This window comes from Phalacrocorax aristotelis, chromosome 24, assembly GCF_949628215.1.
Source record: "Phalacrocorax aristotelis chromosome 24, bGulAri2.1, whole genome shotgun sequence".
NCBI lineage: Eukaryota > Metazoa > Chordata > Aves > Suliformes > Phalacrocoracidae > Phalacrocorax > Phalacrocorax aristotelis.
This window is the reverse complement of record NC_134299.1, coordinates 1,639,557-1,876,316: the sequence shown is the minus strand read 5'-3', so window position 1 is coordinate 1,876,316 and position 236,760 is coordinate 1,639,557. Positions and strand designations below refer to the sequence as shown.

At 56.5% G+C, this 236,760-nt stretch overlaps 10 protein-coding genes across 22 annotated transcripts; 8 read left to right on the top strand and 2 right to left on the bottom strand.

The window, feature by feature from the left end:
- Positions 1 to 42,849: 42,849 nt before the first annotated feature.
- Positions 42,850 to 76,983, top strand: TACC1 (transforming acidic coiled-coil containing protein 1). Of its 4 annotated transcripts, XM_075074656.1 has the most exons (14): positions 50,104 to 50,331; positions 51,002 to 51,117; positions 58,908 to 60,000; positions 61,596 to 61,631; positions 64,955 to 65,015; positions 65,582 to 65,780; positions 67,414 to 67,469; positions 69,778 to 69,912; positions 70,135 to 70,211; positions 70,639 to 70,682; positions 70,784 to 70,944; positions 71,492 to 71,598; positions 72,193 to 72,313; positions 72,784 to 76,983. In XM_075074656.1, exons 1-14 carry the CDS (start codon positions 50,165 to 50,167, stop codon positions 72,850 to 72,852), a joined length of 2,442 nt encoding a protein of 813 aa, XP_074930757.1. In that variant the 5' UTR covers positions 50,104 to 50,164; the 3' UTR covers positions 72,853 to 76,983. The 4 variants fall into 4 exon arrangements, with proteins under 4 accessions (XP_074930756.1, XP_074930755.1, XP_074930757.1 ...); XM_075074655.1 differs by lacking the exons at positions 50,104 to 50,331; positions 61,596 to 61,631 and adding an exon at positions 42,850 to 42,956; XM_075074654.1 differs by lacking the exons at positions 50,104 to 50,331; positions 61,596 to 61,631 and adding an exon at positions 49,388 to 49,590.
- Positions 76,984 to 83,067: 6,084 nt separating this feature from the next.
- Positions 83,068 to 87,485, bottom strand: LOC142048098 (uncharacterized). 2 transcript variants are annotated; one of them, XM_075074668.1, is made up of 2 exons: positions 85,546 to 87,485; positions 83,068 to 84,726 (listed from the first exon to the last, which is right to left on the bottom strand). In XM_075074668.1, the coding sequence occupies exon 1, from the start codon at positions 87,428 to 87,430 to the stop codon at positions 86,408 to 86,410; it is 1,023 nt and encodes a 340-aa protein (XP_074930769.1). In that variant the 5' UTR covers positions 87,431 to 87,485; the 3' UTR covers positions 83,068 to 84,726; positions 85,546 to 86,407. The 2 variants fall into 2 exon arrangements, with proteins under 2 accessions (XP_074930769.1, XP_074930770.1); XM_075074669.1 differs by lacking the exon at positions 83,068 to 84,726 and having other exon boundaries at positions 85,358 to 85,774; positions 86,102 to 87,485.
- PLEKHA2 (pleckstrin homology domain containing A2) lies at positions 84,893 to 110,677 on the top strand. 5 transcript variants are annotated; one of them, XM_075074664.1, is made up of 12 exons: positions 84,893 to 85,006; positions 91,431 to 91,594; positions 92,642 to 92,698; positions 94,695 to 94,743; positions 96,030 to 96,127; positions 100,272 to 100,418; positions 103,434 to 103,580; positions 103,739 to 103,807; positions 103,962 to 104,032; positions 104,995 to 105,058; positions 105,933 to 106,010; positions 106,430 to 110,677. In XM_075074664.1, exons 2-12 carry the CDS (start codon positions 91,454 to 91,456, stop codon positions 106,772 to 106,774), a joined length of 1,266 nt encoding a protein of 421 aa, XP_074930765.1. In that variant the 5' UTR covers positions 84,893 to 85,006; positions 91,431 to 91,453; the 3' UTR covers positions 106,775 to 110,677. The 5 variants fall into 5 exon arrangements, with proteins under 5 accessions (XP_074930765.1, XP_074930762.1, XP_074930764.1 ...); XM_075074661.1 differs by lacking the exon at positions 84,893 to 85,006 and adding an exon at positions 85,064 to 85,394; XM_075074663.1 differs by lacking the exon at positions 84,893 to 85,006 and adding an exon at positions 85,970 to 86,051.
- A 1,581-nt stretch (positions 110,678 to 112,258) lies between these two features.
- TM2D2 (TM2 domain containing 2) lies at positions 112,259 to 113,715 on the bottom strand. 3 transcript variants are annotated; one of them, XM_075074672.1, is made up of 4 exons: positions 113,466 to 113,714; positions 113,304 to 113,391; positions 113,085 to 113,222; positions 112,259 to 112,795 (listed from the first exon to the last, which is right to left on the bottom strand). In XM_075074672.1, exons 1-4 carry the CDS (start codon positions 113,654 to 113,656, stop codon positions 112,406 to 112,408), a joined length of 807 nt encoding a protein of 268 aa, XP_074930773.1. In that variant the 5' UTR covers positions 113,657 to 113,714; the 3' UTR covers positions 112,259 to 112,405. The 3 variants fall into 3 exon arrangements, with proteins under 3 accessions (XP_074930773.1, XP_074930775.1, XP_074930774.1); XM_075074674.1 differs by having other exon boundaries at positions 113,085 to 113,200; positions 113,466 to 113,713; XM_075074673.1 differs by lacking the exon at positions 113,085 to 113,222 and having other exon boundaries at positions 113,466 to 113,715.
- Positions 113,716 to 119,091: 5,376 nt separating this feature from the next.
- LOC142048091 (disintegrin and metalloproteinase domain-containing protein 9-like) lies at positions 119,092 to 150,663 on the top strand. Its single transcript, XM_075074648.1, has 22 exons — positions 119,092 to 119,311; positions 128,838 to 128,935; positions 130,342 to 130,406; positions 131,520 to 131,598; positions 133,508 to 133,584; positions 134,349 to 134,538; positions 135,331 to 135,396; positions 135,842 to 135,913; positions 136,658 to 136,827; positions 138,091 to 138,172; positions 138,950 to 139,083; positions 139,298 to 139,469; positions 139,591 to 139,683; positions 139,912 to 140,107; positions 140,623 to 140,728; positions 141,483 to 141,666; positions 142,313 to 142,393; positions 143,367 to 143,472; positions 145,163 to 145,295; positions 145,777 to 145,879; positions 147,573 to 147,700; positions 148,432 to 150,663. The coding sequence occupies exons 1-22, from the start codon at positions 119,188 to 119,190 to the stop codon at positions 148,544 to 148,546; spliced, it is 2,574 nt and encodes an 857-aa protein (XP_074930749.1). The 5' UTR covers positions 119,092 to 119,187; the 3' UTR covers positions 148,547 to 150,663.
- LOC142068210 (disintegrin and metalloproteinase domain-containing protein 2-like) lies at positions 150,649 to 160,155 on the top strand. The gene is made up of 19 exons (XM_075117485.1): positions 150,649 to 150,781; positions 150,899 to 150,989; positions 151,535 to 151,613; positions 151,765 to 151,841; positions 151,993 to 152,157; positions 152,534 to 152,624; positions 152,889 to 152,960; positions 153,981 to 154,147; positions 154,614 to 154,695; positions 154,875 to 155,011; positions 155,586 to 155,772; positions 156,070 to 156,159; positions 156,432 to 156,630; positions 157,434 to 157,542; positions 157,872 to 158,055; positions 158,362 to 158,442; positions 159,112 to 159,229; positions 159,338 to 159,500; positions 159,860 to 160,155. The coding sequence occupies exons 1-19, from the start codon at positions 150,649 to 150,651 to the stop codon at positions 160,017 to 160,019; spliced, it is 2,385 nt and encodes a 794-aa protein (XP_074973586.1). The 3' UTR covers positions 160,020 to 160,155.
- Position 160,156: 1 nt separating this feature from the next.
- On the top strand, positions 160,157 to 170,378 carry LOC142048095 (disintegrin and metalloproteinase domain-containing protein 32-like). The gene is made up of 19 exons (XM_075074658.1): positions 160,157 to 161,301; positions 161,560 to 161,621; positions 162,037 to 162,115; positions 162,599 to 162,675; positions 162,827 to 163,019; positions 163,558 to 163,614; positions 163,841 to 163,912; positions 164,727 to 164,893; positions 165,135 to 165,216; positions 165,396 to 165,532; positions 165,831 to 166,011; positions 166,255 to 166,344; positions 166,866 to 167,064; positions 167,600 to 167,708; positions 168,138 to 168,321; positions 168,569 to 168,649; positions 169,228 to 169,336; positions 169,485 to 169,641; positions 170,169 to 170,378. Exons 1-19 carry the CDS (start codon positions 161,245 to 161,247, stop codon positions 170,260 to 170,262), a joined length of 2,187 nt encoding a protein of 728 aa, XP_074930759.1. The 5' UTR covers positions 160,157 to 161,244; the 3' UTR covers positions 170,263 to 170,378.
- On the top strand, positions 170,352 to 182,997 carry LOC142068209 (disintegrin and metalloproteinase domain-containing protein 32-like). The gene is given in 20 exon segments (XM_075117483.1): positions 170,352 to 170,495; positions 170,554 to 170,636; positions 170,787 to 170,865; positions 171,578 to 171,654; positions 171,759 to 171,936; positions 172,671 to 172,736; positions 172,974 to 173,045; positions 173,177 to 173,343; positions 173,431 to 173,512; positions 173,807 to 173,872; positions 173,874 to 173,944; positions 174,233 to 174,413; positions 175,333 to 175,422; positions 175,771 to 175,969; positions 176,468 to 176,573; positions 177,326 to 177,509; positions 177,791 to 177,871; positions 178,340 to 178,448; positions 178,628 to 178,781; positions 179,042 to 182,997. Coding segments are annotated over 20 exon segments (2,241 nt in total). The 3' UTR covers positions 179,094 to 182,997.
- An 89-nt stretch (positions 182,998 to 183,086) lies between these two features.
- LOC142048097 (indoleamine 2,3-dioxygenase 2-like) lies at positions 183,087 to 191,811 on the top strand. 3 transcript variants are annotated; one of them, XM_075074665.1, is made up of 10 exons: positions 183,087 to 183,395; positions 184,838 to 184,933; positions 185,551 to 185,670; positions 185,861 to 185,979; positions 186,492 to 186,506; positions 186,979 to 187,078; positions 187,270 to 187,387; positions 187,851 to 187,902; positions 190,190 to 190,338; positions 191,045 to 191,811. In XM_075074665.1, exons 1-10 carry the CDS (start codon positions 183,297 to 183,299, stop codon positions 191,413 to 191,415), a joined length of 1,239 nt encoding a protein of 412 aa, XP_074930766.1. In that variant the 5' UTR covers positions 183,087 to 183,296; the 3' UTR covers positions 191,416 to 191,811. The 3 variants fall into 3 exon arrangements, with proteins under 3 accessions (XP_074930766.1, XP_074930767.1, XP_074930768.1); XM_075074666.1 differs by having other exon boundaries at positions 183,370 to 183,459; positions 190,130 to 190,338; XM_075074667.1 differs by lacking the exon at positions 183,087 to 183,395 and adding an exon at positions 183,409 to 183,459 and having other exon boundaries at positions 184,842 to 184,933; positions 190,130 to 190,338.
- A 19,194-nt stretch (positions 191,812 to 211,005) lies between these two features.
- On the top strand, positions 211,006 to 212,262 carry TCIM (transcriptional and immune response regulator). The gene has a single exon (XM_075074675.1). The coding sequence runs from the start codon at positions 211,086 to 211,088 to the stop codon at positions 211,404 to 211,406; it is 321 nt and encodes a 106-aa protein (XP_074930776.1). The 5' UTR covers positions 211,006 to 211,085; the 3' UTR covers positions 211,407 to 212,262.
- The last annotated feature ends 24,498 nt before the right edge of the window (positions 212,263 to 236,760 follow it).

Below are 236,760 nucleotides of genomic sequence, written 5' to 3'. Positions count from 1 at the left end.
GGCTGTATAAAGAAGCAGAGGATGGGGGGTGCCCCCCAGACCTGTGGAGAGCGGGGACCAGCGGTGCTGGTGGCTGGAGAAACAATCCGAGCGCCCAGCGTGGGACCGGCCCCTCTTCCCCCTGCCCACCCCTCGTGTCAGGCCACGCAGGCACCGCGCGAACGTCTGAGCTTGCAGGGCTCGCTCACGGCTCCTGCTGCAATGCAGTTACCAGGGGCGTTCAGGAGAAGTAACACTATTATCGAGCTGCAGCGTGCGTGCTTCGGGGGCCGGGGAGTAGGAATTAGACCAGGAATAGCACTGCCACCGTGGGGGCGACGAGGACCCCGAATGCACCCCGCCGTGCTGCAGGCAGCATCCCCTGCCATGCCCAGCGCTGTGTGGGCGATGGAGGGGCTCAGGCTCGGCAGAGGTGTCCTGCCCGGCGCAGGCACCCAGCTCCTCCCGGCCCGGCTGGCGCGCGCCTTGCACCGAAGCCAGCGGTGGCTCTGGCAGCACTGCCGAAACCAGCGGTGGCGGGAAGAGGGGAGCGGTTTTGCTCTCAATTGCAAGACCACAGAAATATTAGGTGGGCAGGAGGGGACTGCCCAGGGATGTGTCCTGTTCTTTCCAGCCACAGCAGACCACGGTCGCATCCGGAGCAAGGGGCGAGTCTGGGTGCCGTGACGTGGGAAGCGGTGGGGAGGAGCGGTCTGGGGCTGGGGCTGCTGGGATGAAGATGCTGGTAGGCATCTGGGGCTGGGCTATGGAGCACATTTCTGAAATATTTGAGGTTATTCTGGTTAAAAAACAACAAACCAGAATGTGAAATTTTATCTGCAAGAGACAATGTGAAGTTTCAGTAAAAAAAATCCACAGATTTTCTGTTCTTTGTTTTGACAAAAAAGCCAGCTCTGTGAAAACCTCTCAGTGCTCGATTGCTGCTGCCGTACCTGCAGCAGACTCCACGTCCCACTGTGCCAGGAGCCACCGGTGTGCTCAGCATGGCCAACCCTCCGGATTGGCCCCGGATGACCCCGCCATGCCAGACCCTCTGCCCGGCCTGACCCATGCCCCCGCTTCGCCCCCCACCCTGCCATGCCGAGCCGCTGCGCCCGCGTCGCTGCTTCCCCCGGCACGGCACGGCAATCCTCTTCTGCTTACTGCAGCTTTGCACGAACTCTTGCACGGGGAGGTACGGCGGCTCTGAAGTGGCCACCAATGGTTCTGGTGGCCCACGCAGCCCCTGGCCCTGTGCAGCAGTCAGGGGGGGCTGCAGCCCCCCAAAGCAAGTAGCGTGGGGGCACGGGTCCATCTGGGAGGGCACCGGCTGCTGCTCCTCATGTGCCGCAGCCTGGAAATGGCTTTCACAGCCCATCCGTTAGCAAGATCTACCGGCGGCTGCGCACGCACCACTGCTGCTGCCGGGAGGGTCTCGGCAGAGCCGGGGTGCGGCGTGGAGGCTGCTGCCTGCAGCCGCAAGGTGAGGCCCCGCACGGAGGCTGCTGGCTGAGGAAGAGCTGATCGATGGGCAGGATGCTTACACTTCATTTCTCTGGGTTAGCAGCTGCTCAGCCTCCCTTACCCAGGTGTTTCTCTGTAGGAAAAACCTTCAGCCATGCCCCGCTCAACCAGGACACAGGTAACAGCCCCTCTTTGCCTGTAGAAGTTTTCTTTTAAATCTGGCTGCTTTGTCTTTTCCCTCTTTAGGACAAAGGCTCCAGCGGTGCCAACCCCGTCCGGGCAGATGCTGCTGCTGGCACCTGGGAAGCAGCCACTTGGCTCCGTACCCCGACAGTTGCAGGAGTGGGAAGCAGCCGGCCAAACCCATTTCTGGCACGGCTGCCCAGGCAGCGATGCTGCAGCCGGGGCAGGCTGCGGGGGCTGGATGTGCCGTGCAGCTGCTGCCGTGCTGCAGGGCATGGAGGAGGGCAATCCCCGCTCTGCCACCCTCCGCACGGCACACCGCAGTGCCTCCTCCAGGGAGTCCCGGCATGGCCAGACCCACCACGAGGAGCTGAGGGTTTAGGGATAAAACCTAATTTGGCCACTGCTGTGTCCCAGTCTTGCAGAGCTGGAAACCAGGCTGCACTGGACAGAAATCTGGCACAAGGTTCAGGGCAGCATCGCGCGTCCTGCGCTGCCACCTCCGCCTCGGGGCGAGCTCCCGCAGGTGCCCAAGGCTGGAGCCCTCCTCCACACGGTTCTGTGGGTAGGATGGGGCCCCCCTGCCTTGATTTACGCCCAGGAGGAAGAAGCGTGTGCAGGGCGTTCATTGCAGGGATGTGCTTTCAGAGCAAAGCTCCTAATTACAAGGGCCGCTCTGCACTGTAATTTAAGATGAACTCAACAGACACGTCTAATTTGTAGCTGGGGACAGATTTAACCTGCAGGACGGGTGCCAGGAACCTGCCAGCCATGCCCCTCTGCAATTTCTGGACACAACTTCACTTGGCTGCGGAGAGGAGCCACTGCCTGGGCAGGCACAAGCAGCCGAGGCGTTGGCACCGGCGAGCAGCAGCCACCCCAGGGTGCAGCCGCCGCTCTGGGGGTGCCTGGCTCCCCCAAATGCTGACCAAGGTGGGTGCCGAGGGATGGCCCAGCTGGCTCTGCCGGAGCCAGCAGCCGGGCTGCGGGCAGGGCTGGCTCAGCCTCTCCCCAGGATGCTCTGGGGTTACATGGAGGCAACGCGAGCGTGAGCTGTGCTGGGGGAGGTCCTGCTGCTCTCCTTCCTCACCCTGGTCCGAAATAGAAATGCGAAAGAGGGATATAAGGCAAAAATGATGTCACAAAAGTTGCTGGAGGGATGGAGGGAAAATCAACAGGCGTGTTATTGGAAGCGGAGCCACCCAGAGTTTTCCAAGCATCTCTTGCCAACAGAGAGCTCGCTGCAAAGTAGATACCACGCTGCAGCCCCGGCCCTCTGGGGTCTGCTTGCATGTTTACTCTGTTGGGCTGCTCTTACTGCTTGCTTTTGTTTGGCCTTTTCTGATGAATTATTTAGCAATTACGCTCTCTGTCGCTCTGACACCTCCAGTACACGCAGAGCCTCTGGCAGATGGGCGCTGATGAGCTGACGTGTCCTGATCTCTGGGCTAGAAGGTCGCGGTTTCCAAAAGCAGAACCTGTTTTCCCTTCTCTGCTTTCTCTCTTACCAGCAGACAGCTGAAAATAGTCTGTTTTCCCTGGAGCACGACCCACGGTTCTGAGAACTGCGTTTCCCCAGGTGAAGCTTTCCTTGTTTTGCGCAGTTTCGCACCCGTGGGCAGGGCTGCTTGGGTGCTTTGCAGAGCAGGGGCTGTGCACGCCCATCCCGGGGAAGGGCGAACACCGGGACCCTCAGCAGGCGAGGGGCTGCCCACGCTGCCCCGGCACAGCTCTCATCCCCTGCGGAGACGGCAGGGCTGCCTGGGGTGGGCTGTCCCGCAGGACCCCGCAGCGCTGCGGCGCTGGCGGCGGCGGCACCGTCCCGGGCTGACAGCCCCGGACAGCATGGGGTGCACCGAGCCAGGCTCGCTGCACTGCCCCTAATGGGATCATCTCTCGCTAATGCACTGGGAGCTCTGAGACAGGCATCATCCCTGATACTTACCAACTCATTAAATAGGGAAGAGGAAATTAAGAGTGAAAAGCACAGTCTGCGGAAGGAAGGAGCCCAAGGGAGGGGGGAGATGCTGCGCTTCTGTCTGCGGGAACTGCCGCAGAGGGAGCAGCAGCCAGTTCAGCAGCCCCAGCGATAACACAAACCAGTGTGTGCTGTGTTTTCAGGCTCTTGTAAGTGCAAACTAATGCATTATTTACAAGATGCAAGTAAAGCGGCCTAACACACCTCTCCTCCCTTCCCACCGCTGTGCTGGGGGGTCCCGTGTTTCAGGCTGTGGGATCAGGGCAGGCTGCAGCGCTGGGCTGGAAGAGGCAGCTGTGGAGCAGCAAGAGCCTATTTCTTGGAAAGTGCAAAGGAAATAGCATAGAAAATTGGGAAAAAAAATCCGCTCCAGTGCACGCTTAAGCTGCAGAGCAGCCAGCATCACCCCAATGGGAGCCACCTTGCACTGTGCAAGCGCAGGTGTCCCGTGGGGTCACCATAGTGCACAGGCCAAAAAGAGCTTCACAGCAAAGTGGGAGTAGTGGGAAGAGGGTCTGTGCCAAGCACTGCCAGAGGCAGGCACAGCACCTCCTGCCCCAGCCTTGCTCCCTGGGGCGATGCTCGTGGGGTCCCTGAGGTCCTTGCTGGCACCGGCTCCCCTCTGATGGTGCTCGTCTGCATGTGAACGTGCGCGTTGGCAGTTTCAGCTTGGCTGAGTGCTCTGGCTCATTAGCGCGGTGTCTGCACCCCTGCGGCAGCACAGGGGTGGGGGTCCCGCGCTCCTCGCTGCAGCGCTGGGCAGCTGCACACCGTGGTACGTGCTCTGGGCACGCAGGAGTCTGTGTCGGCAACGTCTGCCTATAAACTGTCCTGATGGTATTTAATTGCTTCCTTTTAATGGGTGCTAACAGTGCAAAGGTTAATATGAACTGTTAAACTGGTAGTTTTGTGCAGGCTTTTTTATGCTGCCCAACAGATGCTCTCAGCCCAAGGAGCTCTCCTCGCTGGCACGGGGCACGAGGCTGGGCATGCTCCCGCAGCCCGTCTGGTGCCATTCTGCATCCAGGGACCATCCTGGGAAGCCATCCAGGAGATGCAGGAGATGGAGAAAGCTCTCCTCTGTATCAGGCATCTCATGCACTGGTGCCAAGAGCCCTGCAGGCAGGGTAGGATCCCTGAGAGCTCTGCAGGCAGGAGCCGGGGACTCATCCTTGGGAGAAGATGCATCCATGAGCATATTCCCCTCCTAGGAGCAGGCGTGCGGCCATGCAGTCCCCAGCCTGGGTCCATCCTGCAGGCGCTCAGCGCTCTGGCCCCTGTCCAGGGAAGCACTTAAGAGCATCTCTCTCCAAATACAGGAAACTCTTTGAAAATACTTAAAGTCCATGGATTCACAGATTTGAAGATCAGAAGCATCCCCAAGGTCAGCGTGCCCGAGCCTGGCTGTCAGGTCTTTTGCAGCCCCAGGGTGTGCTCAGCACCCCCCGTGTGCCCCAACACACAGGGATGGAGAAGGGACGGCTTCCCATCCCTCCTCCCCTCATCATCCTCGCTCTCATGAGCATGCGCTGGTCTCCATGCAAACCCTGAGTGCTCCTGACTGCTGGTTCTCGCTGTGCCATCTTCTGCACGCTTTGATTGAAGAGCTCTCCAGTGCCTGGCATTTTCTGACCATGAAGGTACTTAGTCACTGCAATCAAGTCGGCGCTTCATCTCCTTTTGATTAGCTGAACAGATTGCGCCCTGCAAGTCTGCGGAGCCAGGTGGTGCCTGGGCTGATCAGGCTGCGGACAGCACCCTGCAGCGACACCCTGCAGAGACACCCTGCACAGACACCCTGCACAGACACCCTGCAGCGACACCCTGCACAGACACCCTGCACAGACACCCTGCAGCGACACTCTGCAGAGACACTCTGCAGAGACACCCTGCAGAGACACCCTGCAGCGACACCCTGCACAGACACCCTGCACAGACACCCTGCAGCGACACCCTGCACAGACACCCTGCACAGACACCCTGCAGCGACACTCTGCAGAGACACTCTGCAGAGACACCCTGCAGAGACACCCTGCAGCGACACCCTGCAGAGACACCCTGCAGCGACACCCTGCAGTGACACCCTGCAGAGACACCCTGCACAGACACCCTGCACAGACACCCTGCAGCGACACCCTGCAGAGACACCCTGCAGAGACACCCTGCACAGACACCCTGCACAGACACCCTGCAGCGACACTCTGCAGAGACACTCTGCAGAGACACCCTGCAGAGACACCCTGCAGCGACACCCTGCAGAGACACCCTGCAGAGACACCCTGCAGCGACACCCTGCACAGACACCCTGCACAGACACCCTGCAGCGACACCCTGCAGCGACACCCTGCACAGACACCCTGCACAGACACCCTGCAGCGACGCCCTGCAGAGACACCCTGCAGAAACATCCTGCAGCGACACCCTGCAGCGACACCCTGCAGAGACACCCTGCAGAGACACCCTGCAGCGACACCCTGCACAGACACCCTGCACAGACACCCTGCAGCGACACCCTGCAGAGACACCCTGCAGAGACACCCTGCAGCGACACCCTGCACAGACACCCTGCACAGACACCCTGCAGCGACGCCCTGCAGAGACACCCTGCAGAAACATCCTGCAGCGACACCCTGCAGCGACACCCTGCAGAAACGCCCTGCAGAAACGCCCTGCAGAGACACCCTGCAGCAACACCCTGCAGCGACACCCTGCAGAAACACCCTGCAGAAACGCCCTGCAGAAACACCCTGCAGCGACGCCCTGCAGCGACGCCCTGCAGCGACACCCTGCAGAAACACCCTGCAGAGACACCCTGCAGAGACACCCTGCAGAAACGCCCTGCAGAGACACCCTGCAGAGACACCCTGCAGAGACACCCTGCAGAAACGCCCTGCAGAGACACCCTGCAGAGACACCCTGCAGAGACACCCTGCAGAAACGCCCTGCAGAGACACCCTGCAGAGACACCCTGCAGAGACACCCTGCAGAAACGCCCTGCAGCGACGCCCTGCAGCGACACCCTGCAGAGACACCCTGCAGAGACACCCTGCAGAGACACCCTGCAGAAACGCCCTGCAGAGACACCCTGCAGAGACACCCTGCAGAGACACCCTGCAGAAACACCCTGCAGAAACGCCCTGCAGAGACACCCTGCAGAAACACCCTGCAGAAACACCCTGCAGAGACACCCTGCAGAAACACCCTGCAGAAACGCCCTGCAGAGACACCCTGCAGCGACACCCTGCAGAAACACCCTGCAGAGACACCCTGCAGAGACACCCTGCAGAAACGCCCTGCAGAAACGCCCTGCAGAAACGCCCTGCAGCGACGCCCTGCAGCGACACCCTGCAGAGACACCCTGCAGAGACACCCTGCAGAAACGCCCTGCAGAAACGCCCTGCAGAGACACCCTGCAGAGACACCCTGCAGAAACACCCTGCAGCGACACCCTGCAGAAACACCCTGCAGAAACGCCCTGCAGCGACGCCCTGCAGCGACACCCTGCAGAAACACCCTGCAGAGACACCCTGCAGAGACACCCTGCAGAAACGCCCTGCAGAGACACCCTGCAGAGACACCCTGCAGAAACACCCTGCAGAAACGCCCTGCAGAAACGCCCTGCAGAAACGCCCTGCAGCGACGCCCTGCAGCGACGCCCTGCAGCAACGCAACACCCCGCGGAGATGCCCCAGCGCTGGCGATGCTGCTCCCATTCCCTCTGCCTGGAGGGGGGATGTTATTTGGGTGCTGGAGGGGCCCTTGCCTGCACTGCACCGGAGGCTCCCTGGGATGGGCATGCGGGGATTCCTCAGCTTCCTGGCTTGACTGAGAGGCAGCTCCGAGCCTGCCCTCAGCCCCGGGATGCTGCAGAGTAGCCAGAGCTGCTTGTGCAAGCAAATACCCCTGCAGATAACAGGGAGCAGTTGCTAAGCCAAGGATGGGCTCATTCAGGGTGCAATTACAGCACAAATATTGCTTGTACTTTAGAGCTGCTGCCTCAGCCGTGGGGCTGGAGATAACCCTGATGCCAGAAACCCAGTGGCCCCCAGAAGCCCCTTCCTGGGAGCCGGCAGCCCTCTGCCTCCCCCAGCCCCACTGGAGGGCAATCTGCCATGACAAACCTCGGGAGCAGCGGGGAAGGGGCTGGGGGCAGCTGGCAGCCATGGGTTTCTCCAAACCAGAATTACTGAAAAGCAGGAAAGGTTTAAATCCTCCTCTCGGAACAAATGCAGGAGGCCTCCAGGTGCCGCTGAGACACGTTGCCTATAAATCAGGGTGATTAGTGGGTTTATAAAGCCGGCGAGCATCGATCCAGGCTGGAGTGCTCAGCCGCCACGCCGGGCAGCCGACCCATCGCGCAGGCGAGGAGCCACGTGCTGGCCTAATGGACAGAGATGTATTTGCAGAAATGTCTTATTAGATTGTTGCCGTAGGGGTTTTTTGCTTTTCCAGAATTGTTAAATCAATCGCCCTGGCCTGGCGTCCCCATCCCTGGGGTCCCACACTGCCTGGTCCTGGCCACACAGGGCTCTCCCCAGCCAGTGCTGTGGCAGCTGATTTTGGGAATGTGATACAGAAATCTGCTGCTTCTCCCAAGAAATGGGAAATTTCGGACTTCTATACTTTTCTTCTAACTTTTTTGGACCAACATTTTCTGCTGGAGAAAGGCCAAGATCCCTTCGCTCTCCTGCAGGACGCAGATACCCAGACGCGCATGTTTACATGTGCACGTTCTCACACACGTTTCAATGCACACACCTTTAAATGTGTTTTTTATTTAAAAAATCCAAGCCTTTATTTGGATGTTAACTAGGCTGCTGGCTGTGAATTGCAGCAACGGGATAGGCAATGGCAGCAGGCCGGGCTTTACATCCTCTGCGGGGTTTGGGTTATACTGGTATGAAGTCGCATCCCTTTTCCATAAGGCGCTACAGGGCTTCTTTCCACAGTGATGGGGCAATTTTTAAAGACAAAACAAGAGGACAGATGGCTCTTTTTGGGGGAAGCTATTCAGCGCTGAAACGTGCTGTTCTCTCTATGAAGTGCCCAGGCAGGGAGGCAGCGTGTCCGTGATGCCTCGGCCCCTCGGCTTCCTTCGTGCCAGGCGATGCCCCGTTGCCTCGTGCTGCCTGCGTGTTTTTCATGTGCCAGCCATCACCCTGGTGTCTATTCCACCCATGTGCCAGGCTACACCGACACGGTTCTTTCCCGCATCCCCGCTGGAAGCCCTCAATGGGGCTATTGTGGGTCGGGAGCACCGAGCAGGGACCTTGTGCACGGCTGAACCCTGTCAAAGCTCAGAGCGATGCTGGGACCCTTCGGTGAGCAGGGAGCGCATTACCTCAGTAGCACTATTTCCTTTCCTGAGGCCTAATTAGGGTCTGAAATCAAAAGCATAACGACCCTATTTCCTCTTGCTCAATGGAGCTGTAAGAAGTAGGAAAGGAGCTTTCTGGTTAAACTGCCTGGGTGAATAATGTCAACAGAAATGCGGCTGCACAGCCCGCGGTGGCAGAGCCTTTGGAGGCTTGTCCCGCTAGCCTTTTTAAACAAGGTTTTCATCTCAACTGTGCTCAGACACCTAAATAAGGAGCAGGTTTCCCACCAAAATCTGGGCTGCTGCTGTTTGGAGTTGGAAGGAAACGGGGAAATTCTCCGCAGCTCTCAATGGGAACGGCTGTGTGCTAACGGGGCGCTGGAAACCTGAGCCCATCTGACCAGGAATTTGCTGGCAATAGCATAAAACAAAGGCTCTGTCCCAGGAAGTCAAAATGCCGGCAGAATTGTTTAGATGAATACTTGAATACTTCAGATTGTCTTCAAGAGAGACACTTCGGCCCAGGAGCTTATGCAAAAAGCCATGCAAATCAGGCTGATAAATATGTAGTAGGATGGAAAGGCGACAAAAGGTGTCTGTGCTCTGCTGGGAGGTTGCAAATGCCGCCCTGGCATATGGCCTGTCCCGGCGGGCGCTTGTCCCTGGTGTGCAGCTGCCGCCGGCCGGGCTCTGTGGCCCCGGGGTGCTCGTCCGCAGCGCCCCGACACGCAGCCTCTGCTCCGCGGGAGCTTCTCTGCTCCCCAGCGGGGAAAGAGCATCTTTCACATGCCTGGGCGCTGGTCCAGGCTGGTCCAGGCTCAGGTGCCCCGTGTCACTGTCATCCCTGCCCTGCAAACAGCCCCACTGCCAGAACATTTCGGATTTTGCTGCAGGAGAATTGCCCTGCCTAGAAACCCCCACCTCGGCTTCTCCTGCGCAACAAAATGTCTGACAAAAACCAGCTGGGGGTGGAGGAAAAAATCAGGCAAACACCGAATGGATGCTGTGAGAGGATGCAGAAGCTGGCTAAGAATAGAAATGCCTCCCCGGCCACCAGCCCAGACAGCGCGTATGGAGAGGCCAACTGCTGCCATCAGCAAGGGACTTCTTCGCTTAACAGGTCCGCGGGGAGCAATCACGCAGGCAGCGACAGAGCTATTAGGAGGAAATGCACTGCTGGCTGAGCCAAGCAATGCCAGGTTTCCTGCTTTATTCTTTCCAGTAATCTGTTAAAATAACTGGAAAAAATCAATAGCTGCATGCTTGATCTCCTCCTCCTGCTTTGCTCTCTGTAGAGGCTCCCGCAGCCCCGACGGCCGAGGGGCAGCTCTGCAGGCACGGTGCTCCTGCCCGAGTGTGCTGGAGGCTCTGGCGGGCTGCGTGGGGACGGGGGCTGCACCCAGCAAGCCCCCCCAGGGGTGCTCTGGGCCTGCTGCTGCTGCTGCTGCCTGCTCGGTGCTGGCTGGAGCACGGCGAGGGGCTCTGCACTGCATCGACCAAACCAGGCCTTTTCCATGCGAGCTGCCTCCTTCCCTCATAAGGCTCTTCGCCAAAAATAAAAAGCTGGTGGCAGGGGTGGCTTCCAGGGGCATGGAAAGCAAAGCAAGCTACGAGCCTGGGGTGGGTCAGCAAATTAGCCCCAAGACAGGGCAAGAACCCAAATGCCCTAATTCCCACCTTCCCTTTTACCCTCCAGGGAACGTATCCTCCCATGGCACCGGCTCTGGTGCTCGGCTGTGCGGCACGGCGAGCGCAGGGGAGCCGGTCTGCTCTAGCTGAACACTTTTCATGCTTGGAGCTGAAATTAATGCACATCCACAATAATTCCCAATTTTTTTTCCCATCTTGGAAATGCCTTGTAAATCCTGATGCAACTCAGCAGAAAAAAGATGGTTTTTTATTGTGCTACACCCCAAGCGTCTTCCTGGGAGTGGGACCATTTAGGACGGCCAGAGCGTCTGCTTAGCTTGCGACGGCAGTCACAAATCTGCTGGTGTCAGCAGCCCCTTTCCTTTCATGCCTGTCCGTGTTTTTCTTGCATTACGGGAGGAATGGGAAGTTTCAAGGCACTGGGGGTGGGACACACGTGGTTTTGTTTTGAGCTCTGAGCAGCAAACAACTTCCCAGCCCCGCGGAACTTGATGTCCTGGGCTGGAGTACCCTGGCGTGCTCCGAGGGCTCCGGGAGGACCTTGCAGTCAGTAACTTCTGAACTCCTTGTAGACGGGATAAACAATGATTTAAAGATGTGCCAGCTGAACTCCTGGCTCCTCTCGGTGGCTCTTCAACTGACGGACATGGTCTCAGACTCCCGTGTCTCCCATGCTGGGGTGTGAGGCCCACCAGGAGCCGTGCTGGAGGATGTGGCCTCCATGCCAGCGGCCCTGTTTGCGGACAGGGTGCTGCCCCCAGCCTGGCTTTGCTGCCCCCAGCATCACCCCCCTGAACGCTGCTGCTGCTGTTTGCTGTCCAGGTCTGGGCAAGACCGTGCTCTGCCCCAGCTTGCACCCAGCTCGCAGGCACGGCGACAGCCCACGTGTGCAGCAAAGCTCCCCGCAATCCCTGGCCCAAGGAGCAGGTTTGGGCTATCGGCATCATCGACGCCGGCTGCACCATTCGGCATGCCGGCCAGGGTCACGCAGGAAAAAGCGGGTGAGCAGCCTGGTCCAGGGCACCCCCAGATTTACAGCAGGCTGCTGCTAGATCTGGCTGCGGGGCGAGCTCTGGGTTTGCTCTTGCCTTGGCTCCAAGGAGGGGGTTAGCAGCCGAAGCTGGGTGTGATTTCCTCCTCTTGCCTGCTCTTTCCAGGCTCCAGCAGCAGCTTTTTCCCCACTGCTCTCCACCCTGAAACCATCACTCACCCCGGGCCACGTCTCCCCCACAAAGCAATGTGCTCAGGCTGGAAAGAGCTCGGCGCTTGCAGCGGCTGCCCCTCCGCCACCTACATCCATCACGCTCCACACTGTGGGCACGGCTCTCAGCACCCAGTCAGCTCACAAATCAATGATGCACCTTGCTGAGACCCATTTTTCTTTTATATAAGCCCCCTTTCAGGCCCTGTGGCTCTGGGGAGAGTTTTACAGGTGTCTGGGCTGCGCTCCCCCTCCCCAGGACCAGCAAGCACCCTCCGAGGTACCCCATGGGTGCTGGCAGCACGCTGCTTCCCGGCCCTCCCGCGAGAGGGTGCCCAGTGTCGCGGGAGATGGAGAAGGACGCCGAACAAAGCCTCCAGCCTCCAACCCGCTGCCACGAGGCCATGGGGAAGGGACGTGGGAGCCGCTGGGAGAGCGCTGCTGGGTGCCCCCGCTCCTGGCAAGCCCCGTCCCTCGGAGGGTTTGCGCGCTTGCTGCAACCTGTGTAGTGCTGCCTGTCTCCCAATCTCTGTTATCATCTAAGTCAGGAAGGAGCTTTTGTTCCATTTGCCCTGCCTGATTTCACCATCTTTGTTTTTCTTGCAAAGCCAGAGTTCTTGATTTATGCTAAATTCCGCTGGCCGGGTAATAGCGTGTGTGTTTGCATAAGTTATCACCTCCCAGACTCTCACACCCAGAGGGCTGGGAGCTCAGGAAGGCTTCCAGCTCAAAGCAGCCCCTGCTCCTACAGCACGCCAGAGAAAACACATCTCCCTCTCCAGAGAGTGACAGTGTTAGCAGGTTTTGCTGCTCATAAATCAGAATCTCCCCAGCAATCACCCATCTGGTATGTGGCCCCTATTCCCACGGGCCGGCAGTGGGGTGGGAAGCTCCTGAGTCCCCTGGCCACAGTGACAGCCAGGGCACAGGTGGCACCACAGCCCCATCCCATCATTTTGGGCTCTCTGCTGATGCTGGTGCTTCCCACTGAGGAGCCATGGGCACCCCACGAATCCCCTGGCAGACACAGATTTGCTCATCATCTGGGGCACGAGGCTCCAGCAACTGCACTCATCGCTCCCGGCAGCTCAGCCCGGCCTCTCCCACTGCCCTGGACACCCAAAATTTCCTCCTTGCCCCCCCACCAACTTGCTCAGACATTTGCCTGAAAACATGTGGCGTGAGAGCATCTCCAAAACCAGCCCCACTACCTCCACCGCACCAGTGTCATTTTCTCCACGGCGCTTCCTCCCTATAATTTACGGCTGGATTGCAGGTTTTGACACTCCGATCACTCGAGATAAGAATTCTCCAGCATTATTATGCAGATGAGCTTATGAAAGCCCCTAAGTGCTTCTTGCCTGTGCAGCGAGGGGGCCTAAAACAAAGCAGGGTTTATTCCTCAGACGCTGGGGGAATGCTAAGTGGCAGCTCCGGGCTGAGCATCATCTACCCGTGACCAGAGCCAGGGGCTGCGACCCTGCTGCCCCCCAGCACCCCCAGCCCCATGGAGCCTGCAGGTGGCTGGAAGGGGCCGAGAATGCCTTTTCCCTTACTCGCAGCTGCTTGCCCAGGAAAGTGGCGGTTCAGCATAGCCTTGGAGTTTGGTAGCTCGTCGCAGATTAGTTTTAAGGCGGCTGGGAGGGGTTTGGGTTACAGCAAATGCTGTGCCTCGCTGCAGTCCCACGCAAGGTCTCTGCAGACAGGGAGGTGGGAGGCGAAATGAATTTAAAGTCTGGAGAGGTCTGGGGGGGAGATAGACGGGGCACAAGATGATGTTTTCTCCTCGCCAGTACATCCCTGTCTTTGAATTTACATGGAACACCTCGAGTGCTGATAAATAAAAGAGAAATATGCTTCCTGCTGGGTGCGGGTGATTGCGGCATACATCAGCATCGCGCCGCTGCTGGCAGGCAGAGCGGGGAGCGGCGCTGACAGATCCTGCCTGAAGACGGATGGGACGGCTGGGCACTTTATTCAGGAAAGATGGAAGAAGTGAAAGATGTGTTAAATGGCAATAACCCCTCGATGAAGTATTTCACCGTGTCAGGCACCAGTAAATGATGGCAGTTGTATCCAGCCTTGATTATTTCACATCTGCTTGCAACCCTCCATTAAAAAATATACATGCTCTCTAATTTAGCTCCCGTACCCATATATTACCTGTGTGGTCGATGTTCTACACAAATGCCTCAGATAATGAAATTATAAGCTGGAGGAAATCACATTTTAATAGAAATCCTATTGGGCAACATGCCATGCCAGAATCACATTAGCAGGGCAAATTTTGTGGGGGAGTTCATTTCTCATATTAGGCTGGAAAAAAACCAGCCACGGGTTGAGGGGACCTGCCTTTTCTCAAGTCCGCAGCAGCAGCAGCAGCGACGTGCTCGGGGCAGGCTGCGGAAGCGGCTCCGGCCGCGGGTGGCACAGCATCGCTGCCGGGAAGGTCCTGCTGGTGCTGGGCTGGGTGGACGAAATTCCACTTTCGAGGGTTTTTGCTCTGTTGCAGTCTCCCGGTCATTTTCATGGAAAGTTCTGCTGCAGCGCACACGTTGTCCTGGAGCCAACCTGGGTCTATTTTCCAATTTTCCATCGAAAAATTGGGCTGTTTTTCAAATAGAGCAAGGCCCATTTCCAAGTGAATATGGGCTAAGCTTTGGCCTGTTTTCCAAGAAAAGGGGGATTTTTGCCTCAAAAACATGCCAAAAGATTGTTTTCTCAAGGCTTTTTTTTCTGCGTAGAAATTGCAGTTTCACTGAAATTGGAGGAAGAAGGGAGTAAAAATCCTCACCAGAGGCTCTTTGAAAGAGGAGCTGGGGCGTGGGGGGCTCACCCTCCCCAGCAGCACGGCCACCCTCCACGCCGGCTCCGGAGCAGGGGCACGGGGCGCCGTGTGCCGCACTCGCCTCGCCGCGGAAGGCGGGAACGGAGGAGGCACAGCCCTGAGCATGCCGAGCATTCTGTGCCCGCTCTGGATTGTGGTCAGGGAGGCAGAGCTCCGACACTTCATCTCCGAGCGTACTCCCTCCCTGGCAGGGATGCAGCGGAGGGTTTTGGGTCTGCCCACCTCTGCTGCCACGAGCCAGCACCAGGAGCTTCGTGGGGACGTTTCCTACCGTGATTTGCCTCCTGTGAAAATGAGAACAGAGCACCAATGTCAGCTCCTTGGTTGAAAGCTGGAGCCTGGTCAGATTTTCACCCCGGCAGCTCTGCCCTCCCTCGCCTCGCATGATGCTGCCCAGGCACAGGACAGGGCATGGGAGGGCCGGGAGCTCTGAATCACCGCTCCGGCTCCTCCCAGAGAGCATCAGCGCCAGGCAGGAAGAGGGGACGAGGAGAGGTTTGGTGTCTGGTTGTCTCTTGCACCCAGTTCAAGCAGCCTCAGCTCTGGCCTTGACCTCGCACTCCGAGCAGAGCTCTTGGGCGTTGCTGAGCTCACTCCTGCCCAGCGCACCCCCACCTCACCGGCACCTTGCTCCTCTGATGAGCCTGTGCCGCTGTTAGCGTCAATAATTAGATCCATTTCTGCTCCAACAGGAACTTTCTCATGCGCAGCCCACGTAATCAAATCACCCTCGAGGTGCGGGAGACGTCATGGCCGTTGCCATGGCCCTGGGCAGGGATGGAGGCTGGGAAGGAGAGGGGCAGGGAGGGAGCGGGAGTGCAGGCAGGGTGCTGCATCCCAGCAGTGCGGCGATGGAGCTGTCTCCGCAGCGGGGATTTTAGTGATCTTGTGGGAACACATGGGACAGAGCAGGAGGAAAGAGATAGAACAGGATGACCCACTGTATTTGCACAAAAAGCTTTTATTTTATAAGAGTTTTTATTGACTCTGAGCACAGTGGTGTCAGAGCTAAAGCCAGCGTTCCCACGTTGTGTAATGCATCCATCTGTGCAGATCACAGCATCTCCTCCTTGCAGATCACTCTGGCCAGCCCGTCCTTCCCCGGCCAGCATCCCCTTCCTGACGGGACTTCTCAAGGAGCTGCCCAAGCAACTGCAGAAAAATAACTAGGGAGGAGCATCCTGCTGCACAGCGCACACCAGCCTCTGGCTAGTGCGGATCGGGGTGAATTATTATGGCAGATTATTCTGTAATCCCAGGACCACTTGACTTTTCTCCCAGCGTCCGGCTGGGCCGCATGAACCCCATCTTGCCCCTTATGGCCACTCCTAGAGCCTGTTACCAACCTCAGAGCTTTGCCTGTGCTGAGGCTGCTGGCAGGGCAGCCCCGGGGGTTTTGCACCGCTGGGCACAGGGAATCCCACCGGCAGCTGCCCCGGCTTGTCCCACACATGGCAGTGGCTCAGCCCTGGGGCTCTGGGAGCACTGACCATCTACAGGAGACACCCGGAGTTTTGTCAGGCTGTGAGGAGCAGTTGACAGCAGAAGAACTTGTCTGACAGCAAAAGCAAAGTTCAGCTGTGTTTCAACGTGCCATTAATAAGGGGCTGCTGCAGAAAGTGCTTGGCAAGTGGCAGCCGTTCTGAATTATGATGAAAACTACTGATAATAACAACCACCTGACCACAATTGACTCCAGTCACTGAGCTTTCTTAGGGACCTCTGGCATGCTCATGGTAGGGGGCTTTGCTTTGGGTCCCTGGCTGTGGGGGTAGCACCTGGAGCTGGGGCAGCACTGGTAGCTTGCATCTCTGGGGTGAGTGTGTTGCAGGGCTGCCGTGGGGGCTGCGCTCACCTGCAGTGGGGCTCAGCCCTCTGTGCTTGGGTGTGTGTGGCTGGTTTGTCTCTGTGACATGTGGGGTGCCACCAAGGTGGGGCAGGGGACCCTCAGCCCCTGGCCACCAGCTCTCCCTTGCTTGTGTGCCCCAGTGCAAAGACACCCCAGGGAAGGGCTGGGTTTGCCCCCCAGGCTGGCTGTGCATGGCCACCTCCCTCCCTGCTGGGGTCCCTCCCTGCTCCCTCCCTGCCTGCTCTGGTGGGCTGCGAGGGGGAAAGTGGCAGCCTGTGGGTATTTGTGTCTCTTGCAGCTCTGGAACAGATTTATAGTCAGAGGAAAGAATTTGGCAACTGAAGGCTATGTAATAAGAACTAAAACTTTGCTGTTTCTTAAAAAACTGGAAGTGGTGTGAGGCTGGCAGGAGGGGCTGCCGCTGCAGCCCTGGAGCCCGGTGGTGCTGCGGCATGGTGCACAAGGTGCTGTAGGTAGGTGCTGTGCAGGGGTTTGTGTGTTGTGGCCAGCTGTCTGAAGGGTTTTGGGGTGGCAGTGAGTTGGGGCTATGCTTCCCTCTGCCCTCTCTTATTTCAGTATTGATCCAGCCCCTCAGCAGGGCCGGTGATTTCCCACCACCGGTCTTGCTGTGGTATCTGGCTGTACCCCTGCAATGCCCTGTCTGCTCTCCCACCCTGGGGAGCTGCCCCAGCCCAGCTCCTCTCCCCTTTGCTGCTGCTCCCCCAGCAAGGTAAAGCCACTTCATGACCTGCTGTCCCCGAGCCCTGTCCTTTGCAGCAGCCTTGGATCAGCAGGGCAAGCAAAGAAAAGGTGCCTGGTCTGATCCTGGTGCTCCCCTCCAGCAGCCTGCGAGTCTCTGTTGATTTAATAACAAAGATATTTCTCTGTACCCTTTGTTTTCTCTAAGGAGCCCAAAACAAGCCAGAGCAGCTCCCCTGAGGCCTGAAGCTCCCCTACAATGCAGGAGCTTAAAGGGATTGAGGATGTAGCTGAATTTAGTGGCTCCATTTTCCCAGTGAAGCATTTAAAGTGGGAAGGGCTTGCAGCAAAGCGAGGGGCTGTCGCACTAATGGGAAACATCAACAGAGCTCCCTCCCCGTGACATCGGCGCTGTGAAACAGTTATAGCAGAAGTGAAATTCCTGACTTGCATCTGCCAGTCCCGGCAAGGGCACACGGGATGTCCGACTGACAGTCCATGGCTGTCCTCAGCCTCCCCTGCTTTGCAGAGGGATCCAGCCCCATGGGGAGGCGAGGATGGGGATCGGGGCAGCGCCAACCAGCCCCCTGGGCAGCCCTTGCGAGCCGTGACCCACTGCAGGCTCCTGAGCTCTGCCCGGCGGCGCTGGGTTTCCTGTCCTGCCCTTGTGCTTGGCTTTGGGGAGCTGGCGCTGGTTACTTAGTGTTTGCTGCCAGGTCCAAGTTCATCATCTGTGAAGGGGCTTTATTGCAAATTTCACAGGTTTTAACGCTGTTTGATATAAATCTTGCCCACCAGAAAGCCACAAAGGTGAGATGGGTACAATGAGCCCTGTGCTGCTCAGAGAGCCCTTTGGACGACCCCCCTTCTGAACCCTCCGGTAGGTGGGGACCAAAGGATGCCGGGGGGGACGTGTGCAGGGATGCTCCCTGGCACCGCTGCCTCCGCACAAGGGATGCGGGGAGGGGAGACACCAAGGAGGAAGCGCTGGAGCTGAGCCCGGTGATGAAGCTTCCTCCAGCAGGGGAGACCTGCCCCGGTGCCGCCTGTGTGGCCTTTACGGCCCGTGACCAATGGCCCCTCTTAGCGTTCGCCGGCACTGGCAGCCACGGGCTTTCATCCCGGGCAGGAATGCCAATTAAACTTTGACTTTCTTGGTGTCGCTTACCCAAGAGCTCAACTCTAACCCTTTGCGTATCGAAAATTGAGCCCTGCCACGCCTGTTAACATCTGCACAGATGTTTGGGGAGGGAGAGGAGCGGGGGAATCCGGCCCCGAAGCGACCTCGCTGGTGCCGCTCCACCCCTCACGGTCCCGGTGATGCTCGCTTGGCCGCGGCGCTGCAGGCAGGGTGCCGGGGAGCGCCGGACCCACCGAGAGCCGGGCAGGAGGCGCAGCAGAGGTGCAGGCGTGCTGCCGGCGGCCGCGCACCGTCCCATCAGCTTAGGGTGAAAGGGGGCTCTGCCCTGCACTTGGGGTGTTTTAACATGACCGTGATGCATGGGTGGGAGCGGAGCCCCCCTTAGCAGCGTGCAGGCTTTGCTGGGCGAGGTGGTGGTTATCGGGGTGCATCGCTGGGTCTCCATCGGGGAGGAGGAATTTCCAGGGATGTCCGTGTCCCTGCGGAGGTTCAGGCTGTGCCTTGTGCATCCCTGGGCTGACGGATGTCAGGCGGCAGCAGGTCCCTGCGGCAAAGGGTCTGCTGTGGCAACTCTCCTGGAATTCCTACATTCTTGCACCTCTCCTGCCTTTATCTCTTGAAATCTTAATGGAGCAGATGTTGCGTGCTCGACCATAAGGCAGGAACTCTCTGGCTGGATTTGCAGCCTGAGTTTAATTAGCCACCTGAGCCCCATTCTTCCTTTTGGCAGCAGACTTGCACTTTAATTAATCATCTCATTTTATTTACAGTGAGAACACGCACTCTGCCTTTGCCCTGCGTGCATCACAAGCCCTGTCTGCTTTTATGGCCAGTGTGATGTGAGCGCATGGCGCTGCTCCAGCTCCCAGCAGGAGGGGAGCCCGTGGGGCTGCTGGGGCTCGGGGTGACTGGTGGTTCGGCAGCTTGGCTCGACCCAGGCGTTGCTGATGTGGGACCCCCAACCAGTTGTTCTCCTGCCCAGTTTGCTGTGTCGGGGCAGGAGATCAGGGCTCTCCCTCTTTTCTCCTCGATTTTACTGCCCTGTGCAGAAAAAGGATGGTGTATTGTGGCTGGAGAAGTCACAAGCAGGATTAAAGGCTGCTGGCACATGGACTGCTGTTACCTCCATTTGGCAAAGACAGACGTCTCCGTGACACCTTTTTAGCTCCCTTCCAAGCGTTAGGCACTCTCTGAAGTAGGAAATACTTGCCCAGAGCCTGATAAAGTTCACTTGCCCCTGCCCTTCTCATCTCCAGGATCGGCACGCTCCCTGGACCCTGCTGATGCCTCTCTGGACTGCCCGATGTGCTGACGCATCTCCCGCGCATCGGGCTCCTGCACACGTCCCTGCTGCCGCTCTGCAGGGAGACATCAATGTAGTGCTGAGGGCCGGTACGCGCTCGCTCTGCCTGGGCAAAGAAGTATAGAACTGAGCTGGAGCCTTGCAGGGAAGGAGATAGAGGGCTGCATTTGCCAGTAAAATATCCTGAAGATGCATCCAAACAGATCCAGGCTCCCTGAAGTCCAGGGCTGGCTCCTGCAGGTAGCACCAGCGGTTTCTGTAGAATAAAAAATATAGTAAAATCCTGTAGTAAATTGTTCTCTCATCGCAGAGATTTAATAGTGGGGCCGTGGGTGGGTTCAGCTGTGTCAGAGCAGTGATTGTGTGGGAAAAGTCTTGTCTCCTTTCTTTTTCCTTAGGAAAGAGGAACACAAGTTCAGCTGGCTGAGCCCAGAGCCCAGGCTTCTCATCCACTGCCGTGACTTTCTGTTCTGGCCCGCTGGCTTTGAGCCGGTGCTTCTGGCACAGGCGGGTGTGCTGGGGGGATGTGAGCCTTTTCTACACCGCGACGTGTGCTGCAGTCAGGTCCCAGCTCCCCGCGGCCACGCTGCCCACGCACGAGGTGCTCGGGGTGGGGGCTCTCCCTGCCCGGCAAAACCCTGTGTAAGGAGGCAAAGAGCAAGTGCGGGGAGGGAAACGCCTATGCCCAGGGCACGCGTGGTGTGTCTGGGCTGATGGCGGGGAGCAGGAGGCTTTGGCCACGGTCCTCTGACGGGGGCCTGGACCTCGGGGTGCATCCCTGCACCAGGAGCTGCAGCAGAGGGGAGGAGCACCAGAAATTGGGGACCTGCCTGTAGGAGCAGAACTGCTCCCGCCCTCCTGCCCCTTCCTCCTGCTTCGGTTTCCTGCTGGAAATAGACTTTGTGGAAGTGATTTGCAGCAGTCAGTGAGAGAAGGGAGGGGCCTTGCAAGAGGTGGAAGGATCAGATACGGGCCTCCCTTCTAGAAAGGGATGGGCAATAATAGCATTTGAAAGGTTTTGCACAGGCTCCTGTAGACATAGGCTTGAAAGACCTTTGTGGGGGAGAGTGGAGGAATTATATGGGATAATATTGGGATGGAATAAAAAAAGGAAAGGATTGCATAAAGATGATTATAAAAACATAACGTGTTCCATATGTGACCAGCTGAAAATGTGCACGGTGACTGGGGCAGGGGTGGGTCTGGCACAGGCAGCCGTGCTGTCGCGAGGTGCTAAGCGAAGGCGGGCTGCTGCCTGCGAGCGCGGGGGCACGCTGCTCCCCGACAAGCTGAGCTGCTGGCACTGGGCAGCCAAGTGAAGGCGGCGCGAAGGGACCTGGCTGCCCCCGTGCCTGGCCCCTGCGTCTTCCAGCTGCAGAACTTTCCATGACAAAGAAGGGTTTTCAGGATAAAAGTAGGGAGGAGAGGAGGAGAAGCTGGAGGAAGGTTGGCTGCTGCACGGGCAAGGGACTGGTGACTGTGGTTTGATCAGATCACCCACACTTGTGCCATTGACTCCCAGTACCCCTCTCTCTGGGCCAGCAAAATTTTGGAGGGAGTGAAAGAGCAGCAAGCGATGCCCAGCCCAAGGGGGGCTGCAGGAGCCCCAGCCGCAGCATCGCCTGCTGCCCCTGCTAATGAGCCCTTGGCATGCAAATGGAAATTATTTCAGCCATAAAAGTCTAAAACCAGTTCTTTATTGAACTGGCCTGTAACTGGATCAGCATGCAAACAGTAAAGGGCCTGTTCCTGCAGGAACATACCCCTTGAGCCTTTCCAAGCTGCCCTTGCTCCCCCCAGGAGCCCTTTGGGGTCCTCCAGCAAGGCAAATCCCCTGGCTGCTGCCTGGGGCAGGGGCAGCACGGAGCGGTGTTTCCTGGCCCCTCCAAGCACCTGGCCTGCAGTGGGGCAGGGATGCCCCAGTCCTTGGAGAAGGGCTGGCCAGGTCTAAGCACAGGGAAGCGAATCTGGCTGGGTTTGCAGGTGGCTTTCTGGGTCAGATCCTGTGCCAAGCCTTCCAAAAATAGATCCTCTATTTTAATCGGTTTATTTCTTCATGGTTTCCACAAAGCACTTGTACGTATTAATGTACTATGTCCATTTATCTTCCCCTTCCAAACCCTCCCACTGCCAGACCGACAGCCCAATGCAGCAGGATGTTCCATCTCAGCCGCAGATGCTGCTGCGGGAGCTCCTGAGAGCTGGGCTGGGACCACACGTTGGGCCCTGCACTGGTCCAGAGCCTGTTCAGAGTGCCTGGGCAATGCAGCCAGATGCTGTTCTGCGGCCAGAGGCTATTCTGCCCCATATGGGCATTTTGGTGAGGCTTCTGCCTACTTTTTCTCCTCCTACATTAGCAGCCAAGTCTGGAGCATCATTTGTAGGCTCCAGAGTGCACGTCCTCTTGGCTGACCAGGGGCTTGCAGCTCTCGGGGTCAAAGTAACGCCTCAAGGCTAATCGTCTGGCAGAAGAGCAGCTGACTCCTGGACAAATGCAGCGAGGCCTGATGTCAGCCCACTCTCTCCAAATACTTTTCCCTGTGCCCTAAAGCAAAGGCATGCATGTGTTTGCGGAGGCACACGAAGCCCCTCTGACCCCAGGCACAGACCGGTGCTGGCTGGTGACGTGCCCCAGCGCTGAGAGCACCTTATCAGCTGCCCAGCAATGGCAGTTTTTATTTCCTGTCAGATCTGGTGGGGTTTTCTTCCCCATTTCAGATTTTCCCCCCCGCCCCCCACTCCAATAAGCCTGAACAGCTGAAAGCACAGGGCAGAGAACAAGTGCCTCTTGTCTCCCCTTCTCTGCAGTCTCCCGGCTCCCTGCGAGGTGAGGAGCCAGCCCCTGCCTGACCACGGGCTGCCCAGGGTGGTACCCAGAGATGCTCTGGGAGATGGAAGAGGTGAGAGTGGGATGAGGAGAAAGAGCTTGCTGCTGCCAGGAGAGCGGGCTGGGATGCTTATCCCCTTTGCAGAGAGGCATGAGGCTGCCCGCTGCGGCTGCCTGCTGCTCCGGAGGAGGCAGGAGCAGAGGTGCCTGCTAGTTATCCCCCTCCCCACAGCAACCTGCTGCCAGCACGGGTTTACAGCTCTTCTCGAGGTTTTATTAGTGCCTGGTACAGACCCAGGCCTGTTGCCTTTGCCAAATTGTCAGGTTGCTCATAAACCAGAATGATTTAGAAATAACTAATGCTGAAACTATTCCATATCATAAAGAAACAAGTGCTCCTTCCCTGCCAGAAACGCTCCGTGGTGACGGGACCCCCGAGACCTGGTGAGCTACAGAAAGCACGTGACAGTTAATTAAACGGAAAGGCATCCCGTTCCTGGAGGGAACGGTGCGGTGGAGCCCACGGCAGCACGGCACGCTGGGCTGGCAGAGTGTTTTAAAACAAACACCGTGAGGTGTGTGGCTGTGCTGAGCTCCGGAGACGCCCGGCCGCAGCGGGGAGACGGCCGGGTCCCCCTGGGGACGCCCCATCCAGCGTCGCTCCTGCTCCGGCCTGAGCTAACTCCCCACCACGGGGCTCAGCGCCATCCCTCTTCCCGACGAGGTGCCAGTGTCGTGCGCTGCCCTTCCTGGGAGGGGCTCAGCACCCGGCAGGATCCGGCGTGCGGCGGGGGATGCTGGTGCTCTCCTCATCTGTTGGAGCTGGAGGGCGGGAGGAGGCTGCTGGGGCGAGGTATCGGGTTCTCCTCTCTGCGGTGCAGTATCTCCTTGAAGCGTGACAGCTGCAATCGCTTCCAGATGTGCGCCTCCTCGCCTCCAGCCGGCTGGGGTGGATGTGGTAAACTTCGCGATGGAAACCAAAACCCGGACCAGATGTACCGTGTCAGCCTCAGTAACGTGCACATCTGGCCCCAATGCGCGGGCACCGCCGGAGCTAACGGCTGGTATTGCTTCTGCGCTGACGGCGTCGGTGTCCGGTGCGGCCACGCCGGGCTCTTGGCACTCCCACGGGATCCTCCATCCTGTGGGTACCAGCTTGCTCAGCCCCCAGGGCTGACTGGGAGCATTCTGGGGGGCTGAGCAGCCTGTGAGCTGGTGCCCTGGGTTTGCCAACCACTCCTTAACAGCACGGAGAGCAGGACCTCGAGCTGCTCGGCAGGACAGGGTATGGCCCGTATCGCAGTGTCCTCCCCTGCCCAGCCCTGCTGCTGCACCAGGGACGGGGGGAAGGACTCATGACATCACTGGTGATGTCAGGAAGCACTGGGATTGGTGACATCATGGGATAAATCAGGAAGGGGGAGGGACCTCTGCGTACACACAAGGCTCTTGGCAGGCAGCAGCAATTAGGGAAGAGCAGCGGGGAGCCCAAGGACAAGCTCAGCACTCGTCCAAGGGAAGATGTTCGGAGCAGGGGGTGCCAGGCACCCCGGGGCTGAGGCTCTGCCTTGGCACCACGCTGCCCGCCTGGGCTTTGCCTCCCCGTGAGGAACTGCAGGAATATCCATTAGAGATGGAGTCCAGCCACAGGGAGCCTCCCCTGCAGCTCCCTCATCCTCCTGCGCCTGCAGCCGCACAAGCCCACCCTCTCCCACCAGCGCTGTGACAGCTCTGGTCCCCGCTTTTACCTTGGACCCTGCTTCTTACCTCGCACCCAGCACTAATAACAATTATCCCCATGTATCTCCTTCACAGAGGACTAGAGAAAAGCAATTAATCTCAGTAACAAGCTTTGAAGAGAAGAAGTGCTGCCTAAGCACTGTGCTCTTATCCTTTTGATGGGGTTAGCTGTGTTGGAATACGAGCGAAGACATTTGGAGTAAATTAATAAAGAGTTTAATGACATCCAAAAGTTAGGGAGATGAAGCTTTTGAAAGAAGTTTATAGCTTTATGGGGAGGGAATAGCAATGCAAAGGGCATGTTTTCTTCATCAAGTCTTCTCTTCGGGCTCCAGCACGACTGAGTCTTTGTACCTTTTACCAGGGTGCATCTGTTCACGCCGGGTCAGCCCATGCTTCCATGTCCTCCACGGCAGGAGCCCTGTGACTGGTGCTTGCCGCCAGCGCTGCCCGTGCAGCCTGCAGCCAGGCACGACAGAGCAGAAGCGCCCGGGAGGCCAAGATTTCACCCTTTGCACAACCCCGGTGCTTTGTCGGTGACGATGGCCCCCAATTAAAAGACTTTCTGTCCCCACCTGCTTGGGAAGCTCTGTGCAAACAGCCCAGCCCACAGAAGGGAAAATATTTGGGGGGCACGACTGCAACATCCAACAGCTCCTGCCCTGGCAGCTGTGGCCGTGCTGGGGGAAGCAGCGCTTTCCTTCGTGCAGGGATGCAGGACACCACGCAGAGCGAGGTACACCACCCCTTGCCACCGTGCTCGTCTTCTCACGCTCCAAAATGGGAGGGTTTGTGCAAACTCATGGGGCGCGCCCGGCTGGAGCCGGCACCGCCGATGCCGGCTTTCCCAGAGCTGCGGTGGGAGGGTCAGGGTGGCTGCAGGGCAGTTATTTAAATCTCAGCATCCCTGTAGCTGATGGAGAAGAATCATTAAAATGCAGCAGGTGCCTTAGACTGTTTTGCCCTGAAATCTAAATGGTCTTAAAGCACTCCAGAGATAATGCATTTTCCTGGCGGTGTATTTATGAGAGAGTCAAGGTACGAGCACTTGGCCTAGCTCCCAGAGCGAGTGTCCGATGCCGCGCACCCCATAGATGGTGTTTTTCATGTTGTTTTTATATTTTCAGCCTGATTAATACCCTTGGGGTGGCTGGAGCATAGAGACTGCTGAGTTTTGCCAGCAGGCTTTAAAGCCAACGTAATTTACACAGTGGCTGGCGGGGCGGGGAAGCACCAACACGCAGCAAAGCATTTTTCACCCACTTCCTCAGCACCTTTCCGATGGGTTAGCCCTGCCCATTGGCCGGGATCGGCTGGCTAGGGCATTTTCTGGGACATGATGCTATCCCTGTACCAAATTGCATGGCACAGGCGATTTCACAGCCCTTCCAAGGAATGCCTTTCACTCAAAACCCCCGAGGTGCTCAGGCAGGGTCTGGGGCTGACTATGCAGATGGTCCTTCCCTGTGGATCTGCTCAGAGAAGCGATGGAGGGAGGGGGGAGCAGAGGTGGTGGGGGGTGCCCAGGGGTGCCCTCCCTCCCCTCAATACCTACAGCTCTGCACAAGCACCCAGTGAAAATCTAACATGTGGGGAAGGAGTGGAGGGAAGAGCCGCCGGGACACGTGCTCCAGCTCCAGGCAGCCAGGGCTGCTGCAGCAACATCTGAGTATGTGAACATTGGAAGTTCTTCTCTAGACCCTGGCACAGGGTAAAATCAACCTCAGAGTTAGGAACACATGTTTAGGGAGTGACCAGAATAGCTTTTGCAATGGTGCTAATTACTCTGAGTTAATTAGCAATCAGTTACCTAGGCTATAAAAGCCCTCAGTGAATGTGAAAACCCAGATAGAAGGTTCTGGGAGTTGAGGGTGGTGTTTTATGCATTTTCCCCCCCCCCCTTCTACTCTGCTTTGTCTACCTTTCTGCTTGGGTGGGGGAGTGGGAAGGTGAGGAGGGGCTATAAGGACTTTGTGCAATTCTAGCTGCAATTAGACGAGTAGCAAAGAGAAATGCGGCCACAGTGTATTTAGGGATGCTGGCTGCAGGCAAGAGAGAATATTGCTCCTGGAGAGCCAGCTCCCAGTGGTGGAGTTAGCAAGAAGCAGCCCCAGGAGGAGAAATAGAGACATGAGTGATCTGTGGTGGCTCCAGTAGCTGTGGAGGAAAGGTTGTCTGCTCCCAGCTCGGCCTTCTGTGTAAGACGCCTGGGAGCAGAGGAGCCCTGTGACCTGGAGCGAGATGTGACTGCGGTGAAACGGAGGGACTGGGGCACTGCGAGCCAGTGCTGCTGGTGCTCTGAAACACGCCGGTGTCTGAGGCATCGTTGCACCTATGGGTGTAATGGGGGTGTTGGTACGGGCATCTGTAAGGCACGCAAATGTGTGTGTATGCACGTGCATCTTCCAAGGCATTGACAGAAGCAGCACGTGTCTTTCTACGTGCCTTGTGCCAGCAAAGGACAATCTGTGGGTTGATTAAGATGATTTCTTAGCAGGTAGTCAAGAAAAATGCATGTGCTTGTGCTGGGTGGCAGGAACCCCTCTGGCTGGTAGGGGTAGGGTGCTCCCCTCGCAAGTCAGGGAGCTACAGCAAGATGTTTCCTTTGGTTTTGTGTAATTGTTGGCACCCTGACACAGTGATTAATGCTGCTGGACCACGGCTGCCGGTGGCACATATGTGTGGGGAGCACATCACTTTTTCCAGTGGCCTTTGCCTAAATATCTTCAGCCAAAGGAACTGGGATGCTTTCCAAAGCAACCAGGCTTTCTACAGGCAGAGCACCACACCATGCCCGGAGGCCCTGTGACTCCTGCTGCGTGCTCTGCAGCCCTGCCCAGCTGCAGGGGAGTGTGGTGGGACCAGCCCCAGGACACGGCCGGAGGAGACCAGAACGAAATACCCGGTAGCCATGAACGCACCCCGAAAGGAGCAGCCCCCAGTGTCCCATGCGCTGCCTCTGATGTTGGCTCTGCCCAGGTAAGAGAGGAGCAGGCATGGGCCGTGGGGCATCTCTAATGCTGTGTGGGCACCAGCAAGCCCCTGTGGCTGCTGGCAGCGTGGGCCAGCTGCTCCCTTTGGTCTTGCACTTGTTTTCCTTCTTGTGATGACTTGGCCAGACGTGGGTGACAGAGGGAGCAAGTAGGAGTGGAAAATGAACCCAGGAGGAGACAGGGGAGCTGGGGTGGCAGCATGGAAAGTCTCTCCCATGGTGGGAAACCACTCAACACGTGGACTGCACTTTCTTCCCAGGGACGGGTGGGTTCCTGGAAGTGGGGTCCACCGTGGGGAGCAGCCGGCGGAGCGGTGACCCTCTGCCCAGGTGTGCACAGGGCCCCTTTCGGTGGCTGGGGGCCAGCCAACGTGTGAGGAGCAAGCCTGAGCTGCTCGGTGCAGCAGCAGGGAACGTTGGCTTGGAGAGGCAAGAAATGCTTTGCATCCCACCCCCCATGCCCCGGGTCCGGTGCCGTGGGTCTCCCCACGGCAGGTTCACGGGTGGCGTTGCGGCCGCTGCTTGCCTGGGCTGCCCGCAGGCAGCTGCCAGCGCTGCTGTCACAGAGCCGTCAGTGCAGCGCAGATGGGGACGCGGCCGCTTTCGGGGGAGCCCTGAGCTGCACGCGGGAGAGATGCTCCGCCACGACCTTGCAGGTTTCAGCTAAAGCGTGTTGGCATAGCGAAAGCGTGTTAGCTAGATCTTTAAAAAACAAGTAGGAATGCACAAAAGGCACATGTGCGTTTATATAAAGATACAGATATGTCCTTGAATATATATACACACACGTACATATCTGTTAAAGAGAATCCTATCATCTTTTTCACAGGGAAGACATCTGTCTTCGCTTGGGCTGGATCACTACCATGTTCCACATCGCTCCTGCCCTGATTTTCACAGCACGTCCTCTCCCACCTCCCAGCCCAGCCCTGGCTCTTGCGCTGCTCTGAGCAGCTTCCCTGAGCTTTGTGAGTGCTCGGGCCTGGCAATCGGCCTCTGTGCCCGCAGCGTGACATGCCGGGGACATGCTGCGTCCCTGCCCGGGCAGTTCCTCCTTCATATTCATGTAGTGGCGTGGGCAAAAGCTTGGCTCCTGGTTTTCTAACTTCATGGCTCTGGTAGTGAGCCTAACGGGGACGTTCGTGGGTCATCCTGTCCCCCATGAATTGACTGTGCCAGCTTGTGTTGAAATTGGCATTCCCCTGGCCCCACCGCACTGCTGGCAGGGACTGACCTCTTGGTGCCTCTTCCCTGGCGCGCTGGGTTTTGTTGGCTTCATCTGAAGGGAAATGTGCTTCAGGATACAGGCAGGGGTGGGCCAAACTCTGCTGGAGTCTTATCTGGGCTTCAGCACTCTTTGTTCTGCGACTGCTGTCCCAGGGACAAAACTGTGCAGCCGAAAGGCACCGTCCTGCCCTTTCCGTTGGGCTGACACGTCGCCTTACAGATCTGCAGTTATTCCTTAATTCCAAGCTGTAACTACACAATCAAGCTCTCCAGTGCAATAATTCCAAAACCTTTCTTGATTCCTGTATTAAATAAAGTACATTTACAGAGTATATGAATTCCAGATTCAGCCCGGGACTCCAGGGACGCATATTCCTCTCCTGGAACTTGTATATCCGGCCCGAGGATGAAAACCCCCGAAAGCCCCAAGCATAACAAGCATTTCTTGTATTTTTTTCTGTCTCTGTCACATCGGGCATGTAGTATATGCTCAGGCTGATAAACAGCATCTGGTTGGAGTCAGGTAAGGACCTCTCCAGGGAGTAGGTTTGTGGTCAGCTGCCAACCTTTCTCTCCCTCCTTAATGTGCTTTTGCAGATGGATGAAAACTGCAGCCAGTCAAGGTTATGGTTTCGGATAGTGCTGGGGAAGGGGGAAAAGGTCAGGCTCTGTCTCTGCCCCACCAGCGCGGCTTTGCTGCCAGGGCTATTGCTTGATGCAAGGCACACGCACGGCTGAGCCCTCTCGTCTTGCGGGGGGCTCTAAGGGAACTCCACCAGCCAAGCAGCTCCGCAGAGCGGGGGCTCGGCGGGGACGGGAAGACAACCTGAAGCCCATTCCCCTTCTGCACCTTGCGGCTCTGGTCCGGGAGGAGGGTGCTCGCCCGCTGGGACGCGGTGTGAAAGGGCCGTGCCTGCGGAGCGGAAAGCGCTGAGCATCCCTGGCACTCGCTGTCCCTGCTGGTGCCGGCTCCCCGTGCTCCCCTCACCGGCGCTTTCGAGGGATGGAGGAGCGGGTGTCGGTCCACTTGATTTTTTTTTTTTTAATTTTTTTTTTTTTGCAGTAACCTGGAAGTCCTGCTGGCCTGCACGTGCCTCGTGGGATGCTTCAGAGCCCACTGCCAGGTTCTGGAGAACTGTCCGAATTCGCGTTTCTTACAAGCCCTTTTTTCTGCAGGAGGAGGAAACTCTTGTACAAAAATGGAAACACACCCCTTGTGCCAAGCTATTAATTCTGCTTCCTACGGAAACCGAGAGGTCCCTGCCTTTACTATGTGTTTCTGCACTGACCTTCCAAGTTTATTTTTATGCCCAGATTTGGCAAAGCGTTTAAGCCCGAACACAGCATTACGTGTGGGCTGAAGTCCATCCCTGCGTGAGGGTGTATCTGAAACACCTTATAGCGCACAGACACGTGCTTCAGCAAACACCTCCCGTGCTGGGCTTGTTCCTTGCTACAGAGACTTTCTTTTTTCGTCCTTGCCAAGTTATCATTTGCTTTAATTAATTTCGCACAGCGAGCCTGGGAGCTGACTGGTGGTTTCAAGCCTCTAGAATAGCCAGGGAAACCAATTTAATTAGCTCAAGTGAGCCAAAGTTACTTAAGCGATTTGTAATAAGTTCCAGGCTCTCCCACACCAAAGGGGTTTCAGCTGAGGACAGAAACTTCCTGAGCCTGTTCTGCAGCGCGGCGGGGACATGGCTCTTCATGCTGCATCCGATGAACACTTGTGCGGGGACGTGGAGCAGCCCTGGCTGGGGAATTCAGAGGGTGCCGTTGTGGGTTTTTATCTCTAATGACAGGGCTGGGACTCTGGGTAGAGCGGGCGTCGCTCCCCCTCTGTGACCCACGAGAGCACTGCGCAAACACAGCAGTTTCTCATTTGTGTGCACGTTGCTTTCCTCTGCCGTCTGCCCTGCAGCGAGGGAAGGGCCGGGGAGATCGTGCCCACACCCCTCGTGTCTCCCAACACCCGCTACGGGCTGCCTTCCGCAGCAGCGTCAGCTTTTGGCTGCATGTATTTATGTTGTTAAAATCTGTGATCAAAACACTGTTTTCCCTCTTTCTCTGCTTGCTGGGAATTTCATGTGGATGCGTAAGTCTGTACGTGCTTCTTGCTTTTGCAGGCAGGCTGACAGCACGGATGTCCTGGCTCCGCTGGCGTCGGGGCTGCAGGATGCTCCTGTACCCCCATCCTCTTCCCCACCTTGGAGGCAGGAGCCACCACGTCGCATCAGCAGCTGATCCCTTGAGCCTCGGTGCAACCGGTGCCACTTGAGTTCAGCCCGGCTGATTCAGCGAGGGCTTGCCAGGTAGGCTGGAGCGCTGTCCCAGATGTGCTGCATTCGCCCTGTGATATCCGGCGCAGGCAAAACCGCCGTGAGACCAGATGCTGCTCCTGGGGCTTCGCTTCATCTCCCCGTCCTGCTCCTGGGGGAGCCAGCTGTGGGCTGCCCTTCACACGTGGCAGCCGAAGGGATGAGCCAAATCCCGCACCCAGAGCTCTGTGCTGGGGGCTGCAGAGCCTCGAAATGCCTCTGCCAGGGCAAGTGCCCGGCAGCTGCAGGGAAGAGCTGGGGCGCATTTCCCTGGCCTTGGCCGTGGGGCTGAGGCTGCAGCAGCAGCACCAAAGGCAGCGGTACAGGACAGGCACCCAGCGGAGGCTGTTGGATCTCAGAGCAGCGGTGGGGAGAGCTCCCCCCCCAGGATCGGGATACTGGCATGAAGAGCATCCTAGCTGCTGGCAATGAGGCCCCCAGCGCCTCTGCTCGGCTCCCTGCTGGGAAGACAGCGAGCATGGCAGCCCCTCTTCCCTGGCATGTGGTCCCTGCTAATTCACGCTCTGGTGAAGCATCTCCAGCTGTTTGGCTACGATGGGAAAAACAGCTCAGCTCTGCCATCACGACAAGGCTGCCCAGACCTCGAGGGCCAACCCCCCCCCTTGGGAAATGGGGATGCTTCTGCACCAGGCTGCTTTTTGGAGCTACACACACACATGCCAACTGCCTTTTCTTTGGGAAGAGGAGATATGTGGGCCAAGACACCCTCCTGGCCATGTCCAGCTTCATCTCCAGCCCTCTGCAGAGGGCTCCTGTGGGTAATGCAGTCCTGCGCTGCACTGTGTCTCCACCCCTTCCTAAACACCAGCTTTAGGGACCTATTTGGCCTCTCTGCAGAAACCACCAGTAGCACGTCCAACTGCAATGGCACGTTTGACTCCCTGGTGCCTCTTGGGAAGGATGGAGAGGGGCCAGGCAGCATGTTTGGCACGAGGCAGATGCCAGCACTGCTCCCTGGAGCACTGCACAGCCCGGGCATGCCGGTGTGACCTGCTGGGAGGGCTGCTCCGAGGTGACATGGAGGGGCTGAAGCAGCAAGGGGTGTTCAGCAGCTGGGGCTGACCTTGCCTGGCAGCCCTGGTGCTTGCTGGGGCCAGCTGTGGGCTCCTGCTCTCTTCTTTTTTGGCTGCAGTGAACCTGACTTGCCTTTCTGCTGCTGCAGAAGTCGTGGCCGGGCTTTGCATGTGGAAGCCTTCCTACAGCCCTTGCGTGGGGGACAGTCCTGCCAGTCCCCTGTGCCCTCCCTGGCGAGTGCCTGGTCCCCCAGTGCCCAGCTCTGCTCCAGTTCCCTGCCCACCCATCCAAAGGCCACGGTCCCGCAGGAGGCGTTGCTTTGCAGGGAAGGCTGGAAGAGGGAGTGTAAATTAAACCCATGTAAAAATCAACTTAATTATTGGGGAATAAAGATCCCATTATTCTCTCTGCCCTGAAGCAAGAAAAAGAAATTTCTCTCATTTCCTTCCTAAATTCAAATGAGTGCAGGAGAGATTTATAGAGAAGGCGTGCCTGGCGTGGGAGCAAGGGCAGCAGCAGCTGCCAGGAGCCAGTGATGCACAAGCCCGGGGGGATCTCAGGCAGGCTGGCAGCACAGACCCCAGCTCCAGCGCCCCGGCACCATGATGTGACTTGTCTGCGCACCTTGGGAGGAGGTAGGTGTTACCAGGACAAACTCCTTTGTCTCCAGGCGTTTTGTGGTTGTACCCTACCTGCACGGACAGCTCAAGGATCTCATCGCACTGGCGCCTGTCTAACGATTCACATTACGTTGGCACCAGGCTGGAGCCTGTGCAGGGAGAGGCCCCACTTTAGCTCCCAAAAATGCAGCCCTGTGCAATGGGGGGAGCAGTTATCCCGACCAGCCACCCAGCTCCGGGGCCCCCACACCCCGTCTCGGTGGTGATGCTATTAAGTGGTGCTGTTCCCATGGAAGAGAAAGCTCCCAGTCTAAGTAAGCCCAGCCTACGCACCTCGATAGCTGCTTGTGCCACCAACCCCTGGGACAGGCCTAGGGGACAGGCACACACCTGGGGTGAAAATAACCATCTACTGGGCAAAGATGGTGCTTTGGGGGAAAAAAAATAGCTGAAACCACATTTTTCTGGCAGCACAACAGTTGGATCTTCAACAAGACATTTTAAATTTACACTGTGAGCCAAAAAAAGTTGTAATTTGAATATACAGCATGGCACATTCCTCAGAAATTGATCATAAAGTTCTGTTAAAACACAGGCACGGCCTGAGTAAAATAAATATTTTTGCTTCCAGAGAAGTGAAAGGTCTGGCCAGCAACTCAATTTATAATATTTTTAGCAGGTGATTCATCGAAGAGGGAAAAAAATTCCCAGGGCAGCTGAATCCAGCAATGGCTCTTTGTCTCACCAGGGCTATTGCGTCCAGGCGTGCCAGTAGCTGGATGCAGCGAAGCTCCTTGGCCAGGGCTGCTCCCCACGGCCGTGGCCCCGTGCAGCCGTGGGCCCTTTCCTGGGGTCTCCCCGAGCCCCCCAGGACCTGCTGCCTTCAGCAAAGCTGGAGGACTTGTGGCTTCAGCCCCTTAGGAGAGCCAGGTGCTTCTGGCTGCTTTGGGGAGGGGGTTGCTGTCACCCGCAGCCAGCACCGTGGATGCCCGTCGGTCCTGCCACAGCCGGGTGCTGCTGCCTGGCATAGCCGGGGCTCCCTGGGCAGGGGGAGGCAGCGCCAAAGCCTGGCGATGGGTCCCCCCTCCGTGCCAGGGCAGGCAGGGACAGAGGTCCCTTCCGAGGCGCTGTTTGCCCAGAGCAACCTCAGGTTTGGATGGGGTTTCCTGACCAGGTTCCGCTCACCATGCCGCTGTGGTCTGGGAGTGTGAAACAAACCCTTTGGCCTTTCCCACCTCCGGCTCTAACAGCAGATGTTTTTCTTTTCCTCCCCGCAGGTACCGACTCTCTGGGAACACGTGGGCGCTCTCTGCTCATGCGCATCCTTGTGCAGCGAAGGTGACCGTGGGCATAGGAATTGCAGGAAGGTAGAGGCAAAAAGGAGTTTCTCCACAGCTGCGGTGCGATATTCTTCCTTTTACGCACGTGCAGGTCAGGCCATAAATCCCACGGGAGGCTGCACACCCTGCAGAATTGGTTGCTCCGGTGCTGAAGCCAGCAGCTCTGAAGCGCACGAGCGAGGTGTGGGCACACCTACGGCCCATCTCCCTGGCCGGGGGGTGCCAGCCAGCGCTGCGGCTGCACCCGGAGCCCACCCTGCTGCACAGGTGAGAATCGGGCGATGCAGCCATGCAGAGGCACGAGGTGCTGGAGCAGGGCCCCACGGGGCACCCAAATGGCGTTTCTGGAGTTGGTGGGCATCGAATTGTGGCTGATGCCTTCAGACTTCTCCAGTGCTTGTGGTCAAATGAAAAGAGGGATCTTGAAACTAGCTGCTTGTGATGCACGAGACACCTGCTCCCGGCTATAAAAATGGATTAGCTGCATTGCATCTGGAGCCCATCCAGGCAGCAGCGCCTTCTCCGGCATCCCATCTGGCACGCAGAACCCACCGCCTGAAAATGCAGTGAAGGGGAGCGAGGGGACAAAGCGCAGAGTTAAAAGGAGGGTCTGGAAGCTGTGATCCTCTCTAGGTGGAGAATCAGAGGGCTTTGAGCAGCCCCAGATGCAGCGCTGTCACCGAGGGCTGGATCCTGCCTCTCCAGGCACCCCTCACCATGCCTTTCCATTGTTCTTTGTACTTGAGCCTGGTCCCAGCGTGCTCCCAGCTGGCTGGGTTTTCAGCCTGGATACAAACCCCAGAGCAGCAGATACTAACTCATTGTATTCTGAGTGTTGGAAGGACTCCATGGTCCAACGCAAATTGAGTGGTGATATATTAAATACAAGGAAAGCCCTCCTCCTTAATAGTGCATCCAGGATGCACGGTGCTGAAGGCGCTGCCTCTCGCCCTGCCCTGGGAACCTGCATGCAAACCCATCCCTCCGTGCTCCCAGGAGATCCGCTGGGACCTGCTGCTGCTGGTGTGATCCTGACGTCCCTCAGAGCCCGGCAGGGTGAGGGGAATCCTGCCGCCCCGTGGGTGCTCGGCCGGCTCCATGCCAGAGCAGACAGCTGGGCGCAGCCTTGGCGGCAGCGGTCTCCTGCTCTCGCTGCTGCTGCGCCATGGAGGAGGCGATGAGCAGCTCGCTTCCCTTCGGCAGTGTTCAGAAATACCCCAAAACAAGAGTTATATGCATTTCCTTCATTCACCTGGAAAATCTTATTCCCTTGCTAGGCATCTGCCATAATGCAGTCCTGCCTGGATTATGAACCACACGTGGAGTTTTATTATGCTCTGAATACCAATTATTTCAGGTACTCACGCAGCAATCTCTGCCCCAAATGATGCAATAAGGGAATTGGAGCTAAGCTGAGGTGATGTTTGGGCGATTGCTATAAATCTGTTTTTATTATAAGCTTTCTGGTCAGTGTGCCACTCGATCCTCACTGCTCTGGTTTTGACTGACACGCTCTGTGATCCTTCCAGCTCATGCAGGGCCAAAAGCTTGGGACCAGCTCTTGGAAAACAACTGGGAAAGTCAGGGCTGCAACTGGAGGCTCAGGTTTCTGACTGATTTTCAAGGCTTGGGGAAGCTCCCAGAGTTGCAACATCATTCTGCAACCCACCATGTCAAAGGTGGGATGCTGAAATGTCCTAGGTCTGGAGCAACCTTCTGAACAGCTGAGGAAGGCAGAGAGCTGCAGAAACCCAGATTACTCTGAATGCGGAGCTGGAGGGACCCGTGCAGCTTGCTGGGCAGCGTGGGCCACCCCTGCTTCGTGGCAGCAGGTTTTCCTCCAAGCCTCTCACCTGGAGCTGAACACAAGCAGTGTCCCTGAAAAGGGCAGATAAAGAAAGAGTGGATGGGAAATTAATGTGGCCCAGGGCTGAGCTCGGTGACCGAGATGTGGCCAGGGTGATGCAACGAGGGTCAATTAAGCTGCCGCCACGCAGCCTCGCAGGGCGAATTAAGTGCCAATTTTCTGCACTGCTGAAGAGGCAAAGAATGAAAATGATAACTAATAGGAAGTTGCAGCTGAAAAGAAAGAGTAAGTTGAGAGATGGGAGTTTGAGGCTGGACTCGGGCCAGCGAGGAGACAACCAGGCGAGCGCCACTGCCCTCTGCCGAAGGGAGGTCCGGGGAGCTCCCGCAGCCGGGAGCGCTTCCCAGCCCCAAAGCCGGGGCAGACGGCGGGTCCGTGGGGCTGGCGTGGCCTGGGGGCCGGCAGGGGCTGCGGGCGGGGGGCTGGCGGCTCACAGAGCCGAGCCTGGCCGAGCACGGGTCCTGGTACAGGTAGGATGCTACGGCCATCCAAGCAAGACGAAGGGGTGAGACCTCTGCTCCGTGGCCGAGGTACCCGCGCTCTGCCCTTCTGGCTGGAGGGAGCGATGGGCGGCTGGGGAGGTGCTCGGGCGTCAGAGGGCGCACAGACACGGAGCTCCTCGGAGAAGTGATGGGGGCTCCCGGGCTGTCACCCGCCACCCTGCTCTTCCCAGACGTGTCCCCCTCCACGCGTGGTCCAGCGGTGTCCCTCCCACTCGCTGTCCTCCTGATTTTTGTGGGAGGTGATAATGCACAGAGCTGGTTTTCTTCCCTCTGCACGGCTGCTGCTGGTCCTGGGGTGTTTGGAAGGTAATTCCGGCCAGGGCAGAGGACAGGGACTGGCCCGGGGCTTTGGGAGCAGACTGCAGAATTTGTTGACGGGGGAAGTTCCCTGTCCGAGCAGAGTTCTCCCCTCCCTTCGGGAAGCAAGACGCCTGCCTGGCGCTTTCCCGAGGATGAAATGGCTGCAGCGCAGCCCGTCGCTCATTCCCGCTCCTTGCGCTCCCTCTGCAGGAGCGGGCTGCTGGCCTGCGGGGCTGGGGGGGGCAGGGGCCGCATCCAGCCCCCAGCGGGTCTGCAGCCAGAGTCAGGCTGGCACTTCTCGCAGGAACCCTTCGGGGTGGGGCCAGGGGGTTGTTTAATTGAATAGGCTTGAGATAATTTCCGTATGTGTGTGCTGGAGTGAGTCCTGTCCAGTGCGACGTTCAGGGACCGGACTGGAGTTTGGGCTTGGGCAAACTGGGGGCTGCAACGCCCTCAGGGCTCTGGGAAATGGGGCAGAGGCGGGGTCTGCCCCAGAGGGGAGGGCAGGAGCTGGCTGGAGTGGGGAGGCTGCGGGATGCAGGGTTGCTTGCCAGAGCAGCCACCTCTGCAGCCCGGCTGTGAAACCCCTTCGCTGGGATGGAGCCCCAACCAAAGCCTTTAAAACCTCAGAGGAAAAAACCTCTGTTCAAAAACACTTCCTCTGCTATTCAGGTAACACTCCTGGCTGTCCCACCAGTGCCCGGGTCTGGTGCCCTGGGCGATGACGCCTCCTTTTCGGCCCCTCTGGGTCGCTGGGTGGCTCCATCCGTCCCTGTCTTCGTGTCTTGCCCTCGTGTGGAGCAGCTGGGGGAAAGCAGCCTCCCTGGGCATCAATCTGAAGCTCAGGATGCCTGACAGCTCCCCTTCTCCTCTCCCTGCAGCCCCGAGGCCGCAGCTCCCGCTCCATCTGTAAGGAGAGAGGTTCCTTCCCCGCCAGAGGCCAGGCTGCCAAATTCCAGCCAAGAGCACATTTTTACGGCATGACACCAGTGGGGCCCCGGCAGGAGACGGCATGAGATCCAGGCGTTCGCCCGAGAGGCTCCGGTACCGGCGTGGCAGCGGCGTGCGTGGACAGCTCACCCAGCGCCATCTGCTCCACCAGTTTCCTTTCCCTGCCCGTGGAAGCGCTCGCCAAATATTACAAAACATCCTCTTTCCTTTCCCCCAGGCTGCAGGGTGCACTGAGACACCCCGCCGCCGCCTGGCCCTCCCCACGCTGTCCATCCCCTTCCTTCCTCCCTGCTCCTTTTCCAGGCAGCTGCTCTCGCAAGCGGCTTTCGAAGGAGTCCCGGGACAGGTAGCAGAGAGTGACAGAGCCTGGGACCAGTCTGCAGCTGGAAAGGTAGGAAGGAGAAGGGAGCTGAGGGCTGGGATGCTCACCGAGCACTTGCCTGCATATGGCTGGAGGGAGGAGGGGAGCAGGGAGCGAGGGCTCCCCAAGGCACCCTAGGGTGCAGAGCTGGTCTCCAGCTCCCACCAGCCCCCCAGCGATGGCAGGTAGACCTTGGAAGACACCTTTGAATAGCAGAACCTCCTCCCCGCTTTGAGCTCGATCTCGTGGCTTTCCCAAGGCAGAGCAGGGCACCTGCCAGCTGTCCGGACCCGCGTGGGCACGCTGGGCTCCCCGCCAGAGCCTTCGCGCCGGGCTGCGATGCTATCTGCCTCCGAGGTCCGTGTTGTGGCTCTGTTTGTGTTGCTAAGGAGGAGCTGCCAGAGCGTGACGCGATGCTGTGTGCTGGCATGCAGCTCCACTCTTGCCTGCCCAGCCGGGCCAGGGGCTGCCCTCCCTCGGGACCCTCCCGGGAAACCAAAAGGGGGGCTGCAGTCGGTGATGTGAGCAAGCCGCAGGTGGGGAAGGGCTCGGGCATGGCGTCCTCCCTCCGAGGTGGTTTGCTGCTGCTCTGCCGGTGCAGGTGGGAGCAGGTTGGGGTGCCGGGGAGCCCACCGCAGAGCCGAGGTGCTCCTGGCACCCCCCAACACCACCTCGCAGCCCAGCGGTGCTGCCTCTGGGCAGGTTTGGAGCTGGTGGTGTTTATATGGGAGGCTCCAAGGAGGCATTTAAACACCAGCCATGTGACAGATCCATCTCTTAGTCACAGTCCCGGGAAACAACAGTGAGCCTCTGCCCCAGGCAGCAGCGAGGGCTTGGTGTGCCTCTTTCCCAGGCACATGGAAATTTCCATGGAATTAGCGAATGGGTAATTATTACCATCTGCCTCCTTGCAGACAGCAGTCACCCCGCTGGCACTCCTTGAGGTGCTGGACGGGCAGGGGGTGTGGGACACCCACCTGAGCCAAGCTCTGCCAGCGAAGCAGAGGGACAGCCCCAGAGCCCCTGTTGCTGCCCTTCCAGTGAGTAGGACCCCACAGCTGGGGCACATCTGGCTGCTCTGCAGCCCTGCCTGATCTCTGCCTGCCTTCCTCCGCAGCGTGCCTGCTGTGGTCTGTCCCACAGGCTCCGTGGGCATTGCCAGCCCCTGCCCTCAGGGGAACAGCTTTCCGGGCAGAGTTTCGTGGCTGAGTGTGACTGTGAAAGGTCTTGTGACGCTTCGCACAGCTGGGAAGTGAAGCCGTCTCAGGCAGCTGTGCTCTCCCCTGGACCCTCAGAGTGGGGCCATGCTGTGGCTGGGAGCTGGACTGGGGCTCCTGGGGGTCTCGAACAAGACCTGTCACTGCTCTGAGGCTGAGGTTGTGGCTTGCAGATGGCGACACCGATGCTCACTGTTATCCTGAGGGGCTGAGACAGCTTAATTAGGTCTTTGCCAGTATTTGACAGGGTGAGGGAGCTCTAGGGCAGGTGGGGTGGGGTGGCACTCTGTGCTTCTTGGTGTTTGGCAACCAGTTTTCTTTCTTAGGGTGCTATGTAATCCTCGTTTAATTTTGGTGCTTTCCCCTCCTGATTTTCCCTTGCAGCATCTGACCGGAAAGCCCGCAGTTTCCCAGAGGTCTGTATGTGTTTATTGCTCGCAGGGAGGGGGCCCCTTGCCAAGGAGCACTGGGGCTGCAGATGCAGCCGAAATAGCCGAGCTCCAGAGCCGAGCACAGAGCAGCAGCACTGGTGTGGTACCTGCTGCGCATCCCCCGGCTTGCTCAGCGTCCATCTGTCCTGCCTGGCATTTGTGATACCTGTTTGCTGATGTGTGCATGTTGCTGGACCCATGGCGCCCTCGCCCAGTGCTGGTGAGGAGAGAGCTGCTGACCCGGAGGTGTGTTACGTTGGGGTTCACCCCTTCAGTTCAGATCCCTCCTCCGATAGGACGGACTTCTTAGGAAATACTAAATTCCTGCTGCTTGGCAGAGTTCCTTGCCTCAGCAAGGCCTCATGAAAGTGTATTTCCAAGATAAACCACTGAAGGCTGGATGCAGCATCCCAGCTTTGCAGTTTGTGCAGGTGCCGGCAGCCTCCCAGTCTGCTTCGGGAGGTCTGAGTTGAAGTGCATCTATAAACCACAGCGTTTCAGCATCTGCAGGCACACTGGGATTTTCACCTAGGCCGGGAAGGGCAGTTTTTCTAAATGCATCACTTGAAAATGGCTACAGGAAATTCTTTTGAAACCAAAGGCACAGAAGCGAAAGGGCCGAGCCCTAGGGAAGGCTGCCGATGCCAAAGCCCGGCCCTTGGGCATGCCGCCTCCGCACACGGGCGCTGCGCAGGTGCTCGGGTGTCGCACAGCTTTGCACGGAGGTCGCGGCTGCCCCACTCGCCAGGCAGGGCTGCGCAGGAGCCGGGCTTATCCCCTGCTGCAAGGTGGAGAGGAAGGGCAGCGGCGCAAGGCACAGCACATCACGTATGCGGTGTTTGGTCTTTTAAACACAGGCAGAACATCAGAGCAGCCAAAAGACTGCCCTGAGCTCCGCGTTTTGGGCCTGGGAATGCAAAAAATCATCTCTTTGTCTCCTTCACCTACCTGCCACAAGCTGAGTCAGGGCTCTGGGCTTCTGTGCCCCAGGCTGAGAGCCCCATCTGCTCCCCTCCCGGCACGGCCAGGTTCCCCCAGCAGCGGTCTGCAGGGGAAAGCAGAGGGGCTGGCATCTGACCCACGCTCCCCTGTGGAGCTGCCAAGCTTCAGGGGGAAGCTTTTGGAGCAGATTTCTTCCCAGGCCACACTCAGAGCCATTCACTGCTGGGTTTTCCTTCGCCCATGGGGTCATGGTGCAGTGCCGGGAGGCTGCACCTCCCACGGGAGGTATGGCCAGCAGTGCAGGCAGCTGCCAGCACCTCCTGGAGGGCTCAGGAGTGCCCAGGCGGTGCACGGGTGCTGCCTGCCTCCTGCCTGCACCGCTGCCAGGGATTATGCAGCCACATGCAGCAGGCAGGGGCCCCACGCCACGTCCCACATGGTTATCACCTGACTCGGCCACGGTGCCTGACCGCAGCCACCAGCCGCTCTCCCGGCACGCCAGCAGCAGAGGTAACGCTCCCTTCTATCAGTCAGATGCGTTTTGTGGGCTCCGGGGAGCGCGGGGTGGTTGGGGCTGTTGGAATGACTGCGGCCACCACGGGAGCCCCCCTGCAAGCAGAGCAGGGGGCTCCCCCTCGGGACCCGCACGGGTGTGCGTGGCTGTGGGCATGCTGGGCTCTTGCACAGACAGGAGGGCAGTCGAGTCAGTCAGGACATTTTATTTTCATCCAAGGCAAATTTGGTTGTTTCTGATTGTTTTTTTTTGTAGTTTGGTTGTTGTTGGTTTTTTAGGGAGGTGAAAGCTTTTGAGGGTATCAATGCTTTTCTTGCCAAAAGATAAAGCAAGCCAAGCCAGAACACCCTGGCCAACAAAAAAAAAAAGATTACTATTTGAGTTTTCAGTTTCTTAGAAGTAAAAAGCCCCAGCTGGTGTCAGAAATGGATGTGCTCTCAGGCACTTTAATTAAAATAAATCCAACCTCGACGTTTCCTTAGCAGGGTCACCTCTGTGCTTTTAAACTGCTGTGTTAAATCTTTCCCCCGCAAAGGGGTCTGGCTGCTGTCTGGCGTGGGGCTTGCTGCTCGTCTGGCTTCCCCTTCAGGGGGTGTTTTGAGGAGAGGCTGTTTTAAGGGGAGCAACAGCACTGGGGCTTTATCAGGGCTTCTCGACCAAGGTTGAGCGCCCCAGGTAAGGGGCTCAGACCCTGTTTTCTCGTTGAACATGCTGTACGAGAGGGTGTGCTGGAGGCTGGGGTCTGGTGGGAGCCCTGGTAGGTGAGGAAGTTCAGCCCCTGCAAGCAGTGCTGGGGTGCAGCATGAAGCACTCTGGGCTCAGGGCTAGAGCAAATTTGGATCCTTAAAATCTGCATAACATCAAATTCATTGAGTGAAAGAAAGGAGGGAAAGAGACATTCAGAGTAAGTCCATCAGAACTGCTGTGAGCATGCGTGGGATGCTGGTTCCTTGACACCAGGCTGTGCGCTGACCTGTAGTTAACAACCCGGCAGCAAGTCACGTCCTTCCTGGCAGCTCTGTCCCTGCGTCGGGATGCGGCTCCGGCATCCCTGCTGCCAAAGCCACAGCCTCAGCATTGCATTCAGGGAGTAACTGGGAGGCCTGGTGAATAGATGGTCAGATGCCATGGTGGTGGGCATCTGGGGTCACCCAGAGGAGCTGTGCTGAGAGCTGGAGAGTTTGGCCTTGAGGTCACAACCAATTTTTGTCAGCCCAGAGCATGGCCCAGTGTGGCAGAAGCCACTGAGGGCTGAGGACAGATCACAAAAGCAGTGTGCGGGTGGCGACCACAAAACCACAAGTAAAACAGCGTGCCTGTAGCGTTTAGCTTTGCGTAGTGGAGATGGGGTCCATGAACTAGGAGACAGCTATCACTACGTGCATGTGTGACGGCTATTTTAACCTCAAAGGCACGACCAGACTGTCATTTATCACAGCTAATGTGGAGGGAAGAGGGCGGCGCTGGGGTGGGGTGGATCGCTGCCCAGCAGTGCATGCCGAGACGAGCAAGCCACGCATCCCTGGAGCAAACAAGAGGCTACGAGGGTCTGTTTCCCTGTGGTGCCATATCAGACATCTGCCCCGTGCCAGCCCCCACCTGGGGCTCCCCCAGCTCCAAGCTGCCCTGCTCTGCTGGTGGCATTGCTGGGCTGTGTGAGGGGCAGCTGCCCGCATCCTGCCTGGGCGTGCTAAGTGTGGTCCTGCCCCGCTACGAGGGGGTCCTGTCCTGCTGTGAGGGGTCCTGCCCCGCTGCAAGGGGGTCCTGCGCCGCTGCAAGGGGTCCTGTCCTGCTGTTAAGAGGGTCGTGCCCCGTTGCAAGAGGGTCCTGTACCGCTGTAAGGGGGTCCTGCCCTGCTGCGAGGGGTTCCTGCCCCGCTGTAAGGGGACCCTGCCCTGATGTAAGGGGGTCCAGCCCTGCAGCAGGGGGTCCCCCCACGGCGGGGCAGTGAGTGGGCGCAGCGGGCACCCCGCGCGGGGGGCAGCAGCTGCCCGGGGCCGCGCCGGGCCGTGCCGGCCGCCCACCCGCGCACCCCCGTCCCTCCCGCGGAGGCGGGGACGCCGCCGGGGCCGGCAGAGCGCGGCGGCGGCGCGGCCCGGCCCGGCCATGGGGGCGGCCCAGAGCCAGAAGCCGCGGGACCCCCGGCCCCCGCAGCGCCGGTGAGTGCGGGCGGGGGGGGCTCAGGCCGCCCCGCAGCCCCTGGCTCCGGCTCCTTCCGCCGCGGCGGGGCTGGCCGGGGGCTCGCGGGGGGGTGGGGGGGTGGGGAACCAGGGCGTTCGGTGGTTAAATTGGGGAGAAAAGTTGCTTTCCTCCTTCGGCCACGCTTCGCTTTGCAGCCGCTGTCCGAACGTGCCACCCCCGTCCCCAGCGGGCTGGGAGCCCCAGGCTGCAGCTCAGCCCCCGCCGGCGTTGGCCGCGGTGGGAAGTTGGGGCGGCTCCGCCACCCCCGCGTTGCACGGCGCAAGACTCAGTGCGAGGGCCCACGGGGTCGATTCTCGATGTTGGAGAAGCAGGTGGGGAGGTGGGAGCTGGCCGGGGGCCACCAAAGCCACCAAGGGCGGCTGCTGAAAGCCAGAGCCAGGGCTGGGGAGCTGCTTCCCACCAGCCGGCTTGGACGCTGTAAACAAAAGGGAGAGCACGCCAGCTGTGATCAAAAGGAAAGCTGGAGACATCTGTAAATCAACCAAAATGCTTTCTGGAACAGGGAAATATTTTCTTGAAGCGATGCAGAGATAGCCATACTCGGGAGCTTTGCTGCTGCTTTGCTAAACCACCGCGGGCCGGCCAGGGCTGCGCCGTGCTCCGGGACGCTGGCCCCGCGGCGGGACTCGGTGCCCAGCCGAGCGCTGTTTGTCCCGGAGCCTTTGCCAGGTTTGACCGAGCGGGTGACCCGGAGCCAGGCTGCTGCTCTGCCAAACGTTTGTGAACATCGCTCTGTTTGCAAACGCTGAGTTTAGAGAGGGAAAACAAGTGTTTTCTCTGCCTTGTAACTGCTCAGCCCTGCCTTTATTTCCCTGCAGTGGTCTCCTAAATATAAACTAGAGGGGTTCCCAGGCGGAAAAACCATCCTGTTCACTGTGTGCATTGGAGCCACTCCTTTCTGCTCCATCGGACTTGGCTGCTTTTCCTTCCCACCTGTTTGCTCCACCTTGAGCAAACTTTGTTCTGTTCCCCCCCGCCCTTTATAATTTCCCTTGCCCTGCTCCTTGTGCTGGCTGCTCTCCTCACCCCTCAGCTACACCCCTAGCCCTGCCAGCACCCCAGGTTATGGGGCTGAGGTGCTGCCTGCATTTCCCAATATCACCCAGTCCTAACCAAAATCAGGGAGCCAAGGCCTGACAAACACCTGATAAGAGCATTCCTGCCACATAGCACTGATATGTTTAGCAAACAAGGCAAAGGAGACGATAGGGGAGTAAAGAAGCAGCAAGATGAAGGGAGATGCTTGTGTTCATAAACCATCAACATGAAAATCAGGCTGGAACTCGCGTATCTTGAGCCCATTTCTATTGAACTGCTTGGCATGAGCTCGCGTCCATGCGGGTAGCATCAGTGAGATTAAGCTGTGCTTGTCATTTTTAAAGTGCAGGAATAGCAAAGCATTCATTTTCACATCGGTCCTTTTTAATGCAGTCACAAATGTTTGTATTTATTAATTTGGTGGCAGTGTGGTGGGGAAAGACAGCTGGAGCCCGGGGGCTGGTTGGTGGTGTCTGGGGCTCGCTCGTGACAGTTGTGTCCTTTACTTCTATTTTTATAGAGCTATTTTGATGGAATGTGCAGCAACGGGAACTGTCACATCCCAGGGCTGTGAAGAGTGCTGGGGGAGCTGAGCTGCTCAGCATCACGTTCTCACACTGGCGTTGCTCTTGTGCTCCAGGGCACTGCTGCAGCCTGGGACGCCCAGGTTCCTGCTGCACCCTGGCGAGCAGAGCCCGAGCTGAGGGGAAATCGTGTTTTGTCTGCCTTGAATTCCAGTAGTGTGCTTCAGTATTGTGCTTCTCGGTCCCATGACCTGTATCTAGGCTGCAGCTCCACCAAAGTCAGGAGGAGCAAAAGGAGCATGGGAGCTTTGCTGCAGTGGATCTGCCCTCCCGAGCTCCTGCCTCATCCCTTGGCAGGGTCCCGCTCATGATGGTGGGGCAGTGCCCCGAAACACCAGCGGGGAGGGCTCACGCTTGCACCCCACGGCCGCAGCGACTGCAGAGCATTACATGGCTGCGGTTGCTGCAAAACCCACGCGTGAGGCTGTGCTGGGCCACGGGCCCGTTTGCAAGCGTGAGTGCTGCGGGAGGAGGTGTGGGGTGAGGAGCTATGAGGCTGGAGAGGGCTCGGAAAGGAGCTCGGGGCCTTGCCATGCACCTGGTGAGATGATGCCAGAGGATGCTCCAGGCTGCCCTGAGGGCATCGGCCCCAGGCTCAGCTCAGGGCTCTGCTCAGCTGCGTCCCATGCCCCTGGAGCCCCAGCCCTCCGCCGCCCGAAGGGCCGGGGATGTGCTGCAGTCCTTGGAAATCCCATCCTGGAGTGCCCTCTAGCGAGAGCACCGCCCGCCCGTCCCCGTCCCCGTCCCCTCCCGCCCTGCCCCGCCGAGCTCCCGGGGGATGCTCTGGGATGCTGGCGTGCCCAGGGGATGCTGCGGGATGCTCTGGGATGCTGGCGTGCCTGGGGGATGCTGTGGGATGCTGCTGTGCCTGGGGGATGTTCTGGGGTGCTCTGGGATGCTGCTGCACCCGGTGCTCACCACCAGTACCCCTAGCAGGGACAGACCCCGAGGCCCTTGGCAAGCGCTGCCGCTCTTCCCATGGCCTTGGTTTTCTGCTTGCCCGTCCCTAGGGCCTGGTTCTGTTTCTAACTTGGGCTGTCAGGGAAGAGAGAGGTTAAGGCTCTCCTCAGATGTGCTCTGCGGCCTGAGCAGGTGGGCCACAGGTGGGAGTTATCAGCATTAATCTTTTCAGTGTCAGAGCAAAGGTCAGGAAACATATGATGAAGCCATCTCTCTCCCCAGCGTCTGCCACATGTCGTCACAGGCACACATAAACCTTTGTGTGAATAGTTCCCGTAATTCCCAAGGTTTAAATTTTTCACAGTGCAGTAGCAGAGAATCATTTACCTTCTTACTGATGCCTGGGCCCACTTTAAACTGAGGAAAATATGATAAATATAATAGGGTGGCAGAAAAGACAACAACAGAAAAATGTTCTCATGAAACACCTCACACCTTTTCTGGAGGAGATAAATGGTGTGTGGATAAAGTGCTTATTACAAGCTCTTAAGGAGACTTAGCGAGCAGTGAAATATGGATTCATGTGTTATGGGTGTGCTGATCTCTCCAGGCTGTCCCTGTGATCCCCTGCAGAAAGTCCCCTTTCACCAGGGCACGGCTGGTGGTGCCATCCCTGCACCCCGGCCCGGTCGCAGGGTGCCGAGCCCTGGTCCCTGCCGGGGAGCAGAGCGGGAGTGGAGAGGAAAAATGAAAACTCGCAGAGATTCATTTCTGAGCTAGAAATGGAAGGGCTGGTTTCGTGTGCCGTGCCCGGAAAAGCTTGGCAGCCAGAAATAGATGTTCTCCTGCCTAATGAAAGGGCCAAGAATGGAAACTCCAGGTGCATGCCTGCCTCTAACCCAGGGCACTGCAGCTTCCACACGACACGCGTGGCTGTGTGATACCTGTTCCTCGGCGTGTATTTCCCGCACCCTTCCCAGGGCCTGGCGTGGTAACAGTGAAAAGACTAGGGCACAGGGTGTTTCTGGGACATGAGGCCAGGCAGAGGCACTGCTGCCAGACAGACAGGAGGGAGTCCGTTCCAGTATAGAAAAAGGGAAAGTCCATCTAGATGCAGAGCTGTTATCCCTGGATGCAGCTGGCTTCCTCCGAGGATCAGCACAAGAAGTGCGAGCAAGGTTTTGCATCTTTCTGCAGCCTCTGTGATGCTGGGGATCTTCCAGCTCCAAAATCTTTGGGGCTCCACCTGTCTGCTCTGAAGCAGAGTGCTGCTGCTCATCCCCTTCCCTGGAAAGCCAAAGCAGCGGGCGAACTGTGGGTGGTTTCTGGGTCATTCAGTGCGGTGCTGCCTGCCTGCCTGCTCCCAGCTCTCCTTCCTGGAGCAACTGGGATGGCCCTTGGCCAGAGCCACCCAGACCTGTGATCTGCAGGGAAAGGGCTGCAAGAGCCCGAAGGATCCCTTCTCGGGGTGTCTGCCGCCCGCATGCTTGCTGAGGTGATGGAGGATGTTATTTATGTAACTCACAGTGTTTGAAAGGAGGCAAAGCCAGGAAAAATAGCTACTAAGCAAGGCCGGGTGCTGATGATCGCAGCGCCCTGGGGCTGGGGGCTGCCGTGCTGCCACATCAACCTCTCCTCAGTGCCCACGATGGGCCCTTTTACAGATCCGAACCAGGTGAGGCTGGGCGCTTGGGCAGCGTGGTGCTGGGCTGTACATCCGTAGGCTGTACATCGATACACAGGCTGTACCTCGCTGCCTGTCCCTGAGCCGCTGCGTTCCTGCGGTGCTTCACACAGCGAAGCCCTGGGCTGGGGCCGGCGTGACAGCCGTGCAAAGGACAGCCCATCCAGCTCTGCGTGTGCAGGCTGCATCTCACCGCGTGGATGGAAGCTGCTGGCAGGTCTTTTTTTGAACAGGTCAGCGTCCTCTCTGCTCTGCAGAATGTGTCTGCTGACTATGCCAAGCAGTATTTGGCAGCCAGAGCCACCGGTGTGACTGACAAAGCCAGGTTATCTCCTCAGCGTTTGATTTGCAGCCAGCGTTGCTGCCAAGCTGGGTTGGGTGCCAAGCTGGAAAATGCCACTTGAGGCATTTTCTTAATTGCTCATCGTAAACAGCAAATGGAAGCGGGCTCTGCTCTTCCACTGCTCCGGTACCTTCCTGCCCCAGGGCCCTGCAGGTCAGGAGCTTCACAGCCTGCGCTGGTGCCAGCATGGTTCAGTCCAGCTGATGCTGCTCCTGCCTGCTGCTCTCCTTCCTCTGGGCCACGGGTGGGCGGGAGGGGGGTCCTCGCTGGCACACGGGTTGGCTGTGCAGCCTTCACAATGGAAGGATGCTGCTGATTTCCTCTACTCGTGCACCCCAGTTCCCTCATCCAACAAGTGGGGGGGCTGTAGAAGTCAGTCTATGTGTTGTTCTTTGCCTGGTGCAGCTCCTTCCCCTCTGCAGCAGAGGCAGGTGTTCCTGCATCATTCGCATTTCTGTTTGCTCTGTGTGGTCCCTGGCAGAACCATCAGCTGTTCTGAAACGCAGCGATGCCGTTGCTCCGGCTGGTCTTCTGGGTCGGCGGGGATTCGGGCAGCGACTGGCAGGAGGGGGGAGAGGGAGGAGGAGTTCAGGCTGCAGCAAGCAGTGCTGCAGAGATGCTCATGCCGCGGCACACGCTTGAAGGTCTCCTTATGTAAAAATGATCTGCAGAAATCAGCTCTGCCACTTCACGCGGTGGGAAGTAGGCTGCTCGTTTCACAGCAGATGTAGGCAACAGGATGTTGAGGTTCTGCTTTTACTTCAGCCTCTTGGTTTTCGGCTTTGATAAATGTCACTTCCCCTCTTGCTCGGTGCCCTCTGGACAGCAGCAGGGAGGTTTGCAGGGCTTCTTGTCCCCCAGCCCCTGGTGGTGTGGAGGGCAGCGCTGTGCTGCCGCCAGGGTGCTATCCCGGGGTCCAGACAGGAGAGTTGTTCCTGCCCCTGACCTGCAGAGGGAACTGGCAGCTTTGGCTGGACCAGAGGTATCTTTGGGGAAGTTTGGAAGCCTTGTGTAAGGGGGTAAGAGATTGTCTTTGAGAGAGGCCAGGCAATAAAAGCGTGCAGCAATGACACATATATTTAATAAGGACACCAACAGATGGAAGCTTGGAAGAAAGGATCCCTGTAGAGAGGTTATTTGAGATGCTCTGCAGAGAGGAATGAGCCCTTTGAAGCATCGGATAGAGGCTGGTGTTAGAGGTAGCCAGACCAGATGGACGGGTCTGGTCTGACCCAGAAGCCTCTCTGCCCATGCGAAGGCATTCCTTGCGCTCAGAGCTGGCTGATGATTCACAGGAAAGCATCGGGCTCTGGTCTCGGCCTGCCACGTGAGCACTTTGTGTGGTTACTGAGGGCCAACAGCACTTCTATGCAATGGGCCAGGCTGGTTCTGCAGCAGGACAGTTGCCTGCCCTTTCCCAGGTCGTCCCTGGGACCTGCTGCCGGCAGTGGGGTGAGTTGGTCCGGGGCTCCGGGGAGCTGTGGGCTCTGTGGCAGTGACTGCCGCTGCCTGTAACAGGCCTGCTGCCCAAGCCCGGGGCATTCCCTGCAGTGCTCCAGGCACTGCACGGCATCAGTAATGTTATGCTCCCCTCCCTAGCAAGCACCTGGGAAGTAATGAGTTTGGGAGTGGGAGCCCTCGTTAGGGAAAGATTCCTGAGGGAGGCCAGCATGGCAGTGTTTGTTTCTGCAGGGAGCGCTGGCTGTTATTTTTAAACAACAATAGCTTAATAAATAAATAAACTTGCTGCCACGGAAGGATATAGCATCAGCCGGGGCTGCTGAAGTCGGTACTTCCTTGGAAAGTGGAAGGGGCAGGTGTTTCCCTGCCCTCTGCCCCATCCCTCTGCATCCAATGCCTCGGAGCACTCCACTCTGCCTGGCTCTGGGCAGCCCCCTGCCCTGGGAGCAAGGCTCCCATGGGGGCCGGGCCCCCCTGGGGGCCGCTCACCCCGCGGGGCAGCTCCGGGCGGCCGTGGGGCGTTTGCTGGCACGTCCAGAGTGGAAGGAATCCGCCGCCCCGCCGGCTGCGTTACAGCACAGGTGCAGCCCCCATAAATGTGGGATAAATCGGGGCGGGGGATCTGGTTTCACAGCCTCTGCCCTCTTGCGTGGGGGGTTCCTTCGGCGCAGGTGGCGGGGGCAGGGGGGCGCGGCAGGGCACAGCGCATCATCCCGGGGGGGAGGTGACAGCGGCTCCGGGACTGGTGCCTGGCAGGGCGCTGCGAGCGATGTCCCGGCCCCGCTTTGGGGCAGAAATAGGTGGATTTGAGAGTTTGCGTGGGAAGGGAGGAGGGAGGGAGCGAGGGAGGGAGGGGCGGCGGCCACTGAGCACCCGAGCGGGCGGGGTGGGGGCTCGGGGGCGCTGCCCCGCATCCCGCTCCGCATCCCTCCCCGCATCTCCCCCCGCCCACCGCCGGCGGAGGGAGCGGCCGGGCGGCGGGGCCGGGGGGGGCTCCCGGGGCCCGTCTCTCCCGGCCGGGCGGCGCCGGGGGGCGGCGGGGGCGGGCGCTCTCCCTGCCGGCGAGTAGTACGGTCCGGGGGAGGCCCTTGGAGCGGCGGGGGCGGCGCGGCCGCAGTGAGCCCGGCGGGACGCGGAGCGGGGAGCGGCGGGCCGATGGCGTTCAGCGCCTGGCAGATCCTCTCGCCGGTGCAATGGGCCCGGTGGACCTGGTCGGCGGTGCGGGGCGGTGGCAGCCCCGAGGGGGAGGACGGTGGGGCGGCGGAGGAGGAGGAGGAGGAAGAAGAGGACTTACCGGCGGAGGGCACGGCCCTTGGCTTCAGGCAAGTGACCCACGTCCCCTGCCCCGCGTCCGCCGCCCCACGGGCGCGGGCACCCACGCGGGGCTGCGAGCGCGTGCCCGGTGTCCCGTCCCGTCCCCCCCCGCCACCCCGCGCTGCCCGCTCGCTGCCCGCTCGCTGCCCGCTCGCTGCCCGCCATCAGCTCGGCTGCCCGGGGGTCCCGCAGCCGGCGCGGGGGGCGCGGGGAGCCCGGCCGAGCCGCCCCGCTGCGGGAGCTGCCAGGCGGGGCCAGGCGCTGCCCTCCCGGCAGGGCGCCGGTGGGCGCAGGGCAGCAGCACCGAGGGTCGCTCCCCAGCCTCGCTCCGCCGCAGCCCCCCGGAGCGGCGGGGGAAGATGCCGGGGGCTGGCGCGTCCTCGGAGGCCCGCGGTGGATGCTCGGACTGCTTGTGAAGGACCTGACGGAAGCAGTCCCGAAGGCTCGGCCGAGATGAGGGTTGGGGGCACGCAGGGGGATGCCCGTGATGTTGTTTCACCTGCTCTCCCTTTTCCGTTTGCTAGCGTGTCCCGCTGGACAGGAGAGAGCGGCCGCTGCAGGATGCCCACGGCCAGCCCAGCCCGGCAGCCGGCCTGGCTGGATGTGTAGGCAGTGCGGAGGATTTCAGAGCTAGCCTTGAAAGTGGTAATTCCTCACTCTTTTCCCCCTCCTCGGCAGCTCGGACTCCGAAGGTAATTTTGAGACCCCTGAAGCAGAAACACCGACCCGCTCGCCGCTAAAGGAGTTCTGCGAGCCGCCGCCGGGACCGCCGGAGGCCGAGGCCGAGGCGCAAGGTAAAGACCAGTGTGCACCTTCTGCTTTTCGGCTCTGCGCTCCGGATGCGGAAAGGCAGGGTGGGGTCAAGGAGGAGAAATCGCTTGTTTTGAATAATGCCTGCCACATTTTTTGTGGTTAATGGCCTGGATGGTTCAAATGCCAGTGCTCAGGGCTGTGTGCTCTGCAAAGGGCTATTCCTTCGCTTGAGCGAAACATTGATTTTTATTGAATCGCTTTGGAGGGAGGGGGCTGCACTGCAAGCTCAGAAGAGTCAATTTGCCACCCTTGGCTCATGCCTACACAGAGCAAAATTATCATTGCGCTGTTTTGCAACCACTGGTCGCGCCCTCCTGCTGTCCCAGAGCCGGGGAGAGAGCGAGAGACCGCGGGAGGCAGAGCTCTGCACGTCGGGTTTTGGGAGCTGCCGGGCCGGGCTGTGGCTGCGCCCAGGGATGCGGACGCTGCGGCCAGGGTGGCTGCAATGGGCTGATCGAGAGGAACTGAGGAGGTTGTTGAATCACTTTGTCAGTTAAGCTGCCCTCTGCCACTTCCCCTGCAGACTGCAGGGCGCTCGGGGCTGCCCGCTGCGGTGGGCTGGTGGGAGCTGCCCGGCCAGTGCCCGCATGCCGCTCGCCCTTGGCTCCTGCACAGGAGCTGGGGTGGTGCTGGGTTTGTGTCCTCCCCCAGCCCGTCGGTGGTGGAGGTTTCACTGCGTGGGCCTCTTTTCTCTGGAGGTAGCGGCCAGGTGTCTTTGCTGTGTAGCTGCTGTTAAAGATGTAAAAGCTCGATGCTGCTAAACTCTGTTTTTGGAGAAATTGTGAGGGATCTGCTGAAAACGCAGGGGGTTCCTTTGCCAGCAGGGTCCTGTGCTGTTGCTGGTTTGTCCTCGCTCCTCTGAGCTCCCCATTAACCCTTCGCCTTTGGGGGACCAGCTACCCCCGTCGTTGTACCCTTCTCTCCAGGGGAATTGCAGTTGGTCTCTGTGGCAGAGCTTGGTGTTTATGTCTGTTTTTTTGTTGCTAGGAGGAGGCTTTGAAGCTCCAGCACCTCTGCAACAACGGCTGGAGGTTATCGTGGCAGGGGCAGGGAGGAGACCTCCCCTTTCATCTGCTCTCTCAGCAGAGCAGGGTGACTGGGCAATGTCAGGATGCCCGTGAGCCCCTGGGGCTGTCTGCAGGAAGGCCGCCTCTCTGGAGCGCGGGGCAGCGCGTGGGGGGCCAGGAGGTCCCAGAGAGGCCTTGCTCAGCATCCTCTGCCCTTCCGTGCCCGACCGCCTCTCGCTGCTGCAGGGCCCCTGGAATGGGACTTGCAATGTTGTGCTTTTCCTGAACGCTCGCAGCCGTAGGCTGGTGGCTTATGGCTCTGCTGGGCTGCAGAGCATGCTGAGCTCAAACCAGGCCCTCAGTCTTCCCTGTGCAGGAGCCCAAGTCCTGCGTGACCTTGGCAGTAAGAGGGTGCTGTGGCTCTCCATCTCCTGCAGTTGGGATAGATCTGGGTGCCCAACCATCCCCGTGGAAAACACAGGTTTGTTTGCCTTGATGGAGAGAGTGCTTGTTCCATGCTCCTGATAATCGCAGCTCTTGGAATAATCCTCCCCTTTTAAGAAAGGATGATAGAGGTATCTTTACTTTGGGGAATAATGTCTGGGGGGGAGGCGAGGGGAGATAAAGGCTCTCCTAGTAGGTATGAGGATCTGCTCTGCCAAAGCTTCTGCTCAGGGAAGCGCGTTGCCTCAGACTCCAGGGCGTCACCGTCCCCAAAGTGCGCCCGTGCCCTGGGATGAGCGGTTCCTCAGGGCCAGCGCGGCGCAGCAGGAGGGAGCTGGCTGCTCCCGGCACCCCGCGCACAAAGGTCGCGGCGTTGCGGGGCCGAGGGGATGATCTCCGGCAAAAGCTGTTTTTCCGTGCTGGCTGTTGGAGACAGCAGGGCCGAACCGGCTGTGTGACTGCACCCAGCTCCCTCCCTTCCCTGCCCAGGGCTTCAGGTGCATCTCTTCATGTCTCTGAAATGGTGGAGGGAAGGGATGACCTGGGTGCGGTTGTGTGTTTGTGGTGTGCAGAAAGCATCCTGGGGCGTTGAATCGCTGTACCTTAGGTGATCTGTACGTTAAGCCCTCCTCTTCACAACGCTGCTTTGCAGCTGCATGTACCCTTTCGTCTGCCTGCAGCTCGGGAGCAGCCACGTTAATAAATGCTGCGATCAGGAGGCGATCCAGCGTAATGGCTGCTTGTCAGTGCTGAAACAGCCGAGCTGCCGCGTACGGGGAGAGCTGCTGCCCTGCGCTCGTTGGGGAACAGCTGCTGCCAATGCTGTGTGCACCTGGGTGGGCGCGGAGGGGGCAGCTGCGCAAGCCCGGACCTGCGGGCAGGCGCAGCCTCTCCCAGGCTCGGGGGGACCAGCAGGAGCAGACACTCGTCTGTCTTATAGCCGCAGTCTCACCCTTACTTGGGAATAAATAGCGTTAGGGAACTTGTGAGACAGAAGCTGTGATGCCGGGGGCTGGCCACTCTGCGTGCAGCCGAGAGGTGGCCTGGACGCATTAAACGCTGTTCTCAGGGACAAAAATTCAGCCGGTCCCAACGCCCTGGGGAGGGGGCTGCGGTTGGGCTTTATGTCCATTCAGGATCACTCAAATGGTTTTCCTATTGCTGTCTTGGATGATGGAGGCTGTAATTCTGTCCCATTCTTGCTAAAGTTACCTTCAGTCACCTGCCAGAAGGAGATATTCTGTGCAAGGAACTGAGCAGAAGCAACAAATATGGAACCGTCAGTGATGGGAGCAGGCTCGTCGGCTTTTACTTCTGTTACCCTGATGCAGGGCACGTGTTTTCCGGTGCGTTAGCGGCAGCATCCTTTGCCGGTATGCTAATTCTTAACAGAATAGATTTAAAAATAGATCAACGTCTGTTAAACAAAAGCGGAAAGCCAAAAGAGGAAAGAAGTCGTTAGCTACGTTATCCTCAGCTGAATGTACCGGCCAGATATCCTGTGCTCGGGCCGCGTGTGTGCGAGCGAGCCAGGAAAGGGAGAAATGCGTGACTCACGCTGTGCACAAAGCGTGAACCGAATCAAAGGCTGCAGATAGTGGCGGGGTTGTTCTCGGCGGCGTTTGGCATTCAGGGCTGCGCAGAGGATCATTGCTGCTTCACTTGGTTGCTGTGTGTGGGATGAAAAGGGCTCGGAGCCTTTGCGTCGCAGCGCTGCTGCTGCCAAGTTTTTTCTGATTCATTTAAGGGAGCGAGGGATGATGGCATGTAGGAAAGCTGTTTAGTTAGTCGGTGTTTGTGTTTAATTTCAGCCTAAGGAGGACGAGCGTAATGATTATAATGCACGCGCACAAAGTGCCTATTACTGTGGTGCCAGACTGTCCTGTCTGTACATTTTTCTTTATAGAGAGTACAGACTCTGCATTTTCGCTTAGCAATATCCCCTCCACGTACACTGGCCGGACCACAAGCAGGTTTGCTCCCCACGCACAGCTGGTACAACTGCTGTTTTCAGGGATCCAGGGTGCCTTCTATCGGATCTTTATTTGGGATGGATACTGGAGTCACTGGGCATGCCTTGCTGCTGGCAGTGTCCGTTTTCACGCTGGGACTAAAATGTCCCCACTTGCAAGGCACAGCGCCAGAGGTGACACAGGAGAGCTCGGGGTCACCTTTTTGGGATGCTGCTGAAAGGCATCTGCTGGGATGGCTGCAAGGACAGCTGGTCCAAGGGGGATAGCCGCGTGCAGTGGGTCAGTGTGCACGGCAGCCTGGCTGCCAGACTGCCTTCCCCTGGGCTCCCGTGGGGCGTTCAGCACAGTTTCGGCCCAAAAGGAGGGTTAGGGCAGCGAGGCGGCTGGGGAGGCGGCTGGGGGAGGCACTGGCTGTTTCTGCAGGCTGGTTTCCCTGGCAGGAGATGTGAGCGGAGGGAGTGTGTGCTGAGCCGGCGCGGCGGCTCTCCAACGTGACTGCACGGGGGTGGCGGGGAGCTGCGCTGGCTTCGGGATGTAAATGCATGCAGAGGCTGTGGAGGAACAGGGAGAGCTGCACGCAGCTTGCCAGGGCTGGGAAGGGCTCCCTGGGCAGTAGGCAGTGCTGCACCGAGGTTATCATGATGCTTGTACCCAGCAGAGCCAGGCAGCCGACAGGGCTGGAGCGCAGACCTTGGCTCTTCCCAAGCACCCCAAGGTCCTTCGGGTCACTGGTTTCTGCATCCTGTGTAATCGTTCCCACAGAAACGCGCACTCTGGTCGTTCGGCAGCCGACGGGAGGCTGTGTTGGAGGCAGAGGAAATGCACAGCGGGAGGAACTGCAGCCGCCTGGCTGGGCTGGGGGGGGCTCGGGGCTGGGGGGCCTGCTGGGCAGGAGGACCCACGTGGGGTGGGTTTGCCTGGGATGCCATCACCTTTGGGACTGCTTTACCAGAGGGGTTTTTGTCCTGCTCTCATCAGCCCGCAGGAGGGGCAGGGGCTGCTCTCCACCCCTGCGAGAAGCAGACGATGCACTGGATCGTGCCCTGGGAGCACCTGTGGTCCTGGCAGGTGCCTGTGGTGAGGGCTCTGCCCCACAAACCGTCATGCTTTTCATCCTGGCAGTACTCTCCGGAGAATTAATTGACCTCGTAGCTTTGCCTGCTTTTGTCCTCTGTATGGAGTGATCTCGGTGCCAACGCGAGCCCGTCCCAGGGTGGCCTCAGCCCCCGAAGCTGTGGTCCCCCGGGGAGGTGAATAGCTGAGCCTAAGTAGGGCTTGAAAATTGGGACTCTGGGGTGTTGTGTGAGTGTTCGAGAAGGGCAGGGACGGGCTTCTTGCAGCAGAGGCGGGCCGGCTCCTTGCCACCCCTTCAGCTCTCATTCCTTCCTCTCGGTTCCCTTGGGCTGTTGTTCAGGCGCAGTGCTGAGCATGGCTGTTAAGCCGCACAAGTGATTCATACCTGTCTCGCAGCCAGAGAAAGGGGAAAAAAAAAAACCCCAGAGCTTGCAGGAAGGACAATCCTACTTCAGAAGATTGCCAGAATTGCTGGCGAGCTCCCGAGCTGTCCTTCACCCACACCTTCTGCCTCCCAGTGTATTTCAGTTCCTCAGCCTCTCGGGCCGGCTGCGCGGCGGGCAGGGGGGAGCGGAGCAGCTGAGCTCTCTCGGGTGCAAAAAAATGAGTGAATCACAAAATTGGAAGACCTAGGCGGGTGGTTCTTGTGATTTTTGTGAAAAAACGGTTGTTCTGAGTGATGGTCACATGCACCATCCCTTCTTCTCTCCCTACCCTGCAGACATCCACAGCAAGGAGGAAAGGTGGTTTGTGTGCCGACTACTTTGTATTCAAGAAGTAATTACTCATTGCTTGGGTTAGAAACCAGGATGGGCTCGTGTCTGTGAGAACGGCGGCTGCAAAACCTTCCGGTGGGAATGTGAAATGCATTTAAAAGGTGCCTTTTGCCCCGACTTTGAAGTCTGTTCTTTGGTTCAGGGCTGTCTCAGTGAGGTTTAAAACATCTGAGCAACACAGCAAGTGTAATAAAGTTTTCTTTGGGGTCTGTTAAGGAGGTTTTCCTGGTTCCTAGTGATGGAAAGGCCTGCCAGGCGCTGCCTCGGAGTGTTTCCTGGCTGCACTCCAAGTACGTTTCCACTGGATTTGTGTTTACTGATGCATTTTCTGGGGCAGCAAGGCAACGTCTAGTTGGAGGGAGCTTTTCTGCAGTTGGAAGGACCTCTTTTTGCAGTCTCAGGGAGCACACAGCCCCTCATGATTCATTTTCATGGCTTTTAGCATCCTGGAGATCAATTATGCAAAACATGAGCCATCAGCTGAGTCAGGGTTGTTGGCTCAATGTCCTGGCTTAGCCTGGGGACCAGATATTTGCCTGATTCACTTTTCTTCCCCTGCCAGCCTGTGACTCGCTCAGTCACCAGCAAACGTGAGCTGGTTGCAAATGCCCCGTGATAGGAGCAGCGGTTCCAGGGAGACGCGCTCAGGGCTGCGGGTGTGTGTGGGTCTGCGGGAGCCTGGCCTCGGCATCCCCTGGCCAAACCTCCTCCCTGCAAAACGAAGGGCTCCCCTCTGCGGCTGCCACCTGTGTGCCAGGGCAGGGTTGCGGCAGCGGAGGGGACCGGCAGGTTTCACGGCACAAGCTCTGTGTCGCCCATGCCACTGTCCCCAGCCAGGTTTTCAAACCAGTTTGGTCCTTGGGCAAGCACTGGTTTTGTTCTGCCCTTGGAGGATCTGGCTGGGCTGCGTCTCCCCAGAAAGGTGCCGGAAAGAGCTGCAGGTCCTGCACGCTCCCTGATGGGTGCTGAGTACCCCAGCACCCCGTTCTGCCTTATCCCGGGAGGCTGTGCAGTCACTCCTGGCTGAGATGTGGGAGAAGAGGTGCAGATGAGCAGAGTGGAGGTGACAGTGTGTGTTTGCTTCTTGGGCCTTCGCACGCCTGTGCCGAGGTCCTGGCTCTAGGTGCTTGGTGGGTGTAGCTTTCAGCGTGCCTCGATAGATAAGGAGCTTCCCCATCCCGACAGCAAAGAAAAGATTAAACAGTAAAAGGATTTAGGGGAAGGGATTGGAGTAATAGTGATTAAGTCATGGATCAGGATTTGTGATTAAGAAACTCTGACAGCAGTGTGGTGAGCCTGGTATAAATGCACAGGCAGGATTTCTGCAGGCAGAGGCGCAGGCGGCGTCCGGCGGGCAGGCACGGCGCTGAGCCCAGCGGCTCCCAGGGCCTGCGCCCCGCTCCCGGCAGGCCCTTCCCTCCAGGCTCGACGCTCTTTGGGGGGTCTCACAGCTCTGCTCTGCCCCCCTTCCTGCCCCATTGCCAAATGCACGCAGGGTTTTTACTCTCTCGGTGCTTTGGCTCCTTCCATTTGTGCATTGCGGCGATTGTGAGCATCGGCCACATGCGGCTGCTGTGTCTGGAGCTCACGGTTTACAGGGGACCCTCCCGATGGCCGCGTGTCTCCGGCGGTGGCGGAGCGGTGCCCTGGTGCGGGCAAGGACTGTCCGTGCCGCGCAGCAGCCTGCGTTGGGTGCCTGTCGTGCTGCTGAGGCTCTGCAGGACAGCAAGGGCCAGGGTGCTGGGGGAGAGCAGAAGCGCTATCAAACCCACGCCCGCACCTTGGGGTGCGGCGGCTGAGCTCTGGGGAGCAGCTTGCATCGAGCAGCTTCCCTCTGCCTGGTGCACATCCACCTCTGAGGCCCTGGAACAGACCACCAGCGGGCAGCTGACCCCCCAAATCCCCTCTGCAGCCTGTTACGTGCTTACTCATTAGCACAGCATCCCGTTCCCATTTGCCCTGGGGCCTGCTTAGTCACATTTCGTGGTGTTTTCTCACGTCATGCTTCCCTGAATTCCTCTTGGTGGTTTTTAACTCTTCACCCAGGTGAGCAGTGGCTCCCTGTCGCTGCCATTCCCACTCGGATGTGAGTGTTTCTGCCCTGTGGTCGGTCTGGCCGGTGTCTGACCCTCAGGAGCCTCGCTGGGCTTTGCAAAGCCCCTCTGGTGCTGCCGCCACCCTGGGTGGGAGCGAGCGGTGGGGAGCAGAAAGGCACAAGCAGAGATGTTGGTAGGTCTGCTGGCGCGGTGCAGACAACGCCTCCCCGCTCGCCCTCGGCGTGCGATTTATGTTCGTTTTCTCCGCTATGTTCACGGCTTCAAATTTTAAAGAACGTGCTTGAAGCAGGGGTTACGCAGTCATTCTGGCAGGTGGAAGGCTGAGCTTTGGGTCAGTGGGTCCCCTCTGACCCTGGAGCAGCTGCGAGGAGGGGAGAGAAAACCCTCTGGAAGGGGCGCATGGGAGGCGGGGGTTTAACCAGCTCCTTTTATCTTTTCAGAGCCTAGTGGCCATGGTGACCTGCTGGTAGGGGAAGCCCGCCGGGACAGCTCGCCTGGGAAGCACCCCAAAGATGAGGCTCAGCCGGAGATCGGAGCCACCAAAGCCACCTCGGATCCTAAAGGGGAATCCACCCCCGAAGACTCGCCCCTGACACAGCCGCCGGCTGACACGCAGCCCCCAGCTGTGCTGGGAAGCGGGGCTGACGCTGGCTGCACCGCCGTGCCCGCTGCAGAGCTGGCCCCGGTGCCTGATGCGAGCAGAGCCGCCCGGGAGCGGGTCATGTCAGGGGAGGACCTGGCAGATGCTGGCATGGGGCTGGCGGAGCCGAAGGCTCATGCCGTGGCCCAGGAGTGCTCACCCAGCTGGGGCCAGCTCGGGAACGGGAAAACACCTTTGCTGGGGAGGAAAACAGGAGAAACCACAGAGGAGACCCCGGTCCCCCAAGCATCCTACCAGTTCGACCCCGAGCAGTATGATGAGAGTGTAAACCCCTTTGCGGCAGGGGGCTGCCAGCTGCAGAGCTCCCCGCCGACAGCCCCGCACTGCCTCCCCCATCCCGGCGGCAGCCCCGCCGAGCTGCAGGGGGACCCAGCCCCGGAGCCCAAAGAGCAAGTCCTGCAACCCGAGGTCGATTGTGCGGAAGGGGGAGAGAGCGTGGAGGCCAGGAGGGCTGCTCCCAGGAAGGGCAGCAGGATCCCAGCCAGCAAGCTGACGCCGAAGAGACACCGAGACCCCCCCAAGAAAGCAGCCGAGGATGCAGAGAGGGGTCCCACGGAGCCGCTGCCTCCCCAGGGCTCCCCCAGGCGGGGTCCGGCGCTCTGGGACAGCCCAGGTCTCAACCCCTTTGGTGGCAGCTCAGCACTGCAAAACTCGCCGACCCTCCCCAAGGGCTCTTACCAGTTTGATCCCAATAACTTTGACTCCTTGGATCCGTTTAAGCCCACCAAGACCCTCGCCAACACCACCGCCAACTCCTGCCCCACTGCCGATAACAGCCTCAATGAAATCCTCGAGTCCCAGACGCTGGAAGTGCAGGACGATCTCATGAAAGGCAGAGACTCCCCACAGAAGCCCAAGTCGCGCCTGATAACGTGAGTGCTGGTGCGTGCGGCGCGGGCAGCCGGCTGGGGGCTCGTAGCCCCCCTCCATTCCCCCGTGCGTGGGCAGAGCAGCGGCGGTGGCAGTGCTCCTTCCCCTGTGCCTTCTGAGCGAGCCCCAAATACCAGCCTGCACCTCGGGTTCTGCTGCCACCCCGGTTTTATCACCCCTTGTCCCGACATCTCCCCTCTCCCTGGTCGCTCAGGAGCGGATGGGAGGAGAGGGACGGGTGTCCCAGAGTGGTCCCGCTGTCCCAGGTCCCAGACAGAGTGGGGTGGGCTGGATCGGGACACACTTCTCAGGATCACCTTCTTCAGAAATCCCCTCGGGGCTCCGGCTCGTGGGGTCGAGGTGCAGGCGCTGCAGGGCTGTGGAGTCAGAGCAAACCTGTAACGGAGGCTTGAGCTCGCAGGGCTTGCCAAGTGCACGCGAGGGGTTGCGGGTCTTCTGGAGCTTGCGAGGGCAGGCCTGGTTAATCAGATGCTGCTGGGACATTTTGTGAGCTGCCACTGAATTTCCCTCTTTGTAAGGGGAAGAGAATAGAGGTTGAACAGGCAGATTGTTTGTTGCTTTTATCACATCTGTGCAGGCGGGAGGGAGCTGCTTGTCCCTTGCTGAACTATTTAAGTGCATATTTAGTTCCTGAACTGTGCTATTTAAAACCCTCATGTAAATGGTCGTGTTTCATAGTGCCTCCTGGGAACGCAGACAGCATTACCCTCCTCCTCTGGGAACAGGTTTAATGGCTAAACCTTGCTATTTTCTTGGTATTTCACCTGTTGTATCACAAATGTCCTCAAACCTGTGTCTGGGCAGTGCTGAAGTCTCAGCCTGACCTTTAAGATAGCCTCTGCTGAGCTGGGCTTGGCTGTCCCTGCCCTCCCTCCGCAGGGTCTCTGAGCGGGCCAGGGAAGCAGAGGGGATATTGCACGAGGGGAAAATTACCCAGCCAATTTTGGGTCCTTCCACTATAATTTGTGATTGCACTTAACACGGGTAATTGGAACCCTTTGCAGGGTTAAGCAGGAAATCAGCTTAAAAGGGGAAATTTTAGGAGCACAAGGGTTTGTCCCTGATTTGACGGTAAAAACCAGAACAAGCCGTCGCTCTGCTACAAATTCTCTGGTGGCGAAACTAGAGAGTGGGGATTTACAGAGAGAGCAGATAAAACCTAGCAGGCAAAAGTAAGGGTATGCTGGATGCTTTTCTTTTGGAAATATTTGCAGAGTGTTGATACAGACTTTTTAAGAGTCGGCGTTCCCGTGTGTGACCGCGGGCGAGCAGGAGGTGACGGTGAGGGGGAGCAGCGGGGAATTTTCAGGCTCCCTCTGGGTCACCTCGGAGCAGCGTGGGCTGCCCCGGGCACTCGCCTCCCCCGGCAGCGGGATTTGTGGTTGAATCTCATCCTGCCTCTGCAAATAGCAAATGCAGAATCAGAGCGTCTTTTATCTGTGTGTTCCTTCCAAAAAGGCGGAGCTGGGCAACTCGCTGTGCTTCTCCAGATGAGAGTTAATATCCAGGTCTTTTCACATGCTCTTCTTCTCTCCATCTGTCTGTCTGTCTCCCTGTCCATGCTTTGGTGCATCAGGACTACTGAACAAGTGAAATTTCTCTGTTTTCTGTTGTAAGTACTCTCTTCTGTATCTTTCTTCTTTTCCTTTGCTGGTTTTTGTCCTCTCTCTCTGGGTGTGTGCTGGCCCCACTCATCTCCATAGCATGCAGGCTCCTTCTTGCCCTTTGACTCGTGCTCTCTGCTGTCTGATTTGTGTCCCGCACCTCTCGGGCCGGATCCCCGGGGCAGCTTAGCCTGGCGAGTTCCTGGGGCGAGGGAGGAGAGGAGAGCTGCACCCCAGGGGTGCACCTGTGCTTGCTCTCACAGCATGCCGACTCAGCGCCTTTTAATGACATACAAGTCCTCGAAACCAGTGCGTCGGCTAACGGAGGGCAAGCAGGTTTCTGTGCAGTCCAGGTCTCTGCAAAGATGGGTAGATTTTAGCCCTGAATATGTGTCTTTTACCCCCCCCCCCATGCAAAACCACCGGGGAGGCAGCTGCTGTAGAGGGGTGGAAAGCATCAGCTGGGAGGCGAGGGAGTCAGGGGCATCTCCTGTGGCTCTGGGATGTGTCAGTCTTGGGAGCTTTGCCATCACAGATGGCTCCAAACAGGGCTCTCTTTAGATCTCTGGTGGCTGCCAGAGCTGATTTGCTTGTGGCTTTACCCTGAAGCATCCCTCCTGTGCCCAGAGCTGGGGCGATGGAGCTGGTCTGCGAGATCCTGGATGGGTTAGAAAGCACGGCTTGAGTAAAGCACCCTTCGTTCGCTCCCCTGCGACCTGCGCTGCTGCAGCAGGGCCCTGCTGTAGCCCCGGCATGAGCAGCCCCGCGGTGGGACACCAGTGAAATATCGAGTGCCCCGTGCTGTGCACCCCAGGGCTTGCTGCTGCCCTGCGCTTTCATCCCGCGGGCAGGGCATGCAGGAGGGACCGGGCTCACCCCCATTTAATGTCCCGGCGATGCTCGGTGTCTCTTGCAGCTTGTCAGCCCCCTGGACCCTCTGGGCTCATCTGGGCTCTGCTCTCGTGCGAGGGGAGTTGGAGGAAGGAGCGTGTTGGGCTTAGTTCCTGATCTTGTGTCATCCGTCCCAATGCCCTTCTTGTCCGCTTAGCGCCGCCTGCCATATGCACGAGCAAAATTAGAGCTGGGCTCAAGCACTGACATCTGTGTCTCGGCCGAGAACTGATCTGCCTTTTTACAGCGTGATGTTCAACAGTGGATGTCTGTCTCAACGCGGGGCCTGCAGCCTGGTGGGTCTGCCCACGCGTTAGGCAGGCACACAGGCACTGCCCGCGTTTGGGTTGTCCAGCCGTAAATGCGGGTGGTGCCGGCACGGGCGGCTCTGCGAGGCCTGGCCTCGGGGGCCGTGGGGCAGAGCTGGGGCCGTGTGCCTTGGCCATCTTCTCCCCATTTCCCCATCCCCTTGAATTACAGTGCTGTTGTCTTGGGGTTGGTGTGGGAGACCAAATCAGCTACCAGATGGTGCAATAACACCGGCCCCAGGAGACGGTGCGGAGCAGGGAGGTGTGTAAGGACACAGCCTCAAGCTGCGCCAGGGGAAGTTTAGGTTGGACATTAGGAAAAACTTCTTCACCGAAAGGGTTGTCAGGCCCTGGCACAGGCTGCCCAGGGAGGTGGTGGAGTCTCCTTCCCTGGAGGTATTTAAAAGAAGGGTAGACGTGGTGCTTGAGGATATGGTTTAGTGGTGGCCTTGGCAGTGACAGGTTAGCGGTTGGACTCGATGATCTTAAGGGTCTTTTCCAACCTTAACAATTCTATGATTCTACAGTGAGCTGCGCTTTAGCTGCTCGCATTAGGGCAGAAAAGCAGCCAGGAGCAATTTTTTCAGTCTGAGTCAGGTGTGCGTGTTAGCGTGCAAATACACTTCCCCTGTCCAGTGCCATGCTGTGCTCCGCTGGCGCGCGCGCGCGCCGGGGCTGGGAGGCTGGAGCGAAGTGCGTGGTGGCAACCTCAGCGGGGGTTTAGACTGGATATTAGGAAAAATGTCTTCACTGACAGAGGGGTCGGGCATTGGAACAGGCTGCCCAGAGAGGTGGGGGAGTCACCATCCCCAGGGGTATTTAAAAGATGTGTAGATGTGGCACTTCAGGGAAGTTTAGGAAGCCTGGTAGTGCTGGGTTGATGGTTGGACTTGATGATCCTAGAGCTCTTTTCCAACCTTAATGATTCTATGAATCTATAATTCTTTAGACCTTGGTGCGGCTCACAGCAATCCTGCTCGAGCCTCTGCCCCGTCCCTGTGGCGGGGAGCACCGAGTCTGGAGGCGGAGATCCCTCCCCACATATCCGTAGTGGGCTGTCGCGCTCCAGCGTAGCAAATACCTGTCCTCTGGGGGGCTCAGGCTGGGGGGAGATTGCTGAACACGGACTGAGAGGGTGGTGAGGTGCAGGAGGAGAGCTCACGCTCTCCTTCACATGCCAGAGGCAAGTGCCAGGGTGCACATCATCTCATCGTCGGCTCCCGCAGCCCCCTCAGGCTTTGGTGACAGGGACCCAGCGCTGCTGGGGCTGGTCCGCAACTGTCCCTCCTGTGCCTCAGGCTGGTTCAAGCCGCTGCTGCCCGGTGCGTCAGGATGCGGCTGTGCCTGCAGCTCTGTGCAGCCAGGCTCCGGGATGGTGCCTTTCGAGGAACACAGGACAAAGTCCCAGGGAGAGCTGCCTCGCTGGAGGACATCCAGCCACGGGACCACCTGCAAGAGCAACCTGAGCTTAACCTTCTCCCGTCTGCAAGGCCTTTCTCCTTGGGACAGCATTCGCGTCTAGCAGAGGGAGCGTTCAAGGCACAGCGGATTGCCCTGGTGCTTGCCTGCAAGCCAAGCAGAGCTCTCTGAGCATCAGCCCTCTGGCCTGGCCGTGCGGGTCTGACCCACGTGGGAGACACATGGATGCTGCGGAGATGTCCCAGACAAACCCCCAGCTGCAGGGACAGGGCGTGAGACGGCCTGCGAATGGTTCTTTCCCGCAGAAAATCAGCGTGCGCTCAGCCCTTGGGATGCCGTTGCACTGGATGCACAGGGCGAGGGCACAGCAAGGGGCATCTTTCTTGGCCAGCTCCTTGGCAATTGCCTTTCTCGCCATCAGCACCTCAGGGTCCTTTCTCTGATCCTAACCTTCAACAGGAATAAACACCTCAAAGACAAACCCAGTTGCTCTGTAGTCTTGTGTTTTGTTTGCTTATTCCTTCTGTTCGTTCCAGAACTTGCTCTGCCTCGATATTTCACTGGTGAGTGGGGCTGCCGGCACGCGGCGGGGTGCAATGCTAGCGCTGGGGCTGCCTCCCCTTGCTTGGGCTGTCTCGCACGCGCCCCCGCCTCCTCCCCACGCAGCCCACGCGAGCCCGCGCCTCAGCCGCCCACTTCTCTCTCCCCTGCAGGAGCGGCTGCAAGGTGAAGCAATACGAGACGCAGTCCCTGGCCCTGGACGTTTGCGCTCAGGTACGCAGGATCCGGGCCCGGGAGCTGCTAGCTGGGCGCGGGGTGCTCGGATGGCGGCGTGGGGAGGGCTGGGCTGGCTGAGCTTTGGGCTGGCGTGTGCCTGCAGCAATGCCCGACCAAAGGGGTGCCGGTTCCCTGAAGGCAGCAGCTCCCAGCTGTGGGGAGAACATCTTCCCCCTGGGCACTTGCTGGTGGGAAGGGAGGGAGGAGAGCTGTGCTTGGTGCTCATCCCCAGGGTGAGCCTGTCCCTCGGGGTGTCCTGGCCAGTAAATGCTCTCTGTTTTACCCATGGTTCACTGGGGACTATGAGTGTGCAGTATCTTGGCCCTGTCCCCGGCGTGGGCCAGAGCAAAGCACCGAGTTGTGCGGTCAGGTTAATGGATTTTGCTTGTTAATCACTTCTGTCCCCAGCACCATGTGTTTCCTTCTGCCAAGGAGCTGGTGGGGAGCAGCTTGTTGGGGGATGCTAAGCCTCCCGTGCTTTCCACGGACTGTCCAGGCAGCCTGGTTGCCTGATCGCCACGGATTAGCTCAGTCCTGCTTAACCGCATGCCTTGATCCTGCAGGATGAAGGACCGTTGATCTCAGAAATCCCAGATATTGCAAATCGGGATGGACGTGCCACTGATGAGGAGAAGCTGGCCTCCACCACCTCCGCGCAGAAACCGGCCGGGCTGGAGAAGAAGGGCGAGCCAGAAGATGACCTGGAGTACTTTGAGTGCTCAAACGTTCCTGTGTCAGCAGCAAAGCATGGCACGGAGGCAGGTAAGGCGCGTCCCTGCTGCCTCTGGCTCTGGAAATGCCCTGTGCCCGCACCAGGCAATCTCTACAGCCCCTGGCAATGAGTTGTGCTGTTGAGGCAACACAGCTTCACCAGAGTTATTTACGCTGTCAGGGCTAAAGGCGCATTATAATGAAACCTCCAAGTGCTTATCTGCACTATTTCTGTTATGGAAAGTGGTCCAGGCTGCCTTTAGACCCTGTCGGTACAGAGCACTCTCCCCACGGCCCCCGTGGCGCTGCGGTAGGACGTGGCTCAGGCTGGCGAGGCTCCCTGCAGCCGTGCTGCGAGTGCCCTCCTGACGCCAGGTTTCACCAGCGAGCTGAGACGAGGGCTGAGCTGAGCAATCGCAGCCGGGATGCTCCCGATTCGCGTCCTGCCTCCCGGGTTGCAGGGTGCCCTGCTTGTGCCAGGGGCAGAGCTGCCGGGACTTGGTGTCCCAGCACAAAGGCTGTGGTTGATGGAGATCTCTGTGTAGCTACAGAAGACCTCCGCTAGTGCTCCTGGTGGCGTTTTGCTGTCAGTCTCCTATGTAATTACCCTCTCTGACCCATCCATTAAGAAATAATTAAAAGCCAGGCAACATGACACTTAATCAATAGCAAAGTTATAGGTGCGAGCAGGAGAGATCACCTCGCGGGAGGTTTGCAGCTCTCCCCTCTGTGGGTACCCGTTAGTCATTTCTCCTGAGTGCTGTGCAGAGCTGCAGGCTCTCGGGAGAGGAGAACAGTCCTTTGTCTCTAGAGGGAGGAACAATGTGATAGTCAGCAGAGAGGCTGGGAGGTTTTATTTATTGCTGCTTGTCTCAGAGGGCCAGGCGGGGGTGCACAGGCTCGGTGCTGGCTGCGGGGATGGTGCTGTGAGCTGTGGCAAGCAGCCGCTGACCAGGCCACAGGGATAAATGGGGGGAAATTAGGAAATCTGCAGTCACAAGCATTATGTTGCCTCCTTCCTTTCCTAGCTGGGCTCTAGCAATACTTTTTTTCTTTGCCCAGTTAACACATGAATAGCCAGTCATGTCTGCAGTTGTTTGAGTGAGGTTTATAAATTATCTCCCATGCTATGTGAGATGGCAGGGTGTCCCTCGCGCAGCAGATGGGAGGAGATGGCTTTTATCTTCTCTCTGCTGCTGTTAAGAATAGCCGGGGCAATGTGGGAGCTCCTTTGGAGGGCGTTGGGCCCAGTTGGCGTGGGCTGAGGCTTGTGCTATTTGGAGTGGCCTGAGCAGCTGGGCTCCACCCCAGGGCTGCATCCTGCCCGTGCCGGCCCGCAAAGTGCAAAATGACCCGTGCGGCTTCATTCCTCCTCCTTGGCCCACCGAGGTCTCTGGGAATGGCTGGTGCGGGTGGCGGCTGCGGGGACACAGGCACGGGGCTGAACTGCCACCAGAGGGGAGTGTTGGTTTCCACTCCAGGGCGTGCAGGAGGGGAGGCTGGCAGGGATGCGGGACGCGTCCTCCCGGCGAGGGCAGGAGGTGTGGGGCAAAGAAGCCTTTTGGCAGGGGAAGCTCAGGTGATGTGGACACTCAGGGATACCCTTCTGCATCCCAGTAGATCTGCATGTTCCACCAGGGTCTTGTTTCCAGGTAGCTAAAAGGTTGTGTTTCCTTGTCTTTAGGCTTTGAAAAGGAGATTTCCAAGCAGATGGAAAAGGATGGGCCTGGCATCTTCCCTGTGAGTGCCTCTTGCTTCCTCCTCCCTCGCCGTGGGGAGGCTGAGGGCGGCTGGGCAGCGCGGTGGGGCTGCGGGAGAGCTGATCCTCCTGTGCCGCAGCTGCTGCCAGCCCCGCCGTGCAGAGGGGTGGGGGGAAGCTGCAGCAAACGTTGCTGCTAATCCCAGAAGTGCTACCAAAACCTCTCTGAAATGAGTTTCTTTGGGAGCTAAAATTCTTGAAAAGCCCACGCAGGGACTTGATAAAAATAGCAGTGACTTCCCAGCAGGCCAGGAGGAGCCTGGCAGAGGATGGCTTCCTCCTGCGTGGGTGCTGCTGCTCGTGGGTGAGAGGGAGAGATGCTGGGGATGGAGCAGGGCTGGTGAGGAGCCAGGGCTGAGGCTGTGGGAGGGCAATGAGAGCAAATGCTGCGTTTAGAAGTGGCTGAATGACAGCGAAAGGGCAGAGGAGATCGTGGGGAAGGGATGAGCTGCAGGGCAGGGGCTGTGTCTCACGTGGAGGAGTCCAGGGCTGGCTCTGATGGCTGGTTGGTGCCTGTGCCTTCTACAAGGGATCCTCAGATGCTGCTTTCAGGAAGGCAGCTGACAGCAGAGGCAGGGGGATTAATGAAAACAGCCCTGGCTCTGCACCCACCAGTGACCCTGGCACCCTAGCAGTGGTACATCTGCACAGGGGCACCCCTGATGTGCCCCGAGGAGCCACTGGAGCGGCCCTGAGACCCCTCTGCTGCAGGGGGGACCCTGTGCTGGCTCAGCTGCCCCTGGCCAAAGCTGCTCGAGGTGGCAAGCAGATGACAATGAGATTAGCGACCTCAGCAAAATTAGCTTCTCTGAGACAGATTTAACTATGCTAAGCCCCACAAGGACATTAGGCAAAGTGAACCTTTTGTTTGGTGCTGGGGAGAGTGTGGGCAGGCTCTGCTCAGGGAGACAAGCCGGGGTCATCCCAAAACCAGTGTGGGAGGATTTGCTGTGGGGCAGGCAGTGGGCAGAGGTGCTTGCAGGTGTTCAGGTGCGCTCTTGCTTTTGGGAGATGCTGTGGGAAGCTGCTGCCAAAACCACATGGGGCTGAACCTCCCCTGTGTTAGGCTGCCCGGACCCAAACCTGCACCCGGGGGTGGCTCCTGCCACCGGCCCTCACTCGCCCGCTGCTGCGGGCAGCAGAGCTGCAAGAGCCCGCGAAGGGCTCGGTCATGCTTGAACCTGGGCAGCAGTCAAAGCGCAGGGGAGGAGGCAGGGAGAGAAGTGCTTTACTGCTCTCGTTTCCAAAACACAGCAAAAGCAGACTGCCTCCTCCGAAGCACTTCTCTATTTATGGCCTGGCAGCCTGTTCCCAAGGAGATGGCTACACGGGGCTGTCGCTTCGGCTGGGATGATAAAAGGAGGAACAGGCAGCGGTGTAAGCCTCAGTTTGAAGGAACGCTTTTCTGGAGGCCTTTCAGACTGCAGGAACCCCCGAGGGAAGGGACGGGGCCAGCATCCAGGCAGGACTTGGCACCTGGGTCACGGGGCTGAGCTTCCCCCCAGTTTGGTCCCTGGGCTCTGGGGGTGGAAAGCAATGAGAGGAGGGGGTACCACCACCTTGTCCCTCGTAGGAGCACTATAAAGGAAACAGGAGGGTGCTGGGAGCCCTGCATGAGCACCTCCGATTTCGGTGCTCTCCCAGGCAGCTGGGGCACTGTGGGATGAGTAGGGCTGTCCCTCGGGAAGGGGATCAAGAGCAGCCTCAGAGCTGGGTCAGCCAGACCCTGCTCTGCAGGGAGGTGAAGCCTGCTCCCCCCACCAGCTCCCTTGTGTATTTGGGGTGATCAGCAAGGCCCAGCAAATAGCCCTGCAGCTGCTGGCGGCAAGTTGGGTGCATCCACTGCAGTGACATCTGCACCTGTGCAGGAGGTGATGGAGAGGGGCGACCTGGACCCTCACAGACCCTCTGCACGTGGCTCAGTCAGAAAACATCTTCCAGGCTGGAGACAGTTTAAAACCAACCATGGGGAAAGTGAAGGGATGTTGTCAGGTGTGAGCATGCCTCTGCTCACAGCTGGGTCTCCTCCTTCCAAAACGGGCCCTTTGGGATGCCAAGCCCCGGGGCAGCCCGTGGGTGTCCTACAGCGCAGCCCCAGCTCCCGACAAGGGACTGGGCAGAAAGTGCACTAAAATCCCCAAATGGGCTCTGCTGGGTGTCTCTGATACCGGGCTCTGAGCTGTCAGTGTGTGCAGGTAGAGAGGTTCAGTGCCTGAACAGCAGCTGATAAACGAGGAGGAGGGTGAAAAGAAAACCCATGCAGCATCCCAGCTGGGTAATTCCCCCCAGGGCAACTCCAGTGTGTGCTGCATGGACAAGTCACCCGCGGGTCTCACCAGCATGAGCAGGAGCGAGAGTCCCCTGGACAGCATCTGCCTCAGTGAATCCGAGAAGACTGCTGTGCTTACGCTCATCAGGGAGGAGGTAACGGCCGGGGACCCCAACCTCCCCGGGCACACCCCAGCACAGCAGCCGCCCCGGGGCTGCCCCTCACCAGACCCCCGATGGCTGCTGCTGCGGGATGGAGTGGGGGCATCGCTCTGCTCTGCCCGGGGGGAGTCTGGTCCCCTGTGCACCGCAGGCGTGGGGCAGCAAGGGAAACCACCCAGAGCGCGTCCCAAGGGTCCTGTGTCTGCTGCAACCTAGATAATCACAAAGGAGATTGAAGCAAACGAGTGGAAGAAGAAATATGAAGAGAGCCGCCAGGAAGTCTTAGAGATGAGGTAAAAGCCTTCTCCTCGCACGTTTGCCTGCCTGCTGCCCCACACCGTGCAGCGCCGTGCTGGGCGTGCTCCCCCTTGGGAGGTGGGTTAGCGGGGCCCTCATGGGATGATACGCTCGGCATCGTCAGGGTGGGACACGTTAGGAGCCGTGTACTTTTTGTGCTTGTGCTGTGTTGAGCCTGCCCCCTTCTTTGTTGCGGGAGTGAAATCCCATTAGGTGCGCTGGCCCGGGCGGCAGAGCTGGAGGGAGGTCTTGCGAGGCGCAGCGATGATGGGCGCTGGGGCTCTGCAGACAGGCTGCTGCTTGGGCTGCCTCTGTGGCGTGGGAAGGGGCTACCCTGGGGCAGTTTGTTGGCAGCAGAGCTGTAGGTGTTTGCAAAAAAAACCTGCTGCCTCTTACCTGCTTTTTTTCCTCCCTCCCTTCTAGGAAAATCGTGGCTGAGTATGAGAAGACCATTGCCCAGATGATAGGTAAGGTGCCATCACCTGGCCGGGCACGTGGGGCAGGGAGCTGGCTGCCGCAGCCGTCCCCGCTCAGTCACTGTGTCCCCACGGTTTGTTCTCCATCACAGAGGATGAGCAGAGGACAAACATGACGTCTCAGAAGAACCTGCAGCAGCTCACAATGGAAAAGGACCAGGCTCTTGCAGACCTAAACTCAGTGGAGAGGTCCCTGTCTGATCTCTTCAGGAGATATGAAAACCTGAAGGGTGTCCTAGAAGGCTTTAAGAAGGTCCTTACCTTTGATTTCCTCTTTTTCTCCCTGCAGCCCTGCTCCCTGGGTGCAGAGTTCCCGTGCAGTGTTGGCCCCACCTTGTCCCGTGCCGCAGCACCGCGGCTCTCCCGTCCCACGCGGTGCTGCTCCAAACACCCCGGGCCCTGGCTCGAGGGATGGCTCGCTTGCTTTCCTCTGCCTGCTTGCTGATACATGAGCAAAGAGACTTTCAAATGCCAGGGGAAGTCAGTGCTGGGAGCCGGCCCTTCTCACCCCTCCCCGGCACGCTCCTGCTGAGCTGCCGGCAGTGGAGCATCGTGCCCGGCGCAGAGCTGCGGCCAAGGGAAGAGCAGGTGCCAGGGCAAAGCGCCCCGAGAAAGCCCACCTCAGTTTACACGCCATTTTTCCATGCTGCCAAGCTGGATAAGGGGCTCCAGCGTAAGGGAGAAGCTGATTCTATTTAAAGCCTTTTCCTTTTACACTCAGAACAGGCTCTATCATCCCATCAGAGCAACGCCTCTGTGCTCAGCCCCAATGCAGATGGATGCACTTTTTTTTTTTCCAGAATGAAGAAGCTCTGAAGAAGTGCGCTCAAGATTATTTAACCCGGGTCAAGCAAGAAGAGCAGCGGTATCAGGCCCTGAAAGTCCATGCAGAGGAAAAATTAGACAAGTAAGGTCATGCATGAGACTCGGCGTGCTGGGGAGCTTTCTGGGTGCTTAAAGACCTTGTAGGGCAGTGCCTCCATTTGGCTTTCCTGAGGTTGTAAGGCAGGAGCTTATTGATGTGAAAAGCTGCCTTTTACAACCTCAGGCTTAAGTGACTGTAAGTAAGCCAGAACAAATCCCTGAATGGATTCTCTGATCTCTGCTTAGTTTTTTTTAATTGAGAAACTGAGGTTCATGGTCTATTTACAGTCACTTAACAAGCTCCCATGTTCCAGAGGGCTCGTGTTTGTGGTGTGCAAAGGGGTCGTGCAGCTGCTGAGGCTCAGCTGATGAGCAGTAGCTCACCGACATATGGTAGCCCTGAATGAAGTGGGTTTAGCTTCACTCTGAGAAAGGAGAGTTTCCATACAGGAGTTTGGAGGAGCTGAATTAATCCCGTTTCATGCAGGTTTTCCATATGGGAAAACCACCTCTGATGCATCCAGGCAGGCAGGAGCTGGGCTCTGCCAACACCGCGTGGTCTAATGTTGTGCTGCGGTGCTCCTGCCTGTACCCAAAGAGGTGACCACCGTCCCCCTCTCTCCAAACCCCACGGCAGAGCCAACGAGGAGATCGCCCAGGTGCGCATGAAGGCCAAAGCGGAGAGCGCGGCGCTGCACGCCGGGCTGCGCAAGGAGCAGATGAAGGTGGAGTCCCTGGAGAGAGCCCTCCAGCAGAAGGTAACGTGCCCGCCCTGCCTCCTCTCTGTGAGCTGGCTTTGCTCTGGATTTCCCGGGTACCGTTTTGCTGCCCTGAGCATCCTGTGTGCAGCTGCATCCTCTCACGAGGAAGGAGATGCAGGCTCTGCCCAGGTGAAGGCATGGCTGCCGGCTCAGGGCTGGTGTGCGTCTGGGGCTGGCGTGGGGCATGGGGAGCTTGCTCACGTGTGCCCACAAGCAGGCACGTGGGCTGAGCGGAGCGTGGTGGGCTGTAGCGGGGCAGCACCAGTGCAGCACCAGGATCTGTTGGGGATGAGGATGGGTGAGCCCGGGGGTCCCCACGGCACCTGGATGATGCAGAGAGGAGCTTTTGCAGGGGCAAGTGTAGGAGCCGGCTGCCCCTTCCTGCAGGGGCTCGGTGGCAGATGGGCCCAGGCGTTATCCCCCATATGTGCCGCCGCAGGAGTCCTCAAGGTCTGCTTTTCTTCCAGAACCAGGAGATTGAGGAGCTGACCAAGATCTGTGATGAGCTGATAGCGAAGCTGGGAAAAACCGACTGAGTCTCACCGCCCCTCGTCCAGCACTCTGCACTTGGCCGCTTTTCTCGTAACGTCAAGCACCTTGCCTTATTACCCAGGAAACCCCCCCGCAGAGAAGCACACGCATCCATCTGCCTGCTCCGCTTGGCTGCCGGACCCCGAGGCCCCCCGTGCAGAGCCGGTCCCCGCACCGTCCCTGTTTCCCACGGGCTCTGAGGCCGGGTTCCCCACGATCAGGCTGGGCGTGCGTGTCCTTCCTGGGGTCAGCAGCGAGCGGCCGCTGCGCCATGCGGCTGCACGGATGCCACCTCTCAGCTGGGAGGTGACACCCCGGCCTCTGTCGCCCTCGGCCAGGGTGGCTCTTAGTCGTGCCCCTACGTGCTCTGTCACCGTCTTCATGTGCTCCATTGCACAGGTCCTGCCTGGGACGTGGGTGATGCCAGGGTTGGAGCTGCCCGTTATCGCACTGGGGAAGGGGACCTTGCACGTGGGTGCACGGGTGGGCAGGCAGCAAAGGGGCTGGGGGACCCCAGGCACCCACTGCAGATGCTTTGGGGCCACCAGCGTGGAGCTCCTGGCTGAAGCAGCCTCCCAGTAGATTGATTGGTTTGGGGGAGGTTTTGGTATTCAAGGGGCTGGTCCTGGTCTCTGGTCCATGGGTGATACACAGCAGAGGGCATCCTCATCCTTGGTCGTGCCACCCTCAGAGGAAGGAAGCCGACGTCTCTGCATTCGTGCACTTTATTAGCATTTATGAGCTCTCAAGCTCTCCACTCACTTCTTCCCATCGGGCACGGTCTTGCTACACATCTCATTCCCCCACGAGCACGGATACAGCCACTTAACCAGTAGTAACTTAAGTCCTCTCAAAGGAGAGCCCAGCCAAGGGGAGTGCAGGAAGCTTCTGTACCAAGAGGTGTTTGCGAAACGGGGGAGATGTTGGCTCTGGACAGCTGGGACTTGTCCGTCCGTCCTCCCCGTGGCTGCCCTGCCTGCAGCCCTAGAACCTCCTGAGGCTTGTTAACGTGGGGTTTCTAGTCTGCTTTAAAATGTACAAGCCGAGTCCCTTGCTGTTGGCTCCCCACGCCATAGTGACGTTGATTCTCCACTTTGGATGTTGCACGAGCAAGGAAACAAATCCTGAACTACTTGGTGGTTCTGCTGACCTAAGGCTCTTTTCCCCAGTCAGTACAGAAAGGCAAGGAGGAGCACGGTACTGCTCTGGGTCTTGTGCTGTGATCAAAAATGCCCTTACAGCACTTGAATATTAAGAGAACCAAATAAAAGCCAGCCTTTACAAGCAAAGGCAGATCCAGACAGCAGTAAAACACACTTTGAAATCTGTCTGGATGCAGCCCAAAATCTGACTTTCCATGCAGGCAGGCTGTCTGCTCTGCTTCAGAGGTGTTTACTTTTCTGGACACGCCAAGCTCCAGCAGAATTGCTGAGGTTGCCTCTGCACTGTGCTGGGAACCGGGGTGTTCTGGTGTCAAACGGTGTGTTTTAATCCATGTGTAGATCCCGTGCTTGCCCTCCTGGTACCGCTGTTGCACGAGCCAGCCTTGCCTGGTGAGTTTTGCTGCTGTGCAGCGCCGCGTTTCCCTGGCCGCAGTGCCCTGGGTGCAGCGCTCAGCGTCCACGAGCAGTAACCGGTGGCGTGCCCGTGCCGTGGGCTGGGGTGTGCCGTGGGCTGGGGTGTGCCATGGGTGCTCCCCCCGGGGTCAGCGCAGAACCATCCGTGCTATGGAAGGCAGATTGATGGAATTGGGCAATAGCTGTAGCGATGGAAGAGTCTCTACTCTCACCTTTAACAGATAGTTGTAAAGCGTCACGTAAGGGAAATATTTGCTCTTTGGACTGTTTCCTACCCAGCCTATCTAAGACTTTCGTAAACCTTTTTGCTGCTACCTTTTTGTAAAAGAATATTGCTGTTTTCCTTCTATTTTCTAACTCCCTGTGTTGAGCATGCAGTGCAAACATCTGTTTAAATCAGAGCCATATACCTGATATATATTTTATTAGTTATATTATGTATAGAGAGAATTTATTATACACTTAAGCAGACAAAGATGCCAGCAGCCTGCCCTAGCGCACAGTCTGGGCCTGTTCACCGTGCTCCCAGTTAGGCCAGTGAACAGTCTGGTAGCTGCGCGGTGGGGAAGCCGATGGCTGATTCTGCTTGGGCTGCACGCCTGCGGCTGTGTGCTGCATATTCACCCCTTCGCACAGCGGGCAGAAAGGAAAAACTTTTTTTCTTCCTTTTTCTTTTTTTCTTTGCATCCCTCTAACGGGCTGGTAGAAGAGCCTCTGTCAGATGATCTGCGAGGACTGTTTCTGTTTGGGGGGTCCAAATGCCAGCCCCAGCCCACCGGAGCGTGACTCCCCTTCCCTCTGTGCCGTCAGCGTTTGGGTTTTGCAGACTAGCACCGCTCTCCTCCTCTTCTCACGTGTGTCCCGTTCCAGAACAGCTTACCTGCCTGGATGCGAGCGACCCTTTCTAGGTAGTGGTTAGCAGGGCTTTGGCAGGGTGGTGGTGACAGCAGGGAGTGACCCATGGAAGGTGCTGCACCTTTGGACCTTCTGAGGGTGTGTGCGGTTAAATTAGAACCCTTGAGACCCAGGGATTTCTTAGGGAACTGGGTTTTTCTCTGCAGCTGTTCAGAAATCGAAGGGAGCCGGTCAGCAGAGCAGCGCTGCACAGGTTGCTGGAGCTCGTAGACGTCGATGCGGGGCTAGTTTCTGGTTCGGCACACAGGTGTTTGTCGTGCTCGTAGCAGCGCCCGAGACCCCAGCACGAGGCTGCTCCCGGGTAGGGTCCGCAGGTCGTGGGCAGCCCTGTGCTCTGCGGGGGGGATGCGCTGCCCAGCCTGCTGGCTTTACACCAGGAATAAATGCCCCAGGGCACGTGTGCGAACGTGTTACTTCCCGCTTTGCCTGAAGGGATGAAATCCGGTTTCTGTGTTCGCTGCGGCGGGGCGGGGGATGATAACCCGTGCCTCGGTCAGGTTTGCTCATTCGGGGGGTCAGCTCCGAGGAGAACTGCAACCAGTTTGGCACGTTGGGCTCACTGGGAGCCTGACCCGAGAGCGTTTGAGCTTGGTCTCTCTTCAGGGGAGTTGTTCTGGCTCCAGAGGGGGCAGATACTTGCAGAAGTTTTTTTCACTGCTCTCAGCCCTGACGCAGAACCCCAGCCTGCGTACGGCGCGGTCGGTGCCGCAGCCCTCCCTCTCCGGCACAGAGGCGCTGCCTGGAGGGCCAGGCCGGCTGCGGAGAGCGGCTCCTGCGGCAATAATCCGCTCTGGCAGCATCCTCCCCGTCTCTGCTCCCTGGCGTCTCCTGGACCCACTTTCGCTGCCTCTCTGACCCCAGTGCTGCCGCGTTCCCGTGCCTGTCCGCATGCACTTCCAGTCTGGGCAAAGAAGATTCCTAAGGAATGATTGATTAACTATAATATGGTTATAGTTACACATATATAAATATGTATATAATGGTTATAGTTATATATAATAGAAGGCATGTGTTTGTAACTGAACGGGCGGGACTGCAGCGCCGTGCGTGCCGCTCCCTCGCTGGCCGACGGCACGGGGGCAGAGCGGGAGCCGGCCGCAGGCGGGGTGCGTGGCACCTCCCTCGTGCGTCTTGTAAAGCAAAGGGCCTTCGAACGCCGCCCCGCTGTGCCAGCCGAGACGCGTCACCAGCGCAGGGAGACCGCCGAGCGCCGCGCGTCGGGATCGCAGCCTGGTTGTGTTTGTCGTCTTTTTCTTGCAGTAGAATTTAAATATCCCTTTCTGACGGCGGCGGGCGCCTGCCCGCGAGCCCCCAGTGTTGCTGTTTGCGAGTGTGCGTTTGCCAGCAGATCTCTGTCGACGATGAAGTGCCAATGAGTAACCGCCCATCGCTTCACCCGTCCCTCCAGCGTGCCCCCCCAGAGGCAGGAACTTTCTCTGCACTGACTACTACCCCCACCGCTTTGTCCCACGTACGTAACTGCCGTCACCATCGATTTTATATGTACGATAATTTCCCTTTTATATGTCAGGTAAATATTTGTAAGAGTTATACTCACACAAATGAGAATATTATAATGATTACTAATATATTTTTTTTCATGTTTCATTGCCTGAATAAAAATTGTGTTTATCACTCTTGAAAGCTTTCTTGGTGTTTGTAAGGTCAGGGAAGGGTTTTTGGAGAAGTTGGCTTCATCTTCTAGGAAGAGCCGTGTTCTGCCACAGTTTTATTAATGTGGTTGATAGCGCAGTTGGTTTCAAATAAGCATGGTTATCATCTGGTCCTGAGATCCGTGTTCATAAACTATGAAATTCAGACCCGAGACAATTTTACTGCCCTGTTGACTTCGACCACGCTGCAGCGACGGACCCGGCAGGTTCTGCTGAGCCGTGGTGCAGCCGCCGATGAGCTCAGCCAGGAGGAAGAGCCCGAGGCAGCAGGGGGACGTTGGGCAGTGGGACTTGGCGTAATCCCCACACTGACCCTGATACCTTTCATGGCCTTGGGTAAATCCCTCTGGAAGGATGGAGACCGCCCCGCCCCGCTCAGGGCTGGGGACTCGGGGAGCGCAGGGATGGCTCTGCTGGGCTCCCATCCCCGTAAGGGTTTTCAGTCATTCTCTTGCGCTTCTCTTCTGGGTGGTTTGGAAACTTTAGGAGATTTTTCCCCAACTTAGCTGCTGCAAACAGCAAGAAAATGGTTATTCTCTGGATTGAGCAGGTGCGCTTGGACAAGATCTTTGAAAGCCAACCAAGGTACGGTGTCTGGAGATGGAGAGGGTTCCCAAAGCAGGCGCTGGCGGGACATGGAGCAGAGCCCAGGCCAGCAAGCGTGGGCAGGTCCAGCCACCAACACCGGCACTGGGATGGTGCTCTGCCCCGCTCCCATGCCCCGACTGGCCCATGCCCTTGAGGAGCCGCATCCCGTCCTACCTGGCTAAGATGGCATTAGCCAGGGGCTGCAGTAAGTGTGTTATCCTCAGCCCAGTGATCCAATCACCCAAGCAGATTAGCTTTAAGACCTTAAGACAAAACAGAGGCTACGCACCGCGTGCTGCACACTGCTGAAAATGTCCGCCCTGAAGACCCTCCTGGCCCTGGCCATCGTCACGTCCCTGGCTGGAGAAAGTAAGTGTCCCGTAGCTCAAGGCGGTTCTAGGCGGGGTAAATCACTGTAGCTGCTCTTCCGCTTGCCAGCTGCCCCCATCCCTGCCGCCTGCCCGCGAGCTTGCACGTACCCGTTGTGTCCCTGCCTGACGCTGCTCCATCCCTGCAGGAAAATGGTGTTTTGGGGGGGACGGGGATGGTGGCTTTCTCCTCCTAGGAGCACCCAGAGGAGCACCCTGCCCCTTGCCTGTTCCTCTGCCACTTGCACAAAGCGCAGGCGTGTGGTGCCCAGCACGGACCGTGGAGCCTCCCAGTCTTCATCTCTGGTGGAGCCAAGGAGGTACCTGAGCCAACAAAAAGCAGCTTCTCGTTGCTAGAGTGGTGTTTCCCAGCTAAAACTTGGTTCCTCAAAGGCAGAATTACAAAAACTCATCTTAAAAGGTGGGAAGGTGGTCGTGCTGCTCAGGGCAATGCCATGAAGTGTGGTCACATTGGGATGGTTTCAGAATCTTTGCACCAGGAGAAGAGGAACCACAACTGTGTTTTTAGCTGAGGGTAAATGTTGTACCGTGCTGCAGAGGAGAAGCATGAGACAAGCAATCCCACTCTCGAAACTGGGGTCAGGCATTTATTGGCATTTGGCCCCATGAAATCCCAGTTTCCCCGAGGCATCGGTTTTTTCCTTTACCAGGAGATGAAGGTGGGAGCTCCGGCCTCCTGCAAGATCCACCCTGCTGAGCAGGAGCTGGGCCCTGCTTGCCACGAGAGGGCTCTGCTCAGCCAGCAAAGCAGATACAAATTTTGCTCCCAGCATCAGTGGTAATTGAACCATCACCATCAAAATCAAGTATTCATAATTTTAGGTGGGAGCGGGATCTTTGGGTTTGGGGGGGGTGTACTTTTTTGGCAGATATTTAAATCGGTGCTGTTATTTAAAGTCTCTTACTGTCATAAAATGATGATAATGCTTTCACATTTGCTCAGCTGGTTCCTAAACTGAGCTGGGACCGCTGGCAGTTGTGCACTTTCCTCTCCTAAAGGGTCAAACAGCTCTCACGCCTATTACCAGCTCTGACGCACAGAGTGCCGGCGGAGGCGAGGGGCTGGTTATTACCTGACGTGCCCGTGGCCTCCTTCGAGGACAATTTGGAGAGGACTCGTCCTTCCTGACACACACGCCTGCCTGGCACTTTGCTGCCTGGCACGGCACCTCCCTTGGGACGTGCCTTTGGCGCGCGCTTTCTGTGCAAAATGTTGCGTGGGGGGAGCCGCTGCAGCTTAAAAGCACACAAATGCACAAAACCTGCTTCCAAAAGTTAGATGAATCTGCCCTTCTCCCCCCAAAATGCTCATTAAAATTAAATTTGTCACAAGGAGGCAAAGATCTAGGATGGTATTTTTAAAATATTATTTCTACCTATTTTTACTGTAAAGGAAATTACTGGAATCTCAGTTGCAGGAAGTTTTTGCAGGGCGAGGACTCAGAGAGATATCTGCCCAATTTGGCTCTCACCATTTTCAGTCATACTTGGAAGTTTTGCATGCATTTTGTGGACAGGAGAGACCCCCATCCCAAAGCCTGCTGCGTGCCCTCGCCTTGCCAATTCCTGGCCAGCAGAGCTGCTCGGCTCTGACCGGTGCTAACCCTCGCCCGTGCCTCCCTGTGCTGGGGGGTCACCAGTGGCCGTGGAGACCCACAGAGCGCAAACGGCACTCGGGGCTCATCACTGCCGCTCTCCTCCTCCCCATCTTCGCACAGATAAAGCGCTGAAATGCCACAAATGTGTTGCGTCCAACGAGAACGACTGCAACAAGCAGGGCTCCCACAGCTGCCCCCAGTACGCCGACGCCTGCGCCACGATCACTGCGCCGAGTAAGTCCCTTGGCTGGGGGGCCCAGGGGTGCTGGGTGGGGGGGACTGCAGGGACTGGGGGGGATCAGAGGTGCTGGGGGAACCAGAGGGCGAGAAGAGGCAGAGGACCTGGTGTGGCAGACCAGGAGCTGGCTTCCCCTTTTCCCCAAAAAGCAGGGATGAGCCACCTGTTTTTTTCCAAGTTTTTAGTCCTCAGAAAAAAGGCTTTTGGTCTGAGATAACCCACAGCCCTTTCCTGGCATAAGGAAAGTCCTTCTCCATGGCATGCTGTTCCCATCCTCCAGAAATGCTTCATCACCCTCAGCACAACCATGCGGCTGCAGGGCAGCAGCGTGGCCAGCGAGACGGACAGTGATGGCGCCCAAAACCAACCTCCCCCCCACTCGGGTTCGCTCCACGGCGTATTTTCACACATGGCTATAAATACGTCATCACCATTTCACGGCGGGGCTGTGCGACGTGCTCTGCGGTGACTTGGTGTGACCGTGGGGACATGCCTTGGCCACCGGACCGCTGCTCGACCCCCTGGGCAGTCCCACGTGCAGGAGGGAGACCCTTTTATTCCACATCTGTAAACAATGTGCTGGGAAGTGGCTCTGCTTCCCTCCTTTCCTTCCCCAGCTTAGCAGGGGAGGACTGAAGCCCCCAGTGCCTGGGGGTGCCTGACCCCCCATATTGCGTGTGCTTTGCCTTGCAGACAGCGTCATTAAATCTTGCTCCTACAAGTCCTTCTGCGACCAGGCACGACGTGGCAGCTCCAGCGGGGCCACCTTGCAATGCTGCTTCAGCGACGACTGCAACGGGCCTCCGCGGGGCTCCAGGAACGGCGGGGGGGCCACGCCGCTGCACCTCCCCAGCCTGCTGGCCGCCGCGCTGGCCGGGAAGCTGCTGCTGAGCTGGCTGTGAGGGTCCTGGGCAGGGGGCGGCCGGCCCGGCGTAGCTGCTTGCTGCAATAGCCTAGGGACGCGTGCGGGTCGGCGGCCGTCGGGTTTGCTCTCGCTTAAAGCGCGGGAGAGGCCAAGCCGCCATCAGTCAAATAAACGCTGCAGTTGAAAACCGTGTGTCCAGCCACTGCTTCTTATTCACAGGAAAACTGTAACCTCATGAGAGAACAGCCCGAACCAAAGTGATTTGCCCTCCACCGGGGCTCCCTGTGGGAATGGGAGCTCACCCGAGCGCAGCTCCCCTGGGAGGCTTTCCCAGGCAGAGCTCGGGGGGGCTGGGGCCGAGCCCCACTCCCAGCACGCTGCCCCGACAGAGATGCTTTTGGGCTGCTTTGTCATAACTTGAGATTCACAGCTGCAGGGAGCGGTTTCTTTCTTCCTGTGGCTGTAAAGATATGGGCCTGGACAGACTATAAATGTATTTGGTGTGAAATATTGGCTGAGCCTGTTCAGTGCAGCTCTTCGGGCTCCTTGGCAGGAGGAAACCATCCATCGGGACCCCCTGGCCGCTGCAGCGAGCCCCAGACACGCTGCATGGGGGGGGTTTGTCCCCAGACGAGCGGCGCTGCCTGTCCGCAGTCGCAGAGAGATCAAAATTTCTGGTGAATAATTCATCCCCTGGCTGTCACCAGCACCTCTGGGAGATCTTGCTTTTCCTCTTTCCACCAGGCTTTCCCTTTGAACCCCTAATGATGGGGTGTGTCCTGCAGGTGCCCGTTGTTACCACCTGCTGAAGTGTGATTTTACATAGTTCTCCTGCAGCCCAGAGGCCCCCTGGGGCTGGTCTGATGTAGGGGCCTGGCCCAGGAGGTGTTGCAGTCTAAGGAGAAGAAAAGCAGTGCCTGGTTGAGGTAAGGAGGAGATGAAATGGGTGGGGTGGCTGGGGAGGATGCAGGACATGGGGGACTCTGGCAGAGCTGCTCTGTGGGAAGCTCAGCTGTATGTTGGGATAAGAGCAAAGCTCCCGAGGCTTGCGGAGAGCAGGCAGTGCTCTGGTGGCACTGCGGGACCGAGAGCCAGGCAGCAGGCAGGCAAACAGCTTTCCTGGTTATTTTCAATATATGATGCTCACGCACGCGAAAGCGTTCGCGCGGAGCGGAGCCAGCGCTCTGCTTGTTGCGGTGACCGAGAGCACCAAGGAGCGATCGGCCGGGTGCGGGGAGGCCCCGCTGCCCCCGCGCAGCTCGGCACTCGCCAGCCAGCAGCGGTCTGGGGTCGTCCTGTGCACGGGGCTCCTCGGGGCAGCCAGGTCCTGGTGAATCCTGCCAGGCCCGTGGTTTGCAGAGGGGAGCACTGACGTGGGGCTTGCTCTGTGGTCGGGGGCGGCTGCTGTTCACGCAGCTTAAAGCTCTGCTAGAAATATCCCCCCAGGAGCGCTCGGTGCTGCTTAGTTTTGTAAGGGAGAATGGTAAAAGTGAGTGAAGAGGATGAGGAGGAAAGAAAAGGGAATGATGGAGGGAGTCAAGAGAAGGATGGCCGGGAGCGTGGAGAGGAGAGTGGGAATTTGACTGCAAGAAATGTAATGCAGGGCAAGCCAGCAAACTGCTGACTGAAAGCCCAGCTGCTGCTCCTCCAGCAAAGCAATCTGCTGGGAGTTTCCCTTAGTCATAACACAAGAAAAAAGGCAACAGGTACCGAAACTGAGAAGAGTGAGTTCAAACAGAAGAAAAAAAAAAATTCAGCATGCTTGGATCCAGCCGTGGAACCCCCCGTTGCAGGATGCTACTGAAACAGAGACCTCTGTGAGAGCTGGAGGATGAGAGGGTCAAAAGTCCTGGAGAACATAAATATCAAGGCTTGTGAGGGTTAATGCCAGCCAGGAGGGATGCTTGGTTGCTGCCACTAGAGGGGAGACGCCTGGAAAGCAGATTATTCTGTGCCTGCTGTGGGCCCTGCTCCTTCCCCTGGGTACACGAAGGTTGTTTTGGGGACCCTGGGTGCTGCTGGAACCTCCAAAGAGCCTGGAGCAGAGACATGCTCTGCCCTGGGAATCCCCTCATGCCCCTGCGTCTGCTAATGGGGGTGTCTCTGTGAGTTCAGGGGGCTGCTCGCACCCCTGGATAGGCTACAGCCGCAAAATATATTGGAAAAAAAATGTAGGAGGAGAACTGAAAGGCTCTCTGAATAAAGGAAGAGCAGCAGTGTGACTAGCTGCCATGTGACTGTGCCCATAGAAAACAGAGCTGCTTCAGATCCAGGCTCTGGTGCGAGTCACAAGGTCTGCAAGAGATGCCCCAGTATGAAAATGCTCCGTGGAACAGTTTAGTCTTTGCAAAGCAGGCAGGGATGGGGAGGAGGGAAAACGACAGTGGTTGGCAGGGCAAGGCCAGAGAGCTCCAGCGAGCCATGCCGGGGGCAGGCAGCGCAGCGAGCAGCGGGACGGGGGGCACACGCAGGGGATGGGCGAGGGCTGCGGGCGGGCGCAGGGGAGGCTGTGCTGAAATCCCGGCGCTGAAGCTCTGCATCTTGCCCCCGCACACCTCGGTGCGCGTGTGGTAACACTGAGCCTGGTCAGCCCAGGCGCAGACAGGGGTTTAAGCGGGCAAGCGCTGCAGCAGGCTGGTGGGTGTCTGCCACCGCGGCTTCCAGAGCTTGCTTGGACACGGCCCTCTCCTCACCTGGTGGAGCGGCCAGCCCTGCTTTGAGGCAGGAAAGTTACTTTTCCAACCTCCTTGTTTTCTCTTTGTTTGTTTGCCTTTTTTTTTTTTTTTAATTTATTCTAAGTATAACCCAGTTGCTGTGGCCTGCATTTCCATAGCTGGTGGTTTTTAATGCTTCGGGTTTTGGTTCCCTTATAGCACCTCCAAAAGCTCTACAGCAAGTGCTTGGCACTTTCAGGCTCTGGCTCCATCAGTGTTTGCAGCAGGGCAAGGATGGGCTCTAGGGTCTGTGGCCGCCTGTGTGCCTGGAGAGATGGGGAGCACAAGGAACAGCACACCAGCAGCACTGAGGGGTGATCCTTCCTTCCCTTAAAAGGCACGTGAGGAACAGTGCCAACGTCCTGCTCTGTCAAGCACAGCAAAATGGGCATCCGGGAAAGAGTCACCCTGGGTGTATTGGCTTGCAATTATACACGGTCCCGTCGGGACTCCCCGGGAGCGTTGGCAGGAGGAGATGCAGAGGGAGGTCATCGCTTCTTTTCTCCTGATGTAATTATTGAACGATGCATTTTGGGCTGCAGCTTCTGGCAGGGCACGTGGCCGGACTGTCCCCCAGTGGGGAAACCATGGAGGGATGAGAGCGGGGAGAGAAGCTGCTCCTCCGACACGTGGCCGTGGTCAGAGAGAGCAGCTGTGACTGCAAAGCTGGACGGTGCATCTGTTTAATGGCGCTGAATGCTGTGCTTTCAGTGAGGATAGATGGGGCGAACAGCCCTGTCGGGGTCCAACAGGAAATTTCTGGGGAAAAAAAACACCTTGTGCAAAATGCTGGGAAAGCACTGCTTGCGTGGCGGCTGCGAGAGCAAGGCTCCCTGCGCACCCTCGGTGGCACTGGCAGCACCAGGATCGGTTTCGCCCACGCTGGGAGAAAGTGCTTCGGGGCCAGATGCAGCTCCAGAGAGAAAGCGGGGACTTTCTGAGGGTGCAGCCTCGGGGAGCCCACGCTGTCCTGGGTACCATGGGGAGAGCAGTTCCTACTCCCCAGAGCCACCCCGAGCTTTGGCAGCAGCCTTCCCAAGCAACGCTCCCGCAGGAGCTGTGACCCAAACTGGGCAGCCCACCTCCTTTCAAGGCCACGCTGGAGCGTGGCTAAAAGCCTGTGGCTAAAAGCACGTAGTTAAAAGCCTGGTGAGAGCGAGCCCGCGCCTGCTGCGCGCCGGCGCGTCGTGTCTGCGATGGGCTGGAGGCTGCTCTCTGCTGTGACAGACTGTGGTTTCGGCTGCTCGTGGGGCGGTGACACGGGCCCAGAGTCACACAGGAACGAACACACATGGTTTCAGTAACAGCGTTTGGGCAATCTTCTGCAACATGGAAGGCGGAAAAAAAGCTGTTCTAAAAATGACCCAGGCCATAGGAAATGCTCAGGGTTGATGCAATGTATTTACTTAACAACATTTCAACAGTGTGCAATTGCTTGGGGGGGGAGGAGGGGAATGATCTTCAAATGCATAGCACCAGAGCCTCAAAACTAGAGCCTGGCCTTAAAGTGAAAAAAGGAAGGACCCCCTGATACACCAGCAGCAAGGGGCATGGAGCAGGACGTTGGGGTCATTTGCATCGCCTGGAAACAAGCTAAAGCTGGTGAGTCCCTACACAGGGACCTGCAGCGCTGACCCCAAGGCGGGGTGGAGCACCACCGGCTTTCTGTGGCTAAATCGGCCCGAGCCGGGTAGGGACCTTCCGGGCGTGGGTGATGGTCTCAGCCGATTGACTGACAAACGACTGACTGATGCAGCTGTGAGGTTTTCTGGGTGACCAGGCAGCACCTGCAAGCCCGGGCCATGAGTGATTGCCCTTGGCTTTAAAACGAGGAGCAGCTTCCCTCCAGGCACCACACGGGAGGTTCAGGAAGGTGCCAAGGACCCTGAGACTGTCACGAAGGGGAAGAGTGACTCACGCTGCTTTCGATGGTCTGTGCAGTCAAAACACCAATTATTAACTCCAGGCTTTATTTTTGCAACTTTCTCAGGTGAGGGGGAACCGCAGGGCTGCATGTGCCCAGGTGCTGCGGCACATGAGTAACCGCTTACGGATTTCACTGCTGGCTCACCAGACACCCACCCGCTGCGAGGGTGTCTGCTGTGTTTTGGGGTGTTGGGAGGGTGGGTGCTTGTCCTTACCGAGCGGCACTGCTGTTAGTGCCACGGTGTTTTTGTAGGGTCCGGGCCGGAGCTCATCCTCCCCGGCTCCCTCCCTGCCCGCAGTGCTGGCTCTGGACTCCGCAAGTCTGCGTGCGCGAGCAGAGGTCCGGGTGCGTCCTCAGGCTGCTGTGACAACGTGTAAGCACACACGAACTGCCACTCATGCGGGGAAAACTCACAGGCGTGGTTGGGTTGGCAGGACCTGGACCTGAACGGCAAAGAAAAGCGGTGGTGATCGGTCCGAGTCCGATGGAGAAACTGGGTGCTTCACCTTCTAAGCCACGCTCTGCTCTCGCTTGCTGGCTTGTATTTGCTGCCGTGTCTGACGTTACACGCCATGACAAGGCCACAGGAGCGGGGAAAGGCTTTGTGAAGCGGCAACGATGCCCCACGTGGTTTGGAAGCCCCGGGACTCGGTGCGGATGCGAGGGCTGACTGTAGAGCAGGACCACCGAAGCGTGCCTACCCTTGGAAACTTCTCTTGCGTGAGAATCCGCTTGCTATTTTGAGCATCCCGAGCGCAGGCGCTGCTCACCAGGCTGCGGCCGTGACTCTCGCCCCAGGCGGGGTCTCGGTCAGGGTCGCTGGTCCCGGGGGAGGCAGTTGCACGTGGCGGGGATGCAGCCGTCCCCAGGGACCCCGGCGGCCGAGGGGCAGCGTGCAGGACGGGCCTGGGAAACGCTTTGCCGAAGCGTCCCGGCGACAGGGCGGCTGTTTGGAGGACGCTGATGTACCGAGCCGTTTTGTGTCGGGTCTGGGTGGGGTTTGCCGGGAGGGACCCGAGCCCGGGGCCGGGCGGCCGCCGGAGGAGCTCCCCCGCCCCGCGGCGGGGGTGCAAAGCTCAGGACGGGGATGGGGCTGGCCCCGGGACCCCCGAAGGAGCCGCCCGGGGGCGCGGACCGTGGGGGGAGGAGGGGGACACACACGCAGGGACACCCACCGCCCCACGGAACCGCCCGAGGGCGCGGACCGAGGCGGGCCCGGTGCCGCTGCAGGTGCGTGGGGGGGACCCCCGCAGGACCCCCGCAGCCGCCCGCGCGCCCGGCGCCCCGCACTCACATCCGGGGCCGGGTTTGCTAATGGCAGACGTAATTAACCCGGAAAAAAGCGACGGCGGAGCCAGGGGCACACCCCCTCCGCCGCCCGGCCCTCCTCCGCCGCTCGGCGTGCGCCGGCCCGAGCCCCCAGCCCGCCCCGCCGGCCATGCGCGGGGGGCGCAGCCCACGGACGCCGCGGGGTGAGTGCGGGGGCCGCGCGTGTCCGCGGAGCCGCCGCGGGCAGCGCTCCCCCTCGGGCGCTCCTTGGAGGATCCCGCGGGGAGCGCTGGGGACCCTTCGCTGCCCCGTCCCCACCGGCGGGGGGGGTCGCCCGGCGGGTCGTCCCCCGCCCCGAGAAGGGGCGGCCGGAGGCGTCGGAGCCCCCCGGGGCTGGGGGCGGCTGGGTCGGGGGGCACCGGCGGGGGGGCCGGCCCCGGGGTGGAGCAGCCTCCGCGGGGCCGGGGGTGCGGGAGCTGCTCCCGTCGGAGCGGCTGGGAGCGCCGGCGGCTCGGCCGGCGGGAAGGGGGGGCTCCCCGCAGCCCCCCGGGGTCTGCAGCCGTGCGAGCCGCTTGTGCAGGGCAGAGCCTGCAGCGAGGGGCGGCGCAGGGCCGGGGGGCTGCGGGCAGCGAGGGGCGGCGCTGGGCCGGGGGGCTGCCGGTTTGGGAAGGGGGTCCCCGTGGGGGATCTGGGGGTGCTGCACGCTTAGATCTCGGGGTCCGTGGGATTGGTAGCAAACGCGCGGGGATGAGCGTGAGTTGGGGTCTGCAGCTGTTCGGAGCGCGTTCCCCTGGCTGTTTTGCTGTGGTGAGGTGAAGAAATGTATCCATGCTGCTCCCAGCCTGCCTTTCAACAGGTTAATTATTTCATTAAGGCAAATGTCCGGAATTAGCAAGAGTTAGTTGCCGGGCTCTGCCCGCACCATCTGTCTCATGTGTCAGCCGCCGGATAGACGTCGGCAGGGCAAACTCTGGAAACTCCTTTGCAAGGCCAGGTAAAAGGAAGTTAGTGCTGCAACCGCTGCGGCTCGCAGCCATCGCCCCGCGCAGCCGGGGCCGTCTCGGAGCTGTGCGGGGGCAGCGGGCATCGCAGCTCGGAGCCCTCGTGAAACGGGGGTGGTCGCCCCGCGCCCCAAGCGGCACCAGGGCAGCTCGGACAGGCGGGTGTGAGGCAGGAGGAGGATGCTGTGGCTGCCTGCAGGTGCCATGGGCCGGGCTGTGGAGCGAGGTGCTGAGCAGCTGCCTCCGGCCAGCCCTGATGCAATGCTCTGAAAGTCAGATCTCCCGTTGTTTTGGCTTTTTCTGCTGCGGGCTCCCGTGGGTTGCGCGAGTGCCAGGAGCAGGACAGAGCAGGGCACGGGCAGCCATGACGGTGCGGTGAAGCGCTGCCGTCCCGGGGGTGCTTCCTGGAAAGTCTGGCTGTGCGGCCGCACACGCGGCCTTTGAGCCAGCAGTGACCGCAGAGGGGGGCTTGGCTGCCGTTTGGACGGTGCCCTGCGCCTTCTGCATCCTCCTGGGAAGCGCTTACCTGTATCGCGGGAGGCAGGTGAGAGGGTATTTTTGCTGTAAACCTATAGCCCAATTCCTCTGTCATCTCGTTAACAGAGCCAAAAAAGGGTTGTCCTTCTTGGTGGGATATTATGAGGCTGAAAAAGCTCGGAAGTCAGTTGCTTCAGTGGTGGGGAAGAGCCCTGGAAGCCTCCGCTGAGCTTTACTACGAAATGGCATAACTTCATAAAGGGGATCTGGTAATGAGATCCCGAGGGCCTGATTCGGTGCGATGCTCGGGAAGTTCAAGTGGTCGTTGGAAGGCAGATGAGCCTCCGTGAACTGGGCGCGGGCATCGTCTGTAAATTGCAGCTTCCTGTGCCCAGTGCCGGTGTGATGTCCATCATGTTCCCAGAAGGGGTATCCTCGGAAGCGCCTCCTCGCTGCGAGGCCTTCAGGGACTCACCCGCACTTCTAAACGGTGCTGATTTTCTGTGAGGTCCGTCTCACCTTCAGGTCCCCTTATCTTCCCCCTCAGATTTCATCTTCCATCCTTCCTACAGCAAACGCAAGTTTGGGTCGTATATTAAAAAAAATTAGGACTTTGAGTTTACAAAGTGCCATATAGATAGTAAATGTTAGTGCAAACTGGGTATTTTCTGGCCCTCCCAGAGTTCCTGGTCAGGGGGACCAAATACCCACATGCTGGTGGAGCTGGAGATTCTGCTTTATCCTTTTCCTATGGAAATGTGCAATTCTCAGTGGCTGCAAAGAGACAGACAGTGTGTTCTGCAGGCAGTGAGATGTGAGGGAGCAGGGTGCGTGGCTGGCTGCGGGGAGCACGGTCTGGAGGGCACAGTTTGGAGCAGTTATAATCTCTTCTGTCCAAAGGTTTTTGCATATCCAAGGGCAATCCGAGGTCAGCTCACACAGAAGAGTTGAGCTGGTGTGTTGGCTTTCAGCCAAGCCTATATCAATTAGCATTGGATGGGGGGAATGTAGGGAGCCCCATGGGGTGTCCCGTGGGTCCGGCAGCGCAGCCCCGAGGGGCTGGGGACTCGTCCCTGGGCTGCCGGTGGCACACCTCGGCTCGTTCTCATCTCTCCCATAAGCAGAAATCTCTGCACTTTTATTAGCAGCAGGAGGAAGAGGTGATTTATGAGGCCTGGTCTGAACGTGTTGGTAGGGTTGAAGGCACTTGGCAATCTGCTTTCTGTGTGCTTCCCCCCACCCACAAAAATAACCCCACAAAAAAAGCGGTAGAATGTGAAATGCCCACGTAACCCTTGCATCAGGGCAAATGTGTTGTTTTAAAACAATCCCTTCTACCAAAGCAGTATGATTTCCCTCTTAGCAAAGCCCTGGCACCCATCTCTGAGACACTGGTGATAAACTCTGAGATCCTAATGACAGGGTGACTTGTTTTCTGCCACCTCTACCTTTGCAGCTGCACCACAGCTCTTGCACAACACTTGCCTCTCAGGGCCCCACTCCACTGCAGCTATGCAGCTCAAAAATAGTATTTCCTCCTTTTCTGCATGAGATCTTTTATTTGTGCAGCCTCCCTTGTGGCACCTGTGCGAGTCACCCCTCTTCTACCTGACAAACCACACCAGGTTCAGCTCGCATCCTTTCGGTTACCGCTGCCTCCATCCCCTCCTGTCCACTCTAAGCCATGATAAGGGGCCTCTGCGTGGGCAGAGGGATGTGCCCTGCCTGCCCACGGCTCTTGGTGCTGCTTTCACTCCCCACGTGGGGCTGGAAGTGATGGTGCAGAGAGCCAGTGTGCCAGGGCAGCCGGCTCCCCGTGCCGTGGCTCTGCAGCCGGCTCTGCTGTGCAAGGTGGGTGGCAGCTGCTGCCAAATTAAAGCGGCGGCAATGTGCGCCCACTCCCGCTGACTCAAAGCGGCTGCTGCTCCTGTGGGGTGACCGAGAATGATGCTCGGGCTCCCCTGCATCTTGTACCCATGGGGGACACAAGCAAAGCCAATTTACAGGCACCGTGGCCGCTGTGCTCTCCGGTCTGGCTGCTCTGGGCCGTCGTGCCCCTTGCCCGTGTTGTGGCAGGCTCGGCACGACGTTTCTCCCTGCTTCTGCAGAGGGGGTTTGTACTGCAGCTGCCCGGGAGGTGGGTGCTGCAGCCCAGCTCTGCTCCTCTGCAGCTGCTGTGGCCGAGGTGAGCTCGGAGAGGACCTCCTGGTCGCCCTGGCTTGGGGGCAGCGCCCGGCGAGGGTCCGTGCCCACGGCAGACCTGGTGACACGGCTTGGCCCCGCGGCGATGGGTCATTGTTTTTCCTGCTGACTCGGCATCCTGGCTGCACAGATTTTCTGCTGGAGTTGCAGATTGTTTTCCATTTCCTGGGAGTGTGCTCTGGCTCTCTCTCGTGTGCAGTCTGCTCCGGGATTACTTTTCATTACGGTTCCCAGGGACCTGGTGTCTTCATGTCAAATCCTTTGTGGCTGCTTTGTCCTCTCTCGGTGGGCTGAGCTGTGGCACGGGGCTGCTGAGCTCTCAGAGGGCAGCTCGGTGGGATGCGACCGCCACTGGGACGGGCGGTTCGGGGCCCAGGGCTGTCGCTTGGCATCGGTCTGTCGCTGCCCCAGGACATCCCGGTGGCTGTGGTGCCACTCTGTGCCATGAGCGGCCTTGGAGCCGGGCTGGTGAGCATTTGTTCAGCAGCATGCAGTGATTGAGTCCATCTGCAGCTTCCAGGGTTCCAAAGTCCTGCAGTTCCTCGCTGAGCTATCGTGGTCCCGCTCGCCGGTGTGGTCTGCCCTGCACCTGGGGCCGGCACGCTGGCACCCGTTCTCGTCACAAAGGCATGATGTTTGGCAGCTTCCCCACGGTGGGAACACGTGGCAGTAGCCATTTGACTTTGCTTTGTGCGTGTTAAGCTGTGGGCTGTGGGGGTGTGGGAGAGGCAGCAGGAGGTTTGGGTGCATTGGGAGACTGGACCTGCAGGGAGCTTGGGTGGTGGCCGTGGGACATGGAGCGGGGGGGAGCTGGACGAGGGGCGAAGATCTGGACCCTCCACCAAGTGTTGTGTGGTTTCACACCTTTTGAGCTCCCTGGTCATGGTGGGGCTGGTGGCTCTCTGGGACGGGGAGCAATGCGCACCTCCATGGGGAGGAATACGTTTATGCAAACGCCTAATTTTTCAGTGAGGGAAGCAGCTAACGTGCTGGTTTGTGTCAGCCTTAGCAGGTTGTCTCTTCCCTCTCCCTCTTGCAAGCTCGGATGGGGCCTGAGCGACTGCGCTGGCATCCCAGCACATTGGCACTCATGGGTCGAGATGGCTGTAGGTGCAGGAGCACCCACCTCTCCCTGCCTGTCCCTCCGCAGGGTGATGCGAGAAGGAGCCCGGCATGCCGTACTTGGACCGACAGAACCGTATCTGCGGGTTCCTGGACATTGAAGAAAATGAGACCTGCGGCAAGTTCCTGCGGAGGTATTTCATCCTGGACACCCAGGCCAACTGCCTCCTGTGGTACATGGACAACCCTCAGGTACGCTCCCACGCTGCTCCCAGCTTCGTGCCGGGCATGTCTGTGCAAGCTGCGAGCAAGTCTTTAGCTGCGTCTTGGGCTCGCTGCTGGGCTGCCCTGGCAGAGGCCTCTCCTCCAGGTCCCTGAAGGAGGATGGCATCTGCTGCACCAGTTGCCTGTTGGGGTCTCCTGCGGCTGGGTGTGGCCACGACCCAGCTCCAGCAGAGCCAGCCCCCCTGCAGCTTCTGTGGTTTCCAGGGCTGACCCAGCAGCAGCTTACAGCACCAGGAGCCACTGGTACCTTGGCACAGCATTTCTATAGGCTCCTCCAGTGTGAGGTGTTACATCCCCCTTGTGTCTTAGCGCAGAGACAGTGATAACAAGAAGGAGAAGAGGTTATCCTAGAAATACTTGTCATCTTGGAAGTGGTGTCATGCAGCAAAAGCACTTAGACCAGGAGCCGAGTGGCTGGGGGAGATGGAGCCTGTGCATGTCACGTCCGACGTCTCTGGGAGCTGCCCCAGTGCTTGTGGCCGTCCTCAAAAGAGCAAGAGCCAAAGCTGAGCTCTAGGAAGACCCTCCTGGAAGCCCCGCTTGTTTGGGTGCTTGAGCACTGCTGGTAGGCTGGCGAGGCACCTGCCTTCTTGAAGAGCATCTCTAAGCAGATTCAGCATTGCCTTGTTTAAAGGGGAAGGGGAAGTGCGCGCCCGCCCGTCCGCCCGCAGCCTCCTGCCCGGTGTAGCACAAACTCCTGCTCTCTGGGCTCTGCGAGGTGGGAGTCGGAGCCCGCCTTGCACGTGAGGTGCCGGGGCACGGGGCGGTGAGAGGGGCAGGCAGTTCTGAGTGGGACCCAGGAGGGCACGGCGCTCGGGTGCAGCACAGCGTGGCCGGTCCCAGCTGCTCGTAGGGTGCGAGACGAACCAGGTGCACAGAAGGGAAGCGGCCGAGGCCAGTAGTGTGGCTGTTGCTTTTGCTGCCTGACCCCAATGACACTAAATGACAGCCTCACTCACCTCTTTTGCATTCTCCGTGTCGTTTAACTCGCATTGCTCATTAAATGTTTTGCAGAACCTGGCCATCGGAGCGGGTGCTGTCGGATCTTTGCAGCTGACCTATATCTCCAAGGTAATGTCGGGGTGGGGCAGAGGGAAAATGAATGCTCCCTGTCGTCCCCTCATCCTGCAGCTTTCCCGGGAGAGGCGATGGCTCACCCTGGCAGCACCCGAGGCGAGGTCCTGGTCCTGCCCAAGCCTGTGCCGTCCTCCCTGGGACGGGAGCCTGAGTGGGTCTGTGGGAAGGGGGGCGGCGTCCCCGCAGTGCAGCCGGTTCGCCTTCACCCACGGGCTGGCGTGGGGCAGGCTGTGAGGTTGGGGTGCGGGAGGAAGAGGAACTGCTCTGCCATGAGGAAGGACGCAGGGCAGCCGGGGCTGTGCAGGGGTGGGAGCACGGTGTGAGCTGGGCGCGGAGCTGGCAGTCGGCTCGGTGTCGCTGCTCCAGCACCGGACCCAGCCAGGGTTTGTGCTCGTACCGCAGTGCCCCTCTCGCTTTGGCACCCGGTCCCCCTAACCCCGGCGCGGTGCCTCCCGCGGCAGCCCAAGGTCTGCGGGGTTGCTCATCAGACCCAGTGGAGGTGGGGAGGTAGAGGCGGTCCCGAGGTCCCTCTCGCGATGCGTTCGGGGACACCGGGAGCTCTCCCCTGTGCTTAGAGGGCAGCGCCCTGAAGGACGAGACCGTCTAGAAGCTCGGTCTTCTGTGTGTCTTAATGGCATTATCCGGCTTCCACGGGAAGGTGAAAATAGTGCAATAAATGACAACTGTTGCAGGGCTGGTGACTGGAACGCGTGGAGACGTGGCTGCGATCACGGCTGTGGAAAGTGGAGCAGCCGGGATCCTTTTCCCGCGGGCTGCCCCTCGGCCGCTGCCGCCGGGGGAGCGGGGGCTCATGGCTGCCGCGCCGGGCTCGGCTCCGTGCTGGAGCCGGATAAAGAATTGGACAGATCTCTCTGTTCCTGCTGAGTCATGATTTATAAATTAAGCACAGATGAAGCAACCCCAGGAGGTTGAGCCTTCCCCATTTCAGAAAGAGCCTCGCTTATAAATTATATACATTTTAGTCTAAATGAAAATTGCTGTAGGACAGCATTTGGTCACAAACTGCAGGATTGGGTTATGCCAGTGGCTTTAACTACCAACTGTAAATATGCCAGAAAAATGGAGGTTTGCTTGAGAAAACATATTTAAAGCATTATAGACTGGCTCCTAAGGAGGAAGCCTGTCAGAATAAATACTCCATGAATGCTGTGCTTGGAGCCCCAGGGAGTATTATTCTTATATAAATGATTCCTACTCTTTAGGGAGAAACCACTGCTATTTTCCCTCAATTTTCTTAATTGCTGACAAGAGCGACTGTGTTAGTCCAGCAGAAACTCATATTTTCAAGGCCTTTGAAAGCTTTCCGTTCTTTGCTTTACAGTGCAGCCAGCGCCGGGGGGGACAGCAGGAGATGAAAGCCCCGTCTCCGCGCTGACCTTCCCCTGGGACGGCACGTTCGCCGCCGCATGTGCTCTGCGTTACATCCGATACGGGCCAGTTTCCGAGAGCCCTGGGCTCGCTCCACGCGTGCCGTCCTCGCCGGGCACGGGATGCGCCAGCGTCCCGAGGGCCACGCTGCCCGCCAGCCCAGCACCCGCGCTGCCGGGGTCCTGCCCTCGGGCTCCCGTGGCGGCACGCAACGTGCTAATTGCGCCCTGCCCACCAGCCGCGTTAATTTTCCCCTGACTCGAGTTGGCCGGCTCTCCTCGTTTGCTGACGGGGTAACTGCAGCGCTGGGGAGGGCCGACGATGCCTCCCCGCAGACAGGAGCGGCTGCTGCGTGCAGCGTGACGAGGCTGCAGCCTGCGGCGTGCCAGCGGCCGGGCGCTTGCGCTTCGGCCCCGCGCACACGCTGCAGCGGCACTGCTGGTTTGGGGCTCGGATGAACCCATAGTGTGGACTGGGTTGGAGCCTGGGGGGCACCGGCTCCCCCTCCGGCACGGGTGTGTGGAGGGACACCTTCAGCTCTCGTGCATGCCGTTAGCGGGCACTATTAACTTTAAATTTTTCTTTAATTTGCTCTGTGCAGGTTAGCATCGCCACACCGAAACAGAAGCCAAAAACTCCGTTCTGCTTTGGTGAGTGAGGGGGACCCCGGGCCCCGGCGGGGCTCTGCTGGGAAGGACACCCCACCCCGGGAGGCTGCCGTTTCGGTGCCTCCGCTGCAAGCCCTCCCGTCCGCTGCCGGGACCTGCCTGCAGCATCCCTGTGGTCGGGGAGGGAAGGGGATGCTGCCAGCGCCTGGCATGTGGCGACAGAGGGCCACAGGGCCCCGGCCCCGTGCAGCGGCCTTGTCGCTGTGATTCCCCCCCTCCCCGTGCGAGATGCATGGGCAGAGCCTGGTGAGGGAGGCAGGGCCCTATGGGCCCCCCCGTGATGGTGCCCTGCATGGCACCATGGCTTTCGCTGTGCTCCTGAGTCCTTTCCTTGTGTCCCGTTGTATTGCACAATGTAGTGCAGCACAGGGTTGGTGTTTTTTTTTTTTTTTTCTCTTTAATGGCAGCATAAGCTTCTGCTCCTGTTGGTGCAAGGGAGGGGTGTTTCTTGTCCAGTCCCCCCCCAAAATGGCCTCAGCCTGACCCATGCTGCCTCAGTGCCTTGTGCGTGAGCCAAACTCAGGTTTAAAGCAACAGAAACGACAGCACAAGCACATACTTGTCCCAGGGGATCGGTGCTGCCTTTGCAATACTTCGCGGTGAGGGACGTAGCCCAAGACAAAGACCAGAGCGCACGGCACGTCCCCGCGCGGGGACAGGGCTGCTCCGGGGAGTCCCGGTGTGGCAGAGCCCACGGTGCAAGGCTCGTGGGAGTTTCAGCAAGATCTTGTGCAGTTAAAAATATCTCCGACTTCTGGTGCAGAAATCTTCCCAGAGCTTCCTCTGACCCGTCCGGCTGCCGGCCAGGAGGCAGCGCTCGCTGGGGAGTCTGCGGGGAGCGTGTCCCCGAGCAGCTTCCCAGACCCCGCGTGGGGTTTGCACCAACGTTTCGGATGAGAGTTAAAACCCAGATGCTGAGAGAAGGAACTCCCAAGGGGCCATCAAACGCCCTGTGCGAGGGGGTAACTTCAGCCCTGGATTAAGTCCTAATTTGGGCCATGCCACAGCCTTGGTTTAAGCCTGGCTTCGGTCCTGCTCTCCCTAAGCTCTGTTCTAGGGATCCAGCTGCCACATCCCTGCTCCATGCCCAAGCGCTGGCCCCGCGGCCGCTTTTCCATGCGAGAGGTTGCGAGACTGATACCTGCAAATCGCTCTGGGACTGGGAGTTGAGAGATGCTGTCGTGCTGATTTATTGTTTAATTTGTTTTAATCATGCCAAGCACTGAATGGGGTTCCCTAACTCTTCTTTTCATTCCCTTCTTTGATAGTTATCAATGCTTTATCTCAGCGCTATTTCTTACAAGCCAGCGACCAGAAGGACCTGCAGGACTGGGTGGAGGCGCTGAACCGGGCCAGTAAGATCACGGTAGGTTGCGTTATGCTCGTCTCTGGTGTTGCTGTGTCCTACCCTGATGGGCCACTTGATAAATGCTGGGAAGAGCTGCGCTTTTCCTCCTTGCTGTGCTCTCCATGTGCCCCCCCAGCCCCACCTGAGGAGCAGTGGTGGTGGTGGCCGGGCTGTCCCCAGCCCGGGAGCGGGTCTGTGCCAAACTTGCCAGGCTTTCTTCGGGGTTAGTGCCGAGGCTGTGCTGGGGAAGGATGGAAGCGCAGCTCTGGGCTGGTGGCTGCAGTGTCTTGTCCTCGTGCTCTTTTTCTGGTGCATCCCCGTTCTGCTGTTCAGCGAAGCAGCCGTACTATGGGGCTGTAGCTCCTGAAACCCCCTCGTTCCAGGGGAGCGTGCCCTGGTCCCCCGGACGGCCCCGCGAGACCGGGGCTCTGACACGGACGCCCGGGGCTGTGTGCGGTTCTGCCAGGGCGCGGGGACGGGCTGGTTTGGGTCTGAGGGAGAAGCGCTCCGAGCAGGGGAGGGCTGTGCCGGCGGCGCAGCCTTCTGGAGCGCGGGCTGGAGGGCTTCGCCGTGGCCCTTTGCGAGGCCAGAGCTGCGCAGTGACCCCTCTCAGGGGTCTGGCTTCAGACGGGAGACGCTCCCTCCACCATCCCCAAGGGTCCTACTGGTCGGGATTTACTTTGCTGCTGTTCGCTTGTGCATCTTCGCGCTCCCTGCCCAGGCGCCGTGGGGGACGGCGCTTGCCCCCCAGGGAAGGTCGTGCGGGATCTGTCCCCATCCCCGCCTGCTCCAGGGACGTTTCCCTCCTGTCGGTGGGGATACCCTTAACCGACTCCTCGCTGTGGCTGTCAAAGGGCATCTTTCTTGTGCTTCAATCATTTATTTACTCAATTTTTATTCTTCCCGGAATGCCGGGTCTTGTGATGAGGCATAGCGAATGCATGTGCTGCAGGGCATCGCAGGGCGGGCTGTGCCTGGATCCGGAAGAGTTTGTCTGCCATCTCCTCTCGTTTACTGTTGTGTTCATATAACCGAAAATTAATGCTCAGTGAGCCGGTAACTCGCGGAGTCTGTGTTCCTCAGCTGCCCGGTGCTCCTGGCCGCGAGGGATGATGCTGTGCTCCCTCTCCCGTGCAGCAGGAGTAGGAGCAGCGTCTGCACGCCGTGTGTTGGCTCAGTTGGCAGCGCCCATCCGCTGGGACTCCTGGGCTAAGTGTTTGCAGGACGGCTCCTTCCCGGACCTGGGATGCGGGAGATCCCTGCGAAAGGGTCCGGGGCGCTGCAGGCTTCTGCGTACCTGGCATTAGCAGTATTGCCAATGTGTAATGCTAGCAGGGTTTTACTAGATCATGCACTGATGCATGTTGTTCGTGGTTTGTAAGCTATAAGAAAAAATCACGGCAAACAGTTTAGGATTGGGGCCTATCAAATAACTTTTTCCTTTGAGTTTTTTGTTTGAAATCACTGGAGTGCGTTTAGTCCCTGTGGGAAACTCATCTACAAGACCAGACCTGGCTTGTGTTTTCTTTTTTTGTCTGCAAATACATTAGATGCGACAACCGCTGCGCCTGAAGCCGCCCAGCTGACGGCACGGGCTCTGGCTTGTGCCGTCTCTCTTATGGGTTCAGGTGATACTGGCTACAAAAACCCCACCTTCAGGCCATGGTTTAGGAGGCCTGGGGGTGTTGGGTTGACGGTTGGACTTGATGATCTTGGAGGTCTTTTCCAACCTTAATGAGTCAATAATTCTACCTCCAAAGGTGGGTAGGAGGTGTAACCGGCGCCTGCCAACGACACTTGACTAGGTGTGCCACGGGGGTAGTTCCCCCCGGGGTAGCTGCCTGCAGGCAGCCTGCGTTGCTCATCCGCCAGGCTGGCTGAGGTGGGAGCTGGTGTGATGGTAGGAAGAGACGCATCTTCTGTTTCTGCAATAAACTGTGGTGATTTTCATAGCTTGATGTTGGCCAGCCCTTCCTGACTCTGGCTGTGTCCCGGCTGGCCGACCGGCTCATCCAGCCCTGCAGGGAGGAGTTCTCACAGGCCAGCTGGGAAACACAGGGCTGCCGGGATGCAGGCGCCACTGCGCCACGTGGGAAATCCCTGTCCCCGCTCTCCAGCTTCCCCATGGTCTCTGTCTGCAACTGGGTTTCCTTGGGCTGCTCCGAGTTTCAGTGGCTTCGTCGCCTTGGCCTGGGCAGAGAGGCACAGAAGGGCATGGGGAGGCGTTTTGGCGTTTGGTGGGGTTTGGACCTTTCCCAGCCTCTGGCCTTTGAGGGTCTCCCTCTTCCCCTGGGCTCTGCGGGGCGCCTCACACCAAGCACGCTCACGATCACGGCGTGTTCGGTGCACGCTGCCGCCGGCCGTGCCGCTCGCTGCAGTGGGTTGGGAAGGATGGGGCAGCGTTTCGGGTATTGCTCCTGGTGCAGAGATCCAGGTTCAGCTTCCGCTTCTCACGGAGACTTCTCCTCTGCTCTTGGCACATCGGTTCCTGTGTTTCCTCACGCTGCGTGCTGTCCTTGTAGCCAGGGCCTTGGCGGCTGGAGGCGTGGGGCGTGCTGCGGGCTCGCGTGACCGTGGCGAGGGACTCCGCTCAGTTCTGCAGGAGGAGGCTCAAGCTGGCAGCAGCGCTGCCCCTTGCCGGGTGCTGAGTGGCACCTTCCCCCTCGCAGAGAGGTGCAGCTCCATCCCCCTGCGCTGCTCTCTGCACATGCAATGTCCCTGCATCTGTGTTGCAAAACAGTTTCCTCTGGCTGCGCAGCCCGTGCGTCTCCCCAGCCTCGCCGTGCACCCGCCTCGTGCTCGCCGGTGCTGCCAGGGCTGGCGGCTGGTGTGTGCCGGTGCCTGCGGTGCTGGCGCTCTGCACGGCCGGTGCGGCGCAGGCGTGCGGGACCCTGCCACGGCCTGGCCCCTCGCTCTCACGGCAGCGGCGTTTCCAAAGGAGGAAGCGATGGAGCCTGAACTTGCCTGCTCCCCCCCTCCCCAGCCCTGCCTGCCCCCCAGCCCTGCCTGCTCCCTGCCCCCCAAGCCCTGCCTGCTCCCTGCCCCCCAGCCCTGCCTGCTCCCTGCCCCCCAAGCCCTGCCTGCTCCCTGCCCCCCAAGCCCTGCCTGCTCCCTGCCCCCCAAGCCCTGCCTGCTCCCCCCACCAAGCCCTGCCTGCTCCCCCCACCCAGCGCTGCCTGCCCCATCAGCCGAGCCTGGCTGTTGGAGAGCTCTGTGCGGGCAGTGTTGGCCCTAGGGTGTCCAGGATCTTGCCCTGGGCCTTTCCTCCTCTCCTGCCAGACCTCTCATACCTGCGGGTTTGTGAGGTCTTAGCACAGACCTCTGCCCCCCCAGACTTAAGCCAGATCTTAGCCTAAACACGAGTCCAGCCACCTGCCTTGGGAGGGACTTTAGAGCAGCTGAGAGCTCTGCTCTGCTCAGCCAGCAGCCAATGCATGCTGTGGTTTGCACGGAGAGGACCGCGTGTTGATCCCTGTGCACCTCGGGGTGGAAGGCAGGAGGTGGGGTTGGAGCCAGAGACCCCCATCAACGGCATTGGAGAAGTGGAAGTACAGGCTTGGGAGGAAAAAGTTGGAAACCCGCCTTTCTGTCCAGAGCCAGGTGCTGCAGGGAAGGAGCTGGGAGGGGGAAAGGGAGGATGCCGGCGCTGGGAGCCAGGTCCCCGTGGCACAGCCCCTGCCCGGGGACGCGGGGCCACTCGCAGCAGAGACACAACCTGCCCGGCCACGCATCGGTGCGGGACGCGCAGGCGTTGGGTGTGTGAGATAGCGCCCGGCCGCCCGCTGCGCCCCTGCGACGTGCTGCAGCTCAGCCTCGTTAGGCGGATGAAAGCTCATCATTAAGCCTAGCTGTAAGTAGAGCGGAGACAATTAAAGGAGCAAGTGTCCCACAAACGCGCCGGGCTGCAGAGGTGAGTCGCAGACTCTTGTGGGGTGATGCCGAATTATTCACCACCTCTCATCTCCCATGTGGGCACCTCCTGCAAACCGCCTGGGTGGGGCCCACACCCTCCTTAATTGGGGTGGCTTGTTCATTTATTATTTTTCAAAGGGACGTTGATGCGTTTTGGCTGGGAGGGCAGAGACGATGGTGCCCGGTGCAGGCGTGGGGCTGCCCAGCATGGTCACACCTGCGCCCTTCATCCCTTTTCTTTCCCCCGTAGGTGCCAAAGGGCGGCAGCGTCCCACCGGCCACAGAGATTGCGAAACCTCCAGTGGTACCCCAGGCCCAGGAGAGGAAGCCCCAGGTGGCCTACAAAACCGAGATCATTGCGGGGGTGGTGGTCCACACGCCCATCTCCATCAACCAGGTGAGCTGGCAGGATCTGTGCGCCGTCCCAGATCCTGGGTGTAAAACCCCTGTGCTATCAGCGCCCCGCCTTGGTCTCTCTGTTCCCCGTGTTTGGAGAGTAGCTTCTAATGGGGATAAGCAGAAAAGGTGCAGCTTTCTCCATGCATAGCTGGGCGAGGGCATTCCCACCACACCCCGCTTTGATGTCCCCACACCTCGCTAACGGGGGCCCGTTGGTGCTTGAGCCGGGCTTTGAGGGGTCCCTGCCCGCTGGGTTTTGTGTCTGGCTCCTGCTGCTGTCGCTGCCCAGCGAGGCTGTGCTGCCTTCCTAGGGGGGCTGGGTCTGCAAATCACTTGTTGCAAATGATACTCAGATTTCTGCCTTAGGAAGGGAGAGCGCAGGGAAAGCGTTATTATTCCTTTAGCATCCTGCCGCGCCCCGCCAGTATTGAGCAGCGCAAGGGTTGGAGAAATACTGTAAATGCACAGCGGCGATGGGCTCCGTCGTTCTCTAACACCATGTCGGAGCAGCAGAGCTGGCGGACATGGGTCCCCCGGCGTGGGGCTGGGCTGGAGTGGTCTGGGGGAGCTCTGGGGGTCTAGGGGAGGTCCAGCTGTGGGGCTGGAGGCTGTTGGGGAGGCTGGTTGGCACTTTCATTTCTGAAACCAGCTTGGTGCCTGCAAACCCTTCCCACTCAGGGGTGTATTAATAGCTGCACTTGGCACCCTGTAGCACCTCTCCTTTGTCTCGCTCTGAAGTGTGATGAGATGAGGGGGCGTGAGGAGGAGGAAGCGATGAATCTGCTTGGCTTCTTGGCCATCCCGCACCATCCACCCACCCATCCTGGGTCCAAATCCCCCACCGAGGTGCCCGGCGCAGAGGCACCCCGTGTTGCTGCCCCCATCAAAGCAGCCAAAGGGGCTGAGCCGTCCCGGAGGCGGTGGCTGGCACTGCTTGCCGTGGCTCTGCACCCACTTCCCTCGGCACGTGGCCGCCAGTGTCTCCCACCTTTGGGCACCCGTCCCGCTCTGGGTCTCGCTTCAGCTCTTATCAGTAGCAGCACTAAAAATAGAGCAGAGAATTAGATCATTGCAGCGTTTTCTTGCTGGCAGGCGTTTTTAACGCTTTCCTGGCCGCAGGGTTTGTCAGGGAGCAGGCTGCAGGGGTGCGTGGGGCCGGGGCTGGGCTAGCAGCTTGTCCCCTCCCGGTGCCACTGCCCCGCGGGATGCTGCCAGACCCTCAGCCCGTGCACGGGGTGGGGAAGGGCAGGGAAGGCTGTGCCTCCCCCCTGCTTCCCTGTGTGCTGTGCAGCCAGGCTGCCTGCTTGCAAACAAGTGGCAGCAGCTAGCCCTGTGACTCCTTTTTCATTTCAGTGAGTTAAAGCTGCTCTTTTCTCCTGACTTTTGGGTCTGCCTCCCTCTCCTCCCCTGCCACCACCTCCGAGAGCTGTGAGCTCCATCCTCAGCCCTCACCCAACTTCTTTCTTTCACAGAGGGTTTTTTTTAGAGGTGGTGAATGAGCTGCTGTACTATTTTCCATGGTCTTGGTGCTTGCCCCGTGTGAAAAAGCTATTCCTCCCCTGCAGCTTCCTGGGCGCGTCTGTGGTTTCCTGGCACAGCCCTGGCTGGCCGGTGCTGCCCCACAGTGGGCTCTGGGACTGTGCGGGGGAGCCCCGCGCTCCAGCTGCACCCCCAGACCGGCCAGCAGCATCACCCCGGCCCCTGGGTGTAACGCTCGCCATTGCAGCAGCATCCCCGCCTCTGCTTTTGGGCACGTACATCTGTAACGCGCGGCAGAGCCGGCGCAGCCCAGGCGAGGGGAGCGGGGGGTTTCCCCTTCCCAGCTGGGCTGGAGCTCGGCTCTGCCGCTCTCCCGAGGTGCCAGGCGGCAGTTCGGGGCCAGCCAAATGGCTGCTTGTCTCTGTCCTGGAGAAACCAAAGCAACCTCTCGAAGGTGCTGGAAGGAGCAGCGCGGGCAGGTCGCTGGTTAACCGCACCAGCAGTCGCACCGGCACGGGTGCCATATAAGGCTGGCGGTGGCGAGAGCCACCCCGGCTGCTATGGCAATTCTCAAACCTCAGCGCGGAGCTGGAGGAAGGGGTTGGAGGGATGGGGGAAGGAGATGAGCACAGATGTTTCTTCTCAACCATCCTCTGCGCTGCCGAGGGGGAAGGGAGGTGCCGCCGGGGGAGGGGGTGGCACAGGGGAGAGGGGTTGATGTTGGAAGCGGGACAGGGTCCGGCCCTTGGGATGCACTGGGAAGTGCTCAGGGTGAGCCAGGGGATGGGTGCTGGATGCTCGAGCACGTGCACAGCCTGTCTGTGCTCACAGCAGCAAGCCTTGTGCTTGGGCAGAGACAGCTCGGGGCCGGGGAAGTGTGAGTTTTCTACCTGAACTCTAAACATCAGAGTTTCTTTTGGGAGAATTTGGCTGTGAAAATGTGGAGTGGAGACTGTACGGCTTTCCTAAGCAGTTCGTTCCCAGAATATACTGCCTTCTCCAGCTGGAAAGCGTCCCTGCTTTCTAACTTGGGTTTGTCTGGCTCCAGCTTCCAGCTGGTGGTTTTTGTTCTGCCTCCCTCTGCTAGATGAAAGGACTCCTCGTACCTTGTGTTTGCCCGAGAAGGTTTGTGGTGCAGCAGAGTCACCTCTCGGTGCTTGATAAGCCAGCCAGATGAGGTCCTTTAACCCCCTGCTGCAAGGGGTTTTCTTCAGCTCTCAAATTGCTTCTGTGGCTTTTCTGTAGCCTTTCCAATCTCTTAACATTGCTTTTAACATGTGGATGCCAAAAGAGTGAATAGTACTCAGGCAGCCGCCTGAAAAGCTGCGTGCAACAAGATAAAATCAGCTCTCTGCTCTGGTTCATTCCCCTGCTCTTGTCCAGGCACTGCAGTTAGCCCTTGGCATGCAGCGCTGTGCTCAGGGACTGCTTCGGGTTGCTTTTCCCTCCAGCTCAGGTGTCCTGCCTTCTAGTAGGGAATTGCCCTCCGTGCCCTCTCTGTGCTCCCCCATAACTCTGTGCTCTCTGGTTGCAGAATGGGGGGGATGGAGGGGAGGGCAGCGACGTGGCCGCCCACCCGCTGCTGCGGCGCTCCCAGAGCTACATCCCCACCTCGGCTGCCAAGCCGCCCACCGGGCCCCCCGTCCTCAAGAGCGGCTACTGCGTGAAGCAGGGGAACGTGGTGAGTGCGGGGGTTCCCTGCGCCGCGGGCGGCTGGCGCTGGGCTGGCCGCTCCCCGTGGGTTGGGGATGCTCTGGGGATGCTCCGGACGCCAGACTGCGACAGCGCGGGGAGAGCGCTGGAGCCCAGCACCGAGCGGTTTCCTCCTCTCTTTTCCAGAGGAAGAGCTGGAAGCGCCGGTACTTTGTTCTGGATGAATTTTCCATCAGTTACTACAAGTGCGAGCAGGTGAGCGGCCCTGCCTGGGACCGGCTGCGCCCAAGCAGAGGTCTGGGGCTGCTGCGCTTCGTGGGGAGGTGGGGGGCTCCGTGGGAAGCACATCGCAGCGCTGCCAGCCCCAGGGGCTAGCCAGGCCCATCACCGTCTCCTCTTGTCTCCGCAGGACAAGGAGCCCTTGCGTTCGATTCTCCTGAAGGATGTCTGCAAGACCCACGAGTGCCTGGTCAAGTCTGGGTAATGCTCCCGTCCATGTTTCCCTGGGCTGCAGCTCCTGCCATAGCCCTGGTCGTGCTGGGGCCGGGGCAGCTGCCGGGAGCTCCGGCCGCTGGCGGGAAGCAGCTCCCCGAGGAGCTGAGCCGGAGGTGGGCAGGAAGGAAACTCAGCTCCCTCCTTCGGGGATCCCAGAGGGCCCCAAACAGCGGCTGCGAGCCGGGGCCAGGCTGAGCTGTGCTGCCACTCACTTTTCTTTTACAACCCAAACGTCGCCTCTTTGTTCTGCTTTTAAGAAATTTCTTCCCCTTCAGCTCCGTGAGCAGGTCGGGAAAATGTAGCTGGATGCAGGGTATTGTCCATCCTCTGTTCTGCTGCTGCTGATAGCCATCTCTGTTGGGCAGGCGTGTTCCTACAGCTCTCTTATCTCCGTAGCTTAAGGAATATGGGGCCCTGCACAGTAAATAGCATCGTATGACAGAAGAACAAAGGTGCTCATAAAGCTGCCGAAAGCCGTGTATAGGCGTTTCCTTAAACTAGGGCAGGTGGCTACACAGTGTCTTGGGAACAACGATTTTATCAGCGTTTGCTGCAATAAAAAGTAACTTGAAGACCTGCAATAGAAAATTAACTAAGAAAACAAACCTCTTTTAGCTAAAGTAAAAATATTTTTAAATTAGTTCATCTTTGAATTTTTATTCTTAATAAGTAATAGAAAGTTCACATGTAAAATGAACTGTAAATGAGATGGGTTACGGGTCTAGGGAGGGCCGGGGGTTTGCCTGCAGGTGGCAGAAGTTAGAGCGTGTTTGTAGCTGAAGTCTCTGGGGATCTGGAGTAGCCTTCTCAAAATCCAGGCGAGATCCAAGGTTTGCCTTCAATATGTTCCCCAGCGCGCTCTAGAGATAAGAGTAAATATGGTTTGGGTTTTTTTTCCATCCATGATGACTTCTGGGTAGTGACAGCCTCTTTCTTGCTGTTTCTAGTGACCTCCTGATGCGGGACAACCTCTTCGAAATCATAACGAGCTCCAGAACCTTCTACATCCAGGTGAGGCAGCCGAGGAGGGTTTTGCTGTTCCGCGCAGTAAGTTCAGCTCTCGGCAGCTCGTGCAAGCCACGCTCCTGTGAACAGGCTCTTCCCCAGCAGCAAACACAAGCAGATGGGTTTGTAGCGGCTTCACCCGGCGTGGGGGCACGGGCATCGAGGGAGAACTGCCAGGCGGTTTCACTTCTCCCCTTGGACTTATTTATAATGGTGGCTATTTGCGTGAGCAGGAAAAAGCAGAGACAAAAGCACAGGGCGATCCCATGAGCATCCCGAGGGTGCGGGGCTGTGTCTGCACCTCCCCTGTCCTGCAGATTTGGCTCTGCGTGGGGAGGGGTATTAAGTCAACCTCTCCGTCGCTGGCTGAGCTGGGCAGGGGGAGGCAGCGGGTGGGGGATGCTGCGCACGGTGCTCTGGGCATTGCAACACCCCATGGCACTTGGGAACCCCCGAGGAGCAGCCAGCGCGCCGTGCCGTGCCAGGCAGTGGGTGCGCATCCCCGTGTGCATGGGCAAAAGCCCCAGACCCTGCTGCCCAGAGAGCACAGCCGCGGGCGGGCTCGTGGCAGGATGCAGACCCCGAGGCCCTGCCAGTGCAGGGACAGGGTTGGTAACACCCTGACAGTGTTTTTTCCCTTAAATGCTTTATCTACTCTCGATATTAAAATGCTGCAATGTGGAGAGTGGCTCCCCTTCTGCGGGGGGAAAATGGCGTGGTGCAGTGATTTCTGAGCAAGCATAAACTAGGAGCAAATATACTGGGAACCGTGGTAGCCTGTCCGTCTGCGTGTCCACAGTTTGCTGCGGTGGGGATCAACTCTGGCTGCGTGCGGGGTTCGCAGAAGGCAAAGGCTCATTTGGGCTGGTGTGTTTTGCAGGCAGACAGCCCTGAGGACATGTACAGCTGGATCCGAGTAATCACAGGGGCAGTCCAGGCCCTGAAAACCCGCCCGAGGGTAGGTCATGTCCTTTCTGCTTCATATTTAATGTCAAATGAAGATCGTGCCAATGTACAAGATATTTATTTAGTGGCTTGTGTAAGCACTCAGCCCATTTCCAGGGTGAGATCCCTGCCCTCTCTGGGTTTTTATGCCAGTCACTGGAAAAGTTTCCTTGAAAAAGATTCAAAAGTGAGATTCAGTCATCGAACTGGACCTGCCTGAACCCTGCTCTGCTCCAAGGCACGAGCAAGAGCCTCGCGGGTGGCAAAGGGCCATTGAATTCAGACTTTTGCTTTGCTTAGGGTTTTTTTCCCTTTCTGCAGAGCGTGTAAAGGGCCCGGGCCTGGTCCCCAGGGCTTCGCACATTGCTCGCAGCGGTTGCACACACAAAATTCCAACCCCAGCCTGAGCTCACTCTGCATCTGTCCTTGCAGGAGATGTCCTTCATGAGATCCATCTCCATGGTCAAGCCTGGGGGCTCCGCAGCCCCCTCCCAGCAGCGACAGGTGGCAGAGGAGAGGAGGGCGCTGGGCAAAGCCCCCTCCACCTCCTCCTGGCAGCCCTGGACGCCGGTGCCGCAGGCGGAGGGGAAGCAGCCGGCGCCGGAGGAGGCGCCCACGCTGCTGAGAGACTCGGTGTTCATGCCGGCCTTCACGGAGCGCGACGCCGGAGCCGTGCCGGGCAAGCGCGTGCGGCACAAGTCGGAGCCGCAGCATCTCAAGGAGAAGCCGTTTGCCTTTGACCTGGACGATGAAAGCATCCGGACCTCGGACGTCTGACCAGGCGCCGAGCCACCCCCCGGCTCCGTGCACTGCCTCCCCGGCTGCCGGTGGTCCCCACGGGGTGATTCGGGGCGCGCGGCGGCGGGCCTGAGGTGGCTGGACCCCACGCATCCGCTCAGCGTCTGGGACTGAGCTCACCCCGTCGTCTCGGCAGGGGTGAGGCGCCCCTTCCCTCCACCGCTGCTCCTCCCTGTGATACAGGATCCGGCTGGACCCGTGACTCGGCGTCCCGCTCTGCCAGGGAGCGGGGCCCCTCCGTGCTCCTGCCTGGGCTTTGCCCCGGGCGCAGCGCAGGTGGCCCCGTGTTTCGGAAGCTGCCTCCGGGCAGGGTGACCCGCCATCGCTCGCTGCGCAGGCTGGGAAGCGCCGGTCCCCAGCATGGCCTGGCACGGGGGCATCCATCCTCTTCTGCAACCGCATAATTTCCCCCAAAACCCAAGCCTGGAGGAAGCAGCAGGAGGTCTCAGAGCCATGAAGGGGAGCGTGGCCTTTCTTATGTTTGGAAAAACATTTTTCTCCCCTTTTGTGCTGCTCAGCCTTCCCTGGGCAGAGCCGGGGAGATGCCAGCCCGCCGCTGCCTGTGCAAGGGACATGCTGCAACTTCCCATTTTAATAACTTTTTCCCTAGGATATCAGCTCTTTACTCTGCCTGAGCAGTGATCTATCAACAAATATTTTAATTAGGCCTTATATATCTGTGGCCACTGTTAAACCCTGGTACTGGCAGGCTCCTGGCTCAGCCCCTCCGAAAGGCTTATTGGTACGTCTGAGCGTGAGCCTGGGCAGGCAGCTGGTGCGACGGTGACTCCCAGGGACGGGGGGGATCCCCAGGTACGCTGCCGGTTTTGCACTGTGTCCATCGGGGCACCAGAGAGCCATGCTCTGGTGGTGAAGTGCTTTTAGCAAAAAGGAACAAAAGCCAGACGTTTAAATGAAACTTGGGAAGACTTGTCCAACCAACTTGCTGCCTGCCTTGAAATGAAAACAAGCAGAAGTTTTTAGAGCAACGTGAATTCACCATTCCCATAACCATTCGGCTCCTGTAGGAGGTGTGATAAAAAGCATGTAGAAAATTTAGGTATTCCCTAGGCAGCGAGATGTCTGATGCCTTCACCCGAGATGCGCATGTAGGACGCGCCTCTCCGTCCCTGCTGTCAGCAGCAGGTTATGTTGGTGTGACTTTGTGAGAGCCGCATCGAGCTGCATCCACGCGTTGGGTGCTGCTTTACCCTTCGTCTGAGGGCTCTCGTTCAGGCCTGGCTTACCCGGACCCAAGCTGGCAGAGTGGGGAGCGTTGGCTGGGGCAGTGTCCGTGCGCCGCAGCCATTTGGGTCAGAAAGCTTTAGTCCACTATTGCATTAAGCTGAAACGAGCAAGCAGAGGCATCCCTCCCGTTAAGCCGCTGTGGTCCGTGGGCGTCCCCAGCCGTGGCACCCGTGCGAGCCCTGCGGGCAGGAGGCGGCAGCGCCCTGGCCGGGTGCCGGAGCTCCGGGCGAGGCTGCGGGAGGCGCCGGGGCCAGGGGCTGTGCGGGGCCCTGCTGACGGGCACGTGGCGTCTAAATGCGCTTGCCGTGGCCCAGCTGCTCTGCCCTTCCCGTGTCGGGCACGGGCGCGCTCTTTGCCTTCTCAGATGTATCTGCCAGCTGCTGAATCCGGGTGGCTGCTGCGGGAACTGCATCGCAAGCTTGGCAGCACACGGCGTGGTCTGGAGTTAACAAGGCTTCCCGTTACTGTGGATTAGTTACTTGTTCGGTTTTTTCCCTTTTTTTTTTCTTTGTTTCCTTTTTTGTGTCGTTACATGTTCTCTGCTCTGCAAAATCAGCTCGATGTGCTCCCCAGGAGCAAAAAACCTGGTTTGTCCTTGCCCTTTCCAGCTGTTTGGCAGCTGTGCATCAGCCTAGCTCAGGCTCAGCCTGGGATCGAGCAGAGCTGTGTCAGTTGAGCTCCGAGGTATTGGTTAGATGATTATGTCGTCTTAACAAGAGTAAAATTGCATCTTCCTGTATCAATCCCCTCCTGTGCTGCAGGGCTGCTCCTCCCGCCACGCTCGGCCGGAGCCCGGGGCAGGGGCAGCTGCGGGTGCCTTGGTGCAGCCGGGGAGTGGTGACGGGGCCTCCCGAATTTGGGGGTAAGAGTGGCTCGAAGCGGGGTTGTGTGGAGATGCTGGAGAACACAGACGATGAAAACGAGTAGGGATTGATGCAAACGGTACAGGGCAAGTGTTAATATGTGTTATTTAATTGTAGAAACCTTGATCATGCTGTTCCTTCTTCTCCTTTTTGCTTTATTTGCACTAGTGTTTGACTCTTTTTTTTTTTTTTTTTTTTTAGGCTGACTTGCGATTTGGCTATTGGTTTTAATTTGAAACATGGTGTTTTGAAAATTATTTAATAGTTTGGTAAGCCTGTCAGTAGAGGCACAGCATTTGTGATAGTGCTCTGACCTCATTTCTGGAAAACATCAAATGCAGAGGGATGATGGTTACTTTGTGCAAGGCTTCAAAACCAAGGAGTACCAAAGGGTTTTGTTGCTTGATAATCGCAAACTTTCCTCGGGCTTGGGATGGTAAAGCAGAAGCTTGTTGCACAATTAGGGTTAATTATCCAGGAGGACAAACTACCAGTGGCTCCAGCGCTCTTGCGACACTCCTGTTTCTCATTCCCACCCTCCCGGCATCCCCAGGACAGCGAAAAGGCGCAATGTGAGACTGCAAGGAGTGTGTTTAAAGTCGAGCTGGGCTCCAGCCCTGTCCATGATGCAGGTGGTGGTCTGGGGAGGAATTTCTTTCCCATCTCCAAGGACCAGGCAGATGCAGCCAGGGCTCGATGGGGCTTTGCAGCGTTGTTTTAAAGCAAACTGGTGTCCCCTCAGCTCTGCGTCTGCCTCGCAGCTGTCCTGCACGGGAGTGAATGCATCCCCCTGTAGATGCTCACTTTTGAAAATGAAGCACGTGCTGTGAGTTCCCTCGCTTTCCTGGGAATGTGCGCAGGTTTGAGGAAGCTTGTGCAGGCAGAGTGGTGTGAGAGATGGGTTTGCTCTTTTCTATGAAAAATTCCAAGTGGTTTTAGCTGTTTCTGCGAGTGCTGGCTCTGGGTTTCAAGTGCTCTTAGGGCCGGGGTGCCTCTCGTGGGCGATGCTCGGTGACTCCCATGGTGTCGGTTACCTGCTTCCCACCCCTCGCCTGTAAATGCTGTCTGCAGGAGATGGAACGCCTTTTTTTTCCCCTGGTGTTTTCAAAGAAGGAAATCCCGGTTGCTTTTCCAGGCTGTTTACATTGTGTATTTTGGGCAATGATTGCTGGGGGGTTGGACGCCATCCTGCCAGGGCAGGGGGCGCGGGGGCTGCTGGCAGGTGTCCCCCATGTGCAAGGGGAGCAGCCATCGTGTGCTGCGGGAGCTTTAGAGACACTGCACGAAGCTGCCAAAGTCCTGCCTGGTGTCTCTTGTGCCACACTTACGGCTGGAGCCCCTTGGAGGCCCCTGTTGTGGAGCTGCAACCAGCTGGGTGCCCTCCCCATGGCTCCCCGTGCCCCACGGCTGCCCATGCCCCACAGCACCCTGCCGCACACCCGAGCTCCCTGGCCAGCTTCAGTGGGGAAAAGCACCAAGGGCAGGGCAAAGGGCCATCGTGGCCTGCTTTGAAAAAGGTTTTGACCTTGTTTCTCACTGCTAGAAAACGAGGGGACAGAGACTAACGGGGCAAGAAGCATCCTGTGCTCCCGGGGCGTGTGTTTGGTAAGGAAAAGAACAGATTGGAGCAGAAACCGTCTGTCTCCAGGCGATGTGCATCCTCCCAGCCCGAGGGGCGAGTTTAATTTTGTTGTTGATGTTAAGACAGCTCCAGCTATTACTTTTCTTGAGCCCTTCCCCGAGCGTGTCCCAATAAAACTCTCGGTTTAAACACTTTGTTACTTTTATTTTTTGCTTTCAAGGGCACATTTTCCAGCGAGAACCACCTAAGCGCGCTTCTTGTGGGCAGCTGTGAAGCGGGCACAGGCGCTGCCACCTTGCACACGGGTCGGTTCTGGGGGGGAGCGGCAGGGGAGTCACAGCTCTCTGCCTTTCTGGATACGCGGGCGGGAGGAAGGCTGGCGGACAACCTCCCTGGTATTCCTCAGCCTAGTCCGTGACAGCCTCGTGTGCGGAAGAAGTTTGAGGTCCTGCTGTTAGCTGGCAGCTGCTGGGCTGAGGAGATGGGGAGATGTTAATGACAATGGGTTTTTGCACATGGGATTATTAGTTTTTTGCTTTCTGGCTTGCTGTGTATTTTTTCCCCCGCTGCGGGCTTTTCAGCCCCGTTGTTCCACTGGTCCGAAGAACGCGGCAGTTTCATGATGAAGCCTCCCCCCACCCCGGTGCCCTGAGACTTATTCGAAGCTGCCAAATTCAGATTACTGGTGACCTAAATGGGCTATAAACCCCGGTCCCCGGAGAGGAGGAGTTGTTGCAATAAACCACTGGAATAGGCAGAATTCCCGGCCAAACTGAGCCCCGCTGTGGCTCCATGGAAGGCAGAAGTAACACAGGCAGAAATTCGCCGGATGGAAACAGCTGGAGGGTCCTCGGCTGGCAGAACAGAGCATGTACATTTGCTGTATTTTACGCAAAATGTGACTGGACTTTTGCATATATGGATTTTTGTGTCTGGTTCTGGCCGTGACTTACTGGAGCTTCCTTTTCCCATTTTTATTCAGCTCGGTAAATTTTCAAACTGCATCTGGTGGGGCTTCCTCTTTCGGGTGGGTGGTTGCTTGACGCTCCCGCGCATTCCGGTACCGCACGTGCCCTGTGCCAGAGCCGGGGGGGTGACCGGCGCGTGGACGGCAGCTCCAACCCCTTCCCGACAGCTCCGGGTGGAAACGAGCCCTCTGTCACTAATGAGGCAAAGCTGCTATTTAGCAGTTTTGTAAAAACACCAATGGTTGCTACTGAAGGGTCACGGGTTTTAAAGACTATGGCTATCCGGCAGCAGGGAAAGAGAACAGAGCCTGCTGCCACAGCAGCACGAGGGGAGGCCGTTTTGAAAAGTGCACTTAGTTACCATGACGGGACAGGAGGAGAAACAGGTAATTTAAAATTACCACACCTGTACTACTTTGGAGTGGCTGCAGCGTCCTACAGCTGATGCTTCTAGAATGAGAGCATGGCAGGGGGAGTTACACCAAAGGACACAAGCGCTTCTTCCGAGAGGCCTGAACACTATTTGTTGCACTGTGGCGTTCCTCGCCTGCAAGAGAGTGGGAAATGATGTTCTCCCAAGGCTGCAGTTTCCACTAAATCTAACCCGGCTTCCCCTGCAGCCGGGGAACATGGGTTAAACAAATAACGCAGAATTAGAGCTCATCGTTTTGCCATTCTCTATAACTCTGCATTAGGTTACTCGGCTGTAAAGGTCTGCAAAGTCTAGTAACACAAAACCACACACTACTGGCCCACGTCTCTGTGGCTGTGTGGAATCTACTAATACTGAAAGTAGGTGGAGTCAGCTCCTTCCAGACTTTATTAAGATTTGTTTGACTGCCTGTGTTTGCAAGGTCTGATTTCTTAAACTGCTACCACTCGCAGAGGGAGGGAATCCAGATTATTTTAGTCAAGCGAAATATATACCGAACAGTTTCGTGTGCGAGGTTCATACAGAGGAATTAGCAAGAACAACTGCTCTGCACATTAAGTTACAGCTTTGTAAATCCATGTTTGCGCAAGGCAGAAAAGTCTGTTCTGACGCTGCAGAACGAGCGGAGGAGTCCGGCTCCAGCCCTGCCAGCTTCTGTCGGGGTCGGCTCTCGGGAGCAGCCTCTGCCCCCCTCAGTACACGGTGCACCAGTTGCTGCCGTCGCTGGGCATCAGCCCACCGGTGATTAGGAGGATCAGATCGACGAACCACCAGATCCCCAGGCCTCCCAGCGTCAGCAGTTTCCCCACGGCGGTGCCAGTGTGGCCCAGGCAGAATCGATCCACTCCAAAGCAACCCAGGAAAAAGGAGTAGAGCAGAGTGGTTATAAAATAATGTCCAGTGTACCTGCAACGGGAAGGGTCAGGGGCACGTCAGGTGCGGGGGGCTGCCCCCCGCAGCCTGGTGCCCGCTCTCCTCGGTGGGGCTCCCTCTGCTGCGGGGGGCCTGGGGAGCGGTGGGGGGGGTCGAAGGGGGGAGCGGTTCGGGGGGCCCGAGGGGGGAGCGGTGCGGGGACCCTGAGGGAAGGGGGGAGTGGAGGGATGCGGGGGCCCGGGGGGGCGGAGCGGAGTGATGCGGAGTCCCTGGGGGGGGGAGCAGAGCGGGACCCTCCCGCCCCCGGCGAACGCGTCCGTACTTGACGCAGGGCCGGTTTCCCCGCAGGAAGCTCCGCGGCTCGGCGCACTCGATGCCGTCCAGCGCTCGGCACTGCACCCGCGTGTGATCCACCTCGCCGTAGGCCTGTCCGCCGAACTGCGGGAGCGGTGCGGGCGCCCTGAGCCGCGGGCAGGGCCCGGGGGCGGCGAGGCCCGGCCCCCCGAGGCGCCCCGGCCCTCCCCCCCCCCCGGCCCCTCACCTTCACGCAGCCGTGTCCCAGCTCCTGCTGCGCCGTGGCGTTCCCGCCGTGGTCCACCGGCTCCTCGCACTCCACGAACTCCTCGGGGCTGCGGGGAAGGGGGGCGCGGTGAGGGGCGGCGAGGCGACCGCGCCCCCCGCCCCGGCACGCCCCGACGCTCACAGGTAGGTGCAGAGGACGAGCGGCGCCTGCGGGTCGGTGTAGGCCCAGGCGGCGGCGGGCGTCCCCGGCACCTCGGCCTCGGTGCCGTTGTGCGGGAGGCCGCGGGAGGCGCCCTGCAGCAGTAGCAGGAGGTTACCGAGCAGCAGCGCGGCCTGCCCGCACAGCAGCGCGTAGCCCACCGGCGGCGCCATGGCGGCGGCCGCCGCTGCTAGGAAACGACGCTCCCGCCCCAGCCTCCCTGACGCGCCGCCGCCGCCAGCCAATGGGCGCCTGCTCTCTTTCCCTGGGGGGCGAGGAGTAGCCGCTCGTAGCCAATCAGAATGAAGGCGGAAGAAGCCGCAGAGGGGATGACGGGCGGCGAGGCGGAAGTGCGTGACACACGAGGAGGTGTTTGGCTGCCAGGGAGGCCTCCCAGCCTATGGGTGAAGGCGGAGGTTGGGCGTAGCCCCTCCCTGTCTAGTCCGCTCACCTCCGTGAAGGGCCGTTGGTGGCGGCACTCTCACGCCCTACCGGGACTTCCCCGCCGCTCCCCCGGCACCGAGGGGGCTCAGGACGCGCTGCCCCGTTCGGCCTGAGCTGCTGGGGCGCGGCGGGAGCCATCCGGCGCCGTGAGCTCAGCCCCGCTGCCGCCCGCCTCCCCGTCCCGCCCCGGCGCTCACCCGCGCCCCGCGGAGGCCCCGTGGCGGTGCCTGCCCCGGTACCGGGGAGGCCTCCCTGGAGGCGGGCGCACCCCGTGCACCCCGTCCGGGAGCTGGCCGCGCCGTGCCGGTAGCACCGGGGAGGCCTCGCCCGGGTCCGCGCCCCTCCGTCGGTGCGTGGCGGGGTGAATGCCCCCGCCTCGGCCGGGGCAGGGGCGGGCAGAGGCCCCCCGGGGCCCGTTGGGGTGCGGAGCCGCTCTCCAGCCCCTGCTCCGCCCTGAGGCCGCAGCCCCATACCTGCCGCAGCTCGGGGGGCGCGGAGAGCCGCTCCCCCCGGCCCCCGCGATGGGGCAGAGGGTTCGGGCAAGCAGCTCCCGCAGCATGGGGCCGAAAGCCCCGGTGTGCAGGGTGCAGGGCGATACCGCCTTCCCGAGGGAGCTGTGGTTTTGGCCGCTCGCTGGTGGTCAATGACTGTTGTCAGCTGGAGCTGGAAGTGGTACTGCGGGAGCTGGGTTTCCTCTGGCCTGCAGCAGGCATTGGTTTGGTGGGTGCGATGGCCAGCTGCCCCACTAAGCCCTGCTTTAATGATTAAGAGGCTTCCACGGGGTTTAGAAATAGCTCTGAGATTGCACGGCATGTGGGCTGGGTGGCAGTGGATTTCATTCGCAGCATTAAGGCAGAGGAAATACCACATGAAGTGTGTGTTTTACTCTGCTTTCACACCATTCTGTCAGCATAAAGCACCTTTGAAATGGGTGTAAATGAAACTCATGCTTTAGGCCCTGAGGTTTCAGACTTCACCACGGTTACTTGTTGCAGGGAGAGGTTGTGTCTGAAGGGACTGGGAACGCTGTGGGAGGAGAGAGGCGGCAGCAAGGAGAAGCCGGCAGGGCAGCAGTGGGTCACGGCCAGGAGGGAACTGTACGGGCAAGTGCTGCCTGGAGGAGGCTTAGAGCTGGGGGTGAAGCTGTGTCTCTGTTCCCTTGAGCTCCCTGAAGTGTGACTCTGGAAGTCTTCTGAAAATAAAAGTAAATTCAGGCCTTGAGCAAACTTCCCATTAATAGGAAAATAGGGAAGGGATTTCAAAAGCTGTCTAGGCCATCTCCATGCCTGGAGGAGGAACTAGTACTGCTGGGATAGTCAAGTAGCAGATCTTTTTTTTATCCTAACTGCCCTACACCCTGTACAAAGCGATTGGCATTAGGAAGACCCCCTTGCCTACTCTTGGCCCTTCTTTCTCTCAGAGGGCTGGAGAGATCTACCCCTGAGTGCATTCTGGATGAGACTCGGTGATCAACTGAAGGGAACAGCATGCTCAGCTACGTAAGAGTAGAGGGTTAGAGACTGGGATCCCGCTGTTGACCCTCTGCATCTGGACTGGCTGCTGCCTCTTTCCATCAGTTTCCTTCTGCCTCATTTTTCTATCTCGACTAATCCCCCCGCCCCAGTGTCTTGAGGTTATTAAATTGGACATGCCAAGTGCAGTTTGAGACAGGTATGTGGCATTCATTAACTCCAGCTGGAAGCCAGGCAACACATGTCATTTGATAAGAATGCATTTGGGAAAGAGCCATTACCAGGATTCGTAGGTGCCTGTCAGCCAGCGATTGCTGGTGGGTGTTAACGAGCGTGCTTCCTAAACCAGCTGGACTGCTGCTGGTGATGTCAGTGAAGTCCTGGCTGCATCCAAAATCCCTAATCTGCCTTATTTACAGTGGTTGTAAGCAAACACCATGCACGTGGTCTGTGGAGAGGGTGTGGGAGTCAGCAGGATTGAGGTTGGAGGGAGAGCATGACACGTGTGACTTTGCTATTTAAAACTGCTGTTACATGTTTAGCCAGTTCCGTCGGAGTCCTCATACCCTTCGGTCTGGCAAAGGTGCATGTTCAGACTTCACTGGAAAAGGGAGTGTGATGGCCAACCCCATTGTATGAGGATTTCTGAGAAATTTATTTTCTCGCTGGTTCTACAGCTTTGTTACAAAGAATTGTAGAAATAACTGACAAACAGCAGATGTCGTTTGGGGAATTTGTTCCATATCCTCTCCCCTGCCCTTGCTGTCTCCTTGAGCACAGCACAGCTCGCTAAACCGCAGCCCGGCAATGTCTGTTGTCCAGCTCACGAAGTGTCGGTGAACTCCACGTGCACAAGATTTATGCCCTGATACACGGACCGTACTGCCGCTCATGTTGTATGGCTGCCTTGCTCCCTTTAGGAACCAGCCTAAAAATCTTCTAGAGCCTCCAAAGGGGATTGGCAGTGATGGAGCGCAAAGGAGGGAATGCCTCTTTGGGTGGGCTGCCCTTTCTGCAGGGGAGGTGCAAAGGTCCTGGTTGTTTGCTGGTCGTTAGTCTCCAGCCTTGCATCGCCCGCCACATTCCTTAGGAAATGGGGCCGGTGTCCAGCGATTCTGCCATCAACCAGAGGCAAGAGGACCGTGTCCCTGCTCCGTCAAAGGATGATGGAATGCTTTCCCTTGAAAAACACCAAATTCCCTTCCCTTCCCCAGACACTGAGTGAGGTCCTTTTCAACATCTACCACCTAAGCTTTGTTATCACACTGGATACTACTTACCTTTGGTGTAAATAGTTGGTTTTGCATCTTTTTGGTTCACCAGCCACATCAGCGAGTGATTTTGGCAAGCCTGGCTGCTCTATTGGCACAGCTTACTCTTGTATTTCCAACGTCCTGTGGAAATGAGATGTCCAGCACACACATTTGGTTTCCATTTGTGTATGTTTTTTTCTTAGTAAGTTCAGTTCTTTGAGATATCTCCTGTTTCTGCCTTATATGCCTATTTTAGAGAGTATAGCTCCTAATCAAGCCTCTGAAGGAACGAAATACCTAATTTTAGTATCAAGTAATCTCTAAGGCTCTTGTCTGCAGTGGGTTTTCTCAGTTTGCCTTGTTCTAGTCATAAAATCTGTGCTGAAGACAAATAACAGCCTGAATCCCAATGCTTGCCTTTGTGGTTTCATCTGTGACTCAAGACATTGCAGAGCTCCAGGAGTTATTGCTTTGTTTCACCCGGTTCTTCTCCAAGAGTACCTTCCCCCGTGTCTCAGTGATACCTCTCCTGACATGGGCGTTGGAGGTGTGTTTCCACTGGTGGATCAGAAGAGCCGTTCTCCAGATTTTTTGTTTCCAGATTTGGCAGGTTTGCGTTTGACCCAAAACATGTGTTCAGAAGCTGTCCTAGCTTTCCAGCCTTGTTTCTGATTTGTTTCTGGAGCTTTGAAGTGTGTTGTCTTCGAAGCCTTGTATTGCAAGGCTGAAATGGGGGTGGTGAGTGACAGGAGGAGTCAAGGCAGGTGGATGTAGCTCCTGTGAGATATTGACCTGGGAATCTCGTGCCCCTCAGGCAGGAGCCATGGGATGATTCATGTTTGTGCATTATTTGTGTAATGCACAGTGGCATCTGTATTCGATCCATGATATTATCCTCGTCCACGGGAAGCCTCCTGTATCTCGGGTAACGCCCAGCCTGTGGAAGGCACAGGCTATTACCTGACTCAACAGCTACGGCCAGCTTCCGTAGGGGTTGAAGAGGTATAACCTCTATGTTGTTTCTAACATCAGGCAGGAATAAAATCCTCTGTCTCACCTCGCAGTGTTGTACAACTTAGCGTGCTGCCTTCCTGCATAGCTTTATGGTTTGGTCCATTAGGATATGTACAAGTGGCTTCATAAAGTCGAGCTGTCGCCTCCTGCTGACGGGAACGGGAGGTTTTCTGGTTGCTGAAGGCTGCAAGGGGGGGTAACCCAGGTTGCAGGTCATCTTCCTACAGCTCCTGCAAAAATGGATGCAGTGTTTTGGAATGTGAAGGGCCAAATGACTCTTTCCTTGTTAATTGTTCCCTGTAGCGACAGCAGTGTAAGCTTCTTATAAAGTCTGCCAAGAGCTCACCGTTAGGAGAGGGGGAAGACTTGCGCCAATTGCCCAGCCTGTTAGGTGGTGTTAATGGCATCTTTTGCACTATGCGCACTCAAAAGCAATTTCTGACACGTCGTATATGTCGGTTGGACCCCTGTGAGCGAGGACTGTATGGGTGTTTTGGGCTGATACCCCTCCAGGAGCACTCACGTCTGGCGCTCTGTTGTTTGTGCTGATAAGGCGCGTGGTCTCTGGCGTAGGTCTGGCTCTGCCTCTGCGGTGAGGTATTTCGCTGCATCTGTTTTGTTCAAGAGCAGCGACCTACTGGGAAGAAGAATGTGGAGGGTCAAAAAAACCCTGTGAAGTAGCACACTTGGAAAACCAGGAAAGGTTATTGATACCCGCAAGGTTGTTGGTGAGACTGGGTTTTATTTGCCTAGGCTCTTGTACGCCACTTATCGCTATGGCACGAGGGTGCTCCTCCATCGCCCGTGCAGTAATGTGACTGATGTGTCACACATTGTTTATTCCTCCATCCCTGGGAGGAAGACACCGTGCTCACCGAGAGCCTCGGGAGGGTGTTTAATGGGTTGCTGTTCGGCCAGAGGCAGGCGAGAGCAACACTTGTGACAAAGCCTCCGTGAGGGTCTTTCTCCCTAGAGATTTTCCCATACTCGCCTGCACCCCGTGGCAGTGCGGCAGAGTGCTAACCTCGACCTGTGTTTCCACGGACTTCCAATTTGTACTGTGTTTTTTTGGAAGGAAAGGCCGAAAGAGTCATTGTGCGTGCGGCCTGTGCCGACACCGGTGCCCTTCAGCAAGGCTGTTCTTTGGGCCTCGCTCGCTCTCCGGATCTGGTTGTTTTTCCTCCAGGAAAGCACTGGGCACGTTAAGGCTGGATGTCCTCCAGCCTCTGTCGGAGGCGGCGGCGTTCGGGGCTCCTTCCCGACGCAGCGGGGCTCTCTGGGGCGCGGTGCTGCTCGGCGGGCTCGCAGCCTCAGCCGCGGGGCCGAGCGCGACGCGATGCCTCGGGCGGGCGCGGGAGGGCCGCCGTGACGGGGCTCGGCCGCGGCCGGGGCCGCCCCCCCGGTGCTGCGGGCGGGCGGAGCGGTCCCGCCCCGGGGCGGCGCGGCGGAGCGCAGGCCCCGGCCCGGCTCCATAAGGCCGCGGGCCGCCGGCCGGACCCAGCGCCCCAGCCGGGAGGGGCGATGCGGACGCGGAGCGCTATGGCCTGGGCCCGGGCCCGGGGCTGGGCCTGGGCCCGAGCGGCGCCCAGCTGCCTCTGCCTCCTGCTGCTGGCCGTGCCCGCGCCCGGGCAGGCGGGCCGTGCGGGTGAGTGCGGCCGGGCCGCGGCCGGCACCCCCTCCTTCCCTCCCTCCCGCCGGGCTGGCGGGCGGCCCCGGCCCCCCTTCCCTGGCCGGGCCCCGGCCCTTCTGTGGACGCCAGGCCCCCTCCCCGTCACCTCCAGGCCTGCCGGGGGCCGGCTGAGGGGGTCTGGCAGCCCGCTTCCCTTCCTCAGGGCTGCCAGGGCCCGGCCCCGAGGGCTGGCAGGTGGGGTGGGAGACCCCCCCCCCTTCCCTTTGTGGAGCATTGGGTCCTGCCTGGCTGCCCCCCCGAGGCGTGGGGCTCTGGGGCAGGGGGTCTACCCCTCTGTGGGCAGCCCCGGTGGGTCAGGGTCATGGTCACGGTCACGGTCACGGCACGGGGGTCACAGGTGCCTGCAAGGAGGGTGCTGTGGGTGGTGACATGGCCTGTGCCCAGTCCAGGGCGGCCTCTGCCAAAATGCTCCTGGTAGATGCTGTGTGTGGTCAGAGGTGCTGCGGCGGGGCCGAGAGGACAGCAGGGCCTTTGTCCTCACGCTGAAAGGCGAGGAGGCAATCTCGGCTGGCGGGGTCCCCTTACACCTGCTCGAGTTCGCAGGCGTCTGGGGAACGCTGTTGCTTTCGTCTCCAGCCCTCCTGCGCCAGGCTAGGCAGGCTGCTCTCCAGATGCTCTCCCGGGCTCTTGCTAGGCAGGTGGCAGCCAGTGTGCGAGAAAGCCTGTAAAACGTGTGGTGGGGTGGGCAGTTTGTTCACCGGCCTCCCCAGAATTTGTGTGAGCAGATCCTGGGTACGACTGCATAATCTCCCCTGCCAAGAGGATGTTGTGTTGCTGTGTGGAGGTGACAGAACCCCCGCATCATTTCCACTGCATTTCAAGGGACACATGCAGGGACCTGTGTCTTTCCCCCTCTCTGTTTGGGTGGCCTTAGCCATTGTGGAGCCAGGGCACCGCCTGCGCTGGCACAGCCGGGCACGGGCAGGACCCCGGCGGGCTGCTCTCCCCCGAGGAGGATGGAGGCTGTGTCCTGGGGCAGGAACTTGGGTGCAGCACGGTGCCATTGCTAATGGCAGCGAACGGAGATGGTGCTCTCTTTATGGGCTTCTGGTGAGTTGACGATGTGCCGTCTTTATGGGTTGTTCATTAATTGAAACTATTCTGTTTGTGGGCTTTTATGATGCTGATTCTGATCTTATATGTACATGATAGGCAGAAATGTCTTTGTTGTTGTTTTCCTCCTCCTTATGTGCTGTGTTAAACTTCTGTGTTTATCATTAATGCATAGTTTGATAGTCAGGGCTTCCTAATTGAGGAATTTTCTCTAAAACTGATATTGATGCTTCATGCTGAGAAACAGTGCTCTTGTGGTGGGTATCTCTCCCTGAGGGATTCTGTGCTGCAAGTCTCTTGTCTCTCACTTGGAGTGTTGCTACTGGCGGTTGCGAGCTGTGCGCTAGATGACAGCCAGGCTTTGAAAGGTGGCTGCTGGCTTGTGGTGGAGGTAGCATGGCGTGTTGGAAACTGCCTCGCTAGACTACCAAGGAGCAAAGTATAAAATGATGCATCTCCTGGATATGGGATGCTGATACTTCCAGTGGACTGGTCGGTGTTGTGAGGCGTAATATTTTAGCTCCTACCTGAGGGTGGGAGGAACCGCAGGTCCCTGAGTTACTGATGGTGGATAGCAGTGTTTCTCTCTGCCTTCTGAAGCCTCTGTCCCAGCTAATAATGCCAAATCTGCGATGACAGGTACTGGACATTCTTTGTCTGACCATGAAGGCGAGGGGAGAAACAAGTCGGCCGTTTCAGTTTATCCAGGCACTTCCAACTTTTGGGTTGGCATGTGCGTGCTTTGGACATTTCCCAACAAAGAGGGACACAAGGCAGAAATGGAGTGTTACCGGAAACTGCCAATTGAAAATTCCTGAATGAACATAATCGTATAGCAATGTGTAGCCTTAAGGGATTTGTATAGTGTAGGTTTTCCCCTCCTATTTGTGTCCCTAGGAGGTCTCAGTGTTTGGATGTATAAATTCATAAAGAAACGGTCTGGCATGGCCAGAGGTAGAGGCTGTGGTTTTGGCTGCTTGGTCTCTTCCCCGATACTTGGTGTCGTGCACATACCAGGATGCTCTAGCCACGCTCACCAGCTCGTAAATGAGTTCTTAAAGTGTTTAAATGCTTTGGTTTGAATTTTCTGGGGAGATGAAGTGTTTGGTTAAGATAACGCCTTTGTTCAGCTCATGAAAAACACAGCACTGCCTCACCCGATTTTCAACAAATCTGGGACAATCATTCAGCAGAGTAAAGAGGGATTTTGTGGTTATTTCCTCCATGTGAAGAATAAAAAGAGGAAAGAAATCTCACTGTAGCTAATGTTGCCTCTTATAGTGCTTTGTTTTTGGGAAAAGGAAGTTTGAAACATGACTGTAGTTTTTGCATGTCTCAATCATTCTCATTTCTCAAACTAAAATTAAAAAAAAAAGTTTATTTGCTCAACCCTACCAAGTTCTGTGACTGAATTTGTATTGTGTGGTTTCCTTTGGTGGCCAAATTTAAAGATAGCGATATCTCTAAACAGAAGCGTTCCCACGAACCTCCCCTGTGTGAAATGAGCTGACATCTACACAGCTGGCGGGATGTGGGGGAAGTGAGTGGGCTCCGTGTGCAAGGAGCTCCTCTCCATGAGCAAGGGTGTCACGGTTGGAGGGGCAGAGACTCCAGGGCCATGGGCCCAGAAAGGAGGGTGTCTCGGTGAGATTAATCGTGTTGCACCAGAGAATAGTGTGACTTTGCTCTGTTTCTCCTTGTAAGAATGTTCCAAGGTGGGGAGGATGTTGTGATGGTACCCGAGAAGAGGAGCAGTAGTCCTTTTTGTGGAGCAATAGTGGCTGTTGTCTTGCAGACAAATTAGCATGGCTTTAGAAAGGGCAGGAGGAATAGCAGGAGTCTAGACAGGAAACACAGCATAGGTCAGGATTTCAGCAAGAGGGAGGTAAGAATTTTCTAGGAAATATTGCTGTAGAAGAGCTCAATATCCTCAAACGTTCAACACCCCCAGTAAAATACTAAGAGAAATTACATTAACCATTCTTGCCAGCTTTAATGTTAAACAAATATTCCAGGTGAGCAATAAATCAAGTAGACGCATTTGCTTCTCTTCCCGCGATAGTTGGTCATCTTTTCCTACCTTCTAAAAAGGCACTGTGACACAAGGAGACCTGCTTGGTCTGAAGACTTAGAGCAAGGGAAGGAGGAGATGGCGAGAAAAGTCACAAGGAGGGGTGACCAGGAGCTGGCCAGGTGTTCCTGGGTGCTTTGAGGATGGAGCACTACCAAGGCACTCTTTAGTCTTTGAGGTATGGGAGGAACTGAAACTGCTGGCTTCACAGGAAATGTTTCTGCTTTTAGCAGAAGATTCATTAGCTACATGCTTTGTATAAATCTCTCAATATTTTTAAGGGGACTTGGGTAATATTTACATAGTGAAAGTGAAGGACGTTTTTGTTTCCAGTAATCCAAAGAGTAAACTTTACTACAGCTGTCATCATAGCAGAAAGGTCAACTGTACCTGAAGATGCTTCTCCTAGTATGTAATCGATTGCAGAAACGCACCGAAGAAGTAATCGGTGGTGACATGTCATTCTGGAAGGACATCTGTGAGCCAGTTCGAGGAAGTTTCTCCTCAGACAAATACTGCTTGGCAAAGTCCTTTAAGATTTTGATAAAGGGATACAGAGAAGGCATGTGGAACTGAATTTGTGGCTGATACCCTTCTGGTCAGATAGCATTCAGGCTCCTTAAAGGATCAGCAATCCCAGTAACGTGGACACACGAAATATCTGGCAGAAGGATGCAGCTTTGGAAGGGTGGGTACAAGGTGTTCTGCCAAGGTGGAAATAATTGTCTGCACAAGTACGAGAGGGTGAAAAATGGGGTGCGGGAGCATGTGAGCATGTTCGCAGGAAAGGAAATGAGTGTTGGAGGAGGTGAAATGACAAGTGAATCAGCCGTGCCATCTGTTGTGAAGAAAGATTAACCTGTGGAGATACGTAAACACACAAAGCACATGAACCTTGGTACGTGTGAGGCCTCACTGGACTGTTGTCTTGTTTCGGGTCCTTTCTCAGGATAGGTACTGTCTAACTGGAGAGTAGAGCCAGTAGAGCCTAACGTGAACGGTCAGAGGTCTAAGAAATAGGGTCCACAGGGGAATATTGAATATTGGCCTTTACTTAGCTGAGGGAGAGGTGAGTGTGACAGCACACTTTGAAAATCTAAAAATTTGCAACCAGACAGAAGGGGAGTAAACTGTCCCCCGCCTTTGGGGGTTAGAGATACGGCTTAAACCACAGCAAGGGAAGTCTCTCGGATGTCAGGGATGCTTGTTGGAGACGCTTTGTGTGGAACTGATCCTACCTGGGACCCAGTGATGGACTAGATGGCTGTGTAAAGCTTTCAGCACAGCTTCTAGTGAGCAGTCTGCTGCCTAATGTCGAATGGCTGGTGCAGCTGACCTCATCTAGTAATTGTAATAGATTATAACTGGTTAATTTAATGACTTTGTGTATTTAATGCTTTAGCAATGTACGTCTTTTGACTCAGACGCGCACAGCTCAGAAGATTAACGCTCATGCTGCTAACTGCTGCTCTAGATTTAATACAGTTTTGGTCAAGCGTTTAGAGTAAAACTGCTGAAGGTTGCCAGGGTGGATGCAGGCACGGCATAAATCTGAAGAGAGTGTTAGCAATGCCTTACTTCTCCGTGGCGCTGGTTTTTCTCCTGGCTCAACAGGAAACTTTCTGCTCTTGCTCAGGGATTCAGTGTGTTAAAGTAGGTGAATGCAAGTAAACGGTCATACTGGGTGTCCTCTCTCTGAGTGTCACTGGCAGACAGCTGTGGGCACATTTGGGTAGTACCAGAGGAATTTTAGTGTTCTGCATATCGTACAGAATGATGCTTTTTGGTGTCACTTGTGATGCTGAAAGCAGTGAGGGATTCAGAAGTGGTGGTCAGAGCAGAAATCAAGCCCGCAGCTGCTGCTGGACCCTGCGATGCTGCAGGCGGGACGGTTCTGAGCCTTGTCTCCACGAGTGCAGTCTTCCTCCTCGGTGTGGGAAGGGTGGTTTTCTGCACGTTCCTTGTTAGCGTCTGGCTGCAGCCTGGGCTGCTGCGCTGGTCACATGCTGATGAGTTTGTTTTTATGAAGTGAGTTTGTTCGGTGGTGTAACAGGCTACAGTCTGAACTTTCCTTTTTTTTTTTTGTTTCCATTGAAGAGACAGTCTCGGACCTCACTTTAGTAGGCTTGATAAAGAGTTACAGTAAGAGAAGGGTGATCATTGGGGTGAAATGTTTAGTGTGGGTGGATGTAGCTGTGTTTCTGTAACTAAGCCAAGGATCTGCAGGCGTGCCAAGGTCTGTGAAGGCAGGAGATGCAGGACTTATGCTGAATATAGATCTTACCTGTCGGGGACTGGACAGCCTAACAGCTTACCTCAGCGTCTGCGGAGCTGTAACGGCTCTGGCACGTTCCGATGGTTTTCAAGCTCCCGCACGCTGTGGAACATGCACAAAATTCCTCCTGTGGATTTGGGGCGGGGAGGAGGTGATGATTCACGCCTTCCTGGTTGCCTCCGATGCTTGGTAATTAAAGGCAGTCTGTAATGAGAGAAGATAAATATAGTGGATGCAATTGTGTTTTTCTCCTTGGAAATACAGTCTCAACTGGCGTTACACACAAGAATGAGTGGTAAGAGGCATGTTCTGAGTGGTGACGTGTAGCGCAACTCAGCAGCCTTGGCCGGTGGCAGGAAGCTCTGGGGTACAAGAAGGCCTGCAAGTTAGTGAAAAATTTATTGCAAACTGCTGTGTTTGAGAACCATACTTACTATACTGCAATGAAGCTTCTCAAAAGGGGGTGGAGAAAAAGCTACAAAAAGTGGCATGTCTTAGGAAAACAGGATATAAATATCTTCAAACATCTTCTGCAGAATCCAGCGGCGTATCTGGGTTTGGTTTTTGCTGCCACTTCTGCCTTTCCTTAATTCCTACGAATTAAACCACCTTTACTTTGTACTGAAAGGTTATGGATGAATTCTCCTGGATGGTAACCATCTTGACCGGAGGGTAGCATCTTACTGCCATGGTGGTTGCAGGAACATTCCTGATAACGCCTTCACAGCATGTGAGACCCTCGTGTTTATCTAGGCTGCGGCGACAGAATTTCGCCCTGTGCCAATTAGGTCAGACCGAGTATGTTTCTCTTCCTGGGTGAGATAAGGTCTGGACGTGTCAGTCACTTGAAGGAGTGCTGGGTGCTGGGTGGGACTTGAGGTGGCCAGTGTGTTACTGGATTAAGGACATACCTTTCAAGATTTGCGTTTCTTGGAAGGCAAAAGGCCCGTCCCCCAGTAGCAGCCGTTGTAGGAGGAGGATTTAGGGGCAGGGTTGTCTTTTGCGTGTTCAAATTTCTGCTTCGTTGCACTTGTCCCTTTCATTGGATTTTTGATTAACTGGGCTGGTGCCCTCTTTGTGGGTTGTTAGTGATGTGTGGAATGTTGCATGGGGCAGTCGGCATGGAAATAGGCTCTTTATATAAAGCGAGGGTTCTGGGGTGCCAGTGGAGGGGTGTGCTGCGCTGTCAACCACTGCGGAGCGGTTTTGTCCCGGTGAGGATCCCACAAAACAAACTCTTGCCTCTTCTGTACATCAGCAGGCTTGTTGTCAATTTGATTTGTACTGAAACATGGGGGGGTAAAGGATGTTTTTGCCAGAAAAGGAAAGAGAACTGAAAGTTAAAGGGAAAGCTGTTTGCATTAAGTTTGAACTTTTAATGCGAAGGCTGCTTCTCTCTTTTTGGTTCCACTAGAAAGCAAGGTGGTGCCTTCCTACCCTTATATTTTAGCTTGTCATGATAGGAAGCACTTTGTTAATCAAGACAAACACCCCCTCTTCCACTGATGAATTTTGCCCACAATGAAGGGAAGAATAAGGCGTTGTACCTGAAACCAGCTCCCAAACTGATGGTCGTGAAGGGAGGGAAGGAGAGCAGAAAGGGGGGGGAGGACTGTCAGTATTCAGAGAGTTGAGAATTGTGCTCTTTTAGTGCCATTTCTCAAAGAGGAAGCCTCTCAGAGTTGCACTCTTCCCAGAAATCCCTCCCAGTTTTTCTAGCCTCATATGATGATTCACTCTTTTGTCTTCTGCTTCCAAGCTGCTTTTGGGGAGGCACGCTGCTTTCTGAGCACTGCAAAGATTAACCGAGGCCTGCTGTCTCTGTAGGGTGTCCTAAGAGACTCTCCAAAACCCTGTTCAGATGCCCCAGTGTCACATCCCCCACTAATACAGGCACTTCTGGACGGCCTTGGGGAAGTAACAAGTGCAGGGCAGTGACGTGCGGGAGCTCGGGACCGGATACGAGTGAAATGTGTGGTTGGAAATGACAAATGTAGAGAAGTGATTTGTCCGAGTATGTACTTTTGATGGTTCATCCCAGGGAAGGAAGCAGCCCTTCCCTCCCCTGTTTTCAGGCCAAGGAGGTATTGACACTGTACTTTCTGTAGCCTGTGAGCATAAGGGCTATTTTCAGGAAGTTTACCTCTGCTTTTTTTTATACCTTTTTTCCAACGATCACTGTAATTATTGAAACTTCTGCTGCAGTATGTGTACTGTGCTATTTCTTGAGAAACAGCATAGCTTTGCCTATGTTTGTGAGACAAAAATGCTGTGCTACAAATAGGTGCGCTGCAATTCATCCGTGTTCTCCAAACGGACGGCCATATGTGCTGTAATGTCAGAGAAGTTGAAAGCAATCTAAGTGCTTTTGCTTCCTCTTTGGGGATATTGGTGGAAAAAGTGCAGAGACATGGACGTGCTTTTCACTTGGGCAGTCGCTTACGGGGACGCCCGTTTGAAATGCTGACCTGAGGAGATATTCGTAGCGTTGAGGCTGCGCGGCCGCCCACTGGGGATGGGAGAGGCTGCGAAAGCACCTGTAGGAGTCTGAGCATCACTGCAGCTTGGCAGTGCTGGCTCGGGGAGGCTTTCGGGGGAACCCCTGGATTTAAAGCCTGCACAGAGGCTCTAGCCTGTTTCCTAAACGATGGGGCTGGTCCGGCCTCCTGCAGAGGCTTCGAGTGCTCAGTGTCTTTGTGCAACTCGTGAAGGCACAAACGCAGCCTTGGTGTGCTCAAAGTGGCAGGTTTCTAAACGAATGCAGCATCTTTGCTCTGCTCAGAGAGTTTTGGGGGATCTCAGAAGCTAAACTCCCCCTCATGCCCCCCAGATCTGTGGCAGTTATTTCTGGAGCTAAACGGTGGGAAGGAGGATAACTGTTGCCTTCCCCCTTACCTTTGGGTTGGGGAGCTCAGGCTCCCCTGGTGAGCTCACTGATTCCATTGCCATGAGCTAGTAAAACTGTTGCTCTTAATCCTGCCTGCGATCCCGGGCGACCAACCGCCCGCGTCCCGGCGGAGCGGCTCCCGAGCCAGGCACAGGCAGGCTGTTGATGGGAAGAGTGATTTACGTGTGCAGTTTGTGGTTGTTTACACAGTCGATACAGAACAGTCGCTTGCAAAAACTGACGCCTTATGAAGGGAACTTTGACTGTAGACTTTTGTTTGGTGGTTGTTCAATCAGAGGATCTGCTGATGTTGCATATGCAAATCATTTATAGTGATCTGCAAAAGGCCGCTGTTACACGCCTTTGTTTCCCTTCACTTGTTTTTATAAGGTCCTTAAGAGCTCTCTAAGAACATAATGAGTAGTACTGGCCTTGTGTCAGATGTCTGGCCGTGATGTGCAGGGTGAGGACCTCACGCTGGGCTCTGCTGGGCTGGCTTTGTGCTGCCGTGCCATTAGGAAGCACAGGAACTGCTGGAGCCCCTGCGAGCTAGTCTGGAGAGGCTGCATGGTCGAGGTGCTGCGGTTCTGCAGCTTTGCAGCGCAGGACACCTGGCTTTGATGGTGCCTTTCTGTGTGTCCTTGAACAAGTTCTCTCTGTGCTGACCTGCTTTGTTAAACGCTCTGATTCCTGCTGATGAAAAGTGGTGGTGTGCGAGATAGATACCTGTAGGACAGGCATTGGAATGCAAAGCTTTCAACTTGAAACATTCTGGAAAATTTGGTGTCTTCTCTGCTGTTTGTGTGTTGTTTGTGTGCCTTTTACCAGGCAATCCAAGCATGCTTTGCTCTGAGATTTGCTCTGTGCTCTCCTGCGTGCATCAGGGCCTTTGGCTTTTTCTACTTGGGTTACGTGCAGTGCCCTGGCAACATGGTGCAATGTTGCTTCTTAAAAGTAGAGCTAATCTGTGATAAGAAACGATGCAGTGGCAGAGGGATCTGCCCAGTGCAGTGCTGCAGCCCCACTCTGAGCAGCCCAGTTGCAGGGGTCTGCAATAAGCTGGAGACCCAAACTGGAATCACAGGCTGCCTCCTTCCTGCTGAAGGGGCTTTTCCTGAAATAGTGTTTTCTTCCTTGTGCCTTATCCTCCCAAGTGCTTTGTTTCTTTAGCCAGTGTTTCTGTTCTGCTTTCTAGGTTTCCAGCAGGTTTCTCTGTTGTCTTCCTATGAAGTTGTAATCCCGCAGAGGTTAGGAAGAGAACGGCGAGAGGCTTCCAATGTCTCATCAGTACAGGTACTGGGCAGTCTTAAAAGTGCCTTCAGTTTAGTATCTACTTCCTAATGAGGCCTACCCACAACTGACCTGAAATTCTCACAAAACACTATCAGACTCCTCTAGCAGCAAACAAGTGTCCATCCTCACAGCAGGTGTTACCTCTAGCATTGCCTTTAGCTGGGTTATGGTGAATACCTCCCTGCTCCAGAGGTTACAAGTTGCTGCAATGGATTTTTCATCTGGGTGTAGAAGTTGCATAATGAGGGTTGTTAAGCACTGGAATGAGTTTTGGAGAGGTGGTGGAGTCATTATCCTGGGAGATGCTCAAAATCTGACTGGAGGAGGCCCTGAGCAGCCTGGGCCCGCTCTAGCTGGCCCTGCTCTGAGCAGGGGGTTGGATTAGACAACCTGCAGCGGTACTTTCCAGCCTACGTTATTCTGCCATAGACATGTAACTAAAGACTGGACACTTCAAAGTATTTGGATTAGACCAACTGTGTTTAGTCACAAATCTTATGAACATTGGCAGAATTTAATATTAACAAAAATGCCTTGCAGCTTATTGCAGTCATTGACTAGTACTCCTCCTGTGATATTTAATGTAGTGGTCAGGCGATTCAGCTTAGCCACTTAATATTTAAGGACCCTGGGTGCTGTGCGTAGCACTTGGCTAGCATAAGGCTGTGTAGGTACTGGCTCACTGTGAATGTTTGGTAATAAAACTGTACTGTCCTTTTCCAGCTGCAACTAAGAGTTTTTCTGTGGAAGTCTTAGAAACAAGGAGTAAGAAAACCACAAAGCTATTTTGAAATAGCTTACTTCATGGGACTTTTCCCCAGTTGAACAGGAAGGGTGCCAGGTTCCGGAGGTAGGGACAAGTATAAAATAGGTTTCAGGCTCACCCACACATGGTTATTCCTGATCTGGTGCAACTAGCAAGACGTAAGAAGGGAAGTTTATTAGCTCAGTATCTGGCAGTTTCAGCGTGTGGATATGGCAGTCGTTTAGTCTGCTGGATGTCCGGGAACCGGAGCAAAGCCTGATGGTGGTGGTCAGCTTCCCATTGCTGAGTCTCGTGGGCTCAGCGAAGTCGGCCAGGAGCACAGCAAACACCCGCTTCTCTGACCGGTGCTGGGGTACCAGCAGAAACGTGATGGGAGAGGCAGCTCAGATCCACAGAGCTCTGCATCCCTCTAGGAGGGGGTTTCAGTTTTGTTGGTGTGAGCTGCATCTCCAGCAACTACAGCTGTATCTAAAAAGGCTGACAATACAGAGTAGCCCTGAGTTACGGGGTGGTGATTTCAATGCTATAGTCGTAGCAGTAATGGAGCTCACAGAGACTGTTTTCTGCCAAACTTTTGTTGATTTCAAACAATGTTTTCTTCATTAACATGAGTAAAATGCAACTTTTTTTTAATATTCAGGACAAGGTGTCGTATGCTATTGAGATAGAGGGAAAAGAATACACGATTCATCTAGAAAAGAACAAGTAAGTGATGAATTTCTTTATATTATTAAATTCCATCTATTGTGTCCAAATAACAAGCTGGCAGGTAGCATGCAAGTTCTGGTTCTTGAGGTCCTTTATGAGAATTGCAGTTACACGCTAACTCTGTGAAATCTGCAGACAAAGAGGGTGAAAGTGGAGGCAGTCACAGCATTGGCTATCAGCCAGGAGCTTTGTTGAACTCCAGCAACCCTGGTGATGCCCTTTCAGTGAAGGAAGCAGTAGTTTGCTCAAAGGGGATCTGGGGAATCGCTGAAATGACTCTCTCCATCCACATCTAAAAATAAACTGAACTATATTTCGAGTAAATATTTTTGCTTTCTTCTGGGTTTTGTTTATTGTTTCAGGGTTTTTTTTTCCGGTCTCAGTAGCACAAGAACACTAATAAATGACAAAGCTGACTTTGTATCCAAGGCCTTGATATCCATACCTTCCAGACAAGATAGATGTCATCTGTCTTGAGTTTAATTTTTAAAGGGCTGCTTGCAGCAACAGCAAGTTACCGTTTGTCAGGCTATTGCTTCCTAAAACTGCCCTCAAAATAGACAAAAGGGACAGAACTGTCTAAGTGTACAAGCTCCCGGGGATCTCTAGCTGCCGCTTGCCGAGCCCCTGACCCTCAGAAACATGGGAATTCCGCTACGCCGCATCAAGGGATTTACCACTACGGGTCAGCAGTCTGAATCGTGGGAGACTTTCCCAATGCACTTCCTTCCAAAACTGGGGAAGAGAAGTCGTATGCAGACCGAGTGATGCGGTTTTGTGGTATTTTTGGGGTGGGGTTTTTTTGTATTTATTATTCTCACAAAAGCAAGCTTTTAGCACAGTTTAATGGGTTTTGATGCTTGTTTTACTTCCCTGGGGTGAGGTGGTTGATTTGATTTCATTAACAGTTCCACCATTCTGGTATCTTGGATTTTGCTGTGTAAGTGCACAATTTCTTAGTTAATTTTGGGGGGTTTCCTTTTGAATGTTTCCTTATTTAATTGCAGTTTACTGATTTGTGACACTTTGGGGATCATCTTACTGCCCTGCTATAGTGTCATAGTCATGGAATGAAATTCCTCTTGTATTCCCTCTCCCCCTTCCTTACAGAGAACTGCTGCCCAAAGATTTCACTGTTTATACCTATAATAAGGAGGGGAAGTTGCAATCTGAATATCCAGATGTCCAGGTAGGTTTCCTTCTTTCCATACCTTTACTGAAGGTGACTTGAACATTGAGCATCTACGAGATGAGGGAGTCATGTGTAACAAAATAATAGTGTATTTTTCACTGGGCTAATCCCGTGCACACACTGCACTCTTCCTGGAGAGGAGCCTCGATTTTTGGATGAGGCTCTAGCCTGGGGCTCGTAACAGACCTGTATTTTCTTATGTGGAGGTGATTGCTCTCTAATTAAAAGCTACTCTTTGCTAGAAAGGAAATGCTCTTCTTAGCTGTCGGGTATCTCATCTGAGAGCGGTGCTGTCCCTGTCACACAGCACACTGCAGTGTTGGTATCGCTTCTGGACACAGGCTTGGCTTCTCATGGGGGCCAGAAGACACGGAACAGAGTTGGGGTGGTCTAGCGACTGAATGTAGAGCTTTTACTTCTGCACACAGTGGCCTTCCAGATTGGTCCACAAGTCAAAATGAATGGTGAGCTGCTGACCCACCTTTTCAGTTGTGCAAAGCCATCTGTTAGTGACTCTAAGAATTTTTGAGGGTTGACAGTCTTCCGTCAGTCCAGAAATTTGGGAACTACTAGAAGGGATGGACAAGATCAAGTCTGGAGGACCTTTGAGAGGGATGTTATCGGCATAGCACTGGAGTTATTCCACTAAAAAAGCAGTTGCAGCCCTCTCTCTCTGTACAAGTGGCTGCCTGATAGGTTGCCTCTGAAAATGTAATTGGTTCTGTAGAATAAGAATAAAAAGCAGCTTGTGTGACACAAAAAGCATGAGAGTATTTCTAATGGCTTCAGCCATCTTTTGTATCAACGTTGTTCCTTTCAAAGGGAAGTGTTAGCCATGTCTGTGATTCTTAGGATCGTGTTTTTGAAAACAGAGCACCTGAGTCAACTGAGCATTTACTTCCTAGTTCAGAGTCATTGACTAAGAGGAAAAATGCTTTTTCTGCACGAGGTCATGAAAGTCACAGTGGCCCTGCAGGATCTGTCTTCAGTGCTTCCCACGTTCCTTGCTGAAACAACAGGCGACATTAATCTACCTGATCCCTGTAATAACGTTCAAAAATACACTTGCCAGAGAAAATGGAGTGTGTTTGCCCCGTACTGCGTCTTTGTCTAGTTTCCAAAATGTGTGCGTACAGAGGACAAAATAGAAGTGTTCTCTCTTGTCGGGGCTGATGAGGGAAGCACTGCGCAACCGAGAGGTTCCGGCAGCACAGTGCCTGTTGGCGAGGGTGGCAGGTGTTGCCCCTCTTCTTGCTGGAGAGAGGTTACGTGCAAGTCAGACATTCCGCGGGACTGCTTTCTAGAAGGTGATTTGGCCCAAATTGGTAGGGAGGGTCTGGCCTCAAAATATTTGAGGCAGGGTGAGGGATGGAACTTATGAGTAGGACGGCTTACATTCAACTTAAGAAATCCAGTTGCTAGAATATGCTCCTGAGCCCTGCTCACCTGGTAGCTATAACGTGTCAGCAGCACCAGCTCTGAATGACTGAGTGGGCGAGTGGGATTTTAAACAGAAACGTGTCATCAAGTGCTGGCCTCATTGAGTTGCAAAGAGCAACTGCTTTACAGAATAGGGAGGTAGGGTTCCAGCTGGAGTGCTGTGTTTCTGGTGTCTTGATTAGCTCCGATATATAAATCCTTGTGGTACTACGGCAGGTAAGGAAATTTTGAAACATACGTTAGTGAAGGAAACGCTGTTAATTTGTGGTAGAGCTATGGGCATGTTTGAAGCTATAGACTTAGATAAAAGGCACGTGGTAAATTTTGACTTAAAGCATGTTATGTTCTCAAGTTGTAACTGCTGCCGGTCAGCAGCAGGCATAGCAATTACACAATCAGAGATCACACTGGGTGTGCAGGTATGCGTGGAATATCTGTGTAATAAGGCAATTGTTTTCCCGTGTAGGATCACTGCCATTATCAGGGGTACGTGGAGGGGACCCTGGACTCTGCGGTTGCTGTCAGCACTTGCTCGGGGCTCAGGTAGCACTGCTCGTCTTTTGTGTCCCTGTTGTCACGTGAGTCTCGCGGCTCGCTGAACCTGAAACAAAATTCTTGCTCTGTTTTTTAACTACTGTTCAGCCAGATGGGGATTCACTGACCGCGGCCAAGCTGCAATAGCGTGTGCCTTTGTGCAGCCTTTCTGTGGTATCTTCTGTTCATGTAGTTAACAGATATTTGAAATACTATTAAATAAGTTGCAGTTTGTTATCAGAGTACAGTAAGTTGTTCTTTGACACAAATTTTGGCTGATTTTCCTAATGTGTATAGATGGTCACTACAAAGAACTGTGCATAGTGCAACAATGGAAAGTCAAACACTCGCCTGCAAATTTTAGAGTTGGCCCTAACACTTATGCACATCAATTTGATTGGATTTTTTTTCTGCTTTGAGCTAATTTCCATATCTTTTGGGACTTGGATTTTTTTTTTTTTTTTGCAGTGCAGTGTCAGACACCAAAGTGTCAACAGTAATTGAAGTAAAGGATGTCTGCTTAAGGCCTGTGACTTATTTTCTTGGGCATTGCAGACTCTTACAAAAATGTTTAATTTGCTGTATTTGTGAAGGCCCTATCCAGTGAAAGGCTGCGTTCAGGCTTGACATGAAGCATGCTGTTTTGCGAGGACTAAGATGTAGACGTTCCTTTAGTTATCAAAGAATTATTGTTCCTTTGTTTTAGTGTAAAAATCTGGGTAACTATCCTCTGTGCTTAATGCAGGAATTTCTCACACACTACTATATTTCAGGGGCTTGGTGACAATAGGCAACATCACCTATGGAATTGAGCCCATGGATTCCTCTTCTGGCTCTAAACACATTTTATATCGATTGGATAATGTGAAGAAAGAGCCCACGACGTGTGGAGTAACCACCGAGGACCATGAAAGGGAACATGCAGAGGAAAATCACCATCCCAGTATGACTCAGCTACTGCGAGTAAGTACTCCACTGTTCGCTCCAGAGTCCCCTATAATGCGTTTTATGAGTGTTCAGCCAAGAATATGGAAGCAGCTTATCAGATTTCCCGGGGTTTAACACATACCTAAAGGTTTCTGATTCAGAGGACTTTCTACGCCGCTGAAGAACTCGGTTGCTTCAACAAAGGGTTGCAATTTCCTTCTGCCTCTGCACACAGCAGTGAGAGTTGAGTGGCCGGTTAGATTATTCATGGGCACAGCTTTTGGGGGATTTTAAGGGCAGGAACACTGCTCTCATTGGAGAGGCTCATTAACAAAGTATTGCATCAGAAGCCAGGAGAATATCGCGTCGTTTGTTCCGTCCTCCGAACCATCGGTATAACAGTTCGGTGTGAAGGTCCCCCTTGTCCTTTAATGACTGGCCGTACAGGAACAAGATTGCAGTAGAAGCAGGAGTATGAAAAACACCATGGTGCGCTTCGAGGTTGTTGGCGTTTGCTTGTTAGCATCTTCTCCTTTATAAAAGTGTACGCTGTCTTTCCAACGAAACCTGTGTGACAAATGAAAAGGCCCTTTGCTTTTGAAACACAGGAAATCTTTGTGCAGCTGAATTTTACTGTAAAACACGAAGAAATTATCATTGCGTTGGATTACACTTCTTGGTTTTGGCTTGTTCACCTCTTGGCACAGCGTGCTTGGGGTGTGCCTCTCGAACCACTAGTTGTATCAAGTGAAATATGGCGGTATCGTGATTTTTTTTGTTTACACTCGAATTAATAAGATGGAAGTTGTCTAAAACTTTTTTCCACAGAGAAAGAGAGCGGTCCTACATCAAACAAGATACGTGGAGCTGTTCATAGTTGTGGATAAAGAAAAGGTAGGGGCTATGTGTTGCTTTCCCTTCCTCCTCCCCAGGAGATGGCTCGAAAAGCCCTCAGTCTTCATTAGTCCCAAACGGATCGTTGGAAGACACTGACACTTTAGCCAAGGTTATGCAAATACGCTAACCCAAAACTGGGTAAACACATTCAATAGAGTGCTCTTCAGGAAATGAGTGAACTGTCAGACATAGAGAGTTTCTATCAGCAGGAATCTAATAACATAAGGAAAACACATAGCAAAAACTGCCTTTGCTGTTTTCTTTTGACTCTTGGGCTGCTGAGCAATAGCGATGAAGATGCTGCTGTCTTTGTTAGCATCTTCCTGACAGGAGGTTTGGAGCCAGGCAAAATTGTCTTTCATGGTGCTAGTCTTAAAATGTTTTGTTCCTTTTTCTAACTCTTGTCTTTATCTCTTCATGACTAAGTTTCTTGGTCTTGCAGTTTGAAGATTTTGGGAAGAGTGAAACAGAAGTAAGAGAACACATGGTGCAGCTGGCAAACTTCCTCGACAGTGTAAGTTAGAGCTGCCCTGAGCGTAAGTGGGAGCGATGCTGTGTGCCGCAGCCCTGCAGCTCAGTTTGCTTGTGTAAACTTCCACCTTGGAGTCTGTTCTGTTACCGCTTTGGTGAGAATGAAATAAAGGGTTTTATCAAGCCAGGAGCTAAACCTGTTCCCTCGGCCATCATGTTGATGGCTGATAGAATTTGGTCTTGTGCCTGCACGTGGTGCTGAAGGAGTGCCAGAGGAGCAGGGGCTGCAAAGCGATGACGGTATTTGTTGACGGTGGGCTTTGGTGAATGCATCCCTATGAAAGCTTTTCCACCTCTAAAGTCATTTGCAGTCATCATACTTGAGAACTAATTTAGGGAACTCTTCCAACCTGCACTACATACAGTGGGAGACAGGACAGAATGTTGCAGTTATTGCAATTCTTAAGTATTCATAAGGTAGAGAAAAAGCATATCTTTCCACTTGCTTATTTCAGACAATGCTTTTTGTCAGGATTGAGACTTCGTTTTATTTCTGTTGTGGATTTTGTCATTGATCCTGTAGCTAATGAAGGTCTGAATCGCAGGGAAAATGCATTCTGGTGATTGGAATTGTGTTCTAAATTTAAAAAAAACAAAACAAAAAAACCCCAAAAATCTAACAAATCCAAACAGAAAAAGTAGATTCTTGCGATAAGACACATAACGACAGACCACTTGTTCTTATCTGAAGGTCTTTGAAATATTTCTCCTCCTTTTTCCTCCCCAGATGTACATCATGTTGAACATCCGCATTGTGCTGGTTGGTCTGGAGATCTGGAAGTATGAAAACGTAATTAGCACAGACGGGGGTGCTGGTGATGTGCTGGCAAACTTTGTACAGTGGCGAGAGAAGAATCTTGTTTTGCGCCGGAGACATGACAGTGCCCAATTTGTTCTGTGAGTTGCAGTTCCCTCCTTTGACTCCTAATCAGCTTATTCTATTCCTGTCTGCTCAGCTGTGCTCTAGCGTCGGAAGTAGCTGTTGTATGTCAGCAGAGAGCCCAGTGCGATCTGCTGTGTTGTACGTACTGGTGAAAGCGTTCCAAGTCAACATAAGCATTTTTAAGGTTTCTGTGGTCCTTGAATTCGGTGTCCTCTCTGCCAGGTATATTGCTAAACAACAGTTTTTTTCCTGTCCTGCACATCCTGCAATGTTATATGTTGTATTGTACAAAGCTTCCATTCAGATAATCCTTTGTCGGGTTGTACAACAGTTACACTTGTGATCTAGGGCTTTTTCCACTTGAAAATGAGCACAAACCTGCTGCAGTGTGTTGCATTTTAATGGAACAAAAGTTGTTTCTGCAGTGGTATCCAGAAGCTACCTGCATGGTTTGAGTTTTGACACGTGACGTTAATCTGTCCATCCCTACTGCCTTACACTAGCACAGAGCTTCCTGAGCTGTTGTGTCTGCCCCGCTTCCAGGATGCTGCCCCTGTGCACTTCCCACTCCCGCAGATAGCGCAGCCTTAGGAAGTCACTGCCCGAGGTATGAGAAAGGGCAGAGGTGAGAGCGCTGCTTTGCATGGGGCACAGCCCAGCCCGCCCTCGTGCAAAGCAGCAGGTCCCCTTCCCACGGGAGCTGGGAGCCTCTCCTCCAAGGCAGAACAGCTCCGTTCAGGTGATGAGGGTGAAATGGCTGAAGAAATATTAATTTTAAAAATTCTCTTATATGAAGTAAAATGTGCTGCATTGTGCTGTTGCTCTTAAGCTTCAAGAACTATGTAGAAACAAAATGAGATAGTAATGAAAAGGAAGTTGATAAGGAAAGAAATCTATGGAGTTCAGCAATAGTAGAAAGGCAGCTAACAGCTGATTAAAACAAATGATGATAAGGGTGGACCGTTTAGCTCTTTATAGTTAGAGGGAAGATGTGTAAGAGGATAACATTCTCTGCAAACTCCTGTCTTAATTTAAAAGAATACAAGAACCATGAACAGAACGATAAAGCTGAACTGGTACATTCGTACCTGCGGTCAATAGCAGCGCACCTAGCAGTGCTCCTTTGTTAGTTTTGGAAAGCTAGAAAAGCAGTATTTTGTGCCCCAGAAGCAGGAGCGATGTATCGAGTGGCTGTGGGGATGGGCTGTACTGTTGGCAGTATCGTGTGGCTGTGCGGACGGGGCGATTGCCTTTCCTTTTTCTCCCCATGACTGCAGGAAGAAGGGGTTTGGTGGCACAGCTGGAATGGCCTATGTTGGAACAGTGTGCTCCAAGAGCCACGCAGGAGGCATTAATGTGGTGAGATACCTTCAGTGATACTGCGAATGTGATCAGGATAAGAGTTTTGCACTCCAGAAGTCTTTCTGGAAGAGCACAGCCTTCAAAAACAAAGCTGAAGTGGCTTAGTGGGGGCTTTTATGTGGTCCCCAACCAATTCTGGTACTTCCATGATATCTGGATTACAGTTTTTCCGTAGTCTTCTGCATCGTCTGCTCAGCCTTCCCTCTCCCCAGTGCGCAGCCCTCATGAAAAAGGGACAGGATTTCTCTGCAGGCATTTTAAGCACCCCTGCCTTAGAGGTGTGTGGGAGCTGCAGGTGTTCTCAAATCCATCCTCTGGTGCCTGCTTGACCTCCGCAGTTGCGAACTCGTAGAGCAGTGCTGGTTGACTGCCCTCTTTCTGTGAAATTGCAGAGTGTTAATGAACTGAATTGCTGATGCCAGATAACTGGCAATCCCAGCAATCTTCTTTCCCTGGACTAGTGACAGAAGTACTGGAATCGGAGTGTGTATATTTAAGGGGATTTGGGCTGGTGCGGAGAGCTCTAGTTTTTGTGTTAAAGCCGCAGCTGCACTGGAGAGCAGAGGTTGTTAGGTAGGGTCCCAAGTGTGTTTATCTAAGGGCTCTTACTGCTGAGCAAATGACATGCACTTGGTTGGAAAGCAGGCACAGTTGGTCTGAGATCCTGTTAATGTAGAGGCAGAATGACAGCAGCATCTTTTTGGCACATAAGTAAATGCCGACTTTCTCAATATAAGCTGTCCACTGATCTTCTTCTGTTTTGCTCTTGTGCAGTTTGGAAGAATCAGTATACAGATGTTTGCATCAATTATGGCTCACGAACTGGGACATAACCTGGGGATGAACCATGATGATGAACGCGTCTGTCACTGTGGAGCAAGCAGTTGCATCATGAGCTCTGGAGCGTCGTAAGTAACTCAGAAAAGGGAAGGCGTTTTCTGAGGGTCAAAACTCCCGACCCGTGCGCTTAGTTTTTGTGGGTTACTTTCATCTCCAGAGTACGCTTGCAAGGAGTTGTGTCATGCTTGCAGCTCATGGGGAAAGCCAATGTTACCCTTGCTCTACAAACCGAGGGGATGCTTGTGGGCTGACTTAAAGATAAGCTCGTGTTCTCCGTTGCAGGGGATCGAGGAACTTCAGCAGCTGCAGTGCAGAAGACTTTGAGAAGCTAACTCTCAACAAAGGTGGAAGCTGCCTGCTCAACGTTCCCAGGCCTGATGAAACCTACAGCGTCCCGTACTGTGGGAACAGGCTGGTAGATGCTGGGGAGGAGTGTGACTGTGGTTCACCAAAGGTTAGCAGCTTGTGTGTTTTACAAATGCTGCCAGGGTAGCCTTGCGTGCCCCTTGCTGGAGAGGGGACTGTGCGTGGCAGAGCATGCGGTTTCTTGACACTCACAGTACTTCCATTTTCAGGAATGTGAAAGTGATCCTTGCTGTGAGCCAGGTACTTGCAGACTCCGATCGGGTGCTGAATGTGCTTACGGCGACTGCTGTAAAAACTGCCGGGTAAGAGACTCAAATGTAATATTTGGAAGTGTTGTTCGGTGGTCGAGAAGAGGAGGGCATTAGCCTAGCAGTGCATCTGGGAGGGAATTGTCACGCATGTACACAGCACCCACCGAGGGCTTCAGACCAGTGCCCTTTTTCTGGGGCATGTTGTGGGTTGGGTGCAGTTTGTCTCTGCTCTAAGGTTCCTGTTTTCTGATGCAGTTTCACCCTCCCGTCTCTTTTTAGCTCCTTCCTGGAGGAACCGAGTGTCGGGCAAGTAACAACGAGTGTGACCTTCCAGAGTACTGCAACGGCACGTCCCAGTTCTGCCAGCCAGACTTCACTGTTCAGAATGGTCACCCGTGCCACAACGAGGAAGCCTACTGTTACAATGGCGTTTGCCAGTACTACGACGCACAGTGTCAGGACATCTTTGGCTCAAGTGAGGGAGAGCACAGTGTTACAATTTTTCTAGGAAACGTAGCTAAGTTTGTTTAAAACATATTTACTTGTTTTCCTGTAACAAAGACCAGCTGGCTTTGGCAAAGGATTTGAAATAGTGGTGGTTATGGCTTAGCCTTCACGCGTTCTTCCTTTGTTACGTTTAATGCAGTGCTGGTGATTCAAGTAGTAGTTTTCTTGCAGTGCTCGTTCCTATTACAGTGGGGCTTCCGGTGTATAGAGCTGTAAAGAAGCCATGAAGAAATATCAAATGGTATAACTGAATCAATGTTAAGTGACTATTTTTCTCTCTCTTTTTAAACTTGGAACCTCATAGTGCTGACATTTTCACCTCTTTATTGTTCTGATCGAGTTCTTAAGCTCTCTGTGCTGCTTGGAAAATACTAGGTGTGTAGCAGGATAATTCCTCTGGGTGAAGAAGACATGATGATACGAGGTGTTTCTGTCCCTATTTAACTTGGTTCCTCTGTCTGGGGGATGGGCTGTTGTTTGCAGAAGCCAAAGCAGCCCCCAACATTTGTTTTGCTGAAGTGAATTCCAAGGGTGACAGATTTGGCAACTGTGGTTTCCATGGCCATGACTACAAGAAATGTTCCAGCTGGTGAGTTGAGCCCAGTGCATCAAGAAGTTCCTAAATGTATCATTGAGAATCCTGATTCGGGTGCTGTAGTATTAGTTTGGGGTGTTTTAGCAGGTGCACTGGGGAGAGACACATTGTCCCATAATCTAACCTTATTGACATGCATGCATCATTCTGAAACCGCCATGAATTCGCTTAGAAAAATGTGCTCTCTTCTAATTTATGAAGCTGTTATTAGCACTTAAAGACCTCACACTTATGCAGTTGTGAGTTTTGTTGGCTTCTGTTCTAGATTGTCTGGCTTCAAACTCATTTCAGCTATTATGGGCAAGAGTTAAATGTTGAGGCAGCTCTTCCATAGCTGGGTTTGAAGCTTTGGGGCTCATGCTGCAGGTTCCCATGTGTGCGGTGTTCGGTGGCCTCGGGGGAATCTGCGCGTCACACGTTCAGACATGGGGCTGTGGCAGGGAGTGTGTTCCACATCTCCCGTCGTTGATTGTTCTTAGCCTGAGGTGTTCACGTACAGAAAAACAAGTAGCAAATCATCATGTTTTCTTTAATGTGAAGATCCCAACAGCTAACAGAAAGGAGGGATGAATCCATACTCTTGCAGCACTGAAATGAGGCCCATCTCAATTTTGTTTGGCAAGTTGCCTCAGTTTTATTTTCAAGTAGTGTCTTCCAGTAGAAAGAAAAGATCATGTCAAATATGCGATAGTCTTTTTCTCAGAATAAATGCAAGTGTCACTACAGTGTTCGTATGTTGGTGTTGTAGGAATGCCATGTGTGGGAAGCTGCAATGTGAAAATGTGAAAACTATGCCTGTTTTTGGAATTAAGCCTGCTATTATCCAAACTCCCATTAGAGGCACCATGTGCTGGGGTGTAGATTTCCAGCTAGGCTCTGATGTCCCAGACCCAGGAATGGTGAATGAAGGCACCAAATGTGATACTGGAAAGGTAATTAACAATTAAAAAGTTATTTCTTAAAGTAATAATGTGGGGTTTTCATGTCAATAAAACTTTCAGCTGCGTTGTTTCATGAATATTTATGGCCATTAAATTTTTTGATGCCTGTAGCTAATGCAAAACCGAGCAAGTGCGTTGGTTCCCCGCACCGCCTAGTACCGCAGTGTGCGCGTGAAAAATGTAATGAGCCTTTCATTTATAGATGAAGCAAAAGAAATTAAGTTTGTTGAGAGCCAGAATCTTTGCTCTGTCAATGAGCAGGAAGAGCTGGGCACACACAAATGGCCTTTAAGACAACTTCAATTAAAATCAAACTGAACTGAAAAGCCTGGAAGCTTAGCCCCGGTAGAGGAATGTGCATTCCACATGTCCTTACTGCGCACAGTATAATTGCTATTCCTTTACATTCAGACTAGAGACAAAAGGCTTCCAGTGACAGTTCAGACCCCATGCTGAGAAGCCTTCACTAGAACAGACGTGTTTCTGTTGAGTTTGGGTTTATCACGTATGAGTATGAGACTTGCTTCGTGGTCAGTGAGCACAGAGTGGCTGCAGAGCCGCGCGCTGGGGAGCGCAGGGGTAGGTCAGTGAAATGCCGTCTCATTTCGTTAGTGTGCATCTCTCTCGATTCCCCTAGATCTGCAGGCACTTCCAGTGTGTGAGTGCCTCCGTCCTGAACTACGACTGTGACGTGGAGAGGCAGTGCCACGGACACGGGGTAAGTGGAGCAAGAGCCTCCGCTCCTACTCATAGTCAGCTTACAGACTTGGCGTTCATTGCAAGTTTTGATCTAACTGACAGTATTGCTGTAAGGTCCTCTGACATCTTTGTTATGAGAACATTAGGTTTTTTAGAATCCAACGGCTGTGCAAATCTGTAAACAGGCTTTTTTTAATCAAAGGTCCCAGCCTGAGCCAGGCACACTGTAATTGTGCTTAATCAATAGTGTCTATATACTAGTCTTTTTTTCACTTAGGAAGTCTTTTGCCCTTCTCTGTTAACAGCTAATAGCTGTTAATAGCTAATGTGGAATATAAATAATGTGGAATAAAGTAATCATGATGCTAGATGCAGTGATTAATAAAAAAATGAAGCTGTGTGTTTCTTAAGGATGGCTTTTGCTATAAAAAGCTGGTTTTTCGTACTGTTAATGAGAAAAGTGCCTTTAGCAGTCAGCAAAAATTGGACCAAAGTTATGTAAGTTGAGCAAGTTTTAAAATGGTGGATAGTAACTTAATTTTTCTGTTTTGTTTTACAGTAAAACTCTCTATAAAATGTTTCTGGGCAAGATAGCCAATAACAGTATGAAAAAAATCTCTGACAAAAGCTCTTAAGATGATATTTTTTGCCAGGCAAGAATAATTCCCAGTTCCAGTGTTACTAATGTAATTTGAAACTCTGCATCTCGCAAAAAAAAAAAAAAAAACCCGGCTCTTTACGCCATTGGGATAGCTAATCTTTGGAAGCTCACCCTGAAAAACGCTGTGCTCGCTCAGTCATGTGAAATCTTGAGACGCCCGGCCAAGGACTATTTAGAATTGACGTGGGAGTTGGTGGTTAAAGTTCTCCAGGCCCAGTGATATGGAAGGGACAGAATAGACGGTCGTGGCTACTGCGTGGTGTTTTTAAATATGGCGGGACTTAAGTTACTAAATAGGCCTTATTGTGATGTTTGCGCTGTGTAAATACAGGTGTGCAATAACAACAGGAACTGTCACTGTGAAGCAGGCTGGGCCCCTCCTTACTGTGACACGAAAGGCTACGGAGGAAGTCTGGACAGTGGACCTCCTTATAACGGCAAGTAGCTGTGAGGCAACTCCAGAGCTGTGGGCCCGTCTGGCTAAGGCTGGCGCTGGGCCGAGCACAGGTGCCTCATTGCTCTGACACGGCTGAAGTGGTCGGCTCTTCGGCCCTTCGCCGGGTTTCATTTGCAAGCGATTCGAGTTAAGGCGTTGGGCTCAAGGTGTCGCACTTCTCTGTTGGGCTGCTGGGGATCTGTAAAGAAACTGGGCTGGTTTAATTGCCTTCAGGTGATTTCTGCCACCTTGGACCAAAATCTTCTTGGGCTTGTCCGTATCCAAGCGGGAACTGAACCCCCTTCCATTCTCAGATCCAAACAAAACGTGAAATTTGGCTGAGGTGGTGGGTTCAAATCCGTGCGTGTGAATCCGCATGTCCGTAAGGACTCGCTGCTTCTAGCAGTGGTGGCAGAGAGGAGTAGCTGCCCTGTTCTGGGATCCGCAGGTAGCTGCGTGTGCGCCTGCAGTGCCGTCAGGTCTAACGTCTGGCCGAGGTGGGCTAGGGCAGCGCGTGTTGACAAGTCCCTATTTTATTAACATTTAATTATTTGAGTGCAGGCAGTGTGCTTTATTTGGTAGTAAATACAAACCTAGTCCCTGCCCCGAACAACGTACGGTATAGAAGAGATACGTGATAAGGAAACAGGGAGATGCGGAGGTTTGTGACACTATATTGTTGACAGGCTTTGGGTTCACTTTTTTTTGTGGAGAGAAAAGATGGGTTGGGGAGAGAATTTTGTGGGTTTTTTCATAGAGTTTTTCCCCCAGGAAAGGTACTAGGTCAGCGCCTGATGTGGCAAGATGATGTGTCTTTGTACTTGGAAGATATATGTATCTATGTCTGACTGTAAGAGTGGGAAAATGGTGCCTGGGGCAGGGGAGCACGATTCGTGCACATGACAGAGCAAACTGAAAGAGGCTGTGAAGCTTACTTTTCTCACTGACAGTCTGAAGATGAAATAGGAAGCCAAATCCAAGCCGTAATTTGGAGAAAACTTGTGCAATGCCCATGTGGATTATGTAAGGATGGGGTTGATGTAGTCCTTTCTTTGAGCTGCAAGAATGATCTTGACTGTTTTTCATAAGGTGGTGTGGGTTTGGGGGGAGCTGGACACTGTGTTGATGCAATACCGGCCTGGAGAGTCACGTTGAAGCATGGACAGATGCCTCAAATCATCAGACAAAAAAAAGGGAGAGGCTTTTTTTGTACAGCCTGCAGCGGAGAAATTTGCTGCATATAAAAATGTAGATATAATTAAGAACCTGAGTTCCTTGCCTACAGCAGACAATGGCAGGAGAAGAGGAAGATTTAGGATCAGACCAAAGGGCAGAAGCTCCATTTTTCTGTCTTTCAGTTGAGGTCATAAGATCTTCACAGTAATGTAGTGGAAGAAAAATTAGGTATTGATCTAGTAATTCAATATGCTGTTATAGCCCAGGGTATGATGGCACGTACAGTCCTTTCATCTTTAACCAGACAATCCCTGTGAAAAGGTAATCAGAAAATAATATATTTGGGCATATATCATGCAGTCTTACTAGATTCCTTCATTTTTTTCTTCTATGAAAAATGGAAAATAGTGGTAGAACCAATCCTACCAAATATTCACTGCTACAATGAGTCAAGTGGTGGTAACGCCATGTAATACTTCTTTTCTTCTCCGTCATTTTCTCCCCATCAAACAAAGACACCTCGCTGAGAAATGGGCTGCTGGTATTTTTTTTCCTGGTCCTCCCACTCCTTATAGCTGCTGCTCTGGCATTTGCAAAAAGAGACAGGCTGAAGCGATGGTTTAGAAGGCTGATGTCACGCTGCCATTCGTAAGTACGGTCTCCTTTTTACCTGCTTCTCTGCCCTTCCGAAGTAGTCCCTGGATGTTGGTTTACACAAGCCAATGCCAAAGTATGGAGGCATATTCCCGTCCCAGGGTGGCAGGCAAAGGCCCCTGCATCAAGTGACGCATGCTGCTTGCCCTGGGCAGGGACAGAAAAGCTAAATTCATCTTAAATTGAGGGAGCAGAACTATCTTTTTACCGTTATGTTTGTTGCTGTTCATTGGTGATGGGTTTTATGGTTTTGGGTCCCACCTTTGGTATAAAGTGGCAAAATAAAGCTGTCATAGTCCTAAACAGAAAAAGGGTTATGTTTGTTAGATTTGTGGTAAATGTTATCTTCCTGACATTTGATCTGTGCTAAGATAGTACAAATCCATCTAGCGGGTTCAAGTGCTTGGGTTCATAGCCTGCATAGTCATTCTGTCAAGGTTATATGCTCACACAGTCCATATCAACGGGATTTCAGGTCACTTCAGTCACCACCTCCTAGGACAGAAACTGAACCGAGAGACTACCACCACAGAGGCTTTTCACATGGCATGCCTTATCCTCCAAGAGGTGTACCCAGGGTAGGAGTGATCTACTTTTTCATTACTTTGTTATCTCTTACTTTAAAGTAACAGATGAAGGTAGTTCATATAATTCTTGCCGTAATAAAAGCTTCAAAGTTACTTTATTTTTCTGCAAATCAGGTTTTTTCTTTGCTAAGAGGCAAAGAGGATAATTATTTCTTAAGGGGTGTGTGTGTGAACTCCTCAGTTTCCCACTGTTTAAGCTTTTTTTTTAACATGCTGTGCTTGGCTTGGCAAGCAGTTTGCCTGCTTTACTACCTCCTTTCCCTCCCGCTGGAACCCCCACCCCACGCGAGGAAGGGAGCAATCCTTGCCAGCTCCCTGGCCCCGCTCCTTTGCAGAATGCAGTTCCTCTCTGAATGCAATGACTGACCAAAGCACACTTGCAGAACAAATCAAGTGCTTGTCATGATCAACCTTTCTGGTTTTTTTTTTCCAAAATGTAGTACTTTTCAGAGTGCTGTTGCTTCTTTCTGCTGCGTTTCTCAGGTTTGTTTGCAAGTGGTCTTAAATGTCACTTAACTAATGTCACAGCAGTATCCTGCAAAACTGGTGGCTCGTGGCTTGGGTGGGTGTACTCTTCATTGGGTAAAAAACTGGCTGGATGGCTGGGCCCAAAGAGTTGTAGTGACTGGAGCTAAATCCAGTTGGCGACTGGTCATGAGCAGGGCTCCCCAGGGCTCAGTGTTGGGGCCAGTCTTGTTTAATATCTTTGTCAATGATCTGGACAAGGGGATCGAGGGCACCCTCAGTGAGTTTGCACGTGACACCAAGTTGGGCGGGAGTGTTGATCTGCTGGAGGGCAGGGAGGCTCTGCAGAGGGGCCTGGACAGGCTGGATCCATGGGCCGAGGCCACTTGTGTGAGGTTTAACAAGGCCAAGGGCCGGGTCCTGCCCTTGGGTCACACCAACCCCAGGCAACGCTCCAGGCCTGGGGCAGAGGGGCTGGGAAGTGCCCGGCGGAGAAGGCCCTGGGGGTGCTGGCTGACAGCGGCTGGGCATGAGCCAGCAGTGCCCGGGTGGCCAAGGAGGCCACCAGCCCCCGGGCTTGTGTCAGCACTGGTGTGGCCAGCAGGGGCCGGGCAGGGATGGGGCCCCTGTGCTCGGCCCTGGGGAAGGCCCCACCTCGAATGCTGGGCTCAGGTTTGGGCCCCTCAGGACAAGAAGGGCCTTGAGGGGCTGGAGCGTGTCCAGAGAAGGGCAGCGGGGCTGGGGCAGGGTCTGGAGCACAAGTGTGCTGGGGGGCAGCTGAGGGAGCTGGGGGGGTTTAGCCTGGAGAAGAGGGGGCTGAGGGGAGCCCTTCTCGCTCTCTGCAGCTGCCTGAGAGGGGCTGGAGTGAGGGGGCGGTTGGTCTCTGCTCCCAAGTATCAAGTGATAGGATGAGAGCAAACGGCCTCAAGTTGTGCCAGGGGAAGTTTAGGCTGGACATTAGGAAAAACTTCTTCACTGAAAGGGTTGTCAAGCACTGGCACAGGCTGCCCAGGGAAGTGGTGGAGTCACCATCCCTGGAGGTATTTAAAAGACATGTAGACATGATGCTTGGGGACCTGGTTTAGAGCGTTAGGTTAATAGTTGGACTTGATGATCTTAAAGATCTTTTCCGACCTATACGATTCTGTGTATTCTTTGTTACCAAACAAACAATTCCCTAAGTGCAAATTTCTGAACGTTCTCGTTGTTTTCTTTGTAGGATATGGAACCAAATACCTTTCCTGTTCCATCTTACCCCGTTAACCAGTATCCTCAGCAGGCTTACCACCAGTCTTACTACCCCTCTCAGCAATACCAGCCCCCACAGCCACAGAAGCTGCCGACAAGGTTGGTTGAGTTATTGCAAATCACTATTGGCAGGTGCCCCGATGTATACAGGTTGTCGTTGCCTTCATCTCTGTAAGCATTAGGGTCTTCCGTCATGCGCTATGTGCAAGCAGGACTGACCTTTTATTGAAAGAAGTTTCTCCTTCATTTCACGCGGTGGAACCAAAGCGCTGTTACCCGCAGCATTCATTTTGCACACTGTCACGGCTACATTATGATTAACAGGCTTGGGAATGCTGTACGCCAGATTAGCCCTGCATGCAGGTGAATGAAATGCTTCTCAAAATACCCAGTTCAAAAAGATCTTACTCAAAAATCTGGCGTTTTGCTGATTGGGGAACGTTATTGCCAAGTGCAGGGCCATTTCTCATTAACTTTGAACAGAACTTTTACCTTTATTTTTCATTTTACTTTTTAATTGTATTCCTAAGATGTAAAGCCCATGCCATAAGACACGCGTGTCCAGAAACCACAGGGTATCGAGAGGGAGTGCTTTAAAATAGCTTGCGCGGGTGGGAAACTCGTGGGGATCTTCAAACTATTTTGGGGAAGATGGTGTGTGACAAACCGGGAGGGTCGCGGGCAACGGGCAGCCGAGTCTGACCACGGTGTGTTTGACGTGAGCCCTCGGCGCGGAAGCCGAGACTGTGAGGAGCAGGGCCGGGGCAGGGGAGGGCCGCGCGTGGGGCGCAGCCACCTGGCCTGACGACGGCTTCTCTGTCCCCCTGTAGGCCGCCGCCTCCGCAACAGAGATGTGCACCTCAGGGACCTCCTCCTTCACAGCAAAAATGTTTACCTCAGGGACAGTATTTTCCTTCTCGACCGGCACCTTTGCCTCCCAAATAGCTTTTGGGCTTCTTCGGGGCCTTCCCGTGAGCTGACCTGTCCACTGAGACAGCTGAAATGGCAGTCGTCCCTCTTGCATCGAGCGGCCCGTGGTAATCCTGGAAAGCTTTCCTTCTGCAGCCTGGGATAAGGCAAATGAGATATTGAAACGAGGAATGTAAAACTTTAAACTAAATACCTCTACCAAAGCTACAGGAACCGAAAACATCTAACCCGTTCTTAGATCTGAGTAGCGTGGCTTTGTAAACGGCGGCGGGGCTGTGCGGCTGGGAGCCGAGCAGCCTGCAGCTGAATAATGCTTAAAGTACAGCACTCGAGTGGCTTTTGGTTCCCCCATTTCTGCGATGAGCCCTAATCATGAAATTATCTGATTTGTTGTCGTCTTTCTATCTGTACAGTGAAGAACTTGAGGTAACCCATGCCATTTTCGAAACAAGGAAATCTGGCCAATTATCTTAAAATTATTTTGCATGGACTGGAAAATGTTACCCATTTACACATTAATGGCACAAGTGAAATAAGGTATCGGTGTACTTTTTCAGAGGAAGATAAATATATTGTAAACACGTCTATGCATGTATATATGTTTATTGATGTGTAATAATGCACTTAAATTCTTACTTTCATGCTGACTGACACTAAGCAGTGCTCATATAGCACAAAGTTTAATGGTTTTAAATTAGTAACTGACTTGCTAAATGAGAATCCTGTACTAATTTCCACTAATACCGTGAATGGGCAATGGAGATAAAGGTACGAAGAGACATGGCCGTATTTTGGTTTTAGAAAATGGGGTGCTCTTAGGTTTTCATTTCGGTCTGAAGACTGAGAGGCAGTCCCTGCAGAACACCAAGAAGCAGAAAGTGCTGTATCTGCCTCGACCCCCGGAGCTTCTCTGAGCACTTTAAACAGGAACCTGTTGACTAATGCAGCCTCTTCCCCTAATCCCCAAACCCCTTTAGTGTCAGTCAGGATGCTTACAGCCTAACTTGCGTTCGATGGGACTGCCCTCCGCTTCCACGCCGCGGGCTAAACTAGATTTTAAAACACCCTTTCTGAAAAGGCGTGTTCAGCACGTGGCGTGCCGGCGGAGGAGGGGAGCCGTGGTGAGCGCGAGGCCGCTGTGCCGTGGGTAGAAACTGGGCGCAGGTGGTCACAAATAGAAATCCGTTGCCAAACTTGCTAGAAGTGAAAGAAGTACTGAAAAGAGTGATTGGCTTTGTCACTTTGTGCCAGCCACCCAGTACAAACTCAGTCTGTAAAATCCCCCATAATATTGCCAAACAACAACAAAAATCTTTCCCTCTGTATCTGCATATATAAATATATATATATAGTGTTTGCATTTGCAGTAATAAAATACTTGAACTCCTGTGGTTTCCCATAAACTTAGACTAAGATTTATAACACTATTAAAATATGTAAAACGTCACCTAGAATATCACCAGACGTATTTGTGGGGGTCTTCTGTTTGTTCCAAGATAATCACTTCCTAATTTTCCTTGTATTCTCCTCAGTTTGGGCTGTGTCTGTCTGTCTGTCAGGGTTAGCTTCGCAGCCGAACGAGGTGGGTGTCCGGGGCAGCCTCTCCAGGCTGCCGGCGGCGGGAGCGGGCCCGGCGCGGAGGCTGGGGACGAGCAGAGGGAATCTGGGGAATGAGGTCATCCAAGAAGAGACATACTTCGTTGTGTCTGAAGCTGTATGTGCGAACTAAAACTATGTTGAAATGGTGCCTTTTAACAGATAAAGAGTTTTTATACTTCCAGCGTGCACGTTAGCAATATCCGCAGGGTGGTGGCATAGGGCAGCGAGCGTGCGGTTTTTAGAAGCGATTCTATGGAAAGGAAATAGCTGAAACTTTACACGTGTTGAATACTGAAGATGACTACTGACTTTGTTTTTTAAAGCGTACGCTTATCCCTGCCCCCCGAGCAGGTGTGGAGAAAGCGGAGGCGCCGTCCGTGTCCGACACGCGTTTAAACCTTCGCGCTCGGCAGCACCGTCCCCGCTCCCTGTGGCGGCGCGTGGCACTCCAGTACCGCCGGGCTCTGGCGAAAGGGCTGTAACCAACCCCCTTTGTAAGAAACAAATGAGCAATAAAGATGCCGGTTTTGTACAAGGTGCTCTCGTCTGCCTCTGCTTTCCCGGGCGGGCGGGGCCCAACCGACACGGCAGGGCCGTTACTGGACGGGCAGATGGGGCTGCACCAGGCACTGCTGGTGCTGCTGGTGCTGCGTGAGTCCCCCGGACCCCTCTGGACCCCCCTGACCCCGGCCCTCGGGGCTGCCCCGCACTGCCTGGCGCTGGGGCCGGGGCCGTGCTCGGCACCATGCGGGTCTCTCTCCCCTCCAGGCTCGCCAGTGCTGGCCCAGATCACGGTCCCACGGCCTGCGAATGCGACGGGGGAGGTGGTAGCTCCGCAGGCCATCGCTTCAGGGCTCTAGTGGGGCGGGGGTCTGCAGGGCGGCAGTGGGGCAGGACCACACCAGGGCTGTCAGCATGGCAAAGGCTGTGCCCGCTCCCTGAGGAAGCACTGAGCTCTTGTGCTTGCCCTCAGCATTTGTAGCCGCCCTCGGAGCGCGCTTCTCCGAGGTCATCGCTCCTAATTCTCCCTTTCTCCGCTTTTCTGCACGCGCAAGGACACGGTGTCCTACGTCCTCGGGATAGAGGGGAGGCCGTACACCGTTCACCTGCGGCAGCAGTAAGTTGGGCCTGGCGTTGCCTCGCCTGACCGCCACCGTCCTGTTCCCCGGCGCTGCTGGGCCGTGAGCTCTGCCCCAGCACGGGACGGTGCCCGGCTGTGGGGGGATGCCCGGCTGTGGCCGCTGGCGCTGCTCCCTGGGGCTGTTTGTGCCCGTGAGCCCTGACACCAGCAGGTTCTGTATCTGCCAGTGCACCAGCACAGGCTGCAGGACCTGGAATAAACGCAAAAGACTCTGGGAAAGAGATGCTATTTTAAGTGTTTCACCGTATGCCTTTCTTTTGTAGTGTCTTTTTATCTGATGACTTCAGGATTTACATGTCTAATGAGAAGGGATCTATACGCTCTGATTCAACCCATATCAAGGTAACCTTGGATTGCTTTGGGGATTTTCTCCCGTAAGTGTTGTGGCGTAGAGCCGCTCTCCAGTATGTGCAAGTTCAGCTCTTTCGGTGATGGGTGAGGGCATTGCCTCCGCGGCCACGGGAGGGGCTCCTTGTCCTCTGTCGTGATTTAGGGAGGCTGCCACTACCGGGGCTACATCGATGGGTTCCCCAACTCGGCAGTGACCCTCAGCACCTGCTCGGGGCTCAGGTAACGAACCGCCACCTCCCCGCGATGCCCTGCCCGCTGGTGCTGGCGGGCGCTGCCGGGCTTTGCCGCGGGGGAGCCGGGGGGAGCCCCGGCAGCTCCGCGCCGCGGCTGCCAGCGCCCGGTGCCAGACGGCGCACCGTCACCGTGGCAGGGGCTTACTGCAGTTTGAGAACGTCAGCTACGGGATCGAGCCCCTGGATTATTCTCCTGCCTTCGAGCACTTTGTGTATCGCGTGAGCAACGAGAAGGCGGCAGGTTCCCTCTTTGCCACCGGCCGCCGCGAGGGAGGGCCGGGGCAGCTGACGGCAGAGGAGGTGTCGTCCAAAGCGCGTGGAGATGGCGAAGTGAGTGTGAGCCTGTTCCCGCGGTGGTGCCGATGTCCCCGTCACGCGAGGAGGGGCCCGATCCCGCAGGAGGCTTTGTCTGGTGTTGTCTGGCCGGACAGAGGTGGGGGCGAGGTTTATGAGTGCCAGCGCTGGCGATGGGGTGCTGTGTGGCTCGTTACTCATCTGGTGCCTAATGAGAGGTACTGACAAGGTAAAAAGGCTTCTGAAAGAAGTCAGAATTAGCTACTTTGGAATGCCTTCTTACCTTGTGCTAATTTGAAGACAGCATTGCTTTCAAATGGACACTTGAGTAGCGTAGCGAACCTCAGGAATAAAGTGACCATAGAACATCGTAGAAATAAACAGCATTGGAGGCCATTTTCTTTTTCAGCCGCTCTCAGCTGCAGCACAATCTCCCAAATACTTAAAAGTGTACATAGTGTTGGACAAAGCTTTGGTAAGTCTGTGCCAGTCGTTTTCTTCACGTGTTCGCCTGACTTCTGTGCACGTAGAAATGTTGCCATTTCCCAGCTTTTCTATGCGTTTGTTTCCCTTCTGAAAAGTTACGTGCACTGTGGATTTTGTAGGAAAAAAAGACTGAAAATTCGTAGCTCCCATTTACGTGCTTGGGTGCTGGCAATCGTTTCAGCATTCAACGTTGTTGCACGCCACCGTGGTAAATGCCTTGTCTGCTCTTGTGTCCTCTTGGGTTATTTTTCAGTACAACCACATGGGTTCAGACACGAATGCTGCGACGCAGAAGATAATCCAGGTCTTCAATCTGGTCAACAACGTAAGTTCTTAAAGTCTGGTTTATATTGTAGTAAGATGATGGGGGGTTTGGTGTTAGTAACGGCCACCGATTTCCAAGCTGCTCTTGGGTTTAGGAGGAGGTTACGTAAACATGAATTCCAGGTCTTGGCGCGCGATGCTCTGGCCACGGAGGCTGGGCACGGCTCGGCAGGAGCTCCTAGCTTCCCGGCAGCCAGGTCCAGACTTGCTCAGAGGTGGGCGAGGGGTTTAGTCCCAGTGGGCTAACACAAAGGTCTGGCTTAGCAACTGTGAAAATAAGCTCTTTAAAGCTGTGACGGCACTAGCGGTGCGGTCCGTGCTAGAGCCATGGTCAGCTGCTTGGGGTGGGTCTTGAACTGCGACACGTTGGTGTCAAGGGAAGTTCTGTTTAGCAGCACGAGTAGGAATTCGTGCAACCTGGCCGCTGCCCCCATTTCCATTTCGCGCTGCGACTGCACCAGCGCCGCGGGGTAAGCTGCCTGGCCTTGACAGCCTGCAAGGTGTTTCCCGAGGAGGTTTTCTCTAGCCCCGTCGATCTGCTACAAATCAATATCCTTCCATATGTGCGGGCAATGTCTCCTGCAGAGGTACAAAAATGCAGGCAGTCTGCCTTACGGCAGCCAAAGTCTGACATTTTGAGGCTTCCCAGATCGCTCCCCTCTATGCTGCAGATCTTGTCCCACCGACCAGCCGTACCATTAATCTGTTTCCACTCGGGTGCTTATGAGCAACTTCTAATCCTTTTCTTCCCTCCACTGGTGCTGTTATGACTGATGTGTATAATGACAAGTTATTCAAACCCCCCTGAAACCTTCCTATGAAGTTATTAGGCTTTGTTCTCATGCCTCTTGGTAGAGCTTCTTATTTTCTAGGTTTGTTCCTTCTATTTGTCATACAGATGTCATTCAGCGACTGAAAACAGCAATCGGCTTTTCCTGCCTGATTTATTTCTTGTATAGAGCTGTACTTCTGCCCAGAAGGAGAGGTATGTGAGCAGGCGTTTCCTCTCTTGCGCTTTCAGATGTTTAACCCGCTTAATGTTACCATCGTGCTGTCCTCCCTGGAGCTGTGGACAGAGGAGAATAAGATATCGACAGCAGGGGAGGCAGATGACCTTCTACAGCGATTTTTACAGTGGAAACAGTCATATCTCGCTCTGTGGTCGCACGACGTAGCTTATCTATTAGTGTAAGATAAAGGTTTCCTTGCTCCTTAAATATTACGTGACAGAAATCAGTTAAACCAATGTAGGTTCAACTGTAAAGATTCCCATGAAAAATGTTTTCATAAATGAAACTTATGGCTTGTGTATTTCCTAATTCCTTAATACTCTGAAAGCACTTCTTTCAAGACACACCTTCCAGCCTGCTGTTCCGTGGTGATGTAGCGTACCCAGCTGTGCCGTCCGTCCCCGCAGCCCGTGGCTGAGGAGAGGCTCGGCTGCAGCCCCGGTCCCGGCCCGGCACGCGGCACAGGCACCGGCCGCCACGCAGACCCCGCCAGCGGCTCCCCTGGGCTGCCGGCGGCACCGGGGGACAGCGGAGCCGCCCAGGGGACCGGGGTGATTCGGCTGTGCAGCTCCAGGATCCCCCACCGACCCACAGCGACCGGGACGTCCCGGGCTGGGCGGCCGGTGAGCCTGCGTGTGTTTCAGGTACAGGGACCGAGCAGCGTTCGTGGGCGCAACGGCTCCGGGAAAGGCGTGTCAGAGGGACGCTGCCGGCGCGGTGGCCGTGGTACGGTGGCGCCTGTCCCCTGCCTGTCCCCTGCCAGCCCACGTGTCCGTGGAGCCGCAGCTCGCCCACGGGCAGCCGGGGCAGGGACAGGCGGGAGCCTCCGCGGCCGGAGCTGGGGTCTGCCGGGGTCTCCGCAGGGAAAGCGCGGCCGCGGCAGCCCCGCTCTCTCCTCCCTCTAGTACCAAGGGGCCGTGACGCTGGAGTCCTTCTCCGTCCTCCTGGCCCAGCTGCTGGGACGCAGCCTGGGCGTGAGCTACGACGACTCCCGCGACTGCCGCTGCCCCGGGCGCGTCTGCCTCATGAGCCGGGAGGCGCTGTGAGTTGGTGGGGTCCCGTCCCTGCCCGCGGCGTTGCCCGGGGGCTGCGGGGGCCGGGGCGGGGGAGGCGGGTGGGCAGGACGCGCTGGGGGAGATGGGGGTCCCCTGTCAGTGCCGCGGCAACGGCTGGCGCCGTCCGGCTCGTGCAGCCACGTGTCACCCGTCGCCTGGCCATGTGTGCGCAGGCATGTGGTGGGGACGATCACAGGTGTCCTCTCATCAGAGGTGTCCTCGATGACTGTCATTCTGTTGCAAAAATAGTGACAAATCAGAAATATCTGCTTTTATTCCTTTAAGAAGTGAAAAAAGAATAATTAAATTACTAATTCAGTGCTAACCTTGAAAAAAAGAGACCTTTTCTCTCCACAAGCAAGATGTTTCTGAACGTTTCTCAGTCTCTCTTAATACTGAGTTGTAAAGTCTGGTTTGACAAGTGAGCTGAAAGCTGCCAGGGGGCCGTTGTGCCTTGTGCCAGAGTCTGAACAAGTCCTTGAATGGCGCAGAGATTTTGAGAGAGAAAACTGCTGCAGACATGTGAAGACAAACAAGTATGGATAATTTGCTTTATTTTAGACATTTCAGCGGGGTAAAAGCCTTTAGCAACTGCAGCATCGGCGACTTTGAAACCTTCCTGAAGCACGACGGAGGCACCTGCCTTTTCCATAGGCCCCGCTTGACCGGACCGTCCTACCGGAGAGTGTCCGTCTGCGGCAACGGCGTCGTGGAGCCCGGCGAGCAGTGCGACTGCGGCGGGGCGGAGGTGGGTGCCGCGGGAATTATGCCTAAATATGTACGCTCATGCTGTTTGTATGTTCAGAGCAATGAGCCCTTGGACTAAGGGCACAGCTGAGGTAGAGGCTAGCCAAGAAGGATTATGTCTGGTTTTAAATGGTTTCCATATTGGTGTTGATCTGATGGTAGCTTTGCCCACTTTTTCTGCTAGATATTGCCCAAGCGTAGCATGTTGGGGGTAAGAAGGAAAGGGACAACCTCAGACAGTCAAAAGCGTAGGGGAGTTGGAGAAGTAGAATAACTTGGTTTTGTGATGTGCCCCCAGGCATGCCTGAAGGATAAATGCTGTACTAAAAGATGTCGGTTTAAGCCAGGAGTGAAATGTTCCTCTGGATTGTGTTGTAATGAATGTCAGGTAAGGCTTGTATTTACAATTACCACAAGATCATCATCTATTTTTGGAGAAAGGGCTTTCCAGCCCAGCTCCCTGAACGCCCCAGGAGGACTATTCGTGGGGGAAGCCTGTCCTGGGCAGCGTCACAGGCGTGTGGTGACCTGGAGCCTCAGCGGCCATCCCGAGGGAGCGGGGCCGTGTGTGAGGACAACGTCGGGAGGGTCTGTGTGGGGCCTGAGAGGGGACCCCGCTGGCGGGACGGAGAGACGAGTCCTTTCTGCCTCCCCTGCCAGTTCAAGCAGAAGAACTCGCAGTGCCGCCCCGCCGCCGATGCGCAGTGTGACCTGGCCGAGTTCTGCAACGGGTCCTCCGCGTCCTGCCCCCCCGACCTGTACGTGCAGGACGGGCACGGCTGTGAGCGCGGCACCGGATACTGCTACAAGGGGCGCTGCCAGTCCCCGGACCTGCAGTGCCAGCGGCTCTACGGGAGAGGTAATGGGCAGCTCTGGTTTGCACTGGTACTGCTGGCAGTGCCCAGGTGCAGGAGGCGGCTGCGGCAGTACCAATGCTCAGTGTGTGTCTTTGCTCTCTAATGCACCCAGCTCAGGTTGGCCTCGCTGTGTCTTTTCAGCCTGGTTTCAGTGGAAATGAGGGTTTGTAGTTGGTTGGTAACTCATTTCTGATGCTGCCCCCGGGAGCCTGAACACAATTCAATCAACGGTTGAAGCAGGAGGGTTTTTAGGGCCTGCGCTTGAACGTACGCGATACGAGCGATGTGGCACAGGGCTGTGTGCGAGGCTTGTGCCCCGTGTCCCGGCCCCTCCTCGTGCGTGCAGCTGAGGGCAGGAGGAAGAGCAGAGCCTGTGGTGCCTGCGAAGGGTGGGTGCGGTACCCGAAGGGAGGGCAGAGGGCTGGAGCGGTGCCCGGGGAGGAAAGGGCATCGCTTCAGGACGCATTTCCAGCTGAGTTTTGGCTCTGGTTAACGTGCACTCCAGTAGCACACAGCTCGCCCAATTATTCAGTGATAACAAAGAAATGCAACAAAAAAAGCAAATTACGATCTGTGAGTGACCTTAATCAGAGCACTAACCTGCTGTTTGCTAATCCTGTGTCTCTGCAGTTCAGGGCTGCTGAGGGTTTCGCCGTTTGGGGACAGATGTTATATCTTCTCTACTTAGTGAGCAACATCGATGTTCTGCTGTGAACAGGATAAAAAATTAAGAAGTTATTAGATACCACAACATGTCCCTTTGCGTGCCTTTAAACGGTAATAGATGTTACTGCTAAACCTGTAGGTTCAAAAAATGCTCCTGTGGCTTGTTACGAGGAACTCAATAGTCAGCGGGACCGATTTGGACACTGCGGGTTCCAGCCCAGACAAGGCTATAAGTCCTGTGCTTGGAGGTACGCTCTAGGGAAAGGGCACATGCTCCGCTGAAAATGCGTGTTTAGTTGGGGCTTCACAGGCAAGAGGAGCGTCAAGACTCCAGCTGACAGTAAGATTTGTGAAGCGATAAACTGAGTTACGTGCGCGTTCTCCTGGTTAGTCGTGCGGCACCTCCCCTGACGTTGCAGATCATCTCTTGGACTTCCCCGTCCTGCTTTTTTTTCCTTACCATGCAGCGCTCCAGATTCGTTGTGCTATTTCGTGTTTCTAGTGTTTCGTCAGGTAGCATTTATGGGTGGGGGTAAGCGTGTGTGTGATACACATCCCATGCAAATCGATTTTGTAGGAATCTCAGATGTGGGAAGTTGATCTGCACGTACCCGTACAACACTCCGTTCGCGTCAGCCGCCGCCGCCGTTCTTTACGTCCAAGTGCGTGAGCATTTATGTGTATCTCTGGATTATTTGAACGCACCGGCGAGGCTGGATCCTCTTCTGGTGCCGGCAGGTACAAAGTGTGGTTCTGGGAAGGTAAGAAAGCATTTCATAATCATCTAAAATGTAGAAATCGTAAGTGATAAAAAGGTTTTAGAAATATTTGCTCCTTTGCAGCATAATAGGTCTTGATGTTTACAAGCACTGTAAAAACACGCAAACATTACACTAAGGTTGGCGCGGAGTAGCCATTAGGCATAACCCAACCCCACGACAGGAAATGTCGCTTTGTAAAAGCACAATTGTTTGTTTAGAAGTGGTGTATTTTGGGACCTAAGACTGATGGGCGAGTGCTGCGATGGTATGGCAGTGCCGAACTGGAGCTGGTGTGGTTTCTCCTAGGTGTGTATAAACAACACTTGTCACCCACACTCGGTCCTGGGGTATGACTGTGACAGCAAAGTCAAGTGCCACGGCCACGGCGTAAGTGACTCCACCAGCAGCGCGCGGGGGCTTCGTCCTGGCAGGTTGGCCGTGGCTCATACGGGAGCTGGTCAAAGACCCGGTTTAGGTTGATTCTCTACAAAATCATCACCTTGCCAGCTAATACAGGGAGCGCACCCATTTAAAGTATTGGTCCTAAAACCAGTATCAAAATATGATGACAGTTTTTAGTCACTGAAATGGAGAATTAGATGGTGGGTTTGGTTTATGGACAGGAAAAAAAGGAAAGCAAAATTGAAGGGACATAGAATTGAGGGCAACGGCGTTCATGTAGATAAAAAATGTGGTCGAAGGGAGCGGGAGAGCTGCGTTGCGATGCACGGCGGGCCGCGGGCTCTCTGGGCCCCTGCCTGGCTCTGGAGCGCCGATAGCCAGGGCAAGCCGCTCCCGCCTTCTGCTCCTCAGACAGACCTGCACGTGGGTTTTGCAGGAGGGTGATGTTTTATGCTTGTTCCATGTCTCAAGGCTATCGGAGCCTGTACTTTATGGTGTGTTCCTTGTCACCTTCCTAAATCACCAGAGTGCCGATAAGCGCGCGTAGCCTTGTCCCAGCACGACCAGTGGCGGCGAGACTGATGCTGGTCTGGGCGGGAGAACCCGTTGCATGGATTCACTGCAAACTTTTACCGCCCGCCCCGGGCTTTTCAGGTGTGCAATAACAAGAGGCACTGCCACTGCCACCCTGGCTGGAAGCCCCCTGACTGCCTGCAGAAGGGGTCGCGCTTGGGGGGAAGCGTCGACAGCGGCCTCCAGGTGATGGACGGTGGTTAGTACCCACAGTGGAGGTGGGCACAGGCACTGGGTCGGCGTCCCTGGTGCAGGCAGGGAGGCTGGCGGCCCCAGTCCTGCTGCCCACTGGGCTCTCCCCTGCCAGGCCTCTCCGTGCAGCGAGCGCTGGAGGACGTGACGCTGGCCTGGCCAGTGCTGGGCTCCTGCCTTCTCCTGCTCCTCCTCACCACGGCCGCCTGCCTCGTCTTCCTCCTCCGGCGGCGGGTGCTGGGCCGGCGCGGCGGGGGGCAGACCCCGAGCATGGAGGGGTGAGCGGGGCCCTCCGCCACGGCATCCCTGGGGGAGTGGGGGGCGCAGGATGGGGCCAAGGTGATCCTTGGGGGGGTGTGGGGTGATCCCCGAGGGGGATAGGAGGAGGTTCCTCAGGGCTGAGGGGATCCCCAGCACCAGGGGGGCTATGACGAGTGATCCCTGGGGGGGGGGCTGAAGTGATCCCTGGGGGGCTGATACAATTCCCTTGGGATGGTATGGGGTGATCCCCAGGGGAGGGTATGAGCCGATCAGCCAGGAGGGCTGAGGTGATTCCCTCGGGGGTGTGTGAAGTGATTCCTGGGGGGACGTGAGGAGATTCCCTGGGGCTGAGGCTCCGCTCCGTGTCTCCGCACAGCCCCGCCGCCGAGGAGGGCAGTGACCGCTCGGAGCCGGACCCGCAGCCAGACCCGGACACGGACCCGGAGCCGGACCCGCAGCCAGACCCGGACACGGACCCGGACACGGACCCGGAGCCGGAGCCGGGGCCGCAGCCGGGGCCGCGGCGCGGGCGCTAATAAAGGCGTTGGGGGCAGCCGCGTGTGCGCGCCTCTGTGCGGGGCGGCGGGGCCGGTACCGGCCGGGCGGGATGGCGCCGGGGCCGGGGCTGGTGCCGCTGGCCGCGCTGCGTGAGTGAGAGCCCCCCGGGCCGCCCCCCGGGCCGGCAGAGCCCCGGGGCACCGCGGGAGGACACCTCCCCTCCCCCTCCCCCCCCACCCCCCCCACCCCGCCCCGATCCCGCCTGTGGCGCGGCCCCGGGGGGACCGACCCCCACCACCCCTCCCAGGCCGGCACCCGGGTGGCCTCATGCCCTGGAAACTGACACGTGCTGCAAGCTGACGTCATACCCTGGAAACTGACATCATGGCCTGGCAGCTGCCCGCACGCCAGCAGCAGCTCCCCCCACGCCCGAGCCCCACCGGGCCCCACAGCCCTGGCTGGGGGCGACCCCAGGGAAGGGCTGCCAGGGCCAGGGCTGGGGTCCCTGGCGCGGGAGCCCGTCTGTCCCGGGCTGGCGTTGGGCCGGGGGAGCCGCTCCTCCTGGCCGCTCGGCAGGGGTGCGCGGGGGTGGGACGATGCTGGCCTCCCAGCACGGCACGCCAAACGGCAGGAGGAATCCCGTGGAAGGGCTGGGTTTTTTTGCTTAGTGTGTGCTTTTTGACAAGCCTTAAACCCTGCTCTCGGGGGCTGAGGGGCTGCAGCCGTTGTAGCACCCTTTTCCTCTGCATCAGACACCGCCCCGTGTTGGTGGTTGGGTTTCGTCTGTCTAAGTGTGTGAAGCTGCGTGACGTTGGCAGCTGTGCAGTGCGGCCAGCGATGCTCGCGGGGACGGAGCGGGTGGTGCGGCTCCTTCCGAAGGGGGCGTTTCTTGTGTGGGGCTGGCCTCCCTGAGCTCCGTTTCGGTTCCTGAGGCAAGGTGGGTTTGTTCAGGGGGAGTTTGCTCTCGTGCTCCCATCATACCGTGTTCACGTTCCTGGGCTTGGGTCCAGCAGCGGTAAGTGCGCATCACTTTGGTTTTTCCCATGCAAGTGTCCAGATACTTTAAAATAAAGCATGGGTGGATGACAGCAGGGTAGAAAGCACAGGCAGTGAGCCTCGGCAGGCGGAGGCTGTGTCTGTCCATGTGGCTCTAAAGGTGCCTCTCGCAGCATACGCGATTCTGGCTGTGGCTGATGGGCACAGCCATGGTGATACTAATCTGTGCTTACAACAGAGAAACAAATCCTTTCTGTAGGTTCGCAAATGCTGCTGCACATCACGGTTCCCCAGAGGTTGCTCTCAAAAACAGCTGGAGAGACGGTACTTGAGTAACCAAGCTATGTTGTGTTTGTGTGTGCGAGTGGACGTACGCATGCAGGGGTGTGATGTGCAACAGCCAGGTGTGACTGGCAGAGGGACAGTTTTAGGCAGCCATGCTCTGCCTGCGCAGGTGATGGGGGGACCGCACTCTGCTGAGCTCTTGTGCTTGCCCTCAGCATTTGTAGCCGCCCTCAGAGCGCGCTTCTCCGAGGTCATCGCTCCTAATTCTCCCTTTCTCCGCTTTTCTGCACGCGCAAGGACACGGTGTCCTACGTCCTCGGGATAGAGGGGAGGCCGTACACCGTTCACCTGCGGCAGCAGTAAGTTGGCCCTGGCGTTGCCTCGCCTGACCGCCACCGTGCTGTTCCCCGGCGCTGCTGGGCCGTGAGCTCTGCCCCGGGACAAGACGGTGCCTGGCTGCGGGGGGATGCTCGGCTGCGGCCGCTGGCGCTGCTCCCTGGGGCTGTTTGCAGCCTCTGCAGCTGCCGGGATCACGCCCCGCTGCCGGCACGTCCCGAAGCCCGCAGGGGATGCGTGTGTGCGCGCCGCGTGCCCCAGTGCGCCGGGATGGCGGGGGGGTTTGGGGGCTGTTCGTGCCTGTGAGCCCTGACACCAGAGGGTTCTGCATCTGCCAGCGCACAAGCGCAGGCTGCAGGACCCGGAATAAGCACAACAAACTCTGAGTAAGACCGTTTCAGAGCGTTTTCAGAGGATTTTATTGTTTTTCTGTTCTAGATTCTTTTTATCCGATGATTTCAGGATTTACACGTACAACGAGAAGGGATCTTTGCTCTCTGACTCGCCCCATGTCAAGGTAATGGTGACCTGCCTGGTGCTGCTGTCGCTGCGTTGTCCGGGGTGGCCCCGCTGTTGTATTTTGGAGCACGTTGCTGATTACTGCAGGGGAGCAGTGCTTCCCCTCGCTCTCCACATTTTTGCTTCCTAATGACAGCAGGAGGTGCTGGGGTGAAACAGAATGTTTTCCTTGCAAATGCATGGTCAGATTCTTGGCTGTGAAGGCTTTTGGAGTCACTGAGTTAGGTTCAACACTTGTAATCCTGACTGTGGCTACTGTTCTTTACGGAGAGACCAGGCAAAGAGCCGCCACCCCCGGCGTGTGGCTCGACACAAGCCAGGGCAGTTCCTTATCATGAGGGTGCCACATCCTCACACTCGGATTTGTTTCTAATTACCCGGGCCAAAGAGAGATTGTCCACAAAATCCTTGTTGTGCCATCCCCTGCTGGAGTTACCTCCGCGGCCACGGGAGGGGCTCCTTGTCCTCTGTCGTGATTTAGGGAGGCTGCCACTACCGGGGCTACATCGATGGGTTCCCCAACTCGGCAGTGACCCTCAGCACCTGCTCGGGGCTCAGGTAACGAACCGCCACCTCCCCGCGCTGCCCTGCCCGCCGGTGCTGGCAAGCGCTGCCGGGCTTTGCCGCGGGGGAGCCGGGGGGAGCCCTGGCAGCTCCGCGCCGCGGCTGCCAGCGCCCGGTGCCAGACGGCGCACCGTCACCGTGGCAGGGGCTTACTGCAGTTTGAGAACGTCAGCTACGGGATCGAGCCCCTGGATTATTCTCCTGCCTTCGAGCACTTTGTGTATCGCGTGAGCGACGAGAAGGCGGCAGGTTCCCTCTTTGCCACCGGCCGCCGCGAGGGAGGGCCGGGGCAGCTGACGGCAGAGGAGGTGTCGTCCAAAGCGCGTGGAGATGGCGAAGTGAGTGTGAGCCTGTTCCCGCGGTGGTGCCGATGTCCCCGTCACGCGAGGAGGGGCCTGATCCCGCAGGAGGCTTTGTCCGGTGTTGTCTGGCTGGACAGAGGTGGGGGCGAGGTTTATGAGTGCCAGCGCTGGCGATGGGGTGCTGTGTGGCTCGTTACTCATCTGGTGCCTACAAGAGGCATCGCCAAGGGGTACAAGATTTGTTCTTGTATTTGTAAAAGTGGGGATATTTCTCCCTCCAGTTTGCAGACGCTTGGCAGTGTTGTGCTGGCTCCTTCAGCCATGGGTTTATGTGAGTGTCCCAAGGCCCCGATGTTCATCTGAGCCAAGAGCCAATGTTATTAGCCAAAGACTTCAGCGTTGTCCAAGCTGTTATTACACAGCTTTTGCTTTCTGCCCTGAAAACACGATCAGCAGATGGCGATGCCGCGTGGAGGGTTTAGTGTCTCAGTCCTGCAGACAAGTCAGCATTTCTTATGCCTCGTGGCTGAAACAGAGCAATGAATTATTAACAGTGAAGAAATTTTTTTTCCAGGCAGCGTCCAAGTACCAGAGAGAGCTGGCACTCCACGTCGTTTTGGAAAGGGCTTTGGTAAGTCTGTGTCAGTCAGTCCCTGTGCTGTGTTTGTTTCCTTTGCCCTTGCTCAAGCTGCGATAAAGCTTCGCCACGGTCGTCTCCGTGGTCCTGCCCGGCTCCGTACCGTCCGTGCCTTGTGGCCATGGCTCGGTGGGAGGACACTGCTCTGAGAAACATTGTGATGACCTCGCGTGCTTCAGCGCAGCAAATAACATAGGTAGAATCTCGTGTCATTTTTCAGTACGACCACCTGGGTGCAGACGACTATGTTGTGACGCAGAAGATAGTTCAGGTCTCCAGCTTGCTCAGCAGTGTAAGTTTTTCCTGTTTTATATGCACTGAGGCGGAAATCTTGATGGCTTATTTCAGCCAACTAATGGCTAGGGTGGTAGATTCGTCTAATTTTTGAGGAGATAATAATTGAATGTGCTTTCTGGCAATACAGACTCCCCACTCGTTAGCTTCTGACTTTTTGGATTAGTCTGTCAGAGCTCCAGGTTTGCCTAGGACTTGTCCGGCCTGGGGTAGGAGGTTGTGCGGAGGGGATTTTGCCCCTCGCTGTCCAACGCAAACATGTGCCCAGCAGCGCCTACGCCTCAGATCCCGGAGGCGGCGGCCGCCCACGGCACGTGCGCCGCCGAGGGCCCGCCATGCCCCGGGCAGGTCCCAGCAGCCACCGCGGCTCCTTGCCATCTCTCTGGCTTAGGGGAGGGATTCTATTGTTCTCCTGCCGGTGGAGCACGCGGCACACACAGCTGGGGGAGCGTTTGACTGGAAGTCACAGGGAGTATTGTGCTTCCTCCTGGAAACCTAAAATATGCAGACGAGACAAGTTTGTGTATTCTGTATGTTTATTTATTAACATCTCTACTCATGCTTAGGTTGTTTTGGGGTTTATTAGATCCTGTTTACTGAGCTAATTTTTTTTCGCTTTTGGATGCACTTTGGTGTCTTTCTGTTTTGTATTTCCTACACCTTTTTCACGGCACACATGCAAAGCAGTCGTCAGTTGCCAACTGCTCCCGTCTGTTTTCCTGAAGCAGCGTGGCTGCTAGTAAGAGCAAACACTTAAGCAGCACTTGAAATGAAACATATGGGAGCAGCCACCTCTCTTGTTAAACTTTCAGATGTTCAGGTCTCTTAATCTGACAGTTATGCTGTCCTCCATGGAGGTCTGGATGGACAACAGTACATTTAAGACAACAGGGCGTGGAGAAGAAGTGCTGGCGCGGCTCTTGAAGTGGAAGCAGACCAGCCCCACTGTGCAGCCCCACGAAGTGCCGTACCTGCTCCTGTAAGAATTCTTATCATTATTAAATAGCAGACAGTAACAACCTGCTGAATCCACATGCTTTTGAACAATAGACTTTGCCATGACAGTGATGCCTGTTGTAAAAATTACGTGAGGATGCAGTGAGGTATTGCAAACATAAAGCGAGACCTGCCCGAGCTTGGCACAACCAGCTGCTCGGGCCAGGGCTGGAGCGACCGGGACGTCCCGGGCTGGGCGGCCGGTGAGCCTGCGTGTGTTTCAGGTACAGGGACCGAGCAGCGTTCGTGGGCGCAACGGCTCCGGGAAAGGCGTGTCAGAGGGACGCTGCCGGCGCGGTGGCCGTGGTACGGTGGCGCCTGTCCCCTGCCTGTCCCCTGCCAGCCCACGTGTCCGTGGAGCCGCAGCTCGCCCACGGGCAGCCGGGGCAGGGACAGGCGGGAGCCTCCGCGGCCGGAGCTGGGGTCTGCCGGGGTCTCCGCAGGGAAAGCGCGGCCGCGGCAGCCCCGCTCTCTCCTCCCTCTAGTACCAAGGGGCCGTGACGCTGGAGTCCTTCTCCGTCCTCCTGGCCCAGCTGCTGGGACGCAGCCTGGGCGTGAGCTACGACGACTCCCGCGACTGCCGCTGCCCCGGGCGCGTCTGCCTCATGAGCCGGGAGGCGCTGTGAGTTGGTGGGGTCCCGTCCCTGCCCGCGGCGTTGCCCAGGGGCTGCGGGGGCCGGGGTGGGGGAGGCGGGTGGGCAGGACGCGCTGGGGGAGATGAGGGTCCCCTGTCAGTGCCGCGGCAACGGCTGGCGCCGTCCGGCTTGTGCAGCCGCGTGTCACCCGTCGCCTGGCCATGTGTGCGCGGCCCCGCAGGCGTGTGGTGGGGACGATCGTGATCCTTGACCTGCACAGAGATTTTGAGAGCGTGAACAGCACTAGATGTGTGAAGACAAGTACGGATAATTGCTTCATTTTAGACGTTTCAGTGGGGCGAAAGCCTTTAGCAGCTGCAGCATCGGCGACTTTGAAACCTTCCTGAAGCAGAACAGGGACTGCCCTTTCATCCGGCACACTCTGCATCAGCCTTCCTACCGCGCCGCCGTCTGCGGCAACGGCGTCGTGGAGCCCGGCGAGCAGTGCGACTGCGGGGGAGCGGAGGTGGGTGCCATGCTCCAGCAGGGGGTTGTACTTTCTCCTGGCCCCGAGGGCTGGCGGCAGCTGGAAGTGGTCGCAGGTGGTGTATAAAGCATTTCTGTGGTAAGACGCAGAAGTGCAGCATTGCTGCTCTTCCCTCGGCTCCTCCGAGGTGCGCTGTTTGTCAGGAGGGTGGGGTGAGGGCAAGCAGTCACCCTGCAGGTGGGGAAACATGCAGAAAAATGATGATTTCTGGCGTGTTTGCAGGCCTGCGCCTTAGACAAGTGCTGCACTCCACAGTGTAAATTCAAACAAGGAATGAAGTGCTCCTTCGGATTATGTTGTGCAAATTGCCAGGTAAGGCGTGTTCATCATTAACAGAAGTTAAGGGCGTGTTTAAACTTCGGAGCAGTAGCAGCGTCTATAGCAGCGCTGGCAACCAGCTTTCTGGTTCTGCTTGGATGGGCATCTCCAAAAAAACTTAATGATGTTTGTGCTGCATTTGTCTCCTCTGGATTGTGTTGTAATGAATGTCAGGTAAGGCTTGTATTTACAATTACCACAAGATCATCATTTATTTTTGGAGAAACAGTATGTTCCTGTGCTGAAGGATGGGAGGCACACTCTCCCCTGTGCAATCGGAGAGGTTCCCAGGGAAGGGCTTTCCAGCCCAGCTCCCTGAACGCCCCAGGAGGACTATTCGTGGGGGAAGCCTGTCCTGGGCAGCGTCACAGGCGTGTGGTGACCTGGAGCCTCAGCGGCCATCCCGAGGGAGCGGGGCCGTGTGTGAGGACAACGTCGGGAGGGTCTGTGTGGGGCCTGAGAGGGGACCCCGCTGGCGGGACGGAGAGACGAGTCCTTTCTGCCTCCCCTGCCAGTTCAAGCAGAAGAACTCGCAGTGCCGCCCCGCCGCCGATGCGCAGTGTGACCTGGCCGAGTTCTGCAACGGGTCCTCCGCGTCCTGCCCCCCCGACCTGTACGTGCAGGACGGGCACGGCTGTGAGCGCGGCACCGGATACTGCTACAAGGGGCGCTGCCAGTCCCCGGACCTGCAGTGCCAGCGGCTCTACGGGAGAGGTAACGGGCAGCTCTGGCATCACCAGTACTAACGTTGAGCTCCAGGTCTGGTCTAGGGCAGAAGGCGGCATCCGAGTCCGATGGGTGCCCACCCTCCCTCTCGCATGAATTTGGGGACCACCAGGATTACCAGCGTGGGGAAGGGCAGAGGAGACCCCAGGATGGATTTCCCATGCTTGTGGAGAGGGGCAGGAATGGGCCATCAGAAGAGGGTGACGTTTTCCGTAGGAATTTCAGGCTGAACGTTGACACAGCCTGTGTGTATGACAGTCATACACACCTCACTGCCCCTCCGAGCAGAGAACGAGCCAGAAACATACCCTGATGCTGCTGTGGAAGGTGGTCTGGGCTGGTCAGGCCATTCTACCGCCTCCGAGACCTGTCCCACCACCCGAACAGAGGCGGCTAGCGATGGAACAGGAGCGGTAGCCAAGTGTCCCTGTCAGAGGCCAGAACTGATAAGTGTTAGAGGCAACAGAGGTATCTTTGTCTGTTTTACCCTCGGCGGTAATGGCTGTTGTCTCTAAACTTCCAGGTGCAAAAAATGCTCCCTTGGCCTGTTACGAAGAAGTCAACAGTCATCAGGACAGGTTTGGGCACTGTGGCAACCACCCGAAGGACGGCTATCAGCCCTGTTCCTGGCCGTAGGTTTCAGGGGAATGCAGAGTGTTGAATTGGAAATATATATTTATTTTGTGCTTCCCATTACTGTTGATGCAAAGTAATAACCTGTGAGAAGGTTGCTTTTGGTATGTTGTTCTTTTGCTGGGCGGGACTGACCTGCAGTATTAGCTCTAGCTGTTCTTCAGAGAAATGGTGGGGTAGAGAAACCGGAGGCTTCTGAGGCCAACCTCAGCACACGCCTAATTGTGCGAGTATTTAATGTCCTGATGGCTTGTAGGACAGCTTCTCCCCTGGTATCAAGGATTCAGCTCTTCTGAAACATCACATGCTTGTGCTTTTATTTAGTGTAAATCCCCCGAGCCGAGCCGAGCACCTCACCGCCTCCAGCACTGCGCTCGGTCAGATGCTGCGCGCACTGCGCTAATTTATTGTGCTAACGAATTTTTTAGGAATCTGGGATGTGGAAAGCTAGTGTGTACGTACCCGAATCGTATTCCCTTCACAAAAGTCAAGGGTGCCATAATTTATGCTCAAGTGCAAGGACATCTCTGCGTGTCTTTCGATTTTCTGCGTGGACCCACAGCGCTAGATCCTCTCCTGGTAAAAGAAGGAACAAAATGTGGTCCTGGAAAGGTGAGAAATATTGCACGAGCATCTGGCAATGGCACATAACTATCACGACAGTAACTGTTTTAGAAATAGTTGCCATTTTGCAGTATGGTTTAAAGGTGGTCTGTGCTTATGTTTTTAGTAATTATTACCTGTGCTATTGACTGTTGATCGTTGCTTAGGGCTAGGAATCCTTTTTAGAGTTATGGCAAGCATGATAAAGGGTGATGAAAAAGTGCCCAGCAGGATTTTTTACCTTTTGGTCTTCCAGGTTTGTATGAACGGCACGTGCCACCCACATTCGGTCCTCAAGTATGACTGCAACGTGCAGAAAAAATGCCACGGGCATGGAGTAAGTAGCAGCAGAGCAGTTAAGTTAGCGTTACTGGTTTGACGCATATTGCCGGAGAGAGAGGTTCAGTTAAAATACGCACGGAGGCTTGTCTGTGAATTGCTGAGACCTGTGTTTTGGGCTAACGCTTGTTCTCTGAAATCATCATGCAGTGACCAGTTATTGTGGGAGACATTAAGTGAGACTGCCTAACTTACGTTCTGTCCCAAGCGAAAAATAAGTGGGATAAAGGGGCTTGGAGCATTTGCTTGTCTGGATTAGCAGAAAACTGGAAAAAGATTATTGAGAGGAGATTTAACCACACATGGCTGAATTAGTGTTGGAAAGCATGACCATGCCTGCGCAAGGCAAGAGGCAGAGGGCGAAGAGTGGAGCAGGAGCACGGGAAGGCCAAGGGGGCTCTTGCACAGCAGTGCCACGGGGCACCGGCCGGCCGGTCGTGACCGCAGCCTGGGATCGGGCCGTGCGGGGAGAGCAGGGGCGGGTGGGAAAGCAGCAATCCCAGTGGGGACAGAGCACGTTCCGCAGTAGGGGTTTCCCCAGTGAGGGGGGTTTCCTGCCCACCCTGGTGCTTGCAGGTGTGCAATAACAAGAAGAACTGCCACTGCGATCCGGGCTGGAACCCCCCGAGGTGCAAGACTCGAGGATCCTCTGTCGGCGGCAGCATTGACAGCATGCTGGGCCGCGGTGGGTGCTGCAGCTGGGCTCTGGGTGCCCCATGGTTTTATGGGGTGCAACAGCAGCTCCCACCGCCCTGCAAGCCGCCTCGTCGGGCTCGCAGCTGAGCAGAGGGGCTGTGGCATCACCTGGCCCTTATTTTTGCTTCTTCCCCTAGGTCATATCGCCCAAAGCTCTGCCCCAGCCGTGCTGAAGAACTGGCTGCTGCTGAGCCTCAGCATCATCCTCCTCGCCCTGGTCTGTGGCACTGTCGTGATCATGAAGCGGAGCCAGCTGAAAAGATTCTGTGCAAGGAGGGGATCGCATGCGGATGGGTAAGTTGATGTTAGTTACTTAATGCAAATCCTCCGTTCCGGGTGTGGGAGATGGGCAGGGGTTTGTGGGAGCATGGCATTATTGGGAAAGCTGGCGAGTGGGATTTGCAGCCCAGGCAGAGCTGGGACAGCGGTGCTTGGGAAACAGTAAGTGTTTGTTGGGAAACTGGGAACTGTTTGTTGGTCAACAAGGGAAGAAACTAGTGAACAGATATCTAAAATACACAAATGTAGGAGAAGCAAAACTAAGGGTGGATTTCCTGGCACCACGCGTGCTGTGTGCAAGAGCTGCGGGAAACAGGTTTTCCATTTGCTCATTCCTGGGGAAACCAAACCGTAAAAGGGGAAAAGTAGGATACAGGAGAAGCTGCAGATCCCAGTATAAACGGCAGCTCGCTCACTCTCTCCGGCGTGGAGGAGGAGCGCGGGTGGGAGACGGTGCGCGGGGAAGCAGGGCTGGGTCTGGAGCCGGGGGGAGCCGGGGCTGGCGCGGCCGGGGCTGAGGCACCGCGCCGGGTCCCGCACAGCCCCGCCGCCGAGGAGGGCAGCGACGGCCGCGACACGGAGCCGGACCCGCAGCCGGAGCCGGACCCGCAGCCGGGGCCGCGGCGCGGGCGCTAATAAAGGCGTTGGGGGCAGCCGCGTGTGCGCGCCTCTGTGCGGGGCGGCGGGGCCGGTACCGGCCGGGCCGCGGGGCCGTTGGCGGGGCGATGCGGGCGGCGCCGGGGCTGCTGGGGGCGCTGGCCGCGCTGGCTGCGCTGGGGGCGCTGGGCTGGCGGCCGGCCGGGGGCGGCGGGGCGCGGGGGGCGATGCCGGCGGTGCCGCGGCTGGTGGCGGCGGGCGGCGCCCCGCAGGTAGGTGCGGACCCCGGGACCCCCCCCCCGGCCCCGCTCCCCGCCCCGCCACCCCTAACGCTCCTCTCCCCGCGGGCAGCGCGCCCGGACCTACATCGTCCCCATCGAGGGGACCCCCCGCACCGTGCGCCTGCGGCAGCAGTAAGTGGGGTGCAGCGGGCAGGCAGCGCGGCCCCCGGCCCCTCTGCGGGGTGGCGGCCGGGGTCCAGGGAGGGCCGCGGCCTCATGCGGTGGCCACCGCGTGTGGCCAAGGTGCCGATCGCGAGGGCATCATCTTTGCTTTGTGCATAGAGTGTTTTTGCCGGAGGATTTTCGGATCTATACCGATGGCCGAGGGGGGCTTGCGAGATCCGAACTGGCGCATATTGAGGTAACGGTCCCACCCCGTGTGCTGCACCCAGCGCCTCTGAGAGCAGAGTGACCGTGGAAGCGCTCCAGTGGCAGCTCTCAACAGTGCCCTGTGGAGCCCTGTTCTGCCCCGACACGGTGCCAGCAGGGCCTTTCTCAAGGCGCCAAACCCCTTCCCTGTGACCACGGGTAGCCACGCCAGCGGTGCTCAAACCTCGACAGGGTTGGTACCGTGTGGTTGGTGGAAGGTGGGCAGCAGCCAGCTGGTGGTTTTGCAGAGAGGCAGGGTGGGGGTCTCAGCCTCTAGCTGACGCAGCGGTGCAAGAAATGCTGTCCTGCAGTGTGCGGGCTCCAGCTGCCTGGGGGGCCGGAGCTGCTGCCGGGTGAACGGCCGTGTCACCCAGCCGGCACAGCGCTTGGGAGGACAGCCACGCTGGGGGCACGCATCGCCTCGCGCCCCGCAGCAGCGAGGGCTGGCACGGAGCCGTGACGGCTTCCCAAGGATGGTAGGGAGCTCCGGAAGGGCCAAAGACCAGCCGGGAGTCAGTGCAGGTGCCTGCTCCCAGAGGAGGCTGCAGCGCTGTGCTTCTCCCCACGCGCGCTGTGTGCCCGTCCTCTGCGGGGACAGGGACCGCAGCGCAGGCGGCAGCAAGGTCTGGTGCCTCGCACACTGCAGCGCTCCCCAGGTCTCGGGGGAGAGGGCACCGAGCTGCTGATACCTTTACTCCTTCCAGCGTGACTGCTTCTACGAAGGCTACGTTGAGGGTTTCCCCATTTCACTCGTGGCACTTAGCACCTGCTCCGGCCTGAGGTAAAGCGGTTGCCTTTGCGTGGGGGACAGGCGCCGGGTGGCGTTGGTGTCGTCCCAGGGAGGCGGAGGAGCCATTCCTGCCGCTCTGCACCTTTGCTTTCCAGCGGGATCCTGCAGCTCGCGAATGCCAGCTACGGGATCAAGCCTCTGGAGGCTGCAGCCGGGTATCAGCACCTCGTGTACCCAATGCTGAACAAAAACATAGGCAGTTGGCTGTTCATAGAAAACGCCTCTCTTGCCCAGGCTGGGGAGGTGTCACGGCAGCGGGAGGATGCAGTAGCAGTGAGTACACCCCCTGGCCGCCTGGTCGTCGGTGGGATGGTAGCCATAGGCATGGGAAATCTGTCGCTGAAGAAGGCCTCAATTTGTGCAATAGTGTGTTGTTTGAGTCGACTTGGTACAGGAGATGCTAAACGGCTGCGTAACTTTGTGCTAAGGCTGAGGTCTCTGCCTGTGATGGGTGGGAGCTGTGAGGGTGGTCCAAGGCTGGGCGAGCAGGACGGGGATTTCTCGGCAGCGGTTATCATGCAAGAGCCGACCCCATTAGCAGGGCAGGAGAGAGCCAGGCAAGCGGGGAGGGCACGTTCCTTTGCTGGAATGTGGCCCGTTGGCCCAGCGCCACCGGCAGTGCGCAGTGCCGGGAGGGCAGTGGTGCGGGCTGGTGTGCGGCACTGCTGGGTGGCTGGGTGGCGGAGCTGTTGTGAATAGGAAGGAGTCAATGCTTGCCCCTGCTCTGTTACATGTGGCCTTTTTTCCCCCATTGGTCTGTGGCCTTGCCAAAATATCTGTTGTAAATGTGGCCGCAACCTGTGGCTGTGGTTGTCACGTTGTAGATGATATAAGGACTGTTTTCCTGGGAGTCTGCGACTGTCCTACAGCTCCAAATGGCCGTGAAGTGCAGCAACTGACCACGGACCTAAAGGTCTCCTTCGCAGAGCTGCTACAAACTGCAGAAGCTCTGCACTAATGCATGCGTGGGTTGGTTTTGTTGTTTTGTTGTTTGACCTTTCCTAAAGGGTAAACAAGCTGACAGTAGATCCCCGCGGTATCTGGAAATGCACTCAGTTTTGGACAAAGCTCTGGTAAGTCTTTGCTCTGCTGTAAACTGTTGCCTCTAGAAGAAACTTCTGCATGCAGCAAGTCTGTAGCTACACAAGAATATCAAGGGCAATTTGCACGAGGCTTGAGAGTCTCCACACAATGGGAACTAACTCCCTTGGGCATGGACGAGAATATGTTGTGGCCGACAGCACAGCCAGTGCTCCAGGGGAGTGCCTCGCGCGGTGCCCTGACGTGCTCTTGTGTTCGTCGCCTTTCAGTATGACTATATGGGAGCAGACAAGGATGCTGTGACGGCCAAGATAGTGCAGCTTTTCAGCTATGTGAACAGTGTAAGTTGCTTTTGGTCACATCCTGAACATGCATGGGAAGCACGTGGTAGTGGTATGGGTAAGCTAAAGCAAGTGGGAGGCTGCGGACCGCAGGGCTCTGTGGACCAGCCCTGGTGTCTGTCTGCCTCCAGATGTTTGCTCGCCTCAATCTGACGATAGCACTGTCTTCTCTGGAGTTTTGGACAGAAAAGAACAAAATCCCAACCACGGGAGATGCTGAGGAGTTGCTGCAGAGATTTTTGCAGTGGAAGAATGTGCATCGTGTGCTGCGGCTGCAGGACATAACATTCCTATTTGTGTAAGATGAGGATGGCTGTGTTAGCGTGGAAACAAAAGGAAGGTGCCGGTATGCAGTGTGTCGGAGTGAGTCTCGTCTGCTCCCCAGTTACAGGGAGCAGACCCGTTATGTGGGGGCATCTTCTGCGAGGAAGCTGTGTCGCAGAAACCACGCTGGAGGGGTGGTCTTGGTATGGTACCACTGAGCTGTCTGTCTGTCCCCATAAGCTCGCATGCCTGTAGGTAAGGTGGTGAGCGGTGCCTCCAGAGCTAAGCCCCGTGCGTGGCCTGAGGCCGAGGAGCCCCCGGCAGCAGAGGCTCCTCCGGGCGGGAGCAGAGCCCCACCAGCCGCACAGCAGCGGTGCTGGGGGCTGCAGGCTGTTGGTACGGGAACCCTCATGCCCGGCAGCCCTCCAGACCCCCGAGGGAAGGCACCTGGGGGCAGCAGCGATGGCAGCTGAGGCCAGTCCCTGTCCCCCCGGCAGTACCAGAGGTCTATGACACTGGAGGCGCTGGCAGTCGTCGTGGCCCAGCTGCTGGGCCTCGGCTTGGGGGATGGCGTTCGACGATCCCGGCAGCTGTGACTGCGCTGGAGCCGCCTGCATAATGCAGGCCAGCTCAGTGTAAGGCTTCCCCCTGCCCCCTGGCGCACGGGTGGGTTTCGGGGCGATGGCACCAGCGGGGTGTGCTCCCGCCGGGTGTGCGCGGTGCCCGTCTGTGCGACGCTGCCTGCGAGGGGCAGAGCAGGGACGTGTACAGGGGCACAGGGGGCAGGACAGCGGGTGGGCTCCTGGGGGCAACAGCCGCAGAGAGCAGCCGCCCCATGATGCCGACATCTTCCGTGGGTGGGAAGGGCCACGCAGCCCCAGATGCAGACCGTGGTAACGGCAGCCATGCCCTCTGACTTGCAGACACTCAACTGGTGTGAAAGCCTTCAGCAGCTGCAGCATAAGAGACTTTCAGCGCTTTCTCGCCGCTGGAGAAGGGCAGTGCCTGCTGAACAGGCCAGCTCTGGATGCAGCGTATAAAGCTCCTCTGTGCGGCAACATGGTGGTGGAGCCGGGAGAGGCTTGCGACTGTGGTTCAGCAGAGGTTAGTTGTGGAGCCTTGGTACAGTGGGAGGGCGCTGTGTGTCCCTGGTGGGATGAACTGTTTGAAGAGAGGTGTGAATTGCTCCTGTACCTCTGTGCAGGGCAGAGAGGACCCGAGGCTTTACAAAACCCTAACGCAGCGCCGGTGCCATGCAGGCGCTTGGCTGTGGTTGCCACCATGTCCGAAGCAGCCGTCATAGAGGGCTGTTGCATGGTGTTGGTAACGGGTGGGTGGAGGGAGCTTGGTAAGTGGTGTGTAGCTGTAATGAGGGGCTGCCCCCACCCTCTGCTGCAGGGACACAGCCTGAAATGGGGCTGGGGGATTACCCTAGGGACGTGCCAGGGCGTCCTGCTACGGACACCACTTGGGAAGCAGCTTTGCACACCAGAGTGGCACATGGTGATGTTGTGGGGAGAAACTCTGTGACTGCAGTCTACCAAAAGGCAGGGGTGCTATAGCGGTCCTGTGGTTTGCTGGCAGGGCGGAGGTGGAGGCAGCAGGGAAATTCTGGTAGAGGGTCAGTACCCTGTTGCAGAGGAGAACTGGTGAGCAGTGGATGAACTCCTCTGTCTTGCTAGAAGCCCCCTAGTTTTGTGCTGACCTCGGTGCGGCCATGTGGCACATCTGCAAGAGATCTCTGTCCCCAGAAGTGCTGCCAGCAACGGCTCCCCCCAGCCTCAGGCACGTATGGTTATGAGGATGGAAAAAAGCATCTTTGCCATGGGAGCATTGATGGCTGAGGGCATCCAGCCTGGTAGGGGGGCTCTGCCCAGGGACCCCAGGTGCTTCTGGAGAGCCTGGGAGATGGCTGCCTCAGGTGATGGGGGCTGCTGGAGAGAAAGGCCAAGCTCTCTGGCTTGTTCCCTTGTCCTCTGGAGAAGCGGAACCTCGCCTGACTGTCCCTGCTGGTCACCTCCAGGAATGTCAGCGCGACCCGTGCTGCGCCGTTGGCTGCAGGATGAGGAGAGGGGCGCAGTGCCTGTCGGGACCGTGCTGCCGGAATTGCCAGGTGAGCCGTGTGCTGGGAGCGGGCATGCTGCGGTCCCTAGGGAGAGCCCCTGCGCCAGCATCGCTCGCTCACCTGCCTGATGTGAAGCGGGAATGTAACGGGGCTCAAGGGGGAAAACGGGGACCGTGCCCCCAGCTGACGGTACTTGCTAGTGCGCTGACGTGGAGGGTCAGCGAGTGTCAGAAGGTGCCGTGAGCACTGTGAAGTGCTGGTGCCAGCAGAGGCATTTGGGCATTCCTCCTAATTCTGTCCTGATCTGTTCTACTGAAATTCTATTCTAGTTCTGTTCTATTCTAATTCTGCTCTATTTTAATTCTATTCTAACCTTATCGATTTTCTTTCCTCTAGTTTTTGAAAAGAGGCACGTTATGTAGAAGCAGCTCCGAGGACGAATGTGGGTTGAAGGAGTATTGCAACGGCACCTCTGGGGACTGCACACCTGATCTCTGGGTCATGGACGGGCACCCCTGCAGCAGGAACACTGCCTTCTGCTACCAGGGAGTCTGCCAGACAGCTGACAAGCAGTGTCAGAAGGTCTTCGGCCAAGGTAAGGGTGACGGATTGTAGGAGGGGGGCTGGCTGTTGTGTGGGAAATGCAAAGACCTGGAAGGGAAGCACTGAAGTGGGAAACCCTGGCAACCCAACCCATGCCTGTGGGCTATTAGGGACAGGAGGCGCGGAGGACAGGGAAGAGGCGTGTTGGGCCGTCTGTCCATCGCTGTGCTGTCCTGGCGTGGGTTACTCTGGGGGTGTTCGTAAGGGACCGAGGCCCTGTAGCCAGAGTGGAGGTGCCAGTGAGAGAAGCGATCTCATGGAAGTTGATCCAAGCTGGGTGAAAAAGCAAGTGGCCAAGGGGCTGGGGGAAAAGTCCATGAGTGCACCATGGAAGGGGTGTAGCACAGCCACGGCTCCAAATGCCTCTGAGCATGCAGGTGCCCCGGGCATCACCACGTAGCGGGTGTAGCATGTGGCCTAAGTGGTGATGCCCAATCCTGAGGTGGAGGGAGGCGTTGGACAGACTATGGGTGTTGTTATGTGTTTGCAGGTGCCAAGAATGGGCCCTTGGCCTGCTACGAAGAAATTAACAGCCAAAGGGACAGAATGGGACATTGTGGCTCCGATCGGCACGGTTACCAGCATTGTGCATGGAAGTAGGTGCCATAGTAAGGGTGCTGGGGTGTTCTGGTCACAGCATGGTCTGCCATGGAGTGGGGGTCCTGGCCCCATGGCGGGAAAGAGGGAGAGAACAGCGGGGTCCCAGAAATCAGCCACCCATCAGCGGCGAGAAACGTGCTGTCCTGGGGCTGGGCAGGCAGGGCCACTGGATGTGCCTGCGCAGAGCCGGTGAGCACACGGGCCGGGAGGGAGGGATGCGGAGCCGGTGAGCACACGGGCCGGGAGGGAGGGATGCAGAGCCGGTGAGCACACGGGCCGGGAGGGAGGGATGCAGAGCCGGTGAGCACACGGGCCGGGAGGGAGGGATGCGGAGCCGGTGAGCACATGGGCCGGGAGGGAGGGATGCGGAGCCGGTGAGCACACGGGCTGGGAGGGAGGGATGCGGAGCCGGTGAGCACATGGGCCGGGAGGGAGGGATGCGGAGCCGGTGAGCACACGGGCTGGGAGGGAGGGATGCGGAGCCGGTGAGCACACGGGCCGGGAGGGAGGGATGCGGAGCCGGTGAGCACACGGGCCGGGAGGGAGGGATGTGGAGCCGGTGAGCACACGGGCTGGGAGGGAGGGATGCGGAAAGGACCCATGGCGAATGTCAGCGTGTGTGTCCACGTGCTGGGAAGCGGGTGTTCAGGGTCCATTCTCCAAGCATGCGCTTGGTGTTGACAGCAGAACTGGAATGGAAGGCTGAAGGTGGCTGTTGTTAAGTCCTTTGGTCATGATGCCTTTGTAGGGATCTCCGATGTGGGAAGCTCGTGTGTGAATATCCAGGCTCCAAGCCCTTTACCAAGGAGAAGGCTGCGGTGATTTACGCTCGGGTGCAGAACACGCTGTGTGTGACGTTAGACTACATGAAGCCTCTCACGGAGAGGGACCCCATGCTGGTGAACAACGGCACTGTCTGTGATGACCACAAGGTAAGCGATGCCCTGCGTGTAGCAGCTCCCTTGGGAAAAGGACCTGTAGAAAGTATTGATGTGGTAGTGGCGTCAGAGCCCCGAGAGCAGAGGCTTTTCTGTCGACTCCACCCTGAAGAAGTTGGGATGGATATATGGGTGGCGCAACCCCCGTCAGATGGGGGTCCAGCACAAAGCCTGACACTCCCTTGTGAGTTCCTGAAAGATCTGCAGCTCACTGGAGCTGGGTGCGTAACGGCCCGGCCGGCTGACCCAGGGTTGCCTGTGTGCTTGTGCTGTAGATCTGCCTGAACCAGCGGTGTGTGCCTGCTGCAGTCCTGAACTATAAGTGTGAGATGAAGACAAAGTGCCACAATCATGGTGTAAGTCACGGTGCTGCGCGTTGTTGTTTGTGGTTTGGTCAACTCTCTGGAGACGTGGCTCACAAAAGCGGTGTCTCAGGTCATGTTTGTGGGGAAGAGCAGCTGAGCGGGGCTTGGTGGTGGAAGTGCTGGACCATTTCTCGAGGCTGCATGTGTAGCACCTCCAGCAGAACTCACTCATGGAGCCAAGTGGCTCCTCTTTGTAAATCAGCCAAAAAGAAAGGGTCTGAGCCCGCACAGAGGCTGGAAGAAGCAATAAGGACTGGGAGGAGGCAGCCCCGGGAGGTGACAGCCAGCACTGACCGAGGCAAAGGGCTGGGCACATGAGCCCTGGGCGAGCTGGGCACGGGGAGGCTTTGCCTGGCATGAGATGCCCTGACATCTGTGCCCCGTGTCTGGCGAGTGAGGATGCGTGGGCATGATCCTCTGCAGCTGGCTATGTCCTGCCGCTCCCTGCCTGTCATGCAGGTCTGCAATAACCAAGGGAGCTGCCATTGCCATCCTGGCTGGAAACCACCGACTTGCCAGGAGAAGGCAGGGGTGATGGGCGGGAGCGGCAGCAGCGCGTCCGGAGATGGTGAGTGGCAATGGGAGCAGCTGCTCAGGGTGATGGTACCCGTGGGAAGAGATGGCTCTGGGGCCGGGGTGATGGATTCCTGCTCTGCTGGTGGCTTGCCAGAGCAGAGCCATGTAGACAAGTGTCTGGGTCCTGTGGTGTGTCTCAGGATGGGCTCAAAGATGTTGTTTTGTGCCTAGACGAAGCAGATGTCAGGAGAGGGGGCTCGCTGAAGCTGTGGCTGCTTCTGACCTTCTGTCTCTTTGTGCCTGTCACTGCTGGGCTCGTCCTCATGGCACTAAGGAGAAGAGGCCCAAAGTGCTGTCTTGCCACAGAGGAGCTGGATGGCGACAAGTGAGTTTGTTCTCTGCACCAAAGGGTGTTGAGGTGATGGTGTGGAGGTGGCTGTAGGCAGAAGGGAAGCTGGAGCTCAGACAAGGACTATGCTGTGCAGTACGCCCGAGACGGGAGGGGGAAGCAGGAGCGACAGCTGATGAAGGGACGAAGCGGTGCCAGCATGGGCTGGCTGTGATGCTGTGAGGGAGGGGTTTTGCTCCTTGCAGCTCTAGGCAGTTCTGCGGCTGAGAGGAGCTGCCTTCATGGTCCCACTCTAGGTTGGAAGACAAAGACTGTGTGGATGAGGAAAGGAGTGTGTTGGATGTGTAGCGGCGCAGCAGGGAAGGATGTTGAAACGTAAGTCATTGCCCAAGCAGCTGACTGGTTTTTCTGGGCTGTGCTTGTGAGGGGGTGGCGGTGGAGCTGGCAGTGGAAATGGGAGAGGGAGCCGTTGTGTGTGCCTTGACGCTGGCAGGGAAGCAGCCTGAGTGGGCGCATCAGCCTGGGGTCAGGGCACCGTGGCTGCTGGGACCGTGGGTGGGCAGCAGAGGGTGTCTGTGGCATGTTGGCTCCCGGGCGCCTGCAGATGTGGCCGGTTGAAGACACAGGAGTCGGAGCGGGTGGTCAAGAGGCGGCAGGTGGCCAAATGTCCCAGGCAGGTGGCAGCACATGGCAGCCTGGCTGGTGGCCAGTTAGCGTGAGCTCTGAGCAGTGAAGCTTAAGAGGTGCTTCACCTCTTAAGGGGGGGTTGGACAAGATGATCTCTAGAGGTCCCTTCCAACCCTTACCATTCTGTGATTCTGTGCTTGCTGGGAGAAGGTGTACAACTGTAATAGGAAAGTAGGGTGGGATAGAGTGGCCTGGACTAGTGTAGTTAGTTAGAAGGGACCTGCAATGGTTGTTTAGTGCAATCACTGTAGTGTTGCAGCCTGTGGGGCAAGTCAGCGTAACGGCCAGCAGCATGACACACCGGCGTGTGGGTGCCAGGACGTGTCCCCGCAATGCCACGTAGAGGCCAGCCGTGGCTGGCCGAGGGTGTGTGACAGTTGGGTGCCGTGGCCAGCATCAGCCTCGGGAAGGGCAATTCCCAGGGCTCAGTGTTGGGGCCAGCCTTGTTTAGTATCTTCATCAATGATCTGGACGAGGGGATAGAGGGCACCCTCAGTGAGTTTGCACGTGACACCAAGTTGGGCGGGAGTGTTGATCTGCTGGAGGGCAGGGAGGCTCTGCAGAGGGGCCTGGACAGGCTGGGTCCATGGGCCGAGGCCACTTGTGTGAGGTTTAACAAGGCCAAGGGCCGGGTCCTGCCCTTGGGTCACACCAACCCCAGGCAACGCTCCAGGCCTGGGGCAGAGGGGCTGGGAAGTGCCCGGCGGAGAAGGCCCTGGGGGTGCTGGCTGACAGCCGGCTGGGCATGAGCCAGCAGTGCCCAGGTGGCCAAGGAGGCCACCAGCCCCCGGGCTTGTGTCAGCACTGGTGTGGCCAGCAGGGGCCAGGCAGGGATGGGGCCCCTGTGCTCGGCCCTGGGGAGGCCCCACCTCGAATGCTGGGCTCAGGTTTGGGCCCCTCGGGACAAGAAGGGCCTTGAGGGGCTGGAGCGTGTCCAGAGAAGGGCAGCGGGGCTGGGGCAGGGTCTGGAGCAGAAGCGTGATGGGTGGGTGGTTTGTCAGGTGACAGAGGCGGACTGTGGTGGCAGCGAGTGTTGTCCAGGTTGGGGTGTTGTTGGTCTTAGTGCTCGTGTGAGGGCAGTCCCGTGCGAAGCAGCCCTCGGGCGGGCAGGGGCCTTGGGGCGGAGGTGGCTGGGGGTGGGTGCCGCCCAGAAGTAAGTGGTGCCGCTGCGGCGCTTCCTCTCCGGCAGCGTCGGGCCGCGAGAGGCAGGGAGCCCCGCACGGAGGACACCGCAGTGCGGCCCACAGAGGAGGCGCCCGCGGCGCCGGGCACGGGTGCGAAGGGTCCCACAGCCTGTGTAGTGGTCACCGTAAGCATGTGTAGCGCGTCTCTTCTGGTGTTTGTTGTTCAGTAAAAGGTGTCTCTGATCTCTGAGGGGCTGTGTCATCCCTGCGGAGCGGTGCTGTGTGCTGGAGCCGTGCCTGCACTGGGAGGACCCCCCCCAAGTGAGCGTAGGAGCCCCGGCTGTGATGGTGTGGGCAAGGGCTGCTCCTGCCCAGGACACAGCCAGGAGACGTGTCCAGCCCTGGCATGTGCCCAGGGTGGTGCCAGCGACCGACCGACCGAGCGAGAAGTGCCTGCCAGCCCTGGCCCTCGCTGCACTTAGAGCCGGTGAGGCAGCAGGGGAGCAGGCCAGTCGCTGTCAGTCTGTGTCAGCCGCTGTCCCCAGGAAGGACCAGGCAGCAAACCTGGGAGAGGGGCTGCCCGACACCCCCGGGGGCAGCTGACTGCCCCGCTGCGGCACAGCACGGCCGCCTTAGCCTGCGGGCCAGGACATCTCTAACCTCCAGCCCTGCCCCGGGGAGGGACACCCACGTTTCCTGCAGTGCTCTCAGACCTGCACCCCACAGAGATGCCTGTCTTGCTGTCCGTACCCCGATTAACACAGCCCTTCCCTTTCCACGCACCCACAGCGTCTCCCACCCCGACCCCTGGCGTGGGCAGCTCTCCGTGCAGGCAACACTCACGGTGCTACTTTTCCCCAGCAAACCTCTGTTTTGGCAGGGCCCCGCTCAGAGCATCCTGCCAAGCCCCCCCCTCAAATTGGGGGACCCACTGGGCCACCCCAGTGACCGTCAGCCGTGGGGACCCTGCCCTGCCAGGCGCCGGGATGGGGTGGTTCCCAGCGGCGCCGGGGGGCTCACGCCATTGCGGCCAACGCACAGGAAGAGCACGGGGCGGATGCGCCGTCCCTGTCGTGGCCGCAGGCTCCTTCCCGCTGGCGTGGGGCCGGCAGGAGGGTGGGCTGGGGCGGCGGAGGAAGCCTGACTCATCGGAGCAGGCGCCACGCCAGGAAATCCCCCCCGCCATGCTGGGCGGCCCCCTCCCCGCCCTGGCTGCTGCCCATGTCCTCTGGACAGGCAAACCATGGTGCTCACCCTCACGCCTGGGTTGGCTCGAGGTGCCCTGCCTGGCTCCGGCACGCCCCAGCAAACAATATCCTTCCAGCCTGTCCACGAGAAACACCCGCACAGTTGTGTCCCACCTCAGGCCTCCTGGTCCCAGCTGACCCCAGGGGGAAACGCAGGGGAGTGGGCGCAGAGAGAAAACAGCACCAGCGTGGCCTTGCTGCAGCCCGGCGCCTTCCCGAGCTGCGCTGGCAGCAGCGCCCGCCGCAGGGAGGGGACCGAGCTGCTGGGGGGACAAAGGCAGCACCGCGCTGAAACGGCAGCCTCCGCCGCGAGGTCCCTTTCAGCCTTGTTTTGTTCCTCCCTGGCCAGACAGCGGCATGAGCCTTGCCAGCACTACCCACCCAACGGGCAGGGAGTTTTGCTCCTGCGCATCACAGTTCAGTCAGAAGCCTGCAGACCCTACCCGCAAAGAGGTCTAACTACCCTCCATGCACCGCTGTCCGCTCTGCCTCCCTGAGGGTGGGTGCAGCCGCGGGGAGAGCACGGCTGCTGCTCTGGTGCAGGCTTGCTACCGGCACCCTGCACTTTGTCTTGCACTTTGTTTGGCACTGGGAATTTAATGATGTCAGCTCACGTGCCATCATTAGGCAGCTCACTGGAAATGCAGATAGACCCTTAGTGACACGAAACGCGGATTAGGGAGTTTCAGCCCCTGCCACGCAGCACTTCTGTGGCAGCTGCTTTAGATGTGGCTCCCGTTAATTTATTTTAGCTGTGCTGGGCATATTGTTAGTGCATAATCAGCAGCGCCTTATGTGAGCAGGGGGCTGAGGATGCAGTTCATGCCTGATGGAGTGGGTATCGCTCCTGTGGGGATAAAGCTCTTCAGGCCCTTGGCACCTAGGGGTGTCCCACAGGGCCACCAACACACGTCTGCCGTGCTGGGGCCGTACCTGACACGTGCGGTGGCTTCGGGTCCCTGCTGTGTGTGGGGTCCATGCTGCGCTCATGGCGTGCAGGGCTCTGCCGCCTCCCGCGAGACGTGGATCTGTTCCTGCACGGTTCCTGCAGACCAAGCACAGCGCACAGGACTTGAGTTTGGCGTTGCCCTGCACTGCCGCCAACCTAAAGTGCCCTGGGCCCCTTTGATGCAGCCTCCCGTGGGAGCCTGGAGCATCCCTGCAGCTCCGAGGGGAGGTCCTGGGGTGGGGGGACAGCTCACAGCCCCTACCCGCAGCAAGGGAAGGGGAAGTTCCCTGATCCTTCCCCATAGGTGCATGCTCAGTGGGATGGAGATCAATGTTTGGTCCACGACAACGCCTTATCGGCAACCTTTGACCGTGTTTGCTCGGACCTTCCGGCCATTGGGCGGCCGGGCCCTGGGTCCCCCTGGGACAAGGTACACTCCTGCGGCCGGGACGCGCAGCGCTGGCTCAGCACATACCGGGAGCTGGGCAGCCAGCGCGTCTCCACCGAGCCGAGCACGTCCCGACCTCGCGGCCAGCACCTGGTGATGGAGGCCTGCGACGGCACGGAGGAGACCCCGCTGCCTCTGGCACTGACCAGGTTTCAGCTCTCCGAGGAGTACGGCTTCCTTCTTCCCGAGCCTCTGGTAGGAGACGGCTGTGCCACCGTGTCTGCATGCTACAAGAGACAGAGAACAGAAAAATAGAGGGGTTGGTGAGCGGCTTTCTGGTTGGGTTTCGATTTAATGCTACTCTATATGTTTATAAGCATCTATGAGGAAGGCACATGCTATTCTGGCTTAGACAGTTTCACAGGACAAGTCCCTCACATTAAAAATTATTAAACTGGCTGCAGCAAGTGGCACAGGGGAGAGGAGAAGGAGCTTTGCAATTCACACATCGGCCTTGGCTTTACAGGATTTCAGGGAGGATGAGGAGAGCAGTCAGGCTGCAGATCTCCCATGCTGAAAGCGGTGCCGTTTATCACTGGGCTCACTTCTCAGTGGGAGCGCTCAGGGACAGGCAGATACTTGTTTATCATCCATTAATTCACAATTACACTGGCTGGTATTGCAAGGGGGGAACCAGACACAAACCAGTAGCGTGATGTGCAAGGCTAGGTGGATGCTGGGAGCCCGGGCTGGCGGCGTCCGCTTCCCTGCCAGAGCCCCAGGAAAACCTTTGCAAACATGACAGAGCAAAACGGTGAAGGGCTCCCAGTCCTCCCTGGCCAGGCAGTGTCCGCCACAGCCCCCTCGGGGCTGCCATTGCTCCCCCAATTCCCATCTCCCCGCAGACCATGCGGTGGTTCTGTGTTACAGCCAGAGCAGGGTCAGGAGCAGGAGAGTTTGGGTGCTGCCTCTCAGCCGGCCTCGACACCAAAGAGTTTACCCAGGGCTGGGCTTATCTCCAAGCCCTGTGTTCCCTCCTGCTCCATCCCAGCACCCCCCTGTACCCCAGCACAGGGTTACCCTCCCCACCCTGGCACAGGCAGGCTCCGTCTGCTTTTGCAGCGACGCCCCGAGGGTCAGGCTGGTACCCAGAGCTGCATCGGTGCAGGACCACTTTGGCCATCCTGCTGTGCCCAGCCTGTGGGTGTGCAGGGGATGTGCTCCCCTCTGCCCCCCAAAGTCTGGCGTCCAGGGGCCGGGGCAGCCAGCTGGGCTCTCTCAACCAACCCACCACCTCTAAGCCCTGTGGCTTCTTCTCAGACTTGGCACTGGCACGGCCATGTTTTCCATGACCTGTCCCCCCTCAGCTGCCACCTGGCCACACCAGAATGCTCCGCGTCCTGTTTCTCACAAACTCGCACTATTTTGCAAAGGACGACGGCAGCGGCGTGTCCCCCTGGCCCAGCACAGCCCTGAAGCCTCCTCTTCAGAGGAGGGGGCTGCGCTATCCCCCCAAGCCTGTCCCTGCTTCTTGCAGGGCTCCACAGCCAGCTCTGCTGATCCCAGATTTAGCCCCTGGACATATCTCCTGCCTCAGTCCTGAGCTGCTCGTGGGGAGAGACGAGACACAGCCTTGCAACACCGTGCTGCCAGTCTCTGTGCATTGACAGCCCTCCCTCTTGCCTCCCTCTCCCAAGACAGAGCTGCCGGCACCCTATGGTCCCTGGATGGAGATTGCCCACGACCTGCCTCAGCTGATTGCGAGCCGTCAGCTCCGCTCACAAGTTCACCAGGTACCTGTGTTATCTCTCCTGGTTTGAGCGCTCCCAAACCTCGGTCTGACACAGCAGCGTCTGCTGAACGCATGGAAAAGCAAAGCCGTGTCCTCAGCAAGGACCCACGCAGACAGCACTAATATGCCAAAGCAAAACCTTAACGATGGCGTGGAATAACGCCTACAGCAGGTCCTAGGTCGCACCAGCCAGCTGAGGCAGCGAGGGCTGGAGCGCTGCGTGCCGTGGCAGGGGAAACCCTCTAGATGTCACGAGAGCTGCGGCTCATCCCAGCCGTGCTCCGCACCAAGGAGCTCAGGCACTCCAGGAGCCCCCCAGCCCGGCCAGACGCTCCCCAGCACACAGGGTCGGCTGCTCTCATGTGAATCCCAGTGCAAGGGAGAGGGGCACCTTTTTGAGTAAAATCCTGCAGTTTGCTGTCAGTGCTCGCGAACCAGCAACAGCAAGTCAGTAGCAAATCCTGCAGGGGTGGGAGGGAACGGAGGCTTGCGGGGAGACTGCAGAGGCAGGGAGAGGCACTAGAAGGGGCTCTCCCTGGCTGGCAGGGCAGCCCCCTACTGCGGGGGGCCCTTGGCATCGCCTGCAGTACCCCTTGCTCCCACGGGTGTCTCTGGCAGATGCCGCAGCTGAGCACCCGCCACCTCCGAGGGCGCGAGGAGCTGCACTTGGCACATCTGGTGCTCAGCTTCATCACGATGGGCTACCTCTGGCAGGAGGGTGAGGAGGGCACTGTGAAGGTAAAAGCAACGTGATGCGAGTTCACCTGCTCCTCGGGATCTGGGGGCTGCCGCTGCTCCCCTGGGACTCATCCTGTGGGAGCAAAGCCCCTCTCCTAAGGCCACAGCGGGAGCGTGACCCCTCATGCCTGGATGGGCACCTTTCACCAGCCTGACAGTGTCCCAGTCTCCTGTGCTTTGTGCCCTTCAGGTCCTGCCCCGAAATCTTGCTGTCCCCTTCTGGGAGGTCTCGCGGGCCCTTGGCCTCCCGCCCATCCTCAGCCATGCGGACTTTGTGTTGGCCAACTGGAGGAGGAAGAACCCCAACGGGTAAATGGGCAAATGCTGGCAGCCCGAGCGTGGCTCCTTCCGCGGTCGGGGCAACAGCGATGCACCCCAGCAAGGTCCAGCGCATCGGGGACAAATGGGTCCCCAACCACTTCTGCCAAATACTATTGAAAAGCCATCACTGGGGACCTGTCTCATGATTTAGGAGACATGGTAGTGTTGGGTTGATGGTTGGGCTTGATGATCCTACAGGTCTTTTCCAACCTTAAAATTCCATGATTCTATGAGAAGGTCTGGGGAAGGGTCTTGCCGGGCAGGGGGGAGCAGCGCTTTCTGGGGCTGCCGGTGCTGCAGCCACAGACACAGCCACGGGTGCCCAGTGGGGAACCGGGTGCCTCTGGGAGCATCCCCCAGCATCCCCTGGGGGACGGCGCTTCCCGTGGGCCAGCGAGCTTGTCTCCCACAGGCACAGTCCATTGCTGAGCGATTTATAATGGCTGTCTTTCTCTCTCCTTTTCTTGTGCATTTGTTGGCAATAACCAAAATGCCTTCAGGCCTTTGGAAATTGAGTAAGTATTTAAGATGCTTATTTATTTTCTAACAGTATTAGTTTTGTTTGAATTGGCTTAGCACTCTGACACTGCAGGGCTTTGCTTAGATTGAACCTATCTCTTGATATATGAGCACAACAAAACCAGCTCAGTCTTTGGCACACAAATGCCACTGCAACAACAGCAAAGGGCCGTGACCGCAGCTGAACCGTGGGCTGCTCTAGTCCACACAGAGCCTGGCTGGCGTGGGCCAGACGTTTAGCCCAGCGAGTGCATGGGGAGGGTCGTGGATCCCTCAAAACCAGGGCAGTCCCTCTCACCTTTTGCTCTGCGCCAGCTCGTCTCTGCCTGGGGTACAGGCAAGAGGCTTTGCAGCCAGGAGGGTTTTGCTCCAAGGGCTCAACAGGTCCTGGGGTGTGTGTGGGGAAATCCTGAGCAAGTGCCCTCCTAACCCCCACACACTCGGCTGCTCCGCCGCTCCCCCCTGCAGGAACCTGGACACCATCATCTCGCTGCCTGGGGGAGAGAGCCTGCGAGGCTTCATCCTTGTCACCCTCCTGGTTGAGAAGGCGGCTGTGCCTGGGATTAAGGTAAGGTGCCACCGTGCCCCATAGCTCTTTGCTCACCTGGAAAGCACCCGCGGGCACGCGCCCACGACGTGCTCCCATCCCCTGCAGGCTGGGCGAAGGGGCAGAGCTGGTGTGGGTGGCAGCGGGTATCCAGAGCCGCTGTACACAGACATCCCAGCCTCCTCAGCACGTCATGCTCTCTCCTCTCCCAGGCCGTGGTTGAGGCCATTCGTGCCATCCTGCGGCGCGATGAGGAGACCCTGCACAAAGCCCTGCAGGAGCTGGCAGAAGCCATGGGGAGCATGAGCAAGGCTTTGAAACGCATGCACGGTAACAGCAGCCGTCAGCTGGCGGGCAGCCCGTGTCCTCACATCGCTGTGCACGCTTTAGCTCATCGGCTGCATTGGCATAAACGTGCCCGCACTTGGTCCATAAAGCCTCTCCGGGGGGAGACGGCAACAGGTCAGGGGAAGCTCAGTGCTCCCAGGATGACACATGGGGTTTGAGCACCCAAACGGGCCCAGGGTAAAGGCGTGGGGTGTCCCCCCTCTGAGCGCCGATGCTGTGCTGCACACAGCAGTGCCCCAAGGAGCCTGGCCCGGGGAAGCCCACCGCAGGGAGGGGGCACCAGCACCACGCAAGGTGCCGGCCCCTCTGCCGGTCCTGCTCGGAGCACAGATTCGGGTCGCTGTGGCGGATGGGGGAGCACTGCCACACGGGAGTCACCGATGCAGGCAGAGGGAACTAATTGCCTTTTGCCTACAGTAACACCTATGATCTCATTTCCTCCTAGACTATGTGGATCCAGCAGTATTTTACTCGGTGATCCGGATCTTTCTCTCTGGGTAAGTGCGTCACCTTTCCCTCCAAAGCCACTGTGTCGGCAGCTCCCGGGGCCGGGGGGGGCAGGGGGTGCACTGGGAAGGAGCAGCCCAGACGGGGCACGGGGTCCCCCGCAGTGGGGAAGGAACCGGCGCTGTGTCCCGCAGCGGTGGCCCAAGAGTGACGCGGTCCTGCCGCCCTCAAGCGAGGGAGCTCCCAGGCGGTTGATCTGCCTGCGCGGAGCTGGAGCCGCTGGGCAAGAGCCACGGCAGGAGGGCTGGGATCTGCGCCCCCCTACCCGCTTCTCTCCATCCCGCACCCCAGCTTAGCCCCCGCACGGTCTCTGCGCCGCAACAGCCGTAATTGTGCAGAAATGAATCATTCCTGCTCTTGGTCTGAGCAATTGTGACAGGAGAAGACTAATTTCTCTTCACTTCACACACTGTACACACAAAGCTACAAAGCCAAGCAGCGCCTCTTCCCCCTGTGTGTAAAGGAAACCTCTATAACAAGCCTCTTGCTGTTGCTCCATTACAATTCCATTAATTAAAAAAACCGGTCCCCCCCTCCATGCAAATACTGAAAAAAGTCAGTTGGGCAAGGCAGACCCACGAGAGCCCAGCGCTGCGGGTTCCCTGCGGGGCTGCGAGCATCCCCAGCTGCTCCACTCCCGGCCTTCTCAGGGGGTTTCTATTTCTGTTTCTTTCAGCGTATCTCAGCATTCCTAAGTCCAAAGGCTCCATGCATCATGATTAGGTTTCTCTCATTTTTTATCCAAGCTGACCTTGTCTTGATGGTCATCTGCCTGGAAAAACATGCCTTTTAAATTCCCTTCTGCTTATAAGAACTTCCCACTAGTAAAGGTTACTATAAATACATCTCTGGGAGAGCTAAAAATATTACAGTATTTGATAATGAATCTGTTTTCCCTGCATTTTGTGCAAAATCTACTCCAGCCATCAAACGGCCTTAGCAGCCAGCACCGAAAGCTTCATGAAATGGTGCATTCTTCAGAAGGTCAAGCGATATTTTTGTGCCAGGCACATTATCTCGCTGAAATTATAACTCCTCTCTCCATTTGTGAGCGAGCATTTATCCATTTTTGCACAACAGGCGCATAAAGCCAGATGACAGGGACTGTGAGTTAATGGTGTACGGGGGAGGCACCGACGCGGCCCAGTTCCTGGGCTTGCTGAGGACGAGCAGCTTTACGAGAGGGAGGAAATCACATTACAGGCTTGTTCTGTGCTGAAATAAATAAAGGCAGCCTGTTCTGTGCTGTCTTTAAAGACATCTGAGGAGTAACAAGAACAGAGAACTATCCGAGCTTCAAGGGCTCAGGAGAGTGTTTGGGCACTGGTATCTGCCACAGAGGCAACCCGACATCTCCTAATGGCCACTGGGCTATCAAGGAATTAATGCTGGGTGCCACTGATGCCTGGACAAGTGCCCCCTCCTTTCTTGCACGCCCCAAGCAGCTCTGTGTGTGCGAACTGCCACGGGGCACCTGCCCGAGCTGGGACCTGAGTCAGAGATGGAGGGGGCGGCCGCAGGGACCACGACATGGGGCGCTCACCAGTGCACGGCCGTCCCATGGAACAACCCCTAGCTCCTTGGCAAAGGATCACAGAATCCCAGAATCCCAGAATCCCAGGCTGGAAGGGCCCTCAGGGATCATCTAGTCCAACCTTTCTAGGACGAGCACAGCCTAGACAAGACGGCCCAGCACCCTGTCCAGGCGACTCTTGAAGGTGCCCAACGTGGCTGAGCCAACTCCTTCCCTGGGGAGATTATTTTAGTGGTGACTGTCCTCACTGTGAAAAATTTCCCTCTCGTGTCCAATCGGAATCTCCCCAAGAGCAACTTGTGTCCATCCTCCTTGTCCTCTCCATGGGACTCCGTGTAAAAAGGGAGCCTCCTTCTTTGTAGCTGCCCCTTAAGTGCTGGTACGTAGTGATGAGATCCCCTCTGAGCCTCCTTTGCTCAAGGCTGAACAAACCCAGCTCTCCCAGCCCATCCTCGTATGGCAGCTTCCCAGGCCTCTGATCATCCTGGTGGCCCTTCTCTGGACCCCGATAATTAAGGGTTTCTCCCTACGCCCGTGACCTTGTCGTGACACAGTTTTTGACTTGGGAGTTTATCTCGTGTTTGAGGACAGCTGACAAGGCTGAGTGAGGAGGAGGAGGAGATCCACGGGCCAGGTCAGGAAGGTTTCGCTCCATCTCGGCAGCCCAGGGTCCCCTCTTGCAGACCCCGGTATCAGCCGCCCCACAGCCGCTCCCTGCCTGACTGCCGTGTCTTCCCGCTCAGCTGGAAAGACAACCCCGCCATGCCAGACGGGTTGATATACGAAGGCGTATCTGACGAGCCCATGGCGTACTCGGGAGGGAGCGCAGCGCAGAGCACCGTCCTTCATGCTTTTGATGAGCTCCTGGGCATTCGCCATAGCGAGGAGAGCAGTAAGTCACACACTTTTCCATTTTCCTAAGCAAATAAGGGGTGGGGGGAGAACCGAGCCGGAGCGATGCCCATGGCCGCGCCCAGCCCTGCCAGTCGACAGGACACATGCCCATCTCGCCCTCGCAACACCCTGGCGGAGCATGGCTGGGCTGAGGCTCTGCCCAGTTTGTTAGGGAGGAAGTCCATAAATGAGGCTCTGGCAGGCGCTTCCTCGCCGCTATAAATTCCCAGATGGACAGATTTTGCTTTTTGCCTGTCAACTTTTTACTGAGGTTATATATGGGCACAGAGATGAGGGAGCACAGCACGCCAGCATCCTGCCAGTAATTTACCACATCCATTCACATAGCTTCACATTAGTCTGGTTCACGACAGAATACATTTATCAGAAATTAGCAAAACCACTCTAGTAGCAAAAAAAAAAAACCACAACCCCAAACAACTCGAAACCAAAAGGCAAGGGCTAAAACCTGCCTTTTAGGGTTAAGACCAACCCTAACAGAGCATTGACCTAATATGGGTTTTCTTTCTCAATTAATTGGAGGCACTGAGACAGACCAGAGGAGGCCGGGAGGCCGGGCTGGCTGTCGGGTCCCTGCAGACCACGGCAGCGCCGGTGCTCTGGTCTGGCTGCTCTCCGAGAGCATCAGGGTGCTTTAACCCACTCACCCACACTTTATGTCTTCCTTTGCTGTTGCCTTGCAGCTGCCTTCCTGCACAGGATGAGGGACTACATGCCCCCGCCCCACAGAGCCTTCGTGGAGGAGATCCACGCTGCCCCCTCCCTGAAGGAGCACGTGCTCTCCTCCGGAGACGCACGGCTCTGCGCCGCTTTCAACCAGTGCATCGCTGCGCTGGCAGACTTCAGGTCCTACCACATCACCATCGTCACCAAGTACATCACCGTCGCGGCGGACAAAGCCAAGGCCAGGCGGGCAGAGCCGGGAGACAGGGCTGGCCCCTCTGCAGGGAAGCCTCCATCCGCGCTGGAGGCCAAAGGGACTGGTGGGTCCCACATCTTCAGCTTCCTGAAGAGCGTCAGGGACACCACCAAGGAAGGGATGATAAGCGCCTGACTTGCCCTGAGGGTTTGCGAGGCACTGCTCAAAGCGGGGCAGGAGGCCAAACTGCTCGGCTGCGTGTCTGCAGCCCACAAGCCAAAATCTGACTGCAGCGACGTTCACAGAAAACCTCGTCTCAGCAGCCCCCCTTCCCGCTTGCACAGGTCTGGGACATGGAGAATGTGCTCCGGGTTGTTGACGGAGGAGAGCACTGCTGCTCATGGTCCCTGAAAGGCAAGCAGCGAGCTCAGCATCCTTCCATGGCACTGGGATGGGCACAGCATCCTCCCACGGTACCAGGATGGGCACCGCATCCTTCCACGGTGCTGGGATGGACACAGTATCCTTCTATGGTACCAGGATGGGCACCGCATCCTTCCACAGTGCTGGGATGGGCACAGCATCCTTACACAGTGCTGGGATGGGCACAGCATCCTTCCATGGTACCAGGATGGGCACCGCATCCTTCCACAGTGCTGGGATGGGCACAGTATCCTTCCATGGTACCAGGATGTGCACCGCATCCTTCCACGGTGCTGGGATGGGCACAGCATCCTCCCACGGTACCAGGATGGGCACCGCATCCTTCCACAGTGCTGGGATGGGCACAGTATCCTTCCATGGTACCAGGATGTGCACCGCATCCTTCCACGGTGCTGGGATGGGCACAGCATCCTTCCATGGTACCAGGATGTGCACCGCATCCTTCCACAGTGCTGGGATGGGCACAGCATCCTTCCATGGTACCAGGATGTGCACCGCATCCTTCCACGGCGCTGGATGGGCACAGCATCCTTCCACGGCACCGGGATGTGCACCGCATCCTTCCACAGCACCGGGGTGGGCACCGCATTCTTCCACACACCCAGGAAGAGCCGTGTATGTCCCTGCCTTGCTCACTGTGTCCCACCAGGCTCGCTCCCCGCGACACCCCGGGGGTCGGGGCTGCCGCCCCGCTGTGGGGCCGCAGGCGCGGCTGGACACGGGTGGGGTCACACGGGCTAATAAAGCAGCGCTCCCCAAACGCAGCCGTGCTGCCGGGCTCTGTGTCGGTCGCGGAGCCGCGTCCTTGCCCGGCCCGTCGCGACATCCCAGCGCTTCTCCATCGCGAGGTGGCGTCAGAAACCTGCTTTTGGCCCCGCCGCAGCCGGGCTCCTTCGCAGCGGAGGGACAAGGCGAGGGCAGGTAAAACAAAACACTTGTGGGGATTTGGGAGGGCTGCGGTGAGTGCTGGGGGCGGTGGGGTGCAGTGGGACGCAAGACCGGGCTTCCGCTGCGACCCACAGCCTGTGGCACCCAGACACAGCTCCTCCCCCCCCACACCAACCAACCTTGTCATTTGAACACCCAGACACGACACATTTCTTACATTCCATGGCTGTCAGGCCCCTGTGGGTCCCAAACCACCCAGGCAGTCTCAAGTCAGCAATTCTCACCAACCCTGTCAGCCCGATCCTGGTACTTGGGCTGGTAACAACAAGCAGTCTGGTCTAAAAGTCAGGCTTTTGATTGCCCAGCATTTCACTGTTGCTTGTTTCTGCACAAGACAGTTTTGTCTGCTGAAATGCCTGCTCCCAGTTTGAATAACAGGCAGAGACCTTACATAGCTGGTGTGTCTGCAGCGGGACTACAGTTACTCACCGGGGGAGTCTGCTGACAAACACCAACTCTCCAGTCATGGGAATGACGCTGAAGTCACTCACACCCAGCCGAGAGGAGAAGGTGGATGAGAGAAGTGAGCAGAGCAGGTGGGGAAAGCGTGGGGTGTCAAGGAGGCTGCTGTTCGCTTGGAGATGCTGCGTTAGGGCCTAAGGTTTTACCCTCCATTGCCAGCTTCATCGTAGCTCCTGATTTATTAAGAGTTCAGGATGTCATAGGGGCAAAGCTACAACATTCGGGCACACACAGGATTCACTTTCTTAAGTCTCCATGAGCAACGTGGCTTTGTGGCAGGGGAGACGGGTATGTACGGTTTCCTTGAGGAGCCAGAAAGGGGAAAACACTTCAACAAACCCATGTCCTCAGCGGGTATCTGCAGCAGACCAACACCCAGCCTGATGCCGGGTTCAGCCCAGGACCTGATACACAGGCTCCTGGGATACAGACGCGCAGCAGATGAAGCAAGCCCAGCAAACAACGCTGCAGCTCGGCGCAGCTGCCAGGGCTGCCGACGGCTCCCCGCGCGTCGCTCCCTGGCCTGAGGCTGCCAGGCTGGGCTCGCCTCAGCCCACCGTGCTGCGAAGGGCGGGCAGCTCTTTGGGCCAAGAGCAGCGCTCAGGCTTTTGTCATAATGCCAGGTGCCCAAGGTGCCCTTTTACAGCGAGAAAACACCCCCAAACTCCTTGGAATCGGCACCTTTAGGGAAATCAGGCCATATGCCTCCGTGTTTTGCCTGCCCGGGTTTTGCTGGCACAGCCACCGGAGACAGGTTTCTCACCCAATCAGTGTCTTGGTGCAGAAATAGCTCTGGCAGTGCCACTTCTCTTGCACTATCAGAAGAGAGTCAAGGTCCTTTGAAATGAGGCTTTGTTCCCATAAGGGCAACAAAAAGCTCAGCACACAGCAGCTTGAACTATTAAAGCTCCTTGCTAAATATATTTTGTGCTCTCTTTTGAAAGGCAGTCTTAAAACTGGGGCTTAGGAGAAGATATCTTCAGTAAACAACCTATGGGAACATGTCAACACCTTTAAATCTTTGCCTGGGAGCCCTCATTCCACTCGATCTTCTTTTCTGAATAGCTGCTGCCTACTTTATGTAGGAAATATTTCATTCTGATGATTGTCTTGGTCTGTTACATTTCAGACCATTTCAGGAAAATAGCAAACTTAGAGGGGAAAAAAAAATCCCTCTGGCTAAATGAGAAATACAATCAGGGCTCGCAGGGAGCTGGTGCAGGCTGGCACTGCAGGGGGGACACGTGGGCTCCACACGTGCCGTGAAGTGCCTGAGCCCACGCTGGGCAGCGGCGATGCCAGCACCAGGAAGGGGCAAAGGGCCCCCGGGGGGGATTTTGCTCCCGCTGCAAGCTCTTGCGAAGCCCCAGGGCCCTGCCCTGCACGTGCTGCCCCTGCTCTGGACTGGCAGAATCACAGCAACACTCCAACCCAGGAGCAAGAAAGGCATATTTGTGATGCCTTGGAAGAGAAAAGGGGAGCTGGGAAACGGGAGGGGAGATGCTGGTGGGCTCTGGAGCGCCAAGGGGGTATCCTGCACCAGCGGGCACTCTCATCTTCAACACACGACTTCTGGGGGATGAGGAAGGTGCCTAAAAACTCCACAGAAACAGTCAGACCATGGCATCGCCAGGTCGGCAAACTACATAGCAAGGGCTCGCCACATTTGAGTTCACTTTACCAAATGCTTTGTGAGAGGCGCATCCAGCGGCAGCACACGCATTAATCAAATTCAGCTCCTTTAAAGTCAGCTCCAGGGTGGATCCTGCCGCACTTGCAGCACAGACAGGGATGCACAGCAATGCACAGACCCTTCCCGTCTTTGCTCTTGACAGGCTGGGACAGGCTGCTTCATGAGAGCTTTGATTTCTCTCTGTTTCCAAACCACTGCTGTCTAATATTGATCACAAGACAGAGACATCTAAGGTCGCAGCTGCATTACGACTGGCAGCACGTTGCATTTCAATAATTTACGCCTACGCCTAAAAAGTGCCACAATACATTTGAGAATACCATGGTGCTTGGCATTCATTTTGCATGCTGCCACCAGGAACCGCACTGCGATGGCATGCCCGCAGCCTTGCAGCAAGGCGGGACTGCGCTGGGGGAGCCCGGGACGCGTGGGATGAGCCCAGCCACAGCTCTCCATCACCTTTACAGAGCCACAGGTGTAGCAGCAATGTCTGGCCCCTGCTGCTCTGGTCCACTGTTTCGAGCCCACAGCCTCTCCTCAGCCCTCACGGGGTGACACTGCTCTTCTGCCACCGAGAGCAATACGCAGAGCAAAGGAAATTCAGAAAGAGAGCTGTGCCATGGTCACAGCCCAGACCCCACCTGGGACAGCCTGAACCCGTGGGACACGCGAGACACCCCACACTGCTGCCTGCAATGGGATGGGCAGGGTTAAGCCCATTTCTGCAGCTCTTTAATAAAGTGAATGTTTTTTCAGCAAGGGGAAAACAGCAAAGAGCAGCCACCGCCCCCCTTCAGAGCTGCTGCTCCCCAGACCTCAGCTCCCAGAGGCACTTCTCCGCAGTTAGGCTGGGACAGCACTACCTGCCCAGGCCCACACCAACGAGAAGGGGATTTTGCACCAGCTCCCTGAATGCGGCAACATCTGCCAGGACAGACGCCTGCCAGGGAGCCGGTGCAACACCAAGAAAGACGTTGCAGCCCTCGGCCACAACCAGAGCAGCAGCTACAGACCCAAATCAGCGCCACCCGCACAGAAAACGCTCTTATCACTGCAAACAGGGGCCCTGCCCCTGCAGTGCTGATGCACACATTTCCATTGCGAACCTGCAGCTCGGGAGCCGCCCAGCAACTGTGGCACGGCACTCCCAGCCCCGGTCTGGGAGTGTCCACCTCCCTCTTGACTCCTTGTTACCCCTTTTTATTAAGCAGAGATTTGCCCCACGATGTCTGATGGTCAGACCCGTGTGATGGAGAAGGAATGAGGCCCGCTGTGCACCCGAGGTGGTGGCAGGAGACCTCACCTGGGCACACCTTTGGTGCCACCAAGCCTCACGAGAGCCCCCCCGGTCAGCGCCGGGACCTGCCCGCAGCACGGTGGCCAGCCCTGCCCGCCAGCCCTGCCCGCCGGCTCCCCTCCGCTCCCTGTGCCGTGCCCAGCCTGGCGGCCGCCATCCCACCCACGTTGCTTGCTCAGACTTTCCGTCCTTCTCCTCCATCGGTTTGGCCGCTGGCTCCCTCCTCGCCTTGCCTGGGTCTCACCCAGGTCACCTTCGACTGCAGCAAATCTGTGCAGAAGTTCCTGAGATGCCTCTGGGCGCTCGCAGCGCCTTCCCGGCGGCCGCCGGCCCCTCTCCCCAGGGTGTCTCACAGCCCCCGGGCAGACAGAGCCAAGCACTTTGCTGCCACTCCTGCTACCGCTTTTGTCCCTATGAATATTTGAAATCGAACAAGAATACAAACATTTGGATTCTAGACACTTCCCAACCCCGACCCTATTTATCATACTTGGCTCTGCTCCTGGAACCAGGGCCAGAAGAAGCGCTGAACAATTTAGGTTATTTAAGATGCTGTGCATAGATCAATCTCGCTCTCCCCTCTAGCCACAGGTTTCCCTTTGTGGTTTGCTGCACACTTATTATGTTCATCAATATCCAAGTAATTAAAATCCCCCATTATCCGGGTCCTGGCGGCCTTACAAGCTTCTCATAAGCTATAAAACATTCCATGATCAACCTTCCCTAAGTGCCTGGGAGGTCTGCAGCCCCATCTCAGGATCCCCTGGCTGCTGTTACAACGCTGAAGGTCCCATCGAATCCGCCGCCTGCTCCAGCCCGAAGCGTGGCTGCTGTTCCTCTCCACGCGTTCCTGTTCTGTGCCAGGATTGCTCATTTTTATCCCCATCTTTCTCTATCCGCTGGCAAGCTTATCTCAGCGCAGCCCTGCCAACTCCTGCTCAGCTCGCAGGGCTGGAGGCGAGCACCGGACCTGCTGCATTCCTGGGCGCGCCCGCAGGTTGCCGGGCTCTGGACCGGCACATCCTGAATTTTGCCCAGCAGAACCGCTCCCCGTACCCCGGGAAAGCAGCGATCCCCCGAAGCTGTCACACCTGCAGCCCCAGCTGTCCCTGCATCATGGCCAGGGACCTACCGGGGCTCTTCTGGAGACATACTGGCCGGGGGGGCTCTCACTGCCCTTCACGCCCGAGCTCAAACCACCCACAGCCCACCAGCACGGCTCGGTGGAAGCGGCCGCCAGCTATCCCGGCTCGGCACGTTGCTCCAGGCACGGACGTTTTGGCACGCCAGGCGGGGCGAGCGGCGCATGCAGCCCCAACAGCGCGCCTGTGACGGCTGCGTACCCGCACTCGTAACGCCTCCGCACACTTGTCTCCTAGTCGGGCTCTCCTCTCCCGCATGGCTCGGCCACAGGTCTCAAAGCAATTTATTAATAACAACCAAGTTTGCTTCACATTCCCCCCCTTGCAAAGGGTGGGAGAGCACAGAAAATCGTTGCCTTCACCGTCTTTCTGGCGCTGCCGCTTGCCCGAGACCTGACGTTGCCTCGGGTGCATGCCCTGAGCACCGTATCCCTCTGAACTCTCAACCCGGCAAGAGCACACGAAATGCCGAGGGCTTTATCTCTGCCTGGGGAATTACTCACCTTGGCAGGAGTGACTGCAAGTCCAGATATGATTAAAGGACATGACTCAAGCCAAAAAGTGCTAATTACAGCACTGAAGGAGGAGGAGAGAGGAGCCGCTAAATTATGCCTAATATGGAAGGGGAGTTGGGAACAGATTGAAAAGCCGTTGCTGCAGGGAGGATGACCACGGGCTGGCCCAGCCCAGGGCCCCTAGCACCACCGTGCTGGGGACACCCGGACGCAGCGCCCCAAGGCAGCCACAGACCTCTTGCCAACACTGGCTTTGTTCTGCAGTTTGCATCATCCTGTGGTACTGGCTCTGTCACTGGATTCGGTTGCTCTTTGCCCGAGGGTCCCCGGGACCTGCCACCCCAAGCCCAACCGCAGCCTGCGAACAAGCCTCGGAAGGACCCTCTGTCAGGGAAGGAACGGGTTTGTTTACGCTCCTTGTGCGACCTCCAGTAAATCTGTGGGTCTCTGCTGTGTTTTAGCTTCCCAGCCTTACCAGGCAGGCAAGCACCTCTGCCCCGTCTGCTAACGGCACGAGGATCCCCCTCGGGCTCTGCTCCGCGCCGTCCGTGCAGGCTGCATTCGCACCCTCCATCACCTCCTGTAGCTGCCTCCGTTTGCTGAAGCCTTACGCTTTCCTCTCTCTTGCCGGCCCCTCACCGTACAGACGCAGTGTCGGTGCTGCAGCGGCACTGGGGCCAAGTGACAAGGGACACGCGCCCGGGGCTGTCACGCACAGCTGGGAAGCCAAAAGGACAGCGCGGCCGGTGTCAGACAAACGCTGGTCATGCTTTCCCGTGGATGGTCGGTGCTGGGAAACGGCACTGGCGTGAAGTGAGTCACCAGATGGAAGGACATCCAGAGGGACCTTTGGGAAAGGGCTTTACTTCAAGCCCTGAAATCCCCAATGTACGGCCACTGTTTATAGACCATTGCTCAGTTAATGCTGCCTGGAAATAAGAAGAACCAGAGACCAAAACTAATTCTAAGAAATTTATTCTAATTAGAATAAAAATAGCTTTGCACGGGGCAAACACAGTTTGGGAACAAGCCAAAGACAGGCCCTGACAAAGGCCTGCGACCTCCTTTTAGGCTTACGACCGTCGCAGTAACTGCACGCTGCTGCTGCAGCCCCCGTTACCCGCAGCCCTGCACCCAGCTCTCCGCTAGCAACTTGAGTGTCTCAGTCAGCAGCCAGGGTTTTATGGGTTTCTGGGACACAGCAAAAATCACTTTCCTGTTCATAAAACGTACAGCAGAAATATAGTGCATGGCAGGATATACAACCGGGTTTGCAGCCTCATCTTTAGGACAGAGGCACCCATACGAGCGGGGTACGCAGTGCAGCCCCCGCCCCCAGATGGGTTTGCATTAAAAATACATCACAACTGTGGCCCAGAAACATCCTCCGTGTTCAGGGACAAGTAACCAGCAGTGATGGCTTTAACCTCCCTTCTGGGCATCCTTTTGCCTGCAGAGAAGTAGGGGAGGAGATGGGGTCCCTGCACGCCCCAGGGCAGCCAGGGGCTCCCCCTGCTCTGGCTGCAGACGCCAGCTCCCCCATCCCGGCACGTGCCCCCACTGCCGGAGCAGCTCCTGGGCTGGTCACAGCCGGGATGGGAGGTCATAAAATCCACAGGCTTTGAGTGCAAGATCTCTGAGGCCGGGGCCGTCTTCTGTATTTACTCAGAGGTGAGCACAGCAGCTTCCTGGTTTGTGCGTTAGAGTACTTTGAATAACACCATGAAGAAAGTGCATTATTAAGAAATATGGGGTTTTCCAATAAATAAATCATGGCCATTATGTGCATGCATAATATCAAGAGAGTGTGTCTGCGACAGTCGGTGCCGGCTGGAGTGTCTGACACAAATATTTGCCATAAACCAACATCCCCTTCCTTTAGCTCGCCTCTTACTCCAGCTCCACTGGGTTTGCATTTTAGGATTCGAGGGGGTGACGCTGTGGGGCAGACCCCACTTCTGCAAGCCCTTCCTCGCGTGGAACGCCGTGCCGTGTTTGCCGTGCGGACCCGCTGGGCAGCGGTGCCGTCCCCAAGGGCCCGACCCGAGCCCCGGCCACGGGGCGCACGCTCAGCCTAACGAGGGGAAAGTGGGCGGGCGGCTGGGAACGATCTCCCTGACGCTCGGAGCGGCTGTTCATGCCAGGAGCCAGGGTTTAATCACCCCTTGCGTGGTGGCATGTGGCTGGTGCCATACAGAGGAAGTGCCGTGTCCGCCCCAACGCCTGTTTGCGGAGTTAGTCACTGCAGCCCGCGGTTGCTAGACCCGGTAAACAAGGGCAAACAAAGGCGCTGGCGTTCCAGGCAGGCACTGTGAGCCCACGAGGCGATCGAACGCAGCTTCCCAAGAGCTCTGTCAAACCGATTTCTTAGAGGGGAAAAAAAAAAAAAAAAGAAAAAAAGACAAGGCACTGCTATTATTGCAGTAAGAGGCTGTCTCATGCTGGGCTCCGCTGCTAAATATATTCTGTGTTTACTGTACGCAAGAACAGTAGGAAGCCTTCCGAAACAGCACCGGGGGTTGCTCTGATTTTTCTCAGCAATCAATCACGCCTGGCTTGAGCCATTTTTATCCTGACACAAATGGAAAATATTTTCCTGGTTTAATTTCTACTGATCAAAGACATTTCCTCAACAGAGAGGAGACCCGTGGTCCTGGGGAGGGGGGAAGAAGTCCCCGAGGAAACTATTCCACTGAGGAGACGCAGGGCAGAGCTCGCTCGCAGTGGGATGCCCCATGAGCAGACGGGGCAAGTCAGGACACGATCCCTGCAAGGCCAGGAGCGCTTAGCCAGGCTGTTAATCTTTTTCCTCCCAATTAATTTGCTGAATAAGAGACCTGGTGTTTACCCGTGTGCTGGCCAAACGCAGCACCGGAGAATATCTCGAGGCCATTGCTGGTGTGTGCAGGCGGCAGCGGCGATGCCGGGGCTGGGGACCTTTGCTTATGGGGACGAGACCCTGGCGCTCCGGGGCTGGATGGCGGCGCATGGGTGGCGGGCGGTGGTGCACACGAGGGCAGGGGCATGGGTGTCCCATTTCCCCCCCCGAGCATCCTTCCCTGGGGGGGCTCCCACCTGCCCCCCCCCTCCTGCTGCCCCGAGGTTTGTGGGTGCAGCCCTGCCTGCAAGGGGAGCAAACGCCATCCCCTCTGCTGCACCAGCATCCTCTCTTCCCCAGCTGCTGCACAATGAGAGAGGCCTGTGGAGGAGCAGTGTTTTGGGGTCAGATATCTGCTGGATTTTGTTTACTTTCCCTGTAAGATTTCCCTAAACAGCGTTGGGAAACGCTCCTTCCATGAACCTCATTGTGGCCGGAACTGACTCAGCTTTCTGCACGGAGAGGGTTCTGGAGACGAGCTCACTGGCCCCGTTAACTTGACATCACGCTTGACACTGTTTACTCGTAGATGACGTATTTTATTTTCGTTTGCGCCCCACGTCAGGGCGGCGTGCGCGGAGCTCCCGACGCGTTCCCGCAGCACCCCCGGCTCCCCCAGCCCCCTGCCGAACGCATGGCCGCTCCACTCCAACAGCAACGCGTGAGTTCAGGAGCAGCAGCGACAACCCCCGCACAGGATAATACCCAAACCTGGAAACCTTGAATTTCCCTTTCCCCTGCCCACTGCAGGGGCAGACCCTGCGCTCTCCTCCCAGCCTTCACCTGCGCTGCTCCCAAAAACACAGGCATCGCTCAGCTTTTCCTCCTCGATGCTTTCTCAGAGCAAAAGCGAGCAGCTCGGAGCAATCCAGGCACTCAAGTTCATTGAGATCAGCAGCAGACAACCCACACAAGAGCTCTTTTACCCCTTGCTCTCCATCTAAATGTCCCTTTCATGTGTTATGGAAAGAGCACGCAGCTCCACGCTGGCATTTCGGCACATTAATTGCTGGCTGCAGCCATCAACCGCTGTGGCGGGGGCCGTGGAAGGCCATGTCACACGCGGCTCCGATGCCACCCGGGGAAGGACCCAGCAAGATTGAAAATGCCTGTTCTGTCCCATGTGTCTTTCAGGGTTTCTAATGTGAGAGAGAAGAGGGAAAGGGGGCGTGGCTGGAAGCAGGATCAAGGCTCTCCCATCCACCTCAAACACTTTGTGTGTGACCAGCCTGCTCGGAGCATTGATCCGGCCCACGTCAAGGCCACGGAGCAGCGTCGCTGAATGCAGAGAAGTTAACAGCCTCCGACCGAGCCCAGCGCTGCGGCACGAGCCGCCCCGGCGCTCAGAAAGCAGTCGCCACGCTCGTCTGCGTGCTTTGGGCCAGGCTTTGCCGCTCCGTGACCTGCAGTGAGGACTCTGCAGTGCATGAACAACAATTTCACCTATTAACTACGGAGTGCAACCTCCATGAAGATCTGTAGCTAAGCGATCTTACGACTGAGACCTAACACGCAGCTCAGCGGCGTTTCTCTCCCCAGGCCGGGGGGGCAGCTGCTATCGGTGCCGGCTCCCACTTCACTCCACGAGCCTCAGACAGACCCTCGTGATGGGTGGATCTCTCTCGCGAAGGCAGGCGTAAAGACCAATCTGATTTACTTCTCCCAGGCAGATGCCGACAACTTCAGAGCACAAACTGCAAACGGGGCTGGTTTCTATTTTGACACCGAACCCGTGACGGATCCGAGCCGAAGCGGGAGCAGTCACAGCTCATACACAATTAGCAGTTTGCTGATCAGCCGGGTCTCTGTCGCAGGGGCTGCAAAGCACTTTTTACCACATCTCCACACATCCACGCAGCATCATCTCTCTCCCCTTTCCTCCCCTCCTACACAGAGCTGAAATAAACTTGCAGTTCTAAAACTGTTCTTTTTTGTTTGAACTGCCTGCATAAATAACCCGATGCGCACAGACCGAAATACCCACGAACCAGCACTGACACTTAACAAGGACTCAAGGGCGGACCTCGAGAACAAAGACAAGGCTCCCTTGTAAACAAGGCATCAGTCACATAGATGATAACAATTAGGCAACGTGATTGCTGGGAACCATCTAGAAGGTATCACTGCGGGAGCTAAACAACTCTGAGAGCAGAGACTGTCGGCAGCTGCTGCTCGGAAAGCCTCGGGGGCTTCCGACTCTGCGGCCGTACGGAGCTGGTCCTGAGCACCGAGCTCCCGACGATTCAGGGGTCGCAGGAGCCCCCCAGCCCTGGCTCTGCCTGGCACGGACCGCGGCAGGGGCAGGCAACGCTGGCCGTCCCGGCGCCCGAAGCCGCCAGCCTCGCCTCTGTCCTGGAGATAGGCTTTACAGCCCTGCTGTTGCTCTTCGGAGTGGGAGCTGACGTGCGCTGCTGATTGCGATTTGCTGGGGAAAACAACTGCTGGCAGAAGTTCAGTAACCTGCTGTAACCCCAGAAACACCCGCAACAGACCTGGGAACGGCCCGAACCCCGCTCCGGCGGCTGCGCGGGTCGCAGACCCACGTGGCACCCACGAGACACGTGTGCAGCACGGCTCCCGCCCCCCCCCCCCAAAAGCAGCAGGGGCGCAGCCAGCCCGGGAGGGATCTGTAGCAGGACCTCAGCATGCAAACCCCAATCCCCCAAACCCCACACGCAGCCCCCAGCCCCCGCGATTCGGCCAGCTGCTGCATCGCCGCCGCAGGCAGGGTATCGGCGGGGCCCGGCAGAGAGCTCAGGCTGCAGTGCCGCCCTGGCGACGGCAGCGGCCACGGGAGGAGGGTCGCAGAAACTGCTTTTATGGCAGCTGCAAAGCAAAAGCTGTCAGGCCACCAGAGAGGGTGACGGGAGGCAAACACCATCTGTTTTCTCCGAGGAGCTCTTTTGTTACTGGAGGAATGAGCTACAAGGCTGGTAACACCACAATTTCAAGCTACTCTCCCACACAATTTACGTTGGTTGATTTCCTGATAAATCTCCATAGGCACAGGCTGCGTGTTTCCCCCAGCTCCGATTATCAGTTTTCTTCTCCCAGTGTTACTCGGCTACGTGTGCCCAAGCCTCGACTGCACGCTGCTGCTGCTCTTGCCCAAAACACCGCCAGGACAGGAGCTACCTCTGCCACATGCCTGTTTTGCTCTGCCACAAGATTAAAACCGAAACCTAAATTTTCAGGTTTTCTACTAGCAAAGCCTGTCCCTCTGAACCAGGACCCAGCTCGGCTCCCTCTGCACAAACTGGCTGCTTCTCTCCCCACCCTCCCCGGGGAAATGCTCTTTAATTTGCTTCTGGGTAGATCACAAACCAGTACTGCACTTTGCGAATGGGAACTGAAAACTGCCTCAGACATGCTGAGGGGTCAGTCACTGCCCGTGCCCCAGGGCCCTCGCTGCTACCCAGCAACTCCCTCAAAGCCAGCAACTAAGCAGCAGGCGCAGACCAACGCCAGATTTCAGGCTGGCCGCGCTGGGGTGAAGGTGCCTTGGCATTTCAGTGAACTCTCTTGCACCCTGGCACGGTCCCTCTGTTGCTTCCTCAGCCACGCTGGGCCACCAGCAGAGTCGCAGCGTCGCACAGAGGTCGCCCAGGCTTTCTCTTGTGCCACGGTCACCGGCAGAGCACCAGCCCTGAGCCCTTGGCGAACCACTGCCGAGCCCAGGCTCCTCTCTGCGCCGCCACAGCCCTTACCAGACACCGCAGATCAGCAGCTTAACGCCTCCCTAGACCCCTCCGTTGCCTTGTGACTGCACATTGCCACCATCCTGCCTCCGTCCCAACCGCTTTAGGACCTCGCTCCGCAAGCCCCGCGGGAGGCTGCGCCATGCCCTTTTGCACATCTGGCCACCAATCTGACGCCGACCTCTGTACACAGCCCTGGGCTGCAGCCACGGCGGCTCCGGGAGCCATGGGGGGCACCGAGGGCCCCCAGAAGCCAGAGCAGTACAAAGGCACGCATCCTGTCTGCCACCCCTTCTGCAGCAGAGGAAGCGGCTCGGCAGAGATTAGAGCCCTGATGAGGGGGGCACTTGAGCGCCAGTACGTGTGTCTGGTACTGTCGCCCGCGGGCTGGGCTGTGACAATGACCCGAGCCAGCCCCGAGTCCCAGCCCCAAGGCAGGATTTCCCGTGAGCCCATCCCCTCGGCCCCAGACAATGAGCTGTCTGACAGCTGGAGACGGCTCTGCCTTCACCCTTCTCTAGCAAGGGGTACTCAGGGACCTTCAGGAAGATCAAACAGGAAATTCAGCAGAGAAAGAAAAAGGTTGTTCGTGCTTGAAAGTCTAAACTTTCATTGCCATGCTCGGTCTTGCTGACCCAGGAGGAAGATGCTGAAGTCAGGGTATTAAAATACTGTCCCTGGCTCCCATGAAAAGAGCGGGACATGGTGTGCTGGTCTGCAGACACGATGGGTAGCTGCCATTTCAGGATGCTGGTCCTGTTAGCACGTAGCACCCATCTGATGGAGCAACCCTGCTGCTCACCGCAGAAGCTGCCCAGCTGCGGGGTCACCCCAGCCCCCTCCAGCGACCGGGGGGACCCCCAGCAAACTTCTACCCTGCCCACATGCTCTGAGTGCATTGGTTGCAGGCTGCTGCCTGCATCCCTGCTAGACATGGCTTTTCAGTTTTTAACAAGGCTTTCAGCTGCACCGCATGCTCTGGCTGGCAATTTGCTACCAGCCCCGTGAGCAATTATCTCCCCCCTACAAGTGGGGAGCGCCACGGTTTGAGTTTCCCTTTGCAAGATGGCTTTGGGAAGCCTCGAGCAACAGGAGAAGCCACCAGTGGCTTGCTTACACAGCCAGCCCCACCCCGCCCCATCCCCAGCCTCTCCAGCCCCCCATGACAGCAAGCATTTCATGCCAGAAGTCAATGTGTCCTCAGCTCAGCTTTGCTGAATTCAGGGCTTCTTTGAAAGGGTACTGGCTTTTAAAAATGCCAGAAGTTTCTGTTTCTGTTCTGTTTCGTAACAGGCATGATTTACTTTCTGTAACTGGCTATTCATCATGTCCTCCACTCCGTTATTAACTCAGTGATCGTACATTTAGCAGAGAATTTATGAGAAATGAGGAGACATTCATTATCAGTAATACCACAAACTTTACTCTTATATGGTCTCCCTGCCATGCTCAGCTCCCGTGGCTGAGCAGCCTTCACACACACTTCAGAGTGCTCCTTCTACCAGGGCAGGACAGCGCCATTCTGCACAGCTCCAGTTTCCTCTTCCCAAAGGCCACGGTCCCCCTCGCTGAAGCCAGTCCAACCAGCACCCTTGGTGCCACCGGCCCTGGCGATGCCCGCAGGGACACCGCTGCCGGAAAGCCGCAGCAGGATCAGCGAGGGGCAAGGCTATGTTCTCACTGTGCACCCCTGACACTTTTTACCGACTCCTCTTATTGCATCAACACTGAAAATTTATTTTCTTAACTTGCCAGCAGCCTGTGCTGTCCTTACGATGGTAAACGACACACCAGCTGTAGGAGCAGCTCGGCTGTTGCTGGTTTTCCCACGTGCGATGCGCAGGTTGCTGGTGAAGGAGACGAGGGACGGGGTGGAGGGACCCCATGGAGAGATGCCGAGAGCTGTCGGCCGCAGCTGAGTTATAAGAGACGTTAATAAAAAATACTCTTGCTCACCTCGGCTGCGGGGGGCTGGAGAGCAGAATTAATGCCATGCAGGCTACGCCTGATGCAACAACGCCCGTCTTGGCTGCCCAGAAGCCAGCATCTAATTTACTTTTCATAAGTAGGGTAAAGAAAAGTGTTACATAGACACGGTGCAATTTTTTTTTCCCCTATTAGAACTTTTCCGATGGAATTTAACCAGCTTGATCATGTCTACCACAGCCTGAAAACCAATAGCTTTTTTTCTGTTTTTCAGGCAGGCAGCTGCGTGATCAGGATTGTCTGAGAAATGCCTTTGCTTTCCAGCACCCGGGCTGCAGCAGAACTGCCGTGAAAATACATCCCACTGTACTGCACATCTGAATTGGGGCCCACGGGACAAGTCACAGGGAGCAGGGTCAAGTCTAAGCTCTTGGGTTTTGTAAGCAAAGGGCACGGTGTCCTGCCGTGAGATCCAGGACGAGTGTTCCCAGATGCTCTACTGAAGAAACAACCACCACAGAAAAACCCAACCAACAACGAAACAAACAGAAAAACCCAGGTGGAGCCTGGGTTGTACAGAAAGAGGCACATGAGCCACAGCTGGAAGAGCCATAGGCAGGGAGGTTGGAGAGCCGGGGCGGGCGCTGCCATTCGCATGACCTGGATGTCTGACAAATTCCCAGGAATTTGGATTCCATCAGGAACATGATGAACTGGTTCCTCTTTGACCCTACAGCCATCCCGCAGCTGTGTCTGCTCTGGAGCACTCCATCTCGGATACATTTCCCAGCAGAGAGCAAACATTAAAAGGTTTTGGTTTGTGGTTCCTGAGAAGGGCAGGGATTCTCCAACCTCCACAGCCAGCAGAAAAAGTGAAGGCTGCGAGTGAGCCAGAGGTCAAACACCCGTAGCGAGGGAAAGGATGGGAGGAGAAGAGATGGGCTGAGGCTCCTGGGCAGTTCAGGTTCTTAGAATTTATATATGCTAAAGGCAAAGCACATATATGCATTTTTTTTTAAGGCAACAATTTCACTTTCCTCTCCTGCCCCAAAGCCTTCCAAAGGCTCAGTTTGTGAATATTTCGCGTACGGCTGGGGAGGTCTCTGCAGCACCAGTGCTCTCCCAAGGGACTGCTGCATCTTTCAATGCCAACACGGTATTACACGCCGTGCAGGCTTAGGCAGGCTAGTGAAAGGAAAGCTATGCAAAACATGCCCTAGCAAAATGCAAAGGCATCCCAGATTACCTTCTTTGGAGTTATTTTGGATAAATGCAGACTAAGTTCTCTGCAAGAGTTTGCAGGAAAGGCACCGGCGGCTCCAGCTACCCCTGCCACCAAGGGCAGCCCTGGCCTTCCCTCCACCTCCTGCTCTCGGGGCTGGGGGCTTCCCCCGCTCCCCTGCTTTACCTGCACCCTCCTACAGCGGGGCAGGCGGGACCCTCCGGCAATTCGCAGCTCGGAGCCGGAGGTGCCTCCAGGTCTATTTAAACACACTTTGCGTTGCCAGCGGAGCGCAGAGCTGGCCGCTGAGTCACCACCCTCCCCAAACCTTTCCCTCTGGTTCTCGTTGCGAGACCTCGAGGCTTGATTTTAGCTGACGATAAATCACAAGCGCTTCAGCTTCAAAACCTGCGCGGCCACGACCTGGGATGAGGTGCCTGTGGGGCGCCTGGTGGGCTGCGCTGCCCGACGTCGCAGGGGGGCCCCATGCACCCTAAAGCTCGGCACAAACCTGCCCGGCCCCCGGCAGACGAGCCCCCGCAGCTGGAGCGCTCCAAAGCCATCACGTTGTGAGGAGCAGAGCGCAATTAGGGATGTGGCTGAGGCGCTCTGCAGAGTCGGTGGGGATAGGAATTAATCCTCCCATTAATGTGTGAAACAGAGCGTTTGCGTTTCACGAAGCAATTATACAATAATAGCAGGAGAGCTATGATAGAAATTGCATCTTGTCTGAAGTTCCCTTCCAATCCAACACATTAATAATTCCTCCTAGGCATTACTGGCAAAGCAGCATTAAAGGACCGATATAAACAAAAATTACTGGAAAAAACAGATGAGGCGCGCTTCATCTCTCAGTCAGAGTTGAATGCAACTAGAAAACTTTAAAAAAAAAAACCCCAAAAGCGGGCAGAGAAGCTCGAAGGGGCAAAGACATTTGTTACCACTCAGTGCAAGATGAGCTCGCAGGAAAACGCATGCTTCATCTTGGCAGCTTTCTGATGTCTTACTCCCAGAGCATCAGCTTTATTCTCGGTTTCCATGGCAGATACTTTTCTGAGCTTGTATCTTCCGCAAATATTGCTAATTTATTCTCTCAGCCATGTCTCTGCAAATACCTGCCGAATGATTCCATGTGCAATAAGAGCGGTGAAAACCAGGCATACGTTAACATGCCTCAGCTCTTGTTTTTGACTAGGGGAAAGCGTGCCTTGCAAAAGAAGGGCTCTTTTTCTACAGCCACAAGATCACGGCGGGTCTTCTGGCACTATTTTTTTGCCCTCAGTACTCTGAAACTGTATTATCTGTCCAGTGAAGCAAAGTACATTTAACATTTCGGTCAGGCGTCTTTACAGGCAGGTTTTCCCCCCACGCAGTGCTCCAGGCAGCGCTTTCCATTGGAGCAGGAGGGGACCAGCGATGAGCGTGGTCCCTGTGCCTGCTGCTCCCCCCTCATATTTCATGTTAATGAGAGTCCATAAAACATGAGGCTCTTTCACAGGCAGAGACCTGCCACATCAAAAAAGATCCTATTTTCAGGGTGGATTTACCAGCCCTGCAAATATTGAGCAAACAGCGGCTGTGTAATTCTCACAAATTCGGCAAGGCTACAGCAAATTGAGAGGCTTTTAAGTCTTTCTGGCAGAAGGGGAATCACAAGGCTTTGCAAAGTAGTTGTTTATACACTGAAGCACATAACAGCTAGCACATACAAAAGAAAAATCAGACAAACTCGTAAAAAGTAACCCACACAATGACAGCGATGCCGGACCGGTGGAAAAAAAGGGCAGGCATGTGCAGGGAGAGCTCGCACCAGTAACAACGGTATGGAGCAAAGTCCTGGCAGCTGAGGGGAAAGCCGGTCCTGGCGGGATGCGGGCGAATGCAGGGCGCTGGGCCGTGCCAGGGCGGACCCGACTTACGGGGGATTCCCTAAGTCCCAGACGGGAAAGTGGTCAAACACTGCAATGCAGCCCACTCCCGGCCACGCTGGCGCCGGGCAGCAGCCTGACCCGCTCTGCACGTTGCCTGGGGAGCAAGAGCTCACAATTAATCCCCTTCTCTGCTCTGTGCCAGCCCAAACGCCTCGCACATGGACTTCAGGTGCCCTCACCTCTCCCCGGGCTCCTCCTGGCCGCTGGAGAGGTTTGCAGGGGCTGTGCTCAGACGCATCCCCTCGCTCCATCCGAAGGGATGGAAGTTTTAATGGGAATGTGGAATGACAGGCAACTGGGTGATGTTATTTTGGATCTGCTCACCACCGCAGTCATGGATCGCCTCCACAGCTCTCCAGTAAACAAGGGAAACCCCTGTGGCCGTTGGTCAAACCAACATGGGGACAGAGGCTGTTTCTGGACCTCTTCAGTAAGGATAAGTGATAGGAGTCACCAACACAACCAGTAAACAAGCAGCTATTTCCAAACAGTGCCTCTGCAGCATCCGGCCACTTTTAAGCCAATAATGAAAATACACTTATCTCTGGCTCCCTGGCCTCGAGTGACTTTTCAGTCCACTGCCATTTTGGGCCAGATTTAGTTGTGCTCAGTAATATCAGATTTCTAAGCCCAGCGGGATGCGCCAGTGGCCAGAGCCGGCCCCTCGCAGGTAGCCATGCCCTGTCCATGTCCTCAGCAAGAGGGAGTCACAGAATCATAGAATATCTTGAGTTGGAAGGGAGACATAAGGATCAAGTCCAACTCCCTGCTTCTTGCAGGACTACCTAAAACTAAACCACATGACTAAGAGCGAGTCCTCCCAGCCCAAAGGCTTGGCGTGAGCCACAGGTAGGGTGGAGAGCACAAACTCTTGGAGCAGAGGAACTGCACCGGTGAGCTGGAAATTAAAGAAAAAGGATGCTCCAGGCAGGAGCAGGGCACCAAACTGCTTGGTGCTGTTGCTGCAGCGCAGCGTGCACAGTGGGGCAGAGAGGTTTTACCTGCTGCCCTGGTGAGAGCATGGCCACGCACCAGCTGGGCAGCTCTGGGAGTAACATCCCGGGGAAGTCACCTCAGAGGACATTATGGACCAGCTGCCTCTGCTAAACCACTTGCCAGTTAGAAAATGCAGCTTTGTGAGTGCTGAACGTGAGCTGTATCATCTGGGGGGCGGCAGAATGCATCCCGTGCGCAGACCTGAGCAGGTTCCTCTGTGTGGCTGTACTTCTGTCTGACCGAGACAGAGAGAAGCGCATGTCTGCATGCACAGGCTTGCTAGCTAACACCTCTTGCTAGTATTGCAATAGTGCACACCTGGAGTTTTAACTGTTTCTTATATTTTATATTCTGAATGCAAAGCTTTTCGCCATGCAACAAGGGGCCAGGAGCAGAGTTTGAGCTGTGCTAGCTCCGCGTCCCATAGCGGTATCTGAAGTTGAAGCCTGTTCTGCAGCAGGTCAAAGAAAAACCATCCCCACTGCAGAAACACAGGAAACTTCTTGTCTTGGCTGCACAGCAGAGGAAAGTTGGCAACTTAACTGTTAAACTCGCCTATGACTATTCAGTGTTGACATCAGCATGATCTCATCACTGTAACTTGAGCCCTGCGGCTTTTTCCCCAGACTGCCTTTAAATACCAGTCCTGGGAGCCAGCACAGCACCGATCCTTCTGACCGGACCCCAGGGCAAACCCACAGCACCCCACATAGATGAAAGCAAAGAGAAGCTACAAAACTCCAGCCATGTCCACATCCCTGCGAGTGAGCCCCTCGGTCCACGGCTACCGCTTCGACACAGCCCTGCGCAAGAAAGCCGTGGCCAACATCTTTGAAAGCATCAATGAAGAGTCCCTACAGAAACTCTTCAAAAACTCCGGGGACAAGAAGGCAGAGGAAAGAGCCAAGATAATCCTCGCCACCGACCAGGACCTGGAGGAGAAAACGAGAGCACTAATGGCTCTAAAGCAGAGGCGAAAAGACAAGCTGCTCCAGTTCCTGACGCTTCGGAAATACTCCATTAAAGTTCACTGAACGGGCGAAGGGAGCAGAAACGGAGGAGAACATTTTGGGACGGGACTGTTTGTGTCCTCCTACCGCACACGGCACGCTCTGCTCCCCACGAGCTGCTGGCGGGACGGGGGACCTGACAGACCGCCCGCAGGGCTTCAGCCCCACCGCGCACGAGCAAGCCACGGTGCCGATGGCAGCACCAGCGCGGACGGCAGCACCGGCACCGACGGCAGCACCGGCACCGACGGCAGCGCGGCGGCCAGAGGCTCCCAGAGGGAGGGCAGCTCCCGGCAGGAGGCAGCCAGGCGACCGAGCCGTGGGGGGACCCCGTGCCTGGGCACAACTCGAGACCTTCCGAGGGACTCGGTGTTTACTGACTTCACCTGCGTGCTTTGCCTTTTCAAACTTGTTTCCTTAAAGCGTGAGCCCTTGCTAAGCCTCGCTGTGGGCTAGGAGGGAGGTTCTAGAGACTGATCAGCTACTGATCATTAATCACTTTGCATTTGTTAAAAATGCACATAAACGCACCGTGTGGGTGCAGTAATTCAACCTTCAGGGAATGCATTTGCTCTAGAGACGCACTCTGCAACTCTACCTTTTCTTTCTCAAGCTGTATATGTGCAGTATAAATTGTTTGCACAGAAGCAATAATAATGACTATTTCCCTGAATTTACTGTGAAGTTCCTTAATATTTTGTTCACTTCCCGTTAACACTAAAAATCTAAATATCATAACTGCAGTTCTTATTTGTGTAGATTACAATAGCTATTAGATGAGTACTTCACGGTAATATTTCATGACAACGCTGTTGTTACATCGACTATAATTTATTGCATATGGTGATCCGAAATCTAATAAATTATGAAGTAAATATAATTTCTCTTGTCTGAAATGCTCAATTCTCATGGAGGAGTGGGGTTATTTGGTCGTTTCACATAGACCCTGTTTTAAGAGCAGACTCCCTGCACCTCTCCTTAATGCCCAACGCCGACATGGCAGCCTGGTCGTAGAGTCCGCAGCAGCCCCGGGCTCCCCCGCAGACCCACCATCCAGCCCGGCCGCACCAGAGTTTGACCCACGGTTGCTGTGGCGACTCTGGCATCCCCAGAAAGACCGCACCAAATCTAGTGGTACATCAGACTCAGCTGTTAGTTTCCCCGCTATAAGAAAGGAGAATTACGTCTTTTGCGGTAGTGTAACAGAAAAACCAGTTTAGAAAATGACCAGTTCCGAGCAGGGTGAGGGGTGCAGCTCCTCAGGCTCTTTGCATTCCCGCAAAGCGGAGCCGGAACTCGGACCTGGCTCCCCACCATCCAAAAAAACAGGAGTGAGTTATGAGTGCTTTGGCAGTGGAAGTGGACTCAGTTTTTCTGCAGGTTGTGCCATACCATCACGATAGAGTATGTTAAAAATATTTAAAAATACTTAAAAATAGCCAAGACGAGTTATTTTTAAGTATGTCCTCTTGTAACCTGCTGGTTTAGAAAAAAACATTCCCACGACTCTGCTTAGAACAACAAAGATAAAACAATTCAGAGGAACGATAGACCAGCTACAGGGTGTTTTTGCCCACAGCAAAAACGCCAAATTGCCTAAAAGTCAGGGAGACTAGAAGTAATCCTTTAAATTACTTAATAGAATGGATAATTGTAATTATTTATAGTGTGATGAAGCATAGCCAAGCATTCCCCAAGAGCACCACGCTGGGGAACGCAAGGCACGGTGTGCGGACCGGTGCCGGCTCCCCCGAGCATCCCTGGGGCCATGCGGCAAGAAGAGGCGGGAGAGGCGCCTGCAGCCTCCCCGCAGCCCGGCGGGCGAGCGGCCGGGGCGGCGGCAGGAGAGCACCTCCGGGCACCGCTGCCCCGTCACGCCCGCGCTCAGCGGCGGCTGCAGAGGCCTCGCTGGGGCAGGGGAGGGGTGATGCACTGTGGTTCCTCCTCCCGGGAAGACTAGAGGGAGCTGGGGTCACACCTGGCTCAGGATGGACCTTTCTGAAGGGACCTCTGAAGGCTTTTCAGAGCTGCCTTCACTCAGAAGAGTCTGCCTCAGCGTGGGCTTTGCTCCAGAGGCAGCCGTCAGTTTTCCGCGCCTGACCTGTTCTAGTGCAGGGTCCCACACGCGGCTGCAGCTGTTTCACTGATTCATGGCACATCCCCGCAAAACCATCCGTACTGACACAAACTGCCTCAAACAGCTGTTTCCAAAAAAGGCCAACAGGGGCCTTTGAGCGGCCCAGGCACTGCCTCCACCCCGCTGCTCCAGGCATTCAGGATGCAGCCTCTTTCCTCCCGCTCCGGTAGGTTTTCCCACCAGAGCCATTCCTGGTGTTACAAACACCCAAAATAGAAACCAGCAGAGCACCGCACCTGCCAAATCCATCTGCCGCTGGGGTGTGTTACACGACGGGACCCCGACAACCCTGCTGCAAGAAGATGCTCTCGGAACCCCTCTGCGGGTACCAAATTAGCTTTACTTCCAGTTCCTTGACTGTGCTGCTGGGGCTTCGCTCTGCCCTGCCCCGCACCATTAAGCCTTCCACAACGCGCCTCCTGTGCCAGGGCCAGCTGTGGGTTTGTCACGGCCTCGCCACCCTCTTGGCCCCCGACACCAAACCGCGCGCCCAGCTCCGAATGGGCCAAGGCGTGCCGAGGGGAGGACCGACGCTTCGGCACCCTGCGCGGTTTGGGGTGGGGGGCCCGACGGCAGGACTCGCACAAGGGTGCCGGCGTCGCGAGATGGGCAGAGCCTGCGGCGGGGGCTGGCGAGGCAGCCAGGCTCTCTGCCATTACCATGCGCCGCCAGGACCCGCGGCCCCTCACACCGATAACCGTGCTTAAAGCACACGTCCAGAACCCACCCAGCACGAGGCACAGGTCTGCAAGGGGGTGACAGTCCCGCTCAGGGACTCCCTGGACAGAGACGTTCCCGCGCCTGCCCTGCGGCACGTGCCCGCATCGGGACAGCAGCACCCTGACCCATGCTGCCCCCCCGCCCAGGGCCCTGTACCCACCCCTAGCCCGGTGCTACCAGCAGTCAGGGAGCCTGACGCATCGTCTGCTGCTTTCTTTTCTTGTAAAAAGCGAATCTGAAGGAAGCCACGATCGCGGCAGACTGAAAGCATCACCAACCGAAGCGGTCGCTGCTGGCACGTCCTACAACTGCCCAGACATTCCCACTCACAAACATTTGCGTGACATGATTGACAAGATCCTGTGAACTTTGGGACCTTACAGTCCCTCTTGTCTCATTACATTTAATTTATTGGCCCAAGTGGCATCCCTGACTAACAAAGGCCACCTACAAAAAAAGTCATGTGTTTATTGGACTTTTATAGTGGAAAAAGGCAGTTTTCCTTGGTCACAGCCTGGATGCCGTCCTGGCAGGTTTGTCCTTCAGGAACAGCAGCGCGCCTTGCAGCAGGCTCAGGATAAATTACAATTCGTTGTTATGAAACATTTGTCACCAAGACCTTGAGGTACAAACACCCAACCATTGCAGGCCCCCCGCGCTCACGGTGCCGCCTTCTCTGCACCCAGAGCTGCACAGCGGGCGGCCCCGGGCACCCGCAGCCCCGGCAATCCGGCGCTCACAGCAGCCCGCGCGCTCGCCGGGGTACGGCCAAGCAAAGCGCCGCGGGTACCGGTGCCCGCCCCGCGCTTCGCTCCGCGATGCTGCTGCCATCCGCCGCACGAGAGGTGCAGGAGGGCAGGTCGCCCGCATTGTGCCGAGCCTTTCCTGAGCACCTGGTGCCGCAGACTCGGTGTCTGTCGGGGCGCGCGCGCTGCATTCACGAGGCAGCCCGGCAGCGCTCCTGCCAGACGCAGAGCCCATTGTCAGCCTCCCCACGCAACAAACGGAGGAAAAGGCTGTGCAAGGTATTTCCTCCCTCCAGGAGCCGGGTGTTTCCATTAATTCTTCTCCACGAGTCAAACTGGCTGTACTGGGTGTCCCTCTGTCCCGGCATCCTGAGGAACATGCGTCCGAATAGCTAATTTTATCTAGCTTTTCTAATGCTCTGCTATAGACAGGAGTGCGGGGGGGGCTGAGCAGCCCCAGCTCGAGCGGCCGTGCCCGGGAGCGCGCCGGTGGGCTCCCCGCTGCAGGCAGCCGGGAAGACGCCACGGAAAGCCAGGACAGAAAATAAGCAGAACCCTTTTTCGCACAAGCTCTGGTTTGACAGACGGGGGAAGGCGGGGAACAGCTCGCAGGGTGCTGGAAAGAAAGAGCCCTGAGCAAAGGGGGAGACAGTTGGGGCAAATGGCACAGAGGTCCCACGATCTATCCTCGAACAGCCATCCCCATCTCTCCAAAAATCTTGCAACCATCCTGATGATGGGAAGATGGGGTTGGAACAAGTCAACAGTGCAGCTCAGCCTGACCGCTGCGTTCAGGAGGCGGTGGGGATGTTCGCCAGGGTCTGAACACCCAGTACTGTGACCTTCTAACTTCTGGTGAAATCAAACAGACACGACACGAGCAGAGTCCAAAGCGGAGCTGGGCCAGACCACACATGGCAGTGTTTGTGTGTGGACGGACGGGGCGCTCCGGTCAACGGCAACACCTCCCGGGCAAGTTTCCCTTCCACACCATTGAGCAATGGGGCGAGTTAAAAATTGACTGCTCAGCTGAACTGCACATCTGTTTCGCCCGGAGGTACAGGCTCGCCTTTGCAAACAGGCGGTGCAGCACCCTGGGTGCGCCGGGGGAAGCCGGTACTCATGGGCAAGCACCCGAGCACGAGGCCTCTGCTGGCCCAGGGCAAGGCAAAAGCCACCCCCTCCCCTGCCAGCCCACCCGCCCCTGAATGGCACAAGGGGAGGAATCGGAGGCTGGCAGCAGCTCTGCTTGGGAGCAACAGGCGGTGAGCTGGAAGAAGAAAGGCTTTTCTGCTTGCGCAACTAAACTTCAGCAGGAATGATGCATAGCTGGTGCCAGACCCAACCGGCTTCGGCGCAGTACCACGGCACACCACCCACCCACGAAGGGCTCGGGGGAAACCCTTCCCTCCCATGGGAGCCTGGAAAGGCACAGGGGTAGGGAGCGGCTGGGATGGAGGTGGTCTGACCTCACAAGTGGGCAGAGGGACCCATCCAGCCTCCCCAGACAAGGAGGAGCGTGAGTGCTGCAGTGCCCAGGCGGGCGAACCCGCTCCGCATCGGGGGGTACAGTGTAGGGTGGGACCACCTGCTCGAGAAAAGGCACAGATGAAGCATATTTCATCTGCGGCTGCAAAAGAAAAACCTCCTCTGTAAAGCATGTTAAATGTGAGTGAAGAGCTATAAAGCGGTGAGATTTACGGTTGGGTTAGCGGTTTTCATGGAAAAGAGATGGTCTGGGGTTTTAAAGCACAAATGCCTCACATGGAGCAAAATGATGCTACAGAGTCACTTTGAAGTGACAGACAAGGCTATTTATGAGAAGAAAAGCCTCCAAAATACTGTAGCCAACAGGAGATGGCATAGTTGTCATATATCTTTGCTAAAAAATCAGTTAGGCTATGACCAGAATTTTAATACACAGCCCTTTTGAAAAAAACCCTTATTTCCATAGAGCTGTACACCCGAACTGGTGCACATGGCACGGCGTGACGATGCTCTCCGCCCTGGCAAGCAGCAAATTCACCCCTATCCAGCAGTAAGCACTTCAGAAGCCACCACTTACAAGAGATGTCAAGGTACCGAGACATCCCTAGGAGCACGCAGGGCACAGCGGGGTTCGAAGCCACGAGGGCTGGTGCCGAGGAGGCCCGTGGGCTCCCTCGCATGACAGGAAGTTTTTATAGTGCATGTCTCCCCGGCGGGGAGCGGGGGTCTGGGTAGTGAATCAGAGCTGAGCCAGCCAGCCGTCACCTCCGGGACTCCGGCTCCTCCGGGCGCCCACGCGCAGGGAGCATCATCATCATCGGTGGCGTGAACAGAGGCTCCAGTAACTGAGCAATGGTTGGGACTCAGCACTGCATCCTCCTCCATGGAAAACCCGTGGCCCAGGGCTGGGGCGGGGGGCTCACTGACTCATGCTAAAGCAACCGGTTCCTAAAACCCGCGGGGAGAAACAACGCGGAGCAGCTCCCCGGCGCTGCTTGCACAACAGGCAGCTCTGTCGGTGCTGCCGAGCCCTGCCTGCTTCCTGCCTCCCTCCCACGGAGGTCTGCCAGGGCCAGGACCCCGTTGTGCTGGGGGGGGAAGATATTCCCCATGGTACCAAGAAGCTATGTGAGTGCTTGGAAGGGGTTGAGAGGCTGCAGAAGTGAAGCTTCTCAGGGGAAACGTGGGGCCCAAGAGGTCCCCCAGCCTGCCCAAAGCCCTTTCCAGGAGCTGCCTGGAGGTGGGGGTTCAGCGATGCTTGGGGTCCCTCAGCTGCCCCAGCCCCACACCAACCAGTCTGTCCTGATCCCAGCAGCCAGAGATGCCCCACGTGCCTGAGGCAGCAGAGGTGCACCCGGCTCTTGCCCCGGGAGGCGACATCCCTTCCACAGGCACCAGCCACGCTGCGGCTCGGCGCTCCAGTGCCTGCGCGGGAGCAGGTCCCGGCACCACGGCCCACGGGCCGGCCTCCACGGCACCGCAGGGTGGGCAGGGCTCCCACGGCGCACGGCACCCTCCCGGGGAACGCACCCGACCGGGCGGCTGCACCAGTTTCTCCTGCTCTGTCCCTGCTGCTCTCCCACAACATCGAGGACAATTCCATTTTTTAAAACATCCCCGCAGAAGGAAAAGTGGATTTCCATTGTATTTGCAAAGTAAAGGTGCTTTTATGCCTCAAGGAAGTAGGCAAAAGCTGTCATACAAACAGCTCACAATACCTTGACACGACTCAGGGTACTTTCCCCACCTGCTACTGTTTCTGCTTTGACATTGCATAATCGAAAGGAAAGAAAACTGTCAACTCGTACTTCCCAGGTTGGATGTCTCCTCCAGCTGGGTTTCTATTTAAAATTCACCTGCCATCCTGAATGGTAAAAAAGTTCTAATCCAGACACATTTTTTTTCTCTCCCTCTCTCTGAACTGTAAAGTACAAGACACAATTCATCATTTCACAAATGTGCTGGTGAGCCATCACACCCTTTGCCTCTGCCAACCTTTTTGGGAGGCTCTGATTTACACCCAGCCACCCTCGCCCAGTGCCGTTCCCTGAGCCCATTTGCAGAATGACTGTGCAGGGCTGCCAGGGAGTTCAAGGACAAACCCACAATTCAAAGGCGTATCGAAATCTCGACCCGAGTGAAGTCCATGGAAAAAAAACAGGCAACTTGAAGGCTTTTGTACAGAAGTAAAAACCTTGACTATATTCTGCAGAAAGCGCTGCCAAACATATGCTCTTTTTATCCTGATTCAGACAATAAGCCTCCTCCTAAATACCGAGTGTTTTAGCTGCAACAAAAGTTTGCAAAAATGCATTATGGTGGCAGAGAGACATTTATCAAAGCCAAGGACCAGGTCTTCCCTGGCTGACCGGCCAAAAAATAAAATAGCTTTTTTTTTTTTTAGGAAACTGAATAAAATGGTATCTGCCTTCTGAAATTAATTATCTGCAGGTGAGATAGGAAAAAAAAGAAAAAGACCCTCATTACCTCGAACCCACTCCCTGACCGTCCTTGCAGACAAAACCATAGAGGCACTTTTCTGCCGGCTGTAGCACTGCAGGCCCCCTCCCTGTTCCGCCGTTTGTTGCCGGTTACCGGCCACCACAGCCATTCCCATTTTCTTATAGCAATTCGTATCAGTCATATATTCACCCAAAGGACACGTCCTGCGAAACCACATACGTGCTAAGGAAGAGCAAGCACGCGAGGGAGCGAAACTCGGGACCGTGCCGCCTTTCAGGCGCGCCTGCACGGGGCGGCACGGGGGCCGGGACGCAGAAGGGTCACTCTGCTTCCGAGAGGCCTCGCCTGCAGCCAGGCCGTGCGCGGGCACGCACCACGCAGCCCCGGGGTTCGGCTCTCGGAGCTCGCGCAGGACTACAGCCGGTTTCGCTGGTCACTGACCGGGACAGCCAGAGCCTGGCCGGGGCTGCACGGAGGGGCTGCATGGAGGGGCTGCCCCGTCTCGGTCTCGGCAGCTGGAACACCCCAAGTTTCCATCAGTTAATCCCTGGACGTGCCCCCTCAGACCGAGCCTCAGTAAACCCCTCCCGGCGTGCTGCCAGGCACGTCCCCTCGCTCCCAGGAGTGCTCGTGTTATAAACCTTTACACACTTCATTGCGGGGCTTACAGTTCGCCGTAAGTAAATAAATTAGGCATAATTTAATATTTGATTGTAAGATTTACTGTTCTATTCTTTACAGCTTCTCAGGTGGATGCCCAGTAATTGAGCTGAATGAAGAGCCCCATTAACTCCCGGCAGCGAGGAGTGGCTCTGGGCGCGGGCTGCGGCGGGCAGCGTGCGGCAGCACCGGCTGGGAAACCTCCCGCCGCCCCCGGCCCGATGCCATTCCCCGGGCGTGGGGGGGGAGGAAGACGCTTTTCCTTGCTTTAAGGGGGGAATCATTGTTCTTTGCCTGTAAATAATGCACAGAGCCACACGCATCCGCCCCATCACAGGGCAGAGCAGAGTCCGGAGTCACCTTACAGAAACCCAGGTTATTTTGGCACAAACCCCAGGGGTCATCCAAGGTCGGCCGTTACAGGCCAAAATTTACCTTTGCTGTTACTTTTGAGACCCTTTCATTCTGAATAATGTAAACAGCTTTAACACCTTATAAAAATACAGCAAAGTACTTGAAAAGGTGTCCTTATTTTAATAGCTTCCCAGTGCTGAATCATGTTGCATACCTGCGCAGGCTGGCTCACAGGCTGGGTTTAGCCTCCCAGCTGCTTTCAGCTATGCACAGCAGGTTTTGCTTACTACAAAATTAAAAGTTCCATCCTTTTGTGTACTATTTCAGGTCAAGTGGCACCCTCAGTTCTCTAATCATGCTAATCTCTGTTGCAACACTATTCCCTGCAATCCGTTGTGTAATAGGCATGTTTAGGTCCTTCTTCAGAAACGGTTCAAACACGAGCCTTTAAACTGATTACTCAGAGCACCATCCTATGGGGATTGGAGTTGCAGCATGATGCCTTCCCACGCAGCTTCAGATAAAAGTCTGCATGTATCAGTGCCAGGGGAAAGCTAATAAAATAATTCCAGTTTTGTTCTTGTTTTTTCAGTGTTTGGCTAGCTCAGTTTACCAAGTCCCAAATGCTGCCCCTCGTCGCTCTATGCCAATCTTAGTTTAACCTTGAGCGTTGCTCTGGAGGACAGAGAGGGACAGGACGGAGCCCCCGTGCCCTGCAGACGCTTCCCGGTCTCCCGGCTGTTCCCGTGCCAGTCCCTGGCCCCGGGAGAGGCAGGGCTGGACAGCTGGGGCTCCGCTGCTTTCCTCGCCGATGCCCACGCTGGCATTCTCCTCGCCGCTGCGCTGTCGCAGGGATCTGTCTCAGAAACACCTCATTTAAACTAAGCAAACAAGCCTTCTTGGGAGATGATGCCCTTGCTCGGTTGCTGACTGAGCTTTGACTAAGCAAACCGAAATTATCTTTAGCCGAGGAAAAGATCACTGAATCTGCTCTGGCCTGGACTCACCCTTACACACCCCTTACGCAGGCAAAGTCCCATATACCCGAGCAGGAATTCAGGTTAAATATCAGCTGAGCAGAGCACAACAGCAGCTGCCCAGAATTGCACATTTTCACACCATTTCCATCATTTATCATTTGCACTATTTACGTGAAGCAGGAGCGCTTTGCACCAACAGCTCTGAGCCCATCCCCGCAGGCTCCGCTGCTGCTGCAGGGGCATCCCCGAGCCCCTGCCGCTGCCACGAGGCGATCCACGAACAAAACCCAGCTTCTCAGACCACCAGTGTCTCCACACCAACACTGCACTTGTTTTCTCTTTCAATTACTTTTCATGCTGCTGTACACAACAACCAGAGAGCCAATGATTTAAACCTGTCCCCCTCCACGAGAGGTATTTAAAACCGAAAACACTTTTTTCCTACGAACAGTGTGTTGAGTCAGAGTGTCCCAAGTCCCCTGCAGTGAACTTTGACCATGGAAAGGTCCCAGAAATAGCTGCCCCTAAATCCCATTAGCTTTCCAGCCCCTTCAGCCTTCAGAGGAAACAGCTTTCTCTTCTGCTAGATCACTTCTCGGGGTTTTGACCTTCCTTTGATACTCAAAAACTAACTTAGTAGGATAAATCTTAGTTTGAAAACTAATTAACATTTTCCCCTGGATTCATACTCCTAACGCAGCCCATGCAGCCTGCTGGGGAGGGGAAAGGCTGCGAGCGTCTCCCGCATTGCTGCTGGGGGCTGCTCTGCCAGTAAAGAGAAGCTACCTTGGGATAACCCGGTAAACCTCTGCTTCGGGCTCATCACTGGTTCCCACAGCCCCTGCAGGGACGTTTTAATATCATACCAGGAGCTCAACCTCCCAAGCTCTGGCTGCTCGTGGTGCCCGTACAGGCACCTTGCTGTTCGCACAGTGACTGTCAGCCCGCGACTGCCATCGCTGCCCCACCACATGGGCTCCAGGCTGCCCGAAGGTCCCGTCTGCTGCAGTCTGGGGGAGCACCTACCGCTCCACCTGCCTCGCACCCCCTCGTCCGAGTGTGTGATTCACGTTTTGGGCGTGGGACCAAGCCTAAATCCAGGATCAGACCCTGAGGTTTTGCTGTCCCTTACCAGAAAAACTCCTAGTAATAGTAATTTTAGATTTTAATCCTTGAGCACAGGTGGGCCCACGTTTCTCTGTAGGACTGGAGAAAGTTCTGGGTCTCTGGAGGAGAGACCAAATGGAGAAAAATACCCTGAGCGCAGCAGACTCCCACGGGCACGAGAGGAGGCAGCGTGAAAGGAGTAACATCTCTAGACCACCGGTGCCACTTGAGGGTGCCCGTCTCCGCACACGTGCGTGGCGTCCGGGTCAGGGGGCCACCCTCCAGTGCGGTAACACCGACAGCCCCCACAGCCTGGGAGGGCTGCGAGCCCGTGGCAGCGTGCCCTGCGCCCCTGCGGGGCCGGGGGTGGGGGGTGTCCAGCCCAGCACAGCCGTGCCCCCTGCAGGGCGGCCCCCCCCCGCGCCCTGCAGGCGCCCACAGCACGCTCGTCCCGCGCCCGGGGTCTCCCGGCACCTCGGCCCTGCTGCGCCCACCCGCAGGAGCCGCCTCCGGCCGCCCTGCTTAGCCCAAAGGCAGCTGAGCACGGTTGGTGCATCGAAGCCCCGGCAATAGCACTGGCGTCAGCGGCTCGTGCCGGCGCTGCGAAACGCGCCAGAGCAACCCCAAACGCGGCAGCAGAAGGCGGGGAGCGGGGCCCAAAGGGGTCAGCCGCGTTGGGTGACGTTTTTCAGGAGCACGGCCTCCGTAAAGCGGCCTCCGCGCGCGTCCGAGGATTCCCGCCTTTCCTCCTGTGGAGCAGTTTTATTTTATAAACAAAACCAGCCGTTTGGGCAAGCTGGAAACAGCATTTTTACAGCTTGCGGCGGTGCCGCCCTCCTGTGGCTGGAGAACTGCGCAAGTTGGAATAAAAACAGCTTAAAAATCTGATGTAACATAACCGAGTAACTAAAACCCACAGTTACTGCCTTGCCTTTGGTCTGGCAGTGCTAAATACCTCAGCGGTGATGCGAGAAAGAGGCTTATAAGCCAAAGGGGGTTTTAACTTCAGTTATTGTTACGACCTTTTAGCTCCAAAATGTGATGCCGCTGCAGAGGGTGGGGACAGCGTTGAGAAAAGGTACACTGGCAGGGGACACGTTGCTTTGCTACCGCCACACCTCACCGTCCTGGGGGTTTTACTCACTGCTGTGGTTTTACATTGCCACGGTGGAATTTATGCTCGAGTAGAAACAAACCTTAATTTGAGAAGCCCCGTGACGAGCGTTTCTCCAGGCTGCATTTGAGTCAGACAGCAGCCATCACGCTGATGAGCTGCGAGGTCTCAGCCTCGCACACCGACCCTGACTGATTCGTCCCCACCGAACGGGAAGGGTCCCAGCGATGGCACAAAAACTCAGGGCTGGGGGTGCCTGAAGGCTTGCAACGCGTGCTAGCAATCCAAGCACACACGCAACTCGGTTCCTGGGCAGGATGGAAGGGAATATACATTATACAACTAATGTAAAGGAAAACCTGGACATGGGCCGTACTCCCAACACTGCCCTCGGCCTGCCCTCCCGAGACACGCTGCGCCCCAGCCGCCGCTCCAGGCCCCTCCTGGGGACACAGCGGGACCTGCAGGGCTGGACACAGCAGGGTGCAAGAGCTGCCCGTCTCCTTACCGTGCCCCACGCTGTACCGGGCAGGGCTGAGCACCCTCCCATGCCCTCAGCTCTCCAGGGGAATGCGCAGCCTGGAGGAGGCATCTCCCTACAGGCAAACCCTCCTCCTACCATCAGGGCTTGCCCCAGAGTGCGGGCAGGATTGAGGGGGGAGGGAAATGCTTAAATTCCTCTCCCTGCTTCAGCGTGTCTGCCCAGCAAAGGCACCAGCTGCAGCCGATGTTTGAAAAACACAGCTATGTCCTCAGGAGGAAATCTCTGTACTCAGTGCTGGAATAACAGTTTGCCTTCAGAGGTGAGTGGAAGCCGTTATTTTCAGTCCATTAAAACCCGTGGCAGACCCTGCCAGGCTCAGCAGCAAGCCAGCAACCGGCCCGCCGTTAATCATAGGCCGTTACTCAAACTTCATCAAAAATCATATCTGCTAGTAGCACTGACAATTTCCAGATTACTTTGGGCCAGATAACATCGGAGTAAGGTGAGCATGACTAGCCAGGACGTGCTTAGTGGTCCCACTAACTCCCACCAAGAGCTACCGGCTCGGTAAAGCTCACACACGCCGACAGGTTTGCAGGACAGGGGGGTTTGGGATAAATGCTTCACCCCAGTGACTCACCAACTTCCACAACACAGCCTGGGTTTCCTGCTTGTGCTATGGCAACAGCAAACGCAGCACTTTCTTTTTTTTGTGGGGTGTTTCGTACAATAGCCCTTTGCTGAAGCAACTCAAGCCGCTGAAGGGGCCGCGGGTGCCACAGAGCAGGCACCGCAGCCCGTGCCGCAGCGAGAGGCAGCAGCCCGCGCAGCTATAGACCCCGGCTTTGGAATAACGCACGGCCACATCAAACATTTTGCAAAGAAGCTGGCGAGAGGCAGGTACAAATGCTGCCGCCGCACCTTGGACATTGATCCAAGGCTACCGGCAGCGGCGAGGCCGCTTTCGGCTGCAGGAGGGCTGCCAGAGGGGAAGGGCAGAGCTGGTGAACAAGCAGGCGTCAGCCACAGGGCAGCGGGAGCGGCTGCGCGGCCGGGGCGCAGACGCTGCTCAGCGCTGGGAGCCCACCTCTGCCGCCTGCCCCAGCACCGCGCCTGGGCTCTGCGACCGCTGCCGCCAGCGACCTGGGGGCGAACGCTGCGCCTCGCAGAGCCCTCCCCTCTGCATCTCACTTGACAGCCAAAAAAAGCTCTTCGAAACGTGGGCGTCTGACGAGGCCAGTGACACAGATGGGATGTGTTGTATGTTGTGAACGTAAAAAACCAAAATATACAGGAAAATGCTCTCTGAATCATTAACCCAGCACAGGAGTTCTCTCTTTGCATTCCTGAGGAAGCAGACACAGACGCTATCTTTCCTAACAACCCTTTTGATTTTTTCTAAAATATATACCGTATCCATGCGACTATAAATCAGCAACACCCATCTAAAGGCAGCAACACCCGGGGGTGCGTCCCGATGCCCCTCCGACAGCTTCACATCCACGCCAAGGCGCGGCGCAGCCCGAGTTCGCTGCCTGAGCGCGGTGCGAGCGGGGAGCGTGTTCGGCAGGAGCCGAGCCCCGGGTGCCCCACAGTGACTCACTGCACCGCGCTCGGCCCCAGCGATTCGAGGGAGTTACTCGAGTTTACTCTGTGGACACGGAACCTGTCAAGAAGAGACTGCAGAAAGAAGGGACAGTTTGCAGGGAAGTTGCCTCAGCTTGTCGCTATTGCCTTTGGTGCTAGCAGGGAGGTTCCAGTCAGCTGGAGTGGGTGACCTATCCTTATGCTAGCTTTGGGTTTTCTACTTTGAAAAACCAGCGCCCCCAGTTGCTGCCTGCATCCCCGGCCGTAGCTCCCCCCAGGCCAGCTGTAACGCTAGTTATTCTTTAAAAGAGACACCTGTGCTTTCATTAATTTCTTCCTCGGCTTTCCCTGTTGACACCAGTTCCTCCCACCCCATCTTCTCCCTAGGGCGTACCCAGGGGTCACCCCAAAGAGTGACAGCAAGCAGCAGTCAAAACTGCTGTAGCATTCAGCTAAAGCCCCCCGAGCGGGAAAGGTCTCCCCAGGGTCTGTGGGGTCACACTCCCCAGCCTGGAGCGGTGCTTCAGCCCTTCTTGGGCACTGGTGTCGCACCAGCACCCCGCTGTCAGGGCCTGCGCGCTGGGGGTCCGATCCCTGTTTTCCTCTGGGGGGGTGTCAGGGTGGGCGCTGTGCCGGTGGCGGCAAGTTAACCCGCACCGGGGTTCTCCGGGAGCACCATGGAGGAACAGGGAGCAACCAGCAGCCAGGCACGTTGCCATAGACTTTATTCTCTACCGCAGAGGTTAACCCGTCCGGCACTTCTCCCGTCGCGCGCGCGCTTGCCGTTGCCCCGGTTTATTGCGTGCCTTCCCAGCAATTATGCCAGGCTGATACCCGATGCCCCGCAACCAGCCGGTGCGGCGCTGTGTCAGCGTGCGTAGTCGCTCATCGTACACATGCTTCGTTAGCTTCCGCAGGCTGAAGGCTCGCCAGCTCTCTGCAGCGAGCGCTGCTGGAAGCAACAAAAAGTACACGACAACTCCCCAAGAACACGCGTGTTTTATGAGTGTTACGAATTGCAAGGGACTCGTGTTGCATCAACCATATACCGCACCAATTCAGAATTAAAAGCACCCTTGATTCACTTAAAGGGACACGTCAAAGCCTCCCTTAATTGTGATAAATCCCATCCTTTCATCTGAGAAGGTGACATTTCATGGCAAATAAGCCCAAGAAATTGAGTGGAACGAGGAAGAGCTTCCTGTTTTGTAAGTGATTTCCTATAATGAACAAAGCTCAGCATGAAAACAGTAGGCTGCATGTCTGGTGCTCAGTTTTTTTAGGTCTTTGTTGATCCCAGGCAGGCAGATGGAATTCATCACAAGAAGCTAATCAGGGACACTGAGACCTAGTTGCATTTACAGGGAGAAAATCTCAGTTTTGGGAGTCATTAGAAACCTGCCTCTCATAAGCACATCGCTTGCAAATTTACAGACCATTTCCCAGGCAAACCGTTCTGCTCAGGCCTGGCAGCAAAGACCAAGAGGAGAGAGATGGAGATTGTGCACAGGGGTCAATTAACCTGGGCCTGTCCCTCCTTCTCCCAGAGCGAAGAGAGGCGGCGTCATTCCAGCAGTCAGAGGGGCGCATGACTAGGGGAGAAGGCTACCAAAAGCCGTCAAGTAAACTTGGCCTTTAAACCAACTAGCACTGCAGGGGTCCCCCCGCCCCCGGGGCAGACGCTTCCCCCAAGCTCCTGTGTTTGGAGGTCAGATTGAAAATCCCCTTTCTTCCCTATGGAATGGGAGGAGGCCTGGAAGCCTGCAGGACCCCCACGGACACGCAGCCAAAGCACCAGGCAAAACCACCATGCCAGGGCTCCGAGCCAGGCAGCCTCTACTCAAAGGGACCAAGGCAACCCCTGATGGTTTAGCAACGGAAAAGAGCAGGACCCTACTCCAGAGCTACTCTCACCTTCTTGCCTCTTCCAAACCTCCTACTGCTCCAGCTTCCCCCTTATAAAGGGCAAGAGCCTCCCGCTCCTCAGGAGAGGCTGGTAGAGGACACCAGAACATGAGCGTCCTTGCTGGGTCCTGGAGTCCCAGACGGATGCTGGCCCTCCATCAGTGCCCTCCTCCTGCCAGCTTTGGCATCAGTCCGCTGGCGTGCACAGCTGGAGCCTGCACCGGGCACCAGCGATGCCCATGCCGCAGCACGCCGGCGCTGGCAACGCCCTCCCTGAGGCCGTGCATCCCAGGGAGAGCTGAGCCTTCGGGAGAGGCCTCGAAGGGAGAGGAGGAACGGCTTCCTAAAACAGAGTAGGTGCCATGAAAAGTACCTTTTTTTCTGCCTGCAGGTTGCGTTCCAGCAGCTGGTGATTTTCATATATTTGTATTTACTGTAACCTGATAGAGATTTCTGGGTAAGGTCTGATGTGCCCAAGGAGCCTCTGGCACGAGCAAGCTAAAAGCTGTCTGGAGGTGAGAAAGAAGAACTGGTGGGGTGCTTCCATCCCGGCCAGCTTTGCTGCAAAAACCTTGTATTTCATTAACGTTCCCCTCTGTACACGTGGATGCTTAAACTACCACTGAGAACCAAATGCAGAAGAGAAAACGATTTGCCAAAAAAGTCCATTTGCTTCAATGCTCAGACAACTGCTTCCAAACCTGCCTGGGCACAACCTTCTCCTGCCTCGGCCTGTGCTCCAACAGCCCTCTGGTGGGATGTGCTCCAGGAGTGCCACTGCCCTCCCGGCAGGGCAGGCAGCGCTGCCCACACCGCGCTCCAGCCGGGGGGCTGCCAGGGGCTGGGGGCTGCCAGGGGCTGGGGGCTGCCGGCCTGGGCTGCTTTCGGGGGGCAGGCTTTTCTGAGCTCTGGTAGGTGGAATTGCAAACAGGAAAGTGCTGAGCCAGCTGAGAACAAGCTGTTCGTCTGCCCCCAGGTCTCCCTCCCAGGAATATTTTAATTCTAGCTCAAACTGCCAAAAAAAGGAGCTCCTTAATCAGCGAAGCCGGGAGGAAGGGCAGCTCCCGTTCCCGCACGCCTTGGCAGGGCATCCCTGCGGCCACCCCTCTGCCTGGCCACCACCCTTCCTTCCCCGGCAGCCGCGATGCCCACGGCCATGCCCGTGCCAACAGTGCAACAACCCCTTCCCGTGCCCTCTCGACACCAGCACACACCGAGTCTGCCAGGTGCCGCTGCAACTCTTGGACTCCCCTTTTTTACCCAGAAAGAGGTTCTGCTCTGGTGGAGCACTGAACATCCCGTGAGAGCAACAAATTTCCTTGGTTTATGGTCTTCCAGGAAACTCATTCCTCATGGTTTATCAAACCCATTGCATCTCCAGATAGAAGAAAACAAGCTCCCCCAATTATGCTTTGCCATTTGTCTGACGTTTTCATTATCCCCGATGCAGTACCCATCAAATATTGTCTTGTACCGAGAGCCATTTCTGTCAAATTAAGTTAAAAGGAAGTAGTGGAAAACTAAAAGCTCCACATCTAATCCTGCCACCTGGAAAATCAGCAGAGAAATATAATTTTGTAGTCTTTCAAATTAAATCAGATTCTGGGCTCTCTGCTGATGAGTTAATCCAATGCTGAGTGGAATAGCTCCGCTCAACCATGACCAGGTTTAGGCACATTCAATTCACGGCAGAGCAGTTCCAGTTCAGAGACACTGCTTTTAATTGTATTCTCACCCTATTTCTTTTAATTTATAATTTACCTCAACCATTCCTCATTAAGCAGCTATCAGCAGGAGGTGGCCTTTAATTGCAGAGCTGCTCGTGCTGTCACGGAGCGTGGCGGCCAGGGACCCGCCGGCGCGGGGGTGCGTTTCGGGTGGCGTTGCCCTCCCCGGGCGCCCGCGGCACCCACCGCCTCAGCCGGGTCCGTGGCAGGGCTGCGAGCGGCATCAGTGCTGGTGCAGGGCTGGGTCTGCCCGGCTCCCGCCCACCCACCCGCGCAGGAGACCACCACGAGCAAAGCGGCTTGAGATGTCTCCCAGCAAAACGAGGCGAGACCACGCTGGGCTGCCCCCGGCACAAACATACCTGCAAGTGCTTCTGTTTAACCCCTGCAGAAACCTCAGCGTCTGCAGTCCGCTCGGCCCCCCGCCACGCGTCACCCAGCGGTGTCCCCCTCTGCGCTCCGGCCACGCGTGGAGCTGGTGCTGGTGGTCACCGAAGCTTTCTGACCATCTGCCCCCAGGTGGAGCCGGACTACGTGGGTTTACGGGGACTTTCAGGCTGAACTGGGATTGTGCCCTAGCGAGAACTGCTAAAAGAAAGCAGGCATGAATGAAACAGTCATTGCGCTAACCACCCTCCTCCCAATTACATTTCTAACCATCTTCCCCCCCCCCCCCAAAAAAAAATCAGAAAAAAATCCACATAAAAATAAAAATTATTATAAGAAAAATAAAAGTAAAATCTTTACCCAATACAGACTTACTGAGTAGGGCTAGTAGGAAAATTACAAAAGTTTGAGCACTTCAGGAGTTCTCTGTGACAGTGAAAATTAGGCCCTTCATCGTTCTTCATTCAGAAAACGAGTGTGGTCACAACCCCCACTTCAGCATTGCAGTGCCTTGGTACAAAATAACTCATCCATCACGTGAGAAGCCAGACTTGAGCCCTTGGTCTGCCTCGTGATTGGCTTTTTCTGTGATTCAGCGATTTACCTGCAGAAAAGGTTTATTATTTTACCTTTTTTAATTATTTTCGAAAATAGTTACCTCTTGTGGCACACGTCCATCAGGCCCGTGACCAGACTATTACAAAGACGTACGGCTGTAAGCTACAGGAGCTCAGTATTTACCAAGTACAGGGCTTACAACGGCTTGTGCCGTCCCCTCCGCGACAGGCAGAGCCCGGGGGCTCCGCACGAACGGCTGCTCCCCGAGATCAGGGCTGCTCCCCGACGCTGCACGGGCTTCGCAGTCACGTGCGAGCACACGGACGGCCCCAGTCCCCAGTATTCGTGTTGGGCTCCCTGCGCTGCCCGTCTCCGTGAGCAGTCGTTCTCGCCCCTCTTTGATGGTTGTATAAAACTGACCTGCAAAGGATTTAGTGTCTCTCTATTCTCCTGAAAATGTATGAAGTACAACAAGAAGTCTCTCGTGCTTTATCTTATTCTATGTGTTTCCCCAGTTGCTTTTCATATGAGAAGTCCACAATGTCATGTCTGATCTTCCCTGGGTTTCCTACGGGTCTTTTGGGAAATTTTAGACCAGTTGCAGTACAGGCAGCAAAAATAACTGAAAGCACAAAAGTGCTTGTCCTGGTTTCAGCTGGGATAGAGTTAATTTTCTTCACCGTAGCAAGTATAGAGCTGTGTTTTGGATTCGTACTAAAACCGGTGTTGATAATGCAGAGATGTTTCAGTTGTTGCTGAGCAGGGCTTACACCAGTCAAGGACTCTTCAGCTCCCCACGCTCTGCCGGCTGCACAAGGAGCCGGGAGGGGACACGGCCGGGACAGTGACCCCAGCTGACCCCAGGGCTGTCCCACACCACACGGCGTCATGCTCAGCACATGGAGCTGGGGGGAAGGAGGAAGGGGGGACGTTGGCAGGGATGGCGTTTCCCTTCCCCGGTCACTGTTAGGCGTGATGGAGCCCTGCTGCCCTGGGGATGGCTGAGCCCCGCCTGCCCTGGGGAGGAGAGGATGGATTCCTTGTTTTGCTTTGCTCGTGTGTGGCTTTTGCTTTACCTGTTGAACTGTCTTTATCTCAGCCCATGAGTTTTCTCACTTTCACCCTTCCGATCCTCTCCCCCATCCCAACGGGGGACGGTGAGCGAGCGGCTGCGTGGGGCTGAGTTGCCGGCTGGGGTTAAACCACGACAGCGCTGAATAGTCAGCCAGGGCTTCCCTTCCCTGCAGCATTAGCCTTTGAAGTGAGAGCTGCCTTAGCACCAGCAGCTGAAGGAGTCTGTCCCGCACGGCACTCGGCTCGCAGCCCTCTCGGTGCCAGTACCGCGTCGCTGCCGTGCTGCGGGCCAGGCGGCCTCTGCGCCTCCTGGGGTGACGAGGCAGCGAACCCTCACCGCCTCTTTTTTCAGGCCCTCTTTGCATATATATGTATAATAGATCAAAATGGGCAAATAGCCGCAACTTTATCCTCTTGATGCAGGCCAGACGCTCTCTCCAGCTAACGTTTGCAGTCTACTTAACTATAGACTGGAATCAGGTAATTATGGACTGGATTCATCCCTACTTTCTCTGTAGAGAAATAACAAAGCTGGCTGAAGAAAACGTACCCAGGGTTGTTGAGGTTTCTGTGAGAGCCTTTTCCACATTTAACGAGCTTAAGGATCATGAAGTGTTGTTTCTTCTATTTGTTAGTTTGCCAAAATTACTGGAACACCTGAACTAACCGAGATGGCGAAAAGCTACTCTGAAACCTGGCAAAAGGCAAAAATAACCTTCAAGATCAACCAGCCCTTCTCGGTGGGATGCTGCCAGACCCGCTCACGCTCTCCCCGCGCACTCTGCGTCGAACACGGTGCTCAGCTGCTGCGCCGGTGCCTGGGCTGAGCTGTAAGAGAGGTGGGAGCCGTGGGGGAGGCTCAGGAGGGGCTCATGGGAGCCACGCTCAGCTGCTGCAGCCTGACTGCCCTCGGCAGGGAGAGCCAGGGGAAGGGCCCGGGTGCAGGATGCATCCGAGCATCCCGGCGAGAAGCCCTTGCATGTCCTTGGTGACGGCTGAGCCCATGGAAGGTGCGCCTTTCCTCGCCACGGTGTCACTGGGCAGGGAGGTCTGAGCAAGTCAAATCTGGGAATCTGTGTGTGGGCCGGTGGGTTTCCCGCTCCCCACGGCTTCGGTGCAGGGCTGACCCAGCCCAGCTCGGTGGGGACCAGCGAGGTGCGTTCTGCTCTTCCTGGCCTGGGACGGCACCTTCTCCCGCAGCAGGACAGGCGCAGCCTGCCAGGGCTCTGCCTGGGACTGCTGACCTCTGCAGGCAGCAAGGCAAGACTGCCAAGACATTATTAATGACATTAGCTACTTCTACAGAAAGGCAGAAATGAAACAATTTCTTATTTAAAAAAAAAAGTCCAAATGGGTAAACATGAATGAGGTGTCTCATTCTGAGAAGCTTTTCTGGTATCAAAAGAAATGATCTTAACACAATATGGTGTTTTGGTTTGGTTTCTGTTTTGTTTTCCTCATTTACAACGTGTTTTAGCATCTCCGCAAAATATCCCTCGGGCTGCCAATGGCAACAGGACCCAGAGCGGTGATTTAATATAAGAGAATACGTTCTCTTACACCATTTATCCAAACTCTCCCCTTCACACCAAGATGTCAATAAACCACTTTAAACCCAGTCCAAAGCTGGATCTGCATCCTGCACCTCCTCGGGCGGGGGCAGAGGAGCGTCCCTGTGCCGCACACCTGCAGACCGATGCTGTCATCTAGCGGCACCTCCCTGCTCCCTACAAACGCCCCCGGCACGTTGCGGAGTCCCTGCTGCCAGCCACCCGGCCCTGCTGGGACGAGGGGGACATCTCCCCTGGGAAGCAGCACCCCGGGACGGCGCACAAGCCTCATGGTTACCCAAAGAGGTTTGGCTTACGAGGACAGTGGCATTCATCAGGTGAAGCTGCACGTGTCAGCCAGGACGTACAAATACCCCTCAAGAGGACACACGCTGCTATTCTAGAGAATTAACAAGGCATCATCGTAACAAACCTAAAGCAAAGGCTGAAAAGAAAGCAGGCAGTAATTTCTGCCAAATATCGCAGCTGTAAGTGCACAATGGGAAAGGAGCTGCTGGGGGAGCAGCCTGACTCCAATGAATTGTGACAGGAGGGAAAGGAGAGTCTGAAAGCTGCTCCTTTGACCTGAGTCTAGCTTCTTCCAACGCGCAGGGAAAACAGTTTGCACTGCTGCTCCTCCTGCAATCACCATGGATGCGTGAGAAGACGACAAAGAATTTGTCACTCCTCTCTGGGCAGGCGGTGACAGATCACCTCTGGAGCTGCGGAATTTCCCCAGACCCGATCGGAAATCAATCTCCTGGAAACGTTTCGCTAGCCATACGGAGGGCTATCTGGGATCTGCCAGGCCTCCGGTGTATGGCTTTACCTGCAGTCGTCTGGGCTGCAGCATTTTAATCTGTTTCCTTTAAAGAGGCTCAAGGGTACCATAAGAGGCAGTTTCCAGGATTCAAAGGAGACGGCAAAATTTGATCTCTTTCCATGGCCTCGTATGTAATTACTGGAAAGAGGGAGGGAGGCAATACAGATGCAAAGAGGTTAAAAGAAGTTCTTCAAAGTCAGCAGACAGAAACCTACCTCTGCTTGGATTTGGCGGAGGCGTGCGGGAACTGCTAAGCAGGGAGGCAGGACCAGGGCCAGTAACAACCATCCTGCAAACTCCAGTTGTCGGGGGCACGTTCCCTGGGATTGGTGCATGGACCTGGACAGGAGGAACAATTACTGCCCTTGCGCTATGACGAGGACAGCCGGAGGTTTAACTCCATCCATGGCCCGCGTTTAGTCTCCTCCATCCCTTTCCCATCCCCGCTGGCAGAGGGCTGGTCCAGCCTGGGTACCAGGGCGCACGGGTGGACGAAGCAGTGTGCAGTGCTCCAGCAAGCCATGCCGCAGTGCAGCTCTGGGACTGAAACTCTCTTCAGAAGAGTGATGATGCCCAGAGGGTCCCCTGGAGAAGACCACAAAGGGGTTGTCAAGAAGTGAAGTAGAGAGGACCTAGTCCTGCAGCATCCTTTTAGCGTAATTACCCTGGCATTAAGCTAATACTCAAAACACTTTAGTTTCTCCCTGAAGGCATGTCATCAGCAGTGAAACACGCCTGCCCATAGTGGCCAAAGGAAGATGAGCCATGCGGGTGCTTCTGCGGCACGCTCTTCTGAAGGATGGCCACCCAGCCAAGGTGGGCTGCTTTCCCTGGAGCAGCCGGGCTGCCTTGCGAGGTGTTTCCTTGCACTGCGTAACTGTAAAAGCTATGCAACTTGTGACACTTGTAACACCCCAAAGCAGTTTGTTTCTCTCCTTTTTTAATTGCACTTTGCCCCAGGGCATGACCTTCAGCACCACTGGTGGCTGAAAAACCATTTCAGGCTCTTGGCTATATCGAGCTCATCTGTCTTTAACTCCGCAGCTCTGTATTTAACAGCCTAAGTGACCCCTCAGCACTGCCACTTTGAGAGAATTTCTTAGGTGTCATCTAGTTTTAGTGCTATTCTATTTCATTTGCTACCTTAGCTTAATCATTTTTTAACACTCTCTCAGTTTGCATTCCTCTCTTTTCATCTTCATCTGTTCCTGATATTTTATTTTTCCAATAAACTAAGTAATTTAATGGCCCTAATCCCAAGCCTCCTATTTAGAGCATGGATGTGGAGGCTGCAGAAAGAATCCCAATTTAAATCTGTCATTCAAAAGTAATTTAATCTATCATCATCTTTGTATCTAAAACTGCTCCATGGGAAGGAAAGCATGACTGGGATTCACTTTACCTTTAAAACATCCAGCAGTACAGCTTTCTAAGGATTGCTTTTCTTATGCACGGGTTACTAGAAAATAATAAAGTTACATAGACTCTGGACAACTCAAAGTCATGACTATTTAGGTCCAGAGGTGACTGCACAGGCTTTTAAGAGCCCAAGGACATAACCACCACGTGTAGACAGTCAAGGAACTTTAGAGGGAAGGCTCTGAAGGGGGGACGCCTCCAGCCCTTCCCTCAGCTCCAGCTCCTTGAACGGGCTCACCTTGAATGACCAGCCCCAGGACATGTGCAGCGTCTGGAGATCCACCTGGGAGAGCAGCAGAAATGCATCTCTCGCTGACAGCTGCAACATTTATTTCATTACCCTCCCTGCTCGGGGTCCGTATGAGATGCAGAACAGGCAGAAAACGTTCAACAAGACTCACTGCACCAGGCACGAGCCCATCATCAATCCACGTGAGGCAGGGCAGCTCATTACCGCGCAAGCACGCGGTACGCCTCTCAATCCCCGCTCCCAAGTCCCCAGGGGTTACAGACACACGGGTGGCTGGAGCACCTTGGCTCAACAGGCTGCCGCAGGCTTCCAGCGCTGCCCAGGCTCCTCTGCCGCACTCGTTCCTGGCACTTTGCTCTGATTTACATTTCCCCGGTTTCAGTAGGATCCCAGGAGATCCATGTAACGTAAGCAGGCTGCAATATCTCCACCCCCAGCATTAAGAGCGAGGATCCTAAATGCAGCCAGGCTGTGTTAGAGCAGCTGCATCCTGCTGCGAGTCTGATGCTCGGAGTGCAGAGGGATGGGCAGAGAGGAGCATTAAATCCTGGGCAGAGCAGGAAAGCGCAGCCCTTTGGAAACGAGCTGGGCTGTCGGAGCTCCCCACATCCACCCCGAATGCTGCCTCCTGCCGGAACCGGGGGTATCTCTGGGTTACGTGGGTTTGAGCCAGGAGCAAACCCTCAGCTCTCTGCCTCACAACCTGCATGAACAATTCCTCCCGCCTTCTTCTACGGGCGAGATCAGAGGTTGGGAGGGCGGCTCAGCGTGAGAACCACCCATTACCCTGGAGCATTGAGCACTAAACGGTTGTACTCCACCCGTGAGATGAGTTGTGTAACGGAGAAGTCATTCTTCATGAATAATTAAGGACCTTTCATAAAAATTTTACCAGCAGCTGGATACTAAACGGGCGGGTGAGGGGTCCTTGCCACCTCCAAAGCTGGCAGCAGAGCGGTATATGGCACAAACACAAAGAAAATGCCACAGGATCACAAGTCCCAGTGTCCCAGAGCCTCAGTACTGTCAACTTCTGTCAAGCATTTCCGCTCACCCGCAGAAGAGAAAACACCTCATTGTACCTCAGGGTAAATTTGCAAAACTGGACCGAGTAATTGCTCTTCCAGAAATTCCCTTCTAGAATTGTTTGTTGTTTATTTTCATGTCATCAGTCACTGCTTGCTACGCGAGAGAAGCTTTGAACCAGATCTATTAAAGCCCAGAGAAGTCACGGCATGATCTTCACCCAAGCTGAGCATTCAAAAGCCGCGACAGTCAATATATTGTCAGCTGCAGCGAACAGCCTGACAGTCGGGCGCAGCAGCCATTTAGCAGACGACCACATTTTACTCTGGCCCTTATTTCGTCCTGCAGCAATTAGCCGAGGAAAAAAGGGCCCCATCACACCGCCATTTCAGCCTTACGTATTCCAGTGCGTTTAGGGAGAGAGATGCTGGAGGTACCTTCTGGACCCTGACTAACAACACTATTAATGTCTGCTAGCGCACATCAGGGGTTTCACAGCTACCATATGAGGTAACAGCTACTCATCCCTGCTGGGTTTTAGCCATCTCCAGAGATGGCTTTCAACAAATCTGAGGCAATCCCAAAAACGCGCACGCGCCGGGAGGGGGAGGACTTGCAAAAGGGTTTCGTACAAGGGATGAAACCATCCTGACAGCATGAGCGCGCGGCGTTGTGCTAAGCGCACCGCAGAACAAGCAGTTGCTTCTGGTCCCTATTTGAGCCTGCATCCCAAAAGACGGGTAACAGAAAACGGGAATTTCCCACCTCCGGGTGTTGAACTGCCTCTGAGATTGTCCCCATGAACAGGGACCCCTCCCT

Bases quoted from the DNA above. Each gene is read 5' to 3' on its own strand.
- TACC1 (XM_075074656.1), top strand. From the start codon at position 50,165: ATGGCGTTCAGCGCCTGGCAGATCCTCTCGCCGGTGCAATGGGCCCGG. The intron at 70,212-70,638 runs GTAAAAGCCTTC...CCTCCCTTCTAG, and splicing joins CAGGAAGTCTTAGAGATGAG to GAAAATCGTGGCTGAGTATG. The intron at 70,683-70,783 runs GTAAGGTGCCAT...TCTCCATCACAG, and splicing joins GACCATTGCCCAGATGATAG to AGGATGAGCAGAGGACAAAC.
- LOC142048098 (XM_075074668.1), bottom strand. From the start codon at position 87,430: ATGGATACATTTCTTCACCTCACCACAGCAAAACAGCCAGGGGAACGC.
- PLEKHA2 (XM_075074664.1), top strand. From the start codon at position 91,454: ATGCCGTACTTGGACCGACAGAACCGTATCTGCGGGTTCCTGGACATT. The intron at 96,128-100,271 runs GTAGGTTGCGTT...TTTCCCCCGTAG, and splicing joins ACCGGGCCAGTAAGATCACG to GTGCCAAAGGGCGGCAGCGT. The intron at 103,581-103,738 runs GTGAGTGCGGGG...TCTCTTTTCCAG, and splicing joins GCGTGAAGCAGGGGAACGTG to AGGAAGAGCTGGAAGCGCCG.
- TM2D2 (XM_075074672.1), bottom strand. From the start codon at position 113,656: ATGGCGCCGCCGGTGGGCTACGCGCTGCTGTGCGGGCAGGCCGCGCTG. The intron at 113,392-113,465 runs GTGAGCGTCGGG...CCTTCCCCGCAG, and splicing joins CTCGTCCTCTGCACCTACCT to CCCCGAGGAGTTCGTGGAGT. The intron at 112,796-113,084 runs GTACGGACGCGT...TTCCCGTTGCAG, and splicing joins GGAAACCGGCCCTGCGTCAA to GTACACTGGACATTATTTTA.
- LOC142048091 (XM_075074648.1), top strand. From the start codon at position 119,188: ATGCGGACGCGGAGCGCTATGGCCTGGGCCCGGGCCCGGGGCTGGGCC. The intron at 133,585-134,348 runs GTAGCACTGCTC...ACTATATTTCAG, and splicing joins AGCACTTGCTCGGGGCTCAG to GGGCTTGGTGACAATAGGCA. The intron at 147,701-148,431 runs GTTGGTTGAGTT...GTCCCCCTGTAG, and splicing joins CCACAGAAGCTGCCGACAAG to GCCGCCGCCTCCGCAACAGA.
- LOC142068210 (XM_075117485.1), top strand. From the start codon at position 150,649: ATGCCGGTTTTGTACAAGGTGCTCTCGTCTGCCTCTGCTTTCCCGGGC. The intron at 150,782-150,898 runs GTGAGTCCCCCG...TCTCCCCTCCAG, and splicing joins GCTGGTGCTGCTGGTGCTGC to GCTCGCCAGTGCTGGCCCAG. The intron at 158,443-159,111 runs GTAAGTGACTCC...CGGGCTTTTCAG, and splicing joins TCAAGTGCCACGGCCACGGC to GTGTGCAATAACAAGAGGCA.
- LOC142048095 (XM_075074658.1), top strand. From the start codon at position 161,245: ATGCTGCTGCACATCACGGTTCCCCAGAGGTTGCTCTCAAAAACAGCT. The intron at 162,676-162,826 runs GTAACGAACCGC...TCACCGTGGCAG, and splicing joins AGCACCTGCTCGGGGCTCAG to GGGCTTACTGCAGTTTGAGA. The intron at 163,913-164,726 runs GTAAGTTTTTCC...TTAAACTTTCAG, and splicing joins TCTCCAGCTTGCTCAGCAGT to ATGTTCAGGTCTCTTAATCT.
- LOC142048097 (XM_075074665.1), top strand. From the start codon at position 183,297: ATGGAGGCCTGCGACGGCACGGAGGAGACCCCGCTGCCTCTGGCACTG. The intron at 184,934-185,550 runs GTACCTGTGTTA...TGTCTCTGGCAG, and splicing joins TCCGCTCACAAGTTCACCAG to ATGCCGCAGCTGAGCACCCG. The intron at 185,671-185,860 runs GTAAAAGCAACG...TGTGCCCTTCAG, and splicing joins GTGAGGAGGGCACTGTGAAG to GTCCTGCCCCGAAATCTTGC.
- TCIM (XM_075074675.1), top strand. From the start codon at position 211,086: ATGAAAGCAAAGAGAAGCTACAAAACTCCAGCCATGTCCACATCCCTG.